The sequence below is a fragment of the Misgurnus anguillicaudatus genome, chromosome 10 (assembly GCF_027580225.2).
Source record: "Misgurnus anguillicaudatus chromosome 10, ASM2758022v2, whole genome shotgun sequence".
Lineage (NCBI taxonomy): Eukaryota > Metazoa > Chordata > Actinopteri > Cypriniformes > Cobitidae > Misgurnus > Misgurnus anguillicaudatus.
The window spans coordinates 33,238,753-33,527,110 of NC_073346.2; the positions used below are offsets into that span (position 1 = coordinate 33,238,753).

General features: G+C 37.3%; 14 protein-coding genes and 1 non-coding gene across 36 annotated transcripts; 3 read left to right on the plus strand and 12 right to left on the minus strand.

Moving 5' to 3' along the window:
* Positions 1–757: 757 nt before the first annotated feature.
* On the minus strand, positions 758–43,290 carry dyrk1b (dual-specificity tyrosine-(Y)-phosphorylation regulated kinase 1B). 3 transcript variants are annotated; one of them, XM_055211010.2, is made up of 11 exons: positions 42,531–43,290; positions 11,786–11,931; positions 10,491–10,610; positions 9,801–9,989; positions 9,468–9,615; positions 8,683–8,969; positions 8,137–8,283; positions 7,743–7,904; positions 4,274–4,577; positions 4,087–4,190; positions 758–3,896 (listed from the first exon to the last, which is right to left on the minus strand). In XM_055211010.2, the coding sequence occupies exons 2-11, from the start codon at positions 11,846–11,848 to the stop codon at positions 3,159–3,161; spliced, it is 2,262 nt and encodes a 753-aa protein (XP_055066985.1). In that variant the 5' UTR covers positions 11,849–11,931; positions 42,531–43,290; the 3' UTR covers positions 758–3,158. The 3 variants fall into 3 exon arrangements, with proteins under 3 accessions (XP_055066985.1, XP_055066983.1, XP_055066984.1); XM_055211008.2 differs by lacking the exon at positions 42,531–43,290 and adding an exon at positions 21,725–23,868; XM_055211009.2 differs by lacking the exon at positions 42,531–43,290 and adding an exon at positions 21,725–23,867 and having other exon boundaries at positions 7,764–7,904.
* Positions 43,291–48,376: 5,086 nt separating this feature from the next.
* alkbh8 (alkB homolog 8, tRNA methyltransferase) lies at positions 48,377–56,075 on the minus strand. The gene is made up of 11 exons (XM_055211804.2): positions 55,879–56,075; positions 53,875–54,109; positions 53,611–53,751; positions 53,440–53,535; positions 53,048–53,152; positions 52,900–52,970; positions 51,556–51,662; positions 51,220–51,371; positions 49,338–49,594; positions 49,068–49,217; positions 48,377–48,981 (listed from the first exon to the last, which is right to left on the minus strand). The coding sequence occupies exons 1-11, from the start codon at positions 55,999–56,001 to the stop codon at positions 48,430–48,432; spliced, it is 1,989 nt and encodes a 662-aa protein (XP_055067779.2). The 5' UTR covers positions 56,002–56,075; the 3' UTR covers positions 48,377–48,429.
* A 1,066-nt stretch (positions 56,076–57,141) lies between these two features.
* fbl (fibrillarin) lies at positions 57,142–61,992 on the minus strand. The gene is made up of 9 exons (XM_055211774.2): positions 61,844–61,992; positions 60,586–60,771; positions 59,961–60,107; positions 59,776–59,870; positions 59,510–59,680; positions 58,439–58,571; positions 58,241–58,353; positions 57,940–58,085; positions 57,142–57,726 (listed from the first exon to the last, which is right to left on the minus strand). The coding sequence occupies exons 1-9, from the start codon at positions 61,851–61,853 to the stop codon at positions 57,702–57,704; spliced, it is 1,026 nt and encodes a 341-aa protein (XP_055067749.2). The 5' UTR covers positions 61,854–61,992; the 3' UTR covers positions 57,142–57,701.
* Positions 61,993–63,876: 1,884 nt separating this feature from the next.
* On the minus strand, positions 63,877–144,545 carry kcnj21 (potassium inwardly rectifying channel subfamily J member 21). 3 transcript variants are annotated; one of them, XM_055211224.2, is made up of 5 exons: positions 144,400–144,545; positions 96,155–96,188; positions 77,185–77,317; positions 76,194–77,070; positions 63,877–65,987 (listed from the first exon to the last, which is right to left on the minus strand). In XM_055211224.2, the coding sequence occupies exons 3-5, from the start codon at positions 77,260–77,262 to the stop codon at positions 65,644–65,646; spliced, it is 1,299 nt and encodes a 432-aa protein (XP_055067199.2). In that variant the 5' UTR covers positions 77,263–77,317; positions 96,155–96,188; positions 144,400–144,545; the 3' UTR covers positions 63,877–65,643. The 3 variants fall into 3 exon arrangements, with proteins under 3 accessions (XP_055067199.2, XP_055067198.2, XP_055067201.2); XM_055211223.2 differs by lacking the exons at positions 96,155–96,188; positions 144,400–144,545 and adding an exon at positions 90,887–91,226; XM_055211226.2 differs by lacking the exons at positions 96,155–96,188; positions 144,400–144,545 and adding an exon at positions 90,887–91,228 and having other exon boundaries at positions 65,864–65,987; positions 76,175–77,070.
* On the plus strand, positions 107,119–124,051 carry LOC141367291 (uncharacterized). 3 transcript variants are annotated; one of them, XM_073872410.1, is made up of 18 exons: positions 107,119–107,295; positions 108,104–108,336; positions 108,412–108,526; positions 108,621–108,710; positions 109,407–109,802; positions 109,954–110,058; positions 110,191–110,423; positions 110,511–110,689; positions 118,967–119,060; positions 119,144–119,379; positions 119,700–119,814; positions 120,614–120,731; positions 120,819–120,910; positions 121,313–121,430; positions 122,086–122,187; positions 122,253–122,425; positions 123,244–123,421; positions 123,725–124,051. In XM_073872410.1, the coding sequence occupies exons 2-18, from the start codon at positions 108,265–108,267 to the stop codon at positions 123,931–123,933; spliced, it is 2,625 nt and encodes an 874-aa protein (XP_073728511.1). In that variant the 5' UTR covers positions 107,119–107,295; positions 108,104–108,264; the 3' UTR covers positions 123,934–124,051. The 3 variants fall into 3 exon arrangements, 2 of the variants coding, with proteins under 2 accessions (XP_073728511.1, XP_073728510.1); XM_073872409.1 differs by lacking the exon at positions 107,119–107,295 and having other exon boundaries at positions 107,756–108,336; XR_012371612.1 differs by lacking the exons at positions 107,119–107,295; positions 123,244–123,421; positions 123,725–124,051 and having other exon boundaries at positions 107,741–108,336; positions 122,088–122,187; positions 122,253–122,392.
* On the plus strand, positions 111,374–115,162 carry LOC129419320 (uncharacterized). Of its 2 annotated transcripts, none has more exons than XM_055174440.2 (4): positions 111,374–112,324; positions 112,761–112,955; positions 113,569–113,654; positions 113,764–115,162. In XM_055174440.2, exons 1-4 carry the CDS (start codon positions 112,292–112,294, stop codon positions 114,716–114,718), a joined length of 1,269 nt encoding a protein of 422 aa, XP_055030415.1. In that variant the 5' UTR covers positions 111,374–112,291; the 3' UTR covers positions 114,719–115,162. The 2 variants fall into 2 exon arrangements, with proteins under 2 accessions (XP_055030415.1, XP_055030414.1); XM_055174439.2 differs by having other exon boundaries at positions 111,374–111,608.
* Positions 115,244–117,364, minus strand: LOC129433414 (uncharacterized). The gene is made up of 2 exons (XM_055192016.2): positions 116,475–117,364; positions 115,244–116,257 (listed from the first exon to the last, which is right to left on the minus strand). The coding sequence occupies exons 1-2, from the start codon at positions 117,201–117,203 to the stop codon at positions 115,505–115,507; spliced, it is 1,482 nt and encodes a 493-aa protein (XP_055047991.1). The 5' UTR covers positions 117,204–117,364; the 3' UTR covers positions 115,244–115,504.
* Positions 127,957–138,350, minus strand: LOC129432761 (uncharacterized). 3 transcript variants are annotated; one of them, XM_073872412.1, is made up of 10 exons: positions 138,180–138,350; positions 137,571–137,619; positions 136,174–136,368; positions 135,864–136,026; positions 135,292–135,393; positions 131,767–131,874; positions 129,596–129,994; positions 129,086–129,153; positions 128,627–128,670; positions 127,957–128,195 (listed from the first exon to the last, which is right to left on the minus strand). In XM_073872412.1, the coding sequence occupies exons 1-10, from the start codon at positions 138,314–138,316 to the stop codon at positions 128,138–128,140; spliced, it is 1,323 nt and encodes a 440-aa protein (XP_073728513.1). In that variant the 5' UTR covers positions 138,317–138,350; the 3' UTR covers positions 127,957–128,137. The 3 variants fall into 3 exon arrangements, with proteins under 3 accessions (XP_073728513.1, XP_073728512.1, XP_073728514.1); XM_073872411.1 differs by having other exon boundaries at positions 137,559–137,619; XM_073872413.1 differs by lacking the exon at positions 138,180–138,350 and adding an exon at positions 136,451–136,530 and having other exon boundaries at positions 137,571–138,087.
* An 8,431-nt stretch (positions 144,546–152,976) lies between the features above and the next one.
* Positions 152,977–165,068, minus strand: ppox (protoporphyrinogen oxidase). 2 transcript variants are annotated; one of them, XM_055211011.2, is made up of 13 exons: positions 164,947–165,068; positions 164,081–164,214; positions 163,686–163,820; positions 162,720–162,835; positions 162,415–162,547; positions 162,136–162,280; positions 159,922–160,118; positions 159,715–159,778; positions 159,350–159,468; positions 158,303–158,416; positions 157,493–157,642; positions 154,746–154,788; positions 152,977–154,656 (listed from the first exon to the last, which is right to left on the minus strand). In XM_055211011.2, exons 2-13 carry the CDS (start codon positions 164,165–164,167, stop codon positions 154,523–154,525), a joined length of 1,437 nt encoding a protein of 478 aa, XP_055066986.2. In that variant the 5' UTR covers positions 164,168–164,214; positions 164,947–165,068; the 3' UTR covers positions 152,977–154,522. The 2 variants fall into 2 exon arrangements, with proteins under 2 accessions (XP_055066986.2, XP_055066987.2); XM_055211012.2 differs by having other exon boundaries at positions 164,081–164,180; positions 164,947–164,997.
* Positions 165,069–172,207: 7,139 nt separating this feature from the next.
* cspg5a (chondroitin sulfate proteoglycan 5a) lies at positions 172,208–228,723 on the minus strand. 9 transcript variants are annotated; one of them, XM_073872414.1, is made up of 7 exons: positions 228,623–228,723; positions 225,716–225,924; positions 204,098–204,995; positions 188,583–188,771; positions 183,580–183,736; positions 181,813–181,869; positions 172,208–172,918 (listed from the first exon to the last, which is right to left on the minus strand). In XM_073872414.1, the coding sequence occupies exons 3-7, from the start codon at positions 204,826–204,828 to the stop codon at positions 172,748–172,750; spliced, it is 1,305 nt and encodes a 434-aa protein (XP_073728515.1). In that variant the 5' UTR covers positions 204,829–204,995; positions 225,716–225,924; positions 228,623–228,723; the 3' UTR covers positions 172,208–172,747. The 9 variants fall into 9 exon arrangements, with proteins under 9 accessions (XP_073728515.1, XP_055066992.2, XP_055066990.2 ...); XM_055211022.2 differs by lacking the exons at positions 225,716–225,924; positions 228,623–228,723 and adding exons at positions 175,072–175,173; positions 215,671–216,149 and having other exon boundaries at positions 172,781–172,918; positions 183,658–183,736; XM_055211020.2 differs by lacking the exons at positions 225,716–225,924; positions 228,623–228,723 and adding exons at positions 175,072–175,173; positions 215,671–216,149 and having other exon boundaries at positions 172,781–172,918; positions 181,813–181,902; positions 183,658–183,736.
* Positions 228,724–236,931: 8,208 nt separating this feature from the next.
* Positions 236,932–256,458, minus strand: smarcc1a (SWI/SNF related BAF chromatin remodeling complex subunit C1a). Of its 2 annotated transcripts, none has more exons than XM_055211026.2 (28): positions 256,221–256,458; positions 255,229–255,348; positions 253,927–254,012; positions 253,750–253,831; positions 253,529–253,621; positions 253,377–253,446; positions 253,192–253,261; positions 252,961–253,036; positions 252,703–252,828; positions 252,389–252,480; positions 251,689–251,813; positions 251,349–251,408; positions 251,229–251,266; positions 250,890–251,008; positions 250,608–250,679; positions 247,055–247,168; positions 246,828–246,981; positions 246,329–246,439; positions 246,181–246,240; positions 245,837–246,095; positions 245,249–245,410; positions 243,480–243,535; positions 243,249–243,390; positions 240,656–240,816; positions 240,379–240,513; positions 238,651–238,906; positions 238,436–238,564; positions 236,932–238,347 (listed from the first exon to the last, which is right to left on the minus strand). In XM_055211026.2, exons 1-28 carry the CDS (start codon positions 256,404–256,406, stop codon positions 238,244–238,246), a joined length of 3,258 nt encoding a protein of 1,085 aa, XP_055067001.1. In that variant the 5' UTR covers positions 256,407–256,458; the 3' UTR covers positions 236,932–238,243. The 2 variants fall into 2 exon arrangements, with proteins under 2 accessions (XP_055067001.1, XP_055067000.1); XM_055211025.2 differs by having other exon boundaries at positions 252,389–252,504; positions 256,221–256,457.
* A 3,435-nt stretch (positions 256,459–259,893) lies between these two features.
* Positions 259,894–261,401, plus strand: LOC129448554 (uncharacterized). The gene is made up of 4 exons (XR_012371613.1): positions 259,894–259,971; positions 260,267–260,343; positions 260,704–260,989; positions 261,102–261,401. It is a non-coding gene; the product is annotated as an uncharacterized protein (transcript).
* A 2,926-nt stretch (positions 261,402–264,327) lies between these two features.
* On the minus strand, positions 264,328–266,284 carry pkdc (protein kinase-like domain containing). 2 transcript variants are annotated; one of them, XM_055211031.2, is made up of 2 exons: positions 266,073–266,284; positions 264,328–265,792 (listed from the first exon to the last, which is right to left on the minus strand). In XM_055211031.2, the coding sequence occupies exon 2, from the start codon at positions 265,734–265,736 to the stop codon at positions 264,771–264,773; it is 966 nt and encodes a 321-aa protein (XP_055067006.2). In that variant the 5' UTR covers positions 265,737–265,792; positions 266,073–266,284; the 3' UTR covers positions 264,328–264,770. The 2 variants fall into 2 exon arrangements, with proteins under 2 accessions (XP_055067006.2, XP_055067005.2); XM_055211030.2 differs by having other exon boundaries at positions 264,328–265,737; positions 266,073–266,281.
* A 1,864-nt stretch (positions 266,285–268,148) lies between these two features.
* Positions 268,149–274,642, minus strand: herpud2 (HERPUD family member 2). Its single transcript, XM_055211032.2, has 9 exons — positions 274,488–274,642; positions 272,646–273,025; positions 270,549–270,626; positions 270,296–270,400; positions 270,076–270,224; positions 269,870–269,995; positions 269,310–269,633; positions 269,102–269,204; positions 268,149–268,573 (listed from the first exon to the last, which is right to left on the minus strand). The coding sequence occupies exons 2-9, from the start codon at positions 272,790–272,792 to the stop codon at positions 268,397–268,399; spliced, it is 1,209 nt and encodes a 402-aa protein (XP_055067007.2). The 5' UTR covers positions 272,793–273,025; positions 274,488–274,642; the 3' UTR covers positions 268,149–268,396.
* A 6,241-nt stretch (positions 274,643–280,883) lies between these two features.
* tbx20 (T-box transcription factor 20) lies at positions 280,884–287,073 on the minus strand. 2 transcript variants are annotated; one of them, XM_055211034.2, is made up of 8 exons: positions 286,298–287,073; positions 285,106–285,340; positions 284,593–284,757; positions 284,093–284,201; positions 283,203–283,361; positions 282,846–282,922; positions 281,640–281,755; positions 280,884–281,553 (listed from the first exon to the last, which is right to left on the minus strand). In XM_055211034.2, the coding sequence occupies exons 1-8, from the start codon at positions 286,422–286,424 to the stop codon at positions 281,213–281,215; spliced, it is 1,329 nt and encodes a 442-aa protein (XP_055067009.1). In that variant the 5' UTR covers positions 286,425–287,073; the 3' UTR covers positions 280,884–281,212. The 2 variants fall into 2 exon arrangements, with proteins under 2 accessions (XP_055067009.1, XP_055067010.1); XM_055211035.2 differs by having other exon boundaries at positions 281,640–281,752; positions 286,298–287,066.
* Positions 287,074–288,358: the final 1,285 nt, after the last annotated feature.

A 288,358-nucleotide genomic window follows, 5' to 3' on the forward strand; every position in this document is an offset into this window, starting at 1 on the left:
CAGGATATATATATATATATACACACACAGATAAAATGATTCATTCAATTTACTCATTTTTTTAAAAGTAAATGATCGCAATCAATTTATTTAAGCTACATATAAAAAAAATAGAAAAACAAAACAAAAAACTTTTGTTTAAATGTAACAAATAAATTGATTGCAACCACTTACCTTAAAAAAATTGAGTATATTGAATGAATCATTATACGAATCAAAATAATAAAAGTGCTTCTAATTCTTTCATTTATAAAAAACTGAAATTTATACTTTACCGATATTAACGTTTGTATTATAGTACAAACTATAAAATGTGCTCTATATATATAACAAGTAGGCAGGCAATTCTTATGTGACATCTGAACCCCTTGATAAATCCTCCTGCATCTTCTGCTTACAGTTTGATATTTATACAGTTTGATAGATTATTTGTAATCAAAATATGCTGTGAGATGCTCCTCCACTTGGTATTTTTTGGTTGAGTTTTCAAAATTTATTGAGAGGTGACAGAGCAACAAGTTTTTCTGAATACTGCCCCCCCAAGACCCCTCCAGTTTTATATATATATATTTATTTATTTCCCTTTATTCTTAAATAATGATTTAATAGACACAAAGATCTGCATTTGTGTTATAAGCAGCTCGGAAACATCTGCATTATCAAAGTTTATCAGTGCTCAGACACGTTTCTGACAGTGCATTGTGAGTGCGACAAACTGATATCCAACGTCTTCTAAACATAACAAGCTTAGAGGACCTACAGAGGCAACTCTCCCTTTAATAGAGAAACCAAAACTGATGATATCATAATACTTCAGACATTATGTTCTCATGATGGATGATGTTGAAAAAAATGACAAAGTAAAGTCAAGCCAGTGCGGCCAATTACAAGTTTTAACTGGTTATTAAGAACATAAAGGACAGCAGTCATCATCACTGATCTGAGCAGAGTAAGGTAGTTTGCAGGTCCTGTCGCCTTAAAGGTCGCAGGTTCGAATCCCAGTCATTAGAATTAACCTTGAAAATGACATTTCACCCTAACATTGCTTTAACGTTAACTGGATGATGCATGAATGCTATGTACACAGATTACAATGGGTGGTGGTGGTGATGATGTCATCAGTTAATTAAATATATGGGTATCGGTCAGTCATACTGAAGCTTACTTCCAATACGAAGGTTTCACATAATTTTGAATTGTAGTGGATTTCTACACAGTTGCATGAGGCTTGAATTTTAGCTATACATATAATAAACCTTGATCAAACTCCTATAATCCTCTTCTGTTCAATTCTGTCCAGTGGCTGACCAATAAATCGAGGCACTTGTTTAATACCATGTTTCCGTTACATAATATAAATGTCAAGCTTTAACCTGTACCAAGAAAGAAAGCAAACAAAAAACAGCAGAAAACAGATTCATTTTTTTTCTCTCTTTTTTCCTTGTTAAATAGTAATAAATACATGAGATGCAGTGGTTTATTTTTCATTTTTCTGAAGCAGGAGGGTTAAAAAGTTTTCATTTTTATTTATTTATTTATTTATTCATTTATTTATTTCTCTGTCTGTTTTCTTTAGCAGCAATCCGAACATGGTTGAGAGTGGAGATAGCAGCCGAGAGAGTAGTTCACTTTTTTTGACTTGATGGCAAACAGCACTCACAGAGTGTTGTGAAGGAGGAAGGTGGTGGTGGTGGTGGTGGTTGTGGTGGGGAATAAAGACAGGAGAGAAAAGAAAATGAGAGGCAGGATGTGAAGTCAGAGTGGGAGGGGCCGCAGTCAGGAGGGCATGAAAATGTCCCTTCGTAGTAAAGTAATCCACCCTCCTGCTAAATCTCACCCCGGACTCATCCTTCAAACAGAAACGTGTGCTAAAAAAGAAAATAAGAAGAGAGAGCGAGAGAAAGAGAGCTACAGCAAGATTTGGCTTAGCATATCCAGAGTTAATACAAATGTGTTAACGCGTTCATAGTTTTCTGTCCAAAACAAAAAAGGTTAGAAAAGCAAGAGAAAGAGACAAAACCAAAAAGTGAGAGATGACAGAGAGAGTCTAGAGTGAGATGACGAATAGAAGAAGGCAGACTATTTTCGAAACGAACAACAGGGAAGCATTTTGGTTTTCCTTCTGGCAAAACGTTGCGATGTTTTTCCAAGACGTTTCCTCCTTTAAGTGAAGTCGAGTTACGTTGTGAAAGCGGCTCACGGTTCAGCCTCCTCCTCTAGGTGTTAGTTGGTTTTTCTCACTGTGTGGTGACTAAAAAGAGTTTCTGTCATTTCATTCGTAGGATTCGTTTAATAGTTTGAGATATATAAGCCAGTGTGTCAAGCGAGATAGAGTTTGGAAACGTTAAAAAAAGTAACAAAAATGTGTCTGCGTGCCTGTGTGTGTGTGTCGTATGCGGGTGGGTGAGATATATCATCAAAAAGCAAACAAACAACAAATTTAAAAAAAAAGAAAAACCTAGTTTTGTTTGCTTGTAGTCGTCTATGCGTAAATGTCATTTGTCCCTCAAACAGTAAAATGAAATAAAAAAAACTGTATAAATAAAATTTTGAATAAATAAACCCAGAACAAATAGCCACCTCTCGATTTAGATCGCTTCTAGCCCTCTCTCGTTTCTCTCCTGCATGTAGTGATTTTTAATAAATTAAAAATGTACAATTTCGGCAAAACAAAATTAAGGGAACTCTCTCATGCTGCTGTCGTCTTGACAAACACATTCAATTTTTTAATCCTCTCACAAAAACGAAAAGAAAAACCAAAAATCTCTCGTTGCAAACCTGACATAAAATCAAATAACAATATAACAATGGTAAAAACCAACTTTCTGAAACCTTCTGTTCTGACCACTTTGCCCGCCACTCTTCTCCTTCCATTAAAGAAAAACAAATTAACAGGAAAACAAGGATAAAAATAGTTTTAAAATCATCCCATTCGTGCCCTCCCTGACCGTCTCCCCATGCAAAACCAAAACGAAACCAAAAACCAAAATCAACGGTTTGATATTTCACAAGTTTTTCTCTGCGGTGTGGCCGTGTGTTTGTTTTACGTTCGACTACGTGTCGCGCGCGTGGTGTGTGTGTGTAGGTGTGGCATTTTTTGTCACTGTTACGTTTTCGTTAAAATTTTCGTATGGCTTTTGGAATTTGTTCAAGATTTATCAAGAGTTGGCTGCACTCTGACCGCTCCCACTCCCACTACCGCACACTGCCATCATGGCGGATTCCTCTGAATCCGGCCGCCCCCCAGCTCCCCCGACTCCTCTGGGCGGAGGCCCCCCAGTAAGCATGCCCCCTACTCCTACGCTTCCCTGGGCCGGGTTGTTATTGTTGTTGCTGCCGGCGTAGCACGGAGGGATGTATCCCAAACCGGAGGCAGCGACCATGCTGTCCTGGGAGGCTGGGGCCTGTGGCTGGGAAGCGGAGGGGGGCTGCTGGGGGGCCATGACTGTCCTAGTCCGAAAGGCAGAGAGGCCCAAGTGGAGGTTGGAGGAGCCGTACTGACTGGAGTCCAAGCTCGACGGGGGTGGCATGATGGAAGACTGACCCAGATGGTGGTGGTGGGTGAGGCTGAGCTCGATGCTGTCCTGCATCTGCGGGGAAGAGACAGGCATCAGCGCCTGGCCCTGCTGGCCCTGCGAGGTCTGGCCCTGCGGCTGGTTCTGCTGCTGCTGTTGCCGGAGCTGTCTGCCGTTGCTGTGGTGACTGCCGTAGATGGGGTGGGGATGGTGTGGCTCCATCATGCCCCCGATGTTGCCCAGGAAGTGGCGCGAGTGCTGCGTGGCCGCCGGCTTGTGCAACATCAGTTGGGTGTAAGATGAATCGCTGCTGCTGTTGGACAGCTGACCCATGCTGCTGTCACCTCCGGGCCAGATGCGCAACTGCTGTTGAGATGGAGCCTAAAATGAGAAAGAAAAGGGCTCTGAAAAAACTGTAGCCTAGCAACCCGTATACGGCAGGAAGCTGGGAACATGTCATGCGAGACCCACTGGTGATGTGACATGAAATGCGCAGCTTTGTTCAATACATTTATGTAATTACAGCATCTTTAATTTATGGAATGCATGAAATTTTTGTTAGTAACCTCACCTGTGGGCTCTGCATCTCATAGTCCGTGTGTGTGACTGCGCTGTTGTAGTACCGGTTGCTGTACCGGTAATTTCGGTTGTCATTGGAAGAACCGCTGGATCCACCTAAGTAGCAATGACAAAAATTCCAATCTTTTTAAAATGTTACTTTCCGTAGCTTGTAAAGCTAAACATGGTCACATGCTTACCAGAACTGGAGACCGAGCTCGTGGTGGAGGTGGAGTGGCTGTGGTCCATGGCAGGGCTGGTGGAGGTGGAGCTGCTGGTGTTGGTGCCCTCGTCCGTCGTCTTCTTGAAGAAGTTGTGCTGCAGCGCATAAAAGGGCGTGATGCGTGTCTTAGGGTCATAGTCCAGCATGCGCAGGATCAGGTCCTTAAACTTCAGGTAGTCGCAGGGCGCGTGGCCCTGTTCTCCAGCCCGTCTCCCCCCTGGACCGCCCGTCTCCACCCCCAGGATCTCGTGCAGTCGTCGTGTGGCAGGTGGTTTATATTCCTGGTGTGACAAATAGGAAACAAAAAAGGAGAGGATGGAATAAGACACAAACAAATTTAGCCTCATCAATTTAGTACAAATATACAATAATCATACTTAGACTAGGGGTTATCAAGCTTTTGTCAGGAGTTTAAAAACATAACATTACACCTGCCAAACTGTAAGAGGTTAATTAAATTTATAAATGTACAAGTGTTACTTATATATTATTATTAAAGTCAACATGAAATGGGATTCTCAACTTATTTTATTGTGAAACTGGATATTTAACAATGCAGGTTAAGTTGTCCATTAACTGGATTTTGATAAGTGGGCTGGGCAATTTAGTGTAGCAAAAAACAATGCTTGAATATCTCATGAAAGATTACAAGCCAAAAAATTTTCTTCTTGAGAATAATGTGCACTTATGAATGCACAATAAAACCAAGAACATAATATGTTAGACATTTAAGGGGGAATTTTCATTTCATGTTAACTTTCACAGAAAAATAATCATTTACAGTATGAATGGAGGTGAATGAGGACTGAAGGTGTTTTTGTGAAAGTAATGATACTTGAACAGGAGTCCTTAAGTATAGTCCATTTTTTACGCGTACGCGATTGTCCGTGTACAGTGCACGAGACACAATTTTCCTCATTAAAAGAGTTCGCACAAAATGTATGCACAACCGCCGGATTTTTGAAACCCTGCGTACATTTTTCGCATAGGTCGCGCATGCCCCTACAGAAGGAATGAAGTATGTAGCACACGAGATGCATTGCATTTTGTCTCAATGCACATGCGTCGAACGTCTGTGTACACATACAAGTCAAACTATACTTTGAGCGTACGTACACGTTAAAAACAGACTATACTCACTGCTTTGGTGTTTACAGTAGGGACTGTAATCTACTACTGTACTGTACAATCCAGCTCCATAAACACTATAAAAATGACAAAAAATTAGGGATGCACGATATATGGGCCGACATATCGTTATCGGCCGATAACTGCTTATTTTTAATATTATCGGTTATCGGTCTTAAAGCAAAATTAGGCAGATAAATGAAAGCCGATAAATGATGGATTATTTTGGTTTGTTGAACCACTTCACTTGCTCATTGCTGGCCATGTGGAGTTTTGATTGGTGCTTTCTGTGACATAGTATGAAGATGACATGTGTTGCGGGCTTAAGAAGAGTATGCTAGTCTAGCGCAAAGACAAGATGTCCGCGGTCTGCGAGTTTTTCATTGTGAAAATAATATGAATGTTTATTGGCCTATAGATATCGGTTATCGCCCCCCAAATTTAAAGAGTTATCGGCCAAAATTTCCATATCGGTGCATCCCTACTAAAAATGTATTTCCATACACTCTAATAAAATAATTAAAATCTAAAAAAATGTGTAACCCCTATATTCAAACTTTTTGGCACACAAATAGGTACAAAAAGTGTGATAGAGCCCCTGAGATTGGTTTCTTGTTAGGAGGCACCAGAAGTAGTCCAGACGTTTACTCTTTACCTCCTTACCAAGCAAAAAGTACCTTACACGTAGTGCCGTACTGATATCACACATTATACCACGGGCCTGTTGAATGCTGTATTCTGATTGGCTGAGAAATGTTCCGTGGGTATGCATTAATTTCTGATAACCGCACACCTAAATTGTCAAATGTCTTAAAAATAGGCACCAGAGCAATGTTTGTGGTAACCGTGGTATAAGAGAAATAATTGACTCCGGTCCTTTGAATTATTTGAAAATAATGCACACCCGCTTCGCGTCGTGCCGCATTGCACCTTGGTGCATTATTTTCTTATAATTCAATGGCCCGTCGTCAATTATTCCTTACGTATATTAGGGCTGACACTAACGACTATTTTTATATCAACTGATCTATCGACTAATTTATCGATTAATTGATTATTCTAAACAAATAATTTACCAACAAAAGAAACTATGCTGTAAGGTACGTGCCGTAGTGCTCATCATCCTGAATAGCCCCAGTATGTTTTCTCTTCAGATGTTCATGCATTGAGCTGGTATTGCTGTGATATGCTAACGAAAGCTTACCTAGTTTACAAACCAGCCTTTTATTACCAGCTAATCTGAAGTACTACCTTTGGCCTTTGAAAACTTTTGCAAACTAACTCGTTTGATATTGCACTTGACCCCACTTCATCTACTGTTGGATGAAGTGTTGGAAATGGCGATTGACATAAGGTTTGTGTCTACTAGTGGTGTAGATCAAACGGTTGTTATTTTAGCGCGAGAAAAGGTAAAAGGTAAAATAGTGGAATCGATTAAAATATTGATGTCGACTAATTATCAGCGGCGACACAGTCGATCGTGTCGACAGCTCTACAGTATATTGATAATGATATTGGAATTGTTCCTCACAATACTGAAACAATGATTGATTAATTATTTATACACATGTGCATCTTGCAGATGCGCAACTCCTTCACTTGCATGTTTGCAATTGTTTTGATCGCGGTCCATTCAGATACTAAATTACTGAATAGCTTGATGATAAACAAGAACAGTGTTTGCTCTTATGTCCATTTTCGTTGGAAAATACCACCAATTAGCAGCACTTTGGATCCGGAGTGGCTTCTGCAAGCTACTGCCGTGCCACCATCTTGGAAGTATGTGGATACCAAAATAAAACTAGATTGTAGTCTTTGATCAAGATCAAGATCATAAATGAGGACGGTTATGAGAATGATCATGATGAAGGACAATGATGTTGATGAAGAAGAGCAGATGCTTAAGGTTCTGGCGGAGAGAGGAGGAGGTTGCGGTCTAGCACAGATTAGTTGACAACGTCAAAGTGATGGGTTTGATTTCTATAAACCGATAAATCCTTGAAAGCACCGTAAATTGCTTTGGATAAAAGCATTTGCCAAATGCATTAATGTAAAGATATATTTAGACCCAGGTGTACTTTTTGAACGTTTTGTGCCCAATTGAGCGCTCCAGCCTCAAAGTATTCAACAGATGGATGCGATTGTGGACAACCCAAGTATACTTTGGACTTAAATCGCTCTGAAAACTCATTCTTTGGCCCCCACCCTGCTTTCTCTCTTCCCCTCTCCTTGAGGTAAGGTGAACGTCGGATGAAGTGTGGGTGGGGCGGGGCGTTGGCAGGAGGGTGAAGGTTAAGTAGAAGCAGAGTTTTACTCACGGAGGCTGAAGGATAAAGTACCTTCTTAATATCCTTGTTCTTCTTGACGGTCCAGAGGCCGTCGGACAGCTTGTCGAAGTACTTGCGTGCTTTAGGGGCCTGATCCAGCATATGGTTAGGAGGGACCCCTAGCACCTCCACTATTTTATTCATCTGGTCCACCTGAGAGAGAGAGAGACATACAGTAGAGTGTCAGGGCGAGATCCCAATCTGACAATGTGCAACTGATGTGTCTGCTTTGCAATAAAATCAGCATGTCGGTTAATATCAGTGAGGGACATTTGCACAATTTGATCAGATCAAGATTATTTTGAAATGCATTTGTTATTTTAGTGGCAGTGGCAGAAAAGCAACCGCGCTCGATTTAGTTATATTGCAGATATATGAGCTATACCTCATTGGAGCCACTGAAGAGTGGCTCGCCTGTGTGCATCTCGACCAGGATACAGCCCAGGGACCACATGTCTATAGCCAGGTCATAGGGCATGCCCAGCAACACCTCGGGCGAACGGTAAAACCGACTCTGGATGTACTGGTAAATCTGGAGGAAGAAGCATCAGATAAAAGACATGCAGGATGCACAAATTTCTATCATCAAGTTAATTTAGTGTGAACTAAGCTTTCACAGTGACTTCTACTTTATCTCCACCAGGGGGCAGCAGAAGCTGCGAGTTAAGGAGGGTGTAGCACCACCACCAGCACCGGGAACCTATTCTCAAGCTGGGAAAGTCCTCTAGGATGTGCCATGAATGCACATCGCACCTAGCCACTACGAACAGATTCAGGGTCACCCTAACATCTCCTCTATTCGTTTTACATCGGCCGTGCCATAAAGAATGCGATTTTTCAGAAATCTGCGCTAGTTAACTACCGGGTGCGACCTCATCTCAGCCTGCCGGTAAAAAATATGGAAGCCAATAGGCCTGAGACGTAGTCTCACCCTTTGTCCTAGCTGACAGGAACTGCCAAAGTCCACAATCTTGATGGCACTGCGCTTGGGGTTGCACAGGAGGATATTCTCGGGCTTGAGGTCGCAGTGGATGATGCTGAGCTCGGGCGTGGCCAGGAAGAGCAACGCCGTGCACAGCTGCTGAGCGAACTTGCGCGTCAGGTTGAGCGAGACGCCGCGGAAGTTGGTGTTGCGCAGGAGGTCGTACAGGTTGTAGGAGAGGAGCTCGAATACCAGGCACAGGTGGTTACGAAACATGAAGTGCCTCTTTAAGTGGACTGAAGGAAACCAAAACAAAAAGAAAGAAATATTAGGACCATATGCAAGTTAAACAGCAAACTAAGCATGCATATGTGATTGTATTCCTCAATGGAGTCATGGGAGTCAGGAACTAGATTCATTTTATGGTTTCTGATTCATTTATGGTTCTCAAACAAGCACAATGACATTTTTATTGTCTATCTTTGTCGCGTTGCTGACGCAGGTTGAACGCAACAACTAACAAACACAGCGACCAACGTAGTCAGGCTGTCAAGCAAATGACTCTTATGAATCAGTTTTTAATGATTCGCACATGAGTCACAGAAAATCTCATTGGTCACTTAATGAATCAGTCAGAGCTCTTACCGAATTAACATTTGACTCACTGAACTGCAAGACATTACTTCAACTCAAAATCAAAACAAGGAAAATTCAAGTCCTGATGATTCCCATGCCCATTTCTTGGCATTCTTGCATTGCAAGTCACAGTACAACTAAATGCATGTAAAGTTTACCTATGTAGTACTTCATCTCAGTGTCGTGTTTGTTCATGAGCTCAAGAAGCCGCAGCTCGATCTGGGCCTGGTTCAGGAAGGCTTTCTTGTTCTTGATGATCTTGATGGCCACCCACTCCTGCTCGTGGTGGTCATAAGCTTTCACCACCTACACAAGCAGAAACATCATATCTCTAATGGCACCAAGTAGTAACAATGTATTGTGATTCGTGTAACATAAAAGTAAATAAACGCATCATATTTTGTACATTGATTTAGCACATTTAATATAGCAAATCTTTACTCTGGTTAATCTACCGCACTATACTTTATCGTTTCTTGATATGGTCTTACCTGTCCGAAGGAGCCCTTTCCAATAAGCGAGTCGATCTCGTAGCGGTCCAGCCACTTCTCCCCGTTTTTCACAATGTAATCATAGTTGTCGTCGTCGTAGCCATCGTTGTACACCTTGCGCTCTTTTTTGGTGCTGGAGTCCTCAGGGGGAACCTGCTGGGCTCGCCTTTTCTTCTTTGTGTAATACACCTGGAAAGCCAAGCACGTGTTCTTAATATGGATAAAGGTTTATTTACAAATTTAGATGTTTCTTTAATGTTATGTCATTTCTAATTAATGCCCGATTAAACATTATGGGGCGGTTTCCTGGACAGGGATTAGACTAGTCCTAGACTAAAATAAATATAAGAGCTTTCCAAACTGAAAACCACTTGCACTGACATATCTTAATATAGATCAGTGCCCTTTGTTTTTCCTCAAAATGCACACCAGTAATGTTTTTAGTAAAGCATGTTTGTTAAAACTAGTTATATTTCCTAATTAAACTAAGGCCTAGTCCTGGCTTAAACTAATCCCTGTTCGGGAAACCACCCCATGTAATGTAGTAGTGTTAGTTAATGTTCAGAATAACAGTTGCTCTAAAGTAATGCTGAGAAAATAAATGTCTCTGGATTGGCTAAGATTTTGGTTTTAGGATTTGTAAGGACCACAATAAAAGTGTGCGACTACACTTAATTTGTAACTGCTCACCTCATTGATGTGCTTGTATGTCTTGATGAGATCGACAGAAAGTTTTCGTAGCGGGGCGCTGGCGGGATCTCGAAAACTGGGTGGAATCCTCCTCTGCAGGATGGTCATATCTGACAGCACCTGTACAAACGCCACAACATTGGTTAGAAGAAAATAATGACAAAAAGGTAAACAGGCCTAATCTTCATTTTCTTGGTTACTTCTTAGTTTTAAATACATTTACTTTAGAAAATACACAGTCTATAGTTGTAGACATGTGACCCGGTCTGTAAAATCCAGGTTAAAATCTCAATCTGATTTTGAGATTTAGTTCAAGTTTACTCATTGATTTCATTTTAATTTCAATCTTTGACATGACCTTACTCAGTATTAAAGATGTCAAGGTTATATTTTCACAAACTTTTCTTTACATCATCTAGAATGATTTTATGTAAAAACAGTAAATCATACAAAAAGACTTAAGATTGTTTTTACAAACTGGGTGTAAATATAGACATACAATGCAAACCAAACTAAGTAAACTAGTAAATGTACACTATCATACTTATCCAAAACAACTTGTAGTGCTTTTAAGCAGAGGTGGACACTACTTGAGTATTTTAGATACATTTTCCAAGCATCCGTGCTTTATCCGAGTGTTCATCTTGGGAAAAAAATTACTTTACAAAAAAATGTTCACTACATTCTAAAGCATAGAATCATACTGTGTACTCCTTTTATATTGCATATTAAAATTGATTTAATACCTAATTACAAAAAATTGTGTACTTTTACTTTTCTTGAGTAAAAGTAAAAAAATACTAGATGTTTAATGTACTTAAATATTAAATATGAACCAAAAACTTGAAATTATGAAATGCTGTGGAGTAAAAATTGTTTTGTTTCCAAAGAAAAACATGATAAAATACGCATACTTGAAAATTTACTTTTAAGTAGAAAGTAAAAATACTTAAGTAGTGTCCGCCTCTGCTTTTAAGCAATGTGTTTTATTACTATGTGCATTCCCCAAACTCTCCCAAGAGTACAGAAGCTGTCGCTGGGACGGTACCCTTTCAAAAGGTATACCTTTGTATTTAAAGAGTTTATATTAGCACCTCAAAAATTCATATTTGTACCTAAATAACAAATATTAGGAGCTTTTTTCTGATTGAATCCATGACCTTAGACCTATACTGTACGAGTTGAGCTACATATTTTGATCTATCCTGGATTGTAATTTTTTGCAAGATGCCATTTACTTTTATAATTGTTATATGGTACGATTTAGTACGATTTAGAGAGGGTCTATCTAATACCTGCTGCTGGTCGGCCATGGAGTGGATGTTACTAAAGGAGGGGTGGCTGTGCTGGCTCGACATGGTTGGCTCAGCGGGGGAGAAGCCCAAGGCGGCAGGCTGGCAGAGGGTAGAGGAGGGGGGCTTGCATCCTGAGCTGCTTCCACCTTTAGAGAGAAATGAGAGAGATGGTTTGAGAAGATAAATCGCAAACTTAAGAAAACAGTGGCACAAAAGTAGAAATATGAAAATGAATTAAAAAAAACTTTTTATTGGAAGATCTTCAACGTAATTTACAAATAAGCATGTCAAGGATTGTGTTTGATTGGAGACGTTCATGTAATGGCCCAATAGTTTGGAAAGTAAGGAATAATTGACGACGGGCCATTGAATTATAAGAAAATAATGCACACCCAAGGTGCAATGCGGTCGCGTCGTGCCGTTACACCGCGGGTGTGCATTATTTTCAAATAATTAAAGGACCGGAGTCAATTATTCCTTTTATACCACGGTTACCACAAACATTGCTCTGGTGCCTAATTTGAGAAGTTAGGTGTGCGATTATTAGAAATTAATGCATACCCACGGAACATTTCTCAGCCAATCAGAATACAGCATTCAACAGACCCGTGGTATAATTCAGAATAAATCTCTTTTTTGAGTTTTTGAACAACACATATTTTGCAGACAGCTCTGGGCTGTTAATATGCAAACGCCTGAAAATCAGTGTTCAGTAGGTCACTGTAAAACAAGCAAAACAAAGAAAAGCAGTGTTTGACTTTGCACACTAAAATCTCAGTGGGAAATGGGAGTGACTGAGACAAGCAGAGCTATCCATGGTCCTGTGCTGCCACTTATTGGCCACGAATATGTAGCATTCAGAGTGCACACTAGACTACTACCTAGTGATTTACCCTTACATGCATGGTGGAGCCCACCATATGTATTGCCATTATTTTCAATGGTGAATAATGTAATAAAAGTATAACATGCTAATTATTTAAAAATGCAATGTGCAACAAATACTACAAAAATGCGTAAAGTAAACACTTCAGAGCTTTTTTGCATTACAACATAGTGCAAAAAAATGTACAAAAAAAAAAAAATTTTTATAAAAAAGATTGGGACACTAAACTACATGCATTTAATGCTGTACCAACTGATATTTTAAACTACAAGATGCCATTTTATTTTCATCCCCAATAATCCACCCAGAACGTTCCCATTCATAACATAAAAAGGAAATAGACATTAAGAGAACGGGTGAACATGTGCCAAGAATACAGTAATTAAGTAAGATTGCTGAGTGCGGAAGCGAGGATGTACAAGTGAAACGGGGAGGATATGAAATGGATGAGATATCCCACAGCAAATGCTTTTATTGCCACTTTCAAGGGCTGACAGGTGAGGAGTAATAGGGGTGAAATTTATCAGTGACACATTACAACTTGAAATAGCCCCACGATCAATGGCCGTAGCTTAAACAAAGTGCAAAACGACACATCTGACCACCATCAATTCCAGAGAGTGACGGCGAGCATTGCTGTTACATGCCCATAGGAGGAGTCCCACCATCAACTTACTGACAGGGGGATGCTTGGATGTACAGAGCATTAGATATGTGACTCATCTTATTACAAGACATTACGTTACATTTATGCATTTGCCAGATGCTTTTATCCAAAGCGACTTTTAGTGCATTGAAGCAATGGATTTTATCAGCATATGCGTTCTTGGAAACCAAAATCACGCCACATCTCCAACTGGACTGCTCAGTTACTTCCCAAATGCCTTATGCTTGTTAGCAACTGGTTGATACTGCCAAAGCACATCATGCCTTTCTTATTCTTTAAACAATGAAATTGCATTAAAAGTGTCGTTAACCTTCATATTAATTTTCATTCATCTCTAAACTCATTTTCATAAAGATATGATGACTGTTTAAAGAAAGCGATCTGCTGAGCACCAAAAAAAAAGGTCACACTGTGCCTTTAAATGCTGAAATGAACACATTGAGAACTTCCTGAGTGTGACACCCCCCTTCCTCCGCTCTCATTGGTCAGAGGCGCCCTCTCTCTCTTCCTCCTGATTGGCTGCCGGTATCCAAGGGCTGGGCGGCGAGGTCTCTATAAATAAACCTGGTAGCTTGTGCTGTATCAGCAACCCTTCCCACAATGCCGCTCTCGCCCTCCCTTTCCCTGCCTGTTACCTTTTTCTTTTTCCTCCTCTCTCGATCGACGCTGATCTGGCCATAGCACGCAAACAAACGTTGTCCCCAACGTGCAAGAATATTAATAAAATAAAACGGATGACACCCAACGCTCATCTGTAGACACGCAGGTGCCTGGGTAGATTTTATTGTCGGTTAAATATATCAAGTGGTGGATGAAGCAATCACGCACTGCAATTAACCACGCATAGACCACGACACCCCCCCTCCAACCATCACCCGCATCCCCACAGCTGACCAAACACAGCTGCCAGCTGCCAATCAGGATGTCACCATGGCAACAGACCAGCCTACTCCCTGTCTCTAAGGCACAGGAAGAGGATGGTAGTGTGTGCATGAGAACAGCTGAACACCCCCCCCCCCCTTCGAAGTCCGTATTGACCCCCTATCTTATTCCCTGTTAGGGTAATGGGTACGCATGTGCTACTGAGCCAAAGTTGGACACACCATGATAGGCATTAAAGGAAAAAAGCATTTATCCTCTGAAAAAAATCATTATTAAAGTTTATAACATTATAAAACTACCTTTTTTTGGCTTTTAGTGTAAATATGTTAGCCTTGAGGATAAGAAAACCTGGATCTACATACAAGTACACTCTGAAAAGTCTTTACATTTCAAACAAATTGGATCAATGATTTGTATGACATCATTTCACACTTCGGCTTCTTATCAGATTCCATGCTGCGATGTAAACTAAATGCTATTAGTTTAAAGGGGGAGGAGTCATGCAGTATGTCCCGCCCTAACTTCCTGTTTCAGTGGAAAGTCAACGCATCGAACAAAGCTGCGTGTTTAAAGGCAGGTCAGTGTGTCTTTAAGGTCGCACATTCAACCTAAGCATGCAAATAAACTGTGTTGGTAACAACTTGAACTTTGTATAAACCACAGTTGTGTTGCTAAAGCATAGATCACTGGACCGTGTGTCTAAAGCTGCTTTGCAAAGCGGGACATTGTAGACATACAGAACATAGAGGTTATATATGTGTGTGTGTGTCAAATTTTACCCGCTGTCTAACATGCCTGCAGATGGCAGGTCACATGGGTGTCATGCCCCATACCACAGGACTTCAGGCTTTCATACAGTTCAAAAGCCCTGAGGGATGAGTGCAGCTAAAATCAGGTCTACAGTGTTTAACAATGGTTGGCCTCCGAGCAAGGTATGTTTTTAAGGGTGCGAGGCAACTTCGTATCTCAAACTTGGCCAGTGAGAACTAGATAAACAGAAATGAAACCATTACTGACTGTATAGTAGACAAAAAAAATGTTTACTTGATAAAAAACAATCAATGGGACAAATCTCCCAGCATGCACTGGGAAGCAGTCGGTGTTTCATACCAAATAATATGCAATAAAAAGATATTCCTCACTCTATATAATTTCGTAAAAAAACTCTGAAAGGAAGTACATCCTTGTATTGTCATTTCTGTCGTTTCCTTTATTCCACTCGAGAAAGGACCGCTAACTAATACATTGTTTGCATACGAAGTGTGAGGGCATTGAGGTTGGGTTATACTCGTCTTACCAAGTCAAAGTTTCAGGAAGGATCGTTCATTAGGAATCATTACAGGATTATTTTTAAGAACTGAATGAGCTTGTGCTGCCAACTACCATCCCGTGATCCCCCACTGGTAAACCTCCACCTGATCTCAACCCTGGATTCTCTGAACCGCCTCATTTGCAAAAGGACACCATCCTCAACAGGGCTGGTGCAAAACGTTCAACCTTTCAACCAAGTTCAACGCCTCCAGTCGTATTAAGCGATAACCCCGTCCAACCTTTCCTGGCAGCCAAACCCCAAACACTCCCACAGAAAACTTTCAACAGTCAGGACCCCATAGCTGAGTCAGTCTCCACACTATTAATAAAAAGCCATCTGGGTTGACGCCTCAAACAGTGACACTGGTAAATTGAGAGCTCATACAAATATAAAATAAATTCCCCACCTTAAAATACGACATTAGCTATAGATGTATGCAGGCCAGCAACAGGTGAAACTAAAACAAGCACTGTCTGTTTGTTGTATATTCAAGCAACTCGTGTTCAGGTTCACTTGATGTAGGGCTGCACGATGGTTAAGAAAATGCAATAACTTTCTAAATAACCCAACATTTCATATGCCGTATGATAATGCTTTAAGTTTGTAATTGAAATTCGAAAATTATATAACCAATATACGTTTCACAATTTTTCGAAGACAGTAACATTCATGCTACGTACACACCAAACACGGGCATAGGGTTACCCGTTTTAGATTACTTGCGGGATTTAACTCAAATTTAATATTTTTAACTTGGGCGAAGAAGCGTCTGAGGCAAACGCGCCGTCCATATCGCGTCATTCGCATCGCCCAACGCAAGGACGCTTCAGATCGCGTCTTTGCATTGACTTTGTATGTAATCTACTCGCGCAAATTGTTGAACTCGCGTCTGGTATGAACCAACAGTAAAACTTCAACTACATCAAACTTTAAAGTAATATAAACACTCAGTAATTCCAAACCGTTGTAATACACCCATATTGCAATACACACATTTGCAAAATTTCCTGGAATTTTTAATATTGTTCGGCCCTAAATTGCTGATACGAAACCAACATCTAGAGAACTGATGCATGATATAATGCAAATATATAGCCTAGATAACTGTTCATAATGCAGTTGGTAGAACACGCGCGTTAGCAACGCAAAGGTCATGGGTTTGCTTCACAGGGAACACTATGATAAGACAATGTGTAGATTGAATGCCCTGTAAATTGCAATGGATTAAAGCGTATGCCAAATCCATGACCAGTAAGACAGATGAATACTTAAGCCCAATTTATAGTCGAGCGTAAGCTCTACGCTGTAGGTTATCCGTAGCCTGTGTGTAGCTCTGCGTAGCCTGACGTGCACCTCGCAAAACTTTTAACAGTGCGTCAGTTCTACGCAGACCGCAAGCGCTGTGATTGGTCCACTAGAACCCCTCCCTTCCTTGTTTGTGGGTTAACTTGCCAAGCTGCTTCTTCATTGACGGTCATGCTGCTAATGTGGTAAAAAACACGTGGATACTGCCTACCAGCGGTCTGCGCGTGTTGCAAGTCGACACGGACGACGACGCAAAAGTATAAATGAAAACTGATGCGGAACCTGCGCCGTCACGGCTATGCCGTCGTGGCTACCCTGTAGGACCTACGCACAACTAAAATGAGCCCTTTAGTTTACACACAAAGAACTCAAATTAACTAAAAATATTTTTAAACAGAAATAGTTTATAATCCATTGACCGCCATATAATCCGCCAGTCCAGATCAAAAGGAATGGACATGATAACTGGCCAATTTTTGACAGTATTGAAATTATTCGACTCAGCGAATATTGAGATTATTCGAACCTCACTACTTAGTATCTTTTTTGAAATGTACCAACCATCTAACATTTTAAGGAAACGTTTGCTATCCCAATCACAATTTAAGGCGGCTTGTTATTACCGTCAGTGCCAAGACTCCACCCCTTAAGTTTTAAACATCAGTCGCGGGACCTAAAGAAGCTACGTGCTGATCTCCCGTCAAGGCTGCACCTTCACAGCTCAAGACGAACACGAGCTTACGTTAACACCAGACTGGCTAATCTAAAGTGACCAGCACTAATCAAGCGCCCCTTGAGTAAAGAGCCACTTGCTCCAGTGAAGGTGGATGTTGACACAGAGTGAGGACTGGGCCTATTCACACTGTTTACTTTCCTTTTGGAAAGAGGAGAGCCAGAATGATTTCAGACTGAGTCAGGCTGTGAGACACAAACACAGACAAAGGAAAACTGTGAAATACCTGAGAAACGCGTGTGTGTGAGCGACAGGGAAAGAGATATTGGGAATGGCACAGAGAAAAGTTGTTTCCATGTTTAACACGCCTTCAGTGAGAAAGCTAGATGTGTGTTATTTGAGATGTTGGATGGATGGGCAGAATGGCTGTTCTGGTCTTGCAGGTACACTGTGTGTGCGCATCTGGTAAACAAAAACATGTTTTTGTACCGATTCAAGCCCATGTCTAATCCAGCAAGAGGCGGGGAGACTGAGAGCCAATCAGGATGAAGATATTTCTTACTTTTCTCCCATGAATATGTAAAATATGACAACAGGCAGATTTTTTTGCATAAAGATGCAATGTTTATCTTAACTAAAAGCAAGTGTAGGTAAGTTCAATTAAAGGATTAGTCCATTTTCTTTAAAAAAAAATCTAGATAATTTACTCACCACCATGTCATCCAAAATGTTGATGTCTTTCTTTGTTCAGTCGAGAAGAAATTATGTTTTTTGAGGAAAACATTGCAGAATTTTTCTAATTTTAATGGACTTTAACGGCACCCAACACTTAACAGTTTTAATGCAGTTTAAAATTAAAGTTTCAAAGGACTCTAAATGATCCCAAACGAGGCATAAGGGTCTTATCTAGCGAAACGATTGTCATTTTTGGCCAGAAAAATAAAAAATATGCACTTTCAACCCACAAATTCTCGTCTTCCTCCAGTCCTGTAATGCGCCAGCGCAACCTCACGTAATTACGTGATGATGTCGAAAGGTCACGTGTTACATATATGAAACGCACAATTGCGGACTATTTTAAACAATAAACTGACACAAAGACATTAATTAGTATCATTCGACATAGCATCTTTCTCCACACTTGTAAACACTGGGGGGTAGTCTCGATACGTCATCCGTGACCTCTTAACGTGATGACATATTATTTTCTTGCCAAAAATGACAATTGTTTCGCTAGATAAGACCCTTATGCCTCGTTTGAGATCGTTTAGAGTCCTGAAATTTTAAACTGTATTAAAACTGTTAAGTATTGTGCTCCATTAAAGTCCATTAAAATGAGAACATCCTGGAATGTTTTCCTCAAAAAACATAATTTCTTCTCGACTGAACAAAGAAACACATCAACATTTTGGATGACATGGTGGCGAGTAAATTATCTGGATTTTTTGTAAGAAAACGGCTAATCCTTTAAGCTAAATCAGAACTTGAACAAAACTGAATTGATTGTGGTCATAAAATGCCACAATGCACTTTGGCATAAAGGTCTGCTAAGCTTGTGTTGGCTTTCAATGCTACAAGAACTTTTGGGAAGGTTAAAATGACGAAATGATGTACTAAAATCCTGTACAGACTTTTAAGTTATGTCACATCTGGGGGTCCCATTGTCTTAAAACTGGACTTTAATATCTATTGTCAAAATACTTGCACTCTAACATCAGAACAACGTGTCAAAGTGTATGTCAAAATATCAAATAATACCAAACCTCATCATCTAATTAAAGACTGCTTCAACAGCCTACATAAAACAGTTACCTTATAATGTCCTATAGGAAAATAATCACGTGGCACGTTTCACCTTTAGACTTAACAGTGGTAAGCAAACAAACATTAAAGGCAGTCTGAGCGAAAGGGGCAAAGAGCGAAGGCCTCATACAAACTGATGGGTTTGTGTTAATGCCACAACTGTCCTTTTCACAGTCCAAACTCCATCGGTTCACAGCTGAGATTGATATGATATGATATGTTCAGATGTCCTATCGGCTACAACATCAGCTCTTTGTCTCTAAAAGGCGGACGCAGAGACCGACAGCAGTTCCTCTAAACCCAGTAGGTTACTTGCAGTTATATCTATCTTTAAAAGAGTTACTGAGGCTTCAGAAAGGCAGTTATACACATAGTGCTTGACATGCCAGGCTGGGGTGGGGGGACAAAAATAGCAACGGGAGAAAAAGTCAGTTGGATACACAGATAAAAATAAAAATTTGCGGCAGAAAATGCATAAAGGCCCTACTCATAATCCTGTAATCCAATCCTTTAACAATAACTGTAAACAATAACAGTCGTCCTATTGGAGGGATAATGTTATGGATACAGGATGAGTGTTAGTTTGAAGAATGAGCACAATTTTGGATATATCAACAACAACAAAAAACAAAAGTCCTTCTATTTTTCTTCTGTATCTATTAAATTTACTAAGCAACAAGTTTGGCACAAACTTTCCGTTTTCTCTCTCTTTGTGTAAAGTAGCGCAAACTAAGTCAATTTGGAGTTAAATGGGGTGTACTGCTGCCACAATAAGACTTATACAACTGACCAATTCACAAACGCTTTATTATATGATCTTCATAGCTGCGGCTCAAATGCACATTAATGTTTTAAGCTAATTCAAAAATTGTGTAATCCTGCATTAGTTTGTTTTACAGTGCAGGAGTTTAATAAAGTTTGGAAACATTCTTGAAATGGTCCATTGAACTGTATTAAACAGATCAATATTTGACAGACAACCGAGTCCTTGAAGTCCAACAATTGGGCCAAAGAATGGACCAAAGAAGCATCAACTGACATTTTACATATTAATAAACACTATACTGATAATCACTGGACTCCAAATTCCCACGATATTCAAAAGCCATTTTATACTGAGCTTTAATGACTAGTTACCGTACTTTATCACATAATAAATAAATAAATATTTATTTATATATTTATTCTCTCTGTGAAACTTGCAACTTTGTATAAGCACCTCTTGTATTATTGCTTCCTTATGACGAATCACTTGATTGTTTCCTTATCTTTGTAAGTCGCTTTGGATAAAAGTGTCTGCTAAATGCCTATATGTAAATGCAATTGGTAGGACTTTATATTAGCACTAAAAAGGTCATGGGTTTAATTCCCAGGGAACACACATACTGATATAAATGTATACCTTAAATGCGCTGTAAGTCTATAATTAAATGCACTGTAATTAATAAATAAATACAACAGTGGTCTTCAGGGTCATTCATGCACAGCAATACTTTGAATCCATTGAAATGGTTTTGACATACTTATCATTTTTGGGTGAACTATCCCTTTAATTCATGAGCAAAAATTGAGGTATGAAAAAAAATCAATGGCGCAGCAACATAATCGGAATCCATCACCACAAATCAATCATACGTGTCTTCATCATACCCTTTAGAATCTAAAAAGACCAAATCTGCTTTGTGACGTACATCGTGCACGATACAGTACATGCTGGTGTGGAGAGCAGCATTCTGCTGCAGCTCTAAGATTCCCAGCAACAGAGCGATCACTGTGAGCTCACACCTCACGTAGAGCTCCCATAGCACACAGCACAAATTACCGCGCAGAAGTGACGCAAAGATCAAGCAGACTCTGAAAGCGTTTGAGAATGTGCCTATTCCCATGATTGTTTCAACATATTATGTGTTAAGACAATTATGGGAAAAGGAGTGCATGTCTATGGGGGTATCTGAAGTGTGTAAAACATTTGACTAATTTATGTCCGGTCTAAAGGGAAATGCCCCAGGGTGGGCTCGCTCTCTTTCCAGAGTAGCCTTATATTTACATCATAAAAACTCATTTTGTAATGGCTGCTAATAGCTACATCCTGACCAGTTTTAATTGCATTCATTGAGAAATAATGACAACTTAATGCAATCGTGATCACTACCAATAGACAAATGGTGACCGAGATTTTGATAAAGCTAACCAAATCAAAAGCAAACCACACATTCTGATTCCTTTTGCCCCAACATGGACTCCATGCATTTTTTGGTGTTCTTGATGACAAGACTTGCATCAAGCCCTATGTTTCCCATTGATCAAAAGAAATGAAGCGACTCATGTTTACCACAACTACGTGTGGCATGAATTTCCCATCATGGCATAAAAATCCATTTGTTATAGATGCAATGAGAAGTTATACTAACTTTTTGCCGGCTTTCGTAGCAGGTGTGACTGGGGTAGGAAGCGATTTTGATCTGGGCTGCCAATCCAGGATTCGGTCGCCAAGTTTGCGACCATTCTGTTAGAAGGCTGCGGCTTCTCCTCCACAGACGAAGTGATCACCATCTGAAATGCTTTTGCGTTGGCCGGTGATATCCAAAGAATGACTCTAATAAAGTTTGTTGGGGATCCCAAAAAGTACTTTTGAAAAAATCGCTGACATCAAGTATAGAGTAATCCTTCTCACATGCCTATAACTTCAGTACATAATCCAGTAGGGTACAATCCAGTGGTAACTAAACTCAAGTTTGAACCGTGAAGGCAAGTTATAAAGATTAGGACTTTAATCTACGCACAAAAATATCTTTCGATTACTTGTGAAATCCTGAAGTGACAGACAGAAGAAACCGATGAACGAAAAAGGCACCGTTTAGTTATTTCAAACACTGTTTCGTTTCTGTCCTTGCTATTCCCTTTATTACTATTTTATTCTAAGGCAATGGATTGGGTTTCAGGCAACAATGCTCACTTTTGGCATAAAAATATACATATTCAAACTATGTATGTTTTATATATTTTATAGATCTATATATATATATATACTCTGTAACACACATACACACATATATATAGATAGATTTGTATATTTGTACTCTGTTTATATGGGGATAAGCTTATTTGGTTACTAAAGTTAGCTTTATTGTATCTAGATTCATTGTCCCGTGATACCGAGGGGATTCCATTGCTAAAATATCAATATCTGTTCATATAACTGAGATCCTTGCTGAGACAGGACCCCCCACTTTAATTTTCCAATCCAGATAATTCAGCAGCTGACAAGGAAACCAGAGCTAAACCTGGAAATGTTGGTAGCCTTAAAGATGGGGGTGGGGGTCTCAATTTTCAACACCATTTACCCCATCACTTCCGCCAAAAATAGCAAGTGTTTCTTAGATTCTGTCTAGGTACCATACGGTGACTTCAATTAGGCTTCTAAAAAAGCAGCAGTGTTTGGCATCAATAGCTGTGTTGCCACTTTTCTTAATCCTGTTACGCGCAACACCAAGAAGAAAAAAAACACAGCTCCAGATGAAAAAGGTATCAGTGACTTCCTGTTGTGAAAAAAACAAAGCTCCCCTTCCCCATTTAATGGATCTGGCAAAGTCCGCAGGTGTCTACAAGCGATCTTATTCGCTGGCAAGTCCAAAAATTGTGGAGGGAGGCAGGAGCTCAAAACACGGGTGACAACAACATATAGCTTGTGATAAACGTTTCGTGTGCTTGCAGGATCAAAACAAACACGTGCATGCACAAACAACCACGACGAGTCAAAGTGCTAAAGTGCAAGATACAGGCACACAATATACAACTAACGTTACTGGAGAAGGGATAAAATCTTTACGTTTTCAAAATACAATGTGGGTGAAAACAAAATTAAGTTCGAGCGCAAATGTCAAACGAATAAACAAGAGGAGACCAGGCAGCACGCGCACGACCTCTTCAGTTCTGCAAAAAGAGGCTGTGTTGATGTCTCTGAATCGAAAAATAATATAAAGATATCCAGAAACAAGTTTGAGAAATCCAAACGCCTCCTTTTCTGGTTACAATTCACTCAAAGTTGGGATTATGACTGTTGGTGAGCGCGCTGTCGTCCAGCCGCGCGCGCTGTCAAGTCGATTAAAAAAACAACAACCGGGATCCTTGTAGTTCGCAACTGGCAAATTTGAACTCTCCACCGCTCGTAAAACCAGGACTCAATAAGTAACTTCGTAAAAAAATATCAACCGGCAAAACAATCTGAAAATACTTCCATCCAAAGCTGTCAGCGAACTTGCAATTCCGTTCGGTTTAGTGAGGCTTCCGCGAACACTTTCGCATCAACGTTTGACGCCGTAACTCTCGCAACTTCGGTTTCAACCCACAAACGTGACGCTCCTTTTGTTTCCAAGCGTTTCTTCAATTCCGATCATTTTTATCCCCGTAAAGCCATTTTCTTTTTAGCCAGTATCAAATCAAACTCGCTGCTCTCCCGTTATTACTTCTTGTTGTCTAGCCTGTCTGGCCGGCACTGGCTCCACACCCTGCAATGAGGATTGTTCCATCAGCAGATCAAGTGAAGGGGGGGATACAGGAGAGCCACTCTGTGGAGGAGCTCGCTTGACGCAGTTCCCAACGCTTCAATGTTTAAACACCAAAAGCCGAGGGCTGCCATGAGAACCATGAAACACGTTTCATATGAGTGACGCATGACTATGTGCCTGTTTACCCAGATTTCATCAGATCAAACAACGATTTGCCACAAAACATATTCTTGTGCATTTAAAACACCTAGCATCCCCCTTTCCTGCTTAGTAGCGCCACCAAGCAGCTTCTCTCCATTTATAGTAACTCTGCAGATAGATATTCACACAGCGCATATATATAACTTATATATATAGACTGCTGGAATAATTAGAAGCATTGCCTGATTAATAGAATTACATTAATTTTAGGACTGTAAAACAATGGGCAAGCACACAAAGTTCTAGTGTATCTGCTTTAATGCAAAACGCTGTGACATTTTCAAGATGTTTGGACAGGATACACACACACACAGAGACACAACAAGGTCAGAACTGAAAAAAAATAAATAAAATCATGTCACTAAAATTAAGAATGTATAACTTAATTTAATGGCTGTAATTAGAAACATTTTATTCTCACTTTTTAACAATAACTTCGCCACAACTGCGTACGTGATAAATAAGTAATTTTTTCTGTGCCCTTTTAAGTTTCGTCAAACTTTTCTGTGCTAAAGCGCGCACACACGCCTATGTTCCTTTCCATAGAACTGCTCCTCAAATCTCCCTCCCTCTCTGCTAACGCGCGTTCATGGGCGCCACATTCTCCACCCCCTGTGTGCGCGTTCGTAGGCTCTGTTGCTATCCGACGCCATGGCAGCTTACACTCGATTGGCCAGGACCGGTCCCCGTGGCTGTTTGAATTGGTCAGCTTGGTATGTGGGCGGAGCACAGACGAGAGACTGCCCTTTCCCCTAGCTCCTCGTTGTCTCTAAAATACGCCGCGGAAACAGGATGACGTGCCCGCGGAAATAACACAAGACTTCAGGTAGATTGATACGGAGGGGGAGGAGGGATAGACAACAGAGAAAAGTTGAGAGCGGGGAATTGTCATCGCGCCCTTAAACGGGAGGTTGAGAAGTGTTGCAATGAGGCAAACTTTAAGTGATCATTCACATTTCAATTAACGCATGCCCTATTTGAAACTTTAACGTAAAGAACACTGCATATGTGTTATAAGCATTTATGTTAGCATTTAATTCTATATTATATATGCAAATAATAAATAACATACATATGCATTTGTAGTTTGTCTACTTAAAACATGATACCATAACAGTTTTCAGATTATTACATGATACATAATTACATTATTACACATCTATAAATATACACAATATATATATATACATTAAGACAAACTTTATCTCGTGTCAGGAAAGGCTCTGGTGACAGCTTGCATAACTTTTGATAAGTTGCTGACCTCATAGCAGTCGAGTTCAAATCATTACACCAAGAATAACATTTTAATGATTATGTGAACATGTTTAATGTATAGCATCCTCGCACTGTTTGGGTTACTGTATTTACAGTTTTAGTTTGGTTGCATCACGTGTTTATGGGGATACAACTTTGAAGCATCATTAAACCATGACAATAATTTATCCAATGTTTATTTTTAACAATGCTACAATTAAGAAACATTTTTTATATCTTGGTGCGTGCTGGTATGAAATTCTGCTCTGTTCTCTCCCCCAAAAAAGGAGAATAAGGGGAGGGGGTTGATGGTGGTGCAAAACGAGGTTAACCATGTCGTCATTCATCCTTCATGACTCCACAAATGTCCGTTTATATGCATCTTTACACGTACCTTTCCTTTGCTTTTCTTTTTTCGATCGATATGACTGCTTTCAGTCAGAAAAAACGTCTAATCTTTCTAATCTTAAAAAACAATTAGGCAACAACTATTTAGGAATCACATATACATCTATTTTATCTCGATTATTGGGCAAACAATCATAGAAAATTAACACTAGTTCAAAGACCAAAGGTCTTAAAGGGTTACACCATAATGACAGACACTCCAACGCACTAAACAAAAAAAAACTAAAATCAACAAAAATTATGAAGATTAAATTATTTTTACTAGCACAAAACATACCGTATATTTGTAAAATTACTTTGGGAGACATAGTAACATATAATATAAAATAATATTTTGAGTGATTTGCTTATTAAACTGGATTTTTTACACAATATAAAAAATAATAATATTTTGATATCAAATATATTCAAAAACAACAAGCTGAAACTTAAAGGCAATTCAACTTTGCTCCTTTCTCTCCACAGCTACAGCAGCGCGCGCCCCTGTGACAGCTGCGGCAGCCCCCTTATGTCACATTATTATATTATTTAGTTTGTAAAGCATAAAGGTACAGATAAACGTCTACGTGTATAAGTGAGCTGCTTCTTGAGAGGAAATGTGACTCGGTTCCAATAAATCACCTTTGCAAAGCTTCCAGACACCCGAGATTAAAAACGCAAGGCGAAGATTCCGGGACTCACGTGCCTTGCAGCAAAATTCCACCCGGCAACTACACATTGTACCATGGTAACAGCCCTGCCATTGGTCCCGGGTGCGTTTTGAAATGACCAATGGGAGGGCCGGCAGCGGGTGATGCGTGTTGCTAGGTAAACATGATGCAGTGGGAAGATATGGTAGTCGAACTTCACTGAAGAAGCTAGCAAGCGCAAAAGGAACGGTGGGGTAACACAGCAGCGAATTACAATTACACTGCGGGGAGATTGCCGGGGTTGTGTTTCAGCTCTGCACACGCCAAAGATGTTTTTTCTCCATTTTAAAGTGTGCATTACAGAGTTACATGTGTCTGTTTGAACACATGAAAGTTAAATAAGGCAACAAATAGGAGCAGAACATGAGGACGACATGCTGGCCAAAACAAATCATATACTCTTCACTGCTTTATTTTCAACCTCCTTATCGACAGGCAGAATGGCCAGATATACATCATAGCCCTTCCAGTAAACGCTTCCCATTGGCAACCTGCTCGTCTGCCAACAGTGACATATTTACAACTAAGTAAAGCTAAGGGGTGATGTTTGACCTCTCAGTCCCTAAATATTTAAAATAGCCATCTAAAGTGTGTGCTTTCTTTGGACCGCATCTATTCCTTATATCCAAGAGCAGTATAACAAAAAATGCCATTTATGGAACTCGCACTTAAAACAGGTGGGGACCATGGCATCTATATGCACTTTGTAATGTTTTGTCTAAAAAGATGCTACGACCCCAAGTAAAAGTTTCATCAGACAAACAGAAAACAGTCTTAAAAACATTTTATTCAGGACACCTTGATCTCTTTGTTAATAGAAATTAAGAATAAGGATATAAAACATTTCTGTAGAAATTAAGCAGCTGTTTTCCAGTTACTTACTGTAGATTTAAATTTATTTTATTTACTAACATACGTTGTTGTTTTTTAAGTTAAATGAACATTTAACATTAACAAGAACCAAATCTGAAGGGGAAAAAACAGAAAAAGATTGATGAGGATTTCTGCTTTGCATGAGGTTATTTTATCGTTTCTTCTGTAAAGACAAAGACTTGTTAATATTTAATGTTTATTTTACTTTCAACAAACTGTTGCTAGTAAATAATATAAATTTAAATCTACAGTCATTTACAGGAAAACAGTTGCATAACTATAGAAAATTCTTTACAATGTAAAAATTAAATCTAGTTTTTTTCCAACTTATTTAACAAGTTGTATAAAAGCTAGACTTTTAATATAAACCATGCAAATAAGCGCATGTATACAATGTAAAAAAAATCAGTAGAAATTACAGTTTTACTTACCGTAGATTTAAATGAATGTTATTTACTGGCAAGAGTTTGTTCAAGGTTAAATAAATGTTAAATATGAACAAGTCTTTATCTTTACAGAATAAAACGATACAATAACAGCCTCATGCAAAGCATTCTGGGAACCAGAAAACGTCATCAACCTTTTTCTGTTTTTTTGCTTCAGATTTTGTTTCCCAGAAAACTTTGCTTGATGCTGTTATTTTAGTTTTACTCTGTAAAGACAAAGACTTGTAAATGTTTAATGTTCATTTAACTTTGAACTAAATGTTTCCAGTAAATAACATACATTTAAATCTACAGTAAGTTACCGGCAACCACCTGCAAGTAACACTGTAATTTCTACAGATTTTTTACAGTGTAGAATATTAAGCTGCAACTACAAAAACATGTTTTCAAACACAACATGTGACTTTTTTACACTTAGTTACCTGTGACAAAAATGGCCCAATGTTGCTACAGCCATGGAAGTTCTGCCAAGAAACTTAAGAGGGAGTCGGATCAAGTTTACCATTACAGAAGTTTGAGCTTTCATCCATAAATAGGTCGCATGAGGTGCTATGCTTGGACAAGACATGAACCTTAAAGCTGTCCAACAACTTAATAGCAGCTGGTACAATGGCACAAGCTTTTAAAAATCACTCTATTAAATCACTGCCAGTGCTGTCACATGGCATTAAAAATTATTTTTAGAAATTAGGTGACTTCACTTGTTGCAAAACAATACAGAATGCTTTTGTCATTACTTTTGAGTAATATTGACTAAACAAAGGCACGCTTGTTGACTAAACGCTAGGAAAAGTTATATCACATGATACTACTTTTAGCAGTATTTCTAATATATAGGCTACACAACTCAAGTAAAAATAACAGTAACAGGGGGACAATATTTAAAAAAAAATTCACTTAAATTCAAAAAAGCCATTTTCAAGATGTAAATGTAAGATAATGGTCAATTATAAGGTAAATGTAATGTAATAATACACAAACGATCAAGAAGACACAAAGCAAGTATCTGTCCACACGTGTCAATGCACTTATGCCTAACCCTTTCGTAGACAGAGATGCAGGAGAATCCCTACTGTTAATCCCTGATGAGCCTCCCCCCACCCTGCCCTCCCTTCCTCGCCGTGACCTTTCACCTGAAAACCACACATCTAACAGTTACATAGGCAGCCAATGGTAGAAACAACAGGCCATATAGTGTCCTGTTTATATGCTTAATTAATCTAAAATTACTGTGATTACTCAAGTATACCACTATATAAGATATACTGCTTTATTGCATGTGTTTGGGTAATATTAATCTGGACAATAATAAATGGATTAGGCCTTATTTAATTTCTTAAGAGTTTATAACTCAAAGGTTCTTTCTGCAGTCTAGAGATGACATAAAAATAAGCAGTTGTAATTGTTTAGTAATTTTACACTTAGAAACAAAACACAAAACATTCGTTTTACATACACCCTATACTAAATTTGACTTTACCAGGAGTTAACAGAAAAAAGCATGCACAGGCTGGGATAATTCTGAAGTATCTGGTGATCCTTCCTTTGCTGCCTCTAGTGGTCAAAACAAGTCACTGCATGAAGAGAGACAGCATCACTGTGGATGAGAACTGCTTAGCACTTGGTGAATCAGTAAATCAAGGGCAGTTTAGGTGTTTTGTCACACTTTTTCAACCTACCTTGCTTCAAAATCACGCATAAACAGTCACGGCACAGTATCATAGGCTGATATGCCTATACATTTTTTTTTACAAATTGGCCTTTGTTTCAAACACACAAAACATTTTTGTGAAAATATAAAATGCCTTTTCAAAAATGTCCTATTTTATATTTTGTTGATCGAGAACATGAACAAATGTGATATGGAACGGATTCAATAAGTTATTGTAAACTTCAAATGGTTTGGATGTAAAGTAAAAAAAAATATGCAATGTCCTGCAACAACATTTAAAGTTACATCCACAAAAATACCAAGCCTTGAAACATCTGAGACTTCTGTTTACAGACTTAATTTTTCTGAACTCCGATTTATAAATAGGCTAAATGTGTTTGGGAGCATACCAGGCCAAACTATTGTAACTATTATTACAGCTGACATTTATTATTTGATTATGTTATGTAGTAATTGCAGTTTACAAAATTAACAATACCAACTCGGCACTTCAAGAGTTGATGAACATGTGACCAAATAGCAGGACTGAAATAATCTAGGGCCACCGGATTTGCCTAAGGACAAACCCATTAGAAAAAAATCAATCTAAAACACCAGGTCAAATATATCTCCACATTACAAAGCATGTACAGACAAATCCATTTTAAAGAAAACTTTGTCTAACTTTTCTTAAAAACATTTCTTTCAGCCAATCAGCCGATTGTTAAAACTATCTCTAGGGATGCAAAAAAGTTATTGATATATTTTATTGTCTCGCTTTTATATACAGCAAATATATATATACATATGGGTGATTCTCGCGAAATTAGACTTATGAGGTGTCATGAAACATTTTGATAAAAAAGTAAATGCAAAGTAAGTGTATCAAAATAAGAAGCATACAGTCCCAAACATCTTTTTATGTGTTATTTTGCACATAATTTTAAATGACATCATACAAACCAATTTTGTTATTTTTTCCACATTTAAAAGGAAAATTTTCATTACTGCAACGTGTCCATGACTGAATTTGGGTTCTTTGACATGGAAATATTTATAATTAAAAAATCTAAAAAATAAAAGCTTCGGTGTATGTTATACTACAAACATTTACAGTAAAGAAACGTGGTGTTTGGTGATCATTGGTAAATGTAGAGACAATAATAAGGAATATAAATGTGTCCAAAACCAATTTTCTCATCCTCCGCAACAATTTTCAATGATTGTTAAAGCCCTCAAGAAACTAACATTTAAAAAAATAGTTGGAAGGGACATAATTGACTGTGATACTCAAGATGACTACCAGGTAAGCAGTTCATATTTTTTCTCTCCAGATAAAAGTTGAAATTTTGTTTGTCATAGTACCTAGACAACTTTTTAGTTCTCATTACCGAAACATGAGTTTGTAAATGCATATATTTAATATAATGCGGTAATGATAATTTTTGATAATGCTAATCTAAAAAATGTAAATAATTCTATAGGAAATATTTTTAAATCCTCTAAAAATACTGGCTATAGTAAGTTCAGACCTTAATCTTATATGGCCAAAAAAAATCTGATGCTGGACACATTTTAAGTCTGGATTTCGTGAGAATCACCCACATATATATTTTGTGTCGCTCCCTCTATAGCTGTTGTATATGTTACACCCTTATGTTGGCTAAATTAAACAAACGAACAAAAGACATAAAGCTAAACAATCAATCACACTACAAAAGACATCACTCCATTTGGCCTGTTTTGTATTGGTCAAAAGGTTAAACAACTAGAATTTAAGTCTCTGAATTTGAGTCATGTTCAATATTTTTTACTTTCCAAAAAGTTCTTTAAACTTTAAGGTACCATTGCCCTCCTAGACAAACTTATCAATGTCAGTCACAGGCTATATTTTATAGATATAACCACTGAGACAAAAGTGGTAAAATAAGGACCAGTCTATGCATGCAAATATAATTTCTATTTTAAACAGTCGAAATCCCACATTTCGGGTTAGAATCCAAATACAACAGCTTTATCTTGTTTGTCCTCTAGTACACTATAAACTAGGGATGCACCGATATGGAAATTTTGGGCGATACGACAACCGATAACTTTTTATATTTGGGGGGCGATAACCGATATATATATATATACATATATATATATATATATATATATATATATATATATATATATATATACATATATACATATATACATATATACATATATATATATACATATATATATATATATATATATATATATATATATATATATATATATATATATATATATATATATATATATATATATATATATATATATATATATATATATATATATATATAGGCCGATAAATATCCATATTATTTTCACAATGAAAAACTCGCAGACCGCGGACATCTTGTCTTTGCGCTAGACTAGCATACTCTTCTTAAGCCCGCAACACGTGTCATCTTCGTGCTATGTCACAGAAAGCACCAAACAAAACTCCACATGGCCAGCAATGAGCAAGTGAAGTGGTTCAACAAGCCTAATTTTGCTATCAGACCGATAACCGATAATATTAAAAATAAGCAGTTAACGATATGTTGGCCGATATATCGTGCATCCCTACTATAAACATTTAAGACAATATTTATATCTATACACAAAATTCTGCAGCATTATTGAATTTTGAGCAACAGTTAATGCAAATACGAAAAGGTGAACGACAAAAATAAATATCCTGTCATTTACTAATTCGTTATGTTGTTACAAACCTGTATACATTTCTTTGTTCTGATGAACATGAATGAAGATATTTTAAGGAATGTTTGTAAGCGATCATGAGCCCCATTCACTTCCATAGTATTATTTTTTCTACTATCGAAGTGAATGGGGCTCGTGAACACAAACAGTCCTCAAACTATCCCCTTAAAAACTGACACAAAATTAAACTTGTTTTTTCTAGTGCATTGCTTCTAAATGCACAAGGTCCATAAGACTAACAAATGACCTCTACCCCTAATATTTATACAGTCAAGAGAGCAATTTTCAGACTTCAGTCCACATGGACATCTAATGCCACCTCTCCTTCTCTCCTCTTTACCCGTCCCATTCCTCCTATACTGCACATACGATGTGATTAAGCTTCTGTTAAGCCAGGCATAATCTCTAGAAGCTCTGGCTATTTAATTCTTGCTGTGCCAGCTTAGAGCAGTCATGAAGCCTGGCATAGGGGTGTGTGCAGGCATGCAGGCAGGCACTTTGGCTGTCACAGTCAGTGTCCAACTCCTATGGTGACAGCAGGGCCTTTTACATGGACACATACTGTCTATTAACCATGGGCTTTGAGACTGAAATACATGTTTCAAATATAGGCTACAAAAACGGTGCTGCATGATGCATGCATGTGTAAAGACGGCCTATTGCATTTAATTGATCCGATAGACAGGCAGGCAGGCCAGCTTGCTAATAAAATCATTTGTTTTACTCAACATCAAGTCACCAATTTATGCAGGAAAGTTTTACTTAGGATGATCCAGATGCATAGGTATAGGTAGGTCAGCCTGTACGACAACTATCAACAAGTGTCCACTGCTTTCTGTAACCTAGCATTTGCAGTCTGGGTTTTCCAGAGTTCCTGATTCACTGTAGCGCAAGATTTGCAACATCCTTACCTTCTTTGATCTCGAATTTCTGAAATCTATGCAAACCCCATAGGACTTACTTGCATATTACCTTACAGCAGTGGTTCTCAAACTGGAGGGTGTAAGATGGTGCCAGGGGGCCCCAGTTTTATGACATTTTTAAAAATACATGAATTCATCATAAAATCTGTGCAATTAAACAAAAAAAGGCTACTAACTACATTGTATGTGTTTTGTTTCTTTCAAATTCTAAGTTTGAGTTTGTTTTATGTCATTCATTTTTCGAAGGATGCACCCTACACAAAGAAAAAATTTGAGAACCACTGCATTACACTCTCAGAAAAAGGTACAAAAGTTATCACTGGGACGGTACTTTCTAAAAAAGGTCCTAGTATGTACCATTTTGGTAATGATAGTACTTTTGAAGTACCAATATGTACCTCTAAGGCAGTGGTTCTCAAACTTTTTCAGTGTGCGGCCCCCCTTTTGTACGGTGTATTACTTCACAGCCCCCCCAAAGAAAATTTACGACAAATTTGTTCTAAAAGGTAACAATTTAATTAAACAAAACATATTAAATTATAAGTAGTGCTGTTGGTTAGTGGCCTTATTTTTTAAGGTTTAATTACACAGAATTCATGATAAATTAATGTATTTTATAAAATGTCATAAAACTGGGGCCCCCCTGGCACCATCTTGCGGCCCCCCTGGGGGCCCCGGACCCCAGTTTGAGAACCACTGCTCTAAGGTACCAATGTATACCTTTTGGTGCTTTTCCATTCCATAGTACCCCACGGTTTGGTTTGGGTCAGCTTACTTTTGGGGGCTTTTCCACTGCGTGCAGTACACAGTACCCAATACTTTTTTAGTACCATCTTGGTTGGGGTTCCAAGCAACCCGAGCTGATACCAAAACGTGATGCAAAAACACTGTAGATCACTGATTGGTCTGAGAGAATTGTCACTATCAGCATCATCACTATAATGTAAAAGATTAGCTTTACCTTCATGCTAGCTTGCGCTGTCTTGAGTAAACCTGTTATCATCTGTGCTTTTCTGTAAGCTCCCAAACTCCCTTTTTTGCGATGAAAAACATCCACAGGTTGAGAATCAGGAACACCATAACAGTTTTTTCCAGACTTGCAGTACGTGGTGGCACATTCCAGTGATGCGTGGGTCAACAACCCGCACCCAACCGACGTTTTCAACTAAACCACTTGCAACTCGGAAATGTTGTACCCGACCCGCGTCCTGGCCGGCATTTTTTTTAAAGTAGTAATTGTATTAAATAGGTAATTGGCATGTTTATTTCAAACTACCTGAACAACAGCTACCCGAATATCATTAAAAATATTTTTGGATGACTCGTAACCGCAGGTGACAACAGGCAACCGCTCATTTTGGATTAACCTCTGCATCACTGGCACATTCCCAACGTGCATGTCCGCATATATGCTTAAATGCAACTTAAATGCAACTTAAATGACCCAAACCGTGGGGTACTATGCAACGGAAAAGCGCCATTTGAGGTACCAGTATGCACATTTTTGGTACAGCCTCAGTGACAACTTTTGTACCTTCTTGTACGTTTTTTCTTAGAGTGTTCAGTTCATAGCCTTCAATAAACAAAATAATCCATTGGAATGTTAAAAACGTACTAAACAAGTAAACAATGTTAAACATTCCTTTATATTACAAATCTGAAATCCATCCATGTCATGTTCACTAAACTGGTTAGCTAGCATATTTAGCAACAACATGGAATTTTTTCCACTATTTTTAAGTTCTCTTTCAACCAGCCCTCCCAGCAAGCAATTTTTGTGTTTAAAAGACGTCTAATAGCCGTCCAAAGTAAAAGTTGGATCAACTTAAAAAAATTACTTCAATTGCTAACGCCTACAATTTTAAGTAAAAAATGAAAATAGTTTAAATATTTTAGGTTTACCAATTTAATTTTTAAAAGTTTTTGTCACTTTAAATTTTTCACTTGATGTGAAGTTTTTTAGGTGTTACCATTTGAATTTACTTTTTTAAGTAGAGCAGCTTTAACTTTTTACAGTGTAGGCTAAAACACTACAAAATTTGGGCTGTCTGTAGAAATTTCATAGACGTCTAACCATAGCCCAAAAATAAATGAATAAAAATAAATAAATAAATGAAACCAAAACCTTGTATTTGCTGTTGAAGGAATAACATACATACATCTTGCAAGTCTTTTTGCCATAAATGGGCTACTTATAGCCAGACTATTTTGGGCCTATAGTTAACACAAACGCTATTGCTTGCTGGGCTGTGTTTCTTAGCAGTTCCTTGTTCTTCCAGGTGATGTTTTCATTTTCTTGATTTACAAAAGCAAAAGCAAGTGATATGAGATACCTAAAAATATCCAAGTCGTTTGTTATGGAAAACGAACAGTGAAATATATGAAACAAAAATATTTAACTGCTCAACGCTGAGATCAACCAGGTTTTCCAAAGAGCCATGTAACATCACTGAATAAACACTATACCAGTTTGACTAATTTACATTAGCGCAACAGACTAAAATAAAACTGTGTGGCATATTCTCATGTTGCTCCTGATTTCTTTCCTTTTCCTCTCATCTCTTCCCCCAGTCCTGACCCACTTTCATCTCCCTTTGAAGAGAGAGTGACCCAGCAATGTCCCTGATGAGGATCCTAGACTGCTCTGCCCTGTACCGCCCTCCCATCACTGTATCGATATGAGCCATGTAAATACATCCCATATTCAACATATGCAAGCCCGGGTGCTGCTCAGAACTGATGCATGAGAGGGAACGATAAAGTGAGACTTATAAAACTAATCACAAAATTAGAGAACAAGTTAAACACTTTTAATTGGTTTGTTTATAAAGGCCAGTCTGTCATTATCAGTAGTGTGTCTGTTCTCCAAACAAGGTGAAAATGTAAATGCATTCTGTATTACCTACTCGCCTCTGTCATTGACATAACTTAGTACTATAAACAAAAAGCCTTGTAATTAAGTTAAGGAAGTTAAAGCTCCCAATATGTTGAGTTATGATGCTCAAGCAAAAGATGCTGGTTCGAATCTTTCCAACATTTATGGTCACAAAAACTTTCGACTACCAAAAACTTCCCCAAAACATGGTAAACATGTATAATATTTACAGTAGTTGAATGATTCAAATATACATATTTCAAGTGCACATTGATATTAAGCAGCCTACTTAGTTTTAGCAAACAGTACAACAAAAATTGTCTTTTTTAAAGAACTTACAAATTACTTTAAAGGGAACATATCATGAAAATCTGACTTTTTCCATGTTTAAGTGCTATAATGGGGTCCCCAGTGCTTCTATCAACCTAGAAAATGTGAAAAAGATCAACCTAGTACACTGGAAAAAAAATGATTAATTCAATTTACTCAATTTTTTAAGGTAAGTAGTTGCAATCAATTTATTTAAGCTACATTTAAACAAAAGTTTTTACTTTTTTCTTCTATTTTTTGTTTAAATGTAGCTTAAATAAATGGATTGCAACCACTTACCTTTAAAAAATTGAGTAAATTGAATAAATAATTTTTTTGTATAACTTAGTTTTGGTAAACCATTCTCTTCCAAGCATGTGAAAAAAATAGGTAATTGAAATTTCGCTCCCCTTGTGATGTCAGAAAGGGATAATACCACCGCTTAATCTGCACTACATTTTTGCTTACACCTACCAAGTGGCAATTTTAACATGCTATAATAAATGATCAATATGGTATTGTGAGCTACAACTTCACATACGTACTCCGGGGACACCAAAGATTTATTTGACATCTTAAAAAAGTCTTGTAAAATGTTCCCTTTGAAATGTTGTGGGCATGTCTATTCTCTAATGGTGAAGGGATTTGCAAGGGATGGAAAAAGATTACCAAAATGACGAAGAAAGTCTATTTTAGGAGCAGCTCATAACATCTTTATCCTATCTAACTTCACCAACGACTCTCTTTCTCTCTCTCTCTCTGACACACATACACATCCATCTCTACACCTTTCATTTTTGTCTCTAGACTGAGTAGAACTTTCATGTATGGAGAGCCTTTCTCTCAAAGTTTACTCTTCTTCCGGATACCTTTACCATCTTCCAGAATCACTTGTCTATACGTTCAGACCCATTCAGCCTCACTTTCTCTCCATCTCAGAGCTGCATTAAGCAGGTCAGAAACGCAGGGATGCTGAGAGGGAAAAAGATCACCGTGCAGAAGACAGTCCTTCTTATAGATGCACAGAGGATGCTAAAACAGATATATGTGACTTAATACTGATTCAACACATACATGCGTCACGCGAATGTACGCAGTCTAACTTTCTGCTATTGGATATTCACAGATGGCCTGCCTTTCTTTAAAAAAATGGCATATGAGACCTGCATATGGGTGAATCTCGCGAAATTAGACTTATGAGATGTAATGAAACATTTTGATTAAAAAAGTAAATGCAAAGTAAGAGTATCAAAATAAGAAGCATACAGAACAAACATCTCTTTGTGTACTGTTTTGCACATGATTTAAAATGACATCATACAAACCAATTTTGTTGTTTTTTCCAAATTTTCATTACCACAAAGTGTCCATGACTGGATTTGGGATCTTTGACAAATATTTATAATTAAAAAAATAACAATAATACAAAGCTTCAGTGCATGTTATACTATAAACATTTACAGTTAAGAAACGTGGTATTTGGTGATCATTGGTAAATGTCGAGACAATAATAATGAATATAAATGTGTTTAAGATCAATTTTCTCATCCTCCGCAACAATTTTCAATCATTGTTTAAGCCCTCAATGAACTAACATTTTAAAAAATAGTTGGAAGGGACATAATTGACTGTGACACTCAAGATGGCTACCAGGTAAGAAGTTGAAATTTTGTTTGTCATAGTACCTAGACAACTTTTAAATTCTCATTACAGAAACATGAGTTTGTAAATGCATATTCAATGTAATATGTTGCGGTAATGATCATTTTGATAATGATAATCTAAAAAATGTAAATATTCTATAGGAAATATTTTTCAAATCATCTAAAAATAATGCTTATAGTAAGTTCAGACCTTAATCTTATATGTGCAAAAAAATTGGCTTCAAGGGCTTTTTAAAAATTCTGACTCTTCTACATCTGGATTTCGTGAGAATCACCCATATGTGGTCAGAAATGTCAAGTCTCACAATGCCTTCTATTGCAAAAATTTGAGTGGTGCTCCCCTGTGCAAGATAGACGTCCATAGGTGGTCTATGAGTTTCTAGCATGTTGCTATCCAGTTGCTAGGGTGTTCCAGTTCTTTGCTTCTTAACCTAGGAAAAAAAGTCCAACCCACAAATCTATATGATAACCTGGGTCTTATATACATGATTTGATTTCACACTTACGTGTTTTTTCCACTCAAGTATATACGAATAACAGAAATACCGAGGCTTTTTGTAGCTAGCGCTACTGGCAGCTTACCTCTGTAGCTTTCTGAACACCTCAACTTAAACACCACATCATCTAAAGTGCATTGCTAAAGAAATTACAGCTCACAAAACTGACCAAGACTGCAGCATGTAGAGGTGGGGACTACACCAGAATGACTCACACATACACACATTACTGCTGCTAAGAGTTATACCTTATCTATAGCAGGCTAATGCTTGATATGCAGTGGTCAATCAAAAAAAGTGAAGAAACAGGGAAGTACGAGACTAAAACTCTACCTACGGGGAACACAAAGTGTCCATTTCTCAACTTACACTATTTACAGAGGCCAGGCTGAGAAAACATGATCCATATTTTTGCTAAATAGATTATACGTTCAAATGGTCCGGATACAAGAGATGTCCTGAGTGATTTCTCTAAGAGCATCTGTCTGTGCTTTCAAAGTACCAAACTTTCTATCTCTTCTTGGGTCCATCAGTGACAAATGTACAGCTACTTGCCACTTTCATACCCTAGGTATCTACCGTGGCTGTCAAGCATCTACGAAAGCCACTGTGAGCTCTACATTACCAATTTATGAGCCACTGGAAGCTGGAAGAAAACTACATTAGGACGGGACAGGCAGCAACAGCTTAAGGAAGGAAACTGGGAGCTGCCCATGAAGCCCAGGGTGCTCTCGAATGGACGTCGGCTCGTGTTCACGCAGGAGATCCACACAGGGCCACCATATCTGTGGTCGTGCAATGTATTACAGTCATTATTCACAAATTTAAATGAATTAAAAGGACAACTTTGGAGTCTTATGGTACATTCACACGGGGCGTAAGCATTTACGCTTCCCATTCACTTTTAATGGGTGACGTCATGCGTTGCCGAACCAAATTGTGGATCCGTCGGTGCCGCTTCAGTGGCGGTACATTCACACGGGGCGTAAGCGTTAACGCTTCCCATTCACTTTTAATGGGTGACGTCATGCGTTGCCGAACTGAATTGTGGATCCGTCGGCGCCGCGTCACTGCATTTGCTCACAACAGAAGTTGAACATTTCTCAACTTTTTAAGCGCCAATGCGTCAGCCAATCAGATCGCCTTATGCAAATAACCAAGGCAGAGCCAGCCAAATACGTTTACAGAAGACTGGAGCATGTGTTGCGGCCACTGTGACTGGCTGTTGGTCACGCTTCAGACAAGCTTTCCGTAAAGCGTTAACGCTTTCGTCTCGTGTGAATGTACCGTAAGTCTTGAATGATATCAGTAACAAAAGCATATTCCAGATGATCCGACTAATTGGGAAAGTCTTACTTCTAAAGGAATTTTTATCATGTACTGCAAAAGACTAAGGTTTGGCATTGGAGAGGAATGGTAACTACGTTTACAACACAAAGCAATTAACGTTTAAGATGGAGGTTGAAAATGCAGCCCTATTTCCTGATGCAGTTTCCTTGTAAAGCCTCGGTTTAAAACGTAAGTGAATTATGTTGCCGTGGATCTCCTCAAAAGAATTTACTTCTTGTCAATGCAAAACCTTGACACGGACAAGATTGTGTTTTTCATAGAATAGGATGAGATTAATGAAATTTAAAGATCTGCAAACAATTACAGTACACTTTAAGAGGAACATCTGCAAGTGGAATACATACTTTTGTCTCTTTATCATGCATGGGCCATGCTTTGGAGGAAAAGCTTGTTAAGAGCCACATCCAAATCGATGTATTAGGCTATATGCCATCTGATGGGAGAAGCCAGGGATTTGTCCTGACAGTAAGGGCAAAGTCACACAGGGATAGACAGACAGAAACAGTGCAATGGGTGCATAGGGAGGTGGGCTATGGAGAAAGCAGCAGCGTTTATTTATGGGGATCAAAGTTTCTCATCTGATCAACTGTCTTCTACTCTTACTTAATTCCAACGTAACGTATGCCGTTCATCAAAGAAATTGGCATGCAAAAAGTGAGAGACAGTATAGAAACTATGCACTTGTACGTGTGCGTGTCCTCTCTCAGCTATCAAATTTAAGAGTGTGTTGTGAGATGAATGGGTAATACTGCCTCAGGTGGTCTCTGAAATGACTGACAAGCTTGTGTCTATCCCAGTTCAGTTTGTCAGCTGTAGGATAAGACAGTAATGGCTATTATGGGGCAACAAGAGCACTGTTACCTATCCAAAAGCAACTTTTCAGGGTGTTTCTGTGATGCATATTAAATGCAACACTGTGTCTTAAATCTGCCTTTTTTTTTTAGAAAAACGTGGCCAAACTTGTCTTGGACTTCCATTGAATCCTTAATGTATCTGCTGCACTCAAACAGTTAAAAAGTTACAGAGCAAGTGTTTCTTTGCTCACAGAACGTCCTAATGTAGCATCATGCAATGACCATCGCTTTAAGTGGACCAGTGAAACAAGGCGTCAATATGAAACACTTCCCGGCAAAAAAGCCCCTTTAATATAACACCACAATACGTTTACAGATTTCGTACAATGAAGTTAGTTAGTCTATTCACAGTTCTGTGTCACTCTGCCACAGACACCAAAAGAAACATCTCCTCCCGAAAAAACAGAGCGTTACACAAAAATAAACCAGTTAAATATGGTAAAAAGTTGATTAGGTGTTTAAAAATGCATTGAGAAAACTAAAAGTTTAGGTAATTAAAAAAAAAGGAAAATACAAGGGTTAGATTTTTAAACACAATGTCTCCTACATAGCAACCAACTAGATTTTTAGTTCATGTAGATTATCCTCAAATAAGCATTTTTAGTATTGTGAATGTAAAGAAAAGGAAAGAATGACCAAGTGGTTTTATAACCCCAAGCTTTCACCTACAATCCAAATGTTTCCACCCATTATTGTTCTGAAAAATCTACATAATCTGTCGCAAAAGCAAGAATCCTACCCAACATTGTGGCAATAGCCTCATCCTCATCCATAAATCATCCTCAAAAGTGACAATATCTAATGATGCAGTAAAAAGGCTGATCGAGATGGCAACATGCAAAAGAAGAAGAAGAAGAAGTGTGTCCATTTTGAACCGGCATTGCTACTTCAGCACCACAGCAGAATCCTTACAGAAACCGCTATGGAGATGAAGGGTGTAGGCATAGCCAGATATATCCAAAGCTTTACGACACACATTGGGCTAAATTGAGACCTGAGTAAATGTGCAATATCCAAATTTATTCTATAGGTGAAAAGAAATGAGAATCGGCCCTATATCCCCTTCACAAAACGATCAAGCACGTATGACCATTAAGAAAAAAATGTAACGTCACCTTACATAGAGAGCCTTGATTTTACAAAGTCGCAATTTTATGAACAAAATATGTCCGTTTCTTAACCGAGATGAACATTTTAGGTCAAAAACAGTAAATATATTAACCAATGCGGTGAAAAGCAAGCAAATTTCGATAGCTTACAGACATTATGTTCACAGGATTTGCATCCCATGCAACACCGCAGTTTTGCATTAATGTAATTGTGGCCGAACTGATGCTGTGGGATTTTTTTTAACAACCATTAAATGACGACTGGGTGTCTAAAACAAACGTGATGGGCAAACCTGACTCATCAATCTGAGTAATGAAAAACAATAATCGAAAGATGCATTGAAGGTCTCATAATCCATAATCGAACATGTTCATGGGTGCATGGTTGCAAACGCCAGCAACCAAAAATGTCATGCAATGGGTTTGACTGATGGCCAATTTATGTGCCCATTTTCAATACATAAAATCTAAACGATGTTCATGTCAGATTAGGGAAAACCTTTTGCATGATTTTAGATTTTCATAAATCCAAATCACATCCACTGACTGCCGTGAAATGAGCTGATGCTCTGGATGGCACAAGAGGATACCGTTTAAATACCTGGCTGCCAGTGGTCTTTTGCATCTGACCCAGATTGCATGAAGTAACAAGCCGAATATGACACACTCCCTCCCCGTTCCCGTGCCCAAAGCCCCGGCCTGTGCATACGGCATCTTCGCTTTGGTTACTTAACGCTTGACATGAATAAGGAGGGAACCATATGAGAGCATCTATCCACAGTCGCTTTAAAACGGATCGTATCCAGCAATCCATTTATTAGCCGGCCCAAATGTGATTTTTATGTTTTGAGAAACCCTCTGTCCTCTTACCTCAGCTTGGTTTCCAGCTTCCCGGAGCAGCCATTACCAGTATTCCCCCTTTACTGTCCGAACCTCCGCCACACAGGTACCGGGGCGGACCGAAAGACCGGCAAAACGACCCCCTCCCCCCGAACCGCCACCCCTTCGGACGGACGGGTTGCTAGGATCGCCTCCCAAAAAAAGACGCTCGGGTATCGTCTACAATCCTTCTTCAACACATTTGTCGTTTTCTTCAACAGTCCCCCGAAAGCACAGTCCTGAATATGGTCGCAGCACAAGCGTCTTCAAACCCCCGGCGCGGCTAACCGCCAGTTCGATGAGCAGTACATGCAACCGTGACAGCCACCTCTCGATACTCCGCGATATTCCGGCTTGACGTGGTGTCTCCCTCTTCTTTTTCGGTAAAACCGCGATGCGTTCAGTAGTAGCGGTGGAGGTGTGCGGGTCTCGGTGGCTAGCGCTCAGGCTAACCGCGTTCACATCGCCCAGTAGCGGCAGTGTAGTAGCGGCTCGTTCGCGTTCGTGTTGCAGCAGCAGCAGCGGCGGCGAGGGGTGGAGGGGTGAGAAGAGTGATTAAATGAAAGAAATTTAAAAAAGAAAGAAAACGGACGAACTAAAAATTGGGATTTCTCCGTCGCACCGCTACAATTAGCGATGTGCATTCGCCAGGGACCCCCCCTCACTGCCCGTTAATCTCGGATCGGCTCCGCGGCTGCTTGTCGCTCAGAGAGGGTCTGCACGGTAAAGCGCGTTCACACACAGCAAAGCGCGCTCCCTCCCGCTCGCTTCGGTGTATGCAGTGTTCACAAAATGGCCGCCTAAACAAACCTGACAACGGACTGCACCCAGCGGCTGTTAGCGTGATTTGCCTCTGCATTTGCCTGTGTAGGGGAGAAAATGATACTTTTGAGGGACAACAATTAAAACAAACTTACAGCAAAGTAAATGTTTTGCTTATAGGCTATTATAAAATCTTAACTTGCTTGAAGGCAAGTCAAACGAACAATGTCGAGGAGCTGTGCCGCATCTAGTTGAGCTAATCTGCGACCAAATAGTTATAGCCTAATAATAAATAAGAACACTTTGAGTTTAATTTTGCTTTACATTTTTAAAATGTATTTAATGCAAGGCGATGTTGTAACAATTAACCACAATAAGTTTCATATGTAAAGAATTGTGTATTGTACTTTTTCATAAGTGTGCATGGATTCAACTAAGTTACCTAAATGTGACTTTAAAATACGTATAATCACAAAACAATGGATGTATGGTAGCAAACAACGTTTTATTAACTATAAATCTGTATTTTCAGATTCGCTTATAGAAGTCATATGTTGTTTTGTTGCATGTTATCGTATGATATTCATTTTTATGATTTTCACCAAATAACATTGAATTTGTAGGGTCATTTTTTGGTGTTGTTCCTGTTAATCAATTATTATATAGTTAGATTAAAGGGATAGGTTACTCCAAAATGAAAGTTCTGTGATCATTTACTCTCATGTTGTTACAAACATGCTACATTTCTTTCTTCTGATTAAGACGAAGGAAGATATTTTGAGGAAAGTTTGTAACTAAACCGTTTGTGCACCTCTTTCACTTCAATAGTAGGAAACAATAATACTATGAAACTAAATAGGGTCCACGAATTGTTTGGTTACAAACATTTCTTAAAATATCCTGCTTTGTGTTCATCAGAACAAAGAAATTTATAAAGGTTTGTAACAACATAAGAGTGAGTAAATGATGACAAAAATTTCATTTTTGGGTGAACTATTCCTTCAAACATCCCACATAAAGGTATACTTTTGTAGTTACTGTAAGTTAATCAACATCTAGATTGTTTCTGAATACTGAATAAAAGTGAACTGCAGTGTTAACTAAGTTTATCAGTTCTCTAGTTAATAATACAAAATACTTTAGTTTACTATAATACATTTCAAAGTATTAAATATTTTCATGTCATAATGAAGCTTGTGACTTTTGGAATCTCAATATCAGATATGCAACCCCTTTGATTATCATGTAAATTCTTTTTTGTTCCAGGTCTGGGTATAATATAAAAAGTTCACCTTTTACCCTCATAGTACATTCACACCACACAAGGTGTTGAAGACTATAAAGGCTTAACCTTCACACCTCTGTTTCTCATAGCAAGGATGTGGGATTCACAACTTTCAACTTAAAGCCCCCATGAAATTAAAATTAACATTTTTACCTTTTAGTATACGTTAGGCTTAAAAATAAATATGTACTAGTATGGTCCAAAACACCGATACGGTTCTTATACAGATGATATAAGCATTCAAAACCTACAGTTTGGCACATGCGCTTTTTTATGACATCACCCAACATTTTTAGCTTCTCATCAAATGTCCTGTCCAATCAAATGCTATTTAGATGCTAAAGCCTTCCGCCCTCTTGTTACAGTATAGTCCTTTTCAAACAGAGATTATGGAAAATGCACAGAAAATGTGTCCAGGATTTGTCCAGGATAATTTGATTTTTGGTTCATTCACTCTGCCAATGCGTTTACACACATACCGTAAAGACACGTGACGTATTTAAAGTCCTGTTTTCCACACCGTCTGAAGTTTACTAATTATCTGTGATTTCTTATTCGAAGAAACCACGCACGTGCATTTTTGTGTATGGCAAGATCATAAAGAGCATGTGATGTGTTGTTCTGTCATGCTGATAAATGTTCTCAGCTTCAGCGCAAATAGTGACGAGCTCCCTGATCTCTGCTTCAGTCCAGTTTGCCGACATTTCTCATCGTGAATGTTGTTGAATCTGTGTTTAAATCCCTGTGTCAAAGACAGTGGCGGCTCATGACTAGGGGCTCAAATTTAAAATATGTGTTCAGAGTGTCATGTGTGTTGCTCGTGTTTTAAAAATGTGTGTTTGTTGCATCATGTTAACCATGTGCATCATGCGTTTTGTCAAAATAAGTGCCTGCTGCACACGCGTCAAAACCGTTTATGATAAAAGAGACGCTCACGTTCACAAAATACACGCAAGACACTCCCTTAAAAGTAAACTCAGATTACACATGAGATTATGCGAGTATCTGGCAAACGCGAGTGTCTCTTTTATCATAAACCTTTTAGACGCGTCTGCAGCAGGCACTCCTTTGACAAGACACGTGATGCACATAGGTTCACTTGATGCGCCGAACATATATTTGAAATTACGAACCACACAGGATGTTGTGACAAACATCGTGCGCCCTCAAAAAAAAGAAGTCATCGGCCCCCACTGGTCAAAGAGCTGAACCATAATTTTTGGTTGCCTCACTATGGCACACCCTTACGGCAATTGTTTCTGCATCTTGTTCACACACAATGCTTTTCGTGTATGTGAGCAATCCCGGAACATGTACGGGACGTGTTTGTTGTTCACATAGAGTCCTGTTTGCCAATTTTACGGAAATTTTCTGTGACCAAAGTGCTGTGTGAATGAGGTTTATGTCTTTGCTAGACTTAGAGCCCTTTAGGTAGAAAGTTCTGACAATGGAAATCCAAAAAGCTCGGCCATTATGTGATTTATGGAGACTTAAGTTAGTTCCTGGGGTCTCATTTATAAAACTGTGCGTAGGATCCATACTAAAAGTCTACGTACGCACAAAAGCAAAAAATAGCATATGTCAAAAATAATAAGACTTGTAAAACAATGTTCCCTTTATAAATCACAGATCACAGATGGTAAACTCCAAAGTGATCCGATCGAAAGTGGTTTCTACTACATCTGGATGTACTTGAAAGTGGTCGAAAGTGGACGAGCTCAAAACGTTTTGAACACCGTTTACACCTGGCGTACATGAATCATCCTCAGATCCCACCCTTCAAGCCCATTCTCCCGTCCAGTTTGTTTTTTATAGATCACAACCTTGCGTGGGAACTGGCGTACACACATTTCCAGCCCCTTTTTTTGCATATGCACGCTTTATAAATGAGACCCCAGGAAACACATAGTGAACCATTGAAATACATTGAGCTAAAGGCAAAGAGCTGTGATTATTCTTCATTAATAGTCAAGAAATGACAATATTTATATATCACAAAGTATTTTTATGTAGTTCCATCATCAATGTTTTTTGACAAATAAAATCCACCAATATGGGAAAATTAATATTGTCAGCTACTGGTATGTGCCTTATTAACATGTTTAACTTTAAAATGCATCACACTGTGTAGAAGTATGTTAGCGTATAATGTTTATTAATTTACTGTGCTGTGTATATATCTTGTGACTGTTTGTGGTTTGTTTTGTGTTGCTTCCTTGCATGTCCTACCCTGCTAAAAAAACAATATACACCATCACAGAAATTCTATTGGTTTTATTGGGAATTTTATTGGTTCTAATGGAATATGGCCCAAAACACACTACAGTGTAGTGGTTTTAATGGTAAAAGCTAATGATTCTTATTGGTATTTTAATGGAAACCATTAGAATTTTCTTTAATGGTTTTATTGTTTTTTCAGCAGGGTAGCCTGACCCGTTTTTTCTAACATCCCCTAAATGTATAAATTTAATGAGACATAATCCACTACAAATGCATTGATAAACAAAGTGATTTGATTAACATGTAAAGCTAAGATATAAATCGTTTTCTAATAAAACTTTCATCACATGCAGTCTTTTCTGCTGCAGCTCTATGGGCCTGACAGTGACTTCCGGGAACTCTTGAGGGGCTCCATGAATGCTGCACATTCCAAGGCACTTTAGTGGGCCTTAAATTCAGTTTTATTCATTCAGGTACCCTAAAACCCAATAACTGCATTATCTAGCGAGAAATATATGAAACGGAAACATTTATGTAAATTAGATATTGATTAATCTAATATACTAACAATTAAACATGCAGGAAGTTCGTCATCAAATTTACACAAGGTGAAAGTTCCTTTACCTCTGCTTAAAATTCTGATTCGGGCGCCATCTAGTGCTGAATAGAAGCAGCACACAAATCCAAAACTGCGCTTTTACATGTGAAGATGGTAATCAAATTATGCAATGACAACATTTTGTCAATATATAACACACATTTTGTGTTACTGCAAACATTTTGTGGCAAAATCCAGCGAACTCAGCCTGCAATAATTAATAAGGCATCCAAATGAAGTTATATAACAATAATTCGTGTACCACAGTTGGTAGAGCATTGTGCTAGTAAAGGTCAATGGGTTCTATCACAGGATACACACATACTGATTTATGCACTTTAAGTCACTTTGGATAAAAGCATCTGCCAAATGCATAAAATGTCAAATGAAATGTTTCTTAAGAGTTGTAATAAACATCTGCTCATAACGTCACATCATTCATTTTCTTTTGAAAGCAAAGAGCAACACCTCAAATTGCCAAATCTACATAATTTTTGTCATTATTTTTGTATAAGTGTATAAAACCATCTAGATAGGAACTAGCTTGAGTCTACACCAAGGGTCTCCAACCTTTTTTGTGAGCAAGAGCTACCACAATGGATAAAACAATCTTTTTTGGTTTTATTTTACTTATTGATATTTTTTCAGCATTGTTTAAAACATTAATATACGTAAACCAAGCCAAGCTAATATAAAAAATATGTAATAAATAAATATTACAATCAAGATAATAAAATGTGCTTTGGTGGGCAACTCACAGACTCTCTGCCCACGGGCACCACGTTGGAGACCCCTGGTCTACACCTAATCTCTTTCAGAATAGCAATGAATTTGTTCAGGTTTTGCACCAAACTGCATATAAAACCAAATTTTAGCACTTCTTTACACAAACACTAAATTCTACATTTTGTCACCACCCTTGCTGTCTTTCTTTTATTTACTTCAATTGCATGAACTAAAGTAGATTCCACGTAGATAATAATGTTCTTTATTTTCATTATATATAATAATTGACTCTTAAAAAGTTATTTTTCCAATGCAATATCATGATTTGAAGAGATATCATGTGTTTTCACCAATTCCACACACCAGTTACCCTGATCGTGGTAACTCCTGAGCACTTTTACACCCGTCACACACAGTTCCTCCAGCTCACCCTGCTGAAACACATGATAATAACGGTGAAATACGGGAGTCTGGCTTGTTTTCTCCACAGGGATCTCTGTACTCGCTGCTGCTTGGTTTTTGTCCTTATTACCCTTTAAGTGCCAAGGCACCAGGAGATCTTGAGAAATGAAAGCTGTTCGATTAGTATGGACGTGTATTCTGCGTGGTGTCACATCTCCAGAACTGTCCTTTGTGTTTTTAACGTCTGAAGTAATTTTCCCGACATGCTCCTTCTTTTGTTTGGGATTATTTTCTTCTGTACTCATCACATTTTCTTCATATTTATTTTCTTTTAGATATTTCGATTTCTGATTGTTGTATTCTTGCTCCATTGCCCAAACGTAGATCAGAGCTCTTCCTCCCACCTTTAATAACCGAACCAGCTCCCGGATAGCAGACTGTCTTCTTTCCTAAAAAAAACAAGTGAAGTGAATGGGTTCATGTGTGATTCTTGCCAATGGTTATGTTCATGTTTTCTTCATATGACTATGATCACCTGTGTAGAGAAATGATGAATGACCGCAATAGAGATGCAGGCATCACAGCTGCCACTGCGCAGAGGAACAGACAAAGCATCGGACACGAATGCCTCATAACCTCGCTCTCTGCAGATCTGCACCAGATTAGCACTACGGTCACAGCCCAACTACAGATACAGAGGTGAAAGTTGAAGGAGTTTATAGATAATCGTTGCAATAATTGATGCTCAAATCTGTAACATCCTGGTAAAGTCTGTTGTGATGTAATGTGGGAATATTAGACTCACCGACATCACCTCAGGGTTGATACCCAGGTATTTGCCATTGCCGCATCCGATATCCGCTAGAATTGCACCAGGTGGCAGGGACAGCAGGAAGTCTCGCACCTGAGGCCATGGTGAATGTCGTGTGCTGCTGAAGTGGGACGAAATTTCTTCGTAGACCCGGTGAACGTACTGTGCCTCCAAATGGCACGCATCAGCTTCAACAACAGGCATTGTGGGTGGGGAGGGCGGCTGTTGGCTATCACATACAGATGGATAGGCTACAACGGTAAAGAGATTTTTGTAAATTAAGCACATTTTTATTACATTTGTACAACTACACCAAATGAACTGTGATTGTGGGTACAAAACATGTATATGGCATTTGTCTACTATGTCCATAGTATGTGTACACTCACCTAAAGGATTATTAGGAACACCATACTAATACTGTGTTTGACCCCCTTTTACCTTCAGAACTGCCTTAATTCTACGTGGCATTGATTCAACAAGGTGCTGAATGCATTCTTTAGAAATGTTGGCCCATATTGATAGGATAGCATCTTGCAGTTGATGGAGTTCCACCACATCCCAAAGATGCTCTATTGGGTTGAGATCTGGTGACTGTGGGGGCCATTTTAGAGAGAACTCATTATCATGTTCAAGAAGCCAATTTGAAATGATTTGAGCTTTGTGACATGGTGCATTATCCTGCTGGAAGTAGCCATCAGAGGATGGGTACATGGTGGTCATAAAGGGATGGACATGGTCAGAAACAATGCTCAGGTAGGCCATGGCATTTAAACAATGCCCAATTGGCACTAAGGGACCTAAAGTGTGCCAAGAAAATATCCCCCACACCATTACACCACCACAACCAGCCTGCACAGTGGTAACAAGGCATGATGGATCCATGTTCTCATCCTGTTTACGCCAAATTCTGACTCTACCATCTGAACGTCTCAACAGAAATCGTGACTCATCAGACCAGGCAACATTTTTCCAGTCTTAACCTGTTCAATTTTGGTGAGCTCGTGCAAATTGTAGCCTCTTTTTCCTATTTGTAGGGGATATGAGTGGTACCCGGTGGGGTCTTCTGCTGTTGTAGCCCATCCGCCTCAAGGTTGTGCGTGTTGTGGCTTCACAAATGCTTTGCTGCATACCTCGGTAGTAACAAGTGGTTATTTCAGTCAAAGTTGCTCTTCTATCAGCTTGAATCAGTCGTCCATTCTCCTCTGACCTCTAGCATCAATTTTCGGCCACAGGACTGTCGCATACTGGATGTTTTTCCTTTTTCAAACCATTCTATGTAAACCCTAGAAATTGTTGTGCGTGAAAATCCCAGTAACTGAGCAGATTGTGAAATATTCAGACCGGCCCGTCTGGCACCAACAACCATGCCACGCTCAAAATTGCTTTCCCATTCTGACATTCAGTTTGGAGGTCAGGAGATTGTCTTGACCAGGACCACACCCCTAAATGCATTTAAGCGACTGCCATGTGATTGGTTGATTAGATAATTGCATTAATGAGAAATTGAACAGGTGTTCCTTATAATCCTTTAGGTGAGTGTATATAAATCAGTGGGTTTCAGACTGGGGGGTGTGACATGATGCCGAGTTTTATAAAATACATTATTTATCATTTATCATCAATTCTGTGTAATTTAACCTCAGAAAATAAGGCTACTAACAGACTGCACTACATTTTATCATTTAATATGTTTTATTTAATTCATATTCTAAGTTTGAGATTGTTTTATCTAATTAATTTTCTTTGGGGGGGGGGCGTGAAAGAATGCAACCTACACAGTGGGGCCAAAAAGTTACTGTAAATAAATATAAATATGTCCTACTGATATTACAAAGTTTAGCTTAAAAAGCAAGCAAATATTAAACACACTTACCACAGTTACATGGTGTATGCCGAATTTTGCGAAATGTAAGCGATGTCCTGGTACCACGACGACTCAGGGTCAGATTACTCAAATCGGAAGTCATAACCCCTGACCCTCCATCCTCTGAAACGGGAACCACATCAAACTTCCGAGGCGTTATGCTAATAAAACATACATAATCGATTAAACTCTCCTTAGATAGTAGAGGGTAACAAAATTAACTAAACTAAGTAACAAAACGTATAGTAATAGCAAGTAGCAATTCATGGCTGTAATGTAAACTAAAGTCAACTGCAGAATAAGGGACAACCGAAAAAAATTCTGAGGATGAATCCTTTTTCTTACCCATGGGTCCACAGATAACGGCTTTCTCCTTTCATCACCAGTAAACTGCGTTCTGGCAGTACCACAGAGACAGAGCGACCATCAGGATGTTTAAAGTCCATTACTGTCTTGAAGGAGGTGGAGAGGTGACATAGCATGAGATGTTAAAGGGGTAGTTCACCCAAAAATGAAAATTCTGTCATGATTAAAGGAGACTTTTTTAAGATGTCAAATAAATCTTTGGTGTCCCCAGAGTGTGTTTATGAGGATCTAGCTCAAAATATCATATAGATAATTTATTATAACATGTTAAAATTGCCACTTTGTAGGTGTGAGCAAAAATGTGCCATTTTGGGTGTGTCCTCAAATGCAAATGAGCTGATCTCTGCAGTGCTGTGGTTGAACAGTGCAGATTAAGGGGCGGTATTATCCCCTTCTGACATCACGAGGTGAGACAAATTTTAATTACCTATTTTTTCACATGTTTGCATAGAATGGTTTACCAAAACTAAGTTGATCTTTGTCACATTTTCTATGTTGAAAGAAGCACTGGGGACACAATTATAGCACTTTAACATGGAAAAAGTCAGATTTTAATGATATGTCCCTTTAACTTACTCTCATGTTGTTACAAACTTGTATACATTTCTTTGTTCTGATGCACACGAATGGAGATATTTTGAAGAATGTCTGATCAGAAGCCACATAGACTTCCATAGTATTCTTTTTTCCTACTATGGAAGTCAAATGGCCTTCTGGTTGGTTTGATTAGAATCATTCCTCAAAATATCTTTCTTTGTGTTTATCAAAACAAATACATTTATACAGGTTTGTAACAACGTGAGAGTGAGTGCAGGAGGCGCAATGATATTACGCAATGCACAAAAATAGTCCCCTTGGTAACTTTCAATGGCAGGGGCCTATTTTCGGGCACTGCGGATTATCATTGCGCCCCTGCAGCCATGTTACGGCAGCAAAGTCCTTGATTATTATGCCAGATTGAGAGTATAGTTCCTAGCCATATCTGCCTAGAAATTTGCAACTTTTAATTTTTCGTCGGTCTTAGTACACAATGTAACTACAGAAGAGTCAAGTTTTAAACAGGAAAAATATTGAAACACCTTTTTTGTTATTTTTGAGCGTGATGCTAATGGTCTAATCAGATTCAATGAATTATACTAAGCTATGCTAAAAGTGCTACCGCCAGACCTGGAGATCAACTAAATGGATTCCAAATCAGTAAAAATCAAATGTTTAACTGTAGGGGAGCTAGAAAATGAGCATACTTTTTAAAAAAGTGGAAAAATGTTTTCAAAAGTATCAATTTTAATGTAACATACAATTTAGTGCTTTACTTATTCATACCTTCGCTCCAAGACTCAAGGAAAGTATAGTGTCCTCAAATGGTGAGTGAGTGTCCACATGGGGAGGAATTCCTGTGATAAATAATAATGTTTACATCTATAAACAGACATGAATCTCACTTCAACTTTGTAAATATATCATACACTACCTTGTCCAGTTTGGTATTGGTTTACAGTGAGCTGGTCTGGGAGGACACTTATGTGGCCATCAGTCAAACATCTTTGTAGTAAAGCATCGCATTCCACTGGTAGACCTGTACGTCGGACATTTATTCAATTGCTTTATATTTAGCATTGTATGGAGCAAAAACAATCGTGTTTATCATTAAACTAACTGTTGTTTTACCAAACCACTAAACAGTTTTTTTTTTTAATAATGAGTGATGCATTTTAAGTATGACCATTACCAATGCTTATTTTTGGTTCAGGCCAAGATTTAAACAACCCCCTAAGGCCATGAATAATAGATCTGAATTGCACAGCTTGATTGATAAGATGCTTTTGATTAAAATAACAGAAAAAAAAAGAATTTTAAACTTACCACCCGGTAATGGCTTGTCCTTGTCAATGTTATTATTATCATATCGAAACTCATATCCGTAGTGCTTCACTCGTCTGTGTTTCAAAGCTTTCTGAACTAAAGTATAAAGGCAAAACTATATAAAAAAGCAACAGAATAGCATTAATATGTTGATAGTCTAAAATCTCAAACCTGTGACATCATCATCATCATCATCATTTGATGTCCAATCCACAGCCTTCAGCAATTGTAGCTCCTCCTCTGGAGATACAAATTCCTCCAACACAGATAGACCAGGGGGTAACACAGAAGACACAGCCCCATTACAGTCCACTGACAAAATAAAAGTGATATTCACTAAACATACTTCCTTAATCCCAAAAAGTATTCCCACCTTTTATCTTAAAAGTAAAGAATCATCAATAGTACAAAAATATCTGTATGATGCAGACGTACCTTTCTCAACATAGCTGAAATAGAGCGTTACACTTTGATCCTCACACAGCAGCGATCGTCCATTAAGAAGTGTGTAAGCATTCTGGCTTTCTTGGGTTGATGAATATGTCACAAATGCATATGGTTTGGCAGGAGGTGTGAGGAGCGATTCAACGGTACCTCCCTCTTCAAGAACCTCCAGCAGTGACTCCCTGCTCACTCCATTTCCCAAACCTCCATTAGAGACTACCAGATGCTAAAACGGATATATAAGAGAGACATTATAAGACATGTATATTACTGACTTCCTTTATAAGGTACTAATGAAAAGCCTTTTTCATTATTTGATTCAGCAAAAATACAATTACAAGGCAATTTATTGCATGTTAGCGTTGGTTTGCTTCAGTATTTTATTCACTAAAAAGAAAGATGTAATACTTATTACAGCATGTAATATAACTTGTATTTATTGTAATGTGATATTACTGGTGTCTACTGGGAGAGCTACAAATCATGTCATCATCACCTATATCAGTGGTTCCCAACCTTTTTAGCCCTAAGTACCCCCACAGCCCTATCAGTAAGGCTCAAGTACCCCTTCATCGAAACTAAACCCAAGTTGTGTTTTAAAGACAAATAATTAGTAATATTAATTAATTCATTCATTTTAAACATTAAAGTAAAAATCACCGACTGATGTAGCATGTTTATTTCAACAAACCACTATCATTGTGATCAGTGTTTGCATTTTATCAGCTCATTTGCATTTTAAAAGACACACACAAAAACGGCACATTTTTGCTCAGGCCTATAAAATGGCAATTTTGACATGCTATAATTAACTATCTGTAGGGTGTTTTATGATAAAACTTCACATATGGACTCTGGGAACGCCAAAGACTTATTTTACAAATAAAAAAAAATCATCATATGACCCCTTTAAGGGCCATTTACTAACAGCTTGCGCAAACAATCATTTTGGCGTTAAATAAAGACTGAACTTACTAAAGACACGCAGTAGATATTTAGCTCTGAAAAGGTGTTATTTTTGCGACCTTATTGCATATGCATTTGAACATGTTTTCCTTTTAGAAGCAACATTAATGGGAGGAGAGTATTAAATTTTGCCAGAGGAACATACTTTTTAAAAATATATATATAGTTTTGCCAAACCTATGCTATGTTTAATTTGCTTGAGAAAAGAGGAGAAGTCACGAGGAGAAGTCAAATCAGGTTTTTCAAAACTTCTTTTACCCTTCATCTGTCGTCCGCCCGGCTCCTCCGATTCTTCTTAGTGTGCTTTTATTTAGCTGGAATTTCACACTCCGCCGCATTTTCATTGCGATGTCCAGCCGTGGTCTCTGTACTAATTTGAACTGCTCTTAGTAGATTGCAGTGGTCATTATGGAAATGTGCTTATGTCATTATTGTGCCTGTGTATTTTATTTGCGCCCTTGTAGTAAATCACACGGAAATCGTTCTTGAGTTGGACATCGCTAATGCGTTTTGGAGCATGCAGCGCATTTACTCAAGACGACTAATAATATTAATGATAAGATTAAAATTACATTGTCCTTTTTACAATGCTTTCCTCACAAAAATCAATCTTATGTCAATGACTGGACAAACGAAAGACATTTTATTAAAAGTAAATGAGATCAAAGCAAAATCTAAATCTTTTCGCGTACCCCCTAGAAACTCTTCACGTACCCCCTGGGGTACGCGTACCCCCGGTTGGGAATATAACTTAATGTCACTGCATCAATTTTTTAAGTGGGCTTCTGAAATTACTGCTAGGAAACTCATATTCTTATTAATAGTCTTTGTAAACTGTCAGTAGCCTACGTAAGCATTTGGCTTTTAAGGATGTTGATTTATTTTTCTTATATATATATATATATATATATATCGGAAACAATCGGTTATAAACGAAATGACAGTAAAAGCACTGTTGTCCATTTAAACATAGATGTGTACTTAAGCTACCTTCTAATGCCTCTTAATTTAAATACGCTTAGTATGTACCTTTGTGGGATTCAACACTGTACTTATGCCCTCGTGTTTGAGTAATGTGTGACTGGCTTTAATCTGCCTGCGAAGCAATTTCTTCTCCTCTTTGGTTCTTCTGACACTTCTGTTGCCCTCCATGCTGCTCTCAATGTGCAACCGCTATTCCGATCCGTCCGCACGCAAAAACTACAACATTGGTTCCTAGAGCATTTTTACGAGCGTCTAGATTTAAGAATGAATTCTAATACGAGTGTCCTTTATTATTTACAAATTTTAAAAATTCAAATTGAAAGGTAACATTAGTTTTTTATAAACTCAAAAAGATTATTTCGACAATGGTCTACTTGTGCAGCGATATCGTGCAGTGTTTCTCAAATTTTATCCAAATTTACTCCTTATCACATCAAAAAGTTGCTTCTGCCTCTCTCAGTGTGTGTTTATATGCGATATAGCTTGATTTAGCACTTAAAGGGACACTCCACCTTTTTTTGAAAATATGCTCAATTTCCCACTCCCCTAGAGTTAAACATTTTATTTTTGCCATTTTGCAATCCATTCAGCTGATCTGCGGGTCTGGCGGTACCAGATGCTAAAGGTCTAATCAGATTCAATAGATTATGCTAAGCTATGCTAAAAATGGCACCAGACCTGGGGCCTCATGTATAAAACTGTGCGTAGAATTCTTACTAAAAGTCTACGTACGCACAAAAGCCAAAAACGACATACACCAAAAATTATGAAGACTTATAAAACAAAGCAATGTTCCCTTTATAAATCACAGATCACCTGCAAGTGTGCGTACATGAATCATCCTAATATCCCACCCTGCAAGCCCATTCTCCCATCAAGTTTGTTTTTTTATAAATCACAACCTTTGCGTGGGAACTGGCGTACGCACGTTTTCAGCCCTGTTTTGTGCGTACGCATGCTTTATACATGAGGCCCCTGGAGATTAGCTGAATGGATTCCAAAATGGTAAAATAGGGAGATACCCTTATTTAAAAAAAAAAGTGGAGTGTCCTTTTAAGTGCAAGCATAAAAGTAATAATATCATAATAATAATATAAAGCTTGAAAATATTGCATTAATAAAATAACTTTTTAAACTACACATTCATAATAATCAAAATTTCCTAAAATTCCTAAAAATATAATAGAAAACCAAACATGCCATTTTTGTGTTTTATCTATTATTTTTGTAACCAGTTTTCAATGGGTTATGAAAGGGATGAGAAATACATTTGATTTTATGATGTTTGTAAATGCTCCACAAAAACCAGTCATTTAAAATTTTTTACTAAAAATATTCAAACAAAACAGCAACAATAAACGTAAAAATATGCAAATTACATTTTTGTTTGACAAGCAATATTCTTACAAGAACCTTTTGTCAGATTAACAATTCGGGGAAGCCACAAATCATAACTATTTCATATTAACGTTCACAAAATTTCAAAATTTTACTGAATATCTCCAAGTTTTCCAGTAAATAGTTTTTAAGGCTTCTTTTAATTTTGAGTTGCTCAATGTTTACAATTTTTTAGCATAACGCATCTAGTATTCAGTTGTTACAAGCCAAAAACATCATCCCCCTCTCAGGACAGTATATATATATTGATAGAGGATTATCACAAACAAAAAATAAACGGGTTGCTCTTCATAATGTCTTCTGTATAAATCAAATACTGCAGATGGTTTCCCAGCAGAAACAGTTGAATGGTTATTTTACATAAGAGTCTGTGTTGTTGCATCTGCAAACTGTGGGGCCATCTAGTGGCAGAAACACTATCAGGAGCAATGAAGGACACAAATAATAATGGAGGATTTCACCAGGACCCCTCATTTCTTCTGTTTGGGTGGTGGTCTGCAAAAGAAGAAAAAATATTTTGATATAAGTTTAACAGAACATACATGTATAATAGTGTACACATCTTCAAAATTAAGTAGTTGCATATTGTCTATTAAGAATCATTACATAACCAGTTTGACTGCAAACACACCAAACTCTCGAAGTAGTATATAAACTACACTATGATTTATGCATGAAGCTGCAAGTCTTAAAATCATAAAGACCCACCTGTAGATCCCTACAACAACCGCATGATCTCTCTCGTATGGCTCAAGTGTCAACTGCTCCTGTGGCTTCATGTTTTCAGAGGCCATCTTTTTAACCTCTGCAGCAAACACTGCCTCTGGGGCAGCTGTGGAGTCAATGCAGTTTGCCTAAAAAAACAATTTATTAGAAAAATAAATCAATAACTGAAAATTAAACATTTCTCTGAAGGTTTTTAGCTCATACATGCAAGACGTCCACAAACGATCAAATGCTTGCAATTTTCAAAACAAAAGTGTGTCATTAAACATCATGCTAATCTTGCCTTGATAGAAATGACAAAATGGCCTCCATTCTTCAGAAAGTTGTGTGCATTGAGGGCAACGATTCTTGTTTGGTCAGGTTGAGCAACATCAGCAAAGATGACATCCACCATACCTTAAAAAAAGCAGAGCAGTGGTTTAATATCAAACCATGAAGAGTTTATTAAAATCAGATTTGTGCTTGCATCAAGGGAACTTACCGACAAGCATGCGGTACTTGTGTGGGTGACGTGCATCTTCAATGATGGGAATAATATTTGTTCTCTTTTTGGCCACATTTAGCAAATCTCTGCCTGATCTGTGGGAAAACTCTACAGCGTACACCAACCCTTCCTATAAATCATAAAAATAAATCTGTCAGGATGCAATATTTTTACACAACATTACTTATTAGCATATAAAAATAGTAGCACATAACGCTACTAAAATCCTGAACTTGGAAATGGAGATAAATGATGTTTAATGATCTAACTCCACAACCAACACAAAAGATAATATTCTGATAAATGATGGTATGCATACAGTTGACAGTACCCACTAAATACCATAGCATTTGTTTTTCCTACTATGGAAGTCAATAGCTGCCATCAACTTTGTGCATACCATCATTTATCAGAATATCTTCTTTTGTGTTCCAAAGTTTGTAAAATCAAGTTCAATTATATCAAAATGTTAAAACTTTGAAACTTAAAATTACATAATACTTTTCATACAGGTATGTTTTACTGTTGCAAGATAAGACAAATCTTGAAATGTGACCCTGGACCACAAAACCAGTCAACATGGGTCAATTTTTGAGATTGAGAGAAAAAATAGAGAAAATTACCTTTAAAGTTGTCCAAATTACTAATAATAAATTAATGTGATATATTTACAGAAGGAAATGTAAAAAATCTCTTCACGGAACATCATTATTTAATATTCTAATGACTTTTACCATAAAAAAATCTATAATTTTGATTGTATTGTTGGCTATTGCCACAAATATCTCTGTGCGACTTATAACTGTTTTTTTTAGTCTAGGGTCACAAATGTTATTTCAAACCACTGCAGTCGGCATATCGCAATATTCACTTTTGTAATATTTCACACATTTCCACATGCTGTTCAGTCCAAATACCTGCCAACCAAACAACTATGTAAATTAGTGTTTACACATTTGATCCACCCAAACACATGATATATGTAATGTAAAGTGCAAACACTGTACATTTTTTTGCCTCAATATTTTGCATTTGCTAAATGAAAAATTAAAATTAAATTCAACTTACTGGTCCAACAATGTCAGAAACATGCGATACAGTAGTCCCTGATGCCGCTCCTAAGTACATGACCTTTGCTCCTGGTTTGATGTGGATCTGGTCTACACCACCTAAAATGGCAGCAGCCAGCTTCGACCGGAAAGGATTCCATGCTCTGTACTCAATCTTTGTTTCTCCTTCCTTAAATTAAAAATGCATGCAACACATTAACTCAACTCTTTCTAGAATTACTCGGGTGTAAATTAAATGCACACATAGACAATTCCAATACTCACCTCGACACTTATTCTTTTCTCTCCATACACAGAGTCTCCAATCACCATGTTCTTGGTAACCAGAGCGTCTTCCTTACCACGGCAGATGAACACACCTGTGATTTTCAGATGAAATGTAAATTGGCACATTTCTTCCGGTAACAGCCAGAACGTAATTATAACCAAGACTGATGTTACCAACACACCCTCATGTCTGTGGGGCTCTACGGTTACTTTTTTGCCTCCTCTGAAGCCGCCTCCGCCGCCTCTTCCTCCACGACCCCTCGGTGTGCCACGTCCACCACCTCGACCGCGGAAGCCCCCCTCACCACCAGGGGATCTGAATCCTCCACCTACCAAAAAAGCAGAGATATGCTAATTTAAATTACCTGAAATGTTAAAAGTACAAAAAGTGAATAATAAAACAAAAGTTTTGTTTAAAAAATTCCCTTAACAAGAATCTCAACACGGCTCCAGCGTACTTAATGTTTTTTATTTAATTATTATTTGTAATAAACTATAAGAGCTCTGATGCAAAAGGTGCTAAATGCCATATTCATCAAATACTTTCACTTCAAATGTGATTAATCCCAGACCGAGGCCATTAAAAAAATACAGATTTGTTGGCAGAATCTGTTAAGGGTCATGGTGCATTGTTTTACCTGGTTAAAAGTGTTTTCCAAATATATTCGAATATTGACTGAATTTTAAGCATTTTGCTTTTATTAAGAAAGGACAGTGAAGAATGACTGGAGCCTTTACATCACTTATTTACATCAGCGTGGTACTAAAACTTGACCAAGGTACTTCGAAGCCAAAAATTTTGCTTACCGCCACCTCTACCTCCTCTGAATCCTCCTCTTCCACCTCTGTCTCCTCCTCCTCGTCCACCAAATCCTCCTCGTCCTCCACCAAATCCTCCTCGTCCACCACCAAATCCTCCTCCTCCTCCGCCACCACCAAATCCTCCTCCTCCACCAAATCCTCCTCTTCCTCCACCACCTCTTGGGCTGAAACCTACCAGAAAGAAATCATCATTAAGACACTTGAAAGAAACAAACAAATAAAAACAGTAAAACATTATCTGGTACATTACAATTATTACTTCCTTAAACCAATTCCATGTAAATGCCCTCAACAGCTGGAGTCCACAATCTTTAAAAGGATAGTTCACCCAAAAATGAAAATTCTGCCATCATTTACTCACTTCCATGTTGTTACAAACCTGTATACATTTCTTTGTTTTGCTAAACACAAAGGAAGACATTTTGAAATATGTTTGTAACCAAACCAATCATGAGTCCCATTCACTTCCATAGTAGGAGTAAAAAAAGAATACTATGGAAGTGAATGGGACTCATTAACGGTTTGGTTACAAACATTCCTCAAAATATCTTCGTGTTCAAAAGAACAAATTAATTTATACAGATTTGTAAGAAATAAATTGAAATTTTTTGGATGAACTGTTCCTTTAATATAGACAATAGATGATTTAAAATAACCTGTAATTTAGGGTTATAGTGCTTTATTAATCTCGGTTGAATGTTATCCACAGAAAACGCAGCACATTTGTACCAGACTGTCGACATTAGTTTAACATGTTTGAACAGGAGACCATTTACAAAACCCACGTGGCCCGTATCAATGTATGTAAACCTAACGATCAAAACACTTGTAGTCTAAAACCAATAGATGTAACGAAATACACAGTTGTATAATTATATTTAATAACAAAATTGTGGTAAATAAACCAGATATTTCGTTAAAAACCATGTGGGAGCTCCAGACCCGCGTGCGCAATGTGCTTAGTTGCACGCGCATGCTAACGTTATATGCACAAGCAAACTATTTCTAATTTTCTTTTAAGTCTCAGAACTATATCACATTAAAACACATTTGAAAAAGTAAAAGTAAACGTAGTCAACATTGTCTAAACATTCTAGAGAAAGTGTGATTTATGTACTAAAACTTAACACGCGTGGCTAACTGTCCGGCATGTTTGCAAGCGATAATATATTTACAACAGTTAACGTTAGATGACGCGACGCTTAATACTAATTTAAATGCTAATATAAATTAGGACACTTACCTGGTTTCATTTTATTTTAGTACACGAGACAAATTTCCTTTATATTACAAACAACAGTCTCACAAAGTTCCGCCGCTTTTCTTCAGGTCTCGCGCAGCACTGAGATCAGATGGCCACATGTGCGTCAAACGTGCTTTCCCATAATGCACTTGGATAAATGTGGCTCGTGCTTGTTTTAGCGGCATCTAGCGGGAGAATGTGTAACTACATCATAAAAAGTGGCCTCAACTGGGCTGTACAGACGAGCCCTACTGTGAAGACATTATTAAATATAAATATATTGTCATTATAGAGAAATATTTACAATTAATATGATATACCTGTAATTGTGATTCGAAACCTAATGACCCCAATGGGATTTGTTTACATTGCTTATATGCTGTCAATATAGGCGGTCCTGAGACGGTGCCAGGGGGACACCGGTTTTATGACATTTTATAAAATAAATGTATTATTATAAATTCTGTGTAATTAAATCAATGCTACTAACCAACAGCACTATATTGCATAATTTAATATGTTTTGTTTAATTCAAATATTAAATTTTGGAAGGTTTTATGTCATAAACCTTTAGGGTGGGGTGTACAGAGGGATGCATTGTAAACAAAGGGGGCAGCACACCCCAAAAAGTTGAGAACCACTGGGTTACAGGTTTCTTTAGGTTTAAATAAAACAATGCTGTTGCTCATCAATTAGATTTTATGAACTTATCATAAAAGCATCTTTGTCTAACACAAAACAGTTTTCCAATTGTGACTCACTTATTGGTGCTGATGGATAAAGGCACCCGTAAAGTAAAACTGTGAGGAGAGCAACATACAGCTATTCCTGTGTGTTTTTATTTACAAAATGCACATTTTATTACATGTTATACATTGGCATAATGTTAGGTCTATGCATTTGTTACTAAATTCTAATATTAACATATTTATTTATTTATTTATTTAACTTTCCTTCACCTTTTCTCACAGTGTCAGATGAAGAATTAAAGTAGGCCTATATTGACTGTTGTAAAACAAAGCAGAAAATAGTGAAATGATCTTTATTAAATCTGATATAAAAAGGAAAGAACGAAACAAATGCTTTAAATAACAGTAAAGATTTTTTTTACAAACAGGACCATAAATAACATTTAGTTTGAGGATGACAGCATTAGGCAAACAATACAATGTTCATACCCTGTCATGTGAGAAATAACATGATTGCTCAACAGTGACATTGTGCGTTTTATTTGTTAAACACAACATGTGTGTTACATATCGACTATTAGTCAAAAAGCATGATTTTATAGCCAGCTGTGTTGTGATGTCACAAACAGCAGATGTCACTGTTTGCTTATACCTTGCTCTTATGAACTTGCTCTTTAGACCTCTCATAACCACAAAATTATTGTTTTAGAGTCTCAGCTTCTGGTCTCAGACACAAACGCAATATATTTTCAGATGTACTAAAGGCTATAAAGACTTCAAGTACATGTTGGCACAGTATTTTCACAATCACACAGAATCTTATTCAGTGTTCTTACTACAGTCCATTCAAGTAGACAGCTGGGTCTGATATTATCGACTCCAACCCTAGTGTTTACCTCAATTGTACGTGTATTCTATGCATATCCAATATTGTGTTGGTGGGATTTATTTCACTACTGAAAGTGAAATGATAAAAAATATGTTTACTAGCATTTTTTCAAAGCAAGAAAATGCTGCCGTAAGCACCATCTCTGTCAATAGATCTTAAAACCTATAAATTAAATGAACATATCTATGCTTAACAAATTCATTAGACCACCACCCAATGTAAGGTTTGTGCCAAAACCATAAGCAGAGTTTTGCGTTTGTGTTTAGGGGCACCTACCGGCAAACATGGGTACTGCAATACATTGAGATTAGCAAGTGTGTCTTATGGCTTTAAAACAATTTTAACCTTAACTTACTCTACGTATTTAACTATCAGGATTAAACTAATAAAATCTACACAATGTAGATGCATATAAATAGCATGAAGTGTGAAAATCGTGCAGTACATATCGGCAGTCCTTCCCATTCATTTAAACGGCGCATCATTTTTTGTCATTTTATTTATTGGTTTCTCAATTTTTTTGCTTGTTCTTTAAACCATTTTCGCTTGGGTTTAGGGTTAGATTTCTACCGAGCCCCTAAGGTGACATTGGAGTAAAAAAATCTAAAGTTTAGTTTCATGTGGTCACGTGAAACTTTCATGTGCTCACGCGAAACCTTCATGTGGAGAATTGTTTTTAAAGTTTAGTTTCGCGTGCTAACGTGAAACCTTCGCAAGCATTAAACTATCAGGTGTGCACGTGAAAGCGAAAGTTTCACGTGAGCACGCAATAGTTTCACGTGAGCACTCGATACTTTCACATGCGCATGCACGCAAAACTAAACTTTATTTAATTTTTGCTCCATGTCCCCTAAGGGGCTCCGTAGATTTCAGATTTGCCTAAGGAGGTTATTTAATATACAGTTTTCTCATAATTGGGGTTAGAATTGGGCTTTGGGGTTAAGATGTCATTTTTATATAACAAAAAGTTGTTCAAACCCTAAACCCAAACGAAAATGGTAAAAAATAGCAAAACAATTGAGAAACCAATAAAAACCAATGGCGTATGTATTGCACGATAATCACACTTCATGCTATTTATACCCAACTCCGTGAGACAATAAAATATGAATTCATATATTCCTATTTCATGAAAAGCTCAGACAAAATCATAAGTGGTTCTGGTCTGGAGGGGCAGTTGACCTCCCCCAAACTCCACCTATGGCCAAAACTAACCTTATGTAAAACTAAACTAAGTAAAGCACTTCATTATTTTCTATTCAGATGCCCCTAAACAGTTATTTACAGTGTTAGGGGTAACGCATTACAAGTAACGTGCATTAAGTAATAATATTACTTTTCTAAAGTCACGAGTAAAGTAATGCATTACTTTTTAAATGTACACATTCATATTTGAGTTACTTTTTCAAAAAAGTAATGCAAGTTACTTTTTTAGTTTAATTCATTTGATAAAAAAATGAAGTACTGAATTGAACTAAACATACTTACATTATGCACTCTATGCGTACGCTTGTGGGGGAACAGTTTGAGTCAGAAACTGAGATGGCAGACCAGAGCTCGACATGTTTGTGATGAAATTTTAAATTTCTGAATGCAGAACTTTTCAGTCATAAAAACACCTGAAAGTCCTGAAAGAGATCAAGCCTCAGCCAAGAAAAAGTAACGCAAAAGTAACTAAAAAGTGACGTTAACATTACTTTCCATGAAAAGTAACTAAGTAACGCAAATAGTTACTTTTTTTGGGAGTAACTTAATATTATAATGCATTACTTTTAAAAGTAACGTTCCCCAACACTGGTTATTTACTTACACTTTATGATGCTGGATGATCTTTGAGTCAAATAGACAGGTGGTCTAATAAATTTGTTAAGCACTGTATACACACACTAATAAAGTAGAAATTATGATTGTTCTGAGTTTGTGTTAAGCAAGTACAGTACAAAGCTGTAAATATATGCATATTACTTAAATAAACACATTGCATTTAAGTTTGCATTGAAGTTTGAATTTTCATCACCTAAAATTCTATCCGTGCTATCTCTGAAAAGGTTTTATTAACAGTATCAGCACAGTATCAATGGCAACTTACTAACATAAAGGCCTATTTTTTATGAGTTTATGTGGCAAAAGCAAGCAAACTGCCAGTCAGTTTTTTATTTCTCCAGCTATTTTCATCCCATCCACATGGGGGCAGCAAAGATTGCAGATCACAGATCCCATACTCATTCCTGCCCACATTCCATTTTGTTCACATCACCGTTGCTAACAGTGTCCTCTGCTACTCCATCCATATTCTCCACAGCAGGCATCTCCTCTGGATGCTGATGCTTGGGTTCTATGAGGGTTGCTGGGGGTGAAATAGGGGGCAGAGGGATCGCTTCCCCTTTCTTTTCCAGTTCCGCCAGCTCCCGTGCAGAGCACGAAGGGGTTGGGGTGGGGTAGGTGTGATGGAACGTGTCATAATCGACTTCATAAAATCCCTCTTCCAGTGAAAGCACAGGGGTAAATCTTTGTCCCCAGAGCACTTCTGAGTTCAGGTACGAGCTGCGGGCCTGACAGGTCATTCCTGTGGAAGAGGCCAGAGGAAAGTGTTAAGTCAGGTGTAGATCATCACATGACCTATAGATATTATATTATATATATATTATTATATTATATTGTAAATGTTTGAAACCAGAAAGTCTCAAGGTACTTTTTGTCTTTTCTAATATTTCTTTGACATGGAAGTCACTAGGTTTGATATTTATCCAGTGCAATGATTCATTATACTGTATATCTGGCCATTAAATAAGTTAAAGGGATAGTTCACCCAAAAATAAAAATAGTGTCATTAATGATGAAGCATCGGAAATACATTTTGGTCCAAAAATAAAAAAATTACAACTAATCAGCATTGTCTTCTCTTCCGTGTCTGTTGTAAAGCGCATGCACGAGACTAAAGTCACGTGACTGCAGTGACGCGGCTGACGTGTTATCTGGTGCGCCCCAGCTGTTTTTTTTCTTGTACGCCCTGGCTTCGTTTACAGTCTGAGGTAGATGCACGCTGTAAGTTTGAAAAAAAAAACTTTGCAAACATGTCTGAGTATAACACGTTATTCGCATCACTGCAGTCACGTGACTTTAGTCTCGTGCATGCGCTTTACAACAGACACGGAAGAGAAGACAATTCTGAATAGGTGTAATTTTTGGACCAAAATGTATTTCCGATGCTTCAACACATTCTAACTCAGTGGTTCTCAAACTGGGGGCCGGGGCCGCGAGATGGTGCCGGGGGGCCCCAGTTTTATGACATTTTAATAAAATACATTGATTTATCATGAATTCTGTGTAATTAAACCTAAAAAATAAGGCTACTCACCAAAAGCACCAAAGAATAATTTTATATGAGTTTTAGAACTGTTTTTTGTCATAAATTTTCTTTGGGGGGGCCACGAAGGAATGCACAGTACACAAGGGGGGCCGCAGGCTGAAAAAGTTTGAGAACCACTGTTCTAACTGACCCACTGATGTCACATGGACTACTTTGATGATGTTTTTATTACCTTTCTGAACATGAACAGTATACTGTTACTAGATTTTTAATGAAGGGTCAACAAGAAGATGAACGGCGGTCTTACGAGCCCGGAAGAACATGAGAGAAGTCATTAATGACATCACTGTAATTTTTGGGTGAACTATCCCATTAAGTGTGTTGATTTTTTAAAGTACAAAAGTGTAAAATCGCTTGGTTGCATTTCACATTCTTACCACTAGATGCTGCTAAAATCTACATACAGCACATTTAAAGAAGGTCTATTTGGATATTGACCACATTTTTTTAGCATTTTACCTTTATTCAGAAAGGACCGTGAAGAGTGACTGGAGACATTTTTATAAGTTGAGATATACTTAAGAGTATTCTTTTTAGCAAATATGTTAAAAACGAATAAAATGACTAAGATGACATTTATGAAAATAAGGCATTTTAATTACTGACTAATAACCTTTTCATTGCTTTTAAAGTGAAATTACTGAACAAAATATAAGAGCCTGAAAAAAATACTCATTTACAAGAAAACGTGTCAGATGCACTTTTTTTTAGCTCTTCATCTACAGGCCATACAAAACCAATTTATGCATCACATGCTGAAAAATGAGCCGTTTCATTTTATCACCTGAAAATAACTAAAGATCATTTTCTAATAGTGCTTTTGACCTTTGAATGTCAGATGTTCAGTTGGTATTTCAACAGAAGTTAATTAATAAATTAAAACATCATGTTTCCTAACAAATGCAGACGTGCATCCGCATGGACTGCTGAATTTTAATTTTCACATCTGCCAAAAATAAAACGCAAGCATTTTTCATCATCTGAACCTTGAATAACCACATCGATTACTCCACAGATGTGCCCTGACAGGATAACATATCACACAAATTAAACACACATAAAACATGAACACACACACAGATGGTGAAAAACAACAGCTGTCATAATGAATATAAATGGCATGTAGGAAAAACTCATTCGTCAACATATAAACATTCATGAGATATATTCACCATGTACATTATACATGCATAATAGTCTGCACAGAATAATACATAACAAACAGCTTCTCTTTAGGGTGCTAATACTTGACTGCTTGGTGTTTAACCCAGCTGCTATCAAATTTTGGTCGACTGTTATTACGTACCATCAAAAACAAAATGCTTTGTTTGTCACTCACTTTGTTAGCGATTCAAATAAGAAAGAAAAAATTAGACTATTCTAGAGCCCAAAGAAAGGTTTATCCAAAGCCTCACTGGTTATTTAATTCTTAACTTATAAAATGAAAGAAGTTTTAAGGTATTTCTAAGCTTCTGACAGCCATATCGAGCTGTTTCTGCTAAGAGCGGCACCCCGTGGGCAGTTATGCATTTAATGTGAGTTATGTTTTATCGACAACATGCTATCGATTACTGCAGACAGCATACAGCATAAATGTGCTTTTATTAAAACTTTATTAAAACCTTTTCACCTAGTGTCTGTGAAGTTACCCATAGGTTTATGAGGAGAATTTTTTAAGCCCAAAGTGGGTAGCCGGCCGTTGCCATCTTGGAAATGTGTCAGTGCGTCACTCCCAGATGACCAAAAAGGCAAAACATGGGTGGAGCTGAGGTGCCTGGTTGCTGAAACTACGCCCCCTAGCTCATCGGTAGTGACAGTAGCGGCAAACTACCTGTCATCCCCTTTTCTCACATGAAAAACTACAGTAGGTACTAAAGTATTTAATAGGCCTATAGTAAACTGGAGTAACATTTTCAACAATCATTACACGTCATTGACCCAGTGCAAAAAATAATGACGGCCTCCACTTGTTTAAAGGAGTATTACATGTTGGGATTTTTTTGAAGTAATACAAATATTTAATGTTTTTATATCAAAAGGATTTAACGGCGGGGTGCATGATCTTTAAAAACACTTTGGAAAAGGGAGTCGGCCGACTCCCAAAACACACTTGTCGCCAATCAGCAGTAAGGGGCGTGTCTACAAACCGATATGGTTGCCTGGGTTGCATATGTGTGGGGCGGGTCTATCAAATGAAGGTCCAGATTCTATTGAGGTAGGGTCGTGTTTGTTTAGGTGATTTCAAATGTCTGGCTTTCAGAGATCATGCACCCTGCCTTTAAAGGGGACATTTCATGGGAATTTGACTTTTTTCATGTTTAAAGCTATAATTGGGCCTACAGTGCTTCTATCAACCTAGAAAATATGAAAAAGAACAACCCAGCAGTGCCGCTGCTAGCCATTTTGGTGCCCTAAGCATAATTCCTTTATAATGCCCCCCACCCCGACCCTAAGAAAAAAAAACGTTTGTTTTTGCCAGTTTAATTTTTTATTGCCAAACATATAACTTAATAGCAGAAAGTAAAATCTTCACAACTTTAGCCAACACACACTACACATTTGAAAGTGCAAACTTTTATAGAATAGCAAAACAGAAAAATTACCAAACTTAAATTATCAAAATAATCCAGACATGTTTTTCCCAAGTACAATGTCACTTTAAATAAATTACATTAAATAAACATCAGTAAACAAGAATACTCATTCTTAAATAAAACAAAGATTCAGAGAACTAAGTGTCACAGTAATGTTTGCTTCATATCATGACGTTTTATATTTATATATATTTAAGAGTGATGAATTGTAATATGTGCACTGCTAACGTTAACATTTACTGAGAAAGTATTAACCACCGTCACGTCAAAATAAACCACAAAATAACTGCTTAATATCTAAAGACGAAAGTAAAAGCTGCGCCAGTTATTTGTAAAATGCATATGCGCAGCATAGGTAATGTTTTACAGTAATGTTTCTCAATTTAGCTTGCACTGAAGTTATAAATTATAACAACATAGTTTGCTAAACATTAATATCAGCACAGCAAGTTCGAGGCGCATTACGATTAGCTGCAGCTGCAGCCCTTGCGCATTTCCCTTATTTAGAAGTGAATGATTAAACATGATGGACTTACCCGCCAGTAATGCACGGGCATCATCCCGCAGTTTCTTTTTTTTCCGATCCTGACTCGTGCTGTCTTTTCGGGGACATTTCCAAAAGTGGCCTTCTGACTGGCCGTTTCTATATCCGAAAGCTGCAGCCTGCGCGAGGTCGCATATGCAGGCTGCATACGTCATCATGCTTTATTTCAGTTAACTGAACATTACATTAGCAAGTCATAAGCATATTACAACAATTTACGATTAACTAAGAATAATAGTTAACTTTATAATTGTTAATATTACGAAATAAGAAAGTTTTGATGACGTATGCAGCCTAAAATGCGACCTCTGGAGGTTGCAGCCTTCGGATTGAAAAACGACCTCTGTCAAACTTCGTCAGGCGCCCGCGCGATCAACCGGCACGGACAATCAAAGGCTGGGGGGCATACTTTTTAGACTAGAGCCATTATCTCGTTCCCCCTTTTTTGTAACATGGATAAAAAGGGCCTAATAATATTTTTATAGGCTAATGAAATAATTTCAGCATTAAACATTTTTTTCATTAGGCTATTATTTTTGGTGCCCCTCAGCACGTGGTGCCCTACGCACAGCGCGTGATGCGCGTTATGGGAGCGGCGGGGCTGCAACCCAGTAACTTAGTTTTGGTAAACCATTACTTGCAAGCATGTGAAAAAATAGGTCATTGCAATTTGGCTCCCCTCGTGATGTCAGAAGGGGATTATACTAGGGATGTTAACAATTAATCGATCTTCGATTAATTGTCGATAAGAATTAAATGGATAAAACTTAACGATTGTCGAAAAAGCAAGCACGTGTGTCTGGCGCCGGCGCAAAGCACATACACAGCTGGTGAAAAAACTAACCAAGCGCGAAGAAGTTAAACTAGCCATGATCGCAACGATGCTCGATGCCAAACACACACTTGGGCTTTTTAACCTCATTCGAGACGAGGCTGGCTGCTAACGCAATGAAATGGCATCCGCAGTGGATCTGAGAGGGTCCGATGACGAAAATCTAAACACAGTTCGGATACTGAAAGCAAAGACCCTCTTCAGGGAAGCCTGCAAGATTAGCATGGCTACGCTGCTATACACAGGAAAGGAGACCAGAAGCCGTTTTTAATAAACAGATTGAAATGTAAAACTTAAATTCTGGCAAGAAACTGTTAAATGTAAACTGTAACTGACTGTCGTTACACTCTGAACGCCCGCAACATATATCATTGAACATCATTATTGACTAGGGTTGCCACCCATGTCTGATAAAAACCCTGGACATATAGATGACCCGGCCAATTGGTTTGCTCACAAGCCCCCCCCCCCAATAGCATAATATTTCTATAGGCTTATGCAATTATTGGCAAAACTTTACAATTATCTTTTTTACAATTCTTATTTGTTAACATTAGTTAATGTATTAACTAACATGAACTAACCGTGAGTACATTTGTTACTGTATTTGTTAATCTTTGATAACGTTAGTAAATAAAAATACGGTTCATGGTTTATTCATGTTAGTTCACAGTGCATTAACTAATGTTAACAAGATTTAAATAAATGTATTATTAACATTAACAAAGATATAAAATTGCTTTATGCTATAAGTGCAGTTTATTATTAGTTAATGTGTTAACTAATGAACCTTATTGTAAAGTGTTACCCAATTATTTGTACATTATGTTAAAATATGTAAATCAGGTTTACAATTTATTAAAGCTGCTTATACTATTTATGTAAACTGTTTTTATTTATATTCCATTGCAACTTTAAACAGGTCTAAATAGCAACTAGCAAATATGCACATGAAATTAAACTTGTTAAACTCACCTCAACATGTATTTTACAATCAAAGTCACTGTTACAAACTCTACACCATGCAAGATTTTAACTCTTTTAAGACAGGGATACACTTTCGTGTAGTCTGGTGTAAAATGTGTCTTATATTTTCGCTTTTGGGGCACTCTCCCTCTGTCATGGCGCTCCTGTTTCTAGATACACTGATTAGTTTGGTTTGGGAGAAGAGATAAAAGCCCGCCCACACTGACAATTGATTGGTTGATGTCCTGAAACAGGCCAATCAGGAAGCTCTCTGTCTTACATGCGCTAAATGAGGCAAACACACACACAGACGCAAGGTCTCCCTCTCTGCCGTGCGCGCGCTAAATTTCATATTCACATAGCGTTTCGAAAACCGGGACATTCAGTGTCCCGGGAGAGTTGATAAATTTCCCGGGACAGGTTATTAAAAAGAAGGACAATCCCGGTAAAACCGGGACAGGTGGCAACCCTATTATTGACTGGCTGAAGCGCTACACGCTAAAAACTTTTGCAGGTTTTCTAATGGAAGTTTGAAGTCTTCATAATATAAGCATCTTTGCTGAAACTACGCCGCAGCTGAGGTGACGACGGGAAAAGTGCCCTTTGTTTGCTTCTTGGATATAATTACAACAAGCGGTGTATCAATGACTCGAAAAGCGAGGTGAACAACTAGAAAAATAACACTTGATAATAATGAAACTTTTATTTTGTCATGGACGCACGGACTTTCATCCGACTGTGCGGAGTGCCTGTTATGAAGTGGAGTTTACTGTGTCTATTAGTCATTATATTTCATTACGAGATTAAATTGTTGATTCTTATCGAAACACCAACTACATGGACTCATTTTACAATCCCACTAGCATGTTATTTAGACAAAATAAAATCTTAATTCGTGTGAGGAAGCTGGCATTGTTACGGACTTATGTCATTGGCTATATGCCACTGTTGTAAAGGCTTATTGCACTATCACTGTTAACGATTATTCGATTGATTGATCGCTAATTTAAATGATCATTGAATATTGGAAATTGCATAATTTGACATACCTATTATACCGCCCTGCAGTAATCTGCACTATCCAACCACGACACTGCCATTTAGTGCAGAAATCTCATTTGCATTTAAAAGGACACACCCAAAACGGCACTTTTAAAATGTTGTAATAAATTATCTATATGGTATTTTGAGCTACAACTTCACATACACACTCTGGGGACACCAAATATTTATTTGACATCTTAAAAAAGTCTTGTGAAATGTCCCCTTTAAGTAGTAGAAAGCAAACACAAAGTATTAAAGCATACAAGTCTTCATAGTCAAGCTACCCTTTAAAGTCACATTGAAATTGAAATTAAAAAGTTGGAATATTGAGGTATTTTTTTTACAAATGTTTTCTCAGTGTTCTTCATTATTAAAAAAAAATCAAAAACGCAAACCCATTTCTGCGAAAAGACCCCTCTTTACTTCCAGTCACGGGGTATAGAGGGTATGCATGTGACGTCACCTTCGGCGAAAAGTGCCTGAATTTGTGTACATTGTGAAATCACCGAAAACAAACATGGGAAAAACGTGGCTAAATAGGAAAAAACTGTTTTGTGATAGACTATACTAACAGATTAACAAGAATTCGGAGCTGGAGCTATCGTTTTATAAAAACACCGAACGAAGAAGTAAATAGATCTTTCATGCCAACGTCCAGTTGACAAGTTGCTATGTGGACACTACTTAAGTATTATACTTTCTACTTAAAAGTATTTTTTTAAAGTATTTGTATTTTATCCGTGTTTTTCTTTGGAAAACATACATTCCAAAGCATATTATCATAATTTTTACTCTATTACATTTCATAAATACAGGTTTTTGTTTTACATTTGATGTTTAAGTACAATAACATAAGTAAAAGTACACAATTTTAATGTAATTAGGTATTAAATAAATTTTAATATGCAATATTAAAGAATACACAGTATGATTCTATGCTTTAAAATGTAGTGAAGTAAACTCTTTCCCAAGACAAACACCCTAATAAAGCACAGATGCTTGGAAAATGTAACTAATGTAACGAAGTGTTGTCCACCTCTGATATAAAGTCCAACTAAATTCAATTTAAGCTGATAATAGTCAGTTTTACTGGCGTTTTTCGCAGCAGCCGCTATGAAAACAAGCCGTTTTTTTGAATGTTTGCCACTCAACAGGGCGTGGTCACCTGGAAAAGTGACGTCAATGCATACCCTCTATAGACAGTTTGCGGGGCCCGGAAAAAGCTGCAGCGATAAGCAAATAGCTATGACTTAACGTCTAACAATCCAATCAATTCTCGATGGACGAATTCAAGGCCTACTCTTTCCATTTCAGTAGCCGTTTTACTCGGATATACGTCACTCACAATGGGAAAATAAGACAATCGCTACTTCCCTTTACATGTTATTAGATCTGTAAAGTTAGTCTAGTCTTCAACTTTGTAGAAATGTGTTCCAGTTGCTCCCTTATGTCATTACCCCATTACTTCATTCATCAATCACCTAAAAAACTGTATTTAGAAAATCAATAATAATTCCTTATCACTTTCCATTTGGGCCCTGAGGTTCAGTCCTGACCTGAATAGTTTTCTGATTCTGGTTCATTCACTGATAATCTGCCGTTTGTCTAATAATAGAAAAAACAAACCTACATTCAACTAAAAGTGGGATGCCCTGAAGTTTCAAATGTGAGATAAAAAAGTAAACATCATTGAGCGAGTGATCAATGTGGGTCGAATCAAACTCTTCACTACATCCCACTCCTGGGCAATGATTTATTATTTTTAAGGTAGAATCATTTCTCTCAATTGTTATTGGTTCATTAATTTCTTTAATTTTTGGTTCTATTGACAGGCCACGGGACTCTCAGGAGTCCTCCAGCTTTCTGCTTGCGTGCTTGCAGTTTTTGTCTGTAGTGACACTGAGCACAAAGTAAAAGCTAATTAGCTCGGTATAAATGCAACTGCTGTCACATGAATTCACTGTCAATATAATAAGCGATTCCCATGAAAATATTGCTGTCAGCATATTGGTACCAGGGGTATTACAAACAAATCGGGTCTTTTTTATGTTTCAATTACAAGTGACACCCCATCTAAATACCCAGGGGTTAGCAAGCATCATTACTTTCAGAGCAAATTTCTAAACCACCCCCATAGTTTATATTATATGTGCCCCACCTGTGAAATCCAGGCTAAAGTCTCATAATCTAATGATGAGATTAGGAGCATCAAAGTTTAAATCGTTGCATGATCTTACTCAGTAAATAGATTATATTATGTTCAGGAGCTCCTTTTAAGGTGCAGTGTGTAATTTATAGAAGGATCTCTTGACAGAAATGCAAAATAATTTACAAAACTATATTATCAGGGGTGTATAAAGACCTTTTTATAATGAACCGTTATGTTTTTATTACCTTAGAATGAGACGTTTTTATTTACATACGCCGAGGGTCCCCTTACGTGGAAGTCGCCATTTTGTGCCGCCATGTTTCTACAGAAGCCCTTAACGGACAAACTTTTTTACTAAGTTGTCTCCGACGATGACATGTTTTTCCGGTGGCGGCTACAGTAGCTTCTCTATGCGTTTCAAAAGCGAGGGGTGAGCAGTGGATTGAGCCGTTGGTTGCAATTCGCAACCTCACCACTAGATGCTGCTAAAATTTACACACTGCACCTTTGAAGGAAAACGCCACCATTTTTCAATATTTTACTATGTTCTTACCTCAACTTAGACAAATTAATACATACCTATCTTTTTTCAATGTGCGCACTTAATCTTTGTACAGCGTGTCGTGAATGTGTTAGCATTTAGCCTAGCCCCATTCATTCCTTAGGATCCAAACAGGGATTAATTTAAAAGCCACCAAACACTTTCATGTTTTCCCTATTTAAAGACTGTTATATGTGTAGTTACACGATCTGTATGGTGGCATAAAATAAAACGTGGCAATTTTTTAAACAAATAATATTATTACTGCGCCCGAGGTTGAAGTGCTGCACACTAAGTGCTCTTCCGCCATACAATATACTTCTCATTTTTTATCCGCTTAAAAAATCGCCATGTTTTTTTTTTTGTGCCACCATACTTACTCGTGTAACTCCTCATGTAACAGGCTTTAAATAGGGAAAACATGGAAGTGTTTGGTGGCTTCTAAATTCATCCCTGTTTGGATCCTAAGGAATGAATGGGACTAGGGTAAATGCTAACACATTCACAACGTGCTGTACGAAGATTAAGTGCATGCATTGAATAAAGATAGGTATGTATTCATTCATTTAAGTTGAGGTAAGAACATTGTAAAATATTAAAAAGCGGTGGTGTTTTCCTTTAAGCAAATCAGTTATTAATAGTGAGTGAATGTTACATCACCTAATTAATATTCATGAGCCAGGTTCAAACCCTAACCAAAACTCTCCACCTACTTTCAGGATATCCCCTCGCCTGTGGCCTCCACCATTCCTTCCAGGATGACCACTATTTCAAACTCCTCCCGTGCCATTTGCTCCTGAGAAATCTCCCAAAACGGGCTGTTCTTTTTGATCTCGTGACATATGATTAGCGGTGACACTAGAAACAGCCGATCGTCCCCTGTGTCAAAGCCCACGTTGATATCCGTTTGGTTTAGAGGGATAAACTCTCCTTCCTTGGTTTGCTTGGAGCGGATCAGCTTGGCCCTGATGGACGCCTCCACGATGTGCGAGTTCCGCAAGTCACCGACTCTGAACATCAGACACAACTTGCTATCCCGCATGGAGATCACAGCCGTGTTGGAGAACATGAGGGTTTCGGCGCGTTTCTTTGGCTGTGAGATTTTCACGAACATACAGCCCACCATGAAGGCATTGACGATGGAGCCTAAGATGGCCTGCACAAGAAGCAAGATGATACCTTCAGGGCATTTGTCTGTAATGACGCGGTACCCGTAACCAATGGTGGTCTCGGTCTCGATGGAAAAAAGGAACGCGGAGACGAAGCCGTTCAGGTTATTTACGCAAGGTGTCCAGTCGTTATCGTCCATGTGGTCCAGGTCTCCACGGGCGTATGCGATGAGCCACCAAATGAGACCAAAGAAGATCCAGGTGGAGGTGTAGACTAGTGTGAACACGAGAAGATTAAAACGCCACTTTAAATCCACAAGCGTGGTGAAGATGTCCGTAAAGTACCGGTAGGTTTCCCGCACATTTCCATGGTGGACGTTGCACTTGCCGTCTTTATCCACATAGCGCTGGCGCCGTTTCCTCAACCGACCTCCTGCTGTGTCTGAAGGGTCTCTGCCTCCCACCGCTCCACTAACAACCATCGTACGGTCTGTTGGGATCTGACATCAAGTGTGAAAATAATGAAGTTCAATCTCAGAGGCTAACAGTAAAATAAAAAAACAGCCAATTATCAGAATCAATAAAAAATATTGTACACAAAAACATGAATGTACCTTGTCATTATGATCAGCCCATTTCTTTGGCAGCTTGATGCCCTGTTTCTCCCCATCCCGGCCCTTGAAACCACTCATGGCCTGGAAGGCTGAAGCAACGGATGCCGTCTCCGATCCAACACAGCAGCTGGAGCTTTCAAGAAATGAATGCATACACATAAAGACTAATAAGTACAAACCCATAATGGAGATTCAAGCTATTTATTTAGAAACACTTAAATATGTGACCCGTGCTGGCAAAATGAGTTGGAATGAGCACATTTTTAAAAAGGAGTTATTTATTTTGACATTCCCTATAAACTTCAAAATAATGTATGATTTGTTGGAATCTGACAAAAACTGACAGAGCTACATGTGTTTGAAGTTGATAGAGTCAGTAAAGTCAGTTTTGAGAAAAATTGAGTTATAAAGATTTTTTAGAGTTCAAAGCAAAATCACCGCATCCGTACCTTAAAATCACTGGTAAAACTAATAATTTAGCAAACACAGACTCAAAAACAATACAATGAGAAAATATATGTTAAACTTTTTTCTTTCTTTTATTGTTTGTATGACATTGCAAGAATGTAATATAATGTTACACATCAGATATTTATTCCCAACAGTTAACCAAACATTCACTTAAGACATAATAGATTATAGGTCCTACTTGCGTGAATTCTTGTCAAAACAGAATTTCATGTTTGTTGCTCGTGTTTTCAAAATATGTGTTTGTTGCGTCATGTGAACCATGTGCATCACGTGTTTTGTCAAAATAAGTGCCTGCTGCACACACGTCAAAACAGTTTATGATAAAAGAGACGCTCACATTCACAAAATACACGCAAGAGACTCTCTTAACAGTAAACTCTGATTACGCATGAGATTATGCAAGTATCTGGCAAACGTGAGCGTCTCTTTGATCATAAACTCTTTAGACGCGTCTGCAGCAGGCACTTATTTTGAAAAGACACGTGATGCACATACAGTAGGATCACTTGACGCACAGAACACATATTTTGAAATTACAAACCCCACACATGATGGGCTACAAACATGTGGTAAAGAACTTCGTATCAAGCGCCCTCGAAAAAAGAAGTTATCAGCCCTTATTGCTCTTAATAACTCTTTTAACATCAATCAGGTCCCAAACTTTATCTCTCTTAATGGCTATTTTAACATCAATCAATTCCAGTACTTTATTTTCTAATTCCTGCATGTTTTAAAACACGCGCATGTGGCATCTTTGTATTAGATTAAAGGAATAGTCTACTCATTTTCAATATTAAACTATGTTATTACCTTAACTAAGAATTGTTGATACATCCAGGGCCGGAGTGGGACTCATTTTCAGCCCTGGAGTTTCATGCCTTAGACCGGCCCACTTTAGTTCACGACTGAGTATTAAAATAATATCTTTAAACCCTCAGTAGTATAAGTCTGCAGTAGTGCACTGTTCTCTGCAGCCTTGCAATTCACTGTATTTTTCAAATATATAATTTCATATTCTGTGCAAATGCAGTAAACAATTATAATTTTTGCCATAATCATGCAGCCCTGCCATAAGGCCATATAAAGTAAACTTATTCAAAAACTAAAGGAAACAAATGGGTTTGTGTTTTCCTCTATATTTCTATTTCTAAAAAACGGTGAGTCTTGAGATTAACTGTTGGGTTGATAACGTTTGGAAACCCCTGATATACAATACACAAGCAAGATTTATCAAGTATGCATTGGAAACAAATGGAAAAAATCTGTATCTTTTTTTAGTACTTAGATCATGTCTATTGCTAAATAACGTAGGCCTACATTGTGTTAAAAAAAAGAAAACATCATGGATATACTTTTGAAACTACTTTTTTCAAATAAACTAATGAGTTTTGCATCAAATAGATTTTTGTTCCTCTTGCAATAAACGATGAATAATGACTATTCATAGAGAATTCATCTATGACTTGGATAAAAAAACACGTTTTGTAAATTCTTTTCCTTTTAGAGGCCAGCCCGTTTGTATTAAGACGCGCTCAAGTTTATTTAAATTATAATAGACGCGCGGCCGGCAAGCGCACTCAAAAGACGCGCTCAAGTTTATTTTAAATATAGACGCGCGGCCGGCAAGCGCACTCAAAAGACGCGCTCAAGTTTATTTTAAATATAGACGCGCGGCCGGCAAGCGCACTCAAAAGACGCGCTCAAGTTTATTTTAAATATAGATGCGCGGCCGGCAAGCGCACTCAAAAGACGCGCTCAAGTTTATTTTAAATATAGATTCGCGGCCGGTGTTGTGTCGAAGTCTGTTCCCCCTATGTTCCCCCTATTTTTCCCTTCAGTGTAGTGTTTTTATGGCGTTTTTATCACGTTATAGGTTTTATTATTTATATATTAAAATTTTTAATGGCTACTGAGATGTATATGTGTGCATTTCTGTAATGTATCTGTATTGTTCTTAATGGTAAGTCAATTATTTTTACAGTGTGAATCATATTATATGTATAATATTTATTTAATTATGTATGCAAACATTACATTTTTAAAACAACCAGTAAAGGAAAAAAAAAGAAAAGGACAGGCTATATTTTAAAAGAAATACCCTATTAGAAAACTGTCAAATGTCTGAAATATTTAATAAATTGTATAATAAAATACATGATATTATGCCTTTTTAGTATAACCAATTAAAATCTTTAATCTTTCTAAATGTAACGTGATGAAAACGCTATAAAAGCACTACACTAAGGGAAACATAGGGGGAACTGAGTTCGACACAACACCGGCAAGCGCACTCAAAAGACGCGCTCAAGTTTATTTTAAATATAGACGCGCGGCCGGCAAGCGCACTCAATATAGACGCGTCTGAAACAAAACTCGTGTTCAAATAAGCGCTTTGAAAACCAGAAGACAGCGGCACGTCCTGCGTTTCCCATGCGTTTTAGATGTCAATGAACCCTAATGCAAGAATTCTTCCAATAAGTGGTCGGGACTCGGGACACAATCAACTTGTGCATAAAGCGGCGGGGACATCTCTCACCCGCAAATACGCGTCATCCCGGTGGCATGACAACACCGGCCCTCGTGGCCAAAAAAACAGACCGGCCCACCGGGAATCCTCCCGGTTCTCCCTATGGCCAATCCGGGCCTGGATACATCCCTCTATCATCTGTGTGCGTGCACGTAAGCGCTGGAGCGCGCTGCGACGCTTCGATAGCATTTAGCTTAGCCCCATTCATTCAATGGTACCAATCAGAGATAAAGTTAGAAGTAACCAAACACATCAACGTTTTTCCTATTTAAGACGAGTAGTTATACGAGCAAGTTTGGTGGTACAAAATAAAACGTAGCGCTTTTCTAAGCGGATTTAAAAGAGGAACTATATTTTATGGCGTAATAGCACTTTTGGGAGTACTTCGACTCGCCTGAAAAGTCCGCTCCCCTTCTCACTCTCATAATGGGAGAGGGAGGGTGTTACTGCGCCGAGTCGAAGTACTCCCAAAAGTGCTATTACGCCATAAAATATAGTTCCTCTTTTAAATCCGCTTAGAAAAGCGCTACGTTTTATTTTGTACCACCAAACTTGCTCGTATAACTACTCGTCTTAAATAGGAAAAACGTTGATGTGTTTGGTCACTTCTAACTTTATCTTTGATTGGTACCATGGAATGAATGGGGCTAAGCTAAATGCTATCGAAGCGTCGCAGCGCGCTCCAGCGCTTACGTGCACGCACACAGATAATAGAGGGATGTATCAACTCTTCTTAGTTAAGGTAATAACATAGTTTAATATTGAAAATGAGTAGACTATTCCTTTAAGCACATAGGACGGTACACCTCTCAGAAAACATACAAATAAAGATACTTTTAGAAGCTTAATAACTATTTAAAGCATTGCGATCGCTAGACGAGGGCTTAATGTACTTTAAAATGTAAAACTCAATTTCGACCAAAACCAACATTTACACTTTCATTTGCCTCTTGCTCAAAATTAGACTTATTAAGGCAGCACAGGTCACATATGTTTAGAATGGCCCTTAAAAAGAGAAGATTATTTTGGAACTAAACTGTAATGTGACCCAGTCATAAGGGTATTTATACCTCATCTGCAAGTTGAATAAATACGCTTTCAAGTGATGTATGGTTTGTTAGGATAGGACAACATTTGGTCGAGATTTGAAAATCTGGAATCTCATTTAATCACATTTAAAGTTGTCCATGTGAAGTCCTTAGCAACTGCATCCACACAAAAATAAAGTTTTGATATCAGCATCAAATGTACAAAATATCTTCATGGAACATGATCTTTACTTAATGTCCTACTGATTTTTAACATAAAAGAAAAATCAATAATTTTCATCCATACAATGTATGCATTGGCTATTCCTACACAGATTCAAATATGCATTGCAGAACACTCCAGACAGCAGGTGTGTGTGCCTGTGACTTTTTATAACAAACATGTGAAAGCAATATGAATGATGATGGCAGGCCTGTGGGGAACACAGAGCAAGACAGTCTGAGGCAGATGGGGGCAGACGGCACCCACCAGGATATCTGGATATATCACTTATACTTGAACTGATCCAGAGAGAGAGAAGGAGACAGTCGAAAATAAGTGATAAATAATAACTAAAACTTAGATCAAAGCCAGTTGATATCTTTTTCAAGTTTATACCACGCGGCTGTTGAATGTTGATTATTTTTCTGTAAACCGCACACCTGGCCTGTCAAATGTCTTAAAATAATCACCAGAGCAATGTTTGTGGTAATCGTGGTAAGTGGAATAGTTGACTCTGGTCCTTTGAATTATTTGAAAATAACGCACACCCGCGTCATGCCGCATAACCACCTTGGGTGTGCATTCTTTTCAAATAATTCAACGGCCCGTCGTCAATGCTTAGCTATTATTTAGCAGGACCACAAACAAATGATCTATTATGACTTTTCCAGACATTTATCTTATTGCTTATACTTTACAATAAGGCATTTATTAATGCATTAGCTAACAATGAGCAATAGTTTCTCAGCATTTATTGATCTTTACTAATGTTAGTTAATGTTAATACAAATGTTCGAATTAGTTAATTGTGTAACAGTTTTTAGATTAAAATGTATTTGTAAATACTAAAATTATGATGAACTAAATAAATGTTGTACAGGTGTTGCTTAATATTAATTCATGTTAGCTAATGTTAAAGTGCACCTATTTCATTGCTAAAAAACAACGTTATTTTGTGTATTTGGTATATGTGTTTGCGTGGTTTATGGTAAAAAAACACATTATTTTCACACAATTTAGTAGCTTCAGATATACTGCTTTCCTCAACGTATTGATTTTGTACAAAACTCATCGATTTGAAAAGCTCTGTGTCCCTGATTGGCCAGCTAATCTATACATTGCGATTGGCCAGAATACTTCTGACGTCAGCCTGAAATGTGATGCTCCTTACCATGTTTGAAAGATTCGCTCACAATGCAATGCTAACAGGAGTTAACTTACAGTCTCTGAGTCCGAAGCGGGAGGAATTATGATAATGTCGGTCTTGGCCAAAGGAAATTTAAAATCGTGAATGGGACCATAGTTGCTCTTTAACAAATAATACAACCTCATGCAACCTATCATTTTAATGGCAGAATTATATTTAAAGCCATTTATAAAGCTCCACACTCCTTGCATGTTTGATCATTCTTGCAAATATTTATTTCAAATAATCCTTTTAACATACACACTTTAGTAGTTTTAGGAACTGAACCCATGACCCTGGCATTGGTTACTCTGTACTACTGTTGAAATTGCATCTCATCTCCATCTATAAACATTTTAAGTAACACGAAATGTCTCGTAAAGTCTTTAGGATTTCTTCAATCAGCAAGGACACTCTCAATATCATCCTAATCAAACAGCCAGAACATAACGCTGCTCTGTCACACTGCCTAAAACGTGGCGTCATCACAAACAGAAGCGCTGGATTGCAGCAGAGGTCATTGTAAAATGTCACCAACTGTGGAGAACAGCAGGAGTGGACACTTGCTCCTGTGTCTCTAGACAGAACAGATTGTGACAAACCATGTGAGATTAAAGCACCTGGGCTCTATTTGATCATGCTTTTATTATCTCATATGACTCTACAGAGCTTCTTTACCAGCTTTTTTTGCTTATTTATATGAACAAAAACTAATTTTATATTTTAATTGGATGATAAACTATATATTTACAATATCTTTAGGCTGAATTTGTTAAATGTATTTAGTGTTGGGCATAGATTAATTGTGATTAATCGCATACAAAATAAAAGTAATTTTTTGCTTAATATATATGAGTGTGTGCTGTTTGTAATTATGTATATATAAATACACACACATTCATGCATGCATTCATTTACATGTTTATATATATATTTATTTATATTATTCTATATTAACAATAAAAAATGAATATATAAATAAAAATGTTCTGAAATGTATATATGTATTTGTGTGTGTTTAAATATACATAATAAATACACACAGTACACATATATTATGCAAAAATGCACTTTTATTTTGTTTGCGATTAATCGTGATTAATCTTTGCCCAGCACTAAATCCATTTGGTAGATGCTTTTATTCAAAGCAATTTACATTTACATTTCATTTTAAGTGTATATTTTCCTTTAGGTCAAACATATGCCTTTTGCTTTGCCAATGCAATGCTCTACCACCTAAGCTATAGGAACTACAATTAAGTAACATTGTGAATATGCAATGAATGTATTGGATTTGATTCATTCGGTTGCTAGGTTGTTATTCACTGCATGGTCCAATTCGAAAGATCACACAAGGCAGACAAGTAACCTGTCCCCTAACACAGAGCATGCATAAAACCAATAGTGATGCTTGTCTTCAAAAGCAAGCAGAAAGCAAACAGAAATATCTTCACGAGAGGTCACCTTAAAAAATGACAATTGGAGAGAGAACATGACTATTATTTTAGTTCACATTATATTATCTAAATGATATAGTTCAGATGCACTTTAAGTGAAACCGAGAAAATGCATTGGCTACAATAGATCAGATAGTGTTCAAGAATAAAATCCAGGAGCATTGACTGACCTTTACGCAACCCGCATCCAACATTGCATGGATGTAAAATTCACATGCATTATAATTTACCATCAGTGCTGAGATAAGCCTGAAGGCCAGAGAAAGCTTTTCTAAAGCAAACCCATCCAGAAGTGGGCAATCGGTATAAAAAGCACAAACTCTCCACTCCCATGATTTGCACAAGCACCTTTTCAACTATTTTTACATAATCCCTCTGTTTCAGAGATACACTGGATCATCACATCACTGAAGACTGGAGGGTTCACATTGGGTTCACCTTTAAGTTGGTTACTGTTTTGTATTTGCATCACGGACAGTCGGTCTGTGGTTACACATTAGCTGCTTACTGTACTAGTACAGTCTTTACTAATGCAGACATGAGGAAAGATCTGAAGGTTGTATTTCCTGTAAATTGGATTTAGTAACCTTTAATATGTTTAATGACTATTCGCTGTACCCCACAGGAGTCTGAAAGTCTAACATTTTAATAATGCGCGTTTCAAACTGCACAGAGTTTTAGGCCAGCAAATGACAGACCTTTATGAGAGGAGATTATTGTAGACTTTGCAGTAGACATGTCTATTGCTCGTAGCCTTGTTTTTATATGTTAAAATAGATATGACGAGTTCAGATGCAAAACCCTCTAAGTGCATCAGTCATGCTTTCTTGTAAATAAGCATTTTTAAAAGGCGATTTATGTTTAGGTTAAGTAATTTAACTTTAATGGCAATGAAAAGATTATTAGTCAGTAATTGAAATGCCTAATTATCACATATGTCACTTTAGTCATTTAATTGGCATTTAACAAATTTGTCTTTCACTGCAAAACCCTCTATAAGTACAAGCAGTTAGCACGTACCACTGTCTGTGAAGGTTAAAGGCTCAAACATTCAGTCAGTATCCTAATATATTCAATAAGCATCCTGCACCTCAAGGTACACAGGCTGTCGTTCATTCATTTGTTCTTCTGTGCACTTAGAGGACTTTGCTTAAAATAGTTGTTGCGTTTAATGGATTCTGTCAACAAAGCAGTATTTCTGAATGGGATTAAGCGTATTTGAAGCAAAAGTATTTGATGAACGTATACACACCGAGAACATTCGGTTAATATCATTATCTTATTTTTTATACCAGTGGCATTTAGCGTCTTTTGCATCTGAGCTCTTCATATATTGCAGTAACACATAATAAGGTCGTGTTTGCCAACATTAGTTAATATATGAGCTAACATTAACAAACAATAAGCAACACTTCCAGCATTTATTAATACTATAAATGTCAGTATTTACTAATACATTTTTATAAATCAAAAGATGTTAACATTAGTTAATAAACTAACATGAATTGTATTGCCATAAACTAATATTAAAGAGATAGTTCTGCCAAAAATTATATTAAACCCATGATTTACTCACCCCCAAGCGAGATGCATATGTCCATCATTTTTCAGACAAACACATTTTTTTGTTATTTTAGAAAATGTTTTAGATCTTTCAGTTAATCAAATGTAAAGTTACAGGGTCTACGTCCTTAATGTTCCAAAAAAATGTGCATCCATCCTTCACAAAATAAATCCAAACGGCTCCAAGATGATAAACAAAGGCCTTCTGAGGGTAATCTGTGCAGTGTTGTTGTAAAAATATCCACATTTAAAACTTTATAAACAAAAATAACTAGCTTCCGGTAACGCTGCCATCTTAGTCGCGTCTGCATTTAAGATGAGAGCTTACGCAGTTTATGGAGGGTTCTGTGCTGCTGCTCTGTGCCCCCACCCTCCGAATTTGTCATACGTCACTAAGAAAAGTGCGTACACTACACTACTCTTTCCTAAATACAGAGGAGTCTAAGATAGCGGCGTTACGGGAAGCTAGTTATTTTTGTTTACAAAGTTTTAAGTGTGGATATTTCTACAACAAAACGGCGCAGATTACCCTCAGAAGGCCTTTGTTTATCATCGTGGAGACGTTTGGATTTATTTTCTTAAGGATGGGTGCACATATTTGGACTTGAAGAACGTGGACCCCTTAACTTTACATTTGATTAACTGAAAGATCTAAAACATTTTCTAAAATAACTGAAAATGTGTTCGTCTGAGAAACGATGGACATATGCATCTCGGACAGCTTGGGGGTGAGTAAATCGTGGGTTTAATATCATTTTTGGCCGAACTATCCCTTTAACAAAGATTAATAATGCTAAAAAACTACCGTAGTATATTGCTCATTGTTAGATTATGTTAACTAACACATTTACTAATTTTAACAAATGCAGCTTTATTGTAAAGTGTTACTAATATTACAAGACAAATAATAAAATAGCAAAATGAAGACTATCTACTATGACCATATAAGGGTGTACAGGACAGAGATGGGCTCTTAACATGCCCTTGTGTATTTACAAAACCCTTTTATCCGCAACAGAGGGCATCTTCATCTCCAGCGATAAAATCGTTTGTTTGTATCTGGCAGCCGTCTCGTCTCTGTTCGAACAACAGATACACAGACGAGTGGAGAAGTGCTCTGTTCAGATCCTCCCAAAAATAGCCAACGCTTTTATAGTTCACTGATTTTATTCCATTAGAGCGTTCAGGGTGAGCAGGTGAGAGTCTGGGCAAAATTATTTTCACTTGCAACTCGTATTGTCCTGAATGTATCTTTTATAAAACATAACAGGCAGATTACAGTCTTAAGTGGGGTGTCTTTGTCTTTACAAATCTGGCCTAGAGACCTTGAGAAGTTTGAGCTGTTTCCAAAGTACCACTTCATTTTGGGTTTAATTACAACCTTAGGTTACGTTCGACGTCTCGGTTTCGTCCTAAATGAACAGAAGAACGCTTCGGGGGACCTTATTGCTTCTGCATTAATCTATACTGCAGAAAAGTAATCCATTACATTTATGAAGCTCCACGGGTCTCTTGAAGCCTGAGGCGCTTTCACTGCAATAAGAAAAGAAGCTTGTCTCCATTCATATAATTAACTGCTGCAATATGGTGAGATATAAACTTATATGGCTCTTGGTTTCTTTGACAAATATATAGAATTATGGCAGATGTGCCATTTTTAACATATTATTACGTGCTATGAATTGTAAGGCAAACACTATTACTTTAAAGAAAATAAAGACGCTTTTTTTATTCAGCCTCTACCTCATAAATGAGCATTAACATATTTTAAAGTGATAGAGAAAGACAATTTTAACCCTGGGCTAAGCAATATTTCACACTGATATTAACCCTGGGTTATGAATCCCTGCTCCAGAGAAGATTAAGAGCTATGGGTTGTTTAGCAATAAACAGCCAATTAAAATACGCCTCAGCGCTTACCTCATTAAATATTCATTTCATGTTACTAATCTCATAATTATGCAAATTAGAACATTAACCGAGGACAAAACACCCTGACCACCCAAAAATTCAAGACAGTGTGAAACAAGATTACATCGGACAGGACACAGACAACAGGAGCTGGAACTGATGTCAGACGTCCTAATGGCTCTACGGGGAAACAGGCAAAGTTTGGCAGCTTTCACGGAGAAAACCCATTACACCGTCTCCTGAGAGAAAACTGCATGACCTCACTGCATGACTACGAGTTACGTAACTTACCTCAATGAAAATATGGGTTGTAATCTCTGCCTTGATTTATGGATGACACAAGGCTTGATTCTGTCAGCGCATCAGAGGAAAACGTCTCAATGATTACTGACAGGCTATTATTTCTCATCTTCTTTTTAAAGGGATAGTTCATGCAAAAATAAAAATGGTCATAGATAGGCAAATGTAAATATAAATGTAAATAGAACAACACAAGGGAGTTTATGGTGATAAGAGTTTTTGAATGAACTAATGCTTTAACTTTAGCTTTAAATTAAGGAGGAATATAATCAAATGCAAATTTATAAGGTCAGTGAAAACAACAGAAAAAAATAAATGCTATTTAAGTTTGTAAAAGGTACACGGTCAAAGAAAAGGTAAAAAGACAAAAAAGTAAAAAATAAGTAAATAAGAAATAAAAATTGTACAAATATTTAATAATGCACAACAGACAATAAACAATTTGGGAGTTGAGCGCACCTGTTCTCAATATCTCAGTTTAAAAAAGTAATATTAGCATTGCACGGGTTTATTATTTTTTAGCATTTAGGTACACAGATGAACATTTGGTACTAATATGTACATTTGAGGTACTAATTTGCACCCTTAAAGGCACATTCCACTTTAAAAAAATATATATACTCATTTTCCAGCTCCCATGGAGTTAAACATTTGATTTTTACCATTTTGGAATCCATTCAGCTGATCTCCGGGTTTGGCGCTACCCCTTTTAGCATAGCTTAGCACAATCCATTGAATCTGATTAGACCATTAGCAATAGCGCTACAAATAACCAAAGAGTGTACTAGGACCGACAGAAAATTAAAAGTTGTGATTTTCTAGGCGATACAAAGCATTCACATAAAATGTCCAGCAAATGTACTTATCCCGCAACAGTTAGGTTGTCTATATAGAAAAAACCACTCACATAACTTATCTGGGTAATATATTTATGCCGCAATAGTTAGCCTGTCTGGAACCGAGCTGACTTAAACCACTATAATGTATGACACTTGCATTACATGTGAACGGCCCCATACGCTAATAGGATTCTGTTTCTCTCTCCCTGTCTTGTCCTCGACCCTGAGGACAATGAGACAAACAGACCCAGTTCCTACAGCTGTGGAGGTCATCACACCACTGATCTACTGACCGTCCTTCAACAAGATGCCCAGCCGATGCCTGACCAGTGACCACCGGCGGAACAAGTTTAATTCGCTTACCCGTTCACATACCCCAATAGTATTTATATATGTATCTCTCTCAAGGGTTTTTTCCCTCCTAGGAGTTTTTCCACTAGAGTAGCCAGGAGGGTTTTTCTCCTAGGGGGTTTTATCATCCCCCGGAGAGTCCGCCACCTTTGGCTTAACTTGCTACTTTACTGTATATGTTACATTATTACTAGACTCGCTTTTCTATGCTTTTCCTACATCTATTAATGTAAAGCTGCTTTGAAACAATTAACAATTGTGAAAAGCGCTATATAAATAAAATTGAATTGAAAACATTTAATTGATATGACTAGGAACTATGGATACTAGGATATGACTACTCTCATTCTGGCGTAATAATCAAGGACTTTGCTGCTGTAACATGGCTGCAGCAGGCGCAATGATATTACGCAGCCGAAAACAGTCCCCTTAGTAACTTTCAATGGCAAGGGACTATTTTCGGGCAGTACGATATATCACTACGCCTGCTGCAGCCATGTTACAGCTGCAAAGTCCTTGATTATTACACCAGAATGAGAGTATAGTTCCTAGCCATATCTGCCTAGAAAATCGTAACTTTTAATTTTCAGTCGGTCTTAGTACACGATGTAACTACAGAAGAGTCAAGTTTTAAATAGGAAAAATATCCAATCTATTTGGTTATTTTTTACCGTGATGCTAATGGTCTAATCAGATTCAATGGATTGTGTTAAACTATGCTAAAAGTGGTAGCGCCAGACACGGAGATCAGCTGAATGGATTCCAAAATCGTAAAAATCAAATGTTTTACTCTAGGGGAGCTGGAAAATTAGTATATATTTTTTAAAAAGTGGAATGTCCCTGTAAGGTACCAAAAAGTACTTTTTAAAGGGTACTGCCCCAGTGACCTTATTAGACCTTATTTAACAGAATCCATGTGAAGGATCGTCTGAGAAAAAGCATGCTTCAAATGGATTAACACGACACAACACCTTTATTTATGACATTCTATCAAAAAGGTGTATATGTTTTTTAAAGAATATGAGTAGGCCTACATTTTAAAGATATTAGTGTGCACAATAACTTTTATTCACCATAAAGAACCTTTTGTGAAATTGAAAGGTTCTCTGGATGTTAAAGGTTCTTTATGGAACCATAAACCTGGGACCTATATTCTTCCCAGCTGTCCAAATGTCATTGTACTGAAACATAAGTCAGGCAAGACTTCGCCTTTTAAAAACAAGAGGGTTTTGTTAAGCATTCACTCAGTGCACGCGGCTTTCACTCAGCATTCCTTGTCAGTTGTTGAATGATGATTTATTCAATAGTAGCCTATATTATAGAAGCGCGCGCACGACCAGCTCATAAAAACCTCGTTCAGGTTTATGTCTGAATTAATCATTCAAGCATGTCAATTATTTAAGCATGCATGTCGTTCAGACAGTGAAAGCTTTGGCATTTGTTTAAACAACTACAGTGGTACAGAAGAAGATAAATTAATAAATATACTGAAAATTGATTAACTCACTGGATACTGAAGGCGCGTGGTGCAAGCTATATTAGATTGGATTCGTAAGAACTTTAACACAGAAAAAAATAAACACAAAAGATAATATAGGTCAATTGTAGATGATATATAGTTATCGACAATATATCAACACTCTTAAAAATAAAAGGTTTCTAAAATGAATATTTGTCAGGCTTTAGAACCCATCGTCTGCACAAAAGGTCATTTGCTGTGGAAAAATGTTCTCTACATGACAAGAATATGGTTCTTTAAATGCACCTTATAGAACGCGTTTAGCACATTTTAAACCATCGTGCGAGACGTGTAAATAAAGAGTAATATACTAAATAAGTAACTTACTTGTGTAGTTTAAGTTAGTTCCTGGTTTAGGCTCCCAGTGGCTCTCCAGTACGGGCTCATTTAAAGAAGCGCGCACCAAGCGTTGCTTTATAACATCGTCTCGAAGCGCGCGCACAAACTAACTAACGATATGACTCGCGGGTATTTCGTTTAGAGTACAAACACGTCCCACGAACTCAGATGAATTGTGCACCGAGTCGCCCAAAGCTAAGATGTGTTATTTTCTCCAAAGCACGCTCTCCAAGCAAACGGACGCAAACAGCCCACATCACATGAAGGTGCGCTGATGGTGACGCCGCCGGAGCATTGTGTCGCGCTCGTTCAGTGCGCACAGACAATGTGCGCGAGGAGAAGAGGGATTGGTAGACGAAACAGGGAAGCGTGAGCGAACGCGTAATACACACATAACCCCTCCCCCTTACAAATATGTGTATCGTTTCATCAATACATTTTTGGGATGGGATGCTTGTAAACAGTGAATCAGATAAATGGCAGCATCCAGACTAATGACAACAATGCTTGCATTTGGTTGAACAGTGCATACGGGTATAGAATCAAAGGTTTCTAAACAGCAAATGTATGTAATTAAACTCATAAGGGAGTTTTGAAATGCAATTGTTGTATAGCCCTAGAATTGATATAAAAGTGTAAACGGTTACCAATGTGCAAAACACATTATTAATAAGAGGTTTAGCAGCAGACATCAACTTACTGGCAAAATAAATATTTCTTATGATTCAAAAACCAAATGCAACTCATTTAGAAAGGAATAAAGAATTTAGATTGATCGATCACATTATTGTCAAAAGCATGATTGGTTTAATCGACTGACAGCCATGAATTCCTCTGCATGTGGGTGGCTGAATGTTGTTACCATAAATGCTGAAGCTGTAATAAGCAGAATACAGCAATTTTTGTAAAAATATGCCATTATTTACACATACGTGTCGAGAAGAAACTGGAATTAAGGAATTATGAGGACATCATTTGGAAACATTCCTCAAAATATCTTCCTTCATGTTCATCAAAACAAAGAAATGTATACAGGTTTGTATAAACACAATGAGTAAATGATGACAGAGTTTTCATTTTCCCTTTAACCAAAGCGACTATACATTTTTCTTATCAGTATGTGTGTGTTTCCCGGGGGTCAAACACATGACCTTTGCATTGTTAACAGCTACAAAAACACCATAAGGGACAACAATATGAACAAATAAATAACCTATATAGCACACATATTTTTAGGAGTGTACACAAAAGCACAGAGATGTCCAAATGCAGTAAACAACCTTCTTATTTAAAGATGTCATTTCATAAGGCTGAGCAAAGAGAGAAGGTTGCACAACCGACCGCTGCAAAACCCAGGGAGAAAGCTGCACGTTGATGAGATGTGGATGATTGGAGAGGGATGGAATAATTCTCTATAACCCAAAAGGTCACCAGCGTGCAAAGCCATAATGATTTATGATTATCTCTGTCATTTTTAGATGCATTGGCTGCATTTTGCACCTTTCGAGTATGCCAGCGGAGTCGTGAAACACAAACATAATTTAAACCTGCACATACACAATTTTATGATATCAAACTATTTATGCACAGATAAATGACATGAATGATGGTGAACAACTCTGATATTTCTAGGTGACTAATAAAATGTAAGCAAATTTGGGTTCGAAAGATGTAATCCATAAGGTCAGATTAAACCATATATGAAATGGAAAAAATAATGCTGGGATAACATGGATCATCAGGTTTTACATAACTTGTGGAGCAAGCTCAAGCACACAATGTCATTGCCAAATACCAAGACACTCAGGGCAAAAATGAAGAAATTACCTTTTGGACTTTCCAGCCTATAACCAAAAGCACCTACTAAAGAAGAGTAGGGGAGAACCGGGGCTAAAGTAACGCCGGATGAAAGCAACAAAGCGATTTTCTCAGAGCCCTGATAACATTTGCATCCCAAACCACGACAGCATCTTAGGCACACAAACCCTTGACAGAGCTGACAAATATTGTGTTATTTACTCACCATTTTTCGTGTGTATCCAGAAAGGTGTTTTCAACCATGATAAGTAAATCACTAAAGCCTAGTCATTTTTTTCTTATAACGTATTGTGTTTCTGGTTTCATGTGTTAAAGTACTGATCAATCTACAGGTTATTTAGTGCTCTAACACATCCTGAAGTTTGACTTCTCAGAGTTTTTCAAAATAAAAGTAAATCGGGTTTAAATGAAGATCCTGTCGCATCAAAAGTAACACTTGTTACTTTTGTCCTGCTGCTAATACTGTTGTATATGTTGAAAATGTATATTATTCTAATTTGATCTAATTTAATTTTCATAGTGTCAAACTGTTGAAAAAAGAAAAATGTAAGTTTGTACACTGAAAAAAAAACTTTTTGGTGTAGTAATATATTTGATTAACTCTCATAATTTCTACATAATAATATTAACATTTATTAAGAACTAGATTTTCCTAAGTAAAATGAATATAAGTACACAATTAATTCATGTAGAAAATAAACTGTGTGGGAATAGTTGTATTAGATATAAGTATATATAAGATATATAAGTACATTTTAATCAAAAACTTTTGCAGAATCAAGTAAAAAAATCTTAGTTCCTTTAACTTAAGAATATTAAATCCATTATAAATAACAAACAGTAAATACAATTTATTTAATATTTTTAGGACAGAAATGCTTTAATTAAAAAAACAACTAATAGACTTTACCTAGACGATTAAAATTAAGTAACATTTACTTAATTATTTAACATATGTTTTTCATGCATTATTAAATAGATTTTATTTGATTTAAGTAGGTAAGTTGTACATAAAAAGCAGTACATTTTACTTAAAAAAGTTCGTGCAAATTGTTACGAGGATATTTTTAAGTAAATTTTACAAGTGGTTTATTTCAGTGTACTGTTGGTTGCTTTTGAAACATTTGATAAAACTAATATTTAAAAGGTAATTTCATTATTTTTTACAAAGATAAATTACAAATATGTTTGCAGTAACAAATTAACAAGGTCATAGTCATGTATATTTAATAAAAACAAGTGTAACACAAAAATCTATCTTGTTTTGTCGTGTTACTTTTGTCCCTGCAGGTGGGGTCGAAAGTAACAATTCACTACTGTTTAAAGTGAAATTATACTTAAGTCGTTTTACATTTTTATGAAATTCCACCTGGTATTGATATACCACACTTGTGAGTTATTGACCACAGCAAAAATACATCTCTGTCTATAACATTATCTTTAAAAATTAAGTTTTTCTGAAAAATATTACTTTCGCACCTGCTCTCCCCTACTATAATACACTGTAAAACATTTTTGTAGAAATTACAGTATTACTGGGTATTACTGGCAGCTACTTACTGTAGATTTTACATATATGTTATTTACTGGCAACAGTTTGTTCAAAGTTAAAAAACATGAAATATTTTTTATCTTCTACAGTAAGTTACTGGTAACCAGGTGCATAATTACAGCAAATTTTTTATGTTCTCGTTTACCTGTTAACCTTCAATAATATTATCTTTACAGTTTTTTCCTGTAACAAACCATCACAAAATGGTAGAAACATCAAAGGTCCAGAGACTTTAACAGTGATGAATGTTAGTGTGTTGAGCTAAGGGCTTTGTGTGGTGTTTTTCACTTTTCCATTACAGCACAGGGGTAAAGCAATTTCTCCTGAATCTGACAGTATTGTTTATAACATTCTGAAAGTTTGGAACATGTGGACTAGTTCATATAATAAGCTTTAAAATAGACTACTTGGGGCGGTTTCCCAGACAGGGATTAGACTAGTCCTAGACTAAAATAAATGTAAGAGCTGAAAATAACTTGCACTGACATATCTTAAAGGCGGAGTCCATGATGTTTGAAAGCCAATGTTGATATTTGAAATCACCTAAACAAACACGCCCCTACCCCAATAGAATCTCGACCTTCTGTTGATAGACCCGCCCCACACATACGCAACCCGGCATTTTATTTGATTTGATTGGCTATAAGTGTGTTTTGGTAGACGGCCCGTCTAATTTTCCAAAGCGTTTTTCAAACATCGTGGACTCCGCCTTTAATACACACCAGTGCCCAAAAGTGGCAATTTTATCATGCTATAATAAATTATTTATATGGTATTTTGAGCTAAAACTTATCATCTACTCTGGGGACACCAAAGATTTATTTTACATCTTAAAAAACATTATTATGAAATGTCCCCTTTACACTTTAACAACAAACTAAGATGTGCAAAAGAACAATTAATTAAGAGATTGACTATATCGACTTGACAGAGAACATAAATGTAAAAGCTTTCTAGATCAGCTTGATTCTGGCACGTAACATAAAAAACAACAAAGAGGGATCTAAATGAATAAAGAAATGTATAAAACTCATTTAGAAAAGTTGCACTTCTGTGTTTAAGCTCAAGAGAGAAAACAAATCTTGTGTTGCACAAAGCTGATTTAACTGCACCATTTAAATTTCCCAGAGTCACGATCCTCATTCAACAACACAGCGGGAGTCTCACACCCTCCAAAATCTCTCCATCAGAGTAAAATGTGGCCCCTACAGCGGCCCCATGTCCATCTCAATCACTACTAAATATCCCATCACAATCGCCTAAATGCTGGAAATGAATCCAATAGAGACTCTGCCTTCGAGGGATCCCTTTAAATGATACATATAACCATTTCTTCCGAATAAGCCAGAGGAGGAGGGAAAAGGTTGAGGCGAGAGCAGACAGCTATCAAAATCAGATGTCAAAGATGACATGTACCATCCCTGTAATTATATACTTGACCTGGTGCATACTATAGTGGCTTAAACTGACTGCAAAATGCATACCTGTATTACATCCAATTATTCAGAGATAAGGGAAACAGAGAAATATGCCCTGCGTAAAAGAACAGATGTGACTCTGATGAGGCGGTTTGTTTAAAAGACATTTTGTCTGATTAGTGTCTCTCAGGAGATCACAGCCGCATACATTGATGGCTGTTAAAAGCTACTTACCACATTAAAGTAACAAATTCAAATCCGCTCAAAAAGTTAACTTACGTATCAGGTATTTAAAGGAACAATTGACATTTACATTTATGCATGTGTGGCAGACACTTATCCAAAGCCACTTACGGTGCATTCAAGCTATTAGATTTTTTACCCATGACCTCTACCAGTCGAGCAACAGGAACATAATGAACACCCACAGTTCCCCCACAAATGAAAATCCTCTTATCATTTACATACCTTTGTGTGATGGTTTCAAACACCTTCCTTTCATCTGTGAAACACAAAGGGAAAATGTTTTGAAGAATATTCTGCTTTTCTACACTCTAAAAAAATGCTGGGTTATTTGCAACCCAGTTTTGGGTCAAAATGGAACGAACCCAACCCACTTGTTTTGTTGGGTTGTTTTAACCCAATGTTGGATTAAATATAAACTTTTTTAGGTTAATTTAACCCAGTGTTTCTCAAATAGTGGGGCGGGACCCCCAGGGGGGGCTCGAAGCAACACCAGGGGGGGCGTGCGAGACCCTGGGGAAAAATACTTTTTCAGGAAGTTATTTTTTTGCAAAAAGACATTACACCCCAATCACGCTGATAAGCCGCTTCAGTTTTTATTATTATTTATTGATTATATTTAATTTAATTTTTCAGTATCAAATGGTCAAAAAATATTATACTTTAAATAAGGATTGATTTTTTTCAGGCAAATTGATGCATTTTCTGTTACAGACTAAAAAACAATGTTAATCTTTGCTGTAAGTTGATCAATATTTCTTTATTTGAGTTTTCTTTAATGTTAATAAGGATACAATGTTTTGCAGATGTGTCATTTTATAGATAAATTATACTATTTACAGTCACGGCGGAGAGTTGGGGGGCGCGAAATGTTTACTTCTTCCTAGGGGGGGGCATGACAGAAAATAATTGAGAAGCACTGACTTAACCCAACAGCTGGGTTCGTCCTTTTTTGACACTGGGTTGAAAACCAATTGTTAGGTAAATATTGGACAGAACCAACTCTTGGGTTATAAATAAACTGGGTTGTTGTTATCCAACCATGGGTTAAAAAACCCAGCATTTGGGTTGAAACAACAGAACATAGGTTATTTATAACCTAACAGTTGGTTTTGTCCAGTAGGCCTATACCATGAGTTAAACCAACCCAATACTTTTAGAGTGTAGTAAAGGATGAAAAATCTTTCTGGTGAACTAACTAATGCCCATAATGTCTAACATGATTTTTGGAGCATTGAAATGTGATTGAATGCGTACTAGAATGTGCACGAATGGTCAAAAATTTAATCTGCAATAATGATTCAAATAGAAAAATGCTATTCGAATGTTTGTATGTTTTTTAATGGGCCACCGCAGGGTTAAGGTTACTGCTTATTTAATGCTTTTAACTTCAAATGTACAGTCTTTTACTGTCTTTTTGTTTCTACTGACTTTAATGTAAAATGTATTGTATGTATTTCCAATTTCCAATTCAGATCCCAGAAATATTTAGACATTTAACACTGGCTTGTTTTTGTCAGTCCTCATACTTTAAACTTCTAAGGGTGTTTTAATGCCACATGGGGTTTTAAAGGGGACATTTCATAAGACTGTTTTTAAAGCTCACGTAACACATGCTGTTTCTGCATTTCTGATGTTAATCTGGAGTACCTATAGAGTAGCATTACATCCTTTATATCTCTGAAGAGTCTTTAGTTTTATCAGATTTATAAAAGAAAGATTAGCTCTACCGATTCTTTCCAATAACGTAGAAAAAATTTAAAAAAGGAGGAGTTACCGCGGAAGGAGCGAGTACGAGTCATGCAACACTATACAACATCGTTTAACTTATGATTCACTACATGTTCGTGTCATCTATATAACATGCACGCGCCTATTTCCAACATAAGACAGAAGTCTTACTTACCGCATGCAACTCATGACCCGGCTGTGACTTTTCAATGAAATCCAGCGCATCAAACACACACGCAAAACTCCTACCCCGGATAATAAACTATATCCATTGTTTCCATTAGACTGGCTTTCTTCTCCTTACATCCAAAAACACACTTCTTCTTTTGTGCCACTGTTGAGTTTTGAAATTAAACAAAGCTGACGCGTGGTTCTAGCGTCTCCCGCTGATTGGCGGGTGGGCGAGGTTTTCCGGGGGAAGTGCCCATAAAAAGAAGTGATACGTATAGAAACCCCTGAAACGTCAGCTGGACCCGTAATCGGAAAAACTTTCCGAAACTTGTACGAACCGTGGCGGAGTGCATTCAGCACAGAAATACTCTTTAACACGCCCAACTGCTTTATTGGCACTTTGCCTACGTTTAGCATGAGAAAACAACTCCATAACTGTGTTAATAAGTCAGAATGCATAAAATACCATTCAACCATCCCTTTAAGATGTCAAATAAATCTTTTGTTTTCCTTAGAGTACATTTGGGAAGTTCAAAATATCATATATATTATTTATTATAGTATGTTAAAATTGCAACTTTGTAGGTGTGAGCAAAATGTGCCGTTTTTGGGGTTGTTGTGATATTTGTTCCGCCCCTCCTCCTGTGATTGGATGGTCGAGTGAGTACTGACATTGACGAGCTGAGCTTTTCACCCAAAGTTGAATATTTTTCAATTCTTGGTGCTCAATGTTGAGCACGGAAAATATGGCAAGCGCCGGCGCTCAGCGCAGAAAAAAAGCTAGCTGTTTAAAAGCTTTGGTGTGCACGCTACCTAATGCGTATATTTGCAGGCAACAGGTATCAAACCCATGACCATGACCCTTGAATTGTTAGCACCATGCTCTAGCAGTTTACTGCTGAGAAATACATACAAAGCAGAAGTTAATTGGTATTACTTGGGTTTTGTCAACATTTAATTAAACCTTGACACGATCAGAGCTTTCCACTTCGTTTGGAGGACTAAAGCCAACTGGGCTAAATGAATGCCTGCTTTCTTGTCAAAATACCTCATGTATTAATGATTCAGGTTCTTCTGCACACTGTGGGAAGCAAAGGTTAATAACAAAGAACAAATCTTGTCAGCAGCATAGCTTCAAAACAACTATGTGTGTGTATGTGTGTGTGTGTTTGCTTTAAAAGAAACATCCAATTCCTTTAAAATATAGGCAGCCTGAGAAACAAAATAGAAAAAGAGTTACTTCCCTAGTTACTGTTCATAATGTCATGTTAAAAGTCAATTTTTTATATTTGTTTATTTTAATATCGCCTTATTGTTTTTTATTGTAATATTGTATATTTCTTGTCCTTGTTTTATGTATAACGCTTTGCATTATTATAACTAAACTCAATCAAACAGAGAGAGAGAGAGAGAGAGAGAGAGAGAGAGAGAGAGAGAGAGAGAGAGAGAGAGAGAGAGAGAGAGACAAAGAGAGAAACACGAACAAAGCAAAATTTCAAGGCCGAATTTAAATCAGATTAAATGAGACTCTAGGCTTCAACCATCAGAATGATTCAATACACACAATGACAGAGTCAATAAGCATATCATCGCAGTCATCTCAGTCCCTCTAATGAAATCCAGATCCCCGAAGTATATTTAAGACCATTAATTGTGCCTCAAATGATAATATGATCGTTACTCCATTATTACAATGCAATTTCAACTCCGTGCAGAGAAAGACTGAGATTATTTATTGTTTACTTACTACATATTACATTCTCATTTGTCCATCTCCTGTTTATAAGCCCCATCTCTCATCTCTTACTTGTTTACAAATCACCATACCCTTACAGTGAAAGATAAAAAGCACTTTAATAAAGGACTGACAATTGTTTTGGCATTATACATTAAAGGTTTGGGGGTGAGAGAAAATAGTCATGCATTCTTAAACAAAGGTATTATCCACTGCAACATGTCAGTCGAACTAGCATTATGTAAAATGTCAGACAGGTGCATGTCACGATTGCCATAACATCCAGAGCATTTGCTCTACAAACTTTCACTATCAGCAGAGGCACAGCGAGCCTCATAACAGCCAGTTAATGTCGTGACTCTAAATATGATTCAGTTACTCTGCAGAAATCGCACCATTGCTCTCTTCCCCTTGCTACTTAAGTAGGATACTCTTAAAGGCGGGGTGCATGATTTTTGAAAAACACTTTAAAAAAAGGGAGTCGAGCCGAGTACCAAAACACACTAGTAGCCAATCAGCAGTAAATCGTTGCCTGGGTTGTGTTAGTGTGGGGCGGGTCTATCTAGATTCTATTGGGGTAGGTGATTTCAAATGTCAACATTGGCTTTCAGAGATCATGCACCCCGCCTTTAAAGTGTCAATGTGACCATGATTATCTTTTGTAAACCTGGTATTCAATCAAAAAATATTTACAGGATTTTCAGCATTAAAATCTCATGCAATGTAAAATTCAACTGTGAATTATATTTCAAGGCATAAATCTAGATATTAAAATAATAATTTAATGCTGGCACGAAGCTCTCTCTATATTATGAAATCTCTTATTACATCCCTTCTTTACACACTGTGTCTACTGTACTGAGACTTAAGAGCCCAGATTCATTTAATAATGTGACGACACACCAACAAACATTCAGAACAAACACACACTTCCATTATGAGCCTGTTCAGCTAAATGAATCATCTTATTCCTTACTTTCTAAACACAAAGCAACAAAATGTTATCCATTCGAAACTCTGTCAACCCTATGTGTGTAATGAGAACATTGGTGCTAAACTAGCATATCATTTACGTCATAGAATAATTAAAAATGCTGACAGAACAAAGCAAATAATTGCTACAAAAAGAGACCGTTGCCAAGGAATATCAAGATCTTGAGTCCAACAAATCCCAGTTGCTTTTCTCTTGGATTTAAGGACAAAGATACAGATGTCTCACTGACATCCACTCGAATATCAGACATATTCAAATCTGGACAGCAAGAAAGTATACAAAAGTATTCCTGTAGCTCAATTGGTATTGCATTAGCAGTGCAAAAGGTCACACGTTCGATTCTTAGGGGTCACACATAACAATAATATGCATATCTAATGCATTGTACTTTTTTTTATAAAAGTGTCACTTATGCATAAATGTAAATGTAGGCATGATGCTGCTGAGGCCATGCCCACTAAGAGTTCAAGGGGCGTGGCAACCACTAATGTTCAGCCAGGACTACTGATTAATATTACAGTCCCTCCAGAAAAACGTGATTATGCGATCGCATGATTCAATGCATAATCAGCCCAAATCCGCATAATTGTGCGGGGGCCACATTTTTTCAAATATGCGCACTTTTGCAGCATAAATTGCAGACTTCTGTGCGCAAAATTTGCAGGGATTGCATGATTTTATAATCTCTGCATTTTCATAGCAAAAAGTCATATATATCTTAGCAGAAAGTAAAAAAATGTTGCATTTACTTCAAACAAGGGAAGCCATGTTCCCTGTTGCTATGGGAACGTTATGAAGTAATGTAATCACGCGACGTGAACATCACTGAAAAGCTGCAAACCCCAACCGCATTTTCATTCCATAAAATTGCATAAATATCCCGCATATTCCATCGCATTTTTTAAGAAAACGTGCCGCAAGATCAAGGGTTTTTGCCAACAACAATCACCAACAACATTTTCTTCATTTTTCTGAAAGGACTGATATTAGTGAGTCACCCCTGGAGAATTTTGATCATTTCCAACATTCTGTCACACATTTCAAGCAAACAAACAAAAGGCAAGGTATTCTTAAAAAACAAGTGTTTTGATTTGTGCAAATAAAAGTACATATAAATATTAAAATGCTGTCCTCCACAGTCAATTAAAAATGAAAATGTTCTTTTAGCTTCATATATGCACTGAAAAAATGATTATGTGCCTTAGTAAATTTAACTTAAAAAATAGTAAATTCTATAAAAAGAAAAAAATAAGATGCAAAAGGAAAAATAACAAAAAAAAATCTAAATAATTCTAAATGAACAAATTATTGAGTAAATTTAAATTTATTTTTATTATGTAAAATCCACCCAAATTTGTAAAAAGGAAATTACCTTAATAATTTTGTGTTGAATCTACTTGAATTATTTAATTAAATATAACTATCTAGGCAGTGGACTTGTACATCCCAGCATGCTTTGCATGGGGGACTGTGTTTGGAGAGTAAAATTTGCTGTCTCAGCTACTCAGGTTCATTTGTTTTTGTTACAAATGGTGAGTTACATTACTGGCACTCTTATTTGGGAGAACAAAAATTAAGCGAAAGTTGAAAATATTGGGTTTGCTTTATTTTTCTGAATATTAATGAAGGTTAAGATAGAATAAGATATTAAAAAACTATTGGATTAAACTTAATTTTAGTATGTAGAAATTAAACCATTAAATTGATCTGGTTGCACATAAATCTACTCAAAATTGTGAATTAATCTGAAATTACTCAAAAAAATATAAGTACAACCAACTTAAAAAATATAAGTACAACCAACTTAAAAATTTAAGTACAACCAACTTAAAAAATATATAAGTACAACCAACTTAAAAATATAAGTACAACCAACTTAAAATATATCTGGATTTAGATTAATTTATTTCGTGCAACCAGTTGACATAATAAAATTAAGTAAACATAACATTTTTTTTCAGTGTGGGGTCTCTCATTTATTTCCTTTCACAGATTCTGTCTGGCCTTCAGGGCATTGGCGCCTTTCTGTCCAAACGCTTTCATTTGGGCCAATCAAAGAGGAAATCAACCAAAAGAGCAAGCCAGGTTGAAAGTCAAGAAATGTCACAAAAGATGCTGATTTAGCTTCTATTATTAGATAACAGAAAGGTGCATGTTTAATGAACAGGGGAGAAATCGACAGCATTCTGATTGTATAAACCTAAATGCTCCCTGCAGATAAAGTGATTAAAATCTAACTGGTGCCAGCCTGATTCACTGTAAGAGAAAAAAATGACATAAAAAATAAAAAGCATTTCTTGAAGATAATATTTGTGACAGTGTCACTATATGCAACCCCTAAAAAGTGAAAGCTGCTTTACCTTAAAAAAAAACTTACTTCAATTGGTAACACCTAAAAAAATACATTTTCTCACTTTAAAGGGATAGCTCGGCCAAAAATTAATCTCAACTCTTTTTATACTTGAACTAAAGTCACTTATTTTTAGCTTTATTAACTAGACAAACAACCCAAGTGTAAAAATGAATTATTTACGCATGAATCTTAAACTCCATGCAATCATTCTGATTACAGATTTTCACACTCATAAACCTCCTGTTGTTATGTCTTTGAGGTGAGTGTAAAAAAGAAATGAAGATGGAAAAGAGAAATAAATGTTCAGCCAGACAAATTCTGGAATGTAAATAATATAGCATGAGCCAAATAATCCCGGCCAAAGGAAGTGAACAATCTATTGTTTTGTTTAAAGCTAACAAAAATCACACTATCTGCCAACATATTTGGATATAATGGATGAAATAATGAAAGTAGCAGAGCTAAAATCACATCACCACTGTTAAAACCATTTCTCTTTGAAACCAGAGCAGGCTTTGAATTTTCACAAAGGGTCTCCGTGTAAAAGTCAATTGGACAAGCTTTTCATTTTCCTCACATTCTGTCTTTCTTTCTCCCGACCTCCTCGACAAACATACAACGTGACCGGCGAGCTCCGAGCGCATCGGCCTTTGGTGTTTAATGCTGAGCACATTTCAGTAACAAGAGGGAGCATCAGTTAAATGTAAATGCCAATACACGGTGATTGTGGTTACTATTACGGGGTAAAGAGAGAGCTGCTATTTATTCCTGTCATCTTCAAATGTTAAATCATGCAAATACTGAGCACAGACTGAATAAGAAGTGATGTCGTCTTCATGTGTTTGGTGCTAAAGCTTAATTATATTGCTGATTCTCTTTCTGTTCACTTGATGAAGAAAACAACCATGAAATCAAAGCTCAAGTGATGACGAGATTCTGTTCATCAATTGATTTTGAACAAACGAAATCTGAATACAAAGAAGTATCATTGCATAAATATGAGAAAAGAAATAATGTCACTATCACAAGTCAAACATCAATTAACTGAAAAACTAAAATTTGTCAGCAAAATGTCTAGATTGTCCAGTCAGAATTAACACTTAAACGTTTCTGAGCATTTATTAATCTTTAATAAGCATTTTTTGGCAAAAACCTCCACGTCTTTGGACAAGACATGGTTAACTGTTGCAAAACCACTAAAGATGCAACTAAAACATTGCAAATGAGTAAAGTTAGAATGTAAAAATAAAGACACTGAACCACACATTAGGGGGCGCTGCAATCCACGTGACTGCCACATTCGGGTTGTATTCAGAACTCACAAGGGACTTTAAGTGACTTTGGGAGTTTGAATGTGATCCACGGTCATTTGCACTTAGAGGACTTTGCTGAAAAATCCTGAAAAATACAAAGCTGTATTTTTGAATGGCCTAAGGCCGGGATTAAGTGGATTTGAAGCAAAGGTATTTGATCAGTCCTTCCAGAAAAACGCAGAGTTTTTTTGTGATTGTTGCGGGCAAAAATCCTCGACGTTCCCATGGCAATAGAGGACACGGCTGCGCTTTTGGGAAGTAAATGCAACATTTTTCAACTTTCTGCTAATATATATGTGACTTTTTGCTACGAAAATGCGGAGATTATGAAATCATGCAAGCCCCGCATATTTTGTGCGCGGAAATATGTAATTAATGCGGCGAAAGTGCGTCGTATTTGGAAAAAATGCAGCCCCGCATAAATATGCGGACTTTGGATGATTATGCAATATATCGCACGATCGCACAATCACGTTTTTCTGGAGGGACTGTTTGATAAATGTATAGTACGTGCCGAGAGCATTCCATTAATATCATCATCTAATTTTTCCAGAGTAAAATAAAATTGTTTTAACTCAATCCAGTGTTAAATTAACTCTGAACTCTTTACATTTCCATTAACACTGTAATTTTAACTCTGCTAAATTTGCTGTGTACTTATTCACGATACAGCACAGCCTCTCGTACCTTATTGCTTACGTGAACCGCACACCTGACCTGTCAAATGTCTTAAAACAGGGTTTCCACACCTAATGCCGAGTTCAGACTGTATGATTTTCAAACTAGTCGGGTCACCTGTGGTTTCACACTGCGTGATTATCTGGGGAAGGGTTCAGTCGCTGCTGTTTCAGACTGCATGATGGATTGGCGACAGGGGTTTTCATACTGCATGACTTTACCGTAAGAAGAATCGCCGATAACTTTTTCCCGGTCCGCAAACTACGTCTCACAAACAAACGCACGCGAGAAGTGACGCGAAGGAAACAACGCGAGGTCACGCGTGCAAAACCGGAGTTCTCACGTGAGACTGGGATTATTATTAAAAATGGTCACCCGCAAGAAGTTTACCATACAAATTGCATGTGCGCTCATGTGCAGCAGAAAGAAGAAATAAAAATTATGAAGGAGGAAATGTTTGGAGAGACTCCTCCCCGAACTTCCAGCTGTCCTGTATGTTGCTCTCTCATTGGATGTAGGTCATCGCCGATGTTATTGTCAGTCAAAACACATTTCACACGGCATGATTTTGAACCGCCGACCGGTCCAGATATTTAGCATGCCAAATATCTCACGGGTGTCGGCGACTCGTCGGCGATCCTCTCAGAACGCGTCTTTTATAATTCACACTGTGTGATTGTCACTCGCGTGCATGAGCATCGATTTGCCTGTGATATCGGACATTTGTCTGTGATTTCTCAAAACCTGTCGGCGAGTCAAACAGGGCTAAAACCGTGCAGTCTGAACTCGGCATTAGTTAACATCAAATTCAAGGACCTTTCAAGGACTTTCCAGGTCCAATACCCTTGAATTCAAGGACTAAATGTGGGAACACATTTCAAGTGAGAGCAAGGTTACATTTTAAGATACATTTTTACAGTCCCCCTTTGAAGGAACTGGTGCTGCGTCACTGCGGTGACACTTTGGGGGCCCCCCAGGGGTAAGTGTGTCTGAATGTGTATATCAAATTCAACCAATGGTGAGGGTTAACGACAAAGACAGGTGCTGCGTCCGAAACCGCCTACTTCATACTATATAGTACGCGAAAAGCAGTAGGTGAGGCGAGTAGTATGTCCGAATACATAGTATTTGAAAAACAGTATGCGAAAAGTACCCGGATGACCTACTACTTCCGGTTAGATTTTGTGGTGTGCATACGATGGACACTTCACTATCCCATGATGCCCTGGGAGAGGAGTTATCCAACGAAGAAGAAGAGGCATGCGGCTGTTATTGTGTTTTCGCGCTGAAATGACATGACGTGATGACGACATATGTCACATAATATAGCAACATGGCGGATGTAGTACGTCCGAATCTCATTCATACTACCAGGATTCATACTATACAGTACCTACTGTTTTAACGGCAAGTAAGTAGGTACTTCAGCTTATTCATTACCTATTATACAGTATGCGGTTTCGGACGCAGCCAGGGTGACGCGGGAGCCAGGAAGTATCGCTATCTGAAATATTGCCAAAGACGGCGTTACAGGGACGCAGGAAGTATGGCAAGGGAGACGCAGCGTCTCATTCCCTTCTCAGGGAACAACGGCTACACTCTTAAAATGAATGTGTTAAATTAACACATCTTGTGTCTAGTTAAGGACAACACATCTAGTGTGTTGTCCTTAATTTAACACATCTCTGTGTTATTTTTGGAACAACACAATGTGTTGTTTTAACACATCTTGTGTTGCCCCTTTTATTTTGAGACTGTCCTCCTCCAAAATACGACCCAGTATGTCGTATGTGCAAGCCGCTTAAAACGACCTACTGTTACGTTTTAAAGTTAGGGCGCCCTCTAGTATCCCTTTAAATAACGACAGTTTCGTTTGTCATGAAATGGCGTTTGACTGTCATTACCAATCAAAATACTATTCGTTTTATAATCGTATTTAATCAAGATTATAATACAGGAGAAGTTGTGTAATTAAAAGTTATATATGTTTTTATGATGTTTTTAAATATCTTGGAAAGAAATCAGCCACATCAATAACTCTTATCACATCAAATGATTAATTAAATTATAAACCTTTTGTAAGAAAAAAAGATTTAAAAAAACTAATAAAAACGGATACAGTTTAACGTTATATCATATAATTATTTGTAACGTATTGAAAATATAATATATAATATAATTATACATTTTACATTTGCGGCGCTGAATATATATATTCAGCGCCGCAAATGTATTTATATTATATATTATATTTTAATTATTCCAAGTTGCGCTGAATGAAAATAAATAATAAAAATAAATAATTAAACGAACCAAGAGGAAGTTGAAGGAAACGACGACGAAGAAGAAGAAGAAGGCAGGCGTGGCTAGGTGTTTTTCTGACGGACGAAGGTAAAATGTCTGTGTTGTTTTTTAAAATATGTATTTGTAGTCGTGTTGATAGTTTGCAATTCATGTGGAGCTAAGCAAGTGCATCTTGGCGTTTTAATTACAAGTCTGTTGAGAATAACATTTTACCCATTAAGAAGCTAGCCCGTTATTACTTTGCTACCTACAGTAACGTTATCTTGCAGGTGCTGCTAACTTAGCTACCTCAGATGCAAAATCCGGCTTCTTAATTAACAAGCAAAACACGATTCTTTATGGTGCCTACCCTAACTTATACGGTTAATTTATAACTAAAATAAAGTTTGAATTATGTATATGTAACGTTACCGAGTTCTATGTCGTGTAACGTTACTGCAATGTCTGTCATATTGCCACAATAAATTTCAGTATCCCGAAGGTATTTTCAGCATTATATAATAATATTTTCAGGGCATAACAGTTTAGCAGCTGTCTAAATTATTTAAATTCAGGGTATCAATTCAACCTGGAATATTACATTTTAAAGAATTAAAACATCACAGATGAATTAATTACAAAATCAGGTTCATTATTATAGCCTATTTTAGACTATAGTCAAAGACAATAAACAATATTCATTAGTAAATTCAGATTTACAGGCACAGTTTGGCATGGACCAGTATGTGTAGTTGTTTTGATTGGTGCACTTGGAGCTTGTGTAGACACTCTGCTTATTCCCCTTTGACCCTGTTTAATTCCCGTTTTAGTCATTTACTTTGTATATATCTAAATGTAACTTTCAGAAACAAGTTGAATGATAGTATAACTAATCATCTCATCTCTTTGTTTTCAGGTTTTTGTACCCATCCTTTATCAGTGAAATATTTTACAAATCAAACGGTTCTTTTAAGAGCCTCTCTCTGTTTCTCTCCTTTTTCTTGTGTTTATCTCTCTCCCTATTTGTATTTCTTCATACCTTTATCCTTTCGTTATTTATCTTTAAAAAATCGGCAAATGGCATCTGAGGCATTCAGACAATGGCTGGAAGCAGCAAAAACCTTGGCAGATGAGTTTGAAACCACAAATGTAATACTTTTCATACATTATTTTCCTAAGAAAATAGCTCTCCTTATGTCTCCCTCATTTAGTTTTTACTTTCAGACCAAAAAGAAAAGAAAGCAAAAGGGACCTAAAGTCTCCAATGTTTCGTGGAGGAAGAGAGACCAGCATGGGAACATCCTACCACAACGTGTTAGGATTATGAAGAATCGATCTGGTCAGTAAATTGTACATGCATGCTGTTGTCTACAAGTGTTTATGCTTCTGGTCAGAAGTAATGTTTTCTATAGCATTGTATTTTGTGTTTGCAGTGAAACCCTCTGGCACTAAGGTTTCAGAAGTTGAGGAGCTCTCTGAAGTTGAGGAGGTGAATGAAATTCAACAGGAGGTCCCAAATCTTGGTAAGCATATTGAATTGAAAGCCTAAATAATATCAGCCTTAATATTTAAATGTAAAAACTTCAAAATTAGGAAAGTGTCAAAATGTATGTAGTGACCATTTCCGTAATGCACATGAAGTGATAAAGCCATATAAGAAATTGCAGTAAAACTTTACTATAAGTTTCATTACTTAAACTAGAACTAACCATGTGCAATACATTTGTTACTGTGCGTTTACACCGGCGAGAGCGTCAAAAAAAGCTCCGGCTGCCCTGTCAACGACGCTATAGAAAAACTGTGGACGCTCTGATGCTCGAATGCATTCTCTGGAATCCTCTCAAGCAGAGGTTTCTGCCATCGGATTAGTTGCTGCCGAAGGTTTCCGCCTTCCGATTTGTTGCCGCCAAACCGTGTCATAGCTCATTACCATAAAGTTGAGCTGATTTCAACTCTCCTTGATGCTCACCCTGTACATGACGCGCCGTGCCGGAGCTTGTCGCCACTCTCATTAAAAAATGAATGACTTCTGGCCACTTTGATGCTTTCGCCTGTGCGGTGTGAACGCACAGTTTCTGTATACACTAATGTTTTCTTAACATTAGCTAATGAAAATACAGTTGTTCTTTGTTTGTTCATGTTAGTTTACAGTGCATTGATGAACCTTTTTTATCTTATTATTATCATTATTATTAGTATCTTTTTTATTATTAATTTAGATCAACATCTTCAGAGACTAAAAGACCTGGTAAATTCAGTCACTGTCACTGCATCGGTGGAAGAAGACACAACCACCATGTCTGCGTGGACAAAAAGACAGGCTATCTCTGAAAAAAAATTCAAGGCTGCGATGCCAGAAATTTTAAATTGCATGTTGACTGCAGAGACTGTAAACCAGCATTGCTGTCAACAATGCAAGATGACTGATGCTGTTGTCCGGTGCTTGGACTGTGTTCCCTCGGGAATTCAGTTTTTCTGTTCCACATGCGACACAGAGATCCACAGAAAAAATGTTTTGCATAACAGAGAAGTTATGTTTGATGGGTTTTTTAATCCTATTCCACCAACATCCTTTGTGGTGGTTTGTGGTGACCAGTATCACCTCAGTGAACAAGGTATGTTCAGATAATTTAGTATGTCCTCTTACCGTGTTTTCATAATGTTCACTTCATGTACAGTGGTACTATAAAAGCTCTGTCTGCTGTTTCCTTTATCTGTTTTTTTATTTGTTTAGTAAATGTGTAGGCATTACTGATATTACTGCAGTGTGTATGCTTCCAATTCTTCCGCCACTGCAAATCTGCTCCTGCGGTCCAAACCAAGACCTCATAATCACCCCAGGAAAGCAGACTGTCTTGGTGACAATCAATGGTATGTCTTTTCACTTCCTTCTACATTTTATATCCCACTAGATGAAGTTAAGCATAATAATTGATTACTATTATTATGTTGTCCTGTGCTGTACAAATACTGGTCAAATGGTTAACACATGTTTGTTTTAAGGTCCTTACAACCTGTGCCTGCCTAGTGTATGCTGTCCACTGTGTTCTACTAAATGGACTCCTGGAATTGGTGACTTGCTTAAATTTAGATATTGGCCAGCAACCACCAGCTGCCAAATGCTGTTTAAGTTTGATGTGTTCACATCATTCGAGCAGATGAAGTTAGCTAGCCCATCCTTATCCCAACAAGCATTCCTCAAAATGCTTGAGCATCGATCTCTTTCCACTGGTCGGGTAAGGGCTGTTTTCATTTAGAATGTTTCTTAAATTTCAGACTTTAAAATCTTTTATTAACCAAAACTGTTCCATTTTTTTTTCCAGATGGGTAGTATTTGTGGCAATACGTTTAATAGAGTTTTTCGGGAGTTTGCCTTCTGCAGTTATAAAAAGGAAGATCTGTGCTTGATGGAGCCTTTTAAATGCCCAGCATGCACACCAGACATGCTGGCTATATCTGCAGACGGCAATAGAAAACATTACAGATTCAAGAAATCCAAAGGGTCAGTGGAATTTTTTATTATCGTTTACAATTAAGATATAGGATGGCACACTTGTGCACTTTTTTAGTCTTTTTTAGTCTTTTGGTTTAGCCAAGAAATACAGTGACAGACTGTCCATGCGGCAACTCACGGCTCTAGACCCCCCATGCCATGACCCTCTAAAGAAAAACAAGTATAGCTATTGGTTGGATGGACTTGATAGTTATTTATAGAGAAACTATGCTGCACCTTATTGCTATAACATGTAAGTTTCTACATACATACAATTTCAGTCATGTCCTGGCATATGAACATATTTCTTTAATATAAAAATGTTGGCTCTTAGCATCATAAAAACAATTTTGAGTTTGTTGTTAAAAAAGTGATAAAAGTACACTTATATTTAAAGTTCAGAAATAACAAAATGTGTAAATTGCATGATTGCTTGCTTAATATTCAAATAATTTGTATCCAAATTGGTACATCTTAAATACTCTTTGCTTGTAACATTAGAGTTCTATGACAATAATATTGTACATTGTTTAATAACTTTTGTCAGGGGTGTGATTCTTCCGGATAAATCCGGAATTCCGGCTTTTCCGACCTGAAAATGAGGCTTTCGTGAATCATGCAAATCCAATTTTTTGCGTGTGTGTGTGGGGGGGGGGGGGGGTTGCAAGGCACCGTTATAAATAACCGCATATCACTCCGCAATTGGCTCCGTGCACGACTCTACTTCCGTTCTACTTCCGCACCTCGACTGTGTGGGTGAGCACTTCCGGCAAGATGGCGATGTTTTACACCAGATGTCTCCAAGACCTGCCAAAAATTACTATATCAGACGTCCACAGACTCGTCCGAAATGGATGCTCTGCCCCCCGGAGTAAACGGGAAAAGGGGTACAAGATGTACCTTTCAAGTTTTATTGACAACTATGAAGGTAAGTTTGAAACTGACAGCAAAACACGTTCACATTGTTGTATCACTAACTAGGTAGCAGTAGCTATGTAGTTAACATTTAGGTCAGTTGTCCTGTACAGATTTTAGATTTGTAGAATTAACAATTGTTTTTAAACGTTTTATTTTTGGTTGAGGTGCATACGATACGACCAAAACAAAAACGCAGCACCCTGAAAAAGCGCTAACTTTCCAGAACCAAAACAAACGATTCAACCGGGCGTAGAGAAAACATAATCTATCGCTAAGTTTAGACAGCTGTCTATTTATTTGTCTATTTGAGCCGTTTATTTATTTGACAGGTCTGAGTATTTCTTTTTGGTTTATGTTAGTGCTGCACGCTTAATCATATCATGTAAATGCCCTGACTGTGACACACACACACACACACACACACACACACACACACACACACACACACACACACACACACACACACACACACACACACACACACACACACACACACACACACACAGAAAGACACGCACCAGTGTCGTGCGCACAGACAGTACGGCAGAATACAGTTCTGTTTCGTGCTTCTTTTGCAGCTATAGTAAGTATTGGTCTATATGTCTAACATTACATGAATGATGCTAAATTCCCACAGTTTCAAACAAAGACCCTGCAGGGAGGGTGACCGTCAGGGCTGTATGTTATAGGTCCATGAGGAAGCATGAGAAGCCTCACGACCTCAGAGTAGGGTGACAAAACATGTGTTTAACCAGTTCAAGTCAGATTCTGGGGTATTTTTGTGGCTATAGTTGGTGATGTGGATGTAGAATATCAATAAGAAAACTTAAGTCTGTTTATTTGATTTAAACCTGAACTATACTTTCATGGACACCCCAGAAACTGGTTGTTACTGCTCCCGTTCTTTGGAGCATAAGTAGGCCTGTTCATGATGGGTACATTAGTCAGTGTGAGGTAAGCGTTGATTTTGTACCCTCAATCTAGGCTATACTAACCTGTTCAATGTTTTACTAACACTGTTCATTTGTTCTAAGTAACAACTGTATTTTAATACAACAGAAAATCTTTTAAGATTATTGAGGCTGTCTTATTTGTTCTAGTTGTTCTGGTAGCCTTATGAATCATACCTCTACTATTTGCTAAAATCATGTTTTATTCATAGATTACTTTTGAGGACAGCTCACCGATTCAAATAGCGGTGGCTGAGTGCTCCTGTGTGGCTGGAACCGCTCTCTGCAACCACAGTGTTGCACTACTGTATCAGACCACAAAATACTCTACGCTACAACTAAAAGCAGTACCACCTGTCCTCAGCTGCACAGAAACTGAGCAGCGATGGCATAAACCACGAAGATTGGTAAGTACTTAAGAACTTAGGCTAATATATATATATATATATATATTTTTTTTTTGAAATTGGATATAAGTTCTACAACCTTGTTTAAAAAGCACAATGAAGACAAAACAAGCGCATCATTACCAAATCTATTACAGGGTTAATTATATTGCTATATTTCAACAATATTGCAAAAATTATATTTATGACGATATAGAATATTTTTTTCTTATTACATTTATCTCACCTAAATGTTTGCTCTGCCATTGCGTTTTTACTATGGGGTATTGTTGTTGTTAAGAGTTTACACAACACAAGGAAGCTTGATTTCAATCTGTCTGTCACACTGTCACATGCCTTTTATACATAAGAGTCTGTGTGATGTAGCTCCCTTTTTAGGTACTAAATCATCATCGGAGGCTAACGTACTGCAGAATGGTGTTGTTGATGAGCGCACTAGGGAACATAAATGTGCCATACGTCAGTGTGTCGCTGTGTCATTTATATGTAAAAAATTATACCCTTATTATCGTGGACGGTATGATATGACACACCCCTACGTGTGATGGTATGTTATGGGGGCTAACCAACTGTCCTTAAGTTTTATTTGTTTATTTGTTTGTTTACTTGATAGGGTGTGAAACCAGGCAGAGTGGGTAACATGGTATTCATCTCAACCAAACCCAAGTCAAGACAGTACACAGCTGCTGATGGTGTAAGGTAATATTCACTCTCAAATAATAATCTATTCTGCAGTCATTGTCAGATTCTTGTTGTTTTAAGAGTTATTATTTCTTTTTTTATAATTATGACATAACTGTTTTCAAAGGAGCAAGCGCTACAAAGCAGTGCGGGGTGACTTGCCAGACCCAGATTCCCTGAAGGTTGACGAGGCATACCAGGACTTCGCGGCAGAACTTGCTCCGCTAATCACTACACTCTCGATAAGCAGTGATGTCCCTCTTGTTGATTCAACCTTTGGGACCGTTCAAGAAGGGAGCCCCATTTCATATCAGCACCCATTGCCAGTGAGTAGGGTAATCATCCACCACCCAGACGCACCCCCTCCACCACCCCTGCCGTTAGATGGTCACAGGCTGGACCCAACCACATGTTCCTTTGTGTGCACTCACCAACAACACCTTAATGTAATGTCCCTTAACATTACTTTTGACATGGCAAGATCCATCGAGATGGCTACGAGAGAACAGAGTGGCAGCGCAGAGTGGCACAGCCTGAGGAAGATGAGGATCACTTCATCCAGGTTCCGTGAGGTGTGCCATGTCCGAGGTCACAGCTCTGCAGAGAACCTTGCAGAACGCATCCGCAAAGGTGGGGTTCAGACAGCCTTGATGAAGAGGGGGCTGGCACTGGAGCCAGAAGCTATTCAGCAATATGCCCGCATTAAAAACGTCAACTACTGGCCATCAGGATTTGTCATCCATCCAGATGCTCCCTGGCTCGGATCCTCTCCAGATGGTGTCGTTTTTGATCGAACGGAGGCACCACCGTTCGGGCTGGTGGAGGTGAAATGCCCCAACTTGAAGAGCTATGTTGACTCTGGTTGCCTGCACATGCAGAGTGGCGCCTTGCGTCTGAAGCCAAGCCACAGCTACTATTGGCAGGTGCAAGGCCAACTGCTTATCACTGGAATGCAGTGGTGTGATTTTGTGGTTTTTGCAGAGGAGGACCTTTTTGTACAAAGAATTTATACAGATGCAGAGGTTGCTAGGGTTATAAGGGAGAGGGGGGATTTTTTCTTTTTCTATCATTACCTGATCTGATCTTTAAAACATTAATGGTTCAGCCTGGTGTAAAAGTTTTGTGATTAGCTGTAAAACGATTGATCACATCCAGAATGGAAGTTTGTATTTACATAATAAATGTGTGTGTGTAATGTGTATAATTATTTTATCTATAAAACACACACATATGCTTGCATATTATTTGCAATAACTATATTATTATCAGCAGCATGTGCATATTACTGCATTTATATGTAATTTATATTATATATTTTATATGTAAATACATTTCTCTTAAATGTATACATGCACGTATGTGCATTTAAAAACAAAGTAATTATACACAGTACACACACATTTATTATGTAAATACAAACTTTTATTTTGGATGTAATTAATCGTTTTGCGTCCCTAATTGTTAATATTAGATCGTTGTATAAGTGTTATTCAATATGTTCTTATTAAATTCTACATCTAATGTCATCTGTGGTGTGTGTTTTTATTTGATTTCAAGTCATCAGTAAAAATCCAAAGCTAATGTAATGAAGGCAATGACACAAAGAATTGTTTTTAATAAGCAAGATAGATCTTTAAGATCAAGGTCAAGTTTATTTATATACTGTAGCCCTTTAAAACAGCATAAATGCTGACCAAAGTGCTGCACAACATATCAAACAAAACGTCCACGTACAATACATTTTGAACACTAATAATAAAATATCAAAAGATAACCGAAAGTAGTAAAAATTAAGAGAGAAAACATCATACAATTTAAACACTATTTAAGACTAAACGATTTATTAATATCAAAATTACCAATTTAACTCATTGGGGAGTTGCCCATGCCTTCACTAACGGCCCATTCTGATAACTGACCAGGAAGCAGGCCACACTGAACAATTCATCAATGTTCCCGCATATAGACAGTGGTATGTCCTTGTCAAACAGTTTGTTTTCTTTCACTCTCCTTATGCACCTCTCCACATGCACTCTCAGACGTGCAATTGACTGTGTTTGTCTGACATCCTCTCGACTCATTTGTCGTTTGTTGCTGAGAAAGGCAGGCCGGTACACCTTACAAGGAGCAAGGTTGTCCACAACAAAACCTTTGTCCACCATGATCGCCATACCTGGCTTTAAAAGCTTTATAATCCCAGACAGCTTAAAGATCTCGCGATCACTCATAGAGCCTGCATATAGCCCAGACACAAAAGTGACAGCACCGTGGGGTGCCATGCCAATCATAGCCTTGAATGTTGTGTGCGATTTGTAGGTAGAAAACACCTCAGTTTGAAGGAGCAGAGAGGATGGCGTCTGACAGAATATCTCTGTACAATCGAGGACTACCTGTGTATCTGAAAAATCTGCAAACTCAGGTGGGAGGTGAGCTCTCACTACCTCTGGAGGAATCCAAAGGCGCTGGCTTCCCAGCAGGCAGTACAGAAAATGAGTCCATGTGGAGATGATCCGACTTGCAGTAGTGCGGTGAATGCTGAACCTCTCTGCAAGGTCATTGAGAGGAAAACCCACTGACAGATACATCAGGAACAGCAGCAACTCATCAATGGGTCTCAGTTTCTGTTCAGATAAAAAACAAAAGTCTGTTTAGTTACCTTGACATTGCTATTACTAAGTATAGCCTACATCAGAAAATAATACCAACATCAGCTGGCTGGCTTTTACTTTTTAGTTAGATGTAGTTAACTCCACAAACCAACAGGGGCAATTACAAAATATTTTAAATCTAATTTCAGTAACATTAAGCCAACAACTGTATGCACGTCATGTTACCTACCGTTGTTGGGTGATGGACTGTGCTGATGCTGGCAGAAGCTGTCTTGGCACTGGTTATGCGCACCATCTTGTGGATCACAGCAGGTTCAATTAATTTCCAAAATGCCATGAAACTCTTGTAGGACGCAAACCTGGTATAAAAGCGCATGTTCTCATCTGATGTAGACAGGCGATCTATCCCAAAACGCTGGCGAAGTTTCTGGGCTTCTAACTGCTGTTGTAGCTCTCTGATCTGGCGACGTAGGGCTTCATTCTCGTCTGCCAAATTACTCGCCCTCGCTCCTGTTTCAGGGACTACACAGTAGTCATGATCTATGGCCATTTCGGTATCCATCTCCGAGTCCGAGTCTGACTCTGGTGCGGGACTCTCGGCCCGCGGACGCCGTTCCCAGACGCTCGGTCGGGGCGCAGGTAGTTTGTACCCATTCCACGAAAAGTAAACTGGTACGGCTCCCTTCTTCAGCCTCCTCAACCCCCCGGCAGTCACATTTAAATCAGTCTGCTTAAAATGCCGACTACAGACCCGGGTGTTTTGGGTCGGGTTGAAGTCATCCCTCCGGATATTTTGCATCCACTTAGCCCGTACCGCAGCATCAACGGGGAATGCATGAAAGCTGATTACTTTGTTGTAGTTTGACGAAACGGTACATAATGGCACACAACAATGAAGTGTTGAGCCTGTAACTCTCTGAAAGGCAAGTCGCCTCTCTTTAATTCTAAAAACACTCATAATAAAAACATCTAGTCATCCAGTTTGTTGATCTCATTCACTGTTGTCTCTGTCTCCCGCTCTCACTCTCAGATCACCGGAAGTTTTCACCGGAAGTACTGGCCCACACAGTCAAGTTAGAAACGTCAGTGGTCGCCATATTGTGCACAGAGCGAATAATCTATTTATTTGTCACGATGGAACTTCATTCAAAGCAGAGTTCACAGAGCCTGCAGTCCGATCTCCGGTGTGTGTTGTTGGCTGCGAATTAAAAAAAAATCATGCGTTCGCCTACAAATGGTATGAGAGAAACACGTCTTTCACTCTCAACCAAACTAACAAACTAGCCAATCAGAAGTAGAATAGGGAGGGGTCTTTGAGGTGCGGCTGAGGTCCAGCTCAGCTACAGATGCCGCGCGGCCGCGGTGAAGTCATAAGTTTATGTGAGTCAGCAGGATGAAGAGTTAGTTTATGAAGCCTAGGTAAGACGACCTAATTGATAAAGGACTTAAATTAGTGGCGCTGGGAAGAAATTAAGAGAACCAGGTGTTTGCTGCTTTGACAAAACTGTCCGTTTCAAATCAGGCTATGCCAGTAATGTAAATAACAGATTTCTCGTCGAGGTGAAATGCGGTCTCGCGATATCAATATAAAGCTGCGTTTTTGTCAAAAAGTTTGCTTGCATTATATTATACTGTAATCACATACGTTAACGCGCGCATATACGTGAATCAGATCCAATGTCATCCTGACGAACACACGCATACGTTTGCTCCTCTTAATGGTTTGTGAATCTGGCAGTAACGCTTGCGATTACAGAATAATATAATGACAAGCACAAACATTCATGGATCTGGTGTGTGAAACGCGTAGCTTTGACTGTTAGATGCTTTGCCAAAAGAACTATGCAAAAGACAAATGCACTTGACTGCCTTTCCAGAAAGTCACAACATTTGAATAAAGTAACAAATGTTGTAATCAATAATTAATCTGTATTAAATGCCTCCACTAATTATTCTATAAACATAAAACATGTTTTGACCAATGGCGAATCTCATTTATCATATGTTTATGTGGCTTGTGTGCCTTATTATTATTACAATAGGCAACCAAAGATTTTACTAAAAGGGCATAAATTTGTTTACAAGAACATAAAAATCCTCATAGATGTAGTCACTTATTTTTACTCTCAAAATGCACCACATTGTTGTATTTACCTTTAAATGCACAAAATGATTTTGTTCAGTCTGAAGCAGTGGCAAGGCTACATAATGGTCAGGGTGGCACTTGCCCACGCAGATTGACGATTGGCCACTCAGATCGATCAACTTTGAGCCCAAATTATATTTCAACTGTATTTCATTTTATATAAGTGTGTGTGTGTGTGTGTGTGTGTGTGTGTGTGTGTGTGTGTGTGTGTGTGTGTGTGTGTGTGTGTGTGTGTGTGTCGCCACGTCATGGTAGGTGTGCCGTATATTTTCCTGCTTTTTTGTCCTTTGCCAATCACACCTATGTTTTGTCTCCCTTCTGTAGCCTTAAGACATATACTAAAACTTTAACAATGTTATTTATTTTTGTACTTGATACAGTATGTTTTTAACTTCTTGCACAAGTTCATGCCATAGGACAAATTAAAGCTGATACCCTAAACACAGTGTTCAGATCAAATTAATACTGATTAAAATGCGTGGCACGTTTCTGGTTAAATTTCATATTAATTAAGGTAAATGCAACATTTATGATTATTTAATTGTGTTGTTGATGAAAAATTTCTTATTTAACAGGACAGACGAACCACCTCTTTTTGATGGACTGTTCATCGCACAAGATGCCAAAGTATCTGCCTTTGTTGAGCAAATAAGAGGCCAGATGTGTAGTGTAAGGATTTATTCAACTCTATTAACCTTAGCTTTTAAAAACTTGTCCTGGTATTACATGTACCATATTGTTTTTACTTTCAGAGGACAGGTCATGATGTCTGTGGGCCAGCAACATTTACAGCAGGCAGAGAAACATCACAGAAATCCCGGGCCAAGGTGGATGAAGAGGGCCTTGAAATAGCAGTGTGCAGACATGGAATCTTGCTGCAAGGCTTGAATCACTATCGTGGTGAAATATATGCCTATCCAATGTTCCTGCAGAAGGAACTGGCACAAGCTGCAAATGTGACATTCTTCTGTATGGACATTGCTTGCAAGTAGATAGCCATTGCCAAATAACAACTAATGTCTTACAGTTAGTAATCTATGCCATGCATGAGAAAAACACCATGTCTAGCTAAAAAGAACACATTTAATATATTATGGACTTAATATAAGGTTAATATGGGTACAGTTTCATCAGTTTACATCTACCACAGATTTTCTTGCAGATATAATGCAATATTACTATTCATATGACTACATGGTGTTCATGATTGTTTACAGGAATTGTACATGGGTAGTAACATTGGTCCTGGTTTGTCTCCTTACCATTTTTGCCACGCACCTCATAAACTAAGCGTTTTTCCCATTACAGGTATTGGCCTTATTTGGAAAAGATGGCAGAGAAGTTGCCTGAGCTCCAACCACTAACCATGATGAAGCCTTTCCTCTCCGTAATGCATGCTAAGGCCCACACTGGCAAATGTGAGGTACAGTGTACAGAGTTAAGTTTATGTCACAATGGACCTGTTTCACAGACAAGGCTTAGACAAAGCCACGATTAGGCCTTAGTTCAATTAGGATATTTAAGTTACACTATAAATGTACACTAGAAAAGTAAAAACATTACTGGTGTACATCTTGAGACAAAACAATGACTCTGACATGTTTTAAGATATGTCAGCGCAAGTTACTTTCCATTAAAACCACTCAAACATGCATTTTAGTCTGAGACTAGCTTAAGCCTTGTCTGTGGAACTGGGGAAATATGTTTCAGGAGCATATCCTTACGGCATCAGAAAAACATTTGCTGGATTTCTATGTCTTTCAATATGCATGTTTCAGAAAAGGTTATGCACATTAGTGATATACTTGCAGTGGTTGCCAAACCTGTCCTGGATGACCCCCAGCTCTGCATTTTGTGCAGTATGTCTCCCTTTTTTGACACACCCAGTTCAGGTCCAATTCAAGTCTCTACTAATGAGCTGATGAGTTAAATCAAGTGTGTCATATCAGTGAGACATCCTCAAGGATAAGTTTAAAATAACTTATTTAGTGTGCGTTTTGGGTAATATACACACAACACTGATGAAATTTTAAAACATTATTAACATTACAGTTAAAATTGTAATTGCACAACTGCTGTTATGAAAGCTTTGCTTTCATGATAATTCTACCTAAGATCATTAAAATAATAAAATTTGCTAATGGCACCAAATTCATTGAGGATACACCAACTAATAAATAAGATTTTAATGACAAATGTCTTGATCTTATGTTTTGGAGCAGGTTAGGTGGGGTGGTAGAAGCCAAGATGGTGCAGGAAATACTGTCGGTGAAGAGGTGGAACAGGTCAATAGTTTCCTTTCAAGGGCAGCTCTTACTACAAAGTACATGACCAAGTCAGGTTGGTTAAAAAAGAAATAACCCTTGTGTTGGACACATAATACTAGATTGTACAATTAATTTGTTCTTATCTGTTTTGTTTTAAAAGGCAGAGCAGATATGATAACTGTGCTTGCCATGGCATGGAACAATAGGAAGGTGGAGAGTCTTCACAAGACACTGGCAAAAAGATTTGTCAAAGTAAGAAGGCTACACTGTATGTTTTAGGTCCTGAGGTGTTTTCTGGGCCCTGGAGGTGTTTTGACATAAATTTGTATTACATGGTCTACCGACGTTAAACTGGTGTCGATTACCTACAAATATTAACTTCACATTTTTTATAGTACAAAGATGTTTCAAAAATATGTCAAAAGACAGTAGGTACTTGATGCAGTAAATCAATTTTGACTATAGATGTTGTTGTCATTTACTTAAAGCACCATGATCAAGGAAGTGATTCTTCTAGGGCAAGGCTCAGCCATTGCATTCTAGCTGTGCTGACCCCTGAGAATTTCCCAAATCTTGACTGCATAATTTTTGGTAGTGTGGGGCCGTGTTCACTAATTTTGTAGTGATACTAGTAATTTTTATTTTTTTAAATAGACTACACAGAGGGCTGAAATGGAAGCAGCCAATCTTGAGAGTCTCAAGCAGGAGTTAAACATCTCTGAGGAGGATGCAGATCGGTGGGTGTGTGAGGTGCAGCAATGGGCAGCAACTGGTATGTCATAATTGCGAGTGTATACAATGGTTCCGTATTTTCCAGACTATAAGTCGCTCCGGAGTTGCATCAATTAAAAATGCTTCATGAAGACGAAATAACATATATTAGTCGCAGTAGACTATACGTTGCATTTATTTAGAAAATTATTTCACAAAATCCAAGCCGAAGAACAGACATTTAATCTGGAAAGACGAGTTATTCAACTAAACAATAGCAGACAGAACAGCAGGCTAAATCTGTGTCTGTACGTTAAACGTGACATTATCAGTTATTTAGACAATCAACAATAGCATACAGAGCATACCTGAGAGGCTGAATAGGCGATATTAACAGAACAAGCCAGCATGCATCAAGTTCGCAGGCTCGTCATTCCACATCACTAAATTCATTAGATTACATAAATACAGGAGCATCATATAACAGACTATTGCGGCTGTAGACTGTAATGTTGTCTCTTGCCTCTCATATGTCCAAATTAATTCATTCTGACTTACAAGGCGCACCTGACTATAAGACGCAGCACCGGCCAAACTATGGAAAAAAAACACTTGTAGTCCGGAAAATATGGTACTTTTTCCATACATTTGGCTACATTTCTGTGGTGATACCATGTTTTCTGTAATGTTTACTTTGGCTATTTCTGTTTTTCTAGAGAGAGACAGTACTCCCGGTAGCCAGGAAGAGCTCCAGAAAGAAATTGATGAGATCATTTATTCGATCCGAAGAAAGAAGCGTGATCTGTATCGACAGAATGGTATTTGGTACTTTTACTCAGCTTGCTTTTTTTCTTTTTCCTAATCACTTTTTTTAACCTTACAGACAGCAACCAAACAAGGCAGCGCAAACGGAGAAGACTTGGTGAGCTCAAAAAGACACTCCGAGAGAAGATAGTGCAGTACAACACCCTTCCTGGCTGTGAAGAGAAAATTGACACAGAAGCAGCATGCTGTCTCTCTGATGATTTCATTCTGCCTTGGGAAGCACAAGGAGATGTGGTTAGTATTGTTGTATTTTTGTGCTTTTTTTAATTCACATAATTCGTTTGATTCAATGAATACCAGTCAGCAATTTAACACTTTTATCCTAACACTAATATTTAATATCCTACATCATGCAATATGTAACACAGCCAACTAGAGCTGTGCAAAAAATCGACTGCGATTATCATGCGCGTGTCATCAGTAAAGCCGGTTCAGTGATTAGAAGTAAATCGGCATCAGCTGCTTTCAGATGGAGCTGCATTTATTACACAGACCCGTAGTTCACCGAGAAGCAAAATCGCATAGATAATCGGAGTCGATTTTCCTCGATTATGAACCCAGTTTTGCCTAGCTTCTCGGTGAACTATGGGTCTGTGTAATAAATGCCGCTCCATCTGAAAGCAGCTGATGCCGATTTAATACTAATCACCGAACCGGCTTTACTGATGACACGCACATGATAATCGCAGTCGATTTTTTGCACAGCCCTACAGCCAACACAGTATGTCTTAAATGAAAAGCACACATCTTGATACTGCTATTAGCATTTCTTTAACTTTATTTGTTAAATTGTAGTGTTTTGCTTCAGTTGTTATCATTTGGGTGTTTTGGCTGCATAATTATATTTATAATTTGGGATGATAGGATATTTTATAGGGCATTATCTAGATTATTACCCTTATACATTTTCCTTGTTGGACAAGTTTATTTATCAATATTATTATCAAGGCACACAAAATTATTAATGAAGAGCACTGTGCTAGGCATAAAGCTGAAAAATTGAATGTGTTTTAATTTTTTTTACCTTCCAATTTTATTTAAACAAAATAGTGGTTAGTCTCCGCTTGAAGAGGCGGCTGTTTGACCAAGTCATGCTGGCCAAGCGCATGGATGAGGAGAAGATAATAATAGTGAAAGAGATGACTCAGCATTATCAACATCTTAAAAATACATTGGACCAACTGGACACCTTCCTTCGGGAGATTAAAGAGGACATCAAGATCCATAGTATGTATTATAAATGTTGTTGCTGTTGTTGTTTTAATAATGTCAAAATATGTTAATGCCTGTAAGCAGCAGGATATTTGTTTCTTGTAAATATTGCTTCAAATCTAAAAGTATTTTTAAATCACCTCTTAAAAAAAGTTTTTAAGTTTTGCTAGCTGTTTTTCTATTTATTTATTTATTGCACATTAATGAACAGTAAAACACCAGAGTTGGGCACTCAAACTGCAGGGCATTTTCCCCACTATATAGTTCCTGAAATGCTGCTTGATTATCAATGTCAGTTTTCTTCACTTTTTACTTTAGATCCACCAAGAGAGCTGACTGAAGAGGGACACAGGGGGCTGCACTGCTGTATCTTACACAAGCGGCACATTCTGCAGCAAAAACTTGCAGCAGTCGCCAGCACCTATGGCAGTGTCAACACAGACCCTTCCTTCTTCATGCTGCAGGAAGATGCTGAAGAGGAGATTGAGGACAACAGCAGCTCAGAATTTTCTGAAGATGAATTTTAAAGAATTTTACATTTTAAAGCCGCAAACATTGGAAGCACTCTTTGATTCTTTGCAATTTATTTAAATATTTTTCAGATTTATTAAACAAAATAATAAGTAAAAGTCATTCTAAACATGAGCTACTGTGTTTGTTGTTTTTTCTTACACCAACATGTTCTCATTTTCCTCAAATTTGGATATCAGAAGGCTCTACATTAGCCATGAGCATCTGTCACTATTGTGACAGAGACACAGCAAGCAAAGCCTGCTTACTTTGATCCTTTCATATTTCAGATTTTACATTGGGCAGTATGTTGCAGTATAACTGTTACATATGTTATTTATTGCATATTGAATACATATTTATATTCACATTTTGGTTCTAAAGGTAATATATTTCATATTAATTTGTATAGACATATTTAATATTTAATCTTAAGTTTTATATTTTTATTCTTCTAAAGCCAAATTTTCACATGTTACATTAACTACTATAGTGATCATGAAAATACAAAATACTTATGTACTCATTAAGAATTTGTGGAATACAATGTCTTTATATTTTATATATTGTAATAGATCATGGTGCAAAATAACAATATATATGCCCTTAACAATATCAATGTGATCATAGTGCCCTAAATGCTGATACTGAAGGTTATAAAATAATAAACAATGGCATTTTGGTGAGATGTGGCCAAAGCAAGATAATAGTGTTCATAATATATAAAAGTTAATGTAAACACCATTCATATTGCTTTATTTTTTGCACCAAATAATACAACAATTATATAAAATAAAATGCCTGTGAATCCTTGTGTTGCAGTACAACAAATATGTGTACTAGCCTATGTGAAAATTAAACTAGATGTATCATCAGTACTTAGTTTTGTAATTCATAAAACACCTTTGCTAAACATGACACACAATTCTCTATGTAATACAACAATCTAAGAGGAAGTAACTTGATTTCCTTTTTTAAACACAACCAAACAAAATACCACACTAATTCATCAGTGCCTCACGCTTTTCACATGTCCAAGCACTCATTGCTTAGCTTAACACCAACCCATCGTGGCTTTAGAGTAGGCCTAAGATCAAGTTATAGGTTTTGAATGGATGTAAATAATGATTCAGATTTATTTGTCACATACATACAATGCAGTGAAATGTTACAGACGGCTCTGTGCTACTCAACCCAAAACAAAACAGTAACAAACTAGAATAACAATACAATCAGGATATCTGGAGGTTATTGCAGATCCATACATACATACACATGTACACATATACATATACCTACGCATACACCTACATAAACATACATACATACATACATATACATACACATGCATATATAGACACATATACATACATATTCACATACATACATACATGTGCATACTTAAAGTGCCTACAAACTACCATTTAGATACCGGACGGCCTACTCAAAGAAACTCTTGCTAAGTCTCTCAGTACTTGCCGCCAGTGTACGGTATCTATGTTTTGAATGTAGCGGAGTGAATAAACCATAGTCAGGGTGGCAATGCAGAGTAAGGTTAGTTGTATAGGGGGGCCAGCTAGAGGATGAGGCAAAAAGGTTTACAAGAAAAAAAGAAGTAGTTTAGTAGGCTACTGTGGATTTTTAGAACCTTAGAAGAACATGAACATTTCATATCAAAGTGTTTTAACATATAAACACACATACTGAGGGTCACTGTTGTACTGTAGGAAAACACATTAAGGTCAGACACACACACAACATACATTCACCTGCTGTCTCTCAGGCTGTGGCACATCCACATGTATCTCACAGCCACTGCTGTCTGTCCGTCTCCTAATATAAAAATTTGTGTTTTACTTCATGGCTGTACATTTTTTATGAAGTTAGTGTATTTGGTGAAGTAGAGATCTCTTATAGATATTGTGGCAGTAAAGGAGGAAGTGCATCTCTGTCTTGATCTCTCCTGTCCTACAGCGAACACCCTTTGCTCTCTGGGTAACCAGCTCTTTATGTTTTTGCCGGTCTAGATGGCTATACAATTTGATCTCTCAGTAAAGTCACCATGATCTCAAAAGATCCTCATAATGTTGTCACAGCTTAGGTCACAGTATGAGGTCACTGCACGCTCACTGTGAGCTCATACTACCCCATAAAGGATATGACAAGTACCAGATGTCTCTCAGAGAGCTAATATAGGTTTACTAAATGAAAAACATGTTGCCGAGACATCCTTTAATTGCAAATGATATCTGCCAATAAAACAAAAAGTGAAAGAGACATGATTGTCTCTGCATTTAACCCATCCACTGAATAGTAAATCCATTCACTGCAAGTCATGAACACACACAAACGCACATAGACACAGGGCAACTATAACTGCAATAGGCCTACCCCAAAATTCAATCACTTCCTGCCAGCTGTGAAAATCGAACCACCAAACTCTGGGTTACATCCCAGTCTGACTCTCTAATCACTAGGCCACAATGCTTGGATAAAACAAATCTGTGAATCCTGGTCACTTTTACCTCCAATATGTGTGAGCTTTCTAAAACCTTTATTTAGGCTTCTTGATGCCATAATGTTGTTGTTATTGTTGACATTTTATCGCTTATGTATACACATTAGGCAACACACCATATGGCTGTATAAAATGCTGTGTAGAAAGTGTCCTAAATTTGATCCTATGATAATTCCTATAACATTCCTTAGAAGTTATAGGCAAGACAGGTGACGTTCTACTCTTGGGCCAACATTTTCCAGACATGTGTGCTGCCCTGCTATAGCAGAGTGTGTGTGCATTCACTGTGCACTATGTGAAGTCATGGCACCCTCATTGTGCACTCATACTGTACCATGAACTCAACATTCTGAAATCACAATTAATGAACTCACATATAGCTCACACTCTGATTATCACCGTATGTGAATGGTGTAATGTCACTGTGATCATCGTGTCATCTCACGTGTTGACTGACTGTGCTCACTGAGCCTGTATTAACATTATTATTGTTGTTGTGGTTGTTGGTGTTGTTTCAGTCTGATGGCAGTTATTAGCCAATATTGTTACAGAATTTGCCCCTTAAATATTCTGTAGATAGATAGATATGTGGAATTAGGGTTAGGGACATTTTAGTGGTGTATGTGTCTGTCTCTCTCTCTGTATGTGTGTGTCTTTCTGTGTGTGAGTGTTTACTGTATAAAAACTATGGAGAGTCCCTACAAGGATAGTGAACCAGACATGTGTGTAGCCTAATAATAATTATTATTCATTACATTTATATAGCACTTTTCTGGACACTTAAAGCGCTTTAAATATTAAAGGTGGACATTCAACCACCACCAATGTGCAGCATCCACCTGAATGATGCGACCCCAGCCATATTGCACCACACCAGTTTATTGGTGCAAAGGAGACAACATATGTGTGTGTGTTTGTTTTGACCATACCTGTAAGGACCAATTGTCCTCACTTATAAGTTGTTATACTTTACAATAGTGAGGACATTTGACTGGTCCCCACTTGTTAAAAAGGCATATAATCAGCCAAAATGTTATTTAAATCTAGTGCGTGAAGATGTTTCTGTAATATGGGTAGGAGCAGAGGCGAGGTTAGGTGATTCATAACAGATGTAAATTATTGACTACATTGTTCAGTTATCTCAAAATCCAGAGGTGTATATGAATGGTGAGGGGCATCATTTAACAAAAAGTTTTGTTCTGGTATTAATAGTATTTAATCCCTGTCTTCTTTGTGTTCTTACCTGCAGAGAAAGGAAATGCCAGCTTCAGTTGTTTGCTCATTTGGCAAGGTCCAAATATGTATTGGTCTATCTTACATATTTTAGATTTAAAAACCCATCTTGACTGTGAGCTAACATGTGCTTTATGGTAATGAATAACAATAAGAATAAGAATCTGGTTTTATCAGATTTTTTAGCAGTAAACATCACTAAATACACTTAGTTACAGTGAATATATATTTGGCCTTAAAAGACAAATTATAAACAATCTTTAAAATGAAGAGTATAGGAAGAAACAGAGCCAGTGACATATTGTTTTTAATGTTGTTTAGTCATCAAACACACAACACAGAATGACTATATGCTTTACAAAGCAAGCACAAAACAAAACAAAACAAAACAAACATACTGTATATCAGAACTCTGTAACTGTCATAAAAGGCTTGACACATCTTAACACAACAAACACACACACACATCTTCAGGATAAACTCTGAATGTTTCCACTTGGCTCCCAGGAGTTCTTCCACTTTTTCCCACTGTAAGACAGCAATAGTGTTACTATAGTCACATTATTTATTTATGTTCATTACTAGGATACAATAAATACCAACTTGTCACTGTACAATAAGACATGTAGGTTTTAGGTATGCATGCGTTCTATTTTTTAATATTCCATGGGGTAATGATGGTATGATCATAATGATGGGAAAAAAATCATTTTTAACCATACATTTCAATTTATTTTATATTGAATGTACTACACTGCAAAACATTATTACTTTGTTATGTGACTTGCTTGACAATTTGACTTTAGTGTCACTGATCGATCTTGCGGTTAAAGATGAATAAATGTTAATGTAAAGTTTATTATCTTTATGTTATTGTGTTTATATAAATAAATGTTTTTTGTTGTTGTTAATTCTGTTCAATTTTCAACAGTACAGTAAACATCAGATAATATGCATACCATCCAGAGCAAGGATGCCACTGAACCAACACCTCCGTATGGCCCTTAGCAAAAACAAAAAGAAACAAGGAGAAGTTAATGACATTATTCTAACACATACAGTATAAGTTACACTTTTACTAACAATAATACTGCTAAATGGTAAAGACAACATTAAATCCAAATCAAAGTAATATTATTAGTCAGTGGAACTAAGTGTAACATAATAAAACTAATGGATTTTATAAAATAAAACTTATGGGATATATAAAACATGGGACCAGTTTTTATTTTTTTGTCAAACTACGTAAATTGTGAAGTAAAATATTACTTTTTAAAATCCATAGTTGAACATTTTAACATGAATTATTTGAATACCTAAACCCTACATTATTATTTAGTATATTTGGCAATGTTTACAACACACAGCAAATTGATATTGTTATTGTCAATGTGTTTTTTTTCCTTTTTGAAACAAACCTCCCTGATTCTTTTCCTTAATATTTTTTTGTAGGGGAAACTGGTTGATTCTTCATGCATGGGGCATTCTGTAACAAATTAAAGGATGGTTATTATTTGTAACAGATATAAGTAAAACATAAAGTCCAACAAACATCTTAACATTACCATGAGTGTCATGGATAAAGACATTTTTCAAAGGACAATTAGACTTTTAAAAAGTTGTTAATGTAATCATTTTATTGTTTTTATCCAAAAGGGCTTACATATGAAGCACTCAGATCAAAGAGGCAACAAAAAGGACAAGCGTGTGTTAAAATAAATAGATAAATAAATAAATGTTGCAATATGTGCAAAAGAAAATATTACAATATGTACATTTGTAGAATTCAAAAACAGTCCTTTTCAAAAAACTATGAGAAATGCATTCTTACAATTGACAAAACTGTTTCACAGTGCAAAATCAAGCATAGTTTTTATTTGTCAAATAAATAAATAAATAAAAACAAAAATTAACAAATTCACACATACCTTTAGGGTCTGCTTTCCTCTTTATTTGTCCTTTTTTCCGTGAGGAAGATACTGGGCTTAGACTGCCTAGCTCAGTGGACAGTTTAGAACAGGTAGAAAGGGTAGAGGTTGGTGGCAGAGGAGAAGCCGGGGAAGAAGATACAGAACTAGACTGAGAGGACTTGAAAACAGGATGAGTCTGGGGGGACACCAGAGGAGCGATGGATAAAGGCATAGGAGAGGGGGTGGTAAAGGAATCAGGAGAAGCCAAAAAGGAAGATTCAGGAGGAAGGAAAAAAGTGACAGGCTCATGCGTAAGCTCTGAATCAGAGTCTGCTGTGGAGTCTGCTGGTGGAGTCTGTGTGTTGTTTGTTGCAGGACTCTCTTCCATGCTGCTTGCTGCTTTATCTGCGTTTGCCACTGTTGGAAAAATACAATTGTGAAAAATTATGTAATCAACACATTTTAAACAAATCTATTTAAAGTCTGGAATACACTATACAATTCGTAACCTCTTTCCAGGCACAAGAAACTAAAATGCTTAGGAGACACCTAAACAATAAAAACAATTTCACAGACAGGGCTTAGACCAGGGGTCTTCAAGAGTTTAGCTCCAACTTGCCTTAGCAGACCTGCTTGAAAGTTTCTAGTACACATAATTAGACCTTGATTATGGAAATAACTTTTAGCTAACACAGAAATAGCTTTTAGCTATTTCTGTGTTGTTGATCTTGTTCAGGTGTGTTTAATATGGGTTAGAGATAGACTCTGCAGGACAGTGACCCTTCAGGACATAGTTTGGAGACCCCTGGCTTAGGCTATGTTTACATTAATGTGGTTATCCTTTAAAACGCGTTACTTTTGCTACGTTTACGCCTTTCATCTACACTACACCACCGTTTTCGACCCTCATAAACGGATTCGTTGCAGACCCTGTTTTAGTTTGAGAACTCAGACGTTGCGCTGAGTGTAAATGTAGATGGAGTCTTATGTAAACTAACAGCTGATGTTAACGTGACAGCGCATCATTTTCAAGGTAAAAATTATTTTTATTCAGGTAAATGGAGGTTTGCAATGGAGGTTTTGCCAAAAATAGTAAACATCTACCAACCAGCTATTATAAACACTATGTCAGAATGTTTTAACATGTATTCTTATAGATAATGTCTGTTTTACATTTATGTTTGAGTATTGTTAGGTTTGAATATTGTTGTAATGTTGTTGTTGTTTTGTTTAAATTTAGTTAGCTTATTACAAAAGATAGACTGTAATTTTAAACGCCATATAGGGCGTTGTAAAGGCCAATATGACGGGAGAATTGTAATGGGTCAGACATTATTTTTGAGTTTAATTTAAGTTTTGTTAGCTACTTTAAAATAAATTTCGTTTCATATAATTTGTCTCCTAATTTTAATCAATGTTTTGTTGATACGTTTTGTGAATATAAATTAATAAAAACAATAAACTCAACAACGTCATTAATATTTAATGCTCCTTTAGCCACTTGAGCTTTTAGCTATTTCTGTGTTGCTAGCGGAGGACGTGCACATACCTCGCACACTTTTAAAAATTAATGCAATACAGTAAGCATTTCTCTTACTATGTTTGATTGAAGTTTGCATTTGGTGAAATTTATTTTTGCTTCAAGTTCGTTTAGTACTGTTCACTTGAATACTTTCTTTTTAAAGCATAAAGACCTTTCTGTTTAGTTATAAAATCAAAATTAACCTATTAATCATATTAATATGTTGCAGGGGCGAGCTAAAACAGTACAAACACATTTTTATAGGTTTAAAAATAGTGTCTGTTGTAGTTCCCAGCAAAGGACCCAGGTATGAATTTTTGTCAATATCGCACACCCATAGGCTGCATAAATGCGCAAAGGTAAGCTATTATTAGAGTAATAAGTTATTTTACACTTTTATGTGCATGCCCAGTTACGTGATTGGTCATGATTCATGCGTTTATGGTGTGGATGAAGATTATTTTTAAAATGCCAGTATAAACGAGGATCGTTTTCATTTTAAAATGCTGTTTTAAAACGCAAATGCTCTAATGTAAACAGGGCCTTCGACTACACCCGGATTAGGCTATAGTTCAATTAAGGGATTTAAGTAGCTTTTATAAACTTGCCTTAGTAAAACAACAACAACAACAACAACATGTCAGTTCTATTGAATGAGACATTTTACCATTACAGGTGGAAAGAGGTGTGGAGTCTGCTGGTGGAGTCTCTGTGCCATTTGTGATTGTGACAGAACTTTCTCCCATGCCGGATACTTCTTTATCTGCAATAGCCACTGTTGGACAAAAGAAAAGTGATGTGCATTGTGAGACAAGTTTCTTTCAGTTACAACAGCTCAAACAAGCATTTTTTTCTGGGACTGGCTTAAGCTTTGTCTGTGAAACTGGAGGGAAAGTGTTATTAAATTGTCTTAAACATGTCTTAAAACATGTTTCATATCCTCCTGTGGGATGGAATCATAGCCTTAAGCTATGAGTCTGTGCCCATCATACACTACATTATTTTCTGTGAAATCTTACTTCCCAGATTGTGTAGGCTGACCCTGACTTTCGGCAACTAGCATCAATTTCAGAATCAGTGTAAAAATATGTGTGTAAAAATATATATATATATTAGCCTGGGTTTTCCCCATGCTGCCTTGTGCACAAATTTATTCACGCTGCAAGTCTAGCATGGAGACCATGGACCAAATTTTCCCCTCAAATTGGGAACCAATCACAGAACGGGGAGGGGGCAGCAAGACGATGACAACGTCTATGCGACACACACAATTGGATATGAGCTATGTACAGGTGCATTTGATAGACATCTGTAGCCCCCAATAAACGGCTCTGGGCATTCATAAACCACGCCTCAAATACGAGAAATCCATATATATATATATATATATATGAATAAATGTAAGTAATGGAAATGTTAAATAAAAAAATATATATATTTTTTTGTTGTTGTTTTTAAGGATGAAACATTTATGAGTGTAATTCTTAAAGAGATCACCCCAAAAAATTATTCTTCATTATTTCCTCACCTTTAGGTTGTTCCAAACCTGTATAAATTTCTTTGTTCTGTTAAAACAAAAAAAAGATATTTTGAAGAAAGTTTGTAACCAGAACACTTTGGGCCAAAAGTGACTTTCATAGTAGTTTTTCCTACTGTGAAAGTCAATAGTGGCCCAAAGCGGTCTGGTTACAAACTCTCTTTAAAATATCTTTATTGGCATTCAGCAGAACTAAGAAATGTATAAAGGTTTGGAACATCCTGAAGGTGAGTAAATGATGACGAAATTTTTATTTTGGGTGAACTATCCCTTTAAGTAATGTACACACCGGGACGAATATCGTGCATGATTATCGCTGATGTTTAACGGCTTGTGACTGAACAAAGGGCACCAATGTAAGTGTGCACACCGTTGTGAAAAACGGCAGGGATACTTTTTTTTTAAATGACCTCAGGTTTGTTTTTTGTTTGATGCGCAGTATTAAAAACTGGTGGACCAATGAAATCCCCACTTTTGCGCATGCCTGGAGCTGCTAAAGTTACAGTAAAACATTACTTGGTGGCACTCAAACACAAAACGGTCTTGTCTAGCACACATTTTACCAAGGTGACAAGAAAGAGCCCTACATACTAAGGGTGCTCTGCCAGTTCTTGGACACACCAATAGACGTTTATTATATACATTTTTATTTCGGTATTTTTATTAATTTTTTTATTTTACCTTCGAGAAATATAGTTAAGAACAGAGATGTATAGTAACGAAGTAGAACTACTTCACTACTGTACTTAAGTACTAAAAGGCAGTATCTGTACTCTACTGAAGTATAATTTTTTTCTCCTACTTCCACTTTTACTTAAGTACATATTTTCGATGAGTTTAATACTTTTACTTTACACTCAAATGTTACGAATCATTACAAACCCACATTATCACTGCCAGAGCGAGGATACACATTAGACACACATAGTGGTCTAAACCAATCGGAGATAGTGAAGGGCGGACCCCTCCCTTCCTCTCACCACAAATATGAGCAGTGGTTGTGGACAAATGTGAAGCGAAGAGAGAGCCAAAGTGCGTGAAAAAGAGAGAAAATGTGCGAGAAAGGGCGAGTGTGCGCGAAAGAACGAAGCCTAAATCCATTAAAACATCTTGTACCTTTACCATTATATAGACTAATATTTCATTAAAGGTGCAGTGTGTAAATTTAAAAGGCATCTAGTGGTGAGGTTGCGACTTGCAACCAACGGCTCAGTCCACTGACCAACCCTCGCTTTTGAAATACATAAAGAAGCTACGGACAAACATTTCATCGTCGGAGACAACGTCGTAAAAAGGTTTGTCCGTTAAGGGCTTCTGTAGAAACAGGGCGGCACAAAATGGCGACTTCCATGTAAGGGGACCCTCTGTGTATGTAGATAAAAATGTCTCATTCTAAGGTTATAAAAACATAACGGTTCATTTTAAAAGGTCTTTATACACCCCTGATCATATAGTTTTGTATATTATTTTGCATTTCTTTCAAGAGATCCTTCTAAAAATTACACACTGCACCTTTAATACTGAATTCTCTATCACCATATCAGTTGAATTAATCTAAACATTCCTGTCCTTGTACTCCTGCTACAGCCAAAGGAATTGTGAGTGTCCTTTAGCTTAAACATTTAAAATAATACAAACAATTAAATTTTTTATTCAAACTTTTGACTGTTTTCTTTAATAACTACATTACACACTACTTGTACTTTTAGTTGCAGTACTTGAGTAGTATATTTTAAAATAAACTACTTGCAATACTTAAGTACAAAACATTTTTAATACTTTAGTACTTCCACTTAAAGGGATACTTCACCGATTTAGCATTCAGCTTTGTATCTGTAGAAACCCGGCAGTATTACTGAATGACCATGTTTCCCTCCCTCATTTCCCCCTGAGAGGAGAGATATCTGCATTTTGGTTCTGCAAAAAAGTCCTCCGATGATGTAATATGACGATTTTTGCATCATCGGAGGACTTTTTTGCAGAACCAAAATGCAGATATCTCTCCTCTCAGGGGGAAATGATGGAGGGAAACATGGTCATTCAGTAATACTGCCGGGTTTCTACAGATACAAAGCTGAATGCTAAATCGGTGAAGTATCCCTTTAAGTGCTGTGCCTAAAGAGCACTTCAACTTCTACTCAAGTCACTTTTTTGATAGAGCACGTCTTGTACTTTTACTCAAGTCTGGGTCCCTAGTACTTTATACATCTTTGGTTAAGAATGTCTATTTTATAAATATGTTTATTTGCACTACTCTTCCCTTGCACTACTGTCATTGTAACTTATTTGCACCATTGTTTCTGACTACCATCTCCTCATAACATGTATATGCCATATATACATTTTATATCTGTATTTTTATCTTCTTTCATTTTATTCATATCATAAATATGTTTTTTTTCGTTATCAATCAGCACAAGCACTATAACTGTCAGGGAGTGAATTTGCACGTTCACTCTGCGAATCACCAGTAAAAATCGCTTGGGTATGAACACAAAAAACGTCTGAAATTACACTTGCAATAAGCATGCACGATAATTGTCCTGGTGTGTATGGGGCTTTAAGGTCTGCCTTTGGACAGATACTAGTATTTGGTGCATGACAGGTAATAGGACCACAAAACTGTATGCTGTACAAAAAAATAAGACATTTTACCATTACAGGTGGACGGAGGTGTGGAGTTTGCTGGTGGAGTCTCTGTGCCATTTGTGACAGAACTTTCTCCCATGCCGTTTACTTCTTTATCTGCAATAGCCACTGTTGGACAAAAGAAATTGTGGATAGGATAATAACAATAATTCAATAATAATACAGCTCAAATAAATACAATTAATTAAGTTTAAGTTCACCTATGGGTTGTACTGTATTTAATAATGTGATATCAATTTGACATGATCAAAATAATACAAAGCCCCACTTAAGTGTTCTTATGTAATTTCAAATATCTAAAAATGATACTTCAAGGTTAAATGTATAAAAATATTTATAAATAACACCAATATGTGTTGTAAAATGTTAGTCCGGTTGAACAAGACATTTTTAAATAAGAAATAATGCTACAAACATCATGTTGTTCACATGTTAAAAAATTTTTTTTTAAACCTAATGTGAGGGAAAAAATGAACTCTGCAAATGTATGTATTGTCGATAAAACCTATTACTAATGTCTTTAATGTAAAGTTTATTCTGCAATATGTTAAAATTTTGTGCACATTTGTGTTTATTACCATTAAGAAGACTTTCGTATAATCTCTTTATAGTAAGAAAAGCGTCCTGAGTGTCTTCGGTTTCATTCTTCCATGGGCAGAAGCATTCAGCAGAGAAACCATTTGAGGTTCTCCTGGCAAGGAGAAGGACTGGGTACCTCTCTAAAAGTTCCCACTTGTGGAGCTGGAATGAAATTGAGACACAATCATAAGACTAAAAACGGGATAAATAATTACAATTTCACAGGCATGAAACACACACACGCGCACGCACGCACGCACGCATTATTTACTTATTATTTTATGACTAACATTTGAAAGATAAACCTACCAGAAGATTTGTTGAATCATAAATTTTGTTCACACTGCAGTTTTTTTTTTGTCTGTCTATCCATTCCTGGGAAAGCTGTTTCTTTTTTTTCTCAAGCATTTGCTTATATGGCTGTTTGGCCCTACAGTGTGGACATGTTTTGCTGGCTACTCCAATCTTTTCCCTGCATGTGTAGCAATCCTTTAGAGTAGGCATCTGTAAAAAGAAACATACGGTAAATGATGATTAGAACACAGCATGCTATGTAATGAGGGCATAAGAAATATTTTTTTCACACCTAGTATGTTGACAAGTCACCGTCTTCGAAAATATTGTCAAGAGTTTGTTGTTATGCCCCCTAATACTGACTAGTTCTACCTGTAAGACATTCGTTCATCTTCAGAACAGAAATTTTTATTTTTTTTGATGAAATCTAAAGGTATATGATCCACAAATAGGCAGCAAAATCATGTGACTACAGTGGTTCAACCTTAATATTATGAAGAGACCAGAGTACTTTTTGTGCAATATAACAAAACAAAAATAACAACTTCATTAACCAATTTGAACCATTTCCATACATCAGGAACTAATGCAGGCATCCTTGCTTACGTTCGAATGTCAACTAAATATTGCCCGAAGCAGAGCCCAAGAGCAGCATGACACATGTACAGTATGTGATGCTGAGGCAAAATTCGGTCAATAATGAGTCGGCATTCGGATGTAAACAAAGAAGCCTGCACTGAGTTTACTACGTCAACTATGTATGACAGTTTAAACTGCTGAATAAAGTCTTTATTTTTTTTGTTTTAGCACACCAAACGTATTCTCATCGCTTTATAACATTAAGGTTCATCCACTGTAGTCATGTTGACTATTTTAACCATGTTTTAACTACCTTTCTGGATGTCAAAGGGTGCAATGGTGTTGTTTCCTATGTGTGCATCAAATACCCTCAGATTTTATCAAAAATATCTTAATTTGTAGTCCGAAAATGGACGTTCCACATTCATAAGAAGTTTGTCCATCTTCAGACCACAAATTAGGTTAAATTACAGAAATTTCAGGCATGTCACTCATCTCATTGCAATATGTTAACTGGATAACACTGGATATAACTTATTGTATAGTTTAATAGAATAATGTATTTTGGTTATACAAATCAAGTACAACCTAACTATAGTGATTGTTTTACTAGCTGTAGACCAGCATACTATGAGAATCTCTATAGCTAGTTTAATAAGACATGTTGCTGATACAGTTTTGTACTTTTTCTTGTTAACTAAATCTTTTGGGGTTTCTTATATATGGCTTCATGCATATATAGATATATATAGATGCATGTGACTGTGTTTTGTTAATTTGATGCATGATTATGTTTAAGTGGATCAAAAACATCACATTACTTGGTTAATCACCTTTGTTGTCTGTCTTCTAGCGTTATTTGTTCTGTTCCTAGATTTGCACCTGTATAAAGGAATCAGAGGGAAAAAACAATGTATTTGCATGATCGAGTCAGATAAGCGAAATATGTGTGGCACCATGCACGTTTTCAAAATGTGTGCACTTTTACATAGTCCCTTAACCACAACGTTTCCAATTTCGAATCAATATCGCAAGATACTAACTTTACTAAATGATCTAACCCTAAAAAATGTTAAAATTATGGGAAACATACCTTGTTGATTTGAAACGCGACGAATACTGAACAGACGACAGAATTATAACGTTATAGGCCTAACGTTCTTAATATTTGTCCAATGACAAAAATCGATTTTTTTCGAATATTTATTGTGACGACGTATTTTAATAAAAGCAAAGTTCAATGTCACTTATGTTCGTAATGTTTAACTTTTGCATTTATTTATTTATTTGTGATATTTCGTAATGTCCTTTTACTTTATTCCCAAGTAGCATAACGTACCTGAACAACATCACCACAAACAAAGATGAAACAACACAAAACGCCCTAGCATTATTATTTTGTTATCAAATTATTAGATTATCAAGGTTCACTGATAACATACCTGTAATCCTCGTTTATGGTAGAGACCCACAATGCATCAAGGCGAAGAGGCTGTGGCCCATCTCCCGCTGCCGGTAGGGGCGCTATTTTATGATACGCTATAGGTAGTCGTATTTGAGCAAAGGTGCATACGACCATGTTAGTCGTATGAGTTGGAGAACTTGTTGTTTATTTTTTATGAACTAAAATGACACTTAATGTGTTAAAAACAACACATAATGTGTTAAATAGTTTAACACAAAGCAATGTGTTAAAATTAACACATCCAGGGTGTGTTAATTTTAACACATTGCTTTGTGTTAAACTATTTAACACATTATGTGTTAATTTTAACACATTATGTGTCATTTCGTGCTGATTTAGAGTTCATATAAATAAAAGGGACAACACAAGATGTGTTAAAACAACACAAAGTGTGTTGTTCTAAAAATAACACAGAGATGTGTTAATTTAAGGACAACACACTAGGTGTGTTGTCCTTAACTAGACACAAGATGTGTTAATTTAACACATTCGTTTTAAGAGTGTACATACATAAGACATTTTTATGTGTCAAACAAATATGCAGAAAAAGCATTTTGGTATGAATCAACATTCGCATACAGAAGATATAAACATCTAAAGTGAACAATTTAGCACGTGTGCTTAAAGTCTAGAATTTTTATGATATTATTCTACACTACACAGGGAATAATATCAATGTTTTTCCAGAAAAATAGATTCAAGGACTTTCAATGACCACTTTCAAAAACCAGTTTACTTTCGGTTTTAAGATAAGACAAGATGTTCAAATGTCCTCAACACACTATTTGGTTTAATAATTTATAAATATAATGTCATATATGTTACTAAAACACATTTACATTAAAATTTTTGTGTAATATTAAACTGTACCTGTCAAAATGATTTGCAGCATCCAGGTTACGTGTGCTATTAGTTTCAGGCAGTTGTTATATCGGAATAACATACCTTGAAATGTCGTGACTGGCCAATAAGAATCAAGCATTTTAGTGTGCCGTGTATTAAGGACTAATACAGGTAGCTGTGTAAGACACATTAGTATTTTCCTTCACAGCTGTGTGGGGAAATCTTTCTTTCACTGTAAAAACACAGAGTAACACAGTTACACAACTCAAGATCTCAAAGGACACAGAGTCTACTTTTATTGCAGAGAACACATTTCAAGCATTAAGAGCTTTGTAAGTGGACTTAAAACCAGCTGAGAGGGAAGAATTTTCTCCCTCTGGAGGTTATTTAACTTCATATTTGAGCTTGAGATCTAATTCAAAGGCATGTGAGGTCATCTAGCCCACAAACACTGAAGTTACCACACCAAATGACATTTTTGATAAAAGTATATAATATCATCTCCCTCACTCTCTCTATCCGTCTGTCTGTCTGTCTATATCATCTCCCTCCCTCACTCTATCCGTCATGCTGTTTATATCATCTCTCTCTCCCTCTCTCTATCTGCCTGTCTGTCTATATCGTCTCTGTCTCCCTCTCTCTCCTGACCAGAATTTAAGAGAGTATTTTGGAAGTAATTTGGAAGTATATTATTAGGGGATTTCTGCCCAATTCAGCTCTCTCTCTCTTTTTATCTGTCTGCCTATATATCATCCCCCCCCCTCTCTCTCTCATGTAAAGATATACAGAAAAAATGAATGTTTCAGTTGACTGAGAAATGTATGCACATATATAAAGTCTGAAATGAGCAGGATCAATTTACAGTGAACAAAACTCAGTCTATCAGATGATTCAGTGATGCATAGACCCGTCTCCCCGTCACAAACACATGGAGAGTGAGGGCGCTCTCACAGTGTCTCGACCACATCATCCAATTACAGGGAAAACAAACAATTGTCGCATGGATAGACACACGTTAACGGTGTGTAACACAAACAGCCATTTAATCACAGATCTCTCTTGCTTTAAGCCTGCGCTGTAAGAAAGCAGGAGATCAGACGCGCCTGGGTTATCTGATGTGTGAAGCCTGCTGGCCTAACCTGCACCTAATCGGATTCTGGTTTACTCCATGTGACTGAGAGAAACTTTGTTTGGATTTTACAGATTCACCTTACCAAAGCTAATCTAATGCTAATGAGAAAAGGAAAAATGTAACATTTACTATTATTTCACTCATAAAATAAAGTTTCCAAAAATTGATCCTTGTCAGGCTGTAAGTTTCCATAAAGAAGTAGATTTGGATTTTACAAACTATACGAAAATGGTTCAGATTCTTTGGAGAAGCAAAAATGGCTCTTCTAGTCATCCCTGCAATTGAATCTTTATATTTAAGCCACGAAACAGTGCTATTGCAGCTTGCCATAGGGCGAGGTTCATTCATTTTATTGGACCAAAATTTATGAAGTGAATATTTTTGGTCCATTTCCTCCGAAGAGAGACTGTAAATTTCAAAAGCATATATCTGTTAAATGTTAATATAGTTAACCTTGAGGAGTAATGAAGCATATACTAGATGAAAATGACTCCTATCGGCTGAATGCCTAATTGTGTCTGGAGCTCAGGAACTAACCATTAAACAATGACTCTGACAACTTTAACCACAGCATAGTGCTTAAAGATCTGAATTGATCACTGAAGGGGGTGGGTTGAAATTTCGAGTGGTGTTCCATAAAGTAAAACCTTTGTAAAAAAAAAACAAGGCAACTTGGAGGTTGGAACTGTACAGTAAACTCCTATATATGACAGTGAGTGTCATAATCAATTCATCATACAGTAAATGCATTTTCCTAAAAAAAAAACAACTTCCCGGACAGGGTTTAGGTTAAAGGTAGGGTTTCACATTTTGAAAAATGCTAACGGTAGCCGCCTAGCAATGAAATCACGATCCCACCCTCAAGTCAAATCGCCATCCAAAGTCACGCCTCTTTCAAAACACATGAACAGGCCAGATCAGACGGTCACATCTCATGTCTCATTCACCAGTGAGAAAACTTTGCAGTACAAAGTGAATAACATTACCAAAATAACCAACATAAACAACTGGTTTACATGAGAATTAGTTAAAGCACACTTTCGGTTGTGTAGACGTAGTAACTATATTATTACGCTAATCTGTAAACGAACAAAAATTTCATAAGCAACATAATGTTTCATCAAAGTAGAATATCTGAATCCATCTCAATACAAACATATCGCGTACCTACCTTACCAAAATAAACAGTGCAACGTCCCTTTCAGACCCTTTGCCTCCTGCAGCTGTTTGCATCGCGTGGTAAAGCAGTAAAGTTACCGATGTTCATTTGGGTTTTTGCTCTTTGCTGATCCAGGCAGTTTTTGCTGTTGTTGTTATAAAAGATATCTTTCGTTTGCTGTTCTCGATGTTTACAGACAGGAGGTGAGCGCACGTGAATGCGCCAATGACGTATGGTGTCTGCGTGGACTCGCGGTGGCAATTCAAATGACGAAACGTCCGTTTTACGCCTTTCACAGATGACATAAATTTCTACAAATACATTTAAACAACTTAACACAGTGATTGCTATCAGGATGTGAGGAGACTTTTAACCAGCATAACTAAAAATGTTTCAGGATCAAAACTGTTACCCTACCTTTAATCCAGGACTAGGGCCCGGTTGCATAAAGCACCTTAAGTGTAATTTTCCCTTAAGTTGTTTCCTTTAAACTTTGCAGAAAAACCCTTAAGTTTTTTCTGTTGTGTCTCCATGGCAACAATAGTATTTTGTAACAACAAATCGGGGTCACTGTCATGAAACACTTAACGATTACTCTTACCTAAGAGAACCGTTTAAGGGATTATATGCAAAACTCTTTAATTATTATCTTACAGAAGTTAAGGGGAATTTACCCCTTAAGTGTCATACTTAAGGAAAAAACTTAAGGTGCTTTATGCAACCGGGCCCAGGCCTCAGTTATATTAAGACATTAACCATGGGTTCGCACCAGCCACGTTTGAGGCGTCGAATTCGCGTCTACCACAACTAGTTTGCCGCTTGAACGGTTTGAGTTTACTCACTTCATTCACCCGGGAAATTTTAGTTATCAAGACATTCACGCAGAAATTTGCATCATGGGAGGGGCTTCTGCGACTTTGCTCGCTTTCTGATATCACGTCACTACTAGAGCAAGCTCCGGTAATGATATATGTTGAGATACAGCAGTGCAAGATGTTTAAAAATCAAGGAAACTTAAATATGCATTTTACTCCGAGACAATGATAATCCCTGTCTGGGAAACCACCCTGCACAAAAAAAAAGAAACTAAAAATCCCACTTTACTTTTTCCATATGTGCATTTTCCCCTCAATTTAAAGGGACAATAAGTAGGATTTACCTCATCTAGTGGTAAATTGTATTTTGCATTCAAACAAATAGTGCTCTCTAGCGCCCTGCTTTTCCAAATGCGTGTTGCAACTACGGTAGCAGTTATGTAATCACTGATCTCCTTGTCCGTTTCAACTAGTTCATGTGTTCTGAATGAAAACCAGTTGTGGAAACGCGTTGTAGTGCTTTTTGCCCCTCTCTGCTATTATAGTTATCAGTATGGTGGAACGACATGGAAGCCTCCTTGGACTTATCCGTTCAATGTAAGTAAAGAGAAGAAATTCTAAGCTTACAAATAAAAGACAGATCACTGGCAGAGGTCATTTGACACCAACAAGGACATATTTACGAATAAAAAAGACATTGATCTTGATTAATAAAACACTTAAAACCATACTTACTGTCCCTTTAATACAATTGTTCATGATCTTACAAACCTAGTTTATACCTATATAGTTTATTCTAATGTTTATTACAATATTTTAGGGATGGTTCCCCAGTCAGAGCTTAAGCTTGCATGTTTGAGCCATCTTAGCTAAAATATATCAGTGCCACCGGCGGAACCAGTTTAATGCGCTTAGCCGTTCACATACCCCGATAGTATTTATATATATAAATATATATGTATCTCTCTCAGGGGTTTTTTCCCTCCTAGGAGTTTTCCCCCTGGACTAGCCAGGAGGGTTTTTCTCCTAGGGTTTTTTTTCATCCCCTGGAGAGTCCGCCACCTTTGGCTTAACTTTCTACTTTACTGTATACGTTACATTATTACTATGCTCGTTTTTCTCGGTTTCATACATCTATTAATGTAAAGCTGCTTTGAAACAATTAACTATTGTGAAAAGCGCTATATAAATAAAATTGAATTGTCTCAAGAAGGTATGATTTTTTTGTATGGTTGTATGGTGAGGTATGGTTGTAAAAGCTGTTTAAATGTCCTATAATATAACTAAGGCCTAGTCCTGGCTTAATCTAAGCCCTGCATGAGGCAAAATGAATGAATTTTTCTTTCTTTTCGGCACGCAGTAACATCATCACTCCTGACTACTCCCCCTCTCGCTGAAACGTCCGTCAATATTACCGCGCCCAACGTCGAAGTGCTGCAATCTAAGTGCTCTTCCATCATAAATATAGTTCTCATTTTTTATCCGCTTCAAAAAATCGACACGTTTTATTTTGTGCCACCATACTTGTGTACAAATGTCTTTATGGAAAACATGGAAGTGGTTGGTGGCTTCTAAATTCACCCTTCGTTTGGATCCTAAGAAATGAATGGGGCTAGGCTAAATGCTAACACATTCACGATGCGCTGTACAAAGATTAAGTGCACGTATCGAAAAAAAGATAGGCATGTATTAATTTGTCTAAGTTTAGGTAAGAACATAGTAAAATAAAAAAACTGTGGTGTTTTCCTTTAAAATTAATTTCTAATAAAAACGCACCCCAGTGATGTGAAAAAGAAGTGCCAGTCCTCTCACTATTCAGAAGTGCTTAATAATAGGGAATTAAAGAGGGATCAAAAGTTTGCTGGAAAGAAAAAATGGATGTGTTATGATTCAGAACGGTAATTATAAGAAATTTCTATTTCTATCCTGAAAGGGATAATTTAGCCAAGAATTTTGTAATCATTTATTCGCCCTCATTTTCTTCTAAACCTGTATGAGTTTCTTTATTCTGTTGAACACACACACAAAAATATATATTTTGATAAATGATGATAAGCATACAGTTGACGGATACCCTTGACTTCTAGGAAAAACAACTACAATACAAGTAAATGGGTACCATCAACTGTACTATACTTTTATCTTCTTTGTAGTGTTTCTATAATAAAAAGCCCAAAAAAAATGGACAAAACTATAACGGGTTCTGACTGACAGTACATCTAATTGGACCAAGCACAGCTATGCTTACCTATTCACACAGGCCTTGGAATGAGCTCCACTAATCCAATTAATATCCACGCCTTTCAGTCACATTCACATATCAGACATGACATGAGGGAAAAAAGTGAAACAAAGTAATTATTACAGACCATTAGTATACTGTAATTATTTTAGAGACTTCCAAAAAAAAACAGTCCCTGCCAGAACAGAAGGGTGAACGGACGAAGACAGTCATACATTCATTATAGTGACGTAAAACGATGTTCCATGAGCTCCATTAATATTTAAGCTGGCGCAGCGCACATGTGCGTGGGCAAGAAGGACCGAGATTTATCCACTGTCATTATCAGATCAGAAGCTCGACCACCCGCTCGCAGAAACTGTATAACTTTCGGATTAATTAAACTCCTGTGAATTACGAATATGGCAGACGTGTCTGTGCTGCATACCGAAGTGTGGGGTTTAATGTCTTTCACAACTTTCCACATAATTGCATTCGGAGGCAATAAGTCTTTGTTAATATGATGGGGAACAAAGAACGAACCACTGGAAGAATAAGATACTGCACGAAGAGGGTCGAGATGTGGGAGGTGAGATGCAGTTCACGAGCGCGATGGACCCCAGGGCTTAACTCGTCGGCTGATTGAATGTTTAAAACCGGCGGTCCGACAGCACGCGAAAACTAAAGCTCCTCCCGAGACCTCGACGTGCTGTATGAATTTCAAACAGGCATAACTACGCCTGCTGCTTTAATTACCGAACAATTTGGAAGCCTTTTAGCTTTTGATGGCGGTAAATTACGTTTTTTATGTTCCCTACACACGCCGCCTCATCCTCCCCTGTATTTTTCATCATCGTGCACTAATGAGGCATCGGGGGAGGATTTCCTCATGTTTCTGTGTATTCATCTCAACTGCAACAGACCAGAGGTCACATACACCATTCTGCTGTAAGAAAGTCAATGAGGTGACAAAATATGGCGGTTAAACAGCTATACCCATAAAATATAAAAGTTTCGAGTGGATTTATAAACGTTAAAATCTAATTTTAACATTTAATCTACAATTCGCCTGATTTTCCAGTATACAACTTTATTTAGGCGGTTAATTAGACGGTTTCAGCAGTAACGACATAAACAAACAGCTTTCGTTGAACACACGACACGTAACTCTTCCGGTAAACTCCGCCGGGAATCAATAACAAAAAAGTCCTCTTAGAATAGTTTATAACAAGCAAAATAAACAACACGTAGAGTACCTTAGTTCAAATCATAGCTAAAGCGTACCAAAAACTACACTTAGCTAACTTTACTCTGTAAAATGTGTACTATGCATGCAATCTTAACTACAGATCCGCTGCCAAACCTCCCATCAAATAGAGGGTATGCACATGACGTCACCGTCGGCGAGAGGGACGGCGGTTACGCCCACTGAGTGGCAAATAACAGGGTACTTACTATTTAAGTACATCAACGTACTTTTACTCAAGTAAAAGTACAATTTAAATGTAATTGTGTATTAAATAAATTTTAATATGGAATATTAAAGAATACACAGTATGATTTTAAATGTTTTTCCCAATATAAACAACCTAATAAAGCCCAGATGCTTTGAAAATGTAACTAATTTAACAAAGTATTGTCCACCTTTGCTATCAAGTCCAACTAAATTCAATTTAAGCTGATAATAGTCCGTTTTACTGGCATTTTCGCAGCAAAAGTTCAACAAAACGTCTGGTTTTCATAGCGGGTGCTGCGAAAATGGCAGTAAAACTGACTGGTTACATTAGGTAAATTTTCCAAGCATCTGTGCTTTATTAGGTTGTTTGTATTGGGAAAAACATCACTTCGCTACATTCTAAAGCATAGAATCATACTGTGTATTCTTTAATATTGCATATTAAAATTAATTTAATACCTAATTACATTTAAATTGTGTACTTTTACTTGAGTAAAAGTACATTAATGTACTTAAATATTAAATGTAAAAATACGTATTATTTATGAAATGTAAGAGTAAAAATGATAATAATATGCTTTCCAAAGAAAAACACGGATAAAATACAAATACTTGAAAAATTACGTTTAAAGTCGCCATGAAACGGAAGTATCAATTAAAACCGGCCTCTGAAATGAAATGAGGCAGGGCTGGATTTGAATTTGTCCATCGAGATCTGATTGGATCATTTTAAGTTGGGTCGTGTTGCTAATTGCTAATCGCAGTGATATTCTCCCGGACCCCACCCACCTGCTATACATTATGACAGGAAGTAAAGAGAGATCGTTTTTAGGAGGGGAGGAGATTTGCATTTTTGATTAAAGATTATGAGGGCACATTAATTTTTAAAAATGAATGAAGCTCACAGATAAATCATTTGTAAAAAATACCACAATATTTTTTTATTTTACTTTCATTGCGACTTTAAAGGCGGAGTCCATGATGTTTGAAAGCTAATGTTGATATTTGAAATCACCTAAACAAACACACCCCTACCCCAATAGAATCTGGACCTTCTGTTGATAGATCGCCCCACACATACGCAACCCGGCATTTGATTGGCCATAAGTGTGTTTTGGTAGTCGGCCCGTCTCCTTTTCCAAAGCGTTTTTCAAACATCGTGGACTCCGCCTTTAAGTAAAAAGTAAAAACTCTGCGTGATAGTGACCCTATCAACTTGTCAACCCACCTGTGGTCTGGACGTTGGAATGAACGATCAATTTACTTCTCCTTTCGGTGTTTTTTGGCAGTCTGTAAAACGATAGCTCAGAAATCTTGTAAATCTGTTAGTACACCCTATCGCAGTGGGGGGCTGCGAGATGGTGCCAGGGGGGCCCCAGTTTTATGACATCTTATGAAATACATTAATTTATCATGAATTCTGTGTAATTAAACCAAAAAAAATAATGCTACTAACCAAAAGCACTACTTTTTTGTATAATTGAATGTTTTTTTTTTTATTAAAATGTTGAGTTTTAGAACAGTTTTTTGTAACAAATTTTCTTTAAGGGGCCACGAAGGAATGCACAGTACACAAGGGGGGCCGCACGCTGAAAAAGTTTGGGAACCACTGCCCTATCGCACAACAGCCTTTCCCATTTCGACGCGTTTTCGTCGATGTCACGCTGTACTCAAATGCTGCCACTCAGTGGGTGTAACCACAGCCCCTCTCGCCAATGGTGACGTCATGTGCATACCCTCTATAGCTGTAGACTAATCCATAAGGTTCATTCATATATCTATGGAGTTCAATTAGCAACTAGTCACACACCATTAAACAAACAGAAACCGGAAGTGTAATTGTGTCACCGCACGTTTATCCGATGAAAGCAAAGTAAACAGTGATTACAATGTGTTTGGTTTTATTTATTTATTTTTGGGATATGTTAAGACAGCATAATGTCTTTAAAATTGTTTTTGCTGAGCTCAATGCAATGCACAAAATACTCAACATATGTTTTGTCCAAGAGGTCCTTTTTTATTCAGAAAACAGTACAATAGAAAAGCATATAGAATAACAGATAAGAAACAAAAAAAGCCAGGAGAAAAATAAGAGCGAGATCAAACAAATTGAGTTTTAAAAAACAATACTGTAAAGCTCACACAAGTTTAGGGTCTGTAGAGCCTTCTGACTAAAGTTGCACCCCAGACTGCATTGCTAACCCAAAGCTACCAATTGTGGAACACAAATATTTAATGTGTTGACACTGATGTTTTATATTATACAAAATTGCAGTGATTGGGTGTCATTTTGGCCCACCGCAGCCGCAGGCCATCCATATTACGCACCTGTTTTCAATACATACTTAGATGTGCTAAAATGCTTCTTCACGTCTGGGTTCATCCAACAATGATTTTTTTAACACAAAGCAATCAGTCCTGGAGAAAGAGCTTGTCAGTGGGTTATAAACAAGAGGCCAGCAGCACAAAAGCTGACGTGCTTTTGTTTGGTAGTGAAAGATGACTGTCTGCCTCGAAATCACAAAGGGAGGAAAAACATTTTATCATGGTTGTACGTGTCCCTCAAGGCATGAATGCATTATAAAGGTAAATCATCTGTGTCAAACGCTTGCAGAGAGAAACACTACTGCTGCAACTACAAAACAAATTGAATAGCTTGTAAGATTTACAATTAAAACATTTTTATAATTAATAATGAAAAGCAATGCACGTAAAATTATTTAAAGTGCGTATAAAGTCCAATATTAGATGTGTTTTCAATTTGTAACACCACAGAAAAATGTGTTATTGACCACCCAGCGAAATATAAATGATTAAAAAAACGCCAAGTAAATAAAATAAGTTATTGAAATCTTGGAAAAACAGGATTCTCTGCCCTCAAACGTCCACTGTCGGCACTGAAACCACGCACACTTTGTGTCTTTTTAAAATACCACTACAACCTGAATGGATGCTGGGTGTGATTGTGTTAGGGGCGGGGCCACTCTAGGTGGCTCCGGTGCATCATCGAGACACCGTTTTAGCTCCGCCCAAATAATCCTGAACACAGAAATGTTGAAAAACTGTTTAACGGTTTAATTCCACAATTCAGTACATAGTTCACAGTCTTTGCAACATGTTTCAGAAATACATTTCTAATATTTATAATGTGTTTAGAATAAAGTTAGATTTGAGAAGAAATATGCGACCATGTCTGTAAAATCCAGGTTTTTAAAGTTAGAGCATCAAATTTTGAGACATTGATCAGCCATCACATGGTTTGTTGGGAAGAGCTGTGCTATTACATTTCCGAGCATCCAGGCTTACAATTTCTCCTGGGTGATGATAAAAGGAGTAAACAAACCCTATAGATTGAAAGAGGGACCTGAGTCATATCAGTAACACCAGAACCAGAATATCAAAGAGATTTGAAATTGAATACTGTTGACTTTTGATGAAAGTAAGGAATAACTTATAGCACATATCACTACACTAAAAAGCCCCTTAGCAACCACAGGCATACACCCTGGCAACCATCTATAAGACCTGGTTTATACGTCTGCATCATGCTTACTTTTATGCATTTGGTAGACTTATAGTGCATTCAAGCTATACATTTTATTAGTATCTGTGTTCCCCGCCTGGAAATCAAACTTATGACCTTTACCACTCACATTTTCTTCAGACCCCGTCTGTGAAATCCAGGCTAAAGTCTCAAAATCTAATAACAGTATGAGATGAGCAGCACCAGAGTTTGATATCAAACTGTGACAGTCTTACTCGGACAATATTAAAGATATCAAGGTTATATTCCACAGAATGTTCTTTACATTAGGACGATTTTATGTCACAAATAGTAAATCACAAAAAGACTTTAGCGGGTTTTTACAAATGAAAAATGAAAAGCACAATGAGGTATGGATAAAGAAATGTGCATTATTAATTATTAAGCACACATTCACAATATTAAAAATGTGGGGTAGCAAACAAGACGTCTATGGTGGAATGATAAAGAACAGTGGAAAAAAATTACAACAATATGAGGATTAAAAAACAATAACAGCGATAAATGAACTGTATTGCCCAGGCTGATATAAAATAAACAAAGAAATAGATAAATGTATGTTTTGGTAATCATGGCTGATTACCTCACACTATCATTATGTTGCTTCATAAATCATAAGTTATAAAATGGGTTATTTGATGTATGTAATGCTTTATCATGACATGACATGAAATCGAAAAATAGCTAAAGAACATAGTTATACTAGACAATGTGCATTTCCAGATCCAGTGAATAGTTAAAAAGCAGGCTAGCATTATGGTTTCACAGCTCTACCTGCAGAACAAACATCATTTAGCATATATGATTCACATCATTGTTTTTTATGTGCTTTGATACGCTTAAAATAAACGAATGGATTACGTAACTGCCTGACTATTTCTGTATTTGTCATAATTATGCAATGTACAGCTCAATGTTGAAAATGAGAAACCAAAGCCAAATGTTATCTTAGAGATGGAGGTATTTACTGACCCAGATTAAACATGAAATATATGCAAATGAACGTAGAAACTGAAATCCCATCCAGAATCATAAATAAATGTTACCCTGGCTAATGATTTAATGCATAAGCTCATTATGAGACTGTTGGACTGTTAACAAAGAGAATGTAATGTGAATATGAAATTTGCATTAAATAAAGAAAAAGACAGTTCTTAACATTATGGCTGCTTTTCACTTATGAGAACATGAACATAATATATGTGACCTTGGACCACAAAACCATTCATAAGGGTCATTTTTTGGAAATTGAGAATTATACACAGAAAGCTGAATAAATAAGCTTTCCATTGATGTATTGTTGGTTATGATAAGACAATATTTGGCCGAAATACAACTATTTGAAAAATTATTCAATTTTTTTAAGGTAAGTGGTTGCAGTCAATTTATTTAAGCTATATTTAAACAAAAGTTTTATATTTTATTTTACTTTACTAATCTTTTTTGTTTAAATGTAGCTTAAATAAATTGATTGCAACCACTTACCTTAAAAAAATTGATTAAATTCAATGAATCATTTTTTTTCAGTGAATGTTCTTTACATTATAGGATGAGTTTATATAGAGTAAATCATAAAACATGACTTAGCTGGGGTTTCACAGACTGGGTTACATGCTAATCAAAATTAAGTATACCAACGAGTGGTGTTATTCTGCTTAAATTGATTTTAAATGGGAAAATAAACCACCAAACAGGATAAAAATGGCCTCAAGTGGTCCAGAACCAAAGAAAGAGACAGACAATCTCTGCTCACAGTAAAACTGATGCCAGGTTTTTTAACAATGCTGATTCTGTCAGGGGTTCAGTAGAGGATGGCTGCCAAATGCTCCTGAAGGAATTTAAAGAGATTCCTTCACACATCCCATGTCTGTCGAGGAACACCAAAGCATCTCTTTCATGCGATTTTGTAAGTCTTCATTTATAACCATATGTTTTAATTGCTTATTTTAGAATCAACCATATGCCAGTTTAATTTTTTTTATTTAAATAAAGGCACTGGCAGGTAGGGTGGCCATGTCATATAAAAGTGGAAAGTCTTAAAGATAATAAGTTATATAGAAACATCTATTAAAGGGATAGTTCACCTTAAAATTAAAATTCTGTCATCATTTACTCATCCTCATGCTGTTGTAAACCTGTGTGAATTTTTCTCTAATGAACACAAAATATATTTTGAGAAATTAAACACACAGCATATAGTGATAATTGACTTCCATAGTAGGAATCAAAAATATGATAGAATTCAGTCAACTGTGTGCTTACCATCATTTATCAAAATTTTCTTCATCATTTATCACAATACTTCCAAAACATTTTTTCCTACTATGGAAGTCAATGGTCACTATCTGCTGTGTGTTTACCATCATTTCTCAAAACATCTTCCTTTGTGTTCATCAGAATAAAGAAATTAACACAGGTCCAGAACACCATGATGATGAGCAAACGACAGAATTTTAATTTTAAGGTAAAACATCCCATAAAACTGCAGAAATGGCAGTGACACACACTCTTTTCCATTAGTTTTTCTATGCATTTTCTAAGTGGTTGCTTACTATTGCACATTAAAACATTTCAAATCTCCACATTTTGGTTTTTCAAGTGTGACCTGTGTACATCTTTAATTGAAGTCTACAGCATCAAAAAAAAACAAAGGAAAATAGTTTAGCTGAAATCGTAAATGGTTGTCAACTCTTCAAGATTAGAGACAGTGTCGGAATTTTCAGCAATGCGAAGCCAGACAGGAAATGGCTTAAAATGCACAAATTACCAAACCAATGAGAAATCGTGCGAAAACATGTCAGCGTTGCTGACAGGCACAGCTTTTCTCCAACCACCTTTGACAATCTGCCTTTTGTCAAATAACTTTCCAACCGAGCTGTCGACAGACCCAGAGGAGCAAACAACATGTCATGGTGAACATACCATATGTCTGATTATAATGGCTTTGAGTGGGCTTGTGTAATTGGCACATTAAATGTTTATTTTATGTCATGTACAGTGTACACTCACCTAAAGGATTATTAGGAACACCATACTAATTCTGTGTTGACACTCTTTGCCTTCAGAACTGCCTATTCTACATGGCATTGATTCAACAAGGTGCTGAAAGCATTCTTTAGAAATGTTGGCCCATATTGATATGATAACATCTTACAGTTTATGGAGATTTGTGGGATGCACATCCAGGGCACGAAGCTCCCATTCCACCACATCCTAATTATGCTCTATTGGGTTGAGATCTGGTAACTGTGGGGGCCATTTAGTACTGTGAACTCATTGTCATGTTCAAGAAAACAATTTGAAATGATTCGAGCTTTGTGACATGGTGCATTATCCTGCTGAAAGTAGCCATCAGACGATGGGTACATGGTGGTCATAAAGGGACGGACATGGTCAGAAACAATGCTCAGGTAGGCCGTGGCATTTAAACGATGCCCAATTGGCACTAAGGGGCCTAAAGTGTGCCAAGAAAACATCCCCCACACCATTGCATTAATGAGAAATTGAACAGGTGTTCCTAATAATCCTTTAGGTGAGGGTACATTATGAAGCCAAACTGTGGTTCAGTTGCCTTTTTACTTAGTTATAGACAAATGAAACGAAATGTACCAAACACATCTCATTTATTTATTTATTGCTGACAAGACGCAATAAATGATATGCATAAAAATATATTAATAACTACTGAGTGACTGTCATGACAGTCAATTTAATGAAATTAATTGGGAGTTACATACACGTTTAATTAACACAATCACACTCTTTTTCAAACTTCACATTAAAGATTGTCGCTAACCCTCACCCACATGCCTATAATGTCATAAACTACCAGTCAAAAGTTTAAGATCACTTGATATTGGAAATCTTTTAATCTAAAGATGTACACTGTGAAAAAATATTCCCCCCGGGTCAAAAAGGTAATTTATCCTATGCTGGGTTCTTTTAACCCAAATTGCTGGGATGTTTAATCTATTGTTGGGTCAATCAATATTCTTTAAAATGAAATCCCAACAAGCTGCCATTAGTAATTTATTTTGAATGCTTTTAGTTGACTTTATCCTAGTCACATTATCCTTATGCCACAGCTTACAATTATTCTATAATGTGAAAAACATAAATAACTAACAAGTAAATGACCCTAAACTAGACTGATAGTGTATTGCAGATGCAACCAGTAAACAGTACTGAAACTAATGTAAACAGTCACCAATGTATTGTCTTTCTACTTTCGCACAATGCTTTTTTAAAACATAATATAGCGCATTTACCGAATGCTCGGGGGCGCTGAATAAAGGCACACCTGTGCATTCTGATGCACATTATTGTGAATTCAATCACATTGAATGAGAAAGCATCTGTGTGTGAAATGCATGGTACTCAAGCAGCCATTAAAATTCTGGTTCTCTGAGTGATAGTTTACATTTTTTGCCCTTTCAAAGTCAATGCAGATGGTCATAGCCATTTCCAATCTGCAACGTGTAGGAAACGAGAACTGCAAGTCGTAAATTTTCCATTGACCCCACTATGACGCCAACGTAATGAATATATTTGTAAAAAGGATGCTCCAGTCTAATGGCATATCATTTCAGCCTGGTCAAAATGTCATCTACTTTCAGACAAATGGAGGAAACAGTTAAAATGATATTATATCCATCGAGTCTGCTCCTGGCTATGGTATCACTCTGAGAAATAAAGGTACAAATGGTGTCACTGGGGTGGTACCCTTTCAAAAAGTACATCTTAGGACAAAAATTACCATATTAGGACCTTTTTAAGGTCCCAGTGAAGCCTTTTTTAACAGTGTAATGCGTATAGCGTTATTTTTAGTTAAGATGCAGAGTATTAATTTACATTATATCCCAGTGCAATAATATATCAACCATCCAAATTCAATTTCTAGCCAAGAAAATTTGATTATTCGGCCACATTGGTAAAGATAAGCTCTACAATCATTTGTTTGGCATTTTTTGGCAACATGGAAATTTAGCTTATGATTTCCTCAACATCTAAACAACAGCCCTGAAATATACCCAACATTTAGCTGTATAATCCTGACACTTATATTTGGGTTCAAGTAGTGCCTGTCCTGCCCAAGGAACAACATCAAATGTATGTCAAACCCCAAAATCTCAAAATTAAGTGACCGCAGGTCAGATTTTTCCAACGAGACCCTCTGCAGCTGTTCGTCCACTGAATATAACATCATTGACAGAGACGCCATCATAGGAAGCCCCTGCCAGTGTAAGGGGAAGATTGTTCTTGCTGATGTATTGCCTCATCTTTTCTGAAAATAAGAAACGTCTGCCTGTAATTTATATCCTTCTGGAAAAGACGCTGAAAATCATTTTGTGTGATTAATAAACTTTGTCTTACCAAGTCGTTTCCAGTGTCCTACATGATACTGAGGAATGCAGTTCTGAACAGCAAATGATAGAAATAAAGATTCATTAACAGACAAGACAGAAAATTTATACCAAGAAAAAAAAATAAGATGGGATTTTAAATACAGTAGCAGTGTGAATACTTCTCTCTGTGAGCGTATATATCCGGGTAATTAAACCGTTCAGAGACACTGTAGTCGACAATGTGGCATGAAAGAATACGAGCGTGCTTGTGTGGGCGCACCAAGGTGGAAATCTTCCTCTCGCTCTTTGACTGTATAATTAAGATAAAGTCGATCGTAAATGAAGCAGAGCAGCTTATCGCTTCTCTCGACCCTTCAATGACTGTCTTGTATTATCTGGCCAGAATTCGAGTGACTCTTTTCGAGACCCCCAGACCAGGCATCTTCCCGACTGTACTGCTAACTGAACTCCCAGAAGCTGATGGAGGACAGGAGTAATGTTTAAAGAAAAAGACCATCTGCCTTGATTGATGTCAAAACAGACCCCCAGAGAGAAAACTGAGGACATCTGGTGGCTGTGAACGCATGACTGACTCGATTGAGATGGTGGAAAAAATGAAGTCTATATAGTCTATAAATTCAGTTAAAGGGACACTTATTTTCCAGCTCTCCTAGAGTTAAACATTTGATTTTTACCGTTTTGGAATCCATTCAGCCAATCTAGCCGTACCACTTTTAGCATAGCTTAGCATAATCCATTGAATCTGATTAGACCATTAGCATCACGCTCAAAAATAACCTAAGATTTTCGACATTTTTCCTATTTAAAACTTAACTCCTCTGCAAGTTACATTGTGTACTAAGACTGACAGAAAATTCAAAGTCGCGATTTCTAGGCCGATATGGCCAGAACCACACTCTCATTCCGGCGCAATAATCAAGGACTTTGCTGCCGTAACATGGCTGCAGCAGGCGCAATGATATTACACAATGCCTGAAAATGGTCCCCTTGGTAACTTTCAATAGCAGGGGACTATTTTTGGGCACTGCGTAATAAAAAAGCAAAGTCCCTGATTATTACGCCGGAATGAGAGTATAGTTCCTAGCCATACAGCCTAGAAAATCGCAACGTTTAATTTTCCGTCAGTCTTAGTACATGATGCAACTGCAGAAGAGTCAAGTTTTAAATAGGAAAAATATTGAAACTCTTTGGTATTTTTTTGCGCAATGCTAATGGTCTAATCACATTCAATGGATTATGCTAAGCTATGCTAAAAGTGGTACCGCCAGACACGGAGATCAGCTGAATGGATTCCAAAACTCAAAAAAAAAGTGGAGTGTCCCTTTAAAGATCCCATATTTGACACTTTAAAGGCCACATAAAATCCACTTTTACAAGGTGTTAAGACATAAATGTGTGTTGGCAATGTGTGAACACAACAACCGTGTAATGGAAAAAAAAATCCACCCTCTGCTTCACTTTAATCCCCATTAAACCAAAGCAATCTCATTAGACATGCCATTTTGATTCTCTTGTTAATGTGACATCACACAAAAAAAGCGCTGCCCACGGCCACTGACTGATTGGTTAATTTTAACCAAAAGCTTTTCTAAATGCAGGGCTCCAGACTGCCACCAAAATTTGAGAGTGTGCCACTGAATTTTACATCCCGTCGCACATGTAAATGCGACCAGTAAATTTGACCCTTTTTGTGATGTGACACTGAATTTGAAACAGCACGTTGTACTTTCTGCATCTATTATCAAAGTATTAATACAGTGGAAATTAGTAGAAATGTGAATATTTGGTCAGCATAATTTACGGTGTGTGCCCCTAAATTTTTTGGTTGCACCCCTAAAATTTTCAGTTGGGGCTACTGTGCTCCTATTGAAAAAAGTTAGTCTGGAGCCCTGAAATGTGTTTGTTAGCACATTGTAGCACTAATGTGGCTAAAGATACTTTTGTCTGACAGGAATCAGATTATTGTTAACCAAAAGTGTTGATAAGGGAGTGAGGAGCTGTAGCTCATTTGCATTTAAAGGTACACACATGAAAACAGCGCTTTTTGCCCCCACCCAAATGGGGGCATTTTGGAAATGCTATAAGAAATTATCTGTGGGGTGTTTTGAGCTGAAACTTTACAGACACATTTTAGTCACATCTGAAACTTAAAAATTACATAGTGTAACAATCAGTGTTGGGAGTAATGCATTACAAAATATAATATATTACAGTAATATATTAGTTTTTGGTGTAACGCAGTAATATAACGCATTACTAATAATATTTTGGTAATATTGTACTCGTTACAGTCTTAGTAATGCGCGTTACAACAACGCATTTATTTTTTGACCAATGCCGCGCGACCAGCATCCACACAGAAAAAACCTGCGGGTAAAATAGTATGTCTGTTTCCGGGTGCTGTATCCAGCATGTTCATTTTTACTTTAATTTTGTATTTAACTTGGATTTGGATGCGGTGCGCGTCAAATATAGATTAAACACGTATTTTAAAGAGCTGCTTCTGGGAAGTCTGCGGCTATAAGCAATGCATTCTATACATACAATACATTTATGTGTGATCCTGGGATCGAATCCATGACCTTTGCACTGCTAATGCGATGCTCTACCAATTGAACTACAGCTATACTATATTTTACTTTAATGTAAAATCAGTGTAATTTAATATCATGTGAACCTCTTTGTGTCCATTTCTAATAAACTGCGAGTTCATTGTACTAATCTGTCATGTCATAGTTTAACACAGAAAATCACCTTGAGTACTGAGACCAGGCTCCACACAGGTTGCGAGGTGACACCCAGATGATCGGTTACTGCCCGGGTAGCCCGATCCAAGAACATCTGCTGGGTCACTTCCTGTGGACTACCAAACACCTGCTTGAACCACGCACCACCCATCATTACCTATAACAACACAAACACTGTTTTCAATAACAGCTGGAGAGCTGCTGTAATGACATTAGAAAATAACACCATTCACAACATTGCCTTGCGTCGATAATAGCTGGAATCACCATTATAACATCTATTCAGATGACTGGTTGAGGGGATTACATTATTCTACTCAGGTTGCTACTCAAAGCAAACCTTATGGCACTCAAATGTATGCTTATTCAAAGGTTTTTGGCCCTCGACTACAGTTTATGGATGTTTTCCAGCAGAGGGACAACATGTCCACAGCAAAGGACATCTAACTATTAAATTAATAATGATTAAAGTGGAGCAGAAATGAATAATTCAATTGCAATTTTTTTACGTTGTTGTGAGGCCCACATAGCACTAGAGGGTTATTTTTATGACTAATATTTTCCTGAAGAAACAGGACCGAATTTGATCTTTTTCTCCCATATATAAGTACTTTGTTATAAAGCACATATTATAAGCATTTTTTTAAACATGTACTTTTCATTTTTTTTGTGCCAAGGGGGCACTATTGTCCAGTTTTCATCGAGTTAAAAGCAAAAAAATGTTTGTTTTTATCCAAGAATATCCAGCCATATGCCATAATCATGTATACTGTGGATAAATAGATGGATGGGCAGATGGACGGATATTGTGTTATACCGTCAGTCTGGTGGTTGGTCCTCCACTCCGATTATGTTGTGGAAAGGTAACAGAGTCATACACGACCCCTAGGAGACCAGGATCTTCTGAGGAAGGCACCAGGTGTCCAAAGCCCTTAAAAACAAAATATGCACACAAACATACATTAATAACGTATGCATAATAAACAAGATCTTTAAAAGGAAAACACTACAATTTTCAACATTTTACTATGTCCTTACCTCAACTTAGTCAAACTAATACAAACCTATCTTTTTTCAATGCATGCACTTAATCTCTGTACAGCGCGTTGTGAATGTGTTAGCATTTAACCTAGCCCCATTCATTCCTTAGGATCCAAACATGGATTAATTTTAAAAGCCACCAAACACTTCTATCTTTTCCCTATTTAAAGACAAAGATAAAAAATGAGAACTATATTGTATGGCGGAACAGCACTTAGTTTGCAGCACTTTGACCTCGGCGTGCAGTAACAACATCACTCCTGACTGTTCCCCCTAGCTCAAACTTTCATCAATATTACTGCGCCCGAGGTCGAAGTGCTGCAAACTAAGTGCTCTTCCGCCATACAATATAGTTCCCATCTTTATCCGCTTAAAAAATTCCCACGTTTTTGTTTGTGCCACCATACTTACTCGTGTAACTACTCATGTAACAGTCTTTAAATAGGGAAAACATGGAAGTGTTTCATCCCTGTTTGGATCCTAAGGAATGAATGGGGCTAGGCTAAATGCTAACACATTCACGACGCGCTGTACAAAGATTAAGTGCACGCATTGAATAAACATAGGTATGTATTAATTTGTCTAAGTTAAGGTAAGAACATAGTAAAATATTGAAAAACTGTGGTGTTTTCCTTTAAAAGTCTTTCTAGTTCTGTAAGCAAAACATCTGGCTTAAGAGAACAAATGTATGAAATTTAACATTACAGTTCAACCAAGCTGACAAAAACACTTTAATCAATATCATCCTCTTCCTCGACTATATTCTGTATAATGTAATCTGACCACATGTTCATTCTTTATTATTCACTGAATGAAGTCTTACTGCAACAGGAAGAATGAAACCTTCATACTCCAGATTCACAACAGCAACAGTGGCAGACGCAATGGATCGAAGCTCTTCTGTCAGGGGTTGAGCAGCAGGGGGCAGCACTGATGCCAAAGCTGGTAAAAATATATAGGTTGTGCTGTTAAAACTAAAATAAAACACACACACACACACACACACACACACACACACACACAATAATAACCATATAGTGTGATAAGTGTTGTCCAACTTACAAGTCAATCAAGCATAAGCACACGTTTTTATAAATGAACTGCTTGATGCTCACAAAGTTTAAATCAGTCTAACAAGTCTTTACAGAATGGCTCTCCCCAATAGTACTGTAGAAGGATTATATTTACCTGAAGCTGGTAGGACGGAAATCACATGATCGGCTTTCAATGTGGCCCCATCATCCAGTTTGATCTATTTTAAAATACAGAAGAACATAAAAGACATCTGTTGCTCCATCCCCATCGCTTTATTAATGTGACAACAGTAAAGCGTGTCAATATATATTCAATTTGTAATATTTAAATGAAACGTGTCCTGCTATTCCCACATCTGACCTCCCAGACCCCTCCCTGCAGGGTCAGGCTCTTCACTCGAGTATTGTGATGAAGCTCCACACGCTCTCGACCTCTCAGCGAATTCTCCAGGGCTTCTGGAAGTGACTGCATGCCCCTCTTCAGTGACCACAGACTCCATGACTCTTTTGATGCTCTTTTAGCCAAATCAGAGGAGATTACTTCAGGACCACCACCACCTTATGAAGTATATATACATACAACAAACATTACAATCACTGAAAAATATACAAAGTCAAAGGTAAATGGGTCAGAAAAAACGGTTTGGCAAGAAATAAAAAAAACAAAAAAAACTTGTTTTAAAAGCACGCATCAGGTTTATTTCAACACTATGTGCATAGTGTATTTATGTTAATTTTATGCAAATAAAAATTACATTTGCACCATTTTTATGAAAGTTAAGACTGAATGAACCTGAAAATGTCAAATGGTGTAACTGCCAATTGCGCCAACAAAATAAGAAATATTAAATATTTTATCCACCTTGATGGCATGTATGCCTAATTATATATATGACTAATTATTTATATTTATATTTATATTTATACACACACATATATACATATTTTTTGTAATAATAATTTGGCAGATTTTGGCATATGCTGAAAACAGTTTTCTAAATAATCTTTGACAGATGTAAAAATTTATGTAAAATAATCACATTACACTAATCTAGATGATTATATTTTATTCCTCTTTTTTTTATGAATACATTTATTTTTTCAATAAAAAAAAATAGTAGTTACACCAATTGACACAGAACGTTTACACCACATTGACATTTTTGCCATTATTCCCCAAAAAAATGTTCAAAATGAAATTAAACCAAAAATATTTGACTTGGTCCTCAAAAAAGCTAATGTATGCAAGTAATCTGCAAATTTATTTTGAAATGGCAACCCTTTTACATTTAACTGAACCATATGGACACAAAATAATTAATGTCACGTCACTAATCCCAAATTACATTAAACACACATTATTTCAATAGTTATATATTGGTGGATGTTTTATTTGTGCCTTTAAAATAGGGATGCATAACGATCAATCGTGATTAATCTATAGCAGAATAGAAGTTTTTGTTTATATGATATATGTGTGTGAACTGTGTATAATAACTTTGTACACACATGCATGTATATATTTAAGAAATGTTTACATGTGTATACATTTGTATATTTATGTATAATTTACATTGTATATAAATATAAATACTTAATATATAATTTTTTTTTTTCTTAAAATTATACATGCATGGGTGCATATTTATATATTCACATAATTATTATATAAAGTTCACACACATACATGATGTAAACAAAAACTTTTAATCTGCTATAGATTAATCGCGATTAAACATTATGCATCCCTACTTTTAAATGTAATGTATAGCATACAATAATTTTTTTTCATATTTTATTGTTTCTAGTTAAGATCAAATTTAGACCGCATTATAAACACAGACCTAATACATAATTATATATGCAGCATATAGGTCAAGAGGATGGAAATGGACATAAACATTTTGCTGAAATGGTCAGTGAAAGAAGTTTGTATTTGGATTGAATCCCAGGGGTACACACGGTGTATAACATCATATAGGATGCCAAACAATGAAGGTTAAATAGAAGAGTGACACAATACTTTCTCAAACTTAATACTGCCATAATAGCTCATGCATAATAATACAACAATTTCTCATGCATAATGATGTGATAATAGCTCATGCATTATACAGCGCAGTGACTGGATCAAACAGGTTTTTACTTATCATGAATAATGCAAAGAACCGCTCAGAAACTAATGACGTTAGGCACATACTCAGCAGCCAATCAGCATCTGAATGAATGCATTATGCTTTTGTATGTTGCTTCAACTTTGCTTTTTCCACCCAGGAGATTGAATGGCTCTTAATAATGCAAATATAACCAGTTTCCACTTATTAATAAAATTAAAAATAATGCCAACACTGTTTTTGCCAACCTGTATGTTAAAGTATTATTCCACTTTCATAAAAAATCTGATAATTTACTCACCCCCATGTCATCCAAGATGTTTATGTCTTACCTTTCGACGTGATTACGTAATACGCAAGGTATTTTTAATAAGAGTTCTCCAACTAAATATGATCAACATCCACAACCACAAAAAAATTATATCTCTATAACTGCTAGGTATTAGTCTATAGTACCTCACCTGAACCCATCAGCATGCCCAGCACAATGGAGCCCCGCGACCGCTCTGCTTTATAAAGAGGGGGCAAGCAGGACCGCACACTTAACTGCCTGCAGTCACCAGCAAACACCCCTCTACACAGACTGTCTATAGCTATATCTGCTAACTGCACAGAGACAGAAAGGTGGATTGAATCAGATCATATTTTGTTATCACACATTTCAGTCTGATATGTTGTGACAGTAAAGCACAAAATAATAATACATAAAAGTAGGTCACTAAAACCCCTTTTGATCTCACCTCGGGACCCAGACGCCTGGATACAAACGCATGGACAGATTCATCATCTTCCTTCCCTTTACTGATCAACATTTCCTTTAAGACGCTATGAATTATAGGACGGGAGAAAGGAGGAATGGTGCGCAGAATACCACTAAATAAGGAGAAGAGAAATATTCAAGTTATAGTTCAACCAAAAATGTTGATCCAGTTTAAGAACACAAGGTTAGATTTTAAAGCTCTTTACATTCAATACATTAATATTTATCAGGTGTAAAGTACTAGTATGAGTTTATTGGATGATGCACAATGACGTTTCCTCTCACCCGGGTCCTGATGGCATCTTGTGTAGTTGTCCTTTCACATACAGGAATCGGTTCTTAGAAGCCACATGATCCTTCGAAACTGGCAGGACTTCAGACTCGAGACCCAAATCAGACACCTGCATGACACATTAACTCAATAAGAAACAATAAATGAGAAATCCAGTAACATGCAAAAAAGTTAAAAGTAAATCACAAAAAAAATAAAGATGGCTTTACATGTTTAGTATTCATTAGAAAGTCTTTTAATGATTCACTTATTTGACATGTTTATGTAAATAATCTTTAATACTTACAATTTTAGTGCTTTAATCAAAACATATTTCTGAAATTCTAGTATACCCCTTAATAGAAATAATTACATTGAACAGAATTATATCATTTAAAACAAAGTACTACGTGTGCATAACAGATACCAGAAACCTAACAGCAGAAGAATTAAAGGGGGCATATCATGAAAATCTTTTTCCACGTTTAAGTGCTATAATTGGGTCCCCAGTACTTCTATCAACATAGAAAATGTGAAAAAAAAACAACCCAGTAACTTAGTTTTGGTAAACCATTCTCTACAAGCATGTGAAAAACCTACAAAGTGGCAATTTTAACATGCTATAATAAATTATCTATGTTTTTCGGAGCTAGAACTTCACATACGTACTCTAGGGACAAAAAAAATGTATTTGACATCTTAAAAAAGTCTTGTGAAATGATTATTTTACTATTACTGCTGATATTATTGGTGCACGTTGGCCCTCTTGTGGCCATCCAACAGAACTACAACACTAACAGCAAAGATTGATGTTTTCTCAAGCTTAGGTGGTTTTATATAAATTATTTGTCTTACTCAAGACAGCTGACTTACTAACCAGTTATAAATCTTATATATGCAATGCATGTACCTGTAAATTTAAATTGTGATAATGTATCTTCTAACACTCGTGCAAAAAATGAACATTCCTATACGTATACCATATTCAAACCATTTCGACCAATAGCTCCTGCTGGCCGAACCCCTCGGGGTCCTTGTTCAAACACTGCTCCATCATCTCTCCGTGTGGAGTTCAACCAACCTCCACATCTACTGCTTCCCTCCAACAGCACCACCTACATCACAACAAAACATATATGATGGTGATGGCTGTACAGTGGAGAAAACAAGTTTATAAATGATATGATTTATTATTATTATTATATGAAACAGTTACAATACAAAAAGCTAAAATGTCTAAAATGTCTTATAGGAACTTTCATTAATAACACAACATTATATTATAAGCAAAGATTATTAGTTACAATATTAGGAATTTGAATTGGATATTAAAAAGAGGAATTAGTAATTAATATCATAATTACATGTGTTTTACCTTGGAGACATTAGGACTCTTGCTGAGATAATGGCAGGTCGACAGACCCCCGATCCCCCCGCCAAGCACTGCTACAACCTTCTGCATTCAGCTCCAAACACTTCCACACATACAACAAAACTGACCACAGACCCCTAAAGTGACAGCAGGCAAACATTCAGCTACAGCACTAATAAACTATGAGTCAATAATAAAACAAGCATTTACGTGGGACTGGTAGAGAGCCACATCAAACTACCGAGGAACATTGGAGGCTTGAGTTCATGACATCTGAATTGACAGATAAGGTTCGGACACTGGTTAGGGTCTATAAGACAGGGTGGTGGCTCTGATAAGGTGACTGTGTTGTCATTTATCACAGTCAAACAAAAGGGAGAAAATAATCTCCCTTCAATGAACGCTGGCTGGTTTCCTGTTTGAAAACGAAAATGTGTGACAAAAATAAAGCAGAACAAAACCCAAATGTTTTTTTTTTAAATTACAAATACTGCTTTGAACCAGATGTGGCTCATTTACCATTAAAATTATTTCCTTATGCAAGTTAATTTGTTGTGTAACGTCAATGTTGATTCCACTAACAGAACACATACATTACCAGTAGAATGTCTGTGATGCATATCAACATTATTTACGTGTTGATAATATTTAAGAAAAGTCTCATTAGGAAACGTCTCGAAAAATATCAGTGACACGCTAACGTACGTTACTTCTTATTAACGTTTTGCAGACTTCTAACAAACCTGACTTGTTTGAGTAACATATAATAATGAAAGCTAGACAAATGCATGCTGACAACTTCTATTAAAAAAATTCAAAAACCACCAGCAGAGTTATAAATGCAAACATTCAAAATAAACACCCGATACCTGCATAAAATTTAAAGTTTTGGATCGCGCGGCTTCTGCTGTGTGTTGCCTCCTCAATGACATGAATGTTGTGTGAATCCAACTTTAATAATAACATACATACGGAAAAACTTCAAAATAAAAGTCTCTAACTCTAACAGTAGTTGCGAAAGATACCTTTAAATTTAAATAATTTTATCAAAATCAGCAAACATCATTTTTGAAGAGCGCATGCACAGATTATTTGTATTTAGTTTGAGTTAAGTCATTTTATAGAGCTGATTATTAACGTGTATTAATTTTGGCTATTGATGTCTTTTATTCTGTGTTTAGAACTTTTGTTAACCTCATACCTTAGGTTGTTTAAATGTGCTCTATAAATAATGATAATTAAAACATAAATAAACTAAAGTAAGTAATATAAATATTAAAATATAAAACTGAAAACAATTTCGTGATCCCGGTTATTATAATTTTGAGCAATAATCACATTTTTCTTATATTTTCTTTCTTCTTTATTTTTTTTGTTTGATTTTTTAACCTAATTTTAAACTTCGAAACTGTTAACAGTTCACTTGTTTAGACAAAGTAACAACATATAATATAATTATATATATATATATATATATATTTAATCATTTTTATAATATAGGCCTAAACACTTTTGGAAATCTGTTTGATAACGATAACTAAGGTAATTAACACCTATGAATTACAATCGGTACTTTATATTAAATAGGCTTATCTTTAAAATCACACATAGAATTAAATATTTAGCCATTAGATGGCGGAAAAGATCATATTCTATTCACCTATTATTTTTCTGGGGTAGGCTACCCAGGCTGCTGCCACAGGTGATGCCACATCTGTCATGTCCTAACCAAAAGACTGACCAAGCTATTTGTATGTGAATCATGGTGACCTGAATCATATTACCTGTCATTTTTATATTACCTTGCTTAATAAACAATATACCATAAGAAAATTTTTATTGAATTTAAGGGGAATTGCACTGGTTTTATTGGAAACTTTAATGATCTCGAATGCCAATATGTTGTGTTCCATTCCAACATAAAAAATACTGCAGTATGTTTTTAACTTAATGTTTACTATAGTAAAACCCATAGACACTAGTGATTATAATGTTTAATATGTACCTTTCCATAGTAAATACTAAAACATAGTCCACTGCAGTTTCTACCCCAGTTTGTCATTTATAATAAAGAGAGTGAATGGGAAAATGGTGTCACTGGTGAGTGTGTGTGTGTGTGTTGCGCTAGCCGGCCACTGTGTCTTTGTGTCACTGAGAAGCTAATGGACCGTGCTAATTTAATCCAACGGGGCACAAAGGGCACTCAGAGCTCCCTGTAGTTCGAAAGACTGTCCTGTTGCTTTCTGTGTTGCTGGAGCCCCTTTGACCACACGTGGTTTGCACATACCCCGGCTTAAGGGGGTGGGTTGGGACAATCCAGGTCTAATAAATTAAATGAGGTCCCTTCTGAGACTCAAACACTTGCACTTGCACGACCCATCAGTATGGCCCTAAACAGATTTTAGATTGAATGAATTGATAAAGTCTTGTAAGCATATGGGAAATGACTTTGTGAATGATGTCATCATGCAGAGGATCTGCTCTGTATGTTCATTTAATTTTATGTACTTTCTTTATATTTATTATGGCATAGAGACAGTGGATACACATCATAGGTAAACAATGAACCATGTGATCAAATGTAAACATTTTCTGGGTTAATTTATCTCAACGACTGAGTTTGTCCCTTTTTGATCCAGTGCTGGGTTGTAAAATAACCCAGCATTTTTTGTGTAACCACATAGTAAATAAAAGCACTCGAGTGGCATTTTAAATATTAAAAAAGATTTATTGGCAGGACTACATCTTAAAACACCAATGCATATGAGCCTGTCAATTTGCTTGCCATTACTATAAATAAACAAATGTACACATATGTGCAAAAAACAATCAGTTTGATTGATTTATTTAATCAATCTGGGGATTGTATGTTCCCAAGATATATTCTGAATGTCTTTATGCACTGTGTATTTCATCAATTATGGTATAGTATTATCAGGTTCCTTTAATTTGCATTATGGGTATATGGCCTCACCCTGTATATGCTATTGTCAATTTTATATAAGATGGTACCAATACATACTCAGATATATATATGTAATGTATATATACCTATGCATTTAATAGATTTCATAATAACACATCACTTTAGTCTTCTTTACCATGTTTCCGACAATTCCTCTTGTGTGCCGTGCCCGTGACTGACTGAACATATTTTTGGAGTGAGCCACTTTGGTCTGTTGATCAGCCACCCCTGAAGATAATAAGATAAAAGGAATTGGTGAGACCCCTGATGGTCAAAGGACCTGCTCAGATGGCACTCTTGAGGTGTATGGTATGCCACTGCAGGGTCGAGTCCTCTCATGAATGATTGCAGGTAGTGAACGTGTGCTGACTGTACTGTAGGAAGACTCATAGACACAGCGTTTACAGTCCTGCCATCTCACTCTGTGCTTTGCTCTTCTGAACTGTGGAGATTTGTCCACTTTATAGAGGAACACGTCATAGTGGACTAAAGGATCGGGGTGGGTTAAGACTTTTGCAGTTTTGGGAAGGTGCAGCTCCACATCTATTATCATTTGTCCCTGCAAAGAGGACAAGCAAAGACAAAAGCAAAAAGCACATCTCCATTGGCACAAGATGAGAGACGCATTCACATTAATAAAATCTGTTCTGATAATGTGCATTAGGAATATAAATCTATACTTATATATAATATATTACTCTAATGCATACATAAATAGAATTAAATGTTAACATTATTAAAGTGACACTCCACCTTTTTGAAAATATACTCATTTTCCATCTCCCCTAGAGTTAAACATCCGATCCCTACACTTTTGGAATCCATTCAGCTGATTTCCAGGTCTGGTGCCACCACTCCTAGCACAGCCCAGCACAATCAATCGAATCTGATCAGACCGTTAGCATCGCGCTAAAAATAACCAAAGAGTTTGGATATTTTTCCTATTTAAATATAGTGATTTTACGCACTGCCCACAAATAACCTGCCATTGAAAGTTACTAAGGGGACTATTTTCGGCTGCTGCGTAATATCATTGCGCCTGCTGCAGCCATGTTACGGCAGCAAAGTCCTTGACTATTACGCCAGAATGAGAGTATAGATCCTAGCTATATCTGCCTAGAAAATCACAACTTTTAATTTACTGTGGGTCTTAGTACACAATGTAACTACAGAAGAGTCAAGTTTTAAATAGTAAAAATATCCAAACTCTTTAGTTATTTTTTTAACGCGATGCTAATGGTCTAATCAGATTCAATGGATTGTGCTAAGCTATGCTAAAAGTGGTACCACCAGACCCGGAGATCAGCTGAATGGATTCCCAAAAGGTAAAAATCAAATGTTTAACTCTAGGGGAGCTGGAAAATGAGCATATTTTCAAAAAAAGTGGAGTGTCGCTTTAAATTGTTGTACGTTCTCAATGTCTGAAACTTTAGACCTCACATGTTATTCACCATCAAATGGACTCAGCAGGACATTCACTCTCGAGGAAATAGGGAGTGTGGGAGTATTTTTAGCATCGGACCATAATCTATTGGGCAAATTTCCATTATAAAGCCTTCGCAGACCACATCCAAAGGGCTCATTAATAATCTTTAGCATTAACATTCCTTATTAGTTCAGCAAAGACGAACCCCACACAATCCAAATCTCCTAACACAGCTGAATGTGTGTGCGTATTTCATATGACCAATGGCTGAACTCTGTCTGAGATAAGTATGTCATCGTTCCACTGTAGCCAATGAGAAAACAGGGATCCAGCATCCATGTAGGCTACTCATTTTGGTCGATGTTGCCACACCTCTATATTCTCAGCCCTTGATGACAGCGGGCTAAACTGGCAGCTAAAACAGATTGCTTTTAGTTTTTTGGGGTGTAAATTTGATTCAGAACACTTTGGAAAGAGCATATAAGAGCGTTTTACAGCAGACTATTTTCAACTGCATTCAGTGGCATTTATGTTAATAATGGTTGTGCTTTGTCAAGCAAATGTAGTATTTCCTTTGTAAGTTATTCCACTTGAGCGACAGAAAATGAGAGGGTAAAACTTGCCTCATAGATATGACCCAAAGCGGTCACTGGGGGAGTAGCCTATCCTGGTCCTAATATGTGCCGTTTGGTACTAAAATTTGGAGTACTGCTATACATTTGAGGTAATAAAGATCATCGTACCCCCAGAATTTCATTTGCACGACTACCAGCTACCATTGAGAGAAAAATAATGGGGAGAGATTGACAAATGAGAGAGTTTGAGAGAGGTGATGGAATTGAGCTAGTTTTGGACAAAAGCTTGTTGAGACTAGAGCGCCTTTCGATTTTAGCACCGTGTCTTTACCTCTGTGCCAAAATCATTCACAGTGTATGAGAGACTAAGGGCACATTAGGGTAATGCTTCTTGATTTATTTAATTATTTGTGTGTGTGAAACATTTATTCTGCAGGGTTGCACACTTTGTGGACTCTCCCTCGTTTCTGATATTCATGCATATGCAGTTGTCATGGCACCAGGGAGGAATTAGATTAGTAAAAAAGCTGCAATAAGTATAGCTGTCACAAGCTCAGACTTGGTTACACTCCACCAAAGTGCTTTTGAGCTTTGGAGAAACAAGTGCTCGGACTCAGTGTGACGAGATTAGACTGTCTATATTTTCCCAGAACTGATTTCATATAAGCATCTGTGGTTCATTCAGGAGGTACTCATGTTTTCTGTGTGTGAAACGATGAAGTGGCCCTGATTTTCATTACAATACATATTCACACAAAGAGACATACCAACCAGGGGCCAGTAATACACTTAAATACACACAGTTATACACACAGGGTTAGGGTTATATGAAATTTTTCTCGATTTCTGTTGAAGGACTGGAGGTTGAAAACAGAAACTTAAGACTGGCATTCTGATGTTGCTGGATTCATTTAAGGTAATAAAGAGATTATGATGACTATAATTCTGCTAAATGCATGAATGTAAATAATCAATAATTATTTAAATGTAGAGGTGTAACCCCTTAATTGCCCCCCTTTTTAAATGCATGTTTAAATGAAAATAATAGTTGTTAATATTAAATTAAATTAATAAATTATCAAATAAAAATAATGCAATAAAGTATGTATTTTATATTAAAAAATTATACAAATAAAAAAGGTTTCATACACAAAATGCCAATAAAATAAAGCCATACGTCGCGACTAGTTTTGATCCACATTTCAAGTTAAAATCACAAAAATGTTTAGTGGTTTTACCAACAAAGGCCACTAGGTGTCATTGGTATGCTGCATACTATTGTCACAAATTAATAAATTGCTGTCACTGCATTATTATTATTACTGCAAAAAGGTTTGAAATATAAAAACCAAATTCTTAGAGCTTTTCAATGATGTATAGGTTAGCGATAACTTTGCTTTAATATACTTTATTGCATATTGATAGGGGTGCACAAGATCTTTTACCTTTAAATTTAAAGGTTATTGCTCATTTGGGTCTATTTTTATTACCAAAAAATACCAAATTTCTTCATTATCAATTAGCAAAATAATTGTTAGGGACAGTCGTAGATTAGTTAAAACATTTCAAAATGATGCGGTTCAAGTTTCCCATCCATTTATTTTATCATTGAGGATTTCTTAAAAAATTAAAAAATCTCATTCTCATGAACCCAATCTCGTGTCTAGTCTCGTCTCGTCTCGTCTCTTGGATTAAGTGTCTCATCACACCCCTACATTTTGATATTATTTCTAATTACTCAAATCCATAAATAAATAACATTATTTTACGTTCTCAATGTCCGAAACTTCAGACCTCACGTGTTATTCAACATCAAATGGACTCCGCAGGACAATCGCTCTCAAGAAAATAGGCTGCAAAAAATTATTTTCAAGAAAAAAAATCTTAGTATTTTTGTCTTGTTTTCAGTAAAAATATCTAAAAATTCCTAGATTAAGATGCTTTTTCTTGATGAGCAAAACGACCCAAGAAAATAAGTCTAGTTTTTAGACCAAATATATCAAATTTAAGTGATTTTGTAGATAAAACAAGCAAAAAATCTGCAAAGGGGGCAAATTTTCTTGAATTTAGTGTTTAAGAAAAAAATTCAAGATTTTTATTGCTTACCCCATTGGCAGAATTTTTTGCTTGTTTTATGCACAAAATCACTTAAATTTGATATTTTTAGTGTCTAAAAACTAGACTTATTTTCTTGGGTCGTTTTGCTGATCAAGAAAAAGCATCTTAATTTAAGAATTTTTAGATATTTTTACTGAAAACAAGACAAAAATACTACGATTTATTTTCTTGAAAATCTTTTTTTTGCAGTGCAGTATTAAAGCAAGATTTTTAAAGATTTCTAATTGTGTTACACTGCAAAAACTACTGTCTTTGTTGAAGTAGAAAAATAAGTAGTTTTTATACAAAAAATATAAAATTTATTGAATTTGTGCTTAAAAACAAGCAAAAAAATCTGCCAGTGAGTTTAGAAAAGAATCTTGAAATAAGTTAACTTTTTTCTTAAACACTTAATTCAAGAAAAATGTTCTTACCCCATTGGCAGATATTTTTGCTTGTTTTAGGCACACATTTTTAAATTGTAAATTGTAGACTTTTTTCTTAGGTCATTTTGCTCATCAAGAAAATGCATCTTGTTTTAAGAATGTTTAGATATATCTACTAAATACAAGGCAAAACTACTAAGTTAGAAAGTAATTTTTAGCAGTGTATGAAACAACTTGGCCCACCTGTGGACCCATGACATTTTAGAAAATTACTCTCACTACATCATTCTTTTTATAAAATTGTAAAGAAATATGAAAAGTTCACTCTTAGAGAGAGACTTGTTGGCAACTCTGATGGGCTGCAGGCAAAATTCTGATTCTGCATGTCTATGCACTATGCATTTTTACCAGTGACTAGTTATGAAATCATCTCATTTGCATTTCATATTTGTCATTGAAGCAAAGGGAATAGCAACAAGATACATCTGACTTTGGGTCACTTACCTGGCATGTATGAGAAAAAGACTTCCTAACGCATGTTTTCAGAGTGAATGTGGAAGCTTCAGGACAGTGAATAGACATTACAAAGCCATGCACGAAATCAAGCAAAGCATTAAGAGTTAATGTATGGCAGCATTTGCTCAGGAAAAAACACAAGCTAGGACCACACGGGGACAAATATTTAAGTGTTAAAAAGGTTTATTTCAACAACTGTCAGAATTTTTTTTCTGTAGTTTATATTCGCAAAAAAGTACAAAATAAAACAAGTACATCAAAGGATTAGAAATCACATCAAAACAAAGACACACTGTGTTTTTCTTTATATCAATCCAAGCATTTTTTTCATATATTTATACATACTCACTTAATTAGTCAGACAAACATCAAAACCTTTCAGTAGCTTTTCTTTAATGACAATGTTTTACATTTTATATTTAAAACCCCGAATATGTTTTTTTTCTTTTTTACAATATACACCAACGCATGCCATAATTTAGTTAGGCAGGGGAAGGTGTGTGTATACAATATATATAAGGGTTGGGTCAGGGGTGGGTCAACTACAGGGCAAAAATACTGCGACAAGGGCCGGGGCAGGGCGGAGACTGAGTGGGTATAAGGGGCGGGGTTTTCTCTCATGTGATGACGGTGTGGTGGGTGTGACTGCTCATAGCACCAGTCGTTTGATGCTTTACGTGATGGTGGTTTTTTTGTTTTTCTCTTCTACATCATGTTGTTCTGCAGCGAGTTTACCTCCGAAGAATTTTCCTCGCCCAGCACCTTGTGGTTCTCGTGCTTGGGGGTGAGCGAGTTCTGGATGTTCAGCGACTCGTCCTCTTTGGGTGGGGGGGCCTTCACGGGGTCCTCCAGCTTGTTCTGGGCATTAGGATCATCCTGAGTAATGATAATATTGAGTTAGTCTCCAGCAATAACCTCTTACCACCCATTACATTATAATAACTCTTAAAAATAACACAGAAATGTTTTGCTCGCAGTTTTATTAAGTTTTATTTTATATTCGCAGCCAATATAAAAACAAAACGAATTTTGTGCTTTGTACATTTCCTTTTACCTCTTAAGCAACATCAATATTCAAAGTGGATTCATACTTGATTCGTATTTGATTCATTGTACAGCATTTATTAATCTCAGTTCATGTTAGTTTTATCATTTAATAATACGTTTTTAAAATCAATAGTTGTAACTGTTAACTATAGATAATGCACAACACTGCAAAAAATGACTTTCTTACTTAGTATTTTTGTCTTGTTTTCAGTAAAAATATATATTTAAAAAAATCAAATTAAGGTGTACTTTCCCGATGAGCAAAATGACCTTGGAAAATAAGTCTAGTTATTAAACAAAAATATAAAATTTAAGTACATTTGTGCTCAAAACAAGCAAAAAAAAAAACCTGCCAATGGAGTAAGAAATAAATTCTTGAATTAAGTGTTTATGAATTTTTTTTAACTTATTTTAAGAAATTTTTTCTTATTCCACTGGCAATTTTTTGCTTGTTTTAAGCACTAATTTACTTAAAGTTTATATTTTTTGTCTAATTTTTTATATTTTTACTGAACACGATACAAAGTAAGAAAGTAATTTTTTTGCCATGAATGAACTACACTGCAAAAAATGATTTTCAAGAAAAAAAATCTTAGTATTTGTGGCTTGTTTTCAGTAAAAATATCTAAACATTCTTAAATTAAGATGCTTTTTCTTAATGAGCAAAACAACCCAAGAAAATAAGACTAGTTTTTAGCCCAAAAATTTCAAATGTAAGTGATTTTGTGCATAAAACAAACAAAAAAATCTTGAAAATTTTTCTTAAACACTAAATTCAAGAAAAATTCTAGAAAAAATAGCTTACTCCAAATCACTTAAATTGGATATTTTTGGTCTAAAAACTAGACTTATTTTCTTGGGTTGTTTTGCTCATCAAGAAAAAGCATCTTAACTTAAGAATTTTTAGATATTTTTACTGAAAACAAGACAAAAATTTTAAGAATTGATTTTCTTGAAAATCATTTTTTGCAGTGTAGACAAAAAATAAATAAATTTAAGCGAATCTGTGCTTAAAACAAGCAAAAAATATCTGCCAATGGAATAAGAAAAAAAAATATTGAATTAAGTGTTTATGAAAAAGTGAACTTATTTCAAGAAAATTGTTCTTTTTCTATTGGCAGATTTTTTTTTGCCTGTTTCAAGCACTAATTTACTTAAAGTTTATATTTTTGTCCAAAAACCAGACCCACTTTCCCAGATCACTTTTAAGAAAATACATCTCAATTTAAGAATTCCCCGATATATAATTCTAAAAACAAGAAAAAACACCATGTAAGAAAGTCACCCTTTGCAGTGAATGAACTAATATGAACAACTGTATTGACATTACCTAACATTAATAAAGATTAAAAAATGCTTATGTTAGCTAATGCATTTAGTAATGTTAACAAATACAAATGCTTTTAATACTTGCCGTCCAGTTCTGTCTCTGAAAGTGTTTTTTATGTTTGTACAACAACAGTACATTGTAGTGTACATTTTCTATAAATTATAAATGACATTTTGTCATCACATCCAACTATTTGGTTGTGACGGCAAGATCTTACCGTAGTTCAGTCTATTTATGTTAGTGAATGTCAGATCAATGGTTTTCTTCTCTGGGTAGATGAGAGGCTGTATGATCCACTTGTCTCAGTACACATGCATACATGCAAGCCTATCACAGTTCATACAGCCCCATCCCAACCTCATCTAAAACTAAAGATCTTATCAATAAAGATTGGCATTCTCCCTGTGGAATAACCATTCAGTGGACTTAAGCGTGTATAATTAATGCACCTACTTGATTATATTTATTTAACAGAAAACAATTAATTGGTAATGACGTGCATGTCTTTAAAGTAAAATAAAGGGTGATTTATTTACATCATCCTGCCCACATATTTCTGAGTAGATATTCTTTCTGTGTCCATGGTGCAGCCGGACTAAGGCACGAGTGTGTCACGTTTCCAACTCCACACAGACAACTAAAGAAGATTTACCCGTTCAGCGATGACTTAGATTGTAACTTCGGGCAGTACGTGGGGATACGTCACCTCCATGGTTACAGGACAAGACCCATCCTTTTCTCCATCGGCATGCAGCTATAAAACATGCTTTTTAAGTGTTGGGGTTTGGTTTTCACTTCTCATGAGACTTATAAAGGGACTGTCTGTGTTTTTTGATTGTAAGTGTGATTTAAAAAAAGTCAGTGCTTTTCATTTCAAACTTTAAGAACCAATCAATACAAAAGACTACTGTACTTTACAGTTTAAGGAACTACTAAAATATATATATGTATTTTTTAAATGTTTATTGTGCAGTCACAGAAACATATGCACTTTGCATCATTTTACAGTAGGTGTAATACACATTATAGCTCTTTTCCTAAACCCAGTGAGCTGCTTTAATGTATGCTACATATAACAATATTCTAAGGCAGCATGTTTACCAAAGTAAAATGTCATACTGTATAAGTGACTAATTGAAAACGCTTTACTGTTTTATAGTAATTTTATAACAGTCACTCGCCAACTCGCAAAAAAATACTGTTGCCTAATCGAATGACACATGCACTAGAAAATCAAAACCAAACATCAGAACAGTGCGTTTAAATATGGCGGCACATTAATAACGTTAAATCTGATTGGTTCTTGAATATCTCATCATGAAACTCGTATTTGACAAGTAGTCATGAGCAGTGTTGGGGAAAGTTACTTTTAAAAGTAATCATTACAATATTAAGTTACTCCTAAAAAAAGTAACTAATTGCATTACTTAGTTACTTTTCATGGAAAGTAATGCTTACGTTACTTTTTAGTTACTTTTGCGTTACTTTTTCTTGGCTGAGACTTGATCTCTTTCAGGACTTGCAGGTGTTTTTTATGACTGAAAAGTTCTGCATTCAGAAACTGTACAAAAATGTCAAGTTCTGGCCTGCCATCTCAGTTTCTGACTCAAAGTGTAAAATGTGACTACGTTCAGTTTATTTAAGTACATTATTTTTTTAATCTAATGAATTAAACTAATTTAAGCTAATTCACTGTCCTGAACTAATTTAATTAATTAGATTAAAAAAAACTTTAAAGGAACAGTATGTAAGAAATGTATATCAATGAATCATAAAATTGCCCTGAGTCACTAGACATTAAGAAATCATGTTCATTTCAAATACTTATATCACTGACAACAGTGGTCTGGCCAGGATATTGTCATTTAAAAAGTGGAGTTGCAGCCCTCAACTGATGTTTATGTTGTCATTTTGTGTATTGGCCACCAGTTGTGTGATTGCAGTACCAGTTTTAGCCACAAGTTTTGTGATTGCAGTACCAGTTTTGGCCACAATCCTACATACTGTTCCTTTAACTTCAGAAAGCACATAACCAACTGGACTCATTCCATTTACTTTATGGATCGATGGATGTGCTTTTTGGAGCTTTGCCATGTTATAAGAAGATAACAAAATATATTTTTATTAATAATTTGTTTCTGTATATCTATGATGGCACGAGGGTGAGAACATTTTGAGAGAATTGTCATATTGCGGTGAACTTTCCCTTCAACTACAGTGCTTGTTACATTTCGTTCTGGAATTGCATTAGGCCCAATATCATGGCAATTTGTACGTATTTTACGGGGTTGGCTAATTCATATTCATTTGTATGACCACATTCATACGATTTTGAACGATTTGCTTTCCCCCTGTGACGTTGGGGTTAGGGGTGGTGTTTCATTAATGTTTTTTCCTAATAATCACACGTTTTTGTATGGTTCACGTCATACTAGGGATGTTAACAATTAATCGTTCTTCGATTAATTGTCTATAAGAATTAAATCGATAAAACGTGAAAGATCATGCACGTGTGTGCAGCGCCTGCGCAAAATGCATACAGCCGGAGAAAAAAATGAAGTGAGCGCGCACAGAAGCTAAACTAGCCATGATCACAACGACGCTTGATGCCAAACATACACTTGGGCTTTTTAACGTCATGAGAGACGAGGCTGGATGCCAAAGCAACGAAATGCATCCGCAGTGGATCTAAGAGGGTCTGACACAGAAAATGCAAACACGCGTAGGATACTGAAAACAAAGACCCTCTTCAGGGAAGCCTGCAAGATTAGCATAGCAATGCTGCTAACCTTGGTATATACAGGGAATGAGACCAGAGGTTTTAATGAACAGATTAAAATGTAATCTTAAATTCTGTCAAGAAAATGTAAACTGTAACTGATTGTGAACTCTCTGAACGCCCGCAACATATATCACTGATCATTATTGACTGGCTAAGGCACTGCACTAGCCAAGCTAAATGTTGCTTGTTTTCTAATGAAAGGTTGCCATCTCCATAATATAAGCATCTTTGCTGAAAGTACGCCTCAGGTCTAAGCTGATGTGATGACCGGAAAAGAGCCCTTCGTGTGCTTCTTGGATATAATTACAACAAACAGTGTATCAACGACTCGGAAAGCGAGGTGAATAACTACGTTATGGACGCATGGACTTTCGTGCGACTGTTGCAGACCCATGTGAGGCGGAGTTTTACACTGTGTCTATTAGTCATTATATTTCATTACGAGATAAATTTTAATTAATGATTTTATCAAAAACACCAACTAAATTGACTCATTTTACAATCCCACTAGCATGTTATTTAGACAAAATAAATAATTTTAATTCGCGTGATGAAGCTGTCGTTTTTACGCACACTTTTATGGCATTGGCTATATCGTACATGCCACTGCAGTAAAGGCTTATTGCACTATTACTGTTAATGATTATTCGATTGATTGATTGTTAATTTAAACAATCATCAAATATGGAAAATTGCATAAATTGACATCCCTACTTCATACTAATTCGCCAAATTACATTCATTTGAATTTCCAATTTTCCATAAGATTAGGCTGGCAGCACAGTACATGCTGCATTACAATTTGGCAAAAAAAGGTGTCTTAGAAGGCAGCCTTACAAGGCTGTTTAAAGCGATACTCAAGCCAAATATCAAAATTACCCCATGATGTACTCACCCTCAAGCAATCCGAGACACCAATGTCCATCATCCCCCAGACGAACACATTTGGAGTTATTTTAGTAAATGTCCTTCCAAGCTTATAAAACAGGGATCAGGAAATAATTTCCCCAAAAAGTTCATCCATCCTTCACAGAAGTAATCCACATGGCTCCAAAGGGTTAATATAAAGGCATTTTGTGGGTAATCAATACGATATTGTAAAAAAATCCATATTTTAAACTTATAAAAAGGTAACGATGCAATCTTGGAACTCACGCTTATAAAACATTTATGAAGTTACATTTTGCTTACACAATTGCATCGAGAAGATCTTTAATTAAGTCATTGAAAACATCTGGAGTCGTTTTGGGGTTTAAAATCAGAAGTTGTTTCCTGATTCCTGTTTTCTACCATTATAAAGCTTGGAAGAGCAAGAAAATTTATTAAAATAACTCCAAACGTGCCCGTCCGAAAGACGATGGACACACACATCTCAGATTGCCTGAGGGTGAATCATGGGGCAACCTGGATATTTAGCAGGAGTATCCCTCTAAGTAAGCATCTCACCAGGTTTTGGAAAAGACCTACAGAGTTAAAAGAGACTTGGGAATCAAGACGTGTGTTTAATAAAGCACAAAACAGGGACAGGACACTGAAGAATCAGAGGATCCACATTTAAAAGGTCTTTAAAGCAGGACCGGGAAGAGATGATGAAGTACACATAACATTACAGAACCAGGTCTACACTTATAGTGAAGGAAGTCAAAAACTTGATTCTGTACATTTTGGATCAGATAATTGCTGAAGATAGATGTTGAAACGGTGAAGACTGTATTTGGTGCACAAGCATGGTCCACACAGTCAATCACAGACGGAAAAATATTCAGCTACCACTTCCCTTATCTGACCTTTCCGCTCTAGTTTATATATGGTCCATTTAATTCCAAAACATCTGTCAAGCTATAGACCCAGAAGGGTTCAGAGAAAGAGCGAGAGAGAGAGCGCGAGAGAGCGTGTGAGAGAGAGAGAGAGAGAGAGAGAGAGAGAGAGAGAGAGAGAGAGAGAGAGAGAGAGAGAGAGAGAGAGAGAGAGAGAGAGAGAGAGAGAGAGATTTGGCTACAAGCCACAGCTGAGCTCTTTTACTCAAGCGGATATCGATCCGTTGAGCAGCAGCTCTTGGCTGATGGTAATAAAAAGACTGTTCACGTTTTTTTCTCGTCTTGAGAGATTCCTCTTGTTTCATGCATTTCATTTACAGAAGTGTTTTCTCACTGATGATGAGCTCAAGGCTGGATGTGGGCAAAAGAGACAATCAATTTTGTCATCCTGGATTATCTGAAGGTCATGAAGTGTTTGAAAAGGTTTAGAGAATCTCATTCTTGATCTAATACCAGCGTATTAGATGTCTCCTGGAGACTCTGATGCAATACGCAGCCACATCTGAACTCCATTAATGGCTTTTTTATTATTTTAAAGTGTTATTTTGATCTTTTTATGATTAAGGGAAACATTTCGGTCTCTATTACATTCAAGGAATAGCTCGTCCAAAAATTGAAAACATTAATCATTTACACTCGTCTTTACATGAGTCTTATGTCCCACCTTTATGATACTTTTTGTATATATTTTTTTAATAAAATACTATAAATGTATTAACAAATTCAATAGTTCATTTATGGATGAGTGGTATAGCGTTGCATTAGGAGTGCAAAAAGTCATGGGTTCAAACCCAGGGAACACACAAACTGATAAAAAATGTATACCTTGTAAGTAACTTAGCGTCTGCCAAATGCATACAAATTGTTAAAATAAAAATGTGACCCTGGACCACAAAACCAGTCATAAGGGTTGTTGTTTTTTAAAATCGAAGCTGAAAAAATAAGCTTTCCATTGATGTATGGTTTGTTAGGATAGGACAATATTTGTCTGAGATGCAACTATTTGAAAATTTGGAATGTGATGCAGAAAAAAACTAAATATTGGGTAAATCGCCTTTAAAGGGACACTCCACCCTTTTAAAAACATGCTCACTTTCCCGCTCCCCTAGAGCCAAACATCTGATTTTTACTGTTTTAGAATCCACTCAGCCGATCCCCGGGTCTGGCACTACTAGCCCTAGCATAGTTTAGCACAATCCATTGAATCTGATTAGACCATTAGCATCGTGCTAAAAATAACCAAAGAGTTTTGATAAGTTTCCTTTTTAAAACTTGACTCTTCCGCAGTTAAAACATGTATTAACTCTTTCCCCGCCATTGACGAGATATCTCGTCAATCAAGAGAAAACGCTTCCCCGCCAATGACGAGTATTTCCGTCTTTCCGCAATACCCTTCCGCAACTTTTTAAACCCTGAAGTATTGAACTATGGCAAGCTGCTGCATGTCCGTGTCTGTTTTAAAGATCGCTCTGAATGGGATCTCTATAAAAAGTCCGTCACAAAAATGGAATTATCTCTGCTTTTTGCTCAAAATGTGGTGTTTTTGCAGAAACCTACCCATATTCAAAAGCTGATTACAAAAGAACTACTCAAGGTAGGATGAAAAGTTTTTTTTTGTTTGAAAGCAGAGGGTCTGTTCTTTCATTTGGTATATTGTATGTTTATATATTTGAAGAAGAACATTTTCTGGAAGGCATTAAACTTTTGTGAAAATCATGAAAAACGCTGGCTGGCAACTTTTTTTTTTAAAACGCTGGCGGTGAAAGAGTTAAGACCGACGGAAAATTAAAAACTGAGATATTCCAGGCAGATACAGGAACTACACTCTCATTCCGGCGCAACAATCAAGGACCCCGCTACCGCAACACGGCCGCAGGAGGCGCAGTGACACCACGCAGCCGAAAATAGTCCCCTTTAATTCAAAGATACTAAGGGGACCATTTTTGGCTGCTGCGTAATGTCATTGCGCCTCTTGCAGCCATGTTACAGCACCAAAGTCCTTGATTATTACGCCAGAACGAGAGCACAGTTCCTAGCCATATCGGCCCAAATTGCAACTTTTAATTTTCCGTCAGTCCTAGTACACGATGTGACTACAGAAGAGTCAAGTTTTAAATAGGAAAAATAATGAACTATTTGGCTAATGGTCTAATCAAATTCAACGGACCACGCCAAGCCATGCCAAAAGTGCCAGCACCAAACCCGGAGATCAGTAGAATGGATTCCAAAACGGCAAGAATAAAAAGATTAACTCCAGGGGAGCTGGAAAACAAGCACATTTTCAAAAAAAGTGGAGTGTCCCTTTAAAGTTGTCCAAATAAAGTCCTTAGCAATGCATATTACTAATGAGAAATAAAGTTGTGCTATTTACAGTAGAAAATATACAAATTATCTTTATGGAACATGATCTTTACTTAATATCCTAATGATTTTTGGCATTTAAAAAAATAGATGATTTAAGATTATTTTAGATGATAATGTATTTTTGACTATTGTTATAAATAAACAGCATAAACTTTCTCCCGAATAACACCTTTATTTTACAGACAAATAAAAACGTACATTTCTGGAATTACATGAGGGTAAGAAAATTATTTTCATATTTGGGTGATCTATTCCTTTATTGTTTCATATGGACCATACTACAGCTAAATCGGTTCGGATTGACTTTCCCGGTGATGACGATGGAAGGGAGTGCCAGGATTGGTCACTACAGTTTGACTGACAGGATAACAGAACAATGACGGGACAGCTGCTGTTACTTTGGGCGGAGCTATGAGGTTATAAGTCTTACCTCACAGTCGGGCTCCTCTTTGGTCTTACACTCCCAGGTGTATCTGCTCATGGTTTTCTGGGGGGTGGGGGCATGGACAGGATTATTTACCTTAGAGATATCATTTTTTATTCAGATCCAGTATAGAGATAGGAAACAAAGAAAGACAGAGAGAGGGACGTTTGCAAAAGACGATATTGGTGAGAAATATCTCCATCCAAGGGTCACTAAATATTGCTACAAAAAGAGAATTTGATTTTTAGTAAATGAAATGAGTTATTGCAATGAGTGAATAATATTTATTTGAAGGGTTGATGGTAGTTAATGTTACAATAATGTAGGAATTTACAGTTAAATTAATTTTACTGAGGTGTTGTTTTTTAAGGAAAGTTTTCGAGACAGAATTTATTTTTAAAAAATTAGCAGTGAATTTGTTTTGACTGGCAAGACTCAAATCACAATCTGTTGAAGCTTGTAAGAGAAAATATAAATAAAATAATTGGATTTTCTGAAACATCACTAATAATACACACTAAAAGAGGAGAAAAACAATATGGTTATCCCACAGAAGAGAACGACGCCCGTGTTAGATCTACATCTACCCATGCTGCAGAGAGACATGTTAGCCGAGTGATACGCCACCCAAGGCAGCAATGAACGTTGCATCTCAGATGTTTATCCTGCATTTCAACACTTCATTGGTCGGTGAGACCTGTCATTGGAAGATTGACCACTCAACCTTTTATATATATATCTGAACCAGGATAAACGTATGAAATCACAGACAGGTATATTAATGTGACGCAGTGGACAAGCAGCAGCAGGACACGTGACCTCGAAAAGGTTTGTGTGGTCATGCAGCGTTGCAGAGGAGAAAGAAAGGGAGCAGGGTGGTGAACGGGAGGGTGGGTCGGTTTTGGGTGGGCTATCTCAGCGAAGTCCAAGGTCTGCCATCAGTGCACAGGGTAAATAAAAAAATACCCTGCATCTACCCTGCCATTCAATTACCTGCCTGCTTAGGTTCTCGACAATGTTCACATTTGCTCATACACTTAGAAAAAATTGTAAAAATATGTCACTGGGGAAGTATCCTTCAAAAAGGGACATAACATATATGCACCTGACATAAAGCTTGCAAAGCTGTACTTTGTAAAAGGGTACTGCCACAGTGACAGCTGCGGTACATATTTTGACCAATTTTTTCTGACAGTGTGCACCAAAGTCAAAATCAAAAGTCAGAGATCTCAATATGATATCAAATGTCATACATGACCCAGATAGCGAAATGTAATATCCTCTTTCTACCTCCCTGATGAATCCTTTCCCTAATATGCATATGCACGTGTCTGCCTCTATTGATTTTCAGTGTGGGATCAATAAAGCTGCATTCCCATGAGTCTCTCAATTCACTGTTAAAGAACGCAACTATCTGCTCATGTGGAGACACTGCCAGGCAGATGGACGACCAGTCAGACAGAGTCTGACATTCAGCGATCGACTCAGGTCAGCCACACGGCCAAACTCTGCCATTAACAGAGCATCAAAAGCAGCGGCTTGCAAAAAAAAAGAAAGAAAAAAACGCCTTTTTCCCGTTTCCCAGTTACACTGTTGCTATGGTAACAACTGTTGCCCGAGTAACCATGCTCCTATCTGAGAGCAGACCTTTTCAGCAGAGAAAACGCTCCCAGTTCTCTGCGCACCCCCTCCCCTACCGAAAGGGTAACGCTTGGGGTCCATGCAGAGAGGTGGGGAGGAGGGAAGAGAGGAAAGAGACGAGAAACACATTACCTGACAGATAATGTTATCATAGTAAGCCAAAGCACGGGCATGAGGAAGGTTAGGAGGGGTGTCACAAAGTTTCCTTACATTTGGATGGGAGCCCTCAGCGATGGTGGACAACGAGAAATTATCATTGTGGTGCTCCGAGGAAGGACGGTATTTACTGCTGTGGTGGGGGGAGAAAAAGAAGGACGGTGATGGAATGATGGAGGTATTATGGGAAATACAAGGACAAAATGGGAAGAGATAGAAAGCGTGAGGTATTAGAATGAAGAGGTTATGGAGGACAGCGGGGAGAGATAAAATGCAAGAGAAAAAGCATTAGTGCAATTCAAAGACTGCAGAAGTTCAGACAAACAAACACAACCTGTGATGCAACATGTCAAATATTTCACGTATTAATCAATATGACACATTATAATATGTATTTCATCAGCACAATATGACTACGTATTTATAAATACAGTATAATAGAACATGAAAGCATTGTGGGTCCATCTAATTTCTTCCCAATTTATACACCAGATAATTGTTTTTACCCTTAGTCTCCATTTTTCACTTCCTAATTAAGCATTCCATTACTTTTCCTGCTCACACACTAGCACAGCGATATGAATTTAATAACCTGTGTGATTACTGACTGAGTGAGAGAGAGAGAGAGAGAGAGAGAGAGAGAGAGAGAGAGAGAGAGAGCGAGAGAGAGAGAGATGGGCTGCATCCAAAACCGCCTACTTCCGTACTATAAAGTAGGCAAAAAGCAGTAGGTGAGGTAAATAGTACTGTACTGTACTGAGAGAGAGAGAAGGAAAGATAGAGAGACAGTAAATACTTTACACTATATACTATTTGCCAATGATGTTGATAACTAATATAATGTACGATACTTCTAGTCCAATCATTATTTCGTTTCTTGTTTAAAAACATTTCAATTTGACAAATCTCTAATCTTTATTGCCTGTTTGAACTGACTGGGAAATTCCTAGTTTAACAGATAACTACAACAAATGCAAATATTGTCTAATCTATATAGTTCTTGTTATATTGTGCGTCCCTAGTTTTTGGAAGTGCTGAGCTTACCCTGGTATGCCATAAGGAATAAAACAAAGCCTTTATTTCAGATATTTTCAGCAGCAGTTCAATTTCTTTTATAATGTCTTTTGAGAAACATTCACTGCAGTTTTCCATTGATTTATGGCCTGAGGTCAACAGGGTTTAGTTTTCCAGACCATTTATTACTTTACTTTATAAAGCAGATATGAGATATATAGCAGTGGTTCTCATCTGGCGAGGTGAGAGGTCTGTTCTAATACAGCTGCACACATCAGGGATTATAAAGATGCAACCATATAATCGTGCATGATTAATAAAGCAAAAATAGGCTTGTCAATTAAAGAGGGCATATTAGTGCCTCAAGATACCAAAGAGTGGCATTAGTTCCTTGAGGTACCAAAGACTGCACAGTAGTACCTCGAGGTACCAAAGAGAGCACAGTAGTACCTCAAGGTACCAAAGAGTGCACATAAGTCCCTCAAGGTACCAAAGAGTGGCATTAGTTCCTTGAGGTACCAAAGACTGCACAGTAGTACCTCGAGGTACCAAAGAGAGCATATTAGTCCCTCGAGGTACTAAAGAGTGCACATTAGTCCCTCTGGGTACCAAAGAGAGCACATTAGTCCCTCGAGGTACCAAGAGAGCATATTAGTACCTTAAGGTACTACCAAAGAGTGCACATTAGTTCCTCGAGGTACCAGAGAGCACATTAGTCCCTCAAGGAACCAAAGAGTGCACATTAGTCCCTCAAGGTACCAAAGAGTGCACATTAGTTCCTCAAGGTACCAGAGAGCACATTAGTACATCAAGGTACCAAAGAGTGCAGATAAGTCCCTCAAGGTACCAAATAGTGCACATTAGTTCCTCAAGGTACCAAAGAGTGCACATTATTTTCTTGAGGTACCAGAGAGCACATTAGTTCCTCGAGGTACCAGAGAGCACATAAGTACATTGAGGTACTAAAAGAGTGCACATTAGTCCCCCAAGGTACCCAAGAGTGCACATTAGTACCTTAAGGAACCAAAGAGTGCACATTAGTCCCTCAAGGTACCAAAGAGTGCACATTAGTTCCTCAAGGTACCAGAGAGCACATTAGTACATCAAGGTACCAAAGAGTGCAGATAAGTCCCTCAAGGTACCAAATAGTGCACATTAGTTCCTCAAGGTACCAAAGAGGGCACATTAGTCCCTCGAGGTACCAAAGAGTGCACATTAGTCCCTCGAGGTACCAAAGAGAGCACATTAGTCCCTCAAGGTACCAAAGAGTGCACATTAGTTCCTCAAGGTACCAAAGAATCCACATTAGTACCTCAAGGTACCAAAGAGTGCACACATTAGTACATCAAGGTACCAACTAGTACATATTAGTACCTCAAGGTACAACCAAAGAGTGCACATTAGTCCCTCGAGGTACCAAAGAGTGCACATTAGTCCCTCGAGGTACCAAAGAGTGTACATTAGTACCTCGGGGTACCAAAGAGTGCACAGTAGTACCTCAAGGTACCAAAGGTGCACATAAGTCCCTCAAGGTACCAAAGAGTGCACATAAGTCCCTCGAGGTACCAAAGAGTGCACATAAGTTCCTCAAGGTACCAAAGAGTGCACATTAGTCCATTGGCGTAACCAAAGAGTACCCAGTAGTACCTCAAGGTACCAAAGAGTGCACATTAGTTCCTTGAGGTACCAGAGAGTACATTAGTCCCTCAAGGTACCAAAGAGTGCACATTAGTCCCTCGAGGTACTAAAGAGTGCACATTAGTCCCTCAATGTACCAAAGAGAGCACATTAGTCCCTCGAGGTACCAAAGAGTGCACACATTAGTACATCAATGTTCCAAAGCGAGCACAGTAGTCCCTCAAGGTACCAAAGAGTGCACATTAGTCCCTCGAGGTACCAAAGAGTGCACATTAGTCCCTCGAGGTACCAAAGAGTGCACATTAGTCCCTCGAGGTACCAAAGAGTGCACATTAGTTCCTCGAGGTACCAAAGAGTGCACCTTAGTCCCTCGAGGTACCAAAGAGTGCACATTAGTTCCTCAAGGTACCAAAGAGTGCATATTAGTACCTCAAGGTATCAAAGAGTGCATATTAGAACCTTAAGGTACCAAAAAATACATATTAGTAACTCAAAGGTACATATTGGTATCTGTAATGGTACATATTAGGACCTTTTTAAAGAATACTGCCCCAGTGACAGCTTTGGACCATTTTCTAAACATTTTTCTGATAGTGTACACATATGCACAGGTTACATAATACCCCATGATAGAAAACTGCATAGAAAGAACTATAACTATACTTACCTATGTTGAAAGAAACATACAATTTAACTATAGAACTAAAAAAAGAAAACTGCCCAGACTACATTAAATACAAGCTCAATTGCAATGAGGATAAAATTATTTGTGCCAACCACAGTTTGTTCAGTGTGGTGAATTGTTGGATACTGAGAGCACAAAAACATTGAAATTTAATTCAATTGGATACTGTTTCTATTCTATTATCTTAGTGTTGGGCAATGCAGTTCATGGTCATATTTATAAAACAAAAATGGCACTGAAATAACATTACATTACATTTCATAATGCACTGTATTAGGTTGCCACCACTTAAAATGTCAAATATGATTTAGAAGAAAAACCAGTTGATAACCACAGCTTATATTTTCATAAATGCTTTAATTTATCTCAAACAGATCTAAAGATCTGCTGTCTCTTTATTCTGTCTTATTTCAGTCAGCTCCCTTTCTATTTTGTTTCAATACATCTCATCCCCTCTTATAGGATCTACAAATTTCATTCTGGTGTCCTTAGCTAAATTCAATAACAAACATACAGCGGGTGGAGAGGCAGCGTGTGATTCACATCCACATCTGTAGCACTGCTTTCTCTTCTCACCTAAAACATGTCCACCCTCCACTGCACCCTAAAACTTCCTCTTACTTGTTATGTTCCCCTGTTCTCGTCTTTCTCATCATCCGTCTCCTTCTTTTCTTTAAAAAGGGTGTGTTTGTTGTTTAAATCATAGCCAGAGTTTTCACCCCCACACCCCCCCTGGGTCTCACAGCTGTATGTAGGTCATCTTGCCCCTCCTCCCATCACACTGTCCTACTTTCAGCTTGAGCTCTCATGACATCATGCAGCAGTCTGCCCGCTGCTAGCGCTGTATGCTAAACGTTAGCACGCCATCCACTCCCTGCTCTGTATTGTCTCCATAGCATCCGATTAGCCCAAAACAGCTGCAGTGTTATGCTAGCACTTTTAGGGAATCAAAAAAGCAGCTCTATTTCTAAACCTGTACTACCCTATTCTTTACTTTTTATTCAATTATATTATTAGTATTTAATCTACCTGACTAAAAAACAGCTTAAACAAGCTTAAGCTGGTCTTAGATGGTTTATAAGCTATATAGCTGATCTCTCAGCTTAGACATACTAGTGCTCAACTGGTTTAATGGGTCAGCTAGCTGGTCTCCCAAACTGCTCTATGTGGATGGGATTAGCATTACCTGAGGTAATTTTTTACCTGTAGCTCAGCTGAAAGAACATTGCATTCGCAGCGCAAAACGTCATGGGTTCAAACCCAGGAATATCTGCTATTTGGCTATAATTTATGCACTGCTAATGTATGTGTATTTTGTCATAATTACTTAAATTGTCTCTTTTTGTATATATGCCTGTGCTCCTTTGTATTTACTGTAGAGCTGCTTTGCTACAATGCAAAATTGCGAAAAGCGCTTTAGAAATAGATTTGAATCTAACTGAATAAATGCCTGATTAAAGTCACGAGACCAAAACGTTACTGTTTAAATAAACACATGGCAGGCTAATGCAACGTGCCACGCTTATTCCTTCTTAGATCCCCCACATAACGTGAGGTTTTAAGCCGTTTAATCCATAAACCTTTCAGTCTCTCTAAACAATGTGTTTTTATTTCACAGATCTGCCCCAGGCTGGAGTCTCACCTGCGCTTGCGCAACTTATTGTTTTCGGTCTTGAGCACGTGCAGCTTCTTGGCGAAGCAAACGATGGTCATGAAGAGCAGGAGCACCATGAGGGTGGAAGAGCCGATGGCGAGGCACATCACCTGAAACTCTGTGATGACCGACTCGCAGCGTGAACCCTTGTGCCACATGTAGTCCTGGATGTTGCACCTAAAAAAGAAAACAAAAATGTGTGAGAAATAAAAAAGTTGCATGAGGACTGATTTAAATCGGACACTAGCATCAACAGTGGCAACCTGTTGGATAAAAGCCTGTTGGGCTATAAGCACCTTAACTTAATGGGTGATTCTCAAGAACCATTGAAACACCACGGCACTAATGATTTTAGCTTTAAAATGTGTAATATAGTAACATTAAAAAGCATCAGAATTAACACAATACTGTGTTCTACCTTGCACAATGTGTGATTTCAACATAAGAATTTATAATTGGAAATTTTATCTCATTTTCTGCTGAAATTCTCATTACCGCAATGTGTCTGGCTGTGTTTGAACATGCGTTATGTTGTAATTTAATCAAATTAACACAAAAATATTTAGAAAAAAAATAAATGGATGTTTTGCTAGACTACTTTAGATGACAGAAAAAATATTTACTGAATATTCATGTATAATAATAATGAAGAAAAATTAGGAAAATGATGCGTCCATGCCTGATGTTCTCATCCTCCGCAACACTTTTTGAGAACAGTTTAAGCTAGCACACATACAGAATTTTAATAAAGTTTGATTTTGAGTGACCAAGCACATGGACCAGTTACTTCAAGATGGTTACCAGGTAAGATAATTTTTTTACAGTTAATTTGAAATATTGTCTTGTCAGAATGCCTACACGACATTTTGATTATCATTACCGCAACAGATGCTTATTAAATTTTAATTTAATTAATAGAAGCATAATACTTTGATTTTAAATGCAGGTGCAGAATCTCCAAATTATGTTCTTTCAGGTTTGTCATGTCATTTTGAAAATATGTCAGTGTTGATGTTTTCTGACTGTTGCGGTAATGAGATTTTTTAGGACAAATTTTTTAAATTATGTTACAAAAAGTGTTAAATGATAAGTAAAAGTTTTTAAATTAATGTTTACTCCAGACTTTGTTTTTCAATGTCTGGTGCGAAAAAAGTAAATTTAAGCAATTTTTACATTTTCATGCTTGACATTTTTAAAACCAAGTTTTCGTGAGAATCACCCTAATATACAATTATTGTTGTATAAGAGCCAATACGCAGTCTTTTTTTTAAACGAGACGCATAGGAGGACACATGGTTGATTTTAATCCTCACCGACCGTCCAAAAATGTTCTTTGACTCTGCATGTTGTCTCTGGCTCCATATGAATTATGCATGGGAGTCTGTGCATCTTCTGCACCAAGGGCAAGTTAAAATTCACTGCCTTCAGCATTTTTACCATTCATATTTGCAGGCACCAGTGAGTGACACTCGATGCTTTTATCTAACTGTAAGTTTCTTCCAAACTGAACTGTTTCAGTGTGACATTTGTCTTGAAAATGCAATCCATTGTCAATATGTGTGTATTTAAAAGGCGCTAAAATGGTGGAGTTTGGATCTTTTTTGGAAAAAAACAAGTGTATGAGCAGTCATTATTCTGTCCATCTGTACCTTTTTGTCTAAGAATCAATGTGATCTGATTCCAGTAACATATGGCACTTTTCCATTGCATAGTACCCCAGGGTTTGGTTTAGCTTACTTTTGGGGAGCTTTTCCACTGGGTGCAGTACATAGTACCCAATACCTTTTTTAGTACCACCACGTTTGGGGTTGCAAGCGACCCCAGCTGATTCCAAAACGTGATGCGAAAACACTGTAGATCACTAATGGGTCTGAGCGAATCATCACTACCAGCGTCATCGCTATAATGTAAAAGATTAGCTTTACCCTCATGCTAGCTTGCGCTGTCGAGTAAACCTGTTGTCATCTGTGCTTTGTTGTAAGTTTCCAAACTCCCTTTTATGCACGTATATGCTTAAATGCAACTTAAATGAGGCTCAGCTGAGTCATGTGAGACGGAGGTAGTGATAAACGCGATATGCAAACATCTATTTGTGGTGGTCAATTTAAATTTTGTTGCGGACTGAGAAATAAATGAATATGGGAATGTACATCGACACTCATACATGTATGATGTCACAGCAGTAGGCAGTGCAAATGTAACGACACGCGTATAATCCCTCCCACTCCAATGTGTTAATAAACTCAATGAAAAAGCTAACCAAGCCAAAATGAGGTGAGCTGATCTGAACTGACCCAAACCAACCCGTGGGGTACTATGCAATGGAAAAGCACCAATAAGTAGTCATTCTGCATAATTTATAGTATTCCAAATATGTTCCTAAACAGTAGGCGAAAAGTACCCGGATGACCTTCTACTTCTGGCAAGATCCCAAAGTGTTTATTCAATGGAGCCTTTACTATCCCTTGAGCTTACGGGAGAGGAGTTATCCAATGAAGAAGAAGAAGGAGAGGCGTTGTTTTATTCAAAAATGTCCAAAAGCGGTAACACGGCTATATTCACATACAAATACATATACTAAACAGCTGCCGATTGTGCTTAAATTGCGCTAGTTTAACGTCATTCCAGTTAACGATTTACTTGTTGTTTTGACTATGTTTGTCATGTGATTAATCCTAATGGCGGATGTAGTACGTCCAAATTAATTAATACTAGTATCCATTTTATACATAGTACCTACAGTTTTAACAGTCAATGAGTACTTCATCTAATTCAGTAACTATTGTCACAGTATGCGATTTTGGACGTCGCCAATGACATTTCACAAACCCAAATCATCAGTAAAGACTGCAACCATGGTCACCTCGTCCTCTCTCGCCCCCACCCGCACATACATTTGCACACAGAAATGTAAATGTCTAGAAAGAAAGGAAGTCATCTTCATTCACAGCCTTGGTGGTCACGGGAGAGGGTTTCTGAGGTTTCTTTCCTTTTCACGACAGCATCCTGTATGCCCCTTTGTGTCTGCGCCAACCCAGAGCGAGATGAAGGAGAACGGAGTTTTGGGGTTTGGCATGGTGCCATCAAGGGCATTCAATCCCAGAAGGGAGAAGTGACGGGTGTGTTGATGAGGTCACGCATTTAAATGCGTCTCTACAGCATCCCGTCTTTTCAGCCCTTCAGCTGTTTTTCATCCACGCTTCCAGATCTCAACACTTCTTCGATTGTGTTCGTTTCCTCGGCGTGTTTGCATGCAATCTAAATTACATTCTACACCCATTCTCCTGTCTGTTCTCCAACTCAGCCCTCCTTTCAGGGGGTTTTCAATTCCAGTCTTTCCATCTTTCTTGTTTTGTATCCGTTTATCTTTCTCTTTTCTCCACCCACTTCTGTTCATAGCTGCCTCTCTGGGTCGTGAGCCCTTCTAAACAAATCTGAAGATAAATCTGTAATGCAATCTGTCACATTTAACGTGAACTTTCTCCACATACAGAGCCTACAGCACTGAACACAAATCATCATTTATAACATTTACTGCTATGTAGTTCTTCTAAACAATATATTTTTTCTAACGTCGAACACACAAGAAGAAATTTGAATATCTGTTTTGTTCCTTTCTATGCGATTATATAATGGATACACAGTAAGAACGCTGCTTTGTTTTAAAATATGGATGGGTAAAATATGGATTAAAATATGGATAAACCCAACCGCTGAGTTTAACTTAATCTGGGTTGCTTTAACCTAAAATGCTGGGTTGTGCATGGTTGGGGTCAGATATGGACCTTTTCCAGGTTCATTTAACCCAGCAGTTGGGTTTGTCCATATCTTACCCATCCATGGGTTAATACAACCCATAATTTTATAGGGAAAGCTTTCAAACTTCAAAAATATATTCAAAAGCACCCTAAAAAATGGTTTGGTAACTGACTGGTTAGGTGGGTTTGCATGTTTGTTTTTAGAAATTCACATCTGCTGTAAGACACATCAGTTTTGCATATATTTAGACTGAATCTGGGTGGTTTCACTGGCTTGAGGGTTGAATCTGTGCCGTTAACCTCTGTTTTGAAATATGGACAGTTTATGAATCTGGCATGTGGACAGATGGTCACGCTAAGCCTGTGTTTGTGTGTATAAGTGCACATGTGTGTGTGTGTTATTTAGGGGATTGGGTTTTGAGATGGATGGATGCCAAACAGCGCCATCTGAGCAGTAGCAGGCAGTAGTTGAAACAGATGACATGATGACACTTCCATCATCTCTTTAGATCTCTTAAGACCAAATCTCACCTCAAGCACAGGTCTCGCTCCTAAAACATATAAAAGTTCAGTGTCCTTTAATGAAGTGTTAGTCCACATTGTCAAACTGAGCCTATCCAAATGCCAAGCACATTAACTCGAAGCCTCAGGTTTATCACTGTGCTCACCGAAATCACAAAATCATGGAATATACCGAAATCACGGAATATCCATAAACGGTATAAAATATGGACGTAGTGTCCGTAATGTCAATAGGGCTGCAAGATATACCGAAATCACAGAATATCCATAGACTGTATAAAATATGGACATAGTGTCTGTAATGTCACCCGTAAGTTTTTGAAGAGCATTTTTGAAGCTCAAAGATGTCAAAGCCTACCTTCGCCATCTTGGCAGCACGTCACAGCGCGTCACTCACTGATAACTGAAAACAGGCAAAGAGATGAAACGTGGGTGAAGTCGAGGTGCCTGGTTGCTAAAATCATGCCTGCCTAGCTCGACGTTAGTGACTTTAAGGCTTAATATAATTTAAACGGATTTATAAAAAGTTACAAAAAGATTTAGCCCCCTCACAGTTGTCATGAAGGGAACAATTTGCTATATATAGACCAAAATGACTTTTTGTACCAGGCTGTAAACATTTTTATTTTTGCTGTAAAGTTGAGCATTTTAAGATGGGGGGGGGTCTATGGGATTGACTCCCTTTTGGAGCCAGTCTGTAGCGGCCAGTCGGTTAATTGCAGTTTAAATCACTTCCGTGTTGCCTTCACAAGAGAAACCGGAAGGTTGCCCATTGGGAATACCGTAAATGTGCATGCATACCGTTAAAAACATACCGCAATGGTTTGCAATAGGGGTGCACCGATAAATGCCGATATACACTAATATACGAGGCCGATAACTATTCTGAATCGCGCAGCCGGTCACATTGATCTTCTGCATGAGAGCGCCCTCTGGCTTTTGAATGTAGCAGCATTTCACCGTAATTCATTGAGAAGCATAGCAAGCATAATCGGCCGATATATGGGTGCACCCCTAGTTTGCAATAACTGAAAGATTTGAATACTTCAAAAAGTTATGCATAGTTCAATTTTCAGGGCAATGCAGATTTCATTTTCAGTTTTTTTATTCAAATTGATTTGACAAACTTTAAAGGAATAGTCTACTCATTTTCAATATTAAAATATGTTATTACCTTAACTAAGAATTGTTGATACATCCCTCTATCATCTGTGTGCGTGCACGTAAGCGCTGGAGCGCGCTGCGACGCTTCGATAGCCATTTAGAGATAAAGTTAGAAGTGACCAAACACATCAACGTTTTTCCTATTTAAGACGAGTAGTTATACGAGCAAGTTTGGTGGTACAAAATAAAACGTAGCGCTTTTCTAAGCGGATTTAAAAGAGGAACTATATTTTATGGCGTAATAGCACTTTTGTGAGTACTTCGACCCGGCGCAGTAACACCCTCCCTCTCCCATTATGAGAGGGAGAAGCGGAGCGGACTTTTCAGGCGAGTCGAAGTACTCCCAAAAGTGCTATTACGCCATAAAATATAGTTCCTCTTTTAAATCCGCTTAGAAAAGCGCTACGTTTTATTTTGTACCACCAAACTTGCTCGTATAACTACTCGTCTTAAATAGGAAAAACGTTGATGTGTTTGGTCACTTCTAACTTTATCTCTGAATGGTACCATTGAATGAATGGGGCTAAGCTAAATGCTATTGAAGCGTCGTAGCGCGCTCCAGCGCTTACGTGCACGCACACAGATGATAGAGGGATGTATCAACAATTCTTAGTTAAGGTAATAACATATTTTAATATTGAAAATGAGTAGACTATTCCTTTAAGCATTATTGTACCGCATACCATATACTGTATCATTAAGCAAGTTATTGCATATCATATTTTTATTCAGTATAGTGCAACCATCAATAACTGGCTGGGCTACAGATTATTTAGAGAGGATGCAACTCCCCTGTGATGGTGGAAGGGTGATCCCCAGATTGAGAATCGACACACTTGAAGACCCCTGATAGTAATAAGCCAGGGGCTGAGAAGGATCGAGACTGGATTAGGACCGATCTAATCATGGCCTACTTTGTCTGTCACAACAATGCTTTATGTCCATCTGTAAGAAAATCATTTACTAATCTTAGTTTTAAACAGGCATACCACGCAGATGCTGAAAAGTATAGCCAAAACATTTTGATCACCCCCTGGTCATAAACCCTGCCCTCTCTGTGTAAATGAATGGGATGTGAGCCAAACTTAAAAATCAAACTACACTCTAAGGGGCCAATTACTACAAACGCGTTTTAATCTCGTGGAACCACACTGCCTTTTTTATCACTTTAGGGACGGTTCACATTTCACGTCTAAAACCGCACGGAAAACGCCACTGTTGGTTGATTCTTGTCACATGACCTTGCGTTTGCGGCATTCGGAAAAGTTGAGATGTTTTTAACTCGATGTGGTGCGGACGCGCCTGGAATTTTTTTTATATTGCTAGGCAACCACCACAAATGGCCCACCTCTCCCCTTATTTCAATAATAAGACAGATGTGTGGATTCTGGGACAACGCATTTAGTGTGTTGTCCCTAAACTAATGTACACTTCAAATACATTTTTCCCAACATTAGTTGTTATTTTTAGCATGTTTAAAGGAATATTCCATTTTCTCAAAAGAAAAATCCAGATAACTTACTCACCACCATGTCATCCAAAATGTCGATGTCTCTCCTTGTTCAGTCGAGAAGAAACTATGTTTCCCGAGGAAAACATTGCAGGATTTTTCTCATTTTAATGTACTTTAATAGAGCCCAACATTTAATACTTAACTCAACACTTAACAGTTTTTTTCAACGGAGTATATCAAAGGACTATAAACGATCCCAAAAGAGGCATAAGGGTCTTATCTAGCGAAACGATTGTCATTTTCGACAAGAAAAATAAAAAATATGCACTTTTAAACCACAACTTCTGGTCTAGATCCGGTCGTGATGCGTCAGCGTGACCCCATGCAATACGTCATGACGTCAAGAGGTCACAGAGGACGAACGCGAAACTCCGCAACACGTGACCTCCCTACGTCACTACGCATTTACGTTAGGTCATTGTGGTTTAAAAGAGCATATTTTTTATTTTTCTTGTCAAAAATGACAATCGTTTCGCTAGATAAGACCCTTATGCCTCGTTTGGGATCGTTTATAGTCCTTTGAAACTCCGTTGAAAAAAACTGTTACGTGTTGAGTTAAGTGTTGGTGTCTATTAAAGTCCATTAAAATTAGAAAAATCCTGCAATGTTTTCCTCAAAAAACATAATTTCTTCTCGACTGAACAAAGAAAGACATCAACATTTTGGATGACATGGTGGTGAGTAAATTATCTGGATTTTTTTTAAGAAAATTTAATATTCCTTTAAGTACTTTTAAGTGTTTGTTATTCTAATTAGTTTGGTTTAAGTTACTTATTAAAGACTAATTAAAAGGGGTGTGAAGACTTGATGTGTGTAATTGTGAGTCAAAAGGGAAACAAGCAGGGCCTTGATGGACAGCTCCATTTCACGATCACTACTACACAGACTCTGGCTCCAAATGAAGTCATCGGGGGCAATATGTCAGCCGCCATTTTTGAGATATTTTGGTTTCCTTTTTTTACTTTTGAAGTCTATGGAGACACGTCGTCCATCTTTTTTTACAAATGTTGTGGGCTCTATATATGTAAAGCTCTATCTATAGCATTTGGGACAGGATGGGTATCACCAATATACTGGAGGTTTTTAAAGCTTGTATGTTTGCTACTAAGGCACGAGTAAAAATTTTTGGAAACTGACAATACGTCACAAATATTTGGAAATTAGCTTGGATCATTTCTTTAATCATCTTTTTAAATCTCTTTCAATAGAACCATATCCCATCTCTGAGCTAAAGACACAGTTCAATGGAAAAAAAGTTGGATTTTCAGTGGGACGTCCAGGATGAATCTAATTTTGTCTGATAAGATTAAAGTCTACATTTGGTTTACTCCAAGTTTCACAGTAAATGAGTGTAAAGTGGCTCCACACGCCCTGTGTGCCAGAGGGATTTGCATGGGAGGTTGGAATGAGATCTCGTTGCAACAAAATTTCGAGATCTAAACATCGGTTATGTTTCATGCCATATACAAATTGACACATACAGTAAATAGATTTTGCCTGTATATTAAATTATCTGAATACACAAACATAAAAACACACTGTATTGCTTTCATCTGTTTCCATGCTGAGAACAGAGAACTCTGACTCACACCGGCATGTTTTTCGTCAAACATTAAATTCCTCCAAAATTACGCATTTGTTTTTCATGTCCGAGTGAATGACAAACACCAGAAAAGAAAAGGAAAAAGGAAAGAAGAATTCTGAGATTGTAGTTAATATCTTAATTGTTTGTTTCGGCTGCATAGTATTAAGAACACCTTTAGAGTAAATGGAGTAAAAAAGGTCTCCATCTTCATATTAGAAAAAAACCCAAGTAATGTCTCAACAATACGTAATCAGATTTGTCAAGACGTTCAAGTTAAACATTTTCTCATAAAATTATTAACAGAACAAATATTCAATTGTTTCTAACATCCGAGACAAAGTTGATACTTAAATGTAACAATTCACAATATTAAATCTGCTAAGCATTTTAAAGAGCCACCTCTGAGCAATAACAAAAATGCTCTCTTTTATTAAATCTCTGGTAAAAAAAGTTTTTTACAGAAAGCCCAGCTGTCTTCTGTCCACACACAGGCAGATCTAGACAAATCACTAAAAGTGCATGTGCATGGGGGGTGGGGACAATCCTACGAAAAGATGTCTGAGCCCTTAACATTCATCCTATTAATAAGATCACAGCAGTGAATAAATCAGTGTGTTGAGATGAGCCTCATGTAAACAAAGCCAACATGAGACACAGCTGCCCAGAGTTCTACTGACCCACTTTAACCAGGTCTGATTTGGGGAGTGAGGAGGGTTAATCAGCCCCAAAGGAGAGGTTTCGGGTAGGGCATCTGTTTGCATTGCGTGCACTGTGATACATTTGAATCTTCAGAGGGTTACATTTATGGCATTTGGCAGGTGATTGTATCCAAAAAAAAAGGCCCAGAGAAGCAATAATTGCTGAATACTTAATACTGAATTATAATTACTGTAAAAATGTGAATGTGAAGTGTGAAAACTCGTGCAATACATACGCCAAATTCCAATTTTGCGTGCATATGATATGCCAGTCCTTCTCGTTTACTTAAAAAGCACCAATGATGCAATTCACAATTATATTTCCATTGGTGTGTAGGTGTGTACTAGTAATGCTAATTATATGCAAAAGGTACATACCCCAAAGTTAACGATAACGCCAGTTATTTTCTCCGACGTAAAATTCTTTTCTTGGACTACAAAAAATACACAGATTGTAGGCAACAGTTTACTTCCTGGGATTGGTGATGTAGACAACACTGACATTATCTTAATTCCTCCCGATTCGGACTCACAGCCTGTAAGTTAACTCCAGTTAGCATTGCATTATGCGTGAATCTTTCAAACATGGTAAGGAGTGTCACATTTCCAGCTTACATCAGACGTATTCAGACCAATCACAACGTACAGATTAGCTGGCCAATCAGGGACACTTTTTAAATCTGTGCGTTTCAGGAAGAGAGTGAAACTTTGACCTACAAAAAGGCAAAGTATGTGTAAAACAATGTGTTTTTTAACCATAAACCACACAAACACATTGCATTATACCAAATACACAAAATAACGTTGTTTTTTAGCAATGAAATAGGTGCTCTTTAATACGGCACATCTTTTTATGTTTTAAGTATTGGTTTCTCAATTTTTTTCCAGTTTTTTTTACCATTGTCGCTTGGGTTTGGGTTAGAGCAACTTTGTTATATAAAATAACATCCTATCCCAAACCCCAGTTCTAACCCCAACTCCAAGCGACCATGGTTAAAAAGACAAAAACATGAAGAAACCTATATATTAAATGACATCCTAAAGCAAATGCCAAATCTAACCCCAAACCCAAGCGAAAATGGTTTAAAAAATTGAGGAACCAATAGATAAAACGACACAAAGAGATGCGCCGTATTAAGTGAACGGGAAGGAATGGGGTATCATATGCAAGCAAAATTGGAATTTGGTGTATGTATTGCACAAGTTTTCACACTTTGTGCTATTTATACGCATCTCCGTGAAACTGGGTAAAACAATAAGCCACATTTTTAGCAAGATCATTTACTAGTGCCCATTTATTAGAAAAAATGGTACAAAAGCTGTCACTGTGACATTACCCTTTACAAAGGTAAAATGTACCTGAGGTACCAGTATCAACCTGTGAGGTACTAAAATGTACATTGAGTTACAAATATGCACCATTTAGGGTTAAATGTGCACTTTTTGAAATTGACAGCTTTGGTATTTTTTTCTGATTATGATGATATTATTTTATGAAAATAATGAATCATTTTAATATATCACTTAGGACTGTTAGACAAGCTATAAGAAAAATGTATGTAAGATTTTAAAAATATCTTAATACAGCAATGAAATTAATTTGAAAGAAACTGAAGATTTTTTTGTAACTGTCCAATAGCACGGCTCGATTTATTCTTATAATCTTACATGTATCTCCTGTAGAGTTTACATAAGACATTAACACTGCTCCTTTTTACAAAAAAAGTCAAAAAATGGACCATAGCTGTCACTGGGGCGATACGCTTTTAAAAAGTGACCCTAGACCATGAGATTTATGCATCAAATAAATAAATAAATAAGCTTTTCATTTATTTATGGTTTGTTAGGAAAGAAAAATATTTGGTTGAGATACAACTATTTGAAATCTGGAATCCGAATGTGCAAAAAATATAAATATTGACAAGTCCTTAGCAACACAAAATACTAATGATAAATACATTTTCTATATATTTATGGTAGGAAATGGACAAAATATCTTCATGGAACATGATCTTTACTTAATATCGTAATGATTATTGGCAAAAGCAAAAAATAATTTGATGTATTATTGGCTATTGCTATATACCTGTGCGACTTATGACTGGTTTTGTGGTCCAGGGTCACATATTAGTACCTCAGAGGTACCAAATGTATGCATATCTGTACCTACACATTAGGAAATTTTTCAGGGTACTGCCCCAGTGACAACTTGGGACCATTTTCTCACACTTTTTTTTCTGACAATGCACTAAACTCTGCAAAAAGGGTTTCATTCAAAAGATCAGATCTATGTTATCCACATTCATTTTATATCTCTTCGCTCTTCATGAAAGCCAACAACTGTCTCATGTGTCAATTATTTATTTTTCATAAAAGACTTTTTGAACTCTACAATTTCTCTTGATCTATGAAAGACAAATTCCCGAGCAACAACTTTAAAAGTATATCAGAATGGATATGAGCACATTTGAGAATTTATTGCAAACCGTAACCTCTGGACTGGTGTAGTCCGGCTGGGGTCAAAGCCAGAGCTATTGCCCTGATCTAAAAAGAGGGATGGGCCAGAAATTGATAGCCTTTTAAAGGTTGTTAATAGTCACAGGCAGGCCTGGAGGAAGCCCTGAGGTCATGATCACAATGTGAATTACAACCTCTGGTGCATTGAATGGATATAGACAAGGTGCCTGTTCATTTTCCCATTCATGCACCACTAAAACCCTTAGGGGGAAGTATTTTAAGAGTTTAATCTCTGTATTAGATAAGACAGGTCTACCCTGCCAAAACCTGCTAATTTATTATGTAAAAAATGTGGATAAACACATTTTCAGGAAGCTTTAGTCTAAAACGTCTACCACCCCCAAAACAACCTAAACTGTCCTTACAAATCACATCTTCATGTACTTATCTTAGCTTTTTTTCATAATCCTCACTTTGACCTCTTTAAAAAGGAATATTGTATAGCAGTTACTGATGATAAATACTTTTGCAGTAGATAGATTATTTTTAATGGTCTGATGGACAATGTTACTATCATTCTTCTAAATTAAACTCCTTCATAATATTTTTGTACAGTAAAAGACACCCTCATTGTCATAATGCAAGACAAATGAAAACAAAACAAGGTCCAAGCACGTAAACTTGAAACTAGTGCAAATGTGGGTCACATGCTTGGGCAAAAACAGTTTAAAATAATCTGGCAGCGAGAGGGAAGTTTCCTAATAAACTCTGCTCGTAAAGAACTGAGAAAAACATGTGCGGCTTTCTGCTGTGCAGCACTCGGACTGTCATTGTGTGAGGGTTTTGCCTTTGATGCTGGTCGATGCCGTGTTGCTATGCAGTTGCTAAGTTGTTTTGAGTGTGTATAAAGCACTTGCTAGGGTGTTCTGGATGGGTACTAGGCCATTGCTGTGTTTCAGGTGGTTGCTAACTGGCCCAAAAGGTTAAAAGGATCCACAGAAAACACTGATTATCAACAAATGATTTCTAAACATTCTTCAAACAACACACCAAAGCAAAATGGCATGAGATGTTTTGCACTGGGGTAAGAAAATTGAGTAAGAAAAATAAACTTGCCTTAAATACTTAAAGGGATAGTTCACCCAAAATTAAATATTTTTATTATTTACCCTCACGTTGTTCCAAACTTGCAAAATTTTTTGTTCTATTAAACACAAAGCAAGATATTTGTAATAAATATATTTGCAACATTTACTTCCATTGGAAAAATACTATGGAAGTCAAGGGTGCTCAAAAACTGTGTTGTTACAAACATTGCATACATTCGGGTGCATAAACTCAATTTAAATTAATTTTTCGAACCCCATTGACATATATGTTTTCTTATTTTAGGCATAAACCAAATCCATTTAAAGAGCACCTAATTCATTGCTAAAAAAACAATGCTATTTTGTGTATTTGGTATACAATGTGTTTGCGTGGTTTATGGCTAAAAACACATTTTTCCTTACCATACATTTTTGTAGCTCCAGATTTCCCTTTCTTTCTGAAACGCACAGTTTTTGTATAAAACTGTCCCGGATTGACCAGCTAACCTGAACGTTGTAATTGGCCTGAATACCTCTGACGTCAGACGGAAATGTGACACTCCTTACAATGTTTGAAAGATTTGCGCACAATGCAATGCTAACAGGAGTTAATTTATAGGCTGTGAGTCCGAGCGGGAGGAATTATGATAATGTCGGTCTTTACTACATCACCAATCCCAGGAAGTAAACCGTTGCCTACAATCCGTTTGTTTGTTGTAGTCAAAGAAAAGAGATTTACGTTAGAGATGATAACTCGCATCATTGTTTACTTTGGGGTCTGTACATTTTGCATATCGTTTACATGTACTAATACACACCTACACACCAAAGAAAATGAAAAATCATGAATTGGACCATAGGGGATCTTGTAGAAAGTTGCGTCACTCCGCCGCCATATTTGCAATGCCTCCCATGTCTTGTTAGAATAAGAGAAACAATACCTGTCGATTTTGTGCATGTGCAAAGTCCCTCATGCAAAGAATTCCGATTGACGATTGGCTCTTTTTACTGGGAGGCGGGACTAGAGCGGCCATTCTGACTGTTATGATCTCCCCAATTCATTCAATACCAGTGGCACATCTTGTTACTATTAAATATCTTTGCATAAACTCACTTAAATTTGCCAAAAGCAGTAGGTACATCCGAGTACTTTCCGTCTATCGTTTTTCGAATACTATGAATTCGGACACACTATTCATCTTGCTGATTTTCGCTTATACTATATGTGACCCTGAACCATAAAACCAGTCATAAGGGTCAATTTTCTGAATTGAGATCTGAAAGTATGGTTTGTTAGGATAGGACAATATTTGAAGAGTTTGGTTCCAAAACGCAATAAATCCATTTTGACTAATTTCGGTAAAAACGTGTTTTCTATACAAGAAAGTGACAAGATGAAAACTACTATTTTCTGTTACTTTCACATAACATCTTTAAGTTATAACAACATTTTAAAAAATTAAAATTCATAATTTGATTTTCAAAGATTTGTTATAAAAACTGATTATTTTGTCCACAAAATGCAATAAATCCATGACAAGTTGACAGCGATCAGCTAAAAAAGGTTTAGGTCCTGCTCGATTTTTGTTGGCTTCGCGTAAAATAATGGAAAGTTTTTCATAAGATCCTCTGGGGTCGATGTCTTAGCATGACAGAAGCTTGATGCTGTCGGGAGAACAAGCAACCGGCCTTTTGCCGTCTCCCGAGTGCCTTGCGTAAGATTTTGATCTTTTTTCTTTCCCATCACAGAAAATCACCACAGGTTTAGCAACGCCATCAAAGTATTATTTTGTTTTTCTTTATTTGTTGATCACGAAGTACAATATGAGAAAAACTAGGATTCCGTAAATTCAAGACGCCACGATTGTTGTTTACAATGCATGGAATGGAATGATTTGTTGAGCGGATTTATTGCATTCTGCAGAAAAGGAGGATTATCGCGTTTTGGGAAAAAAGGGAGAAAAGATGACAGAATAACACGGCAGATATTGGACTTTGTGAATTAACTTTTTAATACTGCCCTGATACAATACAGATTTTGGCGGTAACTCTTTTTTTAAAATGGCGTTTATCGCGTTTTGGAACCAAACTCTTCATTTGTTGAGATACAACTATTTTGAGAAAAAAAATGAAGAAAAATTGAGAAAATCGACTTTAAAGTTGTCCAAATGAAGTCCTAGCAAGTTTTGATATATTTACGGCAAGAAATGTACAAAATATGTTCATGGAACATGATCTTTACTTAATACTGTGATGGGAATTTTCTAATTGATTTTTATTCTTCTATATTTTTATTCTTTTATATTTATTAATCTTTTTTATAAGGAGCATGAGAAAGTAGTTATTAGCAACTTGTTGAGAACTGTCTGACCTATATTTTAATTAGCAAGTTAGGACTCTCTGTCTAGCACATATACTCCTATGTCTAATGCAAAATAACTTTTGTAGATAGTTAACAGTCACAGAGAAAATAACTGGAAACACCAGCTATTGAAAGACATGCAGAATGTCAGTAGTTATGGTTTCCACCACAATCCCCTAATGATTTTTGGCATAAAATCCTTAATTTTAACTCATACAACGTATTGTTGACTATTGCTACAAATATACCAGAGCGACTTATGACTGGTTTTGTGATCCCGGGTAACAGTAAGAAAGTAGGCGATTTTGCATGCAGCGTAAGTTTCATTGACTGCTAGTGTTACTCTAAAAGCTTACCTGCACAACACCTGAGCTCCATCCAGGCTGTAACACTGGCCACCATTGAAGCAGTAGTTGGCCTTCAGGTCACACGGAGACCTGCAGGTGTCGTTGATCCGGATGAAACCCTGCCGACAGCCATTACTGGACTCAGAAGCGCTAGAGGGAACACGTGGGTTCTCTTCCACAGTGGCAACTTTGACCAGCGTTTTATCTGGGTTGGAAAATTGTGGAGGGAGAGGCTTGGGTGGGGTGGTGGTGGGAAAGTAATCTTCGTAAGTTTCAGTAGTGCTAGTGTAGGGATAATCTTCTGAAGCGGGGGACGTGTTGTAGTCGTAATTATCTGCCATGGCCCAGGAGGTGGCTTCACGTCCCTGAAGCTCAGGAAGTGTCACAGACGTTGGGTCCAGGTTCCTGCGGCGGGAATCATGGTCAAAGAAACCTACAGTGACTTCAGAAGGGGAAGGAGGAGGTGAAGTAGTGGGGGGGACTGTAGGAAATTTAAAATCTGTATGATCAAGGTCAAACACGGTGGTCTCCTCGTCTACTTTAGGGTCCTGCCAGGGTGGCTGCGTAGTCAAGGGTCGGAGTTCGTCGTCAACTTCCTCCTCCGGTTCGTCTTTATCCATAATTGAAGGGATTAACAATTGGTCGTTCTCAGCAGAGTCGGGGACGATCGCTGGGGCTGCAAAGGTGGTCGTGGGAACCTCAATGATAACGGTACTCGGTAAAAAGACCTCCTCTATCATACCACTGGCTTCTTCTTCTTTGTGCTTTTGTTCGGTGGGAAGAGGTAGGACCGTGGCTCTGATGGACGGTGATACCTCAATTATCTTCTCTTCTGGAGCTTCAGTTGGCAAGGAGGTCACGTTAACAGCAATATCCACTTCGGTTTCATTTCCCAACAAAAAGTTACCTGTTAAAAGGAGCAGATTACAGTTAGGATCACTCAACGAAACACTGAGACGCATTCTGGAAATGTTACGGCAATGTACTAGGTCCCCATTCTGGGAGTGATCACAGGATTAATTCCAGGACATGTCTTCATTCACACAAAAGGCTATTTTATGGCAATTTTCTGGGATCAACATGCTGTTTGAAAGAGGTTTAACATGACAATCGGGGTAAGTAGGGGTGCAGTAGCACCCCCTAATTTCACAGGATTGTAAATGCCACATAAATTTTGGTTTATTTAAATTTACATTAAGAAAAAGTTCGAAAAATGGAAATAAAGTGTCCAAAGAGTGTTTAGTAGTAATGAAAGTATTTTTTGGGTAGGGTTACTTAGGGCACACTCACACTTCTTAAACCAAACTGCTCCCGGGTGCACTTGACCCCCAAAACCTGGTTCGTTTGACTACTGTGATCGCTCTGTAATGTTGGTTAATCGCGCCCTGGCAGGCTTGAGCGCGGTTCACTTGGGCTCAGGCACAGTTCAAAAGGAGAGACTATAGTAAATTTATACATACACACACACACTCCGAGGAAGAGTTTAAACTAAGTATAATAAGGGACACTCCACTTTTTTGAAAATATGCTAATTTTCTAGCTCCCCTAGAGTTAAACATTTGATTTTTACCATTTTCCATCCATTCAGCTGATCTCCGGGTCTGGCGCTACACTTTTAGCATAGCTTAGCATAATCCATTGAATCCGACTAGACCATTAGCATCGCGCAAAAAAATTAACCAAAGAGTCTCGATATTTTTTCTATTTAAAACTTGACTCTTCTGTAGTCACATCGTGTACCAAGACCGACAGAAAATTAAAAGTTGCGATTTTCTAGGCAGATATGTCTAGGAACTATACTCTCATTCTGGCGTAATAATCAAGGACTTTGCTGCTGTAACATGGCTGCAGGAGGCTTAATATGATATTACGCAGCAGCTAAAAATAGTTCCCTTAGTAACTTTCAATAGCAGGGGACATTTTTCGGCAGTGCGTAATATCACTACGCCTGCTGCAGCCATGTTATAGCAGCAAAGTCCTTGATTTTTACGCCAAAATGAAAGTATAGTTCCTAGCCATATCTGCCTATAAAATCCTAAAAAATTAAAATTTTCTGTTGATCTTAGTAAACGATGTAACTACAGAAGAGTCAAATTTTAAATAGGAAAAATATCCAAACTTTGGTTATTTTTTAGCACAATGCTAATGGTCTAATCAGATTCAATGGATTATGCTAAGCTATGCTAGCACCAGACCCAGAGATGAGCTGAATGGATTCCAAAACAGTGAAAATCAAATAATTAACTCTAGGGGAGCTGGAAGATAAGCATATTTTCAAAGAAAGTGGAGTGTCCCTTTATTTCTCAGAGGATATTAGAGATATATAGTGGTCCGGACCTCTGTGACATCATAGCTGGTTACCGCCATACACACAGCTCCCCACCCTAAAACATCTTTCCGTGCCCCTGCTTGTAACCAAACTCCAACTCAATTTACTCTTCTGATGTTTTATTCGAGAGTCTCATTTTATTAATTTATAACAGACAAGAACATGTGTGACATTTCGCAATTGCTTTAATACTTTAGAAAAGAAAGAAATATGAAGAAACGTGTTGCGGCTTCTGCCACAGGAAATAACGTGTGTATTTTTGGAACGGCATTGGCACTTTTAGAATATGTGCCCAGCCACCAGCACGCTTTAAAACACAGCATCTGGGTAGCAGCTTTCCTGTTAGCCTGTAGCTGTACGCAAACTAACATGACAGCCTCCGACTAAAGCTCTAATGATGCCTGTCTTGTGTTCATTCTCCTGTATCATTATCTGACAGTAAAACCTTCAGTATTGTCAGAACACATGCACGTCTGTGTTTCTTCTCATAACATTGATAAAAAGCAAAGTGAATGTGACCCGAGACGTTACATGTGACAGTGGAGACTGAAGCGTTCTGGCGTCTCTTTTGGCATCTTTGGAGTCACTCCAGGTTCCCAAAAATGGCCAGATGTGCTCGGTCTGGGTTTTATTAGTGAATGGGAATCACTAATGCAATATTTCTGTTACATTTCTGAGAATAATGAACCTGATAGAGCTCTGCTATGATAACACATGACGTTTGCAAGACTAAAACTGAGCATTTACATCTGCTTTCGTGAGAGATGAATGTGACTTTCAAACAGATGTAAATCTATTCTCTAATGCATAAACACGCCACACACACAAGGAGGGCGGGTACTAAGTGGTAAAAAGATTTGTACCTTTAAATCAACAAGCAGCACAAGCTCTTTCAAAATCATTTGATGTAAAATGTCTAGCACTTTGGAACACAGCCTGTCAGAGCAATTAGTTTAGGTAAAAGATTATTTGATTATTTAAAGTACACTTTTTATAACAAATAAGTGGTAGAAGGTTGTGTTATAAGTGTAAAAGGTCTTGGGTCCGAACCCAGGCCCAGGAAACATATACTGAGTAAAACAAAATGTCACTTTGGATAAAAGCCTCTGCCAAATGCATAAATGTAAATAAAACAGAAAATAAAGAGGGATAGTTAAAGGGATAGTTCACCAAAAGAAAAAAATATATATACACTCACCTAAAGGATTATTAGGAACATCATACTAATACTGTGTTTGACCCCCTTTTGCCTTCAGAACTGCCTTAATTCTACGTGGCATTGATTCAACAAGGTGCTGAAAGCATTCTTTAGAAATGTTGGCCCATGTTCATAGGATAGCATCTTGCAGTTGATGGAGATTTGTGGGATGCACATCCAGTGCACGAAGCTCCCGTTCCACCACATCCCAAAGATGCTCTATTGGGTTGAGATCTGGTGACTGTGGGGGCCATTTTAGTACAGTGAACTCATTGTCATGTTCAAGAACCCAATTTGAAATGATTTGAGCTTTGTGACATGGTGCATTATCCTGCTGGAAGTAGCCATCAGAGGATGAGTACATGGTGGTCATAAAGGGATGGACATGGTCAGAAACAATGCTCAGGTAGGCCGTGGCATATAAACAATGCCCAATTGGCACTAAGGGGCCTAAAGTGTGCCAAGAAAACATCCCCAAGACCATTACACCACCACAACCAGCCTGCACAGTGATAACAAGGCATGATGAATCCATGTTCTCATTCTGTGTACGCCAAATTCTGACTCTACCATCTGAATGTCTCAACAGAAATCGAGACTCATCAGACCAGGAAACATTTTTCTAGTCTTCAAATGTCCAATTTTGGTGAGGTCGTGCAAATTGTATCCTCTTTTTCCTATTTATAGTGGAGATTAGTGGTACCCGGTGGGGTCTTCTGTTGTTGTAGCCCATCCGCCTCAAGGTTGTGCGTGTTGTGGCTTCACAAATGCTTTGCTGCACACCTCGGTTGTAACGAGTGGTTATTTCAGTCAAAGTTGCTCTTCTATCAGCTTGAATCATTAGATTCAATTGAATTGATTAGATAATTGCATTAATGAGACCCATCAGAGGCCCCATTGACTTCCATAGTATTCTTTTTCCTGCTATGGAAGTCAATGAGGCCTCTGATCAGTTCGGTTACAAATATCCTCAAAATATCTTCCTTTGTGTTCATCAGAAAAAAGAAAACTGTACAGGTTTATAACAACATAAGAGTCGGTGAATGACGATTTTTGGGTGAACTATCCCTTTACGTGCTTCCTCCCACTTTAGAAGGTTAAATGAAGATAAACGAAACCAGAAAGTCTCATGTGAACAGAAAGAGAAATAGAGACAAAAAACAAATAAATCTGAAATTTTGTCTTCAGCATCTGCATGTCTTTACCAAAATGTGAACGGACAAAAAAAGAATGCTGTGTTGATTTTAATGTTACAAGTATAATGACTCATAAAACATCAGTCTAATTGTGTGGGACTACATAAAAAACAGATGAGTAATTAAAAATCATGACACATCTATTTGCGTTAAAAGAAAGTGTTTTACACCATTAGGAAAACAACAAAATGCTAAGTAATAAAGCTTTTGTTTAAGCAGTGTAATGATGTTTGCTGTTTAGAGGATGTGGTAAATTGCATAATGATGTTTTATTGAGACTCATGCAGAAACGTTAATCTAACCGGCGTGAATGAGAAACCAAAGACCTGACATTCATAAGAGATAACAGTAAATGCACGTAAATCGATTTTCAACCATTAGCGAATGTGTGTCACGGATACTCGCCTGTAACCTAATCAAGACCAGGGGTTTTGAAACTGCACACTTTCGTTTCGAGACATATCTCCTTTCCACTAGTTAGGATTAATTCCGTAAAATACAGAGAATGGCTATAGATTGTGTGGATTAAATACTCGGATCAGGGTCAGATCTTTATGGCCGCGGCATTATCCAAGATCTCTATACTATATAATGCGTCTCATAGACAGGACGCATTACAAAAGTGCAAAACCGGGGCAATGGGCACAGTGCAGCCTGAACAGACACAAATGAGTCCTTGTGTTTCCCCTTTTCTATTAGACGGTCAAATCTTGTTATGTAATACTTGGTTACCCCTTTTCTTTCAAGCACCCCATTACAGACCTGAAGGGGGGGTAGTGTTTTATATAGTGGCCAGGACGGTTGTGGAGGGAGATGGCTGTAGGTCTCAGCTGCATGAATGCTGAAGTGTTTGTGAACCTTTCAGACATCAAGGCTGGATGTCTATGAGCAGTGACAGGTCGTCTGGAGCTCAGATGCTTTTCTAATGGCTGTCTGTGCAACTACAGGACCTCAGTGTAAACAGCTACTACTAGAATAGCCTTGTTTGACTTTTTTCTGTCACCTACTATTATATCGTGTTTTGTTAAGAAGTCAGATCCAATAAAACTATGGGGTGATTCTCGTGAAATTAGACTTATGAGGTATCATGAAACATGTTGATAAAAAAAGTAAATGTTATCAAAATAAGAAGCATACAGTTACAAACATCTCTTCATGTCCTATTTTGCACATGATTTCAAATGACATCATACAAAACAATTTTGTTGTTTTTTCCGCATTTAAGGGGAAATTTTCATTACCGCAACGTGTCCATGACTGGATTTGCGTTCTTTCACATGGAAATATTTATAATTAAAAAATCTAAAAAATAAAAAGCTTCAATGCATGTTATACTATAAACATTTACAGTAAAGAAACATGTAGTATTTGGTGATCATTGGTAAATGTAGAGATAATAATAAGGAATATAAATGTGTCCAAGACCAATTTTCTCATCCTCCGCAACAATTTTCAATCATTGTTTAAGCCCTCAAGAAACTAACATTTTTAATAAAAATGTTGGAAGGGAAATAATTGCCTGTGACACTTAAGATGGCTACCAGGTAAACAGTTCTTATTTTTTCTTACAAGTTCTTAAGTTAAATTTTTTTTGTCGTAGTAGACATCTTTTTAGTTCTCATTACCGAAACATGAGTTTGTAAATGCCAACCCAGTCTCACGGAGTTGCGTATAAATAGCACGAAGTGTAAAACTCGTGCAATACATACGCCAAATTCCACTTTGGCGTGCATATGATATGCCAGACCTTCCCATTCACTTAAACGGTGCATCTTTTTTTGTCGTTTCATTTATTGGTTTCTCTTTTTTTTTGCTATTTTTTACCATTTTCGCTTGGGTTTAGGGTTAGATCATCTTTTTGTTATATAAAAATGACATCCTAACCCAAACCCCAACTCCAAGCGACCATGGCTTAAATATGGACAAAAACATGGAAAAACCTGTATATTAAATAACCTCATTAAGCAAATCTAAAATATAACCCTATACCCAAGCAAAAATGGTTTAAAAAACAGAAAAAATTGAGAAACCAATAAATAAAACGACAAAAAAAGATGCACCGTTTAAGTGAATGGGAAGGACTGGCGTATGTATTGCACGATTTTTACACTTCGTGCTATTTATACGCATCTACATGAGACTGGGTAGGTAAATGCATATATTTAATGTAATATCATATTGCGGTAATGATAATTTTTGATAATGATAATCTAAAAAATGTAAATAATTCTATAGGAAATATTTTTTTAAATATTCTAAAAATAAATGTTATAGTAAGTTCAGACATTAATCTTATAAGTGCAAAAAAAAGAATTGGCTTCAAGGGCCTTTTAAAAATTCTGATGCTGGACGCCTTCTAAATCTGGCTTTCATGAGAATCACCCTATGGGATATCATATGTGACCCCCATCTGTGAAAATATAAACTTGATATTTTTAATATTGAAATGAAACTTGAAGAACCAATCATTAAACAATAAAGACTGACGATTGTCTAGGGTAGGGGCTTAAAGATCTCATCTTTAATCACTGGCCAATTACAAGTAAATCCTGTATCTTAGTTGACAGAGCATTGCACCTAGCATCCAAAGGTTGTGGGTTCGATTCCCTGGATAAGGATGAAAAATTTATATCTTGGAGGAACTGTAAGTCACTTTGGATAAATGCATCGATGTCTATGTACACATAAATCCTCTCACCACAATGAAAATGTTTAAGTCACCCTAGCAACCCTACACACGACTCTACTTTTTACATTAAAGGGGACATTCCATGAAAATCATACTTTTTCCATGTTTAAGTGCTATAATCAGGTCCCCAGTGCTTCTACCAACCCAGAAAACATGAAAAATAGCAACCCTGTAACTTTGTTTTGGTAAGGCTCTCTCTGCAAGCATGTGAATAAATAGGTCATGCGGATTTCGCTCCCCGCATGACGTAGTTAAGGGATCCTATTATAATGATACCGCCCCTTCAACTGCGCTATCCAACCATGAACGGCCTCACGAGTGCGATAGACAGAGAGAAAGAATGACTGACAGCACGACTCGTTTGTATTCCATCAAACACAAACAGGAGCCTACAATCTTATAACTTGTAGTTTTAATAATCTTTCTAAAGATGGAATTAACGTTCTAAAGGATTAACGTTACCTTAGTGCAAGAGAGAGAGAGAGAGAGAGAGAGAGCGAGTGAGCGAACGAACGAGAGAGAGAGAGCAACGCGACGGTTCGCTTTCAAGTAAGTTATGTTGTTTAATATGTTTCTCTGAAGTTTATATGAATGAAGACGAGGATTAATGCACTGCACGAGACAGAGTGAGTGAACAACGCGTATTCACTATCATACACAATAAGTAAATATGTTGTTTAATGTTTCTCTGAAGTTTCAAATGAATGAGGAGTTACAAAATAGATGAGAGACTGACAGAAACGCGAATGTGTTCAATATGTGTACACACTAATCTTAAACATGTCATTTGATCTGTTTCTCTAAAGTTTAAGCATTAAACGTGTTGTTTTATTACAGATCATTTAAATGTGCTCGTGTGGTTTGGTCAAAAAGTAAACTTCTGAGTGTTTGTGGACGTGTAATTTATTGTAACATGCTGAAAATCATTGTGCCTGTTTAAAAGCAGCATGAGAGCTAAAAGTCTTTATTTTTATTCTACAATGTTTCCCATCTGCTGATAAACATGTATTTAGTATGCACAAAACAGATAATTGACTTTTTAAACATGTTCAAATATATAATGCTTAACATCGCTCACTAACTTCTTTCGTGAGAGAATCTCCCTCGATGTAATAAACAAATTTAATCTAATCTAAAAATGCTCTGTCTGACTACAGCGCCAGCGCTTGAGACTCCGCCCACCTGAGCAGCTCGTTTGGATTTAAAGGGATACACACAAAAACGGTGCATTTTTGCTCAGCCCCATAAAGTGCCTATTTTAACATGCCACAATAAATTACCTATATGGTATTTTGAGCTAAAACTTCACATATGTACTCAAGGGACATCAAAGATTTATTTAATATCTTAAAAACGTCTTCTGGAATGTCCCCTTTAAATAATTATTCAGGTGTTAACAGTCCTATCTTTTGACCTTATCAAGACATATCAGACAGCTGCCACTAAACGTCTCTCCACCTCCAGTTGCATAAATCTTTTCATTTCTGTACTCAACAGGTGGTGGGATGAAGTAGGGATGTGTTGCCATGGGAACCAGCTTGCCATCACTGTGCAGAGCGAATGTAACGGCTGAGCTCGAATGCGACGAGAAGGAAACCATCAACGCCGATTCATACATTAACATCAGTCAGCGAGAAACGCCTATAGAGTGCCACCCTAGTAGCCAACAATTAAAAAATACTGTTATTCAATCAAAACATGGCTGTTTTTATCATAACATCTTCACATCCAGTGATCTTTAATTTCCATTCTCTCTGCCATGGTTCCTGTTTTAATAAACTAATTAAGTAAGCAGATAATATCTGAATTAGATTCTTTCTCATTACATATATAAAGTTACACATTAAGCTACATTAGGGGTGGGGTGCTCAGTTAAGTGATGAAACACAAAATGGCAGCAAACCACATTAACACAGAACAATTTAGTTTACCATTCTTATTTTGGTTGCTTTAATTTTTGGGAAATAATGCAAAGCAATGGATTGACAAATAAATCCACCACCCATAATTTCGATTTTCCCCTTGCTCCTTCTCTTGAAGCAAGCTGTCATAAATTAATTTGTCGGCGAGTTACTGGATGCGAATGTAAATATGATTAAAACAAATTTTTGTCATTTAAGTTGATGTTTTTAAGCACACCACACCACCAGCTAAATGGACACAGCCCTAGTACATCCAAAAAAATCAATCAGATGTATAATGTAAAAGTGCATTCACAAAAAAATCTAGATTTTATAAATAAACACAATGCAATATTAATTTTAACATTAAACTGCAAACTTGTCATTTCCGTAACCACAAATGACATCATATGCCTGAAACAAAGAACAGCGGCCGCTGAAGCTGTCACTGCTGGTCTTCAGGACCAAAATGTATACTGCTCTCATCTGAGACTGTACATGCAGGATTGCATTTGTAAAAAATATTAGTCTGATTAATTAATTAATTATTGAACAAATGAATAATGACACCCCAAACATCACTACCGCAATCCAGCAGATAGGATAAAGCATCAAGCTTTTAATGAAATCCCAATCCACTTGCTTTAAATCTAAGTGCTTTTTCCCATTAACAGGTGTCACATACATGTAAAACTGCTGATAATCATGGATAGGTCAATTTATCAAACAGCATATTAAAATCCAAAAAGCTTTCTATTTGTTAAGATCAGGGCAGATCTGTGCAAATCATTTCACATGAAATATATTTTAGATACCAAACATCAGCAACATTTGATCCAAAAGACATGGCGGGCGACACCTTTTTGTCTCGACCAACAGCCGAATCTGTCCAGCAGCACTGATGTGTCCAAAAAAAGAGCTATTCAGCAAAAAGTGATTAAAGCAATGAAAGGGAATACATTATCAAACCAGTTACAGGGGAAATCAAATTAACTGCGGGTAACATTGCACCAGTGATGATCTAATGGATTGGAAAAGGCTATCCAATATGGCCAGTTGTTAGGGCATCTTTCCTACTTACATCACCATTTCCCAGCAGTCAATTAAGTAAAATAAGCAATATGGCAATTTGGCTCAAATATATAAATATGTCATCTTGTTGACATGGGAATGAAGTGAACACAAGAATAAAAATTGCAAACAGATAAAGCCCACAAAGCGCATGGTGGAGGGTGACATCATTTTTACCTGATACCACAGTGGTCGCCATCACACAAGCTTTAACAAAGGTGTACAGCTGATGGAGCTCATTGCTTCGATTTAGCCACTAAAGAGTGAAATAACGTAACAAATGATCATCTACAAAGGATAATTGCCGTAAAGGTGTGCATTTATTGCTCTTAAATGGTTTTAAACACACAGGCGTTTTCTCTGTTGTGTTGCTGGGTGGGGAAACGCCAAATCTGAGCATCCAAATAGATGGACAGTAGATTAGCCTCAAGGCAGCAGAGCAAATTATTACACATAAAATTAGGTTACAAAAGGGGGCTGGATATTAACATTAAGACCCCCTGGAAGCGCTCATCTCTCAGTGATCTATCGGAATTTTAAACACATCAGTGCTTCAATTCCCACTGGGCTGGTCCTCCATCCATTCCTGCATCTATCTTGGAAACAGAGGAATCGCACAATTTCAAATAAGCCATAGTGATGGAACATCACAAGGACAAAAACACTGCGTGCGTAAAATCAAACCACAACCACAAACAAGTAAGATTTGCGAGTCGAGAATGCCCGCACATAAATTATACGGTGCCCGAATCCAGCCATTGTGCCTCCATTATTGCCATAGTGACAACAGCAGCTGTCTGGAGTACTCTGCACACGCTTTACTACTAGTGCTACTACGACAGAGTGAATCCTGAGCAAAATAAATGCATGAAATAGGTACAAATATTTAAGGTTTGCGAAATGCACAAATTATGTCAATGCGCTTGCATACGTGCTATATATGGAAGATTTTCCTGTCAACGTGGATAAATGAATTCTTATGTAAATTCTGGATCTAAACCAAATACCCTATTTAACCTACATTTCGAGGAGCTGCAAAACAGCAGCAGGCGCGCACAGTCATGTGTGGAGCGTGCATCAAAACCAAGTGGCGGCTGCACCACTGACCGACATTCCCATATTGCATTGATTTTCAGTAATGTCAGCTCGTCTCTATAGGTTACTGGTGACTTATTATGCATGTTTTAATACAACTTACCATGTGCAAATAGCGGCGCCAAGAAGACAGCCAAAAGGACCGAGAGCATCGGCGCGCTCCAGCATCTGGACAAGAACCTCATCTGCTTTCGGTTCATTCTTGCTTGCAACCGTAATAAATGTACCTGAAGAAAAGCTACAACCCCTTTAAAACACAATTCGTTCAAATCGAGAAGTAAATCCTAGATGCGCCTTGGCCAGTCTGTTATATCGTATTTCCTTTGCGCGTCTCCATGTCCACTTCTTTGTGATGCGTCTTCTCTACTATTTATTTACTTCCACCGTCAGTTTTTGTTTTACAGTGCGATGGAATTTGTTGGTCCCATTGCCACAGACCGAATGCAAGTCGATAATTTTACTGAAACACAGACGGGGACGCTGCGTTACGCGGCCGAATCAGTCAGGTTATGGAACCGAACCGACGCGCGTGCACTTGGAAAGGATGAACCGCTTTCTACGCGTTCTCACAGTCTGTGAGGGAAAATCATTTTGAGTCCCACACTCTCCCCACCCCCTCTTGTCCCCAGCCCCTCCCCAAATCCTTATTCCTTTCAATAATATTCAACTACTGACAAACACCGAACAGCCTTTCATTGTACCGAATCAATTTTGCTTTGGTCATTCAAAAAGCGATTTTGGATATTTGATGTACCATGGATTTTGTTACATTTAGTCATGCATATTTCAGCGAAGGCTATAGGTTAATAAATATGTTTAAATATGACAAGAATTATTATTTTTGTAGTTTTATAAATTATATTATTTATATTAATGTATAATTATATATATATGAATCTGTATTAATATATAATTTATATTAATACCAATAAATTGTAACACATTTACTTCCGTACAAATTTCATACAGCAAAAATATTGTTTTAAATTCATAAATAAGCAAAAAATAAAAATAAATAAATAACCCCAAACAGCTAAAGATTAGCATAATAACACCAAAGTAAAACACAAATATTAAACACCAAGCGACCCTTTGACACGGGTGTCTTCTTTGCACGCGCAGGGAGACATGGACTCATTATTTTAAATCTTTTAAAAAGCGACGAGAGGGTCAGGCAAAATGCATGTGTCATTTTAAGGCTGGCATATATGTCCAGATTGTTTGTGGGTTGGTGATTTTAAATGAGTGGAAATTGGACAATAAAGCAAAGGAGGGGCGATGGGGGTCGACTGCATTCTTCCACACAGCACCATTGAGAAAGACAAGAGAGCGCAACAGGCGATTTGTGTGTGCGCGAAGCGCGCACTCAGTCCGAGCTCCTGCTTTATACTGGAGAACAAAATCATGAGTAAGGCTGATAAAACCCCGCAAAATTTTGATAAATCGACTGATTATTGTTTAGTTTCATGTGATAAATGAACCATAAGCTACTGCCTCTTGGTTTTCATTGAGAACATCATTTAAAGCCTTTCATGTGTCACATGTTTGATGATGCAGAACTTTATCAGACTATATACACTGTAGCTACACCACACCTCAATACAGAAGTTCAATATAGTGATTTGTAAGCCTTATTATGGTGCGCCAAAATTGTACCATTTTGAGATGGTATTTTGAGTGCAAAGTGTCATCACACATCTGTTTTAAAATTCATGCATTTGGCACAAACTTTACATTATCATTATGTGTGTCCCCTGGGATTAAACCCACAACTTTGGTGTTGCAAGCTTTAGGAGCAAATAGAGATCATCTAAAAATAAGCTGCCAGTTTAATACAGAGTTTGTTCATTCACTCTCTTTCTTCTTTCTTCCTCTCTCTCTTTACTCTATAACTGCACAAATTAAAAAAAGTAATATTATTTATAAGACATTATTGAAGTGAGTGTTTTGCAAGCAGTAATGTTGAGACAGCAAGAACTCTAATGGCAGCTTTGAGTGCATAATCACTTTTGCCAAACACAAAGCAGTGCACATTATACGATAAAATATTTTTAACACGCTGTCTTTTGCCAGTCTACATTCAGACTAATGAGAGTGTTCTGAAGAACTGATATTCTCCAACCTCGGACTCATTAACCCGGCCTCTCTACACCTCCTTCTCCCTCTCTCACCGGTTCCCACACTGCTCTCACAGCGCAAGATTTGTTTTAAGTGCCAACAGGCTCGGCTTCAAAGAAACTTGATTAGGAGAGCTGGTGTAGTGTGGAACACTAACTAGTGCTCTAACAATTAGGGGTGCACCGATAAATGCCGATATACACAAATAATACGTGGCAGATAACTATTCTGAATCGCACAGCGGATATTATTCAAAGCTATTTCATGTAACATTACTACGGCTTTTGAACAGTAAGTCCTTATCGATCTGAAATCACTATTAGTTTGAGTCGTTTATTACATGCATTTGAAAAAGCAACACACGTCAAACATAATCATTATACATAGTCTTTATTATCATGAAAATACCTGAAAAGGTTTGAAAAACAGCAATATAAATATATCCTTAATCCATTTCCTGAAGCTGCGTGTTTATGGTTCTTCGTCTGCAGCACATATTGAGTTTCTGCACGAGAGCGCCCTCTGGGTTTTGAATGTAGCGGCATTTCACCGTAATTCATTGAGAAGCACAGCAAGCATCATCGGCCAATATATCAGTGCACCCCTACTAACAATAAATATGTACAACCACATACGTCTCACTTGTAGTTGCTGGTGAGAAATTGCAAAAATATTTATATACTGTATCAGTCGCTTGAGACAATTTATAGCATTTTATGTACTTCAAAATTGTACACTTGCTACAAATAAATAGAAAGGTGTGTCCAAATAAATGTTTGCATGCTACCGAGGTGTGGAGCACATGAGTACATACATACAATTCTTAACTGTAAACAGTTAATCAGGTAATGAATTAAAGCTGCATGGATATCTTTTATTGCCCTCAGGAGAAATTAAAAGTATTAATACGAGCATTAGGTTTATAAATAGAGCCACCGTGGGAAAGCCTATTAAAAATGAATAATAGTGACAATCCATTCATGTGAAAGGTTAAAGGCTCTGATGAAGCTGAATGCAGGGAGATGTTAAAACCTTGGTCAGTTCTTATATTTGCTCTCTTTCTTTGCATGCAATTTTAATACAGATAAATGTTTAAAAGAGTGTGGGGTGATTTTATACGTCTTAGAAACACTAATTAGACACGCCCCCTTTTTTCTAAAACTCCACCCCTTTAAACAAAGACATGCTGCCTGCAAAACGACTGAGCATTTAAAGCATTCTAACTGCCTAAACAAAAAATCCAACTACCGCCCACAGCTACCTTTTATGTTAACCGTTTACTAAGTCTAAAAAGGCTGAAAAACAAAAGCGGTATTTAACTGATATCTGTCAAGTAACCAAAATGTCTTCTGCATGCTATTTGATAAAATAAACTGCCTATAGCACCTTCATGTTGTAAAAGTTGCAAACAGCCTGTTTGTAATTGATGATCCATTATTGATTTGGTAAAAGTCGTTAAGAACAGGGCCCCATGATGGGCGCCACTGGCACACCGCCTGTTCTCTCCTTTTCGTTCTTTCAAAGCTAAAAACCCCACTGGGAGGACACACAACTAAACAACAAACTGCACAAGACACAAATATATCAGGGGGGTCACTTTGTCCTTGGACTTGTTCGAAGCCGTAACCATTACACACAAACAGACCCTCAAAAACACTAAATAGGTTTTTTACACAATGCTAAAACATAAATTAACCAAATTTTTAATCTAATTTTGAAAGTTATGCATGTTTTTAACTCTGATTTAAAGAGCACCTATTTCGTTGCTAAAATCAACGCTATTTTGAGAATTTGATATAATACAATGTGTTTGCATGGTTTATGGTTAAAAAACACATTATTTTCCACATACTGTACATTATTGTTGCTCCATAAATCCCTGTTTTCCTGAAATGCTTTGATTTTGTACAAAAAAAATTTCATCATCCTGAAAAGCGCTGTGTCCTCCGATTGGCCAGCTTACCAGTACATTGTAAATTGGCCTGAATACCTCTGACGTTAGTCAGAAATGTGACGCTCCTCACCATGTTTTGAAGATTAGCTCACAATCCAATGCTGACCGGAGTTAATATCGTCTTATCAATACCAGCCTAATCTGATCCAGAAAATGCAGATGACCAACCTGATCCATCAACTTTACCAGTGCGGCTTGAGCAGAACGTGAAAGACTGTTAAGGTAAGGATATTAAAACATTAAACCATGTCTGCATTTGTGATTGTGAACAAGTGTGCACTGCACAAAACTCGTGTTTGAATCATGGTTTAGTGAGTAGTAAATTCTTTGAATATGAAAACGTAGACCACTTATCGGCTGTGAGTCAGAACCGGGCAGAATTATGCTAATGACCACCGCGTCAACGTCAACAGGCAGAGGAAGTAAACTCTTGCCTACAATCCGTATGTTTGTTGTAGTCCAAGAAAAGAAATTTACGTTGGAAACAATAACTTGCATCATTGTTACTTGATTTTGTTGTCACGATTTCCACAAATGTCTTTTTCGTGTCACCCAGCACAAATTTCTATTAAAGTTTTTCTTGTCTGTGGCACGACTTTCTTTATCGTTTCATTTTATAATTAGTTTTCTCATCTATTTTCCTATTTTTATTGACCATTATCGCTTGCGGTTGGGGTTAATCTAACCCTAACCCCAAAGACATTAGTGCTCCAATGGCACAAAAAACAGCCGAAAATCGTGTCAATAACACAAATAAATTAATAGAAAATTTTGTGACTATAACAAAACTTGCCGTGAGATAGAGTAGTGTATAAAGATGGCGATTTACTACTAATCCATTAACTGGCTTTACCGACGAGTTGCGAATTCCTATTGCATGCGATTTATGGTGCAACACCCTAGTGTTTCGTCACTCTGTTGTCTCAGTCGATGACATTTTTGTCTTGTGGTGGCTACCATAGCTTTTCTATGTGTTTCGAAAGGTAGGGGTGAGAGGTGGACTGAGCAGTTGGTTGCAATTCACAATCTCACCGCTTGACATTTGTGAATTGATTCAGAATTGTCTACATCCCCATTGCAATGCATCCAAGAATCGAATTTTCCCCCACCCCTACTTGCATGATTGAAATAACTGCCCAGTGGCGCGACTTCTCTAACGGGACTTATTGGTTTTACTAAAGAAAATTTACTTTGCTGCCTTCCAAAGCAGCACAACTGTTTGGATACTGGCAAACCACCACGAAACCATTAATTATGTGTTTAAAGACCATATTCCGTTTTCCATGTAAAAACTCTTTTAGTGTCTTTTCGCAGATTTGCCCTTACATATAAACGTGCACATTATATATGAAAATTAGAATCCATTGGGTCTGTCCGTGTGGCCAGATATAAGCCCCATCCTCTTTTTCTTCTATGCCTACTTCAGCGCTTTTCTTTCTTCTATTCAAGTGCCATTAGCGCACTGCTGCTATTCCTGGCTCTGGACGGGCTGGAGCTTGGATCATACGGGCTTATGTGCTGCCAACCAGAGCAGAACTAAACTGTTTGTGCAGCCCTCCCACCCCTCAACCATTAGCATTGACCCAACCTCAGTTTCTTCTCCCTGAATGCTCTCTCTCTCTCCCTTCATTTAAACACACACTGTACCTTTTAAACTCTTACAATGATTTCAGTTTGTGTGAGTAGTGACATATTTGTGCCATATTAACAGATTAATAAAATATGGGTTCTGTGTATCTATTCAACAAGCAACTTGAAGAATCCAAAATCAGACGCTGCAGCATTGCTCTGGATGGCGTGCGAGTAACACATGATGATCAATGCCATTCATGCATTGATATGCTGAGCACTGTAAAGTTAATACAGGACCATAATCACCATAAACCTTTACGTTTACATATTTACAGTGCATTACTAGCTGCACATTTTATCAGTATGTGTGTTCCCTGAGGATCGAACCCATGACCTTTGCATTGCTACCGCAATGCTCTAGCACTGAGCTACAGTAATATAAAGGTTTGTGGTGGATAAAACTTTTAAATGACCAATTCTTAAAACTAAGCTCATGCATGTGGCTAAACAGGCCTGATGCTTCAGCCAAGAAACAAATTCCTTTTGGGATGCTTGGCGAAAATAGGAGGTGACAGAGCAGCAACCACAACACCCGGTTCATATGAATCAAAAGAACCCATCAGATAAAGTGTCAAATCCAGATGTCACATTCAACGGCAATAAAAACAGGCCGGCACAAGTGTGCTTCAGCTGTGGCATCTAACCAGAGATGCTGGCTGGAGGGGAGACAACCTGACTATGTATCAAATATAAGGGGGTTATGATGGTCCTACCACAGTTTGTATAACAAGAAGACATTTCAGTAGGAAAAGAGCACACTGTAAGCTAATCGTGGCACGTGTACACAGACCATTTACTGGATAGACACTTGGCAAAACATTGGAGAGAGGAATCCTAATATTGAACTGAAGGAATATTGCGAGCCAGTTTAAACAGTGAAACAGTAAGAGTGTTCAGCGGAAAACTTTCTGTTACTGTTTGGTGAAACTTTAAGGCCAACGGTACACACCGTATGTACATTAAACCAAAAAACACACAGTCGTTTTACCATATAAAAATACCACGGGACAAATAAACAGCTTTTATTGTCCAGCTTGGTGCAAAGCTGTTGCCAGCAATGGCCCACTCAGATGAACAGATGCTTACATTAACTCTCATCAAGTCAGAAAACGCTTAAGGGAACAATGGAGCCCATTGTGATGTAATCCATGCAAGTTGATGTATATAAGTACAGCTCCTATCTTCTCGAATAGCAAAAGACTGAAACTGATTGTAAACATTGCATAGATAATATATTTGACATCAGTAATAAAATCTGACAATTAAGATATCATAAATTGTCCTACTTTAGATCAACTGCACTTCCTTAGTACGTAAGTGAAGTTTTATCTCAAAATAACATATAGATAATTTATTATAGCATGTCAAAATTGTTATTTTGTAGGTGTGAGCAAAAATGTGCAGTTTTTGGGTGTGTTCTTTTAAATGCAAATGAGCTGATCTCTGCACTAAATGGCAGTGCTGTGGTTGGATAGTGCAGATTAAGGGGCGGTATTATCCCCTTCTGACATCACAAGAAGAGCAATTTCTAGGTTGATAGAAGCACTGGGGAGCCAATTATAGCATTTAAACATGGAAAAATCTGATTTTCATGATATGCCCCATTTAAATCAATGATCTGGTGTCAATTACCACAACAACTACTTTAATGGACACTTTACACAGTGAAAAATATTTCATTCCTAGTTTGTAAAAATGTTTTACATTGATAATCAAAGTCTAGCCGCCTGTTAAAGGGTTCGTTTTTCCAAAAAATGAAAATTCTGTCATTATTTACAGAAGAAATTTTAATAAATAATGGTGAGCCCACAGCTGTGTAGTAACATCAAATAGGTCACAACAACAAAGTGTTGGCCGAACATCTGATGCATATGGCACACTTGACTGAAAACACTAACGCAGATTCATCCTCTGATTGGTTGAATTATAGAGGATTTTTGGGAGACGTACATGTCGCGTTCTTGAACGATCTGTTAAAGGCGGAGTCCACGATGTTTGAAAAACTCTTTGGAAAGCAGACGGGCCGACTACCAAAACACACTTATAGCCAATCAAATCAAATCAAATGCCGGGTTGCGTATGTGTGGGGCGGGTCTACAGAAGGTCCAGATTCTATTGGGGTAGGGGCGTGTTTGTTTAGGTGATTTCAAATATCAACATTGGCTTTCAAACATCATGGACTCCGCCTTTAAGCCGTCTGATCGTAGAAGAAAGCTATCGGTGACAATGCTTCATTAAGATCAAATAAACACTGTGTATAAAGTCTCTGAAAACAACTTAAGGGGCACCTATTGTCCGATTCACGTTTTTACATTTCCTCTGGTGTGCAAGTGTGTATGATATGCAAAAGGTACAGACCCCAAAGTAAACGATAATGACCAACGTAAATCTCTTTTCTTGGACTAAAACAAACACACAGATTGTAGGCAACAGTTTACTTCATGGGATTGGTGATGTAGTAAAGACCGACATTATCATAATTCCTCTCACTTCGGACTCACAGCCTGTAAGCTAACTTCTGTTAGCATTGCATTTTGACTGAATCTTTCAAACATGGTAAGGAGCGTCACAATTTCGGCTGAGGTATTCAGGCCATTCACAACGTGCAGATTAGCTGGCCAATCAGGGACACATAAAAATAATGCCAATAAAAAAATAAGTTTTTTTTTTACCATAAACCACGTGAACACATTGTATTAAAACAATGAAATAGGTGCACTTACAGAGTTTTGCTTGAAGTAATAATTGAAATGTAAAAGACATGATGCGACACAAAGCGAAACGTGATTGGATGCTTTACGTGTCAGTTCAAAGCGGCCATGGTTTTCAGACCTTAGGTACGAATCCAGACCTTCACCCTACGTGAGGCTACCATCAAAATATCTTCTGTTCAACTGAATAAAGAAACCAATACAGGTTTAAAACAACATGAGGTTAAGCAAATGATGATCATTTTTATTTTGGGGTAAACTATTCCATTAAGTCTATAAGATGCCTAAAGTAAACAACAAGCAATACTAATAGAAACTCACAGTGTGGTGTAAAACTACCAAAAAAAATCACGATCCTAATCTCCATACCGACATCCCAGATGGTCACACAGTGACTCATTTCTAATGAATCATTAAAATATAGCTGTCTGCGATGCTGTCTGGAGTCTGGAGAATGTAATGTGCACTGTGAGTTTATAAAAGCTTAGCTTAAATGTGCAATATAAATAAATAGCTTTAATAAATGGCCACTGAGATTGTAGTCTCACTTGAAATAAGTGGAGGCTTGGACTCAGAAGCGGTATTCCTTACGTCAGTGGTTCTCAAACTAACGTGCGGCCCCCCATGTGTACGGAGCTTTCCTTCGCGGCCCCCCAAAGAAAAGTTATGACAAATGTGTTCTAAAACGCAACATTTTAATTAAACAAAACATATTCAATTACACAAAGTAGTACTTGTTTGTTAGTAGCCTTATTTGATTTTAGGTTTATTTCCACAGAATTTATGATAAATTAATTTATTTTATAAAATGTCATAAAACTGGGGTCCCCTGGCACCATCTTGCGGCCCCCCAGTTTGAGAACCACTGCCTTACGTCACAAATTTAGTGGATGGGGCAAGACGTTCTGCTGGGTTAAATGTGAAATTTTACCCCAGTGCAATCCCCTGCCCAATAGACATATACATGCAGTGTTTGGTTTTATCAAACAGGAGATGATGCATTTTTTTGCTATTTAACATGCTATTGATCAGGTTAAATTAAACTTTGAAACTTTAAACGTTAAATTCTCAACATCAAAAACCAAAAAAATGGCTTGAATATCTGGACAACTTAATACACTGATAAACAACGCAGTAATACTAGATTACCACATTCTAGCAGAAAACACAAATTGGAAAATGGCCAGACAACTGCATGCTTTTTTCTCTTTACACATCTCCACATCAGTAAACCGCTGGCCCACTTTCTCAGTCTCCATTTTTAATGAGTTCATGTGCTAGTGCTAACCAGTCAACAACCTGAAACAGATGAATTGCAGTAAATATCGAGTTTATTGACCTCTAGATATCCGAACAGCTGTTTTCTTTCTACAGGTCTCTGAAACAGCATGACACGATTTTCAAATTTATGCTGCAAAGTAAAATTTGAAGATGGATGACTCTATGGCAAACGGTGTCATATTTAGAGTTAAAATGCGTACAAAGTAACCTTATGGTAAATTTTATAAAAAAATGTGATTGACCTTCAGTGCTCCAGATGTCTGGAATAATTACATTTCATTTTCTTATTTATTTTAGTTTCAAGAATCCACCTAATGCCAGATGTTTTTTAGGAATAAGCAAAAACAGATTCACACCAACAAAAAGATCAGTTACAGAGCACGCAAAAGAAACGAGGGCATAAGCAGCGTACTGAATAAACAAGCGTACCGCTAAACAGGCATCACTCTCACCTTTACACTTAAACAGGTTGGCAGAGGTTCAATCTCCCACCGGGAAGAATGGTACTGGATCCAATTTCCTCTCCGCAGGCAGACTGGAGTAGACACCTGCTCTTCTCTCACACATCCAGCACTGAAATTTAAGGAAATGGAACCGGTCCAGAAAACCATTACAAAGTCCCATCATCTCCTTTAGCTCAGGTGTCATATCCTTTTTGGACCTATCAAAGATTAAGAAATGTGAATTGATTGTTGAATTCTTCTGGGATGAGATGTGTTCTCAGCGAATGACTCAAGCAGTGAGATGTAAACTAAACTACACTGAGTCATAATAAAAGCAGCCCATCAGAGGCTTTTCAGTGTCTGGTGCTTTGAACCATTGGAGTGAAACTAACAATTAAAAATGACATTTTGAATCAATGTGTTAAGTAAATAAAGTAAACTGTATTGATGAGAAAATCTCTCTTTGACAGAGTCAGATTTTATATGAACAGCGGTGTACAGTGCGGCTTGAGTTAATCAGGTTACAAAATATCACAAAAACAAATGCTATCAAAATTATTAACTTTCAAAATGTTCATCATACCCCCAAACCAACAGCTAAGACCAATCTGACCTATACTAAACAGCTGAGACCAGCCTGACCAATTGTTAAACAGCTAAGACCAGCCTGACCGATGCTGGACAGCTAAAACCAGCATGAACAACGCTAAACAGCTAAGACCAGCCTGACCAATTGCTAATTTTACAGCTTAGACCAGACTGGCTAATACTGAACAACTAAGACCAGACTGACCAATACTGAACAACTAAGACCAGACTGACCAATGCTAAACAGCTAAGACCAGAGCAATCAATACTGAAGAGTTAAGACCAGCCTAACCAATGCTGAAGAGCCTGACCAATGCTGAAGAGTTAAGATCAGCCTGACCAATGCTGAAAAGTTAAGATCAGCCTGACCAATGCTGAAGAGTTAAAGTTCGGCCAAAAATTATATTAAACCCATGATTTACTCACCCCGAAGCCGTCCGAGATGCATATGTCCATCATTTTTTTAGACGATGACATTTTCAGTTATTTTAGAAAATGTTTTAGATCTTTCAGTTAATCAAATGTGAAGTTGTGGGGTCCACGACCTTCAAGTCCAAAAAGTGTGCATCCATCCTTCACAAATTAAATCCAAACGGCTCCACGATGATAAAAAAGTCCTTCTGAGGGCAATCCGCGCAGTTTCGTTGTAGAAATATCCACATTTAAAACTTTATAAACCAAAATAACTCACATCCGGTAATGCCGCCATCTTAGTCGCGTCCGCATTCAAGATCACAGCTTTACGCAGCGTACAGAGGTTACTCTGCTGCATCTCTGTGCCCCCGCCCTCCAAATTTGTCATACGTCACTAAGAAAAGTGCGTACACTACGCTAATACTCTCTCCTGAATACAGAGGGGTCTAAGATGGTGGCGCTATCGGAAGGTAGTTATTTTGGTTTATAAAGTTTTAAGTATGGTTTTTCTACAACAACACCAGGCGGATTACCCTCAGAAGACCTTTATTTATCATCCCGGAGCCGTTTGGATTTATCCTGTGAAGGATGAATGCACATCCCCTGGACTTGAAGGTCGTGCACCCCGTAACTTCACATTTAATTAACTGAAAGATCCAAAACACCTTCCAAAACAACTGAAAATGTGTTAGTTTGAAAAACGATGGACATATGCATCTCGGACAGCCCGGGGGTGAGCAAACCACGGGTCCAACATCATTTTTGGCCGAACTATCCCCCTAAAGCAACACTAAAGAGTTTTTGCTCTTTGCTCCCCCTACAGGTTGGAAGCGGAATTGTCCATAACCACTGTCGTAAATAATTTAGCCTACTGCAGCAAAGCTGGCTCTGATTGGATTGTAGGTCTCCCGTGAAGCAAGTTTTTGTAGTTTTCACTCGAACTACAGGACCGCGACCCGACGGTTGGAAACTTCTTTAGTGCGGTTTTGGCCAACAGAGGGCTGCAAAGCAAACGTGAACGTGCCGTTCACCCTGTTTCGAGTGGATGAATGACTGAAATTTTTTGGAAACTTTATTTTAAAGTAAAAAAAACTCTTTAGTGTTGCTTTAAGATCAGCCTGACCAATACTGCACAGCTAAGACCAAATTGAAAAATACTGAACAGCTAAGACCACACTGACCAATACTGAACAGCTAAGACCACACTGACCAATACTGAACAGCTAAGACCAGACTGAAAATACTGCTATGACAAGCCGGAAAATACTGGTAAGACTAGACTGAAAAATACTGAACAGCTAAGACCAGCCTGAAAATACTGCTATGACCAGCCTGAAATTACTGCTAAGACCACACTGACCAATAATGAACAGCTAAGACCACGCTGACCAACAGCTAAGACCTGCCTGGCCAGCTAAAGAATGGTTAAAACCCTTTAAACAGCCTACTATTTGATCATCAAACTACTTAATATTGACAAAATGGAGGATGAACAGCTAAGACCAGCCTGAAAATACTGCTATGACCAGCCTGAAATTACTGCTAAGACCACACTGACCAATAATGAACAGCAACGCTGAACAACAGCTAAGACCTGCCTGGCCAGCTAAAGAATGGTTAAAAACCTTTAAACAGCCTACTATTTGATCATCAAACTACTTAATATTGACAAAATGGAGGATGAACACTGTAAGATTGATCCAACCGCAGTACCAAAGATGAAAAGTCAACGCTGTCTTGAATTGGGACTTGACTCGATTATCACATGACTCGACTTGGACTCGTAACAGTCGACGTTAGACTTGGACGCATAAACGCGTGAACAACGCATGTCAAACGTATGTTTAATGCATTTACAAAATCAATTAGACATTTTGGGCGATATTGACTAGGGAAGAGTCTTGCTTTGCTTACCCTGACCTGTGTGTCATTTGCTCCTGCAAGTGCACGTATGAGTCGTTTCTGCGTTTCGGTTCCTTCTCACAGCTAAATGAACGAATCATTCAGTCAGGTCTCCAATAAGTTCGACTGATTCAAAGGAACCGACTCATTAAATCAACGGTTTTGCACGATGGCATTGTTTAACTGCCTTTTATTTTAACATTCATGTAAAAAGATTGTATGAATAAAATTAATTCTGATGTACTCCATTAGACATGTTTGTTTGACTGAATGAAGGTAATCAGTTATAATATTTAAAATTGAATTTAACTTTTTACAATATCTTAGCATCAAACAGAGAAATATTGCTATTAATTAAAATAAGCTGGGTTTTCTTGAAAATCGAATTATTCCTGGCCTAAGATTCGCTCTTTGGGCTCTTTATGGGACAATATGTTTACATTATGAACTTGAAAATGACACTTCAACCCAGATGCTTCAGAGGAATTATCCATGTAATTTATTGTTCTGTTCTAACGTTAGCATTTAGCAATTAGCTTGAAGCCTCTCCCAGCTTCACACATCTTAATAAATTTTAAACTATTCTCCAGATTTTTCTATCATCAAAAGGCCCTCACCTCTTAAATCGCTTACCCCATACACCAAAAAAATCTCTGGCCAAAAGATGTTTAAATATAGATACATTTTAGAAAGTAAAGCCGTATTAAATATGTTTTTAGATTTGAAAATATATTAAGTTGAATTTTTTTAGTTGAATTTTTTTAGGGGCAACCAATACATTCTACCTTTACAACCCATAGCCTACTGCAAAAAATATTTTTCCTGGCCAAAATATAAAAAAAAATATAAAGTATATTTTTTGCAGTTAAAAATATATTTAATTTAAACCTTTTTAAACCTGTTATGTTTACAGGCTGTAACAAAGTTTTTTTTCCAATGTGAGGTGAATATACAAATGCTTTTAAATATATTTATTTTTAAATACATTTCAAAATGTAAAAAAATGGCCACAAAATATTGGTGATATATGGAAAATACATTTTTGTAAACATATTTCAAAAAATATATTTTGGCAATTTTTTGTATATTTTAAAATATATTTTTTGCCGTATGCGTAGGCCTACTTCTATCTGAGATGATATTAGTCTTCTAAGATTCATACACAAGATGGTAGAGTACATAATGCATAATGTATACTCTAAAATGTCTGGGTTATTTTTGACCCATAATGGGTAAATATTGGACAGAACACATGCTGGGTTAAAAATTACCCCGTGCTGGGTTAAAAATGACCCAATGTTGGGTTGTTGTTATGTAACCATAGGGTGTAATACTAATAACCCAGCAGTTGGGTTAAAAATAACCCAGCATAGGGTCAATTTTTAACCCAGCACATGTTCTGTCCAATATTTACCCATTATGGGTCAAAAATAGTAGTACATCATTGGGATACAAATCCACTTTTCTTACATCAACTTGACAGAAACATCACTTTATAAGGTAATAAAAGTGAAAACCATATATAAATACCAGAGTGCCGTGTTTTTAGTCTGGCTTGCATAAAAGCAAGATGCCAAATGGCCATGGCACAAACAGAGATGCTAATTGAGTGCTCATTGACCTGTGGCATGGTCCCAAATTTGCCTTTTTAATCTTGAAACCTAAAATCAAATCACAAATTAGAAAATGTTTAACAAATAAACCTTTTTAAACTGGGGAGACTCAGACTGAGACAATCCAGAGTATCAACTCACGCATGAACTCAATGACCCTTCGGCTGAATATTTTAGGTCATGCATACCAAACTCAAACCGTGGTTCACAATGCATGCTGATTAGGAGTGTAATTATTTTGCAATACAAAGACGGTCACAGTTTCGTTTAACCGAATAGGGCGTCTACTGTCAATGGTGACAGTATTTCTCCAGTCGATGGAGTCTCCAACATTAGGCGCATCACCAGAGCACTTGCTTAAACATTCATCTTTAAAGCACAAAACAGCCCCTCCTCTACGGCTACTCTTCATGCAGAACCATGAGAACTGTTGCCATGGAAACATCCTCAGAGAAGGTGCGGGTGCACAAACACGAAATGCTTAAATGCCTCTGTCAAGCACGTATCGAACTGAAGTGATGATGCTTAGAAAACAGGGAAAGTATCTTATATATTCGATCAAGAACACACCCGCCAACTGTCTCTGGCAGCCCAGGAGCTCCAGCCATCTGCACATCACACGCAGGCTGTCAGTGTTTGTTATTTTAATTCAACAACTTTAGATTTTGAGTTTTTCAATCCTACAGGGATCACAGCAAGGCAGTGAAATGAACAGTATAGAAGATGCTTAGGTATTGCACTGTATGCAAATGTAGGTTATTGACTGTAATTTCAGCATTCAAGGTACACATTTTATATTAGTATGCATCAAACCCACCACCTTAGCATTGTCAATGATGCCACATGGCTCTGAATTCTTAAATGATAAACAAACAGTACAGCCGATTATTAGAAATATACAAGCTCTGAAAAGCTGTCTATCTTTTTCTTGGACCACTGATGTAGACTGCGTTCTGCCAGTGGCATGATCAAGCTGCACCAAGCATCCTCTCCTTTTACAGACATCTCTGGACCTGCCGCCATGGTTACGGAGGTGATGGATGAAGACCGACGGCAGAACATGTAAAGATGAGTGAGGAGGAGGTGATGAGGGACAGAGACGAAGAAGAGCCAAGAAAAAAAGGCGGGGAAGAGAAAACCTGCTAAAAACTAGGCATGAAGTAATGGGTTGAAAAGAGGGAGATGAGTGAACAAAGGCTGAGATCTTACAGAATTACCTCATCTTATTGGTGGCGACAGGGTCGCTGCAGTTCAGATATATATAAAAGTTGAATATGTAACATCTGAACATGTCAATGGCCAAAACAATATTGAACATATATAGAATTAAAAGTCAGCATATTAAAATTCTAATGGATCTCATTCCTAATGCACATTCTCTCTAAATGATGTGGTGTTTTTATAATTGTTTTATATAAATGTAACATGTTCTCATTCTATGATCTCACTTTTTGGCTAAAATCACAAATGCTTCTTTTCAACCCCTCCCATTTTAACAGCCACTTCTCACAATCCAATCAGTTCCTGCCCAACATTTTATTTCATTAAAAATCTTGTTATTATCTAAAAGATACCAGATTACAATAGCGTATTTTACACAATACTTAATTCACTGTGAGTCTAAACATATTAACTATTATTCATTGACAAGGCTGTTTATAGATATTCAGAATGACACCATAGGCAGAAACCTTCCATTAATTGGCTGATATTGCCAATATCAGCCGCTTTACCACAAATCCAAACGAATGCCATAATTAGGCGTCCATACATAAAAAGTGTCACATAGCCTCAACAAATAGGGAACATTGTGCCTTGTGCTCATCTTTACACATAGATTAAGGTTTTTACTGAAGACTGTATCCTCTATTAGTGGAGGAGGGGATTTAATGCCCTAAACCATTGGGCGTTTTGGTACGCCTTAAGCACAGTTTTATGACCTGGACCTCATCTGGTGTCATTACATCCAATGTAAATAGCAGCTGTAAATATTAATACCCTCATGAATGCATTGAGGTGCTAAAAGGCTGGTGAGAAGGCTCATATAAAATTCATTTGAGAAACACCTTAGATATTTATCACATTTCCTCTAAGAAACAATAACAAGTTGGATCTGAATGAACTGTTCACATCAGACATACAATGCTAGAAAATTAGCCCATTTACTGTGCTTTAAATTGGTGGTGGGCTTCACTAATCTTTACTTGTTGGATTATGTAGGTATGCAAATTGTTTTGAAACCCATGACTTATACGACACTGGACCACAAAACCACCAGTCATACGGGGCAACTATTTGAAGATTTATACATTAGCTGAATGAACAATTTTCATTGATGTATGGCTTGTTAGGATAGGACAATATTTGGCTTAAATACAACTATTGGAAAATTTGCATTTTTTTTTGTTGTTGAAAAAATCGCCTTTAAAGTTTCCAAATTAATTTACATATTGCTAATGATACATAAAATGTTAACATACACTGTAAAAAAAAATCAGTAGAAATTACAATGTTATTGCAGCTGGGTTGCCGGTAATTTACTGTAGATTTAAATTTATATTATTTACTGGAGTTTGTTCAAAGTTAAATAAATTTTAAATATTAACAAGTCTTTATATTTACAGAATAAAACTATACAATAACAGCCTCATGCAAAGCATTCTGGGAACCAGAAATCATCATCAACCTTTTTCTGTTTTTTGCTTCAGATTTTGTTTCCTAGAATGTTTTGCTTGATGCTGTTTTTTGCTCTGTAAAGACAAAGACTTGTAGATGTTTAATGTTTATTTAACTTTGAACAAACTTTTGCCAGTAAATAACATAAATTTAAATCTACGGTAAATTACCCACAACCCAGTTGCAATTTCTACTGATTTTTTTTACAGTGTATTTACAATAAGAAATTGATATATTTTCATGGAACATGATCTGTTAAAGGGGCCATTTCACAAGAATTTTTTAAGATGTAAAATAAATCTTTGGTGTCCCCAGAGTACCTGTGTGAAGTTATAACTCCAAATACCCCATAGATAATTTATTATAAAATGTTAAAATTGCCACTCTGTAGGTGTGAGCAAAAAAATTGCCGTTTTTGGGTGTGTCCTTTTAAATGCAAATAAGATGCATGGGCGGAAATCCCGGGGGGGGGGGGTCGGGGGGGACAGGACCCCCCCTATCTGAGGGTTGGCCCCCCTAAAATATTCAAATATGTGTATTGAAAATAATTTAATGATTTATAATACTTAAAATAGTTGTGTAAGAAGTGACACAATACAAATGCAAACGGAGCAACAACAAAAAATGTTTTAAACATTTTGATTCCCCCCTCCCTTGCTTTACAGTGGTTTGGTCCACTGCCAGCGCCCCTTTTAAATCACCACCGACACACAGTCCGGTGGTAGAGAAGTTAACGGAGCCAACGCGTTAATCAGCTATATACCTACAATACAACGTTTCCCATCACTTATCAGTTTATCCTCATATGTTTTAAAACTGAAGTATTTTGACATATGAACATGAACATATTTCGTTTTCTGAGAACAGAAGCAGATAAACGATCAAGAAAACATTTTATGCATTCATGCAGAGGTGAGGCAGAGGTGAAAAAGTAACAAATTACATTTACTCACCTTGCTGTAACTGAGTTTTTTTGTGTACTTTTACTTAGAGTAGTTTTTAAAATCTGTACTTTACTTTTACTTAAGTATGTTTAAAGTATTGTAGGCTACTTCGCTACATGTTAAATCATATCCGTTACTGAGTAGAAATAAATAAAAAAAGTAAGGTGATAAAGACGCGCCACGGTCGGATGATTGATTGATGGGCGGGGGAACGCGCAAAAAGAACCATGGAGAGGGACGAGACAGGCGCGGGCTAATGCAGACCCTCAATTCAATTCTTACGAAAGAAACCCCTGGCCATTGACGCAAAGGGATTGTTTCATTCAGGTAGGGTTCATGCTCTTGAGTACGGAGTTTGAGAATTGCCGACCGGGTATTAACCGCTAATTTGCACGACGCGTTTTTAATACATGCGCATTATCTACCGAGGTCTAACAGCTTCGCGTCAAGTCAAACAACTTAAGAACGTCCTCGAGAATGCGCAGATCATTAGACATTGCAGAGAGAGAGAGAGAGCGCGCGACAGAGAGATTGAAAGACATCAGGTACAGGTCTGGGAGCTAGAATACAATAAACGTGTAAAGGATGTATGGTGTATAGCCATGGCACTCATCTCATTATATGCTCATTTATGTATATAGTTTAATAACATAATGTATGTTACCAGCAATATATCAATTACAAAACTAGCTGCTGACCTCATATTATTTTTGCTTCAAAAGTGCATAACTCACCTGTAAAAATCATTAAATAATTCCATAAATGTTTCTTAGTTATAAAAAAGCTTTTTATTTTATTAACTTTTGTTATTGCACTTTAATTGTAGAGATGTTTACAATTAAAAACATAGTTTGAGATGTATATATCCTTCCTTTGTGAACTATACTAGAAACCTCTCCCCGCTGTAAAAAAGTAACTTTTACTTTAAACTTAAAATGACTTACTTTTTACTTGAGTAGATTTTTAGACCAGTAACTTTACTTTTCCTTAAGTAAAATATTATTAAAGTAACTTTACTTTTACTTAAGTAGAATATTTTATTACTCTTTTCACCTCTGCATTCATATGTATTAAAATTAAATTTGCGTCCGTTCATAGAGAAAGAGAAACGTTTTCTATCTGTACACATTTCCTTGCAAGTACAATTTTGCCTGTATTATTGGTGTCCCCTTCAAAAATTTTTCTTGAAAAAATTTATGTTTATTGTCCCCCCCAACATTTAGATGAAATTTTCGCCCCTGAATAAGATGATCTCTGCTGTAAATGGCAGTGCCGTGGTTAGATGCAGATTAAGGGGTGGCATTATCCCCTTCTGACATCACAAGGGGAGCCAAATTTCAATAACCTATTTTTTTTACATGCTTGCAGAGAATGGTTTACCAAAACTAAGCTACTGGGTTGTTCTTTTACACATTTTCTAGGTTGATAGAAGTGCCAAGGACCCAATTATAGCACTTAAACATGGAAAAGGTCAGATTTTCATGATATGTCCCCTTTAATATCCTAATATCCTTTTTGGTATTAAAAATATCAATAATTTTGAGCCATACAATGTATTTTTGGCTATCGTTACAGATATACCCGTGCGACTTGTGGTCTAGGGCAGTGGTTCTCAAACTGGGGTCCGGGGCCCCCAGGGGGGCCGCGAGATGGTGCCAGGGGGGCCCCAGTTCTATGACATTTTATAAAATACATTCATTTATCATGAATTCTGTGTAATTAAACCTAAAAAAATAAGGCTACTAACCAACAGCACTACTTTGTATAACTTAATATGTTTTGTTTAATTAAAATGTTAAATTTTAGAACAGTTTTTGTCATAAATTTTCTTTGGGGGGGCCGCGAAGGAAAAGTTTGAGAACCACTGGTCTAGGGTCATATATTGTCTTTAGTAAATTTCTAAATTCAAAAAGTAACCTTATTTAAACTCAAAGACTGTGGATACATAGCCAATTAGGAATTAAAATAATTTTTAACAAGTTGGAGAAGAAACCTTGAAACTGACACCACATTCAGATTTTTACAATGATAGCTGTTTATATATTAATGCAAAAATCTCATATGTAGCTTGACAAAGATCTTAGAAGTAGATTTATTGGGGCAGTTTCCCAGACAGGGATTAGAATAGTCCTAGACTTAAACACTTTTAAGAGCTCTCCAAACTGAAAACAACTTGCACTTACATATCTTAAAATACATCAGTGCTTTGTTTTACTCAAAATGCACATAGTCAATGTTTTTAGTAAGGCATGTTTGTTAAAACTAGTTATATTTCCTAATTAAACTAAGGCCTAGTCCTGGATTAAGCTAATCCTGGTCCGGGAAACCGCCCCATTGACTCTAATGCAGAAAATCTTTTTATTCTGTTTACCAATAAATTTATTTTTAACATTCATTTTATATATATATATATATAAAATATTTAAAAAAATCTTCGCATTACATATCCAGGGAGATTATAAATTAAATAGGAATCCTCATTACATCTCACATTATTTTAATAATTTTGACAACAATAGACTAAAAAAAATTAACCTATGCAGGGTTATTTTAAGCCATTGGTGGTTTTAAATTTAAACATTTTGGGGGGTTACTTTAACCCAATAGCTGGGTGTGTCCCCTTTTGCCCCAACGCTGCTAACTCAGCATGGTTTTTAAAAACTATTTGTATATTAAGTAAAACTAGCGCGTGAAAATAGTACATTTGCTAAGGGTAACAAAGTGTATTTTAGTGCACTTTCAGCTGGGAGGTCATTTCTCACAATGTAAATTAATTAAAAAAAGCCAATTATTCAACCATCAATATTTGCATGGTGACATTATTCATTATAATTGATTTTCTCATCAAATAACGTGAATTACAAAAAGACAACAAAAAAAATTGCATATATGTTTTTGAAAAAATTTGTTACTAAAACACAAATTCTATGAAAAGGGATTAATTTTCATTTGGCTGCATACTGTATACATATACAAACTATACGCAGTCGTACAAAAACCCACTTTATTTGACAGTGTTCAGGTCTCAGTATCAATGTGCCGGGTAAAAATCAAGAGAACGCTACAAACATCCAAGAACAGAGATAACTGAGTCTACACAAACTTTATTTTCTTAAAAATACATTACCATAAAATAAAAAGCAATAAAAGATATATATTGGGGATGGGAGGGCAGGGAATCACCCCTATCTCCTGTGATATACAGCCTGGAATATTTTGGAAGAGGAAAATGTGTATCCGTGTATGTGTGTGTGCGGGCACGTGTAGTGTAGCGGGGTGGGCCGTGATGAAGAAGGGCTTGGTTCACCTGAGGAGGAAGAGGACGACAGCCTCCACACAGCAGTAATGCAGCAGTCACATGGGCACACACAAAAGAGAGATAACAGCCGTAGAAAGAAAAGGAAAGAGAAAAGAGGTAGTAAAGTGAGAGAGGTAGAGCGAGGCAGGGCAGCTATTCGGTTAGCACCTAAGGGAGGAGCACAAAGAGCCATCTACACCTAAAACAAGCGAAGTTCCTTCCTCCACCATTTCAGTGTGATACCATTTTCACCAACGAATGATGTTTGCCATATGGTGCGTTCTGCGTATGAAGCCAAAAAAAGGTTTGCGTGTGCGGGTACATCTCTAAAATCATTATTTCCTTTTTGGGAAATACAGTGCTCGGGACTGAGTGAGCGGTGTTAACAAGCCGAGGACCGTAAAGCAAGTCTGAGCGATGCAGTTAAACGCACACCGTGCACACATGGAAAGCGATTGGACCGGCGAGGTAGATTCATAGCAAGACGAGGGTGCAAATTTAAAAGGAAGCTCTAGAAAGCCGCTGGGAACCTGTTGAAATGAATACTGCACCATAAACGCGAGGCGGTGGCGAGATCTGGTTCTTTGCGCATCACAGGCCTGTGGGAAAGAATGACTGCCGAACGGCTCGTAACTACAGTGTGTTCTCAAAGAGGGAGCTAGACCACCAAATCACAGCAGGGCTGGTCTCAGATGGTTTAGCTTACATGAATTAGCACAATATACACATATTATTCCATCAGTCACATTACAAGGAGGAGCCAGACGGCAACAACATCCTCAAACACAGGAGCCTGTTAGCGTTAGCAGCAGAACGGTCTACGAGATCACAGAAAGAAACAGTATCCAATGCTAATACTAGCCAAGAAATCCAGAAACAACGGCACTCCTGGACTTTGCGCCCTGAGCGTGTGAGAACAACTAAGAGGCGAGTGCTTAGCTGGGGAAAAGGAAGCTTTAGAGATGACCCACCCATCAGCAAGGCAATCGACAGAGGGAGATAACAGCAGGTCTGTGTGTTGGTTTAATTTGGGATTTAAACAGTAAAATTTGAATGCTCGATTGAATGCGTGTGTGTACGTGTGTGAGGATGGGGAAATATTTTAATTTTCAGCAGCTCGAGAAGTGGGTGCAGATGCAGGAGGTCCCACTGGGACAGGAGGCATCCCTTCAGGCTGTGCAGGGTGAGGAGGTGGAGGACCTAGGTCTGTAAGGAGTGCAACAGAAAGTGGTGTCAATAAGCTATAAAAACTAACCAAAAAAAGTTTGGATAACAAAACTGAAAGCATACTCACACATGCCGTTGGGTGGTCCGGGGTGTCGAGGTCCCATCATGGGAGGCATGCCACCCTGTGGGGGGCCGATTGGAGGAGGTCCAGGCATCATCCGGCCTGGCATGGGCTGACCAGGTCCAACCATTGGTCCTGCATCAAGCAACAAGAGACATGTATTGACGTGAAAGGCACAAGACGCAAAACGAATATTCGCCAAGCTTTTCAGAAGTGCTGACCTGTCTGAGGGCCGTGATGGGGACCCATGGGGTGGTGCATGGGGGGATATCCGGGACCGGGGTGCCCAGGATGTCCTGGGTGCATGCCCGTAGGTGGGCCGTGTGGGGGAGGTCCGTGATGTCCTCCTGCGTTCTGCTGCGCTGCTGCGGCCGCCTGCTGTTCCATCTGCTGACGAGCCTTCATCTCGGCATACTTCAGCTGCTCCATGTGGAACGCCTGTCGCTCGGTCAGGAGCTGCTGTCTCTGGAGCTCCAGCTAAAGATGGAGAGATCAAACTTGAGTTTAAAAGTCAGATCTTGATGGAACGTGACATTAAATTATTTGATTGGACTGCATACAATGCTAGTGACTCTAGTCAACATCTGGATATTTACATTGGATGCTACAGTAATGAAAAAACTCAGGAAATGCATGGAGCATTAGCTAATTCTCTAGAAGCTTAAATTCAGAGAGACATTGAGTGAATGTGTGGACACTGGAAGAGAATAAAAATGCCACTGTGCTTGGCTATACAGAGACATGTCCTTCATGCACTATTTACAGTGGTTAAATTGGGTTACTATATTTGCTAAAGCATTCTGTGGAGCTCTTGGGTGTTTTGCGAAGAGCGCCCCTGGTGTGCAGAGACAAGACTGCAGGATACAAATAAAATTCAGATGCTATATTCGCACCAATGAATTTTATGGGTACGGTTTTCACTGACTCTGATTAAATGGCAATAAAAATCATCTTTTTCCCAGAATGCTCTTCATTGTCACTATTAAAACTGCATCACAATACAATGAGGGTGTAACTCACAACTAATTAGCAGCTTCTGCATCACTGCTTGACACAAAAAGAGACTTTATTGGCTGTATTATGTAAAGAAAAAGGTCTTATTTTAGGACCATTAAAGGAATAGTCTACTCATTTTCAATATTAAACTATGTTATTACCTTAACTAAGTAGAGTTGATACATCCCTCTATCATCTGTGTGCGTGCACGTAAGCGCTGGAGCGCGCTGCGACACTTCGATAGCATTTAGCTTAGCCCCATTCATTCAATGGTACCAATCAGAGATAAAGTTACAAGTGACCAAACACATAAACGTTATTCCTATTTAAGACGAGTAGTTATACAAGCAAGTTTGGTGGTACAAAATAAAACGTAGCGCTTTTCTAAGCGGATTTAAAAGAGGAACTATATTTTATGGCCTAATAGCACTTTTGGGAGTACTTTGACTCGCCTGAAAAGTCCGCTCCCCTTCCTGTCTCACTCTCATAATGGGAGAGGGAGGGTGTTACTGCGCCGAGTCGAAGTACTCCCAAAAGTGCTATTACGCCATAAAATATAGTTCCTCTTTTAAATCCGCTTAGAAAAGCACTACGTTTTATTTTGTACCACCAAACTTGCTCGTATAACTACTCGTCTTAAATAGGAAAAACGTTGATGTTTGGTCACTTCTAACTTTATCTCTGATTGGTACCATTGAATGAATGGGGCTAAGCTAAATGCTATCGAAGTGTCGCAGCGCGCTCCAGCACTTACGTGCACGCACACAGATGATAGAGGGATGTATCAACAATTCTTAGTTAAGGTAATAACATAGTTTAATATTGAAAATGAGTAGACTATTCCTTTAAGATTTCTTTTAACTGAAATTTGTGCCATATTCATGACAATCAAGTCTCTTAAAAAAAAAATTGATATTAGAGCAAATATGACTTGTTCAAAAAAGCTTTCTCACAGCTTCCTTCTCGCGGTCCATGATGGTCTCCAGCTCCTCAAAGTGTCTGAGTTTGATCTCCAGCTTCTTCATCTGAGTCTCTACCAGCAGAGCCACGAGAGACTTGATCTTCCTCTCCTCCACTGCAGCCAAGTGCTGAGACACAGACAGACGATAAATGAAATTAACTTAACTGTCATGATAAAAAAAAATTATAGACTGAAACCAGCAGCATAAAGCTCACAAATCAAAAAATTCCCTCCGGCAGTCCGAGCTGCTCTCGGATTAAATGCGGTACCTTTGCTTTGGTTGCAGCAGATGCCAGAGCGGCTGCCGCAGCGGTGGCGATGTTGCCCTCTCCGATATCCAGCTCCAGCTTCTTTCTTTCCTCCTGTTCCTGCTCGTCTTCTTCATCCTTTCCTTCCTCTGTGGTCTCCATGGCCTCCTCTTTGTCTTTTTCTAAAATGGCAGTCATTTAAAACGTCACCTTCCACACAATGCACAATGCAATTTTATTTAAGCCAGGCATTTTTATATTGAATATGTATTGTTCATGACATGTCAATGTGCCATTTTGTTTAGCAGGTCTTAAAGGGATGTTCATCTGTTTTCTAGACATGACAAACTAAGCAACAGACGAGCCTATTGGCACTTTTCCATTGCATAGTACCTCACGGTTTGGGTCGGGTCAGCTTACTTTTGGGGGCTTTTCCACTGGGTGCAGTACGTAGTACCTAGGGATGCACCGAAATTTCGGTCGCCGAAAATTTTGGCCGAAAATGGCATTATCGGTTTCGGGCCGAAATAAAAAATCCAGCCGAAAATATAAACCGAAAATGAATGTCAACCGCGCCCCTCCCATCTGTGCGCTAGCGCTTGGGTTTCACTCACGGTGATCAGTCGTCTCCCACCCCTCCCCTTCGTGCTCAATAGTGCTGCAACGACGCGTCGACGTCATCGATTATGTCGACTACGCGACGCGTCACGCTGTTTACATTAATCTCGCGTAATGGCGGCTTCTGCTCCTGGCAGTGTTATCCATGCACTTATTTGTTTGTGTGCGCCACAAAATCAACAATGGTCGCAACATTTACATTTTTATTTTCATTTAAAACGGCTTCATTTATTGTTGTGAGCGCTCGGTGGTGCCTCTCTTGTGCATGCTCTCTCTCTCTCTCTGTGCGTGAAGCCCCTAGACAGCGCCTCTCATACATGACACTGAGTGAAAGAATTATAAATTGGATGTGTTTTCCATGCGGATTCCTCTGTGTACTTGCATTTTCACGTAAACGTCAGATGTTACTGACAGAGAAGACGACTGATTCGAGTTTATCATGAAAGGTTAGCAGTGTTTTCCCCACACACACTGGTTCTCTATGTGCTTGTGCGCGAGCTCTCTCTCTCCTATGCCCGCGCACGCCTTCTGTAGTAACTCTGTGTAATGGCAATTTTGTAATTTGCGCTGAATTGTCTGCGATGTTGCGTTTATAAATCAAGATTTTAGTAACTTAGTAGTTAAAGTAACAGCTGGTTGGATTAAACACAAGGTTATTGGGTCATGTTTAGTCACTATTTTAATAGTCTTTGGGGTGGTTTCCTGGACAGAGATTAGCTTAAGCCAGAACTAGACCTTAGTTTAATTAGGAAATATAATTCGTTTAAACAAACATGCCTTACTAAAAACATTACTTGTGTGCATTTTGAGGACAAACTAAAGGCACTGATGTATTTAAAGATATGTCAGTACAAGATGTTTTCAGTTTGGACAGCTCTTATATTTATTTTAGTCTAGGACTAGTCTAATCCCTGTCTGGGAAAACGCCACTATATGTCTGACAACAGAACAGATAATATGTGAAGATAGCATTCAGTTGTGTTAAAATGCTAATTTCAGACCTTATTAATGTACAACTTTGTTCTTTTTTATAAATGTTTGCAATTCCTTTATTGTTTATTAGATTTTTCCCACCTTTTTGCTGATCCGAAAAATAATCTGATCTGTGCCTCAAAAACTGTAATGTGATCCGAACTGTGAGTTTTTTTATTCGTCACACACCCCTAGTAAAGTTAGTACACAGTGATAGCCATAAATGCAATTGTACTAATAATTGGCATAATAATTTATTTCTGTGTTTCGGTTTTTCAGCCTTGGTTTCCTTTTTTCGGTTTTCGGCCAAGAATTTTCATTTCGGTGCATCCCTAGTAGTACCCAATACTTTTTTAGTACCTCCTCGGTTGGGGTTCCAAGTGACCCGAGCTGATACCAAAACATGATGCGAAAACACTGAAGATCACTGATTGGTCTGAGAGAATCGTCACTAGCAGTGTCATCGCTATAATGTAAAAGATTAGCTTTACCTTCATGGTAGATTGCGCTGTCTCGAGTAAACCTGTTGTCATCTGTGCTATGCTGTAAGTTTCCAAATTCCCTTTTAGCGATGAACAATATCTACAGATTGAGAATCAGGAACACCATAACAGTTTTTTCCCAGACTTGCAGTTTGTGGCGGAACATTCGCGATGCGCACGTCTGCATATATGCTTAAATGCAACTTAAATGAGGCTCAGCGGAGAGCGTCGACTGACGCTATGGGTGTTTGTACAGAAACTGTCATGTGAAACAGGTAGTGATAAACGCGATGTGCAAACATCTATTTGTGGTGGTCAATTTTAATTTTGTGGCGGACTGAGAAATAAATGTCACAGCAGTAGGGAGCGCAAATATCTCGACACGCCTATAATCCCTCCCACTCCAAAGTGTTACTAAACTCGACAGAAAAGCTAACCAAGCCAAAGTGAGGTGAGCTGACCCAAACCAAACCGTGGGGTACTATGCAATGGAAAAGCACCATATGTGAATCCAGAACAAATTTGGCTTTCATTATCTGTACCTGCTGTCTTGGTTTCTCCCCCATCACTCTCTTCCTCATCCTGTGGTTCAGTCTTTTCTGTTGTTTCTTTCTTTTCATTTTCTCCCTCTGCCGGCTTCTCTTCAGACTCGCTAGGTTTCTCGACTTCATCTTTCGACTCCGCCTGAATCAGAAATCAAACATTTAGGGGACTGTATAACAAGAATCACAGTATCCTAGAATTTGCCTGCTAGGGGCAAGTCCAAAGCTGACCTTTTCGGGCTGCTGGGAGTCCGAGTCCGTTTCAGTCTTCTCAGTCTCTGTTGTCTCTGTTAAGACAATAAAATCATTATTAAAATTAATTTCAAATGGCACCACACATATGAAATCAGGAAAGTGTAAAATAAGTTCAGCAACAATGCGAGTAAAGCCTTAAGAATAAAAATGCTAATTTCCAGAATTAAAACATTTTAATTCATTTTCAAAAACACCTGATTGACAGGGAATAAAATCAGATTTCGACCCTGTAAAGTTAATAGTGCTATGGTGAGCTACGGGCATACAGGGGTCAACTATCAGTGAGCGATCATAGCTACGCATGAGTACACACTGTGCCAGGCCTATGTCGACCAAATACGCTGAACTATAAAGCACCTGACAGTGCACACAACAAAGGAAAACCACCAGCCATTAGATAAGAAACCACAGCATGACATAGTGGGACCGTGACGACCTTACGAACAAACTGAGCATTATGACTGAATCTGGAAAATAGACGCATATGGAAAAAGAAATAGCAGCTTAAGTGTGCCGTTTTGTGAGCTTTTAGTGATAAGGTGCGTGTGTGTAGCAAAGCCAATGCTGGCACACAGTGTCACACTAGGTCAAACTTAACTGACCCAGTTTCACCCCCTCCCAAGTCTGCGCCTCATCTGCCAGCGCTGCATTGAGCCACGGGCAACCATTGCAATCAGATGCACAAATATAACACACAATATGTTTCGTACATAAACTATCCAGGTGTGTGCATGGGATAAAGCTTTCCACCAGCACATATCCTTAATTTGTCCCAATCCTATATATCTCCATTACGACAAACCCATTCACATCTGATCAGGAGGGTCAACGAGTTCTTCACAAACCCTGTTGTATCTGATGGTGCACAAATGTACCGATTTGATGCCACCTGGTGGCAGTGGATAAAATGACAATGCAGACACTTTAACTTCAGGATTCTTCAATCCTGCTTGTATTGAACAATATGATGATATTCCCACACCTTAGTTAACTTCAAATTCAAGGACCTTTCAAGGACTTTCCAGGTCCAATACCCTCAAATTCAAGGACTAAACGTGGGGACACATTTCAAGTGACAGCAAGGTTACATCGTGTTACTTTTTAAGATACATTGATACAGTTCCTTTTGGAGGGAACTCACGCTGCATCACTGCGGTGACACTTTGGGGACGCCTCCAGGGGTAAGCGCGTCTGAATGTGTATATCAAATTCAACCAATGGTGAGGCTTAACGACAAAGACAGGGTGACGCGGGAGCCAGGAAGTATATCGCTATCTGAAATATTGTCAAAGACGGCGTTACAGGGAAGCAGGAAGTATGGCAAGGGAGACACAGCGTCTCATTCCCTTATCAGGAAACAACAGTTACATAAGTAACCCGAGATGTTTTTCATGTGTCAAACACAACTATTCAAAAAAGCATTTTGGTATGAATCAACATTCGCATACAGAAAATATAAGCATTTAAAGCGAACAGTTTAGCACGTGTGCTTAAAAAGTCTAGAATGTTTATGATATTATCCTACACTACACAGGGAATAATATGGATTTCTTTTTTTAAGAAAACTTCTTGCATAAAATAAATTTAAGCACTTTCAATGACCTGTATGTATGCATGTATATTTTCAAAAAACTTCCCAGAGCCTTGCAATTTTTCCCCCAGATTCACAAACTTTTAAGGATTTCAAGGACCCGTAGGAACCCTGTAAAACGTATACCCAGATTTTAATATTGTAAAGTAGTAACCTGTCTTTTCTGGCTCATCAGGGGCGGTGCCAGCAATACCACTGCTCTCAAGACCAAACGAGGGGTCCACTTTCCCCGTGCTGCGTGCTGCCTCCTGGACCTTCTTCACGTGAGCCTCAACCAGCTCCATTGGCACCTCCTCACGTACACGTGAGAACTCCTCTGCAAACACAATAGCCAAGATTAACATTAAAACACATTTAGAAAAGCGACATACAGTGATTTACAAGGTATACACTGCAATACCTGAGATCAAACCTGTGACCTTTTGCACAGATAACACAATGCACTACCCTTCGCATTCAGATTAAAGGGACACAAGGCAGCATTTTTATTTTAATAAATCATCTTCGTAAGTCGGTATATGGTTAAATGACTCATTACATGACGAATGAAGACTCTCTCGCCCGCCCCTACCATCTGTAGGAAGAATACCCCACTTGCAAGTTCGCTGTATCCGACCCGGTGTCCTTCAGTCTCGTATAGTCTCAGATATAGAACGCATTTACTCCCAGACACTAGGGGGAGCTAGTAGAGAAATAATACTCAGGCTTGCCTTGTGTGCCTTTAAGTGTGAGACACACATACCTAGAGCTGCTTTGGCAGCAGCTGCTGCCACACGCGGGTCCACCACAGAGGCGAGGAATGCAACGGTGCTCATAACAGGATTTCCCGATTGGCTGAAAGGAATTGGTTGGTAGGCCAGAGGGCCTAGTGATGCCTCCGAACTCTCCAGGTATGGATCTTCTATTGGCAGCCGCAGGAAGTGCAAGATGCATTCGTCCTGCGTGCGGCTGCCCACGTGCTCCGAAACCTTATTCCAGTCATCTTTGTACATCTCCAGAGCCTAGAAATGCAAAGAGAGGTTTAATATTAGAAAATTGTACAAAAAGAAAGATAAAAAGATGGTGGTGCCACAAATTTGATCTTACCTCCAGTAAAAGCAAAGTTTCTTGCTCAGTCCACTCTCTGCCACCAGCAGCTCCCTTAACCTGTAAATCAAACATAGCAAACGATCACATGTTGAGTTATGAAATAAAGTAAAAGTCACAGCAGCTACCATCAACAGGAGGTACTTGCCTTGGGATTTTTCTTTGAGTATATATCTGCACGAAGACCAAAATTCTGCAGGTCGATTGGCTTCTCTTTGCCCTTTTCTGGGAAATTCATCATCTGCTGGGCAGGAGGAACCTGCAGAAAACAACACAGACTTTATGATATTGCACCATGGCGCTAGGAACATCAAGTTGATAGGTCTGAATTTCAGTGAAGGCACTCTCACGTTGTTACAAACCTGTATAAATTTCTTTGTTCGGATGAACACAAAAGAAGATATTTTGAGGAATGTTTGTAACTAAATCGTTTTTGAGCACCATTTACTTCCATAGTAGGAAAAGAGTACTATGTATTGACCTCACGAACGGTTTAATCATTTCTCAAAATATCATCAGAAAGGTTTACAGTTTAGTACCAACGTGAGAGTGAGTAAATGATGACATCATTTTCATTTTTGGGTGAACTATCCCTTTAAATCAACTAACAGGACCATAAGATGCGTTGGATAGTCATTCAGCCTCACCTGCGGGGGGCGGTGGTGCAGCGGTACCAAACCAGAGGGAGTATCAGCTAGCACAGTGAAATGTGGGGTTGGTGGTGGCCCCATAGGGAGGGGTCTACTCTCTGCATCAACCTGGTAGTTCACCAATCCCCACTGCTCCAGGAAGGCATGAGCCCTGGGAGAAACAGACCGGTAAATACGACAAACCTAAATAACCAGCACAACAGACCACGATTGTGAATTCTTACCTCATGACTGCGCAAACATCTCCAGTGAGGTTCCTCCTGCAGGAGGTGGAGGTCAGGTACTCCTGAGGATTCAGCCGGTAGGTGTCAATCATGAAGTTACGATAGGCAAGATATCTAATGAAAATGTGAAAAATAAGGAAATAACAGTCAGGGCGGTTATAAAGATTCTTAAAGGGGTGGATCAAAGGCATTTCATGTATTCTGAACTATTAACACAGTTATAGAGTTGTGTCCTCATGCTAAACGTAGGCAAAGTGTCAAAAAAGCAGTTGGGCGTGTTACAGAGTATTTCTGTGCCGAATGCACTTCGCCAGGGTTCATACAAGTTTCTGAAAGGTTTATTTCGATTACAGGTCCAGCTGACGTTTCAGGGGTTTCTATACGCATCACTTCCCCAGAAAACTCCGCCCACCTGTCAATCAGCGGGAGACACTAGAACTTGCAAACATCAAATCAAGCGACACAGCTTTGTTTAATTTCAAAACACAACAATGGCACGGAAGAAGAAATGTGTTTTTGGATGTAAGGAGAAGAAAGACAGCCTTATGGAAACAATGGATATAGTTTATAATCCGGGGTAGCAGCTGAGTTTTGCGTGTGGGTTTGATGCGGTGGATTTTCCCAACCGGGTCATGAGTTGCATGCGGTAAGACTTCTGTCTTATGTTGGAAATAGGTGCGTGAATATTTTATAAATGACACTAACATGTAGTGAATCATAAGTTAAACAGTGTTGTATAGTGTTGCATGACTTGTACTCGCTCTTCCCGCGGTAGTAACTCCTCCTTCATTTTTTCGTACGTTATCGGAAAGATTCGGTAAAGCTAATCTTTCTCTTAGAAATCTGATTAATCTAAAGACTCTTCGGGGATATAAAGGATGTAATACTACTCTATAGGTACTCCAGATTGAGATCAGAAATGCAAAAACAGCGTGTGTTATGTGAGCTTTAAGTATAAAACAGCAACTGATTTATCATAGGCTCTTTAATGTGGTACTCATATCGTCGCTGTCCGATGAAACTCACGTATGTTCATTTTGCCGATTTTGAGATTTTTTGACAGATTGAATGTCCAGGTTCATTTCCATATACAGTATGCGTCACATACCTAAATGGCCAATGAAAACTTGTGAAATCATGTCATTTGATTTTCACGTACCCGTTTGGTGTCAAAGCTGTCAATCACGCCGCATATCTTCCGCCTGTGAAGCATCTCGCCGGTCTCATAAAGTTTCATCGAACCACAGCACTGGATATAGCCGAATAAAAATGACAATGACTTTCCTTCGAGGTAAACGTTTCCCCCGGACGCCAGACTAACATCTAGGAGTTACTTAATTACGGTAGGACTGTGCAAACAAAGTATCTGTCTAGCATTGGTGATATTTACGCTGGGGATGTCCCCACCACTTTTTGAAAGCATTTGGTTAAAATGTTCTGAAAAATCAAGCGATGCTTAAGACTGGTTTTGTGGTCCAGGGTCACATATGTTGCGTTGTATCCTTATGGTGTGTTTTCTTGTACATATGTAATGAAATTAATTGTAATCATTTATTAAACGCGCTGCTGTTTTCTATGGTATGGTGCTTTGGCATTGTTCGGTTGAGCTGTTGTTGCAGGGACTGTTACATGTGTGATGTGTGCATTCGACATTGTTGAGGGTTTATACATTTATGCTGAGTATTTTCTTGTTGTTGACTGGCCTACGCTATGCCCATTTTTGATGCGCGTTATTCAATATTTTTCCCGTCCTGCAGTAATGTTTTATAAGATCTTTTGTCCCCACCACTTTTCAACACAAACTGACGCCCATGTTGTGTAGCATTACCATGTCAGTGTATTGATTCATTGTCCCTTAATGGTTTGCAAGAGACATTTAATACACTTATAATTAATATTAAATAAAGTAAGCGTATTTAACTAAGACGTAGGCTATTTAATAAACTGAGCGTATTCATCTGTCAATACGAAACGCGACTTGGCCATTCTAATTAATGATCGGAAGAACGCGTATCGATCAAAGTTACTGTAAAATATGCACGCATGTCCATTTAAACTCAATTTTGGTCAAATGTGGATTATATCATGACACTGGCAAGAATATGGTTACATGTAAATATGCCGTACCAAGTATGACAACGCTACATTCAACTGCTTTTGATTTACGATGTTTTTTTCACTTTCTGAAAAGTTACCGTTTTGGACATACGTGAGTTTCATCAGGCAGCGACGATATAAAGTCACACTTATGTTTTGAGGAGAGTTTAAAGAAGCAGTGAATTAAGGAATACATTTTAACTTGAGCGTTTCTTTCTCATTGTACTTGAACGAACAACCTGTACGCTTTAGGACGTTTTCAGTTCTTGTTACTGAAATACGAACTGTTATTGACACCAAACTCAGAAAACGCCAGGTTCTGTAAGGTACCTAGTTATGACATAGTAGTTGATTTTTTTTAAACACTGCCTTGACATAAAGTTTACTAGTAGACGGGGCAACCGAAGTCTGCAAAAAACAAATGGCGTCTAAACAACAAACATGTCGTTGAAGACTGTAAAAAATTGTCACTGCATAACCTTCCCTTGAAATCTAATATTAGGGAATGCATGTTTGAGGTTCATTTTTAAAGAAGTTCCAGCTCACGTGGGTAAAACATTGAGCGAACAAGCCACAGGTCAATGCTGGACTCTGTGTAGTAAATGCGGCTCCATCTGAAAGCAGCTGATGGTGATTTACTACTAATCAAGGAACCGGCTTTACTGATGAAACGCGCATGAGAATTGCAGGCGGTTTTTTGCACAGCCCTATTTGATATGTCCTGGTTGTGTGTAACATCCGTGTCTAACCACAAAGATAAGGACTAACCACGCTGCCACACACTATGGCATCCTTGGTATTACGGTGTGGTCAAGACAGCTGCGGTTTGAAAACACAGTCAATCGATTTAGATTCTAATGTGAGCTTACCATGGTGTTAACGCTAATTTTTAGGTCCATGCGCATTGTTATTTATGTGTATCATGTCTTAGAACATAAGTGATTAGAACATCTTACGACTTGAACGTATACTGCTTAATACCTCCTTTTTTCCACATTGGAAGCCTTCAGAACAAATTCCCCACATGTAATGACGGAGAAGCTGAGCTAGTTTCTTTCTTTCCTTTTAAACGCCATACCAACTTCTAAGGCTATATTCATGGCGGGAATAAAGTGTTATTTAAAAAAAGTGAGACTAGAAAAATGTTTACATTTAATTTCCTCTAAAAATCTTAGAACTATGTTTGGATTCACTTGATTAAAACCCTTTTCAAAAGTATCTACAGAATAAAAAGGTTTAGTTTGCAACAAAAAAAAAAAAAAAAAAAACACTTACCAATCATAGCAGTGCACATTAACTCCAAAAACTAGGGTATAAAAATAGCCTATAAAATATTGCTTTTAATGTTTTTGAATGTAAAAACCAAGCGAACGTAATAAGTAGACCTCAGTCAACAGTATAAAACAATAAAAACACCCGATTGACTGCACCTTTAGATCAAAAAGCATTAACTTACATCTCTGGAGTCTTAGATTTGTTTTTGCCGTTGAAGAATTCTGGCAGGGCACGTCTTTCAATTTCATGTATACTGCAAGAGAATTTCAATAACTGCTTTAAAACATAGTCTTTACTAGTAAATTAACAACCAAAATAGATTTAAAATAAACATATTTAACTTCTGTAATGGGACTTATTTCCAAGTGGAAAAGGATATGAAATGAGAAATAATTTAGGAAGGAACCTAATTTTGTCAGAGTTTAACTGGATTGTTAGCTATGCTATTATTGGTGAATTTTACCTGTTGTAGTCAAACCAGGCGGCATAGCTGGGGATAACAATGTGATGGGTTTGCTCAGTCACGTTGTCCTCAGAGTCAATCAGACGATTGATCTCCATTTTGCCTTGTTCGTCATCCTCCTGTCACATATAAATTGAACATTACTTTAGTCTTCACTCACTAGCAATGGTACTAAAATACATTTATATTTGCTTAGAGTATTTTACAAATAAGGTATTGATTAAAGGCACAGGCTGTTTTTTCTCTTTTCTTTTAAACACCATGCCAGCTGTTATGGCTATGTTAATGTCGAGAAATAGACGTAATTATATAAAATAAAACTAAAATAAGAAACTATACCTTGCCACCAGATGCTACCGAATCATCTTCCTGGTCATCTAAGACAAAAAGCAAATTTATTCATTCACAGTGCCTTAAGCAATACATGTTATCTTTATGTCAGCAATAAACAGTAAATACCCAAATCAGTGACTGTTCCCCCTTTCACTGGTGTATTCTCATTGTCTTTTTTCTGATTGACTGCAGGCAGAAAGACAAAAACGGTGATGTTAGAAACAATTTAATAACATTTTAAACTTTTTAGTGTCAAGTAGAACAAAGTTCCAGTGCCAGTAAGTTACCAGTGCCCTTAAAAGTCAAGCAGTTTCCGTTTTCTTTTTTTTGCTCACCAAACCAATGATCATAGATAAATGAGTAAAAATAAGCAAATAAATATTGAAACACCTCAACACTATCATGTATCAGCAATCTCACTAGGGACAATAAAGCCCAACACTAATCCCTAATAATAAAGACTGACCATTTTTTGGCAATGCAACCTCCTCCATTCCTGGCACAGGGGAGGGATCTTCCAGGTCCTTCGTGAGGTCTTCATCTTGCTCGTCATCATTTTGATGTCCACGACGCCTCCACTGTCCAGGATTACTAATACAAAAATAATAGTTAGCATGTAAAACTAGTGAGGGCATACTTGGCCCTAAAACTTGAATATTTTCCGATTAATTGACCAATCGGATAAAAACATAAATATTTACTAAATTAGGGTTTTCACATGTAGAAGTGTACTTTAAAAGTGCTAAAGCCACACACTACTACAGAGTTTTACTAATTTCCTGTCAGGGTTGCCAGATCCATGTAACAAAACCAGCCCAATGGCCATTTAAAATTAGTCCAAAGGCATCAAATACCAACAACTAATAAACCAAATCCTTCCAATCTCTAACCCACAGAAAAACATCAATCTGCAAAAACAGTTTAAAGGTTGCCAGAGGATCTGGCAACGCTGCCTTGCTGTAAACGAAGATGGTCGCACAGTGAGAAGCGCCTGATAAACGTGCAGCTCGCGTTTTTTGAAGAAACCGTGAATGACTGAGTAGGCAGCTTGCGCTGTATGAAGCAGACGCGTGTTCGCCGGTGGTACGGACCAAAGTGTTGCATAATGCAAAAAAGCTGTGTTTTAACAGATACAGCAATACATTGGTCTTAATGAGCAAACTTACCCTTTCTTGCCCTTCTTGCGAGACTCCGCAGGGGTGCTGGGTGGGGACGGAGAGCGTCTTCTCTTTTTGCCACCAACCAGAGACTTGCGGTCCTTACGATCGGGTGTACGGGAAGACTGATCAGAACCATGGAGGGGTGAAGGATGAGAGAAAGAGCGAGAGAATGAGAGAATGGAACGATCTTACACACAAGGGGGAGGGGAGTGCTGAGGGAATATGCGGGAGGGTGAGGCACGTGAGGGTGAGGTAGCAAGGAAAAGCTTGAGAGGATGACTGACAGACAATGACACTTCAATGACAATGACGAGACCTACCACTTCTTCCCCTGGGAAGATCCGCTGCCGGAAACTCAAGGACTTCTTGTTCTCATCCACTTCATAATCTTCCTCGTTCATCCACTCGTTGAAGGCATCTGTGTCCATGACCCACTTAGCATGCACCTAAGGGCATCACACAGAATGTACAGAGCAAATTATGGGATATTTAATCGCTTACAATACAAATAACAATAGTCACATTGTATGGTGTCTTTGAACACAACAATGCAATTTTTACTGAAACAAGCTTCTCACCCGCCATGGTTTCTCAGAGCTCGGTGGATCCTCAACATCTGCATCAACATCACTTGTTGATACCCATGTGTCATAGCTGCAAGGATTATGTGCAGAATTTAAATACAAAATGCAGCACTTCATAAACAGTTGGTCTGCACAGTTATACAATTTAAAAATAAAGAAAATAAATTTTTCGGAGCACAATTCCTTTCAAATCATTCATTACTACTAACGTGTATTACTACTAACCTGTCAGGGTAATAACCCCAGTGAACCAACACCTGCTTGTCTTTGCGCATAACAGGACGCAGCCACTCCTCTTAAAGGCAGAGCCGAAATGTACATGGTTAGGTGGTACATGAAACACCAAATATCAGATCAAATCAAAATAAAGAAGACAGTCGTTGATATTCATATTAAGGAACTTTCCCAACCTTCTTCCTGCTGAGCCGGGGACGGGTAGATAATATGGGTGGCCTTTGACTTATCTTCAGTGATTGTTCCCTAAGGATGGGAATGAAACAAGACATTCAAAACCCGGATTAATCGACTGTAACTCACACAAACCTGACTGAAATTCTTTTACCTGATGCCTCTTGATGATGTCTTTAAGCTTAGTGGCTTGTTTTTGCTCCACATCGGACACGATGAACACAATAGGTCGAGTCAAACTGTTGTTCTGAACAAGACAATGAGATATGTATAGTGGTAGTATAAATGGTCTCTATTCAATACTTTAAGCTCAGTTTACACATTTCAGTCTATAATAAGCAAGATACTTGTGGAGTCCAAAAGAAGGATCTCTACCTGAACAAGAGTCTTCTCAATGGTCATAAACATCTCCACATTTCTGTCCATTCTGGATGGGTTCTGTAGATCAAACCTCCTCCTGAAAGAACACAAAGGAATTTATATTACAGATAACATTTAGGATTATTTTCCCATCCCATTTTTCACCATCTATCCTCCTAAGATCCAACTCACCAGCCCTGCTCACTCTTGAACTTGTATGCAGACCCAAGAATGTGACAAAGAGCTCCACCAGGTTTGAAATCCAGAAAGCTCTTAGCCTAGAATGGCAATGAACAAAAAAGGCACCTTTAATACGGAATAGTGCCATTGTGCATTGTCTGTAATAGCATAACACACATGAAGTGCTCAATTTGCACAAAGGCCCTGTCCCAAATGGCGCACTTCATGTGGACTTTGGTCTTGTGGCCTTAAATTGCGCGTGCTCGCTAGTCTACGAGTCCGTAGGTTGTCCCATTTGTCTTTTTTACACTTTGAAGTCCGCTCATCAGCACCCCTTTGCCCCTTGATGTGGTCTCCGGCGAAGCCCGCACTGCAGCAGGTTTTGCGCACTTTACCAACCCAGAAGTCCTTGCGAAAGAGCAATCAGACCAATCTGACGACGGAAGGGAGGAGTTCACACTTACAGGCAACTCCTCCTCCCAGACTCGGCGTGACACTTGAGTCTGTCCCAAAATACGATTCCGGTGCACCCACGTGGACTCGCATCAAGGGTCTATGATGTCATCAAAGTGTGGACTCTGAGGAGGACCACAAGTCCGGAGTGTGCCATTTGGGACAGGGCCCAAATAGCCACACTCGCGTTCTCTGCCACTCGACAGCGCGTGCATGCGACATGAAGTAAGTGTGCAAGACTGTCTTATGTCTTAAAATTGGCAAAGTGCAGTGCCCTTAACCCACGAATTCGAAGTGTTAATTAAGGCCAAGCATATCCCACCGTGTTCTTGATATAAATTGTGAGACTTTTACCCAAACCTCGCGAGATGTCACCGAAACTTTTATTTGGATGTTAATAAATGGATATTACAGATTTTGGTAACAAAATGGAAAGTGTTGCACACTGCATTGGTGCAAACATTGTTATCTATTTTGTAAAACATTTGTTACTGCTTTTATCACATCATTAGAAACAAAATTAATTGTGACGCTCATTCAGAGACTACTGAATAAACAATTAACTTTAATAAAGCTGCATGCACAGGTGCTTTTTTTACAGTGTTTATGTGTTCATTTTAAAAAAAACTTTAAAAATATATTTTAAGTAGCCTAAATAAAAAATCTAATACTTTTTCGTGCAAACTGCTGCCACTAACTCGACTGACATTTTTACACTTCCTAAATAATTCTACATGCACGCATGGGATCTTCACGCACACTAGAACAGAATACTTGAGCAAAATACAGAAAATACACCATGCAAGTAGTCAAGTGCAAAGACCGCAGGTGTGGGAATTTGGACGCAGCCATTGACTTAGCTGGTAGCTTGGTAAGGGCAGGATTGCTGACTCTACGCCCAAATGCATCCTCTTGAAACTGCAGCAACTGTACCACCAACGCAGCCAAAGATTTGCACGTAGGAGAGTCGGTTTGGACATACTGTAAAATAAAACAGAGTCAGACACAAATCAATAGCATCACATATTTTTTATATGCCAATACTACATCTATAGCAGTCATTACAATCAGATCAAAAAATGATAGAAGTGATGCATGAGCCTCAAACAAAAACTGCCAAGAGATCAAATCACCCAACAAATATTATTAGAAAGCAAAATCTGCCTTGTGCAACCATTATCCACAACTAGCACGCAAACGTTGATTTAACCACGTGTGAATGTTTTGTTTTTTTGTTGGGCAGAGAACTACAGCATCAACAATAATACAACTATGGTTTGGGGTAAATACCACTATTTTCCACGTGCAAACTGTCAGAAATATGTAAATATAGTATATTACTTAGGTAATCAGTCAGTATCTAACATATATAATTGTGTAAGTACCATAGTATTATGATTTGAGAGTATTGTGCGCTGTGCTGCGGAAAAACTGTGAATTTTGCAAGGAACACGTCAGGATTCAGCTTACCTAGTCTTATGACTGCTAGCTTGTAGACTAGTCATTTTATTTAAATAGTGAAAACCCTTACAAAACAGACAACACACTAGATTTTGAGTTAACGTTAGCCCACATCATGGCAGCTCGCGCATCTCAATCATTACTAATGTTAGCACGCTAGCTAACTGAACAGCCCAAAACATTGCCACTCCGATCAACCTAACAACCAAACTTTTCCGTAATGAGGCCAGTTTTGGGCCTACACATTAACTTTACAACCAATTTGGTTAAACACTATCGAAAAATCGACTCCTAAGATGAGTAAACTGTAAACAAGCGCGCGTAACGTTCCTTGTAGCCATTGTGTGATGCGCGCGCTCCCCCATTCAACCGACGCCGCACGAGCTGCAGACCTTTTTATAATGTTTCCCGATCCACAGCCGAACCGTCTCCAGTTGAGACACCGTTTCTGAACTCTCCCAATATTTAGAAGACGGTCCTCCGTCTTTCTTCCGTCCGATCGAAGATCCGGCGCCTGCTTGGCCGGCTGATGGTCCTCCGGATCCCGTTCCGCCCGCTGCAGTCGCCGCTGTCGCCATTGTTTCTTTATTAGCGAGACAGGCTAGACTGAGGAAAATGTTTTAAAACAACACTGCGCCTGCGCAACGGTCGACACTGGAGTCGTTGGCTGGAGGAAATCTCGCGATATGGCAAAGTGTTTAGGAACGAGACAAAACGGATGCACGGTATTTCTCTTTTTCAAAATACATAAAGGTATGTACAACTTCAACAGATTACGTCATATCAATAATATTAATATTATATATAATATTAAAATAATTTTGTAAATAATTAATAAATTAAAATATTAACATTTTAATAATTAATTAAAATAATTTTATTCAAAATTGCAAAACGTATAGTTTTAAAAGTCATATTTAAATTAATTAAATAAAATCTAAAATGAAGGACAGAATAAAAAAGACCCCGCCCATCCTCGTGGTTTGTTTTCTCTGCTGCCCTCTTTTAAGCTTCATTTAAACAAAAAAAAGAAAAAAATTTAGTAAATTGCATGAATCATTTTTTAAAGGTGTATAACCATGTTTTTTAACTGTAGTAATCATTAATTTTCGTAAATTGCATACTAATGTAGGGTTCAAAAAGGTTCAGATTTGATTTTTAGAGGGTGTCACTGTTCAACACCACAATCAGCAGATATTCATTCATTCTGATAAATGCCACAGCAGTAGTCAGGCAGGAGCATAAGCAGCAGCAGTATAATATAATATCCATGAAGAAGGCACTTCTCTAGAGAAAAGTAGGTGAGACTGTAAATCTTCATGATTCAAAAATACAAATGCAAACCATTTTTTTAGTTTGCGTGTTCTGACACATGTAATGTCATTAAAATCACAGTGATTTCAGGAAACATAAATTGCATTTATATGAAAAAATAGCCAAATGCTATAATGAAAATTTTTATTATTTAAATTTTCTTATGTCAAAAATATTTTGGTTACACTTTACAATAAGGATCATTAGTTGACATTAGTTAACTACATTAGTTAACATGAACTAATAATGAACTGCACTTATACAGCATTAATCAGCATTTTGCTGTTCCACTAGCAGATTCAGTTCATAAGTTTGCACTCCATAAAAATCTTTATGCTCATTTATATTACATGGAAGCAATTCCAGTGTTATGGTTGTGCATTTGCAGTCAAAACTTAAAAATATAAATTCTCAGATAATGCATTTATACCAATATAATGAACCATCTGGTTGTATTTTCCTTAACCCCTATTGATAAAGGGTCCAGACATCAGAAAAATATCAATCTATTTACAAGTTGTTTATTTCAGATGAGGGAAACAAGTTTTTGGGAGACAACATACTTTGAAGGAATTCTGTAAATTGAAAGGCACAATCTAGAAGCAACAATATCGACCAACTGGAGAAACATTTCATATTATTTTATTTTACTTTTTGTAGGCGCATTTATGAGGGAGAAACTGTGACATTTCTCCGTTATGGATGTGACAAATCTAAAATTTGCACTTACTTTACATGGGAAGTAATAAAAAATGATTTTAAAACATTAACAGACTTTGCATGTATTTAAACCACCAAATATTAAAATATTATTTGAACACTAAATTAATCCTCAACCTATGTCACATTGCTGTTATATTGTAAAAACTATAAATCTTAAAGAACACATCAGTAGTTTGTTCAGGCATTTAGCAAAAGCTTTAATCTAAAGCAGTCAAACAATCTCACCAGGACTGATATGACAAGATTCAATGGACTGCTTGAAAATCATACATCTAATTTTGTAGAATGCACGGTGCCTTATCTTAAAGGGCACTAAATCATGTTCACAAACATTTTCCTTTACTACTCCCTGCTTCATGACAAGTTTATAGATCTCAGATGACACATGTTCAGATAAAGCGGCTGATCAAACGACCTGACATAGTTGCAGTGTAGCTTAAATGATTTTAAAACATTAACAGAGACCTTGCATGTATTTAAACCACCAAATGTTAAAATATTATTTGAACACTAAATTAATCCTCAACCTATGTCACATTGCTGTTATATTGTAAAAACTATGCATACATCTTAAAAAACACATCAGTAGTTTGTTCAGGCATTTAGCAAATGCTTTAATCTAAAGCCAAGTTACAACAATAGCACCTGGACTGATATGACAAGATTCAATGAACTGTTGGGAAATCATACATCTAATTTTGCAGAATGCACGGTGCCTTATCTTAAAAGGAACTAAATCATGTTCACACACATTTTCCTTCACTACTCCCTGCTTCCTACTGTTGCCAGTAAATAACATACATTTAAATCTAGAGTCAGTTACTGGCAAACAGCTGCCATTAATACTGTAATTTCTACAGAAATGTCAATTGTTCTTTTTTATACTAAACTCACATAACAATCCTCAATCATATAGTTCACATAACTGTAAAGTAGTTGGTTCTTATTGTTAATTTAGTCTTTTAGCAGATGCTTTAACCACTTGCCCGTCACCCCACCCTTTTGAGTGGGGGGGGGGGAGTTGATGTGCAGCTTCAAATTAATATAACTGCTATTCTATAATCTTGGTCTTGTTTTAAAGAAGACAATTTAAGGTTTTTCACTGATGTTTCTGGAGGTGAACATATAACAGACAAATTGTTATAACAGTTTGAATTTATTTTAATAATTAAAAATAATGCAATAACATATTCATTTGATAAATAAAATTATAAAAATGTTTCACAAACGTAATAATGTAAACATGTGGCCATAAGTCTCAAGTAGTTGGTATCCAAATTTTAAGTTAAAATCACAAAAAATGAGTTTTGTGTCACACTTTTAGTGGTTTTACCAACACGGCCACTAGGTGTCAACGGATGGCTGCATTCTCTTGTCACAAATTAATCAATTACTGTCACTGCTTGAGGGCCCGTGACCTTTTAGAAAATGACTCGCACTATGTCAATCTTTTCCCAAAATATAAGGATGACAAATGAAAACTACACTCTTAGAGCTTTCCATTGATATACAGTTTGCCATGATTGGATAAGAATTCATATGCAAAACACTGAAGTAATTGTAGGCATCCCACTGGTGGGACAGTGACATTTAGCAGGATATAAATGTTTCAAATGAATGAATCAATTACTCTCCCTACATAATTTATTTGATAAAACACTGCTGAAATATGTATTCTAGAGGCTTAGACCATTCCAACAATATACCGTTTGTCATGATTCAATAAACATTTACATCCAAAATATTAAAGTAAACCTAGGTGTTCCTAGAATAACAGTGACCCAAAGCCACTAAAAAAGAGTAAGGAAACATCAAAGTGAATAATCCTAGAAAGCATTAATATACAAATTGCTATGATACAAGATATCAACAATTGTTACAGCTACAAACTTTATCATTTTTCAGTTGATAAAGTTGACAGGTTCCTGGACAAATGTATATATCTCAGATAACGTGTTAAGATAAAGCGGCTGATCAAACGACCTGACAAAGTTGCAGTGTATTAATAGCTGGCCTTTTGTGTTTTTTGTTAATAACATAGTGAGGAGCACCGTTAACATTTTCCTGCATATATCATTGAAACTTCACTTTGTGTTAGATATACTGGTGAGTTAAACTTTTGTAATTTCTGTAATTAGTAATAATTTTATACAACTGTGATCATATTTTCCTACTTTCCTCTGTTTTTCAATACTTGCCTGCAGTTATGTCTTTGTGTGAATATCTCCTTTTTAACTAAATTACGTATTTATTAAATTGACTTCGAATGGGAGAAAAAACATCTGCATCCTGTTAAATCCAATAAACAAACCTTCATAGCAAATTCATTGTAAAATCCCAAAACATCATAAAGGTAATAGATGACTGTAATAGTATGCAATTTTGATATTCTGACATGTAGGACCATGGAAATGCACATGTGGATCCTCTTCTGCACATTTGCAATGACTTATATTACAGACACAACTGCTGTTCAAGGTACTGTAAATTACACATTGCAATGCAATGATGCACATATTCATTACAATACACAATATAAATAATTTGTAGTTTGTCAAAGATAAGATTTTTTACTTCAAAAGATTTTATCAGTTATATGAGAAACCAGGGCTAATTGTAATAATAATGTATTGGGGATAATAATGTATAGTAAATGCAGTATTCACATTAAGATTAATAAATGTTGTAGAAATATAGCTCATTGTATAGCACATTAACTAATGTTAACAGATACAACCTTTCATTTTTACAATACACACAGTGAATGTATAAAGCCCACGTTTACAGATATTTTAGCACAGTGACCTTTGGCACCCATGCACATTTGTTTTTATACAGAATATGAAAATGTGGCTTTAAGAGGAGTAGCTACACAGGCTACGCTGTTTGGGCATGCCACTGCACCTAGAGCCATTGATGGGAATAGAGAAAGTAATTTCCATCTCGGGTCGTGTTCCAGCACTGATTCTGTCCTCAGTCCTTGGTGGAGACTGGACCTACTCCAAAAATACATAATACAAACAGTGTCAATTACAAACAGGGGAGATGCTGTTCCTGAAAGGATAAATGGGGCTGTAATCAGATTTGGAAGCAGTCTGGCGAATAATGGCAATAGTAATGCAGGGTAAATTACTTCAAATAATCTGCAGAGATTTTAGGCTACTAAACCAAACTGTGTTTTGAACATGAATGTAAGGAGTAAACTCACAACTCTCTCTCTCTCTATATGTCTCCAGATGTGCTGATATCACTTCCATTCCTGCTGGTGCTACCAGTTCCTTTAACTGTACTGGGCGGATTGGACGCTATCTCAATATAGTAATACCTGACCGAGTTGAATATCTTACACTTTGTGAGGTTGAGGTGTATGGATCACCGGTTTGAAAAACACATGTTATTTTCTTGAAGTCTTTGAAAGCTTTTAATATTCATTATCCAGCAACAGATTTAGTTGATTCTTAACAAGGAAACTTGACAGACCATATGAAACAATTAAACAACTTAACAATATGGCATATATGCAAAAAATTAAATCCTTGATTAAAGCAATAAACCCCAAGAAGCAGTGGGTTACCAGTGCATTTTATAACAGCTAAGGGGCGTTGTTAGGCACGACGCGAAGCGGAGTGCCTAAACCCCCTTAGCTGTTATAAAATGCACTGGTAACCCAACGCTTCGAGGGGTTTATTGCGTTTATAAAACGGTTACTTCATATGCATAACGTTAGCGGGATTTTATAAAATAAAACACAAATAAGTTGTAATTATATTAGTATAAATATTACTCTTCCGCCAAACAAAGTAGTTCCTCAGAATCAAGTGTGGCTGCAACAGAGCGCAGTTCACAAACAACAGAGATGCAGCAAAGGCACAATGAAAATATGAGTAAAGACTGTGGTGTTTATTTTTATATATCAAAATTTATCTAATTTATACATTAACATTTATATCGTGCAACTGTTGAAGTGATGATCAAATATGTTTGTAAGCATGCTTAACTTTTTCCCCGTCAGCGTTTTTTTTTAAGTTGCCACCCAGTTTTAGTTGAATGCCTTACAGAAAAATGATCTTCTTTAAATAAACATAAGATATCAAATGAAAGAACAGTCCATCCGCCTTCCAACAACATCAAAAAACGTTTCATCCTACCTTCATTTGTTGTCTTATCAGTTATCACCTCTCAAATTTTCAGCTAAATGCGGAGATAATTCCATTTTTGTGAGGAACTTAGAGATCAGATTCAGAGCCTGATCAAAACACACGCTAAATCCACCACAACGCTGTTGTGTCGAGTGAATGCCTCCGTGTTTAAGTTGGGTAAGATTGCCCTCTAGTGGATAATAGCGGAAATATCAATAAGACAAAAAACTTCAGAGAACGTTTTCTCTTTATTGATGAAATGTTTTATTTATTGACATTTATCTGGATATCGCCATAATTGTGCAAAGGTAGAAAAATTAAAAAATGATTAAAGACTGTGGTGTTTATTTTCATAAATCAATACGCAGCAACAGTGGCGCAGTGATACTTGTGATGCGGTCTGAACCGTGGGTTTACCGGGGTATTTTATCACGGCTTAGAACGCGTTTCAACCAATCAGAATGAAGAACCAGAACGAGCCGTTTTATAATTTCCATTTTGCGTCTGACCCTTTACTGAATGATCCAGGAACATCTTGAAAAATGTTAAAATAATGTAACGATCTAATTACAAAGAAAAGTAGCATAGGTTGTAGATAAACAAAATATGATAAAGATTAATAAAGTTGGAATTGTTAGGACAACTCTAATTGTTATTCTAAATAAGCTACTCTCTTGACAAAAGCCATTATTTTATTATGGAATTTTATTTATTTTTATAACCTGGATCTCAGAAAACACCTGCTGTTTTTGCCTTTTAAGTTTTCCAGCATTCCAGTTGATTATTGATCATTTAAAGTCTTATCAGAAGCATTAACTTTAGGTTTTGGTTATCATCTGAAATCTTTACAAGATTATAGTTCCACATATTATATGTGTACAACAATCACGGATTGTAATATTTTACAAAATTGTATTTAATGCTCCTCTAAAAAAGTAATGTTTCCTAATTGTGTTCATTTATTTGGTCAGAAAAAATATAGCCACCGGCCTTCCAAATCAGTCCAATTGAAAATAAAGAGGGCAAAAATGCAAAAAAAAAAAAAAAACCTTAGCACTGTATACTGCCCTACAAAGCCAAAGCGCAATAACTACGCATTTGGTCAAAATTGAGTTAATGGTTAAAATGGGCTTTGTGAGATCTGTTGTGTCTTGTGACAAAGTCTCCTGGTTCAATTTTGTCCCATTTTAGAGAAACGTGGGTGCCAAAATTGCAGTAACATGTTTGACTGGCTGGCGTAAAAAACTTTAAAGGCATTTTTCTCAGTTTCAGTGTTTGCGTAGTTACTGCACTTAGCCTTTGGAGGGCAGTATAGTGTATACGTAGAAAAATATTAATTGAATAGGCTCAATTTAAATTTTTTTAAATAAGGGTAAAATATGACTTGGACATTTCTTTAGTTTTTGTGAGAACCACTATACACTCACCTAAAGGATTATTAGGAACACCTGTTCAATTTCTCATTAATGCAATGGTGTAATGGTGTGGGGAATATTTTCTTGGCACACTTTAGTGCCAATTGGGCATCGTTTAAATGCCACAGCCTACCTGAGCATTGTTTCTGACCATGTCCATCCCTTTATGAACACCATGTACCCATCCTTTGATGGCTACTTCCAGCAGGATAATTCACCATGTCACAAAGCTCGAATCATTTCGATTTTGTTTTTTGATCATGACAATGAGTTCACTGCACTAAAATGGCCCCCACAGCCACCAGATCTCAACCCAATAGAGCATCTTTGGGATGTGGTTGAACGGGAGCTTCATGCCCTGGATGTGCATCTCACAAATCTCCATCAACTGCAAGATGCTATCCTATCAATATTGGCCAACATTTCTAAAGAATGCTTTCAGCACCTTGTTGAATCAATGCCACCCAGAATTAAGGCATTTCTGAAGGCGAAAGGGGGTCAAACACAGTATTAGTATGGTGTTCCTAATAATCCTTTAGGTGAGTGTATTACAGACTACGTTACCCAGAATGTCTTTCTCGTACGTCATAAGTAGTACCTATACCTACTAAAATATGTCAGTCTTTGCAGAACACATTTCATTTTGAGATATTAGGTAAACGTAAACAAAGATGTTTCATAAATCATGCTAATTATCTGATGGTTTTGCTAATCAACAAGACATTGTAGAATTTGGATCAGTCTTTGTATCTAATTTTGACCTTATTACTTTGCATTTATCAATAAGCCTGTTAAACTGTATCTGAACACTGAATGGAAGAGAAGCCAATACTGCTTTTTAATAATACTTTAAAAATCTGATCAAATAAAAAAATAATTCAACTTTAAACAATAAAGTAAAACAAGTGCATTAATCCATTTATTATTTATGTCGCAAATTTGCAATTTTTCCATCACCTTGGAGCAGTGATAAACATTTTACACATGATACTGTGTACACTGACTTTTGGGAAGGGTTATAAAGCTACATAGATACAAAGGAGATTAAAAACTTTTTAAATACCTATATTGCATTCATAATAATTTTTTTGTTATCTCCTTATCTATCTTATAACTCTAATAATGCAAATATTTGTGTGTAGGTAGGTGAGCTTTTATTACTTTCATTTAACCTATACAACCAATCGAGAAACAACTGTACAAGGAAAGAAACTGTAAATAAAAACATTAATCTCGCAAACACATTAAATACAGAATACAACCAGATTTATATCATACATAAAAAATCCATATACTCCAGGTGAATCTCAGAATATTTTTTGATTTAACCATTTACACAGCTTTACACAAATCAAGATTGTTTCAGTTTATTTAATACCTCTTGGACAAGCCTTTTGCTATACCTATTAACTTTATGATGCCCTGGCATCCAGCCAAGAAGAAAGCGATGAAAGTCTGTCCAAGCGAAGGCAAACATACTTCGCCATTCTTTCTCCAGCTCTGAAAAGCTGGCCTTCGTGCCCACCGATATCCGTAACTCTGAAAAATAGTGATCTAGAAGATCAGGCGCTTTCTTTTCACACTCTCTCTCATCCATACAGCTGTCCAAAAAATAAATAACATCCTTCATGCCACACCCTCCACCAACATACTGAAAATCGACAGCGGCGACCTGTAGACCATCCTTGGAGAAGCAGAAATTAGCTAATTTTGCATCACCATGGAGAATTGTTTTAAACGTGCAGTTGTTGAGGATGCTGTCTATCTCAGAAGCAGCTGCTTTGAGTTTTTGATCCGACATGGCCTCCAATTCCTCTGGTCTTGTTGCTAAATGCCAATAAGTTCCTACGGGCCAAAGTCCTTCTGGGGCCACATCCAGAAAGAGGCCGTGAAAGTTGGCAATCCAGCTGAGGCATGCCTTCATTTCAGCCTCGTTAATGTTAGTTTTTCTTTTTGGGAATCCTGCCACATTAAGATCTTCCAAAACAATCAACTGCTCATCTCCAAATGACTGGGTAGCCAGGCAGATGGGAACTCGACAGCGTTCATTGGTAGTGTAGTTTTGGTACCAATGGCTTTCTACTTGATAGGATCGAACTTTGCGCTGGTGAGATAGGTCTGTGTTACAACCCCCTGGATGTTTCAGGTTTTGGGGAAACATCACATGCTTGACAACAACAGATGGTCTGTCACATCCCTCCAGGTGGACTCTTACTATTTCACCATAACCGCTCCACAACGTCTGAATCTTTGCACCAATCTGAAGAGACTTTGCTCCACATGCTTTCAAAATAAGCTCCTCGTGTTCCCTCTTCATTCTAGAGATCGGCAGAAAATATTTACACGTGCGTTTGTAAGTATAATCAGTTGCACCTAGAAATACACTGATTATTACTGAAAAAATATTGTTATTGTTACCATAAACATTTGATTACAAAGGTTTTTAGAATATGGGCCGAAATTGCAACTGGAATAACTTAGGAAAGAGTCCAGCTACAGTTTAACAGGTTAGTCATGAATGAATGAAAAATAATGTCAAAATTAAATGTAGACATTGATGCAAACCCTGCATTGTCATGAGGCGATTAGCAAATGAAACCACCGGATAACTAGCAAGAATTTGGCTTTACGAAACATCTTTGTTTATATTTACCTGATATCTCGAAGTGAAATGTTTTCGCCTAAAGACGGACGTATTATTTACTACGTACTACTTCCGGCATACGTAGTGATGGTCGTTTTCGAAGCACTGCTTCATTAGGCTTCGAAACATTCACGAATCTTTTGTTTCGAAGCGTGTTTCAAACTGGTCCAAGTCACGTGATTTCAGCAAACAAAGCTTCATTACGTCATAACTGTTTCGAAAATCCGATGGTTCACCACTAGGGGGAGTTGATCACAAATGACCAGTGTCTTAAAATCTGATCGCGTCCATTGATTTAATAGAACGTTTGGGTATACCAACATGGCGGCGCGGTGGCTTCACAGTTGTGACGTCATGCGCAATCCAGTCATTATATAGATCAGTGGAGTATACTCGAAAAGCTGCGCGGACGCGTTCGCGCGCGAGCCGGACGCGGACGCGGAAAAAAAGTATACCCGGGCCTTAATATGTTTAGGTGAACTCGGGTCAGTATTATTATTTATTAAGTTCATAAAAGATATATCCTTCTGACTAATAATACTACCATTTTGTCTACTTTTTGTTTATACACAGATTTAATGACAAAAATTTGCATAATTAAAAAAGAAGTTGTTAATGATTTGTTTGCCCTAAATAAAATTAAAACACATAATACGCGTTTAACTATGTCTTAATTAAGTTAAAACATTTTTAAACATATTTTAATGAAAATATTGCTATTATTTTGTAAAAAAAAATAATTGTAAAATGTTTGGACATATCTGCTTTTACACTCTTTTGACTAGCAGGGGTCGCCAGCGTGTGTGGTGTTTCGAACTGCTTCGAAAAACTGAATCAATTTTCGAAGCAATTGGTTCAATTGATTCGAAGCTTCGAAAAGATTCGTTTCTCCCATCACTAGGCATACGAAAATGGCATTCTGGGAAATGTATTCTGTAAATGAGCGCTTATCGCGAAAGCTGAAAAGAAATCTTTTTTTACAAAAATATTATTATAAAATTATATTTAAAAAAAATCTAAGCCTATTTTATTACTAATCATCTTATAATCACTAAATACTCGTGCAGACGTGCAATAAATCTACCCCCACCATGGATAATCTACCATCTGAGTGGAGGAACAAGAGTGCCGCAGGGATGACTTATTTTTGTAGGCCAACCCGGAAGTTGGTTCGGAATTTTGAAGCGTAAATGCGTTACTAAAAATAAAAAGCAGAATTTTAATATTCATAAAGGTTGTGTTTATCTGTGAAGACAAACACCTATGTGTCAGAAACTTATGTTAAAAAAGCGCACATTTTTTTGCGATAATCCAAAGTCTATGGGAGAAAAATAAATGTGCTTTTTTTACGAGGGAACTATCCCACCAACTTCTGGGTTGGCATACAAAAATACGTCATCCCTGCGGCTTCCCATCGATGGCGTTTCTTGCATGGCCCTCTCCTGGCCAGTGGTGATCAACCAAGTCTGATGTGTAACTTAGCCTGTCCATTATAGGTTTTGAGCTGAAATCAGTTTAGTATTATAGTGAAAATGCTTGCATATACAAGTTAAAACTGAAAAAAAGCATTGAATGTGTAGTGTTCAGAATAATTTGAATAGATTAATTATAAAATTTAGCAAAAATATTTTCTTTTTGTAAAAAATGGGTTAATAAATGGGGAGACCTGGCATTACTCTGACCTTGTATGTACGTCTTTATTTCTTCACTTGCTTACACAATTTAAGAGGATAGACCAACACAACTAAACTTTCCCTTAAAACCTCATCATGAGGCATATCCTTTTGACAACTTTCCAATTTGACCCTGGTCTCTCCCATAACAGATAAAATCTTTATTGAGTAAAAAATCTTAATATCTTTGATAGACTATACAATTTATGTTGTGTATTGTTATGAATATGTCATCACTGCATTGTCATGTATAGTTTACAGTACCTTTAGCAGCGCTTGTGCCTGTAATACAAATCATTGCAAATATACAGAAGAGGACTCACATGTGCATTTCCATGGTCCTACATGTTAAAATATCAAGGTTTGGATTATTATTAAATTACCTTTATACTCATAATCATCATATATTACCTTTAGTTTTTGGATCAATTTATTTGTGTTATTTTTTTACAATGAATTTACTCAACCCGACTCAGAAGGCAGGAAGAGAAACGTTGGCAATGGCATAAGGGACCAATTTGAATACCATTGAAGCAGCATTACAGACTTGCCAAACATGGCAGAACTTTGTACTTGTTTATTTTTCTTATTTATTTTTGCAGTCTATTGTCTTGTTTTTTGCTTCTCAACTGTGCAACAACTACATGGAAAGGTCTGAGTTCAGTTGGCAGCTTGTGGAGGTCCCTCAGGGATGAGAGAAGTGAAAAAAGTGCTGATGAACGACCATGCAGTCGACAGGAAGCCCGCCTGATGCAGACCACCGTTCGTGGGATCTTCAGGACCTTCCTCTCCACTGTCCCCCTCATCGTCTTCCATCCCCTCATCCATCATTCGTTCCTGTGGTGGAAATAAGTTTAAAAATTTTGGTCATGGGTAAGTTTGCTTAACAACTGCTGCTTTGGCTCATGAGTGCTGCTGGTCAAACATATCTTTAATGCACATATTAAAGGTGCAGTGTGTAAATTTTAGTGGCATCCAGTGGTGAGGTTGCGAATTGCAACCAACGGGTCAGTCCACTGCTCACCCCTTGCTTTTAAAATGCATAGAGAAGCTACGGTAGCCGCCACCAGAAAAACATGTTATAGGTCGGAGACAACTTAGTAAAAAAGTTTGTCCGTTAAGGGCTTCTGTAGAAACATGGCGTCACAAAATGGCGACTTCCACGTAAGGGGACCCTCTGTGTATGTAGATAAAACGTCTCATTCTAAGGTAATAAAAACATAACGGTTCATTATAAAAAGGTCTTTATACACCCCTGTATATTATTTAGCATTTCTGTCAAGAGGTCCTTCTAAAAATTACACACTGCACCTTTAAGTAAGTTAGTAAAGTAATTCATACAAACAACTTTAATCAAGTGTGTACCATCTCTTGCATATCATGATTTTGCTCAGCCTCATCTTGTGGACCGTCTTCAGCTCCTGGATTCTGCTGATCTGCTCTAAATGGAAACCATCCTGCCTGGTGCCTGGGGTATAGAAAAAAAACCCTGAGTATTATTGCGGTGCATTTCATAAAAGTGCTAACAGTAGCTTCTCCTATAATAAGTTGCTTTGTCTGGAATGTGACCTACAGATAAACCAGCAGCATGGCACCGATCACCATGACGAAGCGCCCGAAAGAGGAATAGAAATAGACAATGCTAAGCAGGATGGCGGCACGTGACACTGTGTACATCCAGTCCAGCCAATCCCGGTTTAACTCGTCGTCGTTCAACATGGCTCCTCCCTGAGCGTTCAGCTGGATGTTGGGGTTGCCAGGGCGATCCTCTGGGGCGGGGTTTGGCCCCATAGGGGCTGCAGGTTGGTTAGCCTGAGCTGGCTGAGTGGGAGGGCCAGTGCTGGGAGTCGGAGAAGAGGCAGCGCTGGATGCCCGAGATGCTGCCATGGCTGCTTGACTTGAGGAAATCAAAACATAGGCAAACATTGTACCATATTTACAATATTAAGCTGGAAAACTAGTAGGATGGGACTTGATGCATCTATCTGCATTTTATATACAGTATATGTATAAAGTAACTTTGTTATCTTAAATATGTTATACATACTGCAACTGAAACCAGAAAAAGCTAATCACTAACATCTTAAGCAGCCTATCCACATGTTTTTAAACGACTAGAATGTGGTAACTTACTATTGCACGTAATAATGGCGAGCGTACATCTGCTGCCACCAAAACATTTGTATCGGCATGTACATAGGGTGGGCAGGAAAGCCTACAGAGGGACCACCTTGCATGGGAAGAGGCATTCCTTCAGGCCTGAGTCAGATAAATAAGTATTACAAACAAAGACCTCAAAACTCGTCAAAACTGCAGGATGGTGATACTGGTGTGACTACCTCTGGATCACACCAGGGGGGGCTGGATTTAAGCCGTGTGTGTGTGCCGGGTTCCCTCTGTGCCGCAGACCGTCAAAGACTGCTGGGGTACCTGGACCATCCTGACTGGGGGTCGAGGCTGAGGAGGATGGACCAGCACCGTCTGAAATCTGAAACAAACACTTACATTAATGTATTTGACATACACACCCAAGTAACTTACAGTGCATATGGCACTTACTGAAGAACTTGAATCAGAGGTGTTGGTCACAGGGCTGCCGAGAGTGGGAGATAAAGGTGGACTTCGTGAAGCACACACCAGGTGGACCATGTGATATTCATCTTGCTGTTGGGGTTAAAGAAATCCAGTGATTAGAATTAAGTCTTTTGCTTTGGTCAAATGCATAAAAATATAATTCATCATCAGCCGTGTTGCAAAAGTATACATGTATAGCAAAGTTAGTTTGGTTGATGAAACAAGATCAGGACAATACCTTTCTTAGCACATCCCTTAACTGCAAGTGATCCTGCAGGAGCCGTCCAGAATAGACAAGTCTCTGGTCCTTGGATAACTGGAAGAGGGATTATAAACATGGACGTAATGAAGCTTGTCTAAATTTGAATAAATGCAAGACGTGGCTTGCACATCAGTTTATCATGAGAAAGATTATAATAGACTATTCAGTGATGGTAGTAGTAATAATACATAATACATAGTAGGGATGGGCAATATAAACGATATGCAATATAAACGATAGAAAATTGGCATACGATAGAGATTTTAAATTTATTGCACTATCGCGATAATACGCGTTGATGACATAATCTACCCGCGAACTTTAGAGCCAAGAGCTGCAGCCGAATAAACATGGATGAAAGCGTCAGCGAAACAGAGGAACTCGTGAAAAAGACCGATGCAACATCTATTTTTTGGATTCAAGCCATAAGTTACATAAGTTAACTGCTGCTCCATGAGCGAAATTGGCATTATGGTCTAGTAATTGTGAAACATGTTCCAGCTAAAAGAGACTAATCTGGCCATAACAGTTTACTTTTACTTACTTTTTTAGCAGTTTGGCTTTTGTAAGGGTCTATATAACCTGTTCTGAAACGAGTCTATTGAAATTATTATATCGCAATACATATCGCTATCGCAAGAGGCTGCAATGTTTAACGCAATATGGATTCTAGGCCATATCGCCCATCCCTAATACATAGACTGCCCAGATCTCCATGTGACTCTCAGGCAAAATACCAACGATGCCACACATTCCTGTAAAGCAGGTGGCATCTAGCTTCCATCTCCTAAACTCAGCAAACAATTTAAAGGCTTGCTATAAAGAAATCCCTTCTCTGTTTTGTTAACCGGGTTGTTTCAAAGTGATTTAAATCCTTCACCTAACATCGGCTAAAATGCTATGCTACATAACAAAAAATGATTTAAAGGGATAGCTCACACAAAAATGAAAATTCTGTCATCATTTTCTCATCCTCATGTTCTAAACCTGTATTTATTTTTTCTGATGAACACAAAAGAATATATTTTGATAAATGATGGTAAGCACACAGCGGATTGTAACCATTGACTTCCATATGAACAGGGTTCCCACTTTAAGGGGCGGTTTCCCAAACAGGGTTTAGGCTAATCCAGGACTAGGCCTTATGTATATTAGGTCATTTAAGAAGTTTTTACAAACATACCTTACAAAAAAACACAGGTGTGTATCTTGAGACAAAAAATGTCACCGTTATGTTAAAATTAGCCAGGAACAGGTGTTTTTAAATTTAAGCAACTCAAATATGCATTTTAGTCTGGGACTAGGATAAACCATGTCTGGAAAACCACCCCTAAGTCAAATTTCAAATTCCCTGACTTTATCCTGATTTTCACTGACTAAAAAGCAGAATTTCCATGAACTATGTCCGTAATGCAGTGAGCCTGGATAATGTAGTGTGTACACCTAAAATTTAGAAAAATTTAGCATAAAAAGGTGAAATAAATAAACAGTGCCAATAAACAGCTGTTTAAATTGTAATCAGTGGAGGCTTGGACCCGGAAATGATATTCCCTTACGTCATAAGTTAAGAAGTGAATTACATTTTGATAAATGGAAACAGACATTTAAAGCAAAAAACACAAATCCCTGATATTACCAAAAAAATTTAATAAAATTCCCTGACTCCTAATGTGTGGAAAAGACATTTTAAAATTAATATTCCAGAAATTCCATGACCCATGGGAATCCTGTAGGAACAACAAATACAATGGAATTCAATGGGTACCATCAACTGTGTGCTGTGCTTATCATCATTTATCAAAATATCTTCTTCTTTATTTATCACAATTCTTTCATAATATTTGTTTTTCTACTATGGAAGTCAATGGGTACCATCAGCGTGTGCTTGCCATCATTTGTCAGGATATCTTCTTTTGTGTTCATCAGAAAAAAATTAATTCATAAAGGTTTAGAACAACACGAGGATGAGAAAAGGATGACGGAATTGTAATTTTTTAAGTGTACTATCCCTTTAACAAACTCGTTTTACAATAAAGCAATAAACCTATAATTAAATTATAAATACATACTCACCGGCTTGCTAGGATAAACGTTGGAGATGTGTTTTTTCAATTTCTCTACAGTCCAATTCAAAAAACAATATATGGTCTGGTCATCATATTTCTGGTTGGGCGCCTTGATGACAAGAGTGACGGGGCTGTCAACTGTACCCTGGTCCATGTTTCATAATAAAACAGCTTTGATCTTTAAGATGCTGGTAATCACACAAAGCACAGCTCCTGCACAAGGCCGGCGATATTTTTCCTCATCAGATCAAACTCATGACTGATGGCAAATTGTAAAAGCGTCCTTCATATTCCTTTCCAGGCAGTTTCTGCACTCAATGACAGTCATGTAACTCTTAACTTCAGTAGGACAGACGTGGCAAAGGCAAGTGGGTCCACCTTGTCAACCTAGGAGAAAAAACAAGAGGAGACGTCTGGTAAATGAAAAACAGGACACTTCCTCAATTATCTATATAAAAGGGGGCATATCATAAAAATCTGACTTTTTTATGTTTAAATGCTATAATTGAGTCCCCGGTGCTTCTATCAACCTAGAAAATGTGAAAAAGATCAATCCAGTAACTTAGTTTTGGTAAACCATTCTGTGCAAGCTTGTGAAAAAATAGGTTATTGAAATATGGATCCCCTTGGGATGTCAGAAGGGGGACTTATTATAATAATACCGCCCCTTAATCTACACTATCCAACCACGACACTGCTTTTAGTGCAGAGAGAGAGAAAATAATTGACAGCACAATTGAGTTTCAATTTCAACAAACCACCACACTCTCAGAAGAAAGGTACATGAAGGTACAAAAATGGTCACTGGGGCGATACCTTTTCAAAAAGTACACTTTTGTACCTAAAATGTGCATATTGGTACCTCATATGTACACATTTGGTACATTAGAGATGCATAGTGTTACCTCAAAAGTATATCTATACCAAAATGGTACATATTAGGACTTTTTTTAAAGGTACCAACCAGGTGACAGCATTTGTACCTTTATTTATGAGAGTGCATCATGCCAATTAGTGTTTGCATTTCATTAGCTCATTTGCATTTACAAGGACACACCCCAAAACGGCACATTTTTACTCACACCTTCAAAGTGGCAATTTTAACATGCTATAATAAATTATCTATATGGTATTTTGAGCTTAAACTTCACATACTCTGAGGACACCACAGATTTATTTGACATCTTAAAAAAGTCTTGTGAAATGTCCCCTTTAAATCAGACGTAGTATATGTAGCATACTAGCACTGCTTGGTAGAAACCTACATTAATGAGATTACCTTCTTAACACCGTACACAAAACAGCAAGTATGTACTACATATGCCACATATGCATTCAAAGCCACATAACAATATGTAAATTATTCATTTAAGCAGCTGTATGAAAGCCACATCTAAATTTATAAAGCTGAACTTGCTCATAAAATGACATGTCGCATTTGCATGAGTATTCTTGACATTTATTTTATGTAATGCATATACAAAAATAGATTATTGATGAGGAAATAGGTCGTAACAGAATACTGTATATAGTTCGTGACAGTTGTCAAATCTGATGTAAACAAATATTAAACTAAATACGACCTACATTCATCTTAAACTTCGCCTTGGTCTAACTAAACTTATGAGAAATTTCGATAAGAAACTTTGGGTAAGCTTTTTACTAAAACAATTCAGCGTTAATCTAAGTTAAATATTAAGAAAATAAACAAACAACAGGCGACCACTTAGCTCGTTAGCTACTTAATTAGCATCAGGCCAAATATCGCATACATGTAAAATATAAGAGTCTGCACTATAAAAGACAGCACTTTAAATGTATGTTAAGAGAAAATAAACACTATACGCACCGGTTTACAAATTTCGCAACCCCAAAGATTGTTATCGTGTAAAATGGAGTCGGGTGTAGTTCCGGAAGTGACGTCAGAAGAACATAGCGGACAGTTCCGTGGTTCTGTTCTGTACATTAGGACACGGGTTTTCAAACTTTTTGTGTGTGTGGACCACTATTTGTAATCAAGAATTTTCGCGGACCACCTCATAATACTCATGATAAAATATGTCTACACAAAGTCCTGAATTTATCTGCACCTCTAAATAGGCTTACTAGCACTAAAACTATAACTGCTCATCACATCAGTACATCAGATTCTTGAAACATATTCTTAAAAATATATATTTTTCTTAAAAAAAAAAAAATATTTTATATTTTATTTTGCCTTTACACGGACCACCTGCAGTACCCTCACGGACCACTAGTGGTCCGCGGACCACAGTTTGGGAATGGCCGCATAGGAGATCTGGAAACTCAACCCATATGAGCTGATCTGAGGTCAATTTTAGAATTTCTATCTATTCCAGAAATAAAGCTGTGATGTGAATGTTCCTAGATCAGCGTGAGAATTCCAGTTGTTGTTAACAACAACAACAATAATAATACTTTTATTTAATTAAAATAATAATGGCAAAAAACTCCTAAATAATCATGATAACTACCATATACAGGATTACATATACATTTTGAAAAAACAAAAGAAGAAAGAAATTATTACTATCAGGACTACAATTTACATTTAATTCTAAAAAAAATCTTATTTTGACATGACACAAATAGTTTTCTCCTGTCATAGTAGTTTAAATTAGTTTAAATCATTGGACTAATGGACATACGTGACAGTCATATTTTGGGCTCATCTGCTTGCCTTTACATTACGTCTCTATTAACGCTGTCTATTTTAAGCCACATTAGGCATTCTTCACGTTTTAAAGTATTTAAAAAAGTTATTTATTATTATTAATTATTATCAGCTTGTTTTGTTTATGTAGTTTATAAGATTTGGGCGTGCAACAACGTTTTAACGTAGATAATTAATTTACATTGTAATCATGACGATCAAGGGCAATAATAGAATAATAATAATATAATAAAACATGGTTTGGCAAGACTGTAATGCTGTTTCATTGGTATTTCTTGTGTGTAATTTATAGTAAATATTTACAGATACGAATAGAGCAGTTATTGCTATACCCACCAGAGGGCGCCACAGATTTAAAAACTTGCTCAACACACGTGCATATGTATATTTCTTATGTCTCACAATAAGACAGTAAGATTTGCATAAAAAATGTAAACATATATTAAGTTATTATAGATCATGTCTAGCCTAAAAAAAATCTTTCAGTTTCAACTGTAAAACTAGAGTTGCTCCCATAAATTTTTAAGAAGGCTAATCAAATTGTCTGTTGGAGTCATTTCAGCTTGATTTTAAAATGTAAAAATAATATTTTAAAAGTGAGTTGAATCTTCTATAACGTATAAATTAAAGTTGAAATTATTTTGGTTGAGATAATGTTAAAGCAGGCTATATTTATATTTTATCAGTAAAATATCAATAAAAGCTGTTTTAATTTGGATATACGTCAAAACCCAAAAATCTCATCTTCATATTTTTGTTTTTATTTTAACTTATTTAAAACACATTGCTTGTAACAGTGTGTATGATCTTTCTCTAATTTAATGAATGTCACTGAAGCTGACGTCGTTTTGACGTAACGCTTTTACTTACTACTAGAAAAACTTACAGGAGTCTGAATTTTACTGAATTAAGTTCTCTTCATTCCAGTGCTCAGCTTTTACATCCAATAATCCATCCAGTCCTATACACAGACATTGAGGTGAGATGGAGACAAAGTAGAGCATCATGCACTTCAGTGCCTTCAGAAAATCTCTAATCAAATGAAGATGGATTTTGTTGGGTTCATTGTAACAACACAATTAATTATGCATGACAGAGACATTTATTGGGCTCATTTCACCCATGCTCCACTAAGTAACTGTGCAAATCGGGTTACACTGCCTTTTCTCAAGGTAGGACAACTCTTATCAAGAGAACAGATCTCCAATGAGTGCTCTGTCTTTCAGACAATGATTTCATCGTGGCTCCGTCGTTTGTCGTTGCTTTTGTGCAAGTTTATTCTGCTCAGAGTTCTTCAAAAAGTATAAAACAGCTTTTTAGTGGAGAGTATAAACAGAGCAACAGTTCACATAATGCTTCAATATAACACGTAAGAGCATCTTCAGCAAACCCACAGCATCAACCTTTAAACTCATAAGTGGCACTCAGAAAATGTTTATTTGCTTCAAGTAGTTTGTCCGCTCTTGAATAAATAAAAAGAAAATAAATAAATACGTTACAAAACAATTACAATTTAAACACAATCTCATGTCAATTCGTATGCAGGCTTTTTAACCAGGTGGCAATAATTCATATTAATTAATGAAAACATTCGTATGTTTTTATACCCTTTGCTTTCGCCCCTGTGACGTTAGGGTTTTAATATTGTTTTTGTCCTTCTAATCGTACATTTTTGTATGATTTACTTCGTACGAATATAAACGATAGGGTTTTAATATTGTTTTTGTCCGTCTAATAATGGTACATTTTTGTATGATTTACTTCGTACGAATATAAGAATTAGACAACTCGTAAAATAAGTAAGATCAGACTGGGACTCGTGAATTCAGACTGTGTCTGACTCAGGCTGTATAATTTATAGTAAATTTGAAGGGAGATGTGAACCTTTAAATGATAACATTCGGATAACCAAAAATATATAAATGTTTTCCTCAACAAAACAACAAAAAGAGCTTACATTAAAAAAAATCTGGATTGTTTGAAAATATGAACAAATACTGTTGTTAAATTTTAATTATATGCTGGGTTGTTTCAATCCAAAATGCTGGGTAGCAGCATCCCATGGTACAAGATAGGTTAATGTATTTAACCAAACGTCTGAGTTTGTCAATATTTTAACGCACCATGGACTAAAACAATCCAGCATTATTTGGAGTGTATGAAAATATATCACAAGCAGTGCAGAAAAAAGAAAATGTAATTTACAAAATGGTAATTGGTGCATTTTGTAAAAGGCTTACTAAATTGTTACAATTATTGAAATGATTTTAAAAGATCACAAAAAAAGAAAAACATGCAAAATTGCAAGAAATTACATTAAATAGCTGGCAGTATTCACTGTGTAAATTACACTCTTATTCCTCAAAATGGACTCGGTGGTAAACTGTTCTTCTCAATTTCTTTTGCCATACCTCAGGCTGCCTCTCCCCTATCTCTTTAATCCAATCACCCTCTCACTGGATGTTATTTATTTGCTTATTTATTTATTTTCAAAGGATGTAACTGATTTTTATCATACGGTAGAAGTGCCTTTTCTTCCTGGTGAAACGGTGACTAACGACCTGCTATCGATTTGCTGGCTTCTCTATGAAAGCGATGGCTGTGTGATAGAGAGCAGCACATCTTTACATTTAGAATTACGCTACAGATTCCCCAGACATTTCTTTGCTAAAGTGTCTTTACAAACAGAATACTTCACGATAATCTGTGTGTGGTTAATACCATTCTCATGATTTGCGTATAAATAGCACGCAGAGTGAAAAGTCGTGCAATACAAACACCAAATTCCAATTTAGCTTACGTCAGCCCTAATACGGCGCATCTTTTCGTGTCATTTTATGTATTGGTTTCTATTTTTCTGGGTTTTTTTATATTGTCGATTTGGTTTAAGGTTAGAACAACCTTTTGTTACATAAAATGACATCCTAACCCAAACCCAAATTCTTATAAACTCCAAGCGACCTGTTTAAAACAAAAGAAAAGAATCCAATACATAAAAATACACAAATGCGCCAAAATTGGAATTTGCAGGTTTGCACGACTTTTTACTATTTATAAGCACTTCATGAGAATAGTCACATAAGTTTTAGAAACCAAACAATGGTTGCAGGTCATCCATATATATTTTGAAATGCCACATGTTTCTGTTCGTTTTAACAATTGTTTTGAATATAAAATAAAACCTTTGAGCTTAATTATTTGGTTTTAAAGCTGTACAGAAATTAAAGACGGGAGATTAATAACAGTTAGAAACGCAATGCAGAAAAATGCAGAAATGCAATGCAGTTATGAAGGTTTTTCTTGTTCTGAATGAATATTTCGAACTTTTGATATACTGTTTTATTGGCTATTTGTTTATGAAATAATATTAATCATCATGTTAAACCTGCAAACCTGAATGTTACAGTAGAAGAAGTGTAAACCGCATTCCACAAAAATGAAAACCCTCTATTATACGAAAACGGCTATTTGTACTGTAATTATATATATTTATATAGATTTTTTCTTGATATACTTTTTTATGATATATAATTGAACAAATGCATAGAGCATGCAGTTATGAATTTACTGATATGTAATGCACATAAATTATCCATTGTCCTAAATATACGCAACCTCTTTATATAGTACTGTAATCATTTGATGATTAATGCCTTTATGAATTTAAATGCTGTGTTTAATGTTCACAATCTCTCACTGAACATCTCTCTTTCGCAAAAATCTAAAAAAAAAAAAATCTTGCTATTTTTCCAACTTTAAACCAAATTTAAAGGTGCATTGTGTAACTTTTAGAAGGATCTCTTGACAAAAATGCTATATAATCTACTTAACTATATTATCAGTGGTGTATAAAGACCTTACATAATGAACTGTATTGTTTTAATTACCTTAGAATGAGTAATTTTTATCTACATACAACGCAGGTCTCCTTACATGGAAGCCGCCATCATGTTTCTACAGTAGCCCTAAAAGGACAACCAGTCCTGTGGCAGCTGCCATAGCTTCTTATTGCATATCGAAATTGAGGTTGCAATTCGCAATCTCACCGCTAGATGCCGCTAAAATACACATTACACCTTTACTATTCATTAGAATTTAAAGATTGTGCACCTTCTCAATTGTACACTGATTAGTAGGCCACATAAAAAGTCAACTTTAACTAAAAAAATCACACGCTCACAACAATAGTTTGGGGTGATATATATATTTCTCCTTGTTTACAAATAACATCTATCATTGCTTCAAATATTACATTAGCCATATCATTTTCATAGAGCTGAAATAAATATATTGCACTTAAAAAAAGTCATCGAAACAAAATATTGTTAGATGTCTCCTTACGGTCAAGGTTACATTTGAATTAGAAATACACACAAACAGAAAAAAGAAAAGAAAACATTTGCTAATATATTCCAACTACATGTGTATAGTCTGTTCATAACAAATCAAAGGCTTGAAATGGTGGGTCATGAAAAGACAGGGACTTTTAAAATTATGCTGTTTCATCTCAATGGCTCATTATAACATCACACTTCATATGCATATTAAATCTTAATAACAAGCCCTGTAACCATGAACTCTCTCAATATTTTTACTCTGTGGCACCATCTTTGTTTTGAAAATACTGTCAATAAAATAAAATAAAAAACTTGTGCCAACATGAGCATGAGTGTGTATCGTTGTGGTTCAAATGGGTTTCAGTGTAATTATTATTATTATTTTATACAAATAACTTTCACACGCACACACCCACACTTTAGTTCCTTCATGTCCATTATCGCTAAAACAGTTCCTCTGCGATTTAGTTACGGGATGTTGATGAATTGTTGGCGATGTGACTGTATAAACAGCATCACCTTAGCCACAAATCACCTAATTTCCCTTGTTCCCCTGGGGAAAAGCCTATTATTCAAAAGTTAACCAATTATTTACAGGTGTGGACGTCGTCTAAGCTGGCTGTCGACAGTGCAGCCTCGGGCAGACATAGATCCATTTTCAGATGCTTAAGAGATGTTTTCTTTTTCATTACACTGTTACACATCACATTTGACAACCCGCAATCTGTGTCAACCCCTAACTAAACATTTACAGAATGAAGCGTGTACGTATTATACGTACACCATATTATTTTGGCTTGTTGATGGTTCACAGTCGCAGTTCACCACACTGTCAAATGTTTGTTATTTTAACAAAATCATTGACATTCGTAGTTTATCTTGTTATGTTTAGTTCAACAGAATATTAAGTACATTTGTGCACAGTCAAAATGTCTGGAAAACCATTTGAAATATTTTGACTATACAGATAAACCAACAATGGCATGCCCACCATTTTTGAGTCCACAGATGAAAGTTCAGTCCAATGATGCTCTGAAAAGTTCTGAAAGTTCAGCGCCCCCTAGAGTCAACAATTTAGATATCGCTCCACAGATATCACATCAAGGAGGTTGATTGATGTTAAGGGAAACAGCAGTTGTCCAGTGTTTATCCTTGCTATGTATAAGGTTCTTCCTCATTTAGCTCCGCCCCCTTTTCCTTTCTTGTGAAAGGAGTGAACAAGTCATGAGATGAATCATTAAAGGTAGCATAAACATGTCTGCAAACGAAGACAGATTTTCCATCTCCGAGTCATATCAATGCTTTAAAAACTCATGCTTGGTTTACAGCTCACATCCATTCTGGCTTTTCTTGTCCTGTACGACTGCGAGAAGCAACGTCTCCGGGTTGTAAGGTAGTTTCAGTCAATGTTATTTACATATGACTTTTCCTCATAAATATCGAGAACAAGGATGCGTTCGTGTAAGCGTGTGTTTTTTTGCGTGTATACGGGTGCCGTGTGTCTTCACATGCCAGCAAATTATCGATTTTAAATAGTAGGAATCATACGAACGGAGTCATGACTGTGGAGGAATGACGCAGTCCCTGGATGGCGGCGTAGGGCCCTTGCTGGAAATAGTGGTGGTACCGTGGCATGTGAAAGGAGGGGAAGGTCGGCCCGCTGCCCTGCATGGAGCTGGCCAGGGCAGAGGGGGTAAGAGGCATGCCCAGTCGACTGTAAGGAGGTAGAGAACCCTGGATGGGGTGAGGAAGTGGACTGGCCAGGGAGGCCGCGCTGGTTCCGATGGCAGACAGTGATTGAGGGTGTTGAAAACCCGAAAAACCGGATGTGGTGGTGACCCAGGAGCTGAGGGAGAGGTTGTCTGAAGCAGTGAATGCAGAACCTATGGAAAGCAGAGATATTTGCATCATTTGTATGGCCATGGCAAACGAAATAGTGCGTTGAAATGTTTACTTTATACTGTTGTACCTCTGCTGTGTGCCGAGTGACCTTCTTCACCCAAGGGCTCCTCATCACCGGCGTAAGTCCGAATGGGTGACCGGGCGTAAGAGTGCTTGTGGATCAAGCTCTCAACACTTTCCCTACAACAAAATCAAAAGGGAATTGCCCAAAATAAATCTCTATTTATCCATAAACGGGTTATATGTAAAAAAATAAATGAATAGCATATATTATCTATGCATCAACATATTACGACAAGGCTACAGGAATTATGTATGTAGCATCAAGAAACATAAAATCACCCCCCCAAACATAAAAATCCGTTAACACACAACAAGTGCGCGGAGACGAGCGTGTCTGCTTGCCTTGCAGTATAAGTGCATTAGCTCCTGTTAGATTAGAGCCCTCAGACAGGCCGAGATGGTCTGCATCACAAGAGCCATGCGTCCACATTAGCCTCCCAATTAGGTTAGGAAAGTGCAATATCTGTCAGCAGCGCAATACAAATATGTGTGTTTTTATCTGTGATGCGCTCTCGAGGAGAGGGGCCTTGCAGCCCTACAACTTGGGTGGCTGTTTTCAATCAGTCACCGGGCCCAATTGAATTACATTGTGTTTTAGTGCAGTGCCCGACTCCAGACTAATGCGATTTCTGCAGCTCCCTGAAGATCAATTGATCAGATCTAATTCACAGCCCTTCCAAAGAGAAGAAATAGAGAGACACCGAAAGAGAGAGAAAGAGCGATGCAGGATGCATTTTTGTCTGGTATTTTTGGCAGTGACCCGTGGGTGTACTTTTGCATGGCTCTTAAATGTTTAACTAGAATGCTAATATTTAAATGCCTCGCATAAAGTTGTATTTGCACCTTTTTAAAGGGTTCTTTTGGGTTAAGTGACTCAATGAATTTAAATATGTGTTAATATCCATGTAATTGTTGTGCGTGTTATTTATACATAAATAAATATTTATTAGCAAGTAAAAAGACATCAATACTTACTTAAATATCATAAAAGGATTGTGCTTTGCATTAATTTCTCTTTCTTTGTTTCATTTAACCCACACACACTTATCTAATGAGAGTCTATCTAATGAAAAGCCACTTGTTAATGAATCTGCTAAATGTTTCCCACCACACGCTTCACTACCCAGCACAGCTGCCCACTCATTCCAATCACTCATCTCAATGAAAACGCCACACAGATCAACACATCCAGCAACAGAATTCCTCATACCTCTCAATATCCGTGAGCCTTGAGGAGTCCCTGAAGCCTTTGGCAAAAGGGTTGCTGTCAATTTTCAGTTTGGTTATCTGTAGCAAAAATAGAGAAAGGTTTAAATTAGTCCAGCACCTCATTTTTGTTCTCTTAAGTAATGATTTCTTTAAAATAGGGGTGCCTTGAACAATCGGTGCCTTTTAGCAATTTTATTCAGATAATGGGTAAAAAATCATTGTTAAATTGTTGCAAAATGCTAATTATTTATTAGGTATTATTTAAATAGCTTGCAATAGTCTTGCGCTCTTAACAAATGCAGTACAGGCTTGAGAAGATACCAGTTGCATTACAGTATATAGTGCTGTTTTTACTCACCAGCTGATTCTGGTAGGCAGTGACTGCAGTGAAAACAGTTTCAGTGAAGACAAATGTTCGAAACTCTTCAGACTTCAGATTAAGTAGAGAGGCTGTGTGATCTTTTTTCTTGATGATATGAACTCTGGGCTGATACTTGTGCATTGAGTTAAGGATGATCTGTTGAACAAAATGTTCAGAAATATAACAAAATTAACAGTGTTTTATTTTTATTTACATTTGCCGCCAAACATCTATGTTATATAATATAATAATTACAATAAAAATGGTGCATTTAAATAATTTGAAAAAAATATCAAAAAAATCATAGAATTTTGGTAATGAACTTTATTTAATTAAAGCTTTTGTGTGGCGTGTGTGTAATTTACTTCCCTTTAAATAAACTTCAAATATAAATAATGTATTTTTAAAACATATTTTAAACATATTCCATGGAGAAATGTGTCATTTTGTAATTATACAATATTTTAATATTTGAGAATTATACTCTGATTAATCCATATTGATGATAATAAAACAAAAGTAATATCAGACGCTATAGTTAGTTTTTCACGAAAAGCGTTATTGCGTCCTTTCAACATGTTTTTTCCTTTTTACATCGAAAAAGGCTATAACCCTAACGAAATGTAAATGTTTCTTAACATTTCTCTGTAAATGTCAAAATAAGCGTAGGCTATTTGTAGGCCTACATCACATCACTTTTGTCATATTAACAAAAAAGTGTGTTAAAATTTAATAGCCCACTGGTAGGTTGGACTTAATCTTTACGGAATTACAAACAGGCCTACCCCTTTATAAAGTGATTATTGAAATAATAGGTGGTATATCGTGTTCTTCTGGGATTTAAAATAAAAAATTTGACTTTTAAAATATAACATTTTAGGACTTACATGTCCGTGCTGGTCCAATTCGTTGTTTGTAAGTTTCACCTTTTCGAAAGAAACCATTTGTTTTAATAGCTGTTCCCCAGTAAATGGCGAATCTGGATGTACGTACAACCTGCAAAACGAAAAAAGCTGTAGATCGCACTGGAATATTTAAACCGTATATTTTCAAGAAATAATTACATTAATAAATACAAACAATAAATTATAAATAAATAAATACAATTTAAACCATCCCATATTTTTACATCATCGTCCGGGTTTTTTTTTTTTTTACAAAATTTGGGCTGTTAGAATATTAATCTACTTTATAAATATTGCTTTAAATATTGGCAGAATATAATTGGAAGTGTTTACAACCTTCCGAAATATTTGAAAATACTGACATTTATTAACACGATTAGCAGTTTCTGTAAATATTATTTTCGTTTTCAGTAACAGCTGGTGTAACAATTTTGCAATGATATGTAATAGGCTATTATAAACAGCAAAACGAGGCTTCCTACCTAGCAGGTAAAGGTGGATCTGCCTTTCCTGCTACAAGCCAAGATGATCTGTGGTAGGCGTATCGATATCTCTTATTGTCCACTGGAACTATGTCCATTAATACAATATATTTGGCGTCCGGATCCACTCCGGAAAATGATACACGAATAGTCGGAAACATTCGTCTGTTGAAATAAAAGTACAAAAGAAGCATGTTAATAAACAATAAATATTACTAAATATAAATTCGAAAGTTAAACTGCATCAGAAGAGAGACAAAAATAAATTAAAGTATCCTATTTGCTAAATTAACACACTTTATTATCATATATATTAAGTTAGCTTCGGTCAACATAATACACATCAGATTTTCCAGATTTTCATAGTAAAATATTTTCTTCTTGCTTGCCAATAGGCCCTGTTAATAATTTAAACGTATGCTGAACGAAAATAACCAAATAAATAAATATCCCAGAAATCACTGTTCTGTAGCATCTTAGTAGTTTAAAAACTCAAGTCATATCTCTTTTTACCTTCCAGATTTTGTGATAATCATTTCCGTGCCGAGATCGTGAAATTTGTCCCATAGCTCTTTAGTCTCGAGGCTGCATGAGATTTTGGCCATCTCCTCGCTGGGAACGCCGGGGGTGGTGGGAATCAACGGCTCGGTGCATAATGGAGGAGCACTGCCGCTGAAGTCGCCGTGGGTTTCCAAAACCGGAAGGTCCGCGAGGTTTTGATTGCATGATGACTTTTCCACGAATTGTTCTACAATAAAATAAAACAAAATAATGCAAGAATGAAATATAAGCGCACATATGATTAGGCTACAAAATGGTTACAATCTGAAAGTAACGTTTACTTCATTTAAATCACACAACGTAAATATACAAATAGCATAATACTGTTTACATTACTAGCAATGACAGCGTTGTGTAATTACACTATTACTATAAATGCAATAAAATAACTGCATAGTAACAATTTACAATACCATTCAACATTAAGCCCTGCAACAACAAAAACGAAACCATTAAAATCATATGAATTATCTAAAATAACACATTGTAAAAATGGATTTTATTATACAATCATTGATTGCTGAAAAGAATTCCGTTTTAAAATGTAAATATTAATAATTTGAACAGAGGTTCCTCCAAAATGTAACGTTTTTGTAAAAACAAATATTGCCTTAATTCTTCCAGTCTTACAGTCACTGTCTTAATTCTTATATTTTAAATAAGTATACAAAATAATTTAATATTTATTGAACACAACTATGTTGTGCTAATGTAACGGGCAGCCTTTGGTCTGAGCTTTGGTCTCAGTTGGTACACCGTTAAAATTAAGACAAAAATTGTATAGATCTTTCTTTACCAAGCACAAACACAGAGTGGCCTACATTTTCTTATTATCTAATGTTCTCATTTATTTTAAAAACTGGATGAAATAACTTTCCACTTTAGCCTACATAGAAGCTGCTATTTTATACCATTCATAAAAATAATGACACTTGTACGACCATACGACACAAACTCTACAATGAAAAAGTGCAATTACTTAAATACTAATTTAGATAATATATGCTCCATAAATTGTTTAATGTCAATACTGGTCTAGCAAACCCCTGATGTATCAGACGCCATATTTATATTTTGAGGACATTTTTCTGTGAAACAGTCGCTTTAAAAACTTCCACTCGTATTTTAAGGCTCGTGCTCTTACCCAGCGGTTTGATCGTATTTTCCTCCGACTCCTTGTCCTTGGATTTCCCACTTGACATTAGTGCGGCTATTGAGAAAGCGTTCGCCCTGGATGAGAGCTGAGGTTTTGGGGAAGAGGTGTACTCCATGACGCCAATGCGCAAAACTATTCTCGAAACCAGAAATGTCCAGATGTGACCTCAACGCGACTTTAAAACGAGACGATATTTTCAGTCAGGGCTAGGAGGATTAAAGGCTACACAGGCTGTTGCGTTCGTTACTTCCAAATCGTCTGGGACATCGTGCGTGTAGTGCTCCAGTCACCCCTGAGTTATCATTGTAAATGTTGGACACTTACAAGTACCCCTCATTTCAGGAGCCTCTCAGTAGGAATCGGCCACGACCAATCGCTGTATTGCTGTAAGATCATTGGTTCTTTGGCGTCATCTGCAATGTACTATGCGCACATTTGCCTGTCCTACTATGCTGAAGGCTTAGCTTCCGAATATTATTAAGGTCACGTGATGGACACGGCGATGAAGGCGGCGTGGCTTTTTAATATTAATCATCTTGTTGACTGGACGTCAATGTCACCATCGTATTATTTACGTTAAGCTGCATCTTATCCATAGCAGAGAATCTGTTAACAAAGCAAAAATATAAATAAACTATAGCTTTGCAAATAGTTTTGTAGCTCTAAACACATCGATTATTTATAAGCTTTCAAGTAGACTGGAGAGAATACTGACAACTGTAAAACCTCCTAAAGATGGGCAGTCTTTTTATCACCTGAAATTGAATCATATTAGGTTATATTTAATCATGTATGATGAAAGTAAAATATAAAAAAGCAGGCTATGTATTATTAATTTCAGTCTTTTTGTATAACAGAAACAAAACCTTTGTTAGCTTACCTCATATATTTATATATTTCCAAAAACATGCTTATAAACTAAATAAGTATAATTCGGAGATAAACGCGTTAAAAAAGTGTAGGCTACTGTGTAATTAAACATTTTTTTTTTGAAAAACACAACTAGCAACAAGTAGCCTAGCTTAAAACTGAAAATAATTTGTATACAGGTTTTTTCGTTAATATTTTTATCTGCTTACAGTTACGGGATACATTTCTCTTGTTTTTCTGGATTATCCATTTAAAACTGATAAGTAGCCTACAAATCCTGTCTAGACGCCACCTCAAGCCGCTGTTCTCCCTTAGTGCCAAAAGTGAGACACAGGCCTTTTGTCCAGTCAAACACTTTTAGGGCGCGTTCAAAAAGGGATATTTTCCCCTCTGAAGCGTACAGGACGTGGATGCGACAGTCGCTACGGATAAAGAGAAAATGACGTTTGTTCGCCAAGTGTATTTTAGAATTTCGCAACTCCCTCTAGAGTTTACCCATCAAAGAGTTTTGATCTTCTAAGGAAATAGGGCATAATGATCACTTAAAATTCGCCCTGATGCCTAAGAAACTTGATGAAATCATTCCTGCAGCTTTAAATTGTTTTGGTGCACCTCCTCGTGCTTGACCAGAGGCTATACAAGTATATAAGTCTATCTTAAAAGTGCCGACTCGTTTGTTTTTTCCGCTTGAAGAATAACCTCTCATCCTCAATGTCACTCTCTCTGAAACCCCACAACTACCGAGCTTAAACACATTAGGGCGACACTCAAATGCAAATCCAATGCTGGGATATTTTATAAGGGACCCTGGCTGGGAAAAATTAGATTACTGTGCAATTGCCAGCGGATAATGTGCTAAAAGCTTTCCCACTTAGCGTAACTCCTTACTGAATATTATTCACACTTTCCGGGCCGATGTGCCAATCGACCAAAAGCGTATTTTTAAAGATACACCCACACCAAAAACCTAGCCTATCTGTTAGTGTATTTTAATTGGGAAAAACAGGAACCTAAAACAGGGGAACTTAAAGGTCCTAATCTAAATGTGCACACCTGTCCTAAGAGATTTGGGATACATAAGCATACATTTCTACAAACGACTGTTGCTTTATATATTTTCGCACTAGGGAACAATCCAAAAGAGGTGAGCCAGACTTACACAATTAATCTGAAAAAAAA

What these genes read in the sequence shown, in the direction of transcription:
- pkdc (XM_055211031.2), bottom strand. Translation starts at nt 265,736, where the DNA reads ATGAAGAGGGAACACGAGGAGCTTATTTTGAAAGCATGTGGAGCAAAG.
- ppox (XM_055211011.2), bottom strand. Translation starts at nt 164,167, where the DNA reads ATGCAGAAGGTTGTAGCAGTGCTTGGCGGGGGGATCGGGGGTCTGTCG. An exon ending in GTCGAAATGGTTTGAATATG is followed by an intron (nt 162,836 to 163,685) that starts GTATACGTATAG and finishes TGTGTCATGCAG; the next exon opens with GTGTCTGATTTGGGTCTCGA. An exon ending in GCCTGGTCTCAGTACTCAAG is followed by an intron (nt 154,789 to 157,492) that starts GTGATTTTCTGT and finishes TTTGCTGTTCAG; the next exon opens with AACTGCATTCCTCAGTATCA.
- herpud2 (XM_055211032.2), bottom strand. Translation starts at nt 272,792, where the DNA reads ATGGACCAGGGTACAGTTGACAGCCCCGTCACTCTTGTCATCAAGGCG. An exon ending in CCCCCTGGTGTGATCCAGAG is followed by an intron (nt 269,996 to 270,075) that starts GTAGTCACACCA and finishes TATCTGACTCAG; the next exon opens with GCCTGAAGGAATGCCTCTTC. An exon ending in CGCCATTATTACGTGCAATA is followed by an intron (nt 269,634 to 269,869) that starts GTAAGTTACCAC and finishes GATTTCCTCAAG; the next exon opens with TCAAGCAGCCATGGCAGCAT.
- cspg5a (XM_055211014.2), bottom strand. Translation starts at nt 215,767, where the DNA reads ATGAACCGAAAGCAGATGAGGTTCTTGTCCAGATGCTGGAGCGCGCCG. An exon ending in GGCGCCGCTATTTGCACATG is followed by an intron (nt 204,996 to 215,670) that starts GTAAGTTGTATT and finishes TCCTTTTAACAG; the next exon opens with GTAACTTTTTGTTGGGAAAT. An exon ending in ATGATAACATTATCTGTCAG is followed by an intron (nt 181,870 to 183,579) that starts GTAATGTGTTTC and finishes CCCACCCCCCAG; the next exon opens with AAAACCATGAGCAGATACAC.
- dyrk1b (XM_055211008.2), bottom strand. Translation starts at nt 21,866, where the DNA reads ATGGTGATCACTTCGTCTGTGGAGGAGAAGCCGCAGCCTTCTAACAGA. An exon ending in GAAAGGGCTCCTTCGGACAG is followed by an intron (nt 9,616 to 9,800) that starts GTAAGACCATAT and finishes CTGCTTGTGTAG; the next exon opens with GTGGTGAAAGCTTATGACCA. An exon ending in GAGCTCGGTCTCCAGTTCTG is followed by an intron (nt 4,191 to 4,273) that starts GTAAGCATGTGA and finishes ATTGCTACTTAG; the next exon opens with GTGGATCCAGCGGTTCTTCC.
- tbx20 (XM_055211034.2), bottom strand. Translation starts at nt 286,424, where the DNA reads ATGGAGTACACCTCTTCCCCAAAACCTCAGCTCTCATCCAGGGCGAAC. An exon ending in AAATACGATCAAACCGCTGG is followed by an intron (nt 285,341 to 286,297) that starts GTAAGAGCACGA and finishes ATTTTATTGTAG; the next exon opens with AACAATTCGTGGAAAAGTCA. An exon ending in AATTGGACCAGCACGGACAT is followed by an intron (nt 283,362 to 284,092) that starts GTAAGTCCTAAA and finishes TTTGTTCAACAG; the next exon opens with ATCATCCTTAACTCAATGCA.
- alkbh8 (XM_055211804.2), bottom strand. Translation starts at nt 56,001, where the DNA reads ATGGAGGGCAACAGAAGTGTCAGAAGAACCAAAGAGGAGAAGAAATTG. An exon ending in CCTTGAGTCTTGGAGCGAAG is followed by an intron (nt 51,663 to 52,899) that starts GTATGAATAAGT and finishes ACCTCCTTCAAG; the next exon opens with ACAGTAATGGACTTTAAACA. An exon ending in GCATACACCATGTAACTGTG is followed by an intron (nt 49,595 to 51,219) that starts GTAAGTGTGTTT and finishes TTACCGTTGTAG; the next exon opens with CCTATCCATCTGTATGTGAT.
- LOC129433414 (XM_055192016.2), bottom strand. Translation starts at nt 117,203, where the DNA reads ATGAGTGTTTTTAGAATTAAAGAGAGGCGACTTGCCTTTCAGAGAGTT. An exon ending in CAGTCCATCACCCAACAACG is followed by an intron (nt 116,258 to 116,474) that starts GTAGGTAACATG and finishes TTATCTGAACAG; the next exon opens with AAACTGAGACCCATTGATGA.
- LOC141367291 (XM_073872409.1), top strand. Translation starts at nt 107,932, where the DNA reads ATGTGTAGTTGTTTTGATTGGTGCACTTGGAGCTTGTGTAGACACTCT. An exon ending in CCCACACTGGCAAATGTGAG is followed by an intron (nt 119,815 to 120,613) that starts GTACAGTGTACA and finishes GTTTTGGAGCAG; the next exon opens with GTTAGGTGGGGTGGTAGAAG. An exon ending in TGATCTGTATCGACAGAATG is followed by an intron (nt 122,188 to 122,252) that starts GTATTTGGTACT and finishes TTAACCTTACAG; the next exon opens with ACAGCAACCAAACAAGGCAG.
- LOC129419320 (XM_055174439.2), top strand. Translation starts at nt 111,531, where the DNA reads ATGGATGCTCTGCCCCCCGGAGTAAACGGGAAAAGGGGTACAAGATGT. An exon ending in TTTTATTGACAACTATGAAG is followed by an intron (nt 111,609 to 112,760) that starts GTAAGTTTGAAA and finishes TTTTATTCATAG; the next exon opens with ATTACTTTTGAGGACAGCTC. An exon ending in ACAGCTGCTGATGGTGTAAG is followed by an intron (nt 113,655 to 113,763) that starts GTAATATTCACT and finishes CTGTTTTCAAAG; the next exon opens with GAGCAAGCGCTACAAAGCAG.
- fbl (XM_055211774.2), bottom strand. An exon ending in TTTCTGACATTGTTGGACCA is followed by an intron (nt 58,572 to 59,509) that starts GTAAGTTGAATT and finishes TATGATTTATAG; the next exon opens with GAAGGGTTGGTGTACGCTGT. An exon ending in GTTGTTGTAGGGATCTACAG is followed by an intron (nt 57,727 to 57,939) that starts GTGGGTCTTTAT and finishes CTTCTTTTGCAG; the next exon opens with ACCACCACCCAAACAGAAGA.
- kcnj21 (XM_055211224.2), bottom strand. Translation starts at nt 77,262, where the DNA reads ATGAGTGGTTTCAAGGGCCGGGATGGGGAGAAACAGGGCATCAAGCTG. An exon ending in GGGCTGATCATAATGACAAG is followed by an intron (nt 77,071 to 77,184) that starts GTACATTCATGT and finishes ACTTGATGTCAG; the next exon opens with ATCCCAACAGACCGTACGAT. An exon ending in AGGAATGGTGGAGGCCACAG is followed by an intron (nt 65,988 to 76,193) that starts GCGAGGGGATAT and finishes CCTCTTCCACAG; the next exon opens with GAATGACCTGTCAGGCCCGC.
- smarcc1a (XM_055211025.2), bottom strand. Translation starts at nt 256,406, where the DNA reads ATGGCGACAGCGGCGACTGCAGCGGGCGGAACGGGATCCGGAGGACCA. An exon ending in TTGAGAAGACTCTTGTTCAG is followed by an intron (nt 253,622 to 253,749) that starts GTAGAGATCCTT and finishes TGTCTTGTTCAG; the next exon opens with AACAACAGTTTGACTCGACC. An exon ending in AAATCTAAGACTCCAGAGAT is followed by an intron (nt 247,169 to 250,607) that starts GTAAGTTAATGC and finishes CATTTTCATTAG; the next exon opens with ATATCTTGCCTATCGTAACT.
- LOC129432761 (XM_073872411.1), bottom strand. Translation starts at nt 138,316, where the DNA reads ATGGTCGTATGCACCTTTGCTCAAATACGACTACCTATAGCGTATCAT. An exon ending in ACCTCCGTCCACCTGTAATG is followed by an intron (nt 131,875 to 135,291) that starts GTAAAATGTCTT and finishes TTTGTCCAACAG; the next exon opens with TGGCTATTGCAGATAAAGAA. An exon ending in TAAGGAAAAGAATCAGGGAG is followed by an intron (nt 128,671 to 129,085) that starts GTTTGTTTCAAA and finishes GTTTTTGCTAAG; the next exon opens with GGCCATACGGAGGTGTTGGT.